The 254,348-nt window shown below is 42.6% G+C and overlaps 1 protein-coding gene across 1 annotated transcript; it reads left to right on the forward strand.

Annotated features, from left to right (window-relative positions):
* The first annotated feature begins 1,321 nt into the window (after positions 1-1,321).
* CCDC60 (coiled-coil domain containing 60) lies at positions 1,322-202,901 on the forward strand. Its single transcript, XM_021007905.2, has 15 exons — positions 1,322-2,075; positions 92,755-92,826; positions 102,371-102,447; positions 138,727-138,894; positions 146,437-146,544; positions 150,811-150,918; positions 162,906-162,996; positions 171,288-171,528; positions 177,357-177,438; positions 179,592-179,651; positions 182,947-183,000; positions 188,990-189,109; positions 195,992-196,123; positions 197,502-197,691; positions 202,245-202,901. Exons 1-15 carry the CDS (start codon positions 1,998-2,000, stop codon positions 202,347-202,349), a joined length of 1,686 nt encoding a protein of 561 aa, XP_020863564.1. The 5' UTR covers positions 1,322-1,997; the 3' UTR covers positions 202,350-202,901.
* Positions 202,902-254,348: the final 51,447 nt, after the last annotated feature.

Genomic DNA, 254,348 nt, shown 5'->3' on the forward strand with positions numbered 1-254,348 from the left:
ACTACATGCCAGGAATATAAAGGAAAAAAAAACACCACTGCTCTCAAGGAGCTTCCAGTCCAATGGGGGAAACAACATGCAAACAATTGTAGACAAAGTATAGGTATGATAAACTGTAGATAATCTCGGAGGGAAAAACACTAGCATTAAAGGGGATGGGGAAAGGTTTCCTGTAGAAGGTGAGAGTTAGCTGAGACTTGGAGGAAGACAGAGGAGGAGGAAGAGAATTCCAGGCATGGGGGACAGCCAGAGAAAATACTTGGAAGCATGAGATGGAGTATCTTGTAGGGGGAACAGCAAGGAGGCTCAAAAATCTATGTGGTAAACAGGATTATGTGGATGAAGATCCTGGCCTCAGAAAAGGAAAGTGACTTGCCCAAGGTCGCTCAGTGATTTAGCATCAAAGTCAGGTCTCCTGCTTCCCAGCCCAAGATTGTGTGTTGAATATAATTTACTTGTCCACATGATAGTATGAATTTGATTTGAGGAGGGTAAAGTGAGTACAGATTAGATTTGTTCTGCTTGGCGCCAAAGGACAGAACCGGTAGTAAAGGATAGAAGCTAGGGAGTGGCAATTTGGAGCTGCATGGAAGGCAAACCTTCTTAACATCAGAGCTGTTCAAAAGTGGAGATCCTCCCATGCCTGGACATCTACAGTGTGCCATAGCTGGTGGTGTTTCTGATCTCGAATTCAGGAAGTCCTGGTTACAAATCTGTCCTCAGACAATGACCGGGTGTGTGATCCCGGACAAAGTCCCTTCCCTTCACTGAATCTGTTTCCCCACCCGGACAATCGGGATAATAATAGCATCTATCGCCGTCGCGTTTTGCAAACCTTGAAGTGATATGTGTGTATATGTATGTATGTGTATACACTCACACTCATATATATATACAACTAAGCTATTTTTACTCAAGTAGAGGTTGAAGGATTGCTTGTATTGGGTGTTTTAGGAGGGATTTTTAACCTTGATCTGATACCTCCTCTCATTCCCCGGGTGACCTTGCCTCAGTTTCCTCCTCTGTAAAATGAGGAGGTAGGTCTCGATGGTTTCTGAGGTTCCTTCCACCTCTAGGTTTAGGATGCTGTAAATCAGTCTTTCTCCTTGGACAGGGAGAAATGCCCGCCTTGGCTGCCTGGGAAAGAACAGACAGACCTCTGCAGCCAAGCTCAACGTCTGCTCCTCTGCTCTCCCCTCCCCCGTCCTCTAATGGACTCCTCCACCCACCCTGCTGCGTAGCCCGCATCGCCCCCGCCCCACTGGCCAATGAGGAAGCCCCAGACGGCGTCCCCGTTGCTTGGAGCAACCCGAGGTGCATTCCGGCAGAAGCCGCGGCCTCTGCAATCAGGCTGCGTGGTTCCCTGAGGGAAGGACGAAGGTTTGGGAGAAGAGAAGTCCCGAACGTCCAACTTCGGGGAAGGGCTTCATCCTTCTGGGTAGCGATCCAAGGGCCTGACTTGTCTATCCAAGTTGGGACTCAGAAAACTCAGTGCCAACTTGTATCAGAATCAGTGATTTTAATTAGCTACCAACCCCCATTCTCTTTTCGTGTTCTAAACTCTTATCTCTAATCTTTCCCCCTCTTTCTCTTTTATTTTTCTTTTTAAATGAGAGAAAAACATCCCTTGAGAAAGCAGAGCAGGAATCATTTATTATTTACCTATGAGACATTAAGACATTTCTAATAACTGTCTTTCAACTTCATTTTTTATTTTGTAAGGACTTAATATATATATACATGTATCATATGTATATATCTACATACAATACATATTTATACACATTTCTCATACTCCCACCCCAGTCACATTGGTTACCAACTGCTTTGGGGTTCAGGAGACTAAACTGAAAGAGAGAGCAAAGAAACTGGGCAATCCCTCAGCCTGCCCCCCAGGACTTTTCCCCAGCCATTGGCTGTCCCCTGTCCCCAGAGGACCTAGGGCTTTGGCTTGATTCTGAAGTGCCAGGAAGAGGGAAGCCTGAAGTAGTATTAAGATGCCAGTCAACAAGAGCTTGGATGTCCCTTCCATCGAGACTCTTAAGCCCTATCAGGGCTCTGGGCAGCTATCTCAGGTAGGTGTCTTCTCTCTTGGCCATATTTTTTTGGGGGAGGGGACACAAAGTGTAATACAAATTAATATTTGAATAGACTAGCCAAGGAGGGTAAGACTGGGAAGGGAGGAAAGAGGAAAGTCATGTTGTAATTAAATTGTAGAGACACATCCCTATAGATATAAATGGTTGGTTTCATCTGAAGAATGAAGGCACCAGCCAGAACAGTGCGCCAGGCCATCATATTAGCCAATGATTCTGAGATGATGGAATGAATCAGCAGTGACACGGTCAAACATCAGAAAAATTAAGATAAATTGTAGGTGTGCCATGGCAGAAATTATTCCCAGAGATCCACCACATAGAGGCAGCCAGAGTACTCAGTTTGGGTATATCTCTGGGTAGGAAAGACAATGACCATCTTTCCCCTTTCCTTAGTGCCTGGGTAAAGAGTGCAGGATTTGGAGGAGGACCTGGATTCATATCCTGGCTCTGCCATTTGTTATCTCTGTGACCTGGGACAAGTCCCCTCAATTCTTTGGGCCTCAGTTTCCTCCTCTGTTAAATGAGGAGGTTAAACTTAGATGAGTTCTAAATCTCTTTCAGCTCTAGATTTTTAATTTCTTTAGATTTGCTGGGATAGGCAGTGGGAAAGAGACATGAAAGGGTCTTGGGCTAGAAATGAACATTATGTTGTAGGGTATGGGCAAGGGAACTCATTCCTCGGGAACAGTTCCCTTTCTTTTGCTTGTATGTGTCTTCCCATTGCTCTGCATGGTGTCTAGCCTATATTAAGGGCTTCATAAATGAATGTTGGCCAACTGCTGCTGATTGACCTGGGGCCCTGATTTAGAACCCACCCTGAAGTTCACATAAACCTTTGACTTAGGGCTGCTCTCTCATGGCTGTAGAGACTGATTCACTCGCCCCCTCACTCCCATGTAGTGTTTTATTTAACTGTATTTTAAATAAGAGGCAGAAAATTCATCAGAGTTTCATCTTATGACAGCAAACCCCACTAAAGTCTGATTCCAATATGGAGGAGACCTTGGTTCCCAAGTGGAGATGATGCTCGTGACAGTTCCAATCAGCAGAGATTTGGCAGTCAAGCTCCTTCATAATGAGAGGATAATAGGATCGTAGATTTTACAGATAAAGAAACTGAGGCCCAAGGAGATTAAATTACTTTCCTGAGGTCACTCAGGCAATAAATGTCAAAGCCAGGATTAGAACTCACAGTCTCTTATTCCAGATCTATCACTGTTTCCACTGTAAGGTTCATCAACAGTTTGGCCACACACTGTGATGACATTTTTGACCACAACAGATCTCAGACACAAAGTAAAAGAGGTATGGCTATACAGCAAGTCTTGTGAAAAAGATCTGGGCATTTTAGTGGACTGCAAGCTCCAATGGGAGTCAACAGTATGATACAGCTTTAGGCCTCATTAAAAGGAGTTAATTAAGTGAATTTAAAGTGAATTAAAAAGCTAGTGAGGTGATAGCTTCTCTTTGTCCTCTGCCCTGATCAGGCCACATCTAGAATGCCATGTCCAGTTACGGGTGCCACATTTTGGCAGGATATTATTACGTTGAAGAAGGCCCAGAGGAGGGCAACACAAGTGGTGAATTTGATAGTTGTCTTCAAGTATCCAAAGAACTGTATGAGCCTGGATTCGACTTGTTCTGTTTGGCTGTAAATGAGAATATAAGTATGAAGAGTGGGCACAAGTTACAAAAGGGTAGGTCGATCTAAGGAAAATTGAATAATTACAGTTGTCCAAAAATAGATTAGAATGGAGGTTAAGGAATTACTGCAGGGCTTCAAGCCAAAGCTACATGACCTCACAAAAGGTATGTCATAAAGGGGCTTCTTGCTCAGCTACTGATTGGATGACTCAGGTGCTGAGGTCCTTTCCAGCTCTGTGATCCGATGATATCAAAGACTATCTCCTAAGGCATGATGGGAGACAGAGGGTGCTACAACACCATCCATTCCAAGGGAATCTGAGATCTTTGAAGGGTAGAAGCATGGATAACATTGATGATATTTGGACAGGGGAAGAAAAACACATTACCTGAGTATACAGGGATTATAGGCTCAAATCTAGAGCTACAAAGGACCTCAGAGGCTGAGGGACTTCTTTTATATTTTTCATAGAAGGGCTTTCTGATGATTAACATATATCATTGGTCAAGACCTTTGAAAAGGTTCATGGTAGATCTGATTGAACAGAAATGTTTGGATTTGAATTGGATAGCATGGCATCATTATCCTGTTAAGATGATAGGGGTGTGTGTGGGTGTGTGTGTGGATGTGTGTGTGAAAGAGAGTGAGAGAGAGAAATGTGCATATATGCACACCTCCATGTCTGTGTTTCATTCTTCCACCTCTTGCTGACTCATTTAGGAATCAAGGCAATTCTTCCCAATTTGCCAGAGCCCCTTGTCTTGTCTTATTATAATGCTAGAGGAAAGCAGACTTAAAGGTAGCTGGATACTCCCAGCCTTACAAATTGGAAGTAAGTGCACCAGGAAGATTTTTAAAACTCACTGGCCCTTTATTTTGTAGTCATAAGTGTCCCTTTATTTCTTCTGAGCATTAATGTGGGCTTTTGCTCACCTCATTGCCCAGTCCAGCAAACAAGAGCATGTTGGGATATTTTGTGTATTAACCCCCACTCATTCTTCCCTAAGCATTTCACAGATGTTCTAGGCACTTTTTTCACCTTTGGGATGGAAAGCAAAGCTTCCCAGCCCAATAAATAGGACAAAGGAGAAATCCCTTTTTATTGGGAAGGCCTCAATGACTATCATGTCTACCCAACTGGAACCCAGTGGCAGAAGGCTTAGCTCCATCAATCAATGAGTATTTATTAACTACCTACTATGCGCCAGGCAATATGCTAGATTGGAAATAGTAGATTCTTATTTGTTGGATTGGATTAATGACATAATAAAGACCAGGGAATGGAAAGAGACAATCTTTAAAGGATAACCCACTTGGAGTGTGTTTGGGCATGTCAGATTTAATGCTATCTAGAGCCAGAACTAGGAATATGTAAGGTAGAAAGCATCTTAGAGTACAGCACATGGTAATGAAAGAAATGTTTTCATATGACTTTGTTATAAATGCATATAACTTCTAAAATTTTATTGCTATCTTTAATTTTTTATGTCATGCATTTTCTAATGTATCTCAATCTCCCACTCCCAGAAAGCAAACCCCTATAACAATGAAATATATATATATATATATATATATATTTACATAAATGTAAGTATGTATATATGTATATGTGTGTATCTATACACAGACATTTATATGTATATGTGTGTATATGTACACACATACATACCAATATAAAAGCAGGAAAAAAAATTCAATGAAACTGACACACCGATCAAATCTGTCCAGGCATAGTGGTTTCCCAGCGGCTAAGGAGTCTGAGGCTGGTGGAATTCTCATATTTGGGGCCACCTTGTGCCCTGAGATGGAAGGGAGAGGATAGGAGAGGAGCAAACCAGCCCAGGTTGAAAATAAAGTAGGTCGAAAGCTCCCCTGACAGTTAGTAGGAGGATTGGGCTGTGGGTAAGCTCCTGCATTTCCAGCCTGGGTAATACCCAATTAAAAAACTTTTTTTTGATATATGTATTGAGTTCCACTCTCATTCCCCCACCCTTCTATAAAGATAGGAGGAGGGCAGTGTTTTTTCATATATCTTCTTTGGAACCTCAGTTGACCATTTTAACCCCACAGCATTTGGTTTCTGCTGTTTTGTTATGATTGTTCTTTCCTTTTACATTGTTGTAATTGTTGTATATAATGGTTTCCTGGTACATAATGGTATATATGGTTCTATTTATTTAATGGTATATAATGGTCTATTTATTTCATTCTGCATCAGTTCCTAGAACTCTTTCCATGTTCTGTATTTATCCCATGTGATGTTTCTTACAGGGAAGTTATGTTTCATTACATTTGTGTACCCTAGCTTATTTAGTCATTCCCCAATCTATGGGTATCTATTTTGCTTCCAGGTCTTTGCTAAAACAAAAAGTGTCACCATAAATATTTTTATGCATTTGGGAGTTTTTTATAATTGACCTCCTGGAGGTGTATACCAAGAAGTAGTATTCTTGCAGTAAAAAGTCTGTACATTTTAATCACTTTCTTAGCATAATTTCTAATTACTTTTCACAAATGGTTGGATCAATCCATAGTTCCATCAACAATACATATGTGTGCCAATCTTTCCACAATCCCTCCAACAATGAATATCCCTGTTTCCAATTTAAATTATATAATTTTAATCTCACAAAATGCATATCTTTGAATACTTAGTATGCCTGGGTTTGAAAGATATGAAAGATAGCTCACTTGTCTTCTTGTCCCCACTGCTTGGCCCAAGGTTGACAAACATTCCATATAATCAGCTCTTAATAAATTAGTTGATTGATTGAAGAGAACACGTAGATACTTTGAATGAATTGAAGTTACCTCTTACCTAAATGGAAAATATATTGAGTTGTTGTTCAGTCATTTTTCAGTCATGTCCAATTCTTTGTGACACCATTTGGGGTTGTTTTGGCAGAGATGCTGGACTGGTTTGCCATTTCCTTCTCCAGCTCATTTTACAGAAACAAACAAACTGGCAGGTGTGAATGTTCACCTGAAAAATCATGGAGAATGGAAGAAATACCGTAGGGATAGAGAAGGGCAAACGTTGTTACAATTTTTCAAAAAAGAAAAGGATAAAGTATGAATTGTCAAGCCACTGAGTTTGACTTAGATTCCTGGCAAAAATCTAGAATGGCTGGTTAAAGGCGTATTTAATTGCTTGTTGATTAATTGATTATCAAAGACTTGGAAAAGGAAGAGGTATTCGCAGAGAGCCAGCATGGTTTTAAGAAAGTTTAGATCATGCCAGACTAGCCTCACTTCCTTTTAACAAGGTTGCTTAACAGGTAGATATTGGGGCGGGGAGAGGTTAGAGCAGAAGACTCTAGTCTCACCACAACACAGGTACTGAGGGACCTTCCCAGAAATAGTCTGCTCTTGCCCCAGGTTTCTCTCCCAATGCCCATCTATCAACAGCCACCCTAACATACTCTGGTGCTTCTCTACCCAATCTTTTTGGGCACCTGAATTTTGCCTAAGTCACAAAGAGCCAATGGTTAACTAGAAACAGAAATGTAAATAAAGGAAGAGAGCCAAACCTCTGCCTCTGTGTTAGGAATTTCCTTAAGTGGGAGTTCTAAGAGACTGTGATTGTGCTCCTATGTCTAATATAAACTCCTTAAAATTTCAGAGGATCTGGAAACCATTATATTGCCTCAGGCTTAAAATAAGTTAATTGCTAATGGTGTTACAAATATAGGGGACTATATTTCAAGGAGAAGTTTAGGGGTCATTAAGAGAATTTCTACCATTTTCTCCTATTCCCCTGTGGGTCCAACTCACTGCCTACCAATAAGGAGTATGAAGTACCTACTGTGTGCAAAACATTGTAGGGAATAATAATTTAAGTTCCTTTGTATACTACCATTCTCTCCATAGGTATAGGGCTCAGGGAGTCCGTAACTGAAGTCTGTGGATGGATGACAATTGGTTTTCTCTGATTTTATAGAAAGCTATGAATGGTGGATAATGACGATGTAAATAAGCTTGATTACCAGGAGGGTAACTTTGTCATGTCAAATCTTAAATGATTAGCTCACTCTATAAATGGGAAGAATTGATGCAGGATCAGCTAAAGGACTGACCACAGGTCATACAATGACTCACAGGTCAGTGTAAGGGACTGAGTCCAGATTGGCTCCTGATTACTCCTGCTTCTAATCACCAAGAACCTGCCCACTTGATTGGACCACTGATTAGGGTGAAAACTGCTCTAACTACCATTTGAGATTCACATCAAGGACCCGTCAGGGCAGTACTTTATTTTCATATTCTTCATCATGGCAATGTCAACGAGGATTCATACGGGGGAAAGAGCCTTCATGAATCCCACCTCCCACCTGAGCATCAACTTCTACATCTTCTTGTTCACATTCAAAGTCTTCTTTTGTTAAATTAAAATTTTGATGTCTTTTATTTTTTACATCACTGTATTCCCCATTGTATCCCTTCCTCACCTCTTCCCAGAGAGCCCTACATTATAATAAAAAGGGGGAAAAAAACAGAAAGGAAAAAAAGTTCTGCAAAATTAACCCATATATTGCAACTGTAAAATAGGCAATCATAATAGCGCTGTTGTGATATATAGAGGGAGGGGCCTCACAGGCCATCTTGTCCAGTCTCCACATTTTTCAGTTGAGGAAACTGAAGCTTGGAGAGGGAAAGTGATCACACAGTAAGTGTCAAAAGCAAGACTTGAACCCATAGGCAATTTGTAGCCCTTTCCAATCTGGCTCCAACCTATAATTACATCCACTGGCATTCTATCCCCATGCCTTTTGCATGGACTGTCCCCCATTCCTGGAATGCTTTTCCTCCTCATCTTTGACTCTTGGAATCCTTAGATCTCCTGAAGGCTCATTCCAAGTTTTCCCCTTACTAGTTGCCTTTCATGATTCCCCAGTTGTCTCCTCCCCCCCCATTAATATATATGAATTAGGCATATATTTTGTATTTACTTGTTTGCACAAATGATACTTCCTACCAGGAGAAAGTAAGCTCCTTGAGGACAGGAACTGGGTGTTTGTATCAGCAGCAACTAGCAGAGCCTAGATGGAAGTCAACTTACTAAACTCTGGTTGAATTGAAATGAATGCAAGTCTTGCCAAGCCCAGATGCAATACCGTATTCACCATGCCAGAAATTCCTTTAAAATTATGTTGTCATGAACCAATTCAATTCAGTTCAATGAAAATTATTAAATGACTACCATGTCAGGCTCTTTGCTAGGCACTGGAGATATAGAAATTAAGAAATTATGCTGTCCCTGCCTCCATGGAACTTACGTTCTTCTCACCCCTGGTTTTCCCTCATCTTCAGTAAAATCCTACCTTCTACAGGAAGCCTTTCCTGATACCTTACTGTGAGTGCCTTCTTCTCTTAATTTTTTTCCATTTTATTCTGTATGTATGTTGTTTATGCATGGTTGCTTTCACATTATCTCCTCCATTAGATTGTAAACTCCTTGAAGTCAAGGACTGTCCATTGCCTTTCTTTGTATCCTCAGTACTTAGCACAGTGCCTGGAACATAGTAGTTGCTTAATAAATGTTCATGTACTGACTACTGGAAGAAAATGAAACATATGTAGATAAGTGCTGTTGTTCGATCTTCATTTTCAAAGAGTACCAGTAACATCATGGGGTGATATCTTGACTTGCACATAAATTGGATTTAAATGAAGCAGAGTTGCATAAAGTCATTAGCCTCACTCTCTCTTTCAAAGTCATCAAAGTCCAATGGCATGACAATCTAGATAAGTAGAGTATGTATGAAATATATACAGAAGAAACTGAAAATAGTTTCTGGGGTAGGAAGAACTAACCTTTGGGGAGGGGGATTCAGAATGGCATCATGGAGAAGCTGGCATTTGAGCTAAGTAAGCCTTTGGAAGCAAGCAGGGATTTCATAAAGGGAGGTGAAGAGGGCAAGCCTTCCAGCATCAGGGACAGCCTAGACAATGGCATAGAGGCAGAAGTTGGGGTGTCATGTATGGAAACAGCCAAGAGGTGCATTTGGCCAGAATGTGAAGTGCATGAGGGGGAGAAATGTGTGATCAGCTGGAAATATTAGTAGTCAGGCCACAGGGACAGGTATTGGCTAGAATAAAAAAAGAGAAAAATGGAAACAATAATCAATTTCAAGTCATATTTATAGTGTTTGAGGGTTCACAAACTGACTTAGGAATAACTTTAATGGCATGATGTAAACATAGGAAGTGGTCATAGAACTTCTGTCCTGGAAGAAATCGAAAAAGCCATCTAGTCAATCCCCATGAGGAAATTGGGGCCTAGAAAGGAGAGACACTTGCCTGAGCTCACACAGCTAGGGAGTATTCAAAAAAAGCTTCCTGTCTGTTGGGCTCATTCCATAACACCTGAACCCCCTCTTTGTGTTTGCTGGGGAAAGCTAACCAAAGAACTGAGGTCATAGAATCAAAGACATGAGTTGGAAGAGATCTCAGGCACCATCTTGACTAATCTATTCTTTTTAGAGATGATGCAACTGAGGCCCTGAGAAATAGGTCATACTTGATAAATGTCATACAGTTAATGAGGAGCAAAGCCAGTAACAGAATCCAAATCCTTTGACTCCAAATCCAGAAAACTCTTCCAATAAAACCCGGTATTTTGAGAAATAGAATGTCATTGTTTTGTTTTGTTTTTTCTTGGTGGGTTGACTTGTTGGTTTGGGATTGTTGGGGGTTCTGGAAGCCTGTATTGGGTTAAGAAGGAGTATAATGGAAGCTTTTGGACATCTGGTGGTACAGTGGATAGAGTGCCAGGGCCTGAAGTCAGGAAGACTCATCTTAGTAAGTTTAAATCTGGCCTCACATAATTACTAGCCATGAGACACGACTGAAACAATTGAATGGTGACAACAACATAGTAGAAGCTTGGATTATCCAGCTTGGCTGCTGTCTTCCCTACATTCAGATCTTGTAATCTCTCCACTTTATTCATATAGAACTCCATTGTCAAATTCTCTTAAATTCTGCTGATAAACTTTGCTTCCTAAACAGCGAGAAAGGGCTCCACAAAATAGGAGAATCAGTTTGATTAGTGTCCGATGGGATCTGCTAATAAGTAATGTTAATGAGCATGGCTTCGGAGAGCTAATTGAACTCAGGAAGTGCTTTTCAAGGACTTATTAGGGGTGGGGGTGGGGGTGGGGGTGGGAAATACAGAGCATGATTTTAACCAACAGAGATGTTTAGCTGTTACCCTTTTGGCTGCCTCTCTCTAAAATTTCAAAGTGAGCAATATTACATTAAAATGATGCTCCTGGCAAGTGTTGGTATTTAACTGTCGTAACCCTTAAGAATCAGGAAGATTTTGGTTCCTGAGTTTCCATAATAATATAGCAGCCAGCTGCCTTACCACTTTGCCATACCCTCTACCTCCCCCACCTCATCTCTGAAATCATAATCAAATCAAAATTGTCATTGATACTGGAAAGAGTGTGGATGACTCCATTTGCCATCACTGGGCCTTCCTTTCCTTTTTATTAAATTTTACTTTTTGTCAACTAACAATAATTTTCTCTCTCTTCCAATCTTCCTCCACGCTGGAAAAAAAAAAAAGAAAAAGACAACCCTTGTAACAAATATGCAGAGCCAAGCAATACAAATTACCACACTGACCATGACCACAAATATATATACACATATATACACACACACATATATACACATACATACACACACACACACACACACATATCATTCTGCCTGTTGGGTCCAAATCAAAATACCCCATCCCTGGCCACCACTCTCCTGTGTATGTGCTGTCTCCCCCTATCAGAATATAAGTTCGAGGGGGTCAGGGACTGACTATGTTTTTGTATCTGTATCTCTGGGGCTTGGCACATAGTAATTGCTTAATAAATCATTTTAAAATTCATTTATCGCTCATTCAATCAACAAAAATCATTATGCTAACCAATGACTATGTGGTATTAGTTTATTAACATTATCACCTGGGGAATTATAGGATTTTAGTATCTGGGAGCTGTGGGGGACATCAGAGGCCATTGAGTCCAACTCATACCTGATCAAGAGTCACCTCTATAGCATACATGACAAGTGGGCATCCAGGCCCTGTTTGAAGGCCTACAGTGATGAGTAACTCACCACCTCCAAGGGCAACCCATTGCTATTTGGGGACAGCTCTAACTGTGGGGATGTTTTTTTCTTTGCATCAAACCTAGATTGGCCTCATCGTTGACCATTTCTGCCCTAAGGGGCCAAGCAGAACAAGGTTAATCCCTCTCTTTCTCAATCTAGACCTTTAAATATTGAAAGATAGCTACTGTGTATCCCTTGAATCTTTTTTCTTGAGCTGCACATCCACAATTCTTTCTATTCTCCATGTGGCATGAAATCAGGACTTTTCACCATCTGGTTGCCTTCCTCTGGACCCTCTCCAGCTTGTCAATGTTCTTCCTAAAATGTGGAGTCCCAAACTGAACCCTCCATATGCAGTCTGATCAGTGCTGAGTAGACCAAGACAGTCACCTCCCTAGTCCTGGGCAATATGCCTTTCTGAATGCAGACCATTATTATCACATTAGCTTTCTTCCTTGCTCTATGACCCTTGAAGTCCACTACAGCCCCCAGATCATTTTCAGACTAATTATGGTCTAGCTTTAGTTTCCTCATTTGATTTTTTTTTTAGGCAATTGGGGTTAAGTGATTTGCCCAGGGTCACACAGCTAGTAAGCGTCAAGTGTTTAGTCTGAGGTCGGATTTGAACTCAGGTCCTCCTGACTTCAGGGCTGTTGTTCTATCCACCACACCACCTACCTGCCCCTATTTGATTTTTAAATCGAAAAAAATTAATATGTTCTGTTGATACCTTTTGTCCTTACATCACAATTATTTGGATACCTCCTTTATGAATCCTCCTTTATGACAAAGAAAAATAACTAAACAAAGATATCTAACACAATGACTGTATCTAATAGTATAGGCACTATTTTCTCCTGGTAGGCTCCCATCTCTCTGCCATGAACAAGAAGGTACATTTCATTCCCATTCTCTGGGACTTTCAGAGAGTTTTCAGTTTCTCAGAGTTTGACTTCCTTTCAGCAAGTATTTCCATTTGCCTTATAGTCCTTGCAATGCATTGTTCTTTGCGTTTTGCTGATTTCACTCTGCATCTGTCCATATGAATCTTTGCATGTTTCAGAATCCTTCAGTCTTCCTGGTTTTTCACTGCCAACTTGTGATACAGCTAGCCTGAGACTGGACTGAAAACAGCTCAAATACTAAGTACTTACCAAGCACCTACTATACGCACTATGCTGCCACAGACATTGCTAATGCAAAGACAAAAAGAAGAACAGCCTCCCAGGGCTCTTTCCACCAAAAAAAAAATCACAAAATCCTGTTAGATTTGGAAAGGACCTCAGAGTCCAGTCCAACCCAAAATCCATCATGAATCCCCTTTACAACATACCCGGCAAGTGGCCCTTCTTTGTTTAAAGACTTACACTGAAGGGACCGCCTGCCTCCAGCTCTAATTCTTAGAAAGTTCTATACCATATGAGCCTAAATTGGCCACTCAGGACCACTGCTTCTTATTATTAATAATCCCTTTAAGAATTAGCACTTTACATATGTTTTCTGTATAATTCTCTCTACAACCCTGGGAGGTAGATGCTATTATTATTCCCCTTTTTACTGATGAGGAAACTGAGGCAGATAGTGATAAAGTGACAGAGGGAAGGTCACATAACTAGTAAGTGTCAGAGTCCAGATTTGAACTCATATCTTCCTGACCCAGGCCCAACACTCTGGTCAGTGCCTTGCCTTGCTCCCTTTAAGTGACCGGCCCAGGCTTACACAGCTAATAAGTGTTTAAGTTGGGAATTAAACTCAGGTCTTTCTGAAGCCAGGTCCAGACCTCTATCCACTGTACCTTATAGTTGCCTCTAAGAGGGGAAATATTTCTGGTACTAGGCAATGCAAATCTACCATCCCCCCCCCTTCAAGTTAATAGCCCTTCAAATACTTATTTGAATACAGTTACCATGCCCCACCTGTCTAGTCCTCTCCAGGTGACATATTCTGAGTTCCTTCTTCAGATCCTCACCTGCGAGAGTAGTAACTGCTTCATTTTTTTGGTCATTGTATCTCCAGCATTTAGCACAGTGCCTAGCACAGAACACAAGCTAAATAAAGCCTTCTTGCTTGCTAGCTGGTTGTGACATGACTAGTGATGTAAGCAGAGGGCTTTTATACACACACCCTTCAAAGATACTGTTCTCCCTTTTTCTGGCTCCTCCCTGCCCCCACTTGCTAGTGACTTCCTCTTCTCACTACCTCTAGATTACTTTGTGTAGCTGTTTTGAATATAACTATATATAAAAATCCTATACATAATTACATACAAATCATTTTTAACTGTACACACATCTTTAACTATACATTGGGGTATGTGGGGCATTCCTGGAAGACTAGCACCTCTGGCGTGATGGCTTGCTGAGCCTTTTTCAGGGCCGTTCATCTACCTCAGTGTCCACCTTCACCCAACTCTCACCCATGGCTCAAGAGGCTGTAGCATGTGCAATGGCCACACTCCAGTAAAACCGTCTTGGCAGACTGGCTAAACCAGGCTGAGGTGAGCCAGCCTCAAACCTGTCAATAAATTAGGGGGATGTCTACCCCAAGCATGTGAAGACTCTTCCCCACCCCTGGCAAAAAGGGCAGATGAGAACAATTTGTTCCAACAGCCATGAAGGTGGCTGAAACAGACACCATGGGGCACTTAGTGCTTGGTGAGACATCAAAGATGCCATGGTCATTCACTGCATCCCAGGCCATTTGACTTTTGTCCTGCCACTGGACTTCAGTGACTCTGGAAGGGAGAGCGAGGCTGATGACTTTGTGCAGCTCTGCCTCCCTGAAACCCAATTCAGGCACAAGGTAGAACATCATCCATCATCCACTATTTTACCCCAATATCATAATGTCATTGGGCTTCTTTGAAAATGAAGGACAAACAACTATATCTGTATCTATATACATATGCATATTTACACATATATATATACATAACATCAAAGAAGATATATGAGGGAGGAGAGGAGAGAGATGGGGAGAGGAGGGGGAGAGAGGGAGAAGTAAAGAAGGAGAGAGGGAGAAGTAAAGAGGGAGAGAGGGAGAGGGAAAGAGGCAGAGAGGGAAATGAAAAGAGAGAGATAGAGAGAAAGACAGAGACAGAGAGGGCAGAGAAGAAGAAGAGACAGAGAGAGAGGGAGGGAGAAAGGGAGGGGGGCAGGGAGCGAAGGAGAGAGAGAGAGCACACGCTATTGTATAGTGGCTAGAGATTGGCCTAAAGAGCTAGGAAGATCTGGGTTCAGATCCTGCCTCTAACACATACTAGCTATGTGATCTTGAAAAAATTGCTGAACATCTCAGTGCCCCAGGTACTCTGGGACTATAGGTTGCAAAGAAGATGCCAACCTGCCCTGGTAGAAGCAGTTTCCTCCCCTGGGAGTTCCCTATAGCAATAAATCATAGGTCCAGTTTCATCTCCTATCCCTCTATATGTGCATGGTGGCCTTGCCTATTAGAAAGGACGCCCCTTGAGTGCAGGGACTAATTAATTTTCATCTCTGTGTCCCCACAGGTAACAGTGCCTGGCATTTCATGGGTTAATAAACATTTTTTCTTGACTTATTGACGAATTCAGCTGAATCCAAGGGGTAAATGTTAGAGAGTTTGGAGAATGGCTCCTGAAAAATACCCTCTATGGTCTGATGTTTTAGCATTTTCTTTGGCTCACTCTCCCTCCTTAGGATTGTGAATGTCTTCACCACATGGCATCTTTCTTCATTCCTCCGCCCTCTCCAAACCTCACTTCTCTTTAGCTGAGCTCACCTCCTCCAGCCTGCATCTAGCACAGCTTATCCAAGGTTCTGACCCTGGATCAAATCTGTGAATTTATTAGAAACATATCTCTCATTAGAAAATCTTTAGCAAAGCTCATCTACATACATGGGCATTATTTAGCAATAGGACTCCAAGGACCAGGCAACTCTTTCTCTGAGGCTGTGTTTTAAGTCCACATATTTCTTTCCCAGAAAAGCTTATTGATTTGCATATTTCAGCAGGCATTCCAGAAATGCAAATGCCCTCATCTGTGGACACAGTCTCATTTGAATGTGGGCTGTCCGCAACTAAAAATGGTGAATTTCTCTTACTCCTTGAGATTTTTTAATACATATCAGAAAGAGGGAGAGATAGAGACAGAGATAGAAAGACAGAGAGAGGGAGGGAGGGAGGGAGGGAGGGTGAGGGAGGGAAGGAAAGAGAGAGAGAGAGAGAGAGAGAGAGAGAGAGAGAGAGAGAGAGAGAGAGAGAGGAGAGAGAGAGAGAGGAGGGTGAGAGAAAGAGAGAGAGAGAGAGAGAGAGAGAAGAGAGAGAGAGAGAGAGAGAGAGAGAGAAAGAAAGAAAGAAAGAAAGAAAGAAAGAAAGAAAGAAAGAAAGAAAGAAAGAAAAAGAAAGAGAAAAATAAAGAAGGAAGGGAAGAAAGGAAGGAAGGAAGAAAATGGAAAAAGGAATGAAGAAGGAAGAAAACAAAAGAAATCCCTTTGTACACATACCCTTCCAAGACCAAACACTCTACTGTTCCATCCTCTAGAATCAGAGCACAGGAAGGAGGGAGCTTAAAAGATCTGATCCCACCAACTCATTCTACAAATAAGAAATCATAAGCCCAGAAAAGGGAAACAGTTTGTCCAAGGTGATGCCCAGAGTTAGCACCACCTTTTTCTGATGGAATCTTAGTGTGGAAAGGAAACTGAGGTCATAGTACCATTGTCACATAGGTCTAGAGGCCACCTAATCAAACACCCTCATTTCACAGGCAAGGAATCTGAGACCCAAAGTAGTGAATCTGCCAACTCAGGGTCATGCAGCTAGTAAGAGCTGGCTAGGATCTGAATTCAAATCCTGAGAGTCCAAGGTCAGCATACAGCCTCCTTGTCAACTTTATCTGAACTGTCATAATCTGAATAATATGCTTCTGTGAGTTATCATGCTAGATGCTTTTAGGAGTAAAACCTCCCAGACAACTTGCTCCCCATATGAGGAGAACCATTTTTTTTTTTTGATAATGCCTTAGGGATCATAGATCTAAACCTAGGAAAGATTTAATTCCTTCCTCAGATACTTACTAGTTATGTGCTCCTGGGTGAGTCATTTAACTCCTTTCTTTAACCTCAGTTTTCTCAACTATAAAATGGGGATAATAATAGTACTGACCTCCTAGGGTTAAAAACAAAGTTGTTTCAGTTGTGTCCACATTTAGGGTTTTCTTGGCAAAGACACTGGAGTGGCTTGCTGTTTCCTTCCCTAGCTCATTTTATAGATGAGGAAACTGAGGTAAACAGGGTTCAGTGACTTGCCCAGGGTCATACAGCTAGTAAGTGCCTGAGGCCAGCTTTGAACTCAGGAAGATGCATCTTCCTCACTACAGGCCTGGAACTCTATGCACTATGGCACCACCTAGTTGGCGAATGGGCAGCTAGGTGGTGCCATAGTACCTGGCACATAGTAGGCACTTTAATAAATACTTGCCAGCTAATTAAACTTGCCCAAAGTCATGCAGCTAGCTAATGCGGTGGACGGAGCTGGCCCTGGAGTCAGGAGGACCCAAGTTTGAATCTTGCCACAGACACTTACACTCTGACCCTGGATGAATTACTTAACTTCTGTCTACCTCAGTTTTCTCAACTATAAAACAGAAATAATAAACTCTACCTCGTAGGGTTGTAGTGAAAATCAAACAAGGCATTTGTAAAGCACTTCACACAGTGTGTGGCACATAGCAGGTACTTAATAAATGCTTGGTTTCTTTCCCCTTCTATGCTTCTGATTCTCATATCTACATACCCAGCCGTAACCTCTCTTCCAACTCCAGACTGGCATCTCCAGCTACCTATTGGCTGTCTCAAACTGGATGTGCTGTAGCATGTCCGAAATGGATTTAATCTTTCCCCTCAAATCCTCCCTTATGCAAACTTCCCTTTTAATATCAAGGATGTCACCACGCTCCAGCTCATTCAGGTTCACAACCTAGGAGTCAGCCTCAATTGCTCCCTCTCTTTCTCTTTCCCCACACTTAAGTCCCATTAGTTTCCAAGTCCTATCAATTTTGCCTTTATAACACCTCTCGAGTACGCTCCTTTCTCTCCTCTGATACTGCCCTGTCCCAAGGCAGACCCTCACCACCTAATGCCTTCCCTATTGCAGTAGCCTGAGGCTGGTCTTCCTGGGTTATCTCACCCCACTATAGTCCTCCCCCAACTCAGCTGTCAGAGTAATCTTCATAAAATGCAGGTGGGGCCATGTTACACCCCCCCCCCCGCCCAGTGACTAGTGACATTCCAGAATCAAATACAGAATCCTTTGGCACACAGAGCCCTTTGCACCCTGGCCACTTCCTGCTTTCCTAGTCTTCTTTTTCCCTTTATTCACCTCCAAATGTTCTGTAATCCAGTGACACTGGCTCCCTTGCTGTTCCTCCGAGACAATCGCAACTGAGGCCCAGTAGGACAATGGCAGGTGTTACCATAACTGACGGATCACACCATCTCTTGGACTGCTGATCTTTGGGGCCCCAACTTAACTGTGTGCATGGCCCTGGTATTTTTTGAAAAGCAGTTGGGGTGCTGGCCTTGGATTCACAAAGGACCTGAATTCAAATCCTGCCACACTCATCACTAACTTGTGACCTTGGGCCAGTCACTAACCCTCTTTCAATAGCTGAGAGGGATAATTAAATTAAATGTTGAATTTGAGATGTCAATAGGATATCCAGGTAGAAGTACCTATTACTAGGAAATTGATGATATGGGGTTGGAGCTCAGGAGAGCTATTGTGGATACACTGGCATAAAAATGATTATTGGACCTATGGGAGTGGATGAGAAAACCAAGACAAGACTAGTGGAGGGAGACAAGCTAAGGGCCCAGGACAGAGCCTTGGGACACTGGCCAGAGAGCTGCACTTGGGGGCAGGATATGGATGATGACCAAGAAAAGGAGACACCAGGAGAAAGTACTGTCATGAAGAGAGTAACCAGGAGGGGAGCAGGAGTAGCCAACAGTGTTAAAAGCTACAGAGGTGTCAAGGATGGAATAAATGAGTGAATGAACAGAAAAGTACTCATTAGGGTCTTACTATTGGCCAAGCAGATATATAGATATAAGCAAGCAAAACAGTTGTGGCCCTCAAGGGGCTTGCATTCAAATAGAGAAAATGAAAAAAAAAAGGATAAATAATGAAAGATGATAGATGAATGGAGAAAGAGATGAATAGATAGGTTGGGTTTATTACATTATTACAAATACACAAGTAAGCAAAATAGCCCCTGCCCTCAAGGAACTTACATTCTAATAGAAGAAAATGACATAAAAAGAAAAATTAGAAGTGGCAGGAGGCACAGTTCTGGTGGAGTAGCATGGCTGGAGATGTCGGGTAGTGCTGCTGAGATCAGGAACCAAGGAAGATAGGGCCAAGCTAGTCTACCAAAGCCCAAAGTGGTTCAAGAGTAAGGTTCAGTTTTCCAGTGTAAGGACTGAAGCCAAAATTGGAAGTGGGGGCTATGTTGGGTGGGTAAAAAAAAAAAAGATGAGAACTAAGAAAAGGTCAGAGAATTTAGCTGTTAGAAGATCACTGGTACCTTGGAGAGAGCAGTTTTCTCTAGAGTCCTGGGGGCTCTGAAGGGGCAGATCTCAAGAGATTGAGGAATGAGTGAGTGGTGAGCCAGAGATTAAGGGACCTTGCACAAGTCAGTCACTTAACCTTTATTTGCCTTGGCTTCCTCATCTGTAAAATGAGGTTGGCTTGGATCAATGCTAAGGTCCCCTCCAGCTCTAAATACTATGACCTAGAAACTTGAAGATGCAAAAGGCCAGTTGTTCTCTCTGACTTCACTAATTTGTTCTGTGACCTTGGGCAGCCACCACTGAGTTGGCTCCTCTATCAAATGAAGGCATAAGGCCAAATTTTCTCTAAGGTCCCACACAGTTCTAAAAAAAATACCCCAACCTATGATTTAATCATTCTCTATGTCACTGACATAACCTAACCCTGTAATCAAATCAGGGGTCTAGCTCTGGCCCACCCTTGCCAATAGATGAAACCAATCTCAGGTTATTTGGAAGTATTAGTGTATGCTGGACTCAGCCAGTGTCCCAGATCTCTGCCCCTCTAACCTTCCTAATTCTATGAAATTCAAGTAATCTCAAGGTACTTCGAAGAGAGGTAACTTGGTATAGAGGAGACAATGAAGGACTTGGATTACAAAGACCTGGGTTCAAATCTCACCTCTGTCACTCATTAGCTTTGTGCCCCAGAAAAGTCACTCTCTGAGTCTCTTATTTCTCTCACATCTGTAAAATGGGTATGATATCACCTGTAGTTTATAACTCACAAGGTTGTGAGGTTCAAAGAAGGCAATGTATGTAAAGCACTATATACTTGTCATTATTATTATTGTTCTTACTACTATTATTATTTAAAGCTTGTTTGGGAGATGCAAAATCAAGATCATTTTCAACCTTAACCATAGATCAAATAAATTCTTATTGAAATAGAAATGCTTTACAATCAAGATTGAGGCCAGGAGAAAAAAAAAGCAATTCTTATCAGTTTGATTTGAAAACAAGAATTTGAAACAGAATACCACCATCTCATGATGGAAAGGATCCCATTACCAGTGCTTACAATTAGCTGTCAGAAAACATTCTAGGAATTATATATATATACATATATATGGGTCGATTCAACCCAACAAAGGTTTGATTGGTTTCCATCAGATTTTATTTGAATACTTCTTACACGTAAGCTACATGTGGACTTCTGGATACATGGGGACTTACCAAGCTAATGAGTGCAGCAGCTTTGGAGGAATCCATATAAAGGAAGCTGGAACCCACCCAGTCCCTCTCTCTTCCCACCCCTACCCTCTCACTGGAACTGTTTGTTGTTATTCACTCTTGTCCAACCTTTTATGACCCCATTGACACACCAGGCCCTTCTATCCTCCACTATCTCTCCCAAGTTCATCTTCATTGTTTCTATGATACTCTCTACCTACCCATTTCATCCTCTACCACCCCTTTTCCTTTTGCCTTATAGTTCTAATGAATTGACTTGCACTGTTCTTCCAAAGAGTTCAGCCTAGATCAACAGCCTTTCAGATACATCTCCCAAGCCAAGATTTCATATAAACAGCTCTGTTTACATCCCTCCCTCTCTGAACATCCTTCAATGGCTGCCTGTTGCCTAGACAATAAGGTCCAAAATCCCCTGCCCAGTACCTGAAGTCCTTTCACTATCACAAAACCGACAAGTGGTTATCCAGTCTCTTGCTTGCAGACCACCAGTGAAGGAGCCCTAAGGGTCCCTGTTTCACTCTGGCAAAACTGTGACTGTAAGGAAGATTTCCCATAGGTCTTCTACCTTAAAGCCTAGAGGCTTCTTGAAGGTCACATATGCAAAATAAAGGCAGGGATTGCAGAACAAGGGACTGAGATGGAAGACAATGCAATACCTTCACATGAATTTACCTAAGTGGATTCTCTTCCCGCCTCCTGCCGCTCTGGTCAATCAGTCAGTAGCTATTTGTTCAGGGCCTGTTATGTACTCTGAGTGAGTTCAAATTCAGCTTCGGACACATACTAGTTATGGCAAGTCACTTCATCCTGTTTGCCTCAATTTCCTCATTTGTAAAATGGGCTGGAGAAGGAAATGGCAAACCACAAGTTTTACAGAACAAATCCTTTTATTAAGGAGATTTGTTCTATAAAGTTTGGATTCAGTCAAAAGGCTGCACCCAAGGACCTAGAAGGCTACATGTGGCCTCCAAGCCCCAGGTTTTCCACCCCTGCCTCTACCCCATGGAAGCCACCCTCCTATTGCTGAGTTCCCCTTACAACTTCCGTTTTGAGAAAGGGCCCAAGCCAGACACCCTTCATTCATCTCACACGTCTGTTCCTGACTCTCTGGACTTGACCACCACAGCCCTTCAAGGCTGCCCCATTTTTAGCTCTCTTTTATGGGTCACCTTCTTCCATTAGAATGTAAGCTGCTTGAGGGCAGGAACTATGTTTCTTTTTGCATATATTTGTATCCCCACTGCTTAGTACAGTGTAACCTCTTCATAAATGTTTATTTGATTTGACAAAGACCTCGGATTCAGCCCCCAGACACAGGAATTCCAAAGACTTGATAGAATGCCTGTAGACTCTACCAAGATGGCAGCTTGTTCTGTGTTCCAAAAGACCTTGAATTCTATAGGTGGATACTTTGCTTTTTGAGAAGAAAACCCTATACAGCTAAGGTTCTGGGAACAGGCAGGCCTTTCTTAAGGGAGAAAAGCAGCTGGGAGTTTTCCCCCGTTTGGTATTGAGTATGAAAAGAGGCTATATCCCTCACTAAGAGAGATAAAACTCAAGCCTTTGGGATCTAAGCTAAATTCAAGTTGTCCTCAAATGGGCAAGAGTTAGTACCTCAGCTGAAGACCGAGTTAAGCCAGAAGTAAATGGAAATTCCTCGTGTCCAGAAGAGCACTACCTAGAGCCATGAACCCGGTGATTATCTCAACAACAACAATAATAACAATAAAATAGCTAGCATTTATATAGTATTTGCCATGTGCCAGGCATTGTCCAAAGGGCTTTGTAACTATTATTTCAGTTGATCTTCACAACAACCTTGGGAGGTAGTTGACATTATTGTGCCCATTTTACATACAAACAGAGGTGAACGGATTCATAACTTAGAGTCCCACAACCAGGATGTATCTGAGGCTGGATTTGAACTCAGGTCTTCCTGACTCCAGACCCAGCCTAGTTGTAGCAGAGCACTGCCTGGCAAAGGACCATTCCATGCCCACACACTTGGAAGAGTTTACATGATCAACAGAGACCACAAGACAGTGTTGGAGGCACAATTATCTCTCTACTTGGGTCTATCCTGAGTGTAATAAAAGAGTGCTGGTGTCTGCAGCTAGGAAGGATTAGTACTGCCCTCTGCCCTGGTCAGACAACATCTCAAACATTGCACTCAGTTCAGATTAAGGAAGGCATTGATGAACCGGAGACTGTCCAGAGGAGGACGATTAGAATGGTGAAGGGTCTTGATAGCATTCCATCTGAGGATCTAGAGATGGAAATGAGTGTTTACCCCGAAGTATAGGGTGAGACTTGAAGCAGAATGTCAAGGACGAAGATCATCATCATCATCATCCATCATATTAGGAGGCCGTTGCATAGTTTGAATGAAAGGTGATGAGAGCGTGAACTAGGGTGGTGGTTATGTAAGTAGAGAGGGACAGAAGCAGAAGATATTGTGAGTGAGACATGGATAGGTAACAGTCAGGTAATAAAGATCTGGGGGTCTTAGTGGACTGAAAGTTCAGCATAAGTCAACAGCGTGAGATGATATCCACAGAAGATTAGCGATGTTGGACCACAATGAGAGAATAACTCCTATAGATGATATGTTGGCAACAGAGAATACATTCCTACATATAGGAGTAAGATGATGAGAATCCTTCTGTCTCCTGCCCTGGTCAGGCCACATGTGGGAGTTTTGTGTAAAGTTCTATGTGCAAGGAAGAATCCAACCACAATGGTGAATGATCTTGGGTCCATGACAGAAGAGGATCATTTGGAAGAACTAAGTATATCTGTCCTAGAGAAGGAAAGCCTGAGAGGAGCAGGGGCAGGGGAATGATGGCTGCTTTCAAGTATTTGAATGGATATTATGGAAATGAGGGACTAGATGGGGGGGTTTGTCTTGGCCCCCAAAAGTAGATCCAAAGACAATTGGATGGAAGTTGACAAGGAGAAAATCAAGACTCACTGACAAAAACAACTTGACAAGGAAAATTAATTATCTCCAGAAGAAATGAGTTGCCTAAAAAGAAGAGACTTCTCCTTAGTGGTATACTGGTAAAAATTTAACAACCGGCTTTCTAGGGAAAAAAAATTTAAAGTAAGCATGAAGCACTTTTAACTTTAATCTGCATTAACATTTTCTCCATCACTTTCTTAAGCCTAGACTATCAACAAAGCAGTGAGACTTAGGATCTCCTGATTTCTGAAGTACAAATGCTCCTACAGAAAATGTAACTAGTAAGAGCTGGTTGCATCCCACCTCTGCTTTTCCCCCTCACTGAGGGTCACTGAGCAGAGACTTTATGAGCACTTTCTGGACTGGTTCAGTAGACATTCTTTTAAGAGTCTCAGTTGGATCCCATGGCCTCTGAGTTCCCTCCCAACTCTGAAATTCCTCAACCCTATGATCCTGTGACATCTTGGAAAATTTAGGGAACCGTTGGAGGAAGAATTCAGGCCAGCTCCTCAGCCCCCCTGTTTCCAGACCCTCTAGATTCTGGCCCTGTACTCTCCCTGCCCCCACCACTCCTAATCAAGTTGCTTTTATTCTCAGGCCATGCTCCTTCAGACACTGACTTGAAAGAGAAACAGCCCCCGTTATCTCCTGCCTCTTAAGGAACAGGTCAACCTCTCACACTTGAAATGGCTTGATTTGATTTAGGGCATCAGGGTGTTTGAAATGGGAAATTCACGGGGAAAGATGGCCAGAGGTCAGACATCCAGCAAGCAGTTAGCCCAGATTTGTAAGAAGGCCAAAAAAAATATCACTTCCCAGATAGTCTTTTTACCTCCAACACAAGCAACGAGCTGAGCAGGAAAGGCCTTTTCTGATTTGTGGGTGGCTGGTGGACAGTAGTCAGCATGCTCCCACTGTTTCCTGTCCCCCTTCTTTAATTACTGTGACAAATTCATTTGTAAAACCTCAAGATCGCTCCGGTGACTTTTCTATGAAAGGAAGATGCCCTTTGTGGACAGACGGTGAAACAATCCAATTCCCCAGAATTTGTGGCATCGTTAATGGACCTGTCTGCTCAGCTCCCATAATGAGAGGACGGTCTGTAATCAAGGGCCTTAGGTAAATAAGTCGTTAGAGAAGATTGATCACAGGCAATGCCCAGGTAGTGTTTTGGACTGAAAAGAGAAAAGAAAACTGGGCATGTTTCTCAAGCAATAAGTAACAGTGTTGAAATTCACACAGTTACAGTTAAGGATTGGACAAGACTTTCCACTATGAATCACAAGCTTCTGAGGTTTCACTTTTTTGAAACTAAGAAACCATGTCTCTGAACTTGGCAGACAATTCCAGCACCTCCACCAGAGCCCCTTGGCCAAATTTACCCATTAAACCGTGTGTGGTCCTGGAGAGCTGGGAGATCTCCTTTTTGTAGACCAGGATAATTGAGAAGTAAGAGACACATATTGAATGTCAGGGCTCACAAGGAACTCAACATGGGTTGGGTTGAGGCCAACCCATGCCTGACCCAGAACCATCTCAGCAACATGGCTGGATAGTGACCATCAACATTTGCTTGAAAAGATATCCAGAGAGGGGATGGTGTTGAGGGAAGCCCAGACCTGAACCCAGCCTCTACCTACCTTCTTGACCTTTCTGTGAAATCTGCTGGCACCGAAAGTCACTTACAAAATGATTATTGGATGTTGGTTGTTAGTACACCTGTAAGCTCATCGATTGTCTGTAGGTATAGGTAACTATCTATAATTGCCTAGTATATTTAGCTGGCCCCAGACCCTAGGTGGGGAACCTGCAGCCTCAAGGCCACATGTGGCCCTCTAGGTTCTCAAGTGTGGCCCTTTGTATCCGAAACAGCCGCACTTGAGGACCTAGAGGGCTACTCTCCTATTTTTCCTCCTCTTAAAATTAATTTCGTTGAGGGAAGGAATTGTCCATCTTCTGTATCTCTATCCCCAGTGCTTAGGGCAATGCTTTCCAACACAGTGCTTAGTAATTGCCATTTCATTTTTGCTGTTGTTGAGTCATTTCAGTCACGTCTAACTCTCCATGACCCTATTTAGGGTCTTCTTGGCAAAGATACTGGAGTGGTTTGCCGTTTCCTTCTTCAGCTCATTTCACAGATGAGGAAACAGGTAAACAGGGTTAAGTGACTTGCCCAGGCTCACCCAGCTAATAAATGTCTGAGGCCAGATTTAAACTCAGGAAGATGAGTCTTTCTGATTCCAAGCCCAGTGCTTTATCCACTATGGTGCCCCCAGCTGCCCCGCTAATTCCTTAATTCATTATTTCATTCCAACTCCCAAATTCTTCTATTCAGTAATTATGACTCAGTTTCCTCCTCTGTAAAATGAAGGCATTGGACCAGTTGGAATTGAAGGCCATTTCTGGCTTTTGGTTTCTATATTCTATCATTCTATTGCATTCTCATTAGAAAGTTATAGAATAGTGTATTAAATTTCTCCTCCCAAATTCAACCTCTCATTTATCAAGTAGGCCATAGTGAGGAATCCTTTCATGTCTGAATTAGACTGGATGTCCTCCAAAGTCCCTTCCAACTGTCAAATTCTGTGATTCTGTGACACTAAGTGAAGAATTGATGCAGGACTTGGCAATTCCCGGCACTGCAGATGAGCTGGCCCTCAGTGCTAGTGAGAGCTGCCTAGAGATATTCAAGCAGAAGACAAAAATGGTACCCCGAATCAATTCTGGGATAAAGTGCTAGAAGTCAACACTTGGATAGAGTGTCTGGAGTCAGAAAGACCCCAATTCAGCTCTGGCCTCAGATACTTACTAGCTATGTGACCCTGGGCAAGTCACTTAAGTCTGCTTCAGTTTCCTCAAATGCAAAACATTCTAATAATGGATAATAACAGCAACTACCTCCCGGGGCTGTTTTGAGGATGAAATGGGATACTATTTGTAAAAGCACTTAGCATAGTGCCTGGCATACAGTAGGCAGTATATAAAAGCTCATTCCGTTCCCTTCCCCAGTCCTGGCTTTGGAGTCCCTTCACTACCCTGGCCAAGCATCATCCTTTCCCACTCCTTTCTCAAATACCAAGGATTCTGTGTCTAGCAGTTGGAGCCTGGGGAGAAGGAGATCAGATAAATACCAAAGGGAATTTACAAAATAAAGGGTAAGCGGATATATCAGTTAACCAAAGCATGATAAATAGAATTGCCAATTAACTCCATCTCCTCAAAAGCTAGTGAGCCAAAGTGGCTTCCTGAACAAAGAAACAGCAAGCAGAGAGAGCTTGTTTATTTGGTGTCTGCACAGAACCAGATGCTTTTTATGTAGAAAGATGTGTTATTAACAAGGCGATGTGATTGGAATTTCAGGAAGAAAATTCACTTTGATGGGAGAAAAAAAAGGAAGGAATCCAACAGGAAAAAACATTAGGAAATAAGAATCACCCATCCAGGGGCCATAGCTGGCTTTAAAAATAAAAAGGGAATGGGATAAAGATTAAATCTGTAGTTTGTAGGTGCTGGAAGTAATCTCCTAGGTCATCTAATGTCATGCCCCATTTTACAGATGAGGACAAGGTGGGGGGAGCAAGAGAAGTAAACTGACTTGTCTAAAGTCACACATTAGGGCCAGTGTTCAGACTGAGGTCTTCTGATTTCAAACCCAGCTCTCTTCCAGTCTGGTAATAGACTTCACAGCCCTTCAAGGAGAGGGCCATTTGTGAGGGTAGGGCTCTGGGGAACTGAGTACCAGGAGAAGGGCCTAAGCACCCAGGTCTCACAATAAAGACAAACTAACGCATAAGGCCCAGAGGAAAACCTTGCTATGCAATGTTATAGGGGGGAAAAATGAGAATGTCAGAGGTGGGAGGCTTTAGAACAGGGACTGTCAGAGCTGGAAGGAGCCTTAGGAAATATTCACAATAACAAAAACACCACCACCGACATTTATATAGTGCCCTAAGGTTTGCAGAGTGCTTTGTATATGCTATCTTATTTGAGCCTCACAACTCTGTAAGGTAAGTAGATCCATTTTACATGAAGAACCTAAGACTCGCCCAGTGCCCCACAGTTGGTAAGTGTCTGAGACAGTATTTGAACTCCAGTCTTCCTGACTCCTAATCCATTTCTCTCCCCAAGCAGCTGCCTGTGCTGTCTTTGCCATTCACTATCCACGTGACCTTGGCCAAGTCCCTTCCTTACTCTCAATTAGCTTTTTCCTCTGTGCACAAGGAGGTTGAGTTACATGATCTCTCGTGATCTTTTGTTAATCCTATGATCCATCCTATGACACATGAATTCTCATCCTGGCTCTGCTTTTTCTAACTAGTTGACCTTGGGTTCATTCCTCCTCACCTCCTAGCTGAAGTTTGTTCAGTTATTTCAGTCATGTCTGACTCTTTGTGACACCATTTGGGCTTTTCTTGGCAAACGTACTAGAGTGGCTTACCATTGCCTTCTCCAGCTCATTTTATAGATAAGGAAACTGAGGCAAATGAGGTTAAGTGACACACTCAGGGCCACACAGCTAGTAAGTGTCTGAGGCCAGATTTGAAGTCAGGAAAGTGAGTCTTCCTGACTTCAGACCCAAGCGCTCTCTGCACTATGGCACTACCTTGCTGCCCCTAGCTCAGGTTTCCTCCTCTCATTGAAGAATCCCTCAATTCAACTTAGATCTATTCAATCCAACTAATATTTTTAAGATACCAAGTATTACATGCCAAGCTACTGGGCTGGGGATGAGAAAGACAAAAAATGAAACAGGACCTTACACTTCAGTTTTATTGAGGGTTGGAGGAGGGATAGCTCATTGAAGCAGACAAGTATAGCACGTAGAAAATGGAGGAAGGGAAGATCATTAACCATGTGGTTAGCACCGAAGCTAATCCTTGAAGCAAAACAAGGAAGATTCGGAGACTAGAAGTGACTGGAAGGATGATGATGCTGTCCAAAGAGATTGGAAAGTTTTAAGAAGGGGCAGATTTACATGGGAAACGATCACTTCTGTCATGAACATGTTCATTTTGATGGCCAACGAGAGATATCTCTTGTATATTCTTCGTACATCCCCTTCTTCTCTCCTGTCTCTGAAGAGGAGATGGCCTTTCTCATTGACAAAGATAACTCCTCTACCTGATACCAGTCCCCCTTTCCCTCCATGAGTTTTCCCATTCAAACTCTCTGTCTCTCTCCCTTTGTCTCTGTCTCTCTCTTTAGGTCTTTGTTTCTATCCTTATCTTTGTCTCTTTGTCTCCATTGCTCTCTCACACACATACACACACACACTTGCATGCATGCACATACATACACAGAATTTCTGTCTCTGCCTGTTCACTGACTCTTTTCCTGGTCCGCCTCATCCTTAAAAAACTCTTATTTGACCATGACCTCAAGCTATTGTCCTATATCTCCCCTCCCTTTCATTACCAAATTCCCAGAATCCTTTCTGCTTGTGCCACTTCTTCCTCACTTCTCAGTCCCTTGTAATCTGATGCCATTCATTGGAGTAGTGTGGTTTTAGTAAAGACATTGATAAACTGGAGGGTGTCCAGAGAAGGGCAACCAGAATAATGAAGAGTGTTGAGTCTATGTTATGGGAATCAGTTGAAAGGGCTGGACATTTTTAGCCTGTAGGAGATATTTAAAAGGGGAAATTATGGCTGTTTTCAAGTATTTGAGAGGACTTCATGGAGAACAGGAATTGGAATTTTTCACCTTGGCCACAGAGGGCAGAACCAGGAGTGATGGATGAGAAGTGTGAAGGGGGCAATTTCGAATTGAAACCAGGAGAATGAGAGCTAGCCCAAAGTGGAATCAGCTGCTTGTAGGGGTGATGGGTTCACCCTCCTTGGAGGTCTTTCAAGAGAGGCCAGATGGCCCTTAAAGGGCATGTTACAGTAGGGATTCCTTTCACCTGTGAGTCAGACTGGGTGGCTCAGGTCCCTTCCTACTCTTGTATTCTGTGGCTCTGTGATTCTGTAGTCTTTCTGTGGCAAAAGGAAATGTGAAATCATGGCATGGATGACGAACTGAAGAGGAGACACGGCCTTAATGGGACTAGAGAGCGAGACCCCTCCCAATTCACATTCTCACCCCAGTCAATGATATCCTTCCTCTACCTGTTAATTTTGCTTTCTCCTGACTTTCTTTGGGATGGGGCAGCCGCATTTCTTTCTGCATTCACATACAATGAAACGTTCCCTGTGCACATCCCAAGACTGCACAGTGTCGCCAGAAACATTTCCAGGCCCAACCACATAAAGGGAAGGGTTGATTAGTGGCTACTACAGAGAAACTTGACTTGGTCTAGATCAAGAAATGTTCAGAATATGCCTTCTCTCAGCACTGCTGCCAATGCAGATATCCGTATAGTTGAAGTAAGTCCATGAGAATGCCCAACTAGGGTTTCCATGGAGACCTCCCTCGTTTAATTAACAGAGGCTAGGTTGGTTGGCTGTTGGATATGGTTTTTTTTTTCATTTTCTGCATTACCAGGTCCTAGCTAACCGCTGCCTCATTCTCCTTTTCATTTTGCACAAACAAACTTTAAACTGTGGTAATTATTTTTTGTCTACCAATGTTAACCTGATCACTTTGCAAGTTCCATTTTTTTCTTTTTCTAATTAACTTCCCAGAAGAAAATACCCTTTCTCCTCAGTGACAGATGAAAGCAATAGTGAAAGTTAAACCTCTGATCATCCAAGCACACTGCAGAGCCTCTGCTGATGACTAGATCAAGCAATGAGACAGACAAAGAGGCAGAGACAGAGAGAGGCAGAAGGAGAGAGAAGAGAGGAGGAGAAAGGAAGGGAGAGACAGAGAGAGAGAGAGAGAGAGAGAGAGAGAGAGAGAGAGAGAGAGAGAGAGAGAGAGAGAGAGACAAGGGGGGAAAAGACAGTGAGAGGAGGGAAGGAGGAACAGAGACTCAGAGGAGGGAGGGAGAAACAGATAAAAAGAAAGAGAAGAGAGACAGACAGACAGAGAGACAGATGGGGGAGAGAATGATAGAGCAGGGAAGGAGAGAGACAGTGAGGAGAAAGGAGAGAGAGAGAGAGAAGAGAGAGAGAGAGAGAGAGAGAGAGAGAGAGAGAGAGAGGAAAGAATGACAAAGGAGGGAAGGAGAGAGACAGAGAGAGGAGAAAGGGAGAGACAGAGAGAAACAGAGAAACAAGAGAGATAGGAGGGAGGGGGAGACAGACGGGGGGACAATGAGAGAGGAGAGAAGGAGAGACAGAGACTCAGAGAGGAAGGGAGAGGCAGAGAGATAGAAAGAGAGAGAGAGAGAAGAGACAGAGCAGAGAGAGGTGGGGTGGAGAGAGAGAGAGAGAAACACTGCCAGGTTTTTCCAGGGAGATGAAAATTACACAAGCATAGCCTTATATGGATCTAAAGCTGAGGAATCAAAGGTTTTCCAGCAGTCAGCCCACCGAGGCAGTGAATCCAAGATAGAGATGGGGCCATATTTGGAGAGGAAGGCATTTTCCATGTGTATCAAAAAATTATTTACCACACTGAAGTCACTGAGATTCATCTCTGGGGAGGCTCATCTCCCTCCCTCCCTGTCTCACCCTGGGAAAAGGAATGAAGTTAAAAGGCATCTACTGAGAAGCGGCATTCTCAGAACAAGTTTCCTGGTTCTATGGGCTTAGAAATGTTGGCACTTCCTGCATAGATATTATGAACCTTGTGGTCCTTGATCCAAAGCTAAAATTGACCTCAGAGATCTATCTGTAGGTAGAGCCAGATAGTATAGTGGTTAGAGCACTGAGCCTAGAGTCAGGAAAACATGAGTTCAAATCTGGCCTCAGACACTTAATAGCTATGTAACCTTGGGCAAGTTACTTCACCACTATCTACCCCAGTTTCCTCAACTGTAAAATGGGGATGATAAAAGCACCTAACTCCGAGGGTTGTAAGGATTAAATAGGATAATATTTGTGAAGCACTTGGCAGAGAGCTTTGATAGAAGTATGTTTTCTTCCTTGCACTGGTTAGCTGACCAGGGGATGTATTCCTGGAACAAAGGCCTTGAGGAAGGCTAATGAGATCCTAGATCTGAGCTTAAAGGAACCTCAAAGACCATCTAGCCCAACCTCTTCATATTACTGATAAGGAAAATGAGGCATAAAGGGGTTTAAGGTATTGCCCACGGTCACATATATGGGTAGGTGTCAGAGGCAGGATTTAGACTCAGGCATTCTGACTCTAATGCCTGTGTTCTGTTTCACATAGACCATCAGAGTGGGGAAGGAGCTTGAGACCCAGAATGTCAGAGACAACGGGGACTTTAAAACAGAGAATGTCAGAAATGGGAGAGATATTGCACTATAAAACATCAGCGACAGGAAGGGCCCTAATACAGAGATATGAAGGGACTCTGGGACATGGACTGAGAACAGGATCTTAGAACAGAGAATGTCAGAACTCTGAAGGACCTTCTAACTTGGAATTTCAGAGTTGAAAATGACCTCAGAACAGGGAATGTCAGTGTTGGAAGACTCTTTGGAGATAGTATGGTAGAATGAATGAATAAAACAATGTGTGAAACACCTCCATGTGTTAAATGATGTTCTAGGTACTGGAGGTGCAAGAACAAAAGATGGTGGGTCCTGAGTCCATGAAGCTTACTTTCTAACATGGGGAGACAACATATATAAGAAAGTGTTGGCCAGGGAGGGGCATTTGGGTCTGGGAAATCACATAGAGAGTGAGTGAGTGGTACCCTAGGGGAGTCAAATGACAAGCCTAGAGCCAGAAAGGGCTTCAGAATCAGAGAACATAAAATACAAAAAAAAAAAAATCTGATATTTATCTAACAATTTGAGATTGATAAGTCAGTTCCTTCTTCACAACAACCATGTTACATAGGGATGATAAATATAATTGCTCTCTCTTTACAAATCAGGAAAATAAGCATGAGAGAGGCTAAGTGACCTTCCCGTGGTCACATATCTGTAGTCAGTGTCAGGGACATGATTTGAATCCAAGTCTCTGGGCTCCACATCCAGAACTCTTTTCACTTTTAATGGGAATTGGATTGACAACCTCTCTGATCAATGTAATGAGCTTTCCCAGAGGGAAGCCTTGCTTTGGAACCTTTGATTATTCATAGCTCTCTCCCTATAGAATAGGAAGCTTAAAAAACTTGTTAAAAGGCTAGAAGACAACTCCTGATTAAGTTTCAAAGACCAAAGCTCCCCAAAGATAAATAGACCATTTGTTTCTAGATTGGCCCTGTTTCTGTCCGTATTCCCAAGATAACTTGCTTAACTGAGATTCTTGGGAGACTAGTCTCTTCCTTGTTGGAAGGGTTTCTTCTCCAAGCTGACCTATAAAAGAGAACCAACTGACCTCTTATTCCTTTTTTTTCAGCCAAAGACAAGGTTTATTAGAATATCCATCATATCGGGCAGACTCTTAAGGAGTCTGAACATTAGTAAGCTGTTGGCTAGATTATAAGAATCTGAGCAGTGGTTAGATTGTAAGAATCCCAGCAGTGGCTAGATTTTAGGAATCTAAGCCTTGTTCTTTTTTTAAGACCTTTTTCATCGGGACTCCAGGGGTAATGGAGCCAGAGGAGGAGGAGGAGGAGAATATATCTCCTCCCTCTTTCCCCGAAGTGCATGAAAACTACATGTACTTGCCAACATGGTCCAAGTGGGGGCCATACTATTTATTATTCCTGGGAGAATTCCTAGGCAGGTAACCCCAGAGAATAGCTTTCCAATCTGAAAAGGGAAGATTGTTGGGCAATACCAGGCTTCTGGCGGGGTTTCTGGAGCGGAACCCTAAGTTCAAGAGGTCACAGCTCTGTCCTTCTAGAGAGAGAAGGGAACTTCTTGAGCAGGGTGTCTCTTGGAGAAATAAAAAGGTCACCCATGTGACCCTCAGGTAGGAGGAGCAATAAAGGTGCCAAAGCTATGATATGACACAGGGAGTAAAGGATTAAGACCTTGCTACCCTCTTCACTAGAAGTGATTCAAACATTGTAGGTTCAATGGGAAGGGGATTGCCCCCTAGGGGGAGCCAAAAGCCACAGGGTGTTACCACGATTCTTAGTCTATATAGAAGCCCATGGGAGAGAAAGATTTTGCAAGAATGTCAAGATAGCTCCCTAATGACAATTCTTCTTTCCTTTGTCTTCTGAAGGACCTACTGTGATAGCTTGATCAATTTTCTTTATGCATTTATGGGCTTCTGTAATTGCTTTGCACCTTCTGGATTTTCCAGTCCTAAGATACATAATAGGTACTTAATAAATGCTTATTCCCTTCCCTTAAAGTCTGCCCTCTGCCTGATATGCATCTGCTATCTTATTCTTGATTCTTATTTTTTTTCTTATTTTCTTATTTATTCTTATACTTGATTCTTTTATTTGCACTTGTGACAACCTAGAGAATAAGCATATTTACAGACTTCCCACTGTAAAATCTGGCTGTAGCCAAAGAGAATGTGAATCTTTCAAGGTCATCTGTGATATTGAACCCAGCCTATATAAACCCAATACTGGGGGAGAGGGGGCTGGTACACGAGTTACATACTAACCCACAATTTCTTTCTTAAGGCAAATAATGTCAGAGCTGAAGTAAATATAGAACATCAGAAACATATAGAACATAGAACTTCAGAGCTGAGAAGTACTTTATTTTGTTTTATTATTGGCTGGGGGGTGAGGTTCGGTAACTTGCCCAGGGTCACACAGCTAGTAAGTGTCAAGTGTCTGAGGCCGGATTTGAACTCAGGTCCTCCTGACTCCAAGGCCGGAGCTCTACCCACTGGACCACCTAGCTGCCCCGGTTCTCTACTTCTTTAGAAGCTCCCTGTACTCAATATAAGCATCCCAGAATCCAATTCAACTCTTTCAACTTCTCTTCCTCCATTCATCTCCAAGACAAGGGCTCATTGTGCTCCCCCATACTGTCTGGGATAGATGGCTACTAAGCACTCCTAATGCCTCTCTAGAGCTGTAGTAGCCAAGGTCAAGTACACGCCGCCTATTCATTGTAAAACAATAGAATCCATTCTGAAACTCCCAATGGAATTCTAACATATGGCTTCCATAATGAATTGGGGGAAGTGTATCCAGTGTCAGACTGCATTGTTATTAGGGTCCCAAGTGAACTTGCCAAGGGTTGGGCTGTTGGTAGCATTGTTGCAGGTTATGCTTGTGTGATCATAGCAGGGCTTGTCATGATAATGGATTGCTTTGCTCCCCTAGGTTTGGGAATGGTATATCGTGGGACGTAAAAATAGAGTGCCTTGCAAAGGTGACACCTTGTAGCAAATCTGTAAAATATCACCAATCTACCAGAAGATTGATAAGAAATTTAATAAGTACTTTTTCCAAAGCTGTCCATTAAAAGTTAACATTGAGAACAAGATGGACATGAGAAACTTGCATGAGTTGCACATCTCCCCCATGGTCCTTGCTGTCTAGCCCCTAGAGGGGCTATCTCCAGTCACCTTGGTCTATATCTCACCATTGGACCTAGATGGCTCTGGAGGAGAAAGTGAGGCTGGTGACTTTGCACAGCCCTGCCTCACTTAAGTCCAATTCAGTTGTATGTCATGGCATCATCTTCTGTTGTCATGGTCCTCTTTGAGAAGGAAGGACAAATGACAAACACCCCTAGAATGCAGGTGACCTTCATAGCAATGGCTGAAATAAAGGGCTTTAGTAACTACAGCTTAAGCCAGGAAGTTAAGGAAATGGAACCAAATTTATTGGCTGGTGACAGGTTGGGGAAGTGTAAATAATCACAGAATTTCAGAGCTGGGAGGTACTTCAGTGGCCATCTACTCCAATCCATGCCTGAACCAGGAATTCACTCCTAAACATTCTCAACAAGTGAGCTTCCATTCTTTGGCTGAAGACTTCTTCCTCAGAGGCAGATCACTCTGCTCCTGATAGACATCATTTTTAGGAAGATTTTCCATAGATAAGGCCTTCCTTCAGTGATTTAAGATTTGAGGGAGCAGGAGAGAGAGAGAGAGAGAGAGAGAGAGAGAGAGAGAGAGAGAGAGAGAGAGAGAGAGAGATGAAAAAATAGGTAGGTAAATAGATGGATCGCTAGACAGAGACAGACAGACAACAGATAGATGGATGGATGACTGGATGGATGGATGGATGGATGGATGGATGGATGGATGGATGGATAGATGGATGGATGATGGACAGATGTATATAACAGACAGGTAGGCAGGCAGATAGATAGACAGATGGATGGACAGACAGACGGACGGTCAGACGGATGGATGGATGGATGGATGGATGGATGGATGGATGGATGGATGGATGGATAATGAGTGTGTGTGTAATTCTTCCTAAATGCCCTCCCAGCTATGACAGTATTTATAACTTTAGGGCTATCCTAGTCCTACATGACTAGGTCCTATCTTCCTGCTACTCTGACATTTGTTTCAAAGTTTTGTATCAGTGCAAACCTGTAAAGTCCAGAATATGGGTGTTATCTTTTTTAAAAAATAAGACAATTGAAACTCAGAGAGGTTGAGTGATTTGTTGATGGTCACACAACATGACCTACATGTGACACAACACATTATCACAATCAGGATTTAAGTTCAGGTCTTCTCGACCCAAAGCCCAACATTCTAACCATGGTACCACATTACTTTTTAGGTTTACTGGTTAAGGTACTGTTTAAATAATGATTGAATAAGGGAAGGGAGAGGTCCTGGTAAGCTGGAGAAAAGAAGACATTCCAGTGATGGGGGGAGGTAAGAAAAAAGGCTCAGAGGAAGAAGGAGCACCTATAAGCATTGAGTTAGCATCCCACTGTTCTTCCAAAAGCTTACATTCTCCTGGGGGCGTGATGGGGGAATATGATGTACAGGCATATAAATCAATAATGAATGAATGAAATATTTATTAAGCATTTATTATGTGCTAAGCACTGGGGATACAGACAGGTCTTGTTCTCAGGGAGCTCATAATCCAATGGGAGAGACAACACACGTGGAAGGTTTCAGCGGCTAGTCAGATGGAAAATCCCATGGTCCTTAGGGGGCAGCAGCAAAGCAGATGGTAATGTCTCTTTTTTAATGTCTAAATTATTGTCACTGTTCCCAGAGCTCTTGAGCTGAGGATCTTTGGCTGACCCCATCAGGGTCTGAGAAAAGATAATGGCTAAGGGGATGATGGTGGTTTGACTTGCCTGGCACAAACGCTTCTTCCTATCTCTGCCTCTGGGTGCTATGCTGTCTTGGGCAAGTTGTCTTGCCTCCCCGTGGGTGGCGGTTGCTTGACATTTGGTAGAAGTAACTGGCCTTTCTCCATAGGAGCTGATGCCCTGGATGCTGGCTTGGAGGACTGGACTACAAGTAGCAGTTTGGGTCTAGGGGTTTCTGTCATTCTTAGAGTTCCTTGTGTTTATCTGCTTGTGTAGTGGTGATTGGTCAGCAGTTGTTCCTACTGGTGATGAGGAAGGTGGGCCCCCTCTTATAATACCAGGGAATTTAGGTAGGGAAAGAACACTTAGAAACCACAGGGAGCAAGAAAGGCTTTGGGGGTGCAGGTTCTGCCAGGAGTCTGAAAACTGCACATTGGGTTGGTTATTCTCCAAGGAATTTTTTTTTGCCTATAGAAAAAAAAAATGTTCCTTCACCGACTGCCTTGGCCACAATGTCTTCAAGAGCTGCATGCTATGAGACTGCCTCCTGGTTCTAATTTCACCAAGATAACCTTTAAGAGTCATAGGATCATAGATTTGGGACCACACAGGAACTTAGAGGTGATAAAGTCCAACCCTCTCATCTTACAGATGAAAAAAACCGAGAGAAGTTACATCCAGGGTCATGCAGAATCTGCCTTGCCACTTAGCCGTGATAGCAAACCACATCTATTTGTGAGGAGGAGGATGAAGAAGCGAGGGGAGGAAAGGAGGAGGAGGAGGAGGAGGAGGAGGAGGTGGTGGTAAAAGAAGAAGAAGAAGAAGAAGAAGAAGAAGAAGAAGAAGAAGAAGAAGAAGAAGGAGAAGAAGAAGGAGAACTAATGTGAAAATATGTTTAAAAGGAATGTATATATATATATATATATATATATATATATATATATATATATATATATATGTGACCTATATGTATAGCCTATAAGTGTGTAGAAGTTATTGTTGATGAATCAAAATAAATTTTAAAAAGAATGAAGGACAAAGAAGGAGCAGGAGGAGGAGGAAAAAGAGGAATAGGAAGAAAAAGAAATATTTGCTGAAATTTATAGAGCCAAGAACTTCACATACACTATCTCATTTGTTCCTTACAACTTCAGAATGTGAGCTCACTGAGGACAAGAAGCACGTGTGTATCACAGAGCGGCACACCTAGTGGGCACTAATAAATGCTTGTTGGCTGCTGGCCTGATGCTCCCTTTCACTTCATTTTTCTTGCCATTCACCTCGTCCGAATCACTGTGAATATTGTTCTTTGAGCTTTGCTTGTTCTGCTCTGCGTCAGTCATGTGAGTCTCCCCATGTTTCTATGGAGCCTTTTGCTTGTGTTTTTTAATGATATCCCCTCACATTCATGTACCACAATGGACCGATCTGCCAGCCAATGGGCACCCTGCTCCCAGTTTTGTGGTGGTGTTGGGTTTTTGGGGCCCCCTTGAAATCTTTGTAGGTAACAGTAGCTTGGTGTTAGCTAGGGAGAACATCAGACTTGAAGTCTACCCTTGAATCCTGCCTCAGTTACCAACTAGTTGTGGGACTCTTAGCAAGTCATTTCATGTCTTTTAATCTCAATATCTTCCTCTGTAAAATGAGTATCATATATTCCGTGTGCTATCTTATCTCACAAGGCTGTTGTAAGGAAACTATGTTGGAAACCCTTAAAATGCTTTGCAAAATCTCAAAACTTCTGAGTTGGAAGACACAGCCCATCCAGTCCAACTCACACCTAAACAAAAATCCTCTCTGCCACCTAGCTGGGAAGTAGTCTAGCCTTGGCTTAAGGAGAAGGGGACACCACTACCTCCCAAAGCAGTGCATTCTGCTTTGGAATAGCTTGAATTGTTGGCAAGTATACCTTTCTAGCAAATCTAAATTGAGTTTTTGAAGCTTCCACCCATCATTCCCAGAGCCAAGCAGAACAAGGCTAATACTTTGTTCTTTTGACAATCCTCTGAGTTTCTGAAGCCAGCAATCACATCCCTCCCTCCCTCAAAGTCCTGTCCAGTTAAATATTTCCAATTGCTTTGGCCAACAAAGTCTCTTTGTGTGGCATAATTGGGAGAGGCTTCGCCTTTCTCATCACCCTCTTCATCTCCATGCAGATGATTCTAAGATTTATTTGCCCAGCCCTAACCTCCCTCCTCCCATCTCCAATGGCCCACTGGACATCTCAAACCTAATGTCCTATAGACATCTTAAATTCAACATTCCTAAAACAGAAATCATTGTCTTTCCCTTCACCCTAACTTCTCCCTTACTGTATAGGGGACCACTGTCTTTTCAGTCGCCCAGACTTGGAACCTAGGTGTCATCCCTAACTCTCTCAATGCTCACATACAATCAGTTATCATGTCCCGTCATCTTTATTTACACTACCTTCTTTCCTTTGATATTGCCGCCACCCAGGTGAAAACCTTCATTACCTCTTTCCTGTGGTTGGTCCCCATACTCCAATTCTCTCCCTATTCTTCATCTTCCATTTAGCTGTCAAACTGATGTTCTTAAAGTACAAGTCTAACCGTATCACCCACTACCATCACTACTACCAACCACCAATTAATAAACTCCACTGGCTCCCTATTACCTCCAGGATCCAATGTCACATCCTGTTTTGCTTTCAAAGCCTTTCCTACCTTTCAAGTCTTCTTACACCTTATTCTCCTCCATATATTCTGCAATCCAGTGACAACTGGCCTCCTTGCTCTTCCTTGACCAACATACTCCATCTCTGGACTCCAGGCATTTTCATTGGCTGTCCCCCAGGCCCAGAATGCTCTCCCTCCTCTTGGCTTCTCTGACTTCCTTCATGGCTCAGCTAAAGTCCCACTTTCTGTAAGAATCCTTTCCTAGTTCTCCTTAATCTTAGTGTCTTCCTTCTGAAACTAGCCCTAATTTATCCTATATCTATCTTGTTTGTGGGGCAGCTAGGCAGCACAGTGGATCTGTCTGGGTCTGGAGTCAGGAAGACTCATCTTCCCAAGTTCAAATCTGGCCTCAGACATTTATTTGCTGGGTGACCCTGGGCAAGTCACTTCACCCTGTTTGCCTCAGTTTCCTCATCTGTAAAATGAGCCAGAGAAGGAAAAGGCAAACCACTCAAGCTCCAAATGGGATCACAAAGAGTCAGACACAGCTGAACAACAAAAATCTTGTTTGTCCATAGTTGTTTGCATGTTGTCTCCTTATTAGGCTATGCACTCGTTGAGGCAAGGACCGTCTTTTATCTTTTTTGTATCCCCAGTACTTAGCACAATGCCTTCCAGGTAGCAGGTGCTTAATAAATGCTTGATTTGACTTGACTTCCAGAGACTCTCCAGATTATCTGTGTCTTCCCTAAAATGCAAATAATTATTATTACACTCTCAGACACTCAGTATGGATATTTCCTCCAGTGTTGCAGATTTCAGCCTATCCAAGCTTTCCCGTTTATCTTATGTCCTCTTATCTGTGTCCTCTCATATGTTCTCCCCAAGGAGACCACCCAACATGCTCTCCTCATTTTCCCTTGACATTTCAAAGATACCACCAGTGCAGCACTCCAGCTACCTATCTGTCCTTCCTTCCCTGCTCCCTTCCACAATGAATACCAAAACCTAAAATTGCTTTGATAAATTAAATAAGAGGAAAGCATACTTCTGTGGTCTCAAATTGTCACTGCATCAGAGGGAAATAGTATTTTAAATAGGATGGAAAGCACCATTAAGGCAAAAGAAAATGGGCTGGAGCAATATTAAAATTTAATGCATTACTTGTATGCATCCATAATGCAAAAAAAAAAAATCATCATCACAATAAAACACAGAAAAACCCCTTAAGCTGTTTTTTCCAGATGTCTAAAGTCCAAGCCACCGTTTGGATGCTTTGCCCTCTTTGGGGCCTTCCAATATACAGTGGGACAGAAAGAGCTGCCTCATTAACTTGACTGTGGTTGACTAAAAATACCTTCCACCTTACCTCTCCTCCTGCTCAAGGAGCAGCCCCTTAATCTGATGAAAAGGTCAGATTCCTCAGAAGAATAGAGAACCACTGAATTGGGTCCTTCTCTCCTCCCCCACCCTCCCCTCTACAATTTCATATTTGCGCATTCCACACATTTGCCTTAAGCATTTCATGAATAATGAGAAGAAACCAAAGCAGTCTTAACAAAAATAAATAAATAAATAAGAAAGGGGGAGGTGGAGAGGAACCATCTTACAGGCTGCCTGGATGAAATAGAATGATCATGGCTTTGTATTCTTCAGAGACATGAAGTCACTCCCATCTGACCTGATGATTTTCTTTCCCTATTGTTCTTCAGATTTTACTATTCCCCTTTCCTTTCTAGTAATTCAATAAGCCTGAATTAAGCAGGATAATGAGCATGTATTCAATAAGCCTGAATTAAGATACTCACTCATTGTGGACAGAAAATGTCCCCTTGTCTTCTCCTGATGGACGAGCCAGTCAGTAATTGGGTTTGAATGAATAGATTTGAAGAGAAGGGTAAACATTCCCTTGTCTGCACCTTCTGGAGAAGCTGACCAGCATTTGGGCTAGAGTTAAGAGGCACAGAAAGAGGCGAACATAGCCCCTTGCTTCATTCTCATGGGCAAGCCAATCAGTATTTGAGTTTAATTCAGAGGCACAGGAAAGAGCATTAAGAAGTGCAGATATCCCTTTTTTGGTCCATGATGAGATATGGCATAGAGGATAGAGAGCTGGCCTCAGATCCTGAAGGCCTGGGTTCAGGTCCAGCTCTGAGGCATATTGTCTATGTGATCATCTCAGTGCTCTAGACCAGTGGTATCAAACTCAAATAGAAACCCCTGTAGAGGCATATTGACTTAGAAAACCACAGATTAACATTATTCATGTTGTATTGTTGTTGTGTTTTTTTTTTACATTGCCCCATTATATTTTAATCTGGTTCAGGCTGCATGGAGGCTGTGCTTTTGACACCTCTACTCTAGGCAAGCACCTAAATCTATTAAGTTGAAGAGAAGATGACCTGCATTGGTAGGAGGAATTTTCTCATCCAAAAAGTTCCTTAAACCAATGAAATCACTCTCCAATGAGCCATGATGGGCAATCCAATCAATGCTTTGGTTTGAATAGAAAGAGATGAATAAGAGGCAGCATTATTGATTGAAACAAGATTCATTAAAAGGACATTAAAGTCATTCCCCAATTGATAAATGATCAAAGGATATGAATAGGCAGTTTTAAAGGAAAAAATTAAAGCTATTTATAGTCATATGAAAAAATGCTCTGAATCACTATTGATGAGAGAAATGAAAATCAAAACAACTCTGAGGTACCACATCACACCTATCAGATTGGCTAACGTGACAAAACAGGAAAATGATAAATGTTGGAGAAGACATGGAAAAATTGGAACACTAATGCATTGTTGGTGGAGTTGTGAACCAATCCAGCTGTTCTGGAGAGCAATTTGGAACTATACCCAAAGGGCTGTAAAACTGTGTATACCCTTTGACCCAGCAATAGCACTTCTAGGCCTATCTCCCAAAGAGATCATACAAATGGGAAAGGGACCCACACGTGCAAAAATATTTATAGCAACTCGTTTTGTGGTGGCCAAGAATTGTAAATTGAGGAGATGTCCATCAATTAGGGAATAGAAGAACAAATTGTGGTATATGAATGCAATGAAATACTATTGTGCTATAAGAAATGATGAGCAGGCAGACTTCAAAAAAATCTGGAAAGACTTCTACGAACTGATGTTAAGTGAAGTGAGCAGATCCAGGAGACCTTGTGCATAGTAACAGCAACATTGTGTGATAACTAACTTTCATAGACTTGGCTCTTCTCAGCAGTGCAAGGTCCTAAGACAACTCCAAAAGACTCGTGATGGGAAATTCTCTCCACACCTAGAGAAAGAACTATGGAGTCTGAATGCAGATTGAAGCAGACTATTTGATCTCTTTTTTTTCTTTTATTGTTTTGTTTTGTGTCTTCTTTTTCATGGTTCCTCTCATTGGTTCCAATATTTCTTTACAACATAACTAATGTGAAAATATGTTTAATATGAATGAATATGTAGAGCTTATATCAGACTGCATGCCATCTTGGGGAAGGGGGAGTAGAAGGAGGGAGATAAAATTGAAAACTCAAAAGCTTATGGAAGTGAATGTTGAAAACTAAAAATAATTTTTTTTTAAAAAAGGACACTGAAGCAGTAGGTTTCCTTCAACTGGTCAGGTCAACTAGTATTTATTAGGCGTCAACTGGGTGCCAGGTGCAATGCTAAGCACTGAATACTAGTTGATGCGGCCAGAGGTGACTCTGATTCAGTAGCCTAATCAACTGTCCATCACCCTGAAACTAAGGCTTATGCTTTACTGGAGGTACTATGAACCTCACAGATAAATCACCAGCAAGATCAATACCCCGTCTATACAGTCACTTAATATCTGCTAAGGCAGAGGGATTAAAATGGAGAGAGGTTCTCTCCCCAAACAAGGGATGGGTAGAAAATTTCTGTTCTGACACCTTGGACAAATCAATTAGCCTCTCTCGGTCTCAGTTTCTCCATCTATAAAATTATGTTGTACTAAATGGCTTCTGAGTTCCTTCTAACTTTATGGCTCTCTGATTCCCAAACTCTAGAAATGTCTTCCTCACATTGTATGTCTCATACAAGACAGTTCAGTGGAAAGTGATGAAAGGAACCAGAAGAAAGGAGGGTCATGACATTTTATCTCTAGGAGGAATCATAGATTTAGAGCTAAAAAAGCCTTAGTTCAATGCTCTCATTTTAAATATAAGGAAATTGAGACCCAGAGAGGCTAAATAACTTGCCCATGGTCACACAGCAAGTGCCTGAAGAAGGGACTCACTGAACCCAGGTCCTTCTGTCTCCAAGTCCAGTGCCCAATCCACTAGAAGATGCTGCCTCTCAAAGGAGAATATATTAGTCAAAGACCTAAATCTTGGTAAATAGGAGCTTAATAGAAAAACCAGACTTAGAATAGAAAAATATGGCTTTGATTTTGTCTGGTTTGGTCAATTACTGGAATTTGCCAAGTAATATAATGTAACATAGATAATGTGAATTTGTGGTTTTTTCAGTCAATATGTCCCCACAGGGGTTTTTCTTTGAGTTTGATGCCAGTGGTATTGTCTTTCCAACTCTCACTCCTTACTGGTAACATTGCTGAGGAGTTCATTGGTTCTTAAAGCCTCACACAAAGGTGGGAGGTCCTGCCTGGACCATTTCACTTCCAAGTAGAATGAGTCCTGGACTTGGAGTCAGAGGCCCTGGAGTTGAGTTCTACATATACTATTTGATAGCTGTGCAGCAGAAGGCAAGTCATAAGTTCTCTGAGCATCAGCTTGGTCATACTTCTCTTTTACAGGAAAGTTTTGAGGAAAGTGTTTTGTAAAGCTGAAAGTGTTATAGGAAAAGGAGATGTCATTAGAAAGGATTTGTCTTCTGGTGTCATTTTAAGATGTTTTTGATGCTTTTTATTTCATATGAAAATCATACATTTTGTATGCCTTAATCCCTTTCCCAATGGGAAAAAATGGGGGGGAAAATTAAGCAAAAACAACCAGACATAGAAGCTGCACAGTGTATGTACCATTCTACACCCATAGCCTCCACTTCTCCAGCAAAAGAAGGTGGAGGTTCATTGTATCATCTCTTCTTTGAAGCTGAGGTTGGTCAATAACAGCTTAACTGTGTACCACTCCATTTTGTTCTTTGTATATATGTATATAATATTGTTACCAATGTGTAGATTGTCTTCCTGGTTCTACATAATTTATTCTGTATCATTTCATGAAACTCTTCCTATATTTCTCTGAATTCATAGGATCATAGCTCTAGAGCTAGAAGGGATCTCAGAAGTCACATAATCCAAACTTTCCCCCCTCCCCCACCATTTTATTTTTAAAATGAGGAAACTGAAACCCAGGGGAGGTTAAGTGACTTGTCCAAGGTCACACAAGTAGTAAGCTTCAGGGGGTGAGATTTGAATCCAGGAACTCTAGTTCCAGAGGCAGCATTCCTTCTACCATACTGGTCTCATTATTTCCTATGGTGAAATAATATTCCGCTACATTAATATATACACCATGCTCATTCAGTCATTCCCCAATATGACTAGTGCCCACTTTGTTTATTGTTCTTTGCTACCACCAAAAGTGCTGAGAGATAGATAGATAGACAGATGTACACACACATACATAAACATACACATACCGAGAGAGACAGACACAGAGAGACAGAGAGAGAGGAAAGAGACATAGAGAGAGAGAGACAGAGGGGAGAGAGAGAGAGAGAGAGAGAGAGAGGAGAGAGAGAGAGATGAGAGACAAAGAGATGGGAGACAAGGAGAGATGAGAGAGAAACAGAGAGAGAGATGAGAGAGGGACAGAGAGAAGAGGAAAGAGAAAGACAGTGATTCTAGGTAACACATTTCTATCTTGGGGTGCCTGGCATTGGGATCTTTGACCACTTTGGTCATTCTTCTTCCATGCTTCTAACTTCTCTTCCAGAATGACTGGATTAATTCATAGCTGTATGTATTAGGATGCAGGCCATTCCAGAGGCACTCCAACATTGCCATCCCCATCTTGCCATTTTCCTCAGTTTTCTGGGGGTGCAGCAAGCCCTCAAGGTTGCTTTCCTTTGTCTTTCTCTTATTAGTCATGATCTGGAATGTTCATATTGTTCCATTTATCAACATGCATGTAAATGCCTATCATGTGTTAGGCACTGGAGATACAAGGAGAAAAATGAAACAGTCCCTGCCCTCAAGGAGACTGCATTTTATCTGGGGAGACAACCTGAACATATATAGATACTTTCAAAATATGTACAGACTAGATACAAAGTGATTGGGGGAATATCTATAGCTTGGTAGGGGAGGAGTCAGGGAAGGTCAGCAAAGGTTTCACACAGAAGGTAGCATTTGAGACTAGATTCAAAGGAAAGAGAAGGGTTTAGGAGAGATGGAAGATAAGCGGAAGTGCATTCTCAGCTTGAGGATTGGTCCGTGCAGAGGTATGAAGACTTGGGAAATGTCATCCTATGTCTGAAGAACAGAAGGGGAGTAACATATGATACAGCCAGAAAGGTAAGCTGCAGCCTGGTTGTAAAGGGTTGCACGTGTCAAAATGAAGTTGCATTTGATCCTAGAGGAAATCCGAAGCACTGGAATGTATTGAGTAGGAAGGTAATGTGGTCACGGAACCTTCTGGCTCTAGGAAACTTGCTTTGTAGTTTGTGGAGGATGGATTGGAACTTGAGGCAGGAAGACCAATTAGGAAGCGATTGCAATAGTCCATGAGAAAAATGGTGAGGGTCTGGACCCAGGGTGGTGACTGTGTGGATGGAAAGACTAGTAGGGATGAGAGAGATGTTGTGGACAAAGAAACAGCCAGATTTGTTGAATGATTAAATCTGGTGAGGAAGAGAGAATGAGGAGTAGAGGTTTTGTTTTGAGGACTGTTTGTTCACCTCCTTTGACCATTTTTATTGGGGAGGGCTTCTTAGCATTCAATCCACAAGCATTTATTAGGTGCTTGTGATGTGCCAGGCACTATTCTAGGTAAAGGGAATGAAAAGACAAAAGGTGAAACAATCCCTGCCTTCAAGGAACTTACATTCTATTTGGGGGAACAATTAGTATACATGTATGCACAAAAATAGAAATGAAATAGATACAAGGTAATGGGGAAGGGGAAAGAGAGGCACTAGCAGGTGGGGAGATAAAAAAAATTATATTTTGTTCTAGAAGTGATTAGGGAACCACTGAAGTTTTTTGAATGGGGATGATATGGCTAGACCTGCTCTTTAGGAAAATCGCTTTTGCAGTTAAGTGGATGATAAATTAGAAGGGGAGAGGCTTTATGCAGGGAGACCAAATAGGATGCTATTGCAATAGTCTAGGAGAGAGAGATAAAGAGTGTCTGAGTGAGGGTGATAGCTATTAAAGTGGAAAAAAGGGACCAAATCCAAGAAATGAGGTAGGGGTAGAAAAAGAAAGCTCTGGGAACTGATTAGATATATGGCATCAGACAGACTGAAGACTCAAGGATGAAATCAAGGTAGCAAACCTTGGTGAACAGAAGGATGGGCACAAGCAATGATAATAGAGAAATTCTGAAAGAAGTAGCATTGGTGATTGGGTTTTATATATTTGTGTTAATTCCCTAAACTATTGTAGAGTTCTGAACCCAATATTTGTTCTCCCCACAAGCCACATTTGTGAGCCTCAAGATGCAGACTCTAAACCTTTCTTCCATGAAGCAAGGGGAGAAACAGTGATTATAGTATAGGTCATGGGAAAATTTGCCCAGAGTGAATCTCCCTTTAACACTGGGAGCACAAGGTTGAAATGGACTCCTCTGGATGAATTCACCAAGATGAGATATGGGCAGCATCATGGAAAAACTCATCAGCATCTGCCAGCCACACTTGGCCAGACCTTAGCCCAAGGGCTCTGCATAAATTAGGACTGTGATGCAGGGAGCCAGGACCTGGGGAGGAGATTTAGCAAAGACTGTAATTACCTGACTGAGAGTAAGTCTAAGAATTCAGTCCCCAGCCATGCCATTTGGGACAAGAACCCCTGCCAGGCCCAGGAAACATACCAAGGTCATTTTTTTTTTGGTGAAAAACAGACTTTGACAGGTAATTCTCTTCCCATTCCAGCCAGCCTCTCCCCATCCTAGATAGGGATTTCAAAGGAGTGGTTAAATTCCCGCAACATGGAGAATAGTAGGTATGCAGACCAAATCTTTGCAAAGAAACTAAAAATAGTACATCTGGATGAAAGTAGACCAATTTCTTAGTGCTGTGTATGATAGAGCAGAATTGCTTTTTTCCTCCAAGCCACTCACAAGAGTTATCCTGTGCTAACATTTTCCATACTATCACTGAGGAAGCTTTAACTGTGTAGTGGCTTTGGAACTGGCAAGGATTGCCCACATCTATATTCTGAGCCGGCCTCATTTATCATCAACAAAGTACTGTGCTTAGTGAGGACAATGGTGCTGTCCTTGGTGCTATGCTGGATTCTATCACTAGAATGACAAATGACAGTCACAGAAATGCCACAACGGTCCCTAGAATTCATCTAGCCTCACTAAAATCCAGTTCACGTGTAAGTCAAGACATCACTCCGTGACGTCATTGGTCCTCTTCAAAAACAAAGGATAAACAAATCCAGCCAGCTGCCTACCTGAAGCAGCAATGCTTTCTCTGATCTCCTATTAGTTAAGTGTTCATCCAGTGTCTGCTTGAGGACCTTCATTAATAGTGAACTAACCACCTCCCAAAGGCACCCAGTCATTCCCTAGTTGGAAGTTCTAATTGCCGAGAATTATTTTTTATACTGAGAAGAGAGTTGGATCCCTGCAGCTAGAGACAGAGAGATGGGGAGAAAGAGAGAAAGAGGGAGAAAGCAAATTAACCTCTGAGGCCAAACTCCTTCTGTCTGCTTTTTTTTCCTATGTGACAGACCTTAAGACATGCAATCAAGTCTTCCACCCTACAACCACATTCTGTCTTCTCTCCTCCAGATCAAACATCATTAATCTCAGGATGTTTATAATAAAAATAACAATAATAACTAACATTCATATAGTGCTTTAAGGCAGCTTGTGCTCATTTGATCCTCACAACAATCCTGTGAAATAAGTCCTATTACTATCATCATCTTACGGATGAGGAAACTGAGGCTGAGAAGTTAAAAGACTTGTCAGACTTGGCCATGGTCACATGACTAAGGGTCTGAGGCAGGATTTGAAGTTAGATCTTCCAACTCCAAGTCCCATGCTTTATCCACGTCATCATCTGATGATGCCACCTAGGAAGCATTTTGTGACTGTCTGGTAGAATCAGACCCATCCTTGGAGCCTATGTATAAAAATAGCAATAGGTCAAGCATCTAACCCACTGCACCAACTAAGTGCCTCTAAAACAGATGAACGTAATTCTTTTTATTTATTATTTTTGGTGAGGCAATGGGGTAAAGTGACTTGCCCAGGATCACACAGCTAGTAAGTGTCAAGTGTCTGAGGCCACATTTGAACTCAGGTCTTCCTGAATCCAGGGCTGGTGCTCTATTCACTGGGCCATCTAGCTGTCCCCTGAACATAATTCTTAATACTCTTAATTACTCTAAAGCTCTCTTAGAGTTATATCTAGGTGGGGCCTCAAGAATCACTTCATCAAATCATCTCATTTTCCACATAAGGAAATTGAGGCCCAGAAATATTAAGGGCTTTGCCGGAGGTCACAGATCAGTAACCATCAAAGATGGAATTTGAATACAAATCCTGACTCCAGAACCAGTATCTACTTTGTTGACACTCCCTCCAATAGCATGGACCACATCTATCCTTTTTCACCTTCCTTTGCATTAGTCCTCCATGACTGGAATACATTCCTATCTCAGAGGATCCCTCACTTCCTTCCAATCAGTTCAATCGCTACCTTCTACATGAAATCTTTCCATTGCCACCCCAGTTGCCGGTTCTTTCCCTCTTTAGCTGCCTTCTTTTTATTTTGTCTTTCATTTGTATTTTTTCAGTATATGCACGTGGATGCACGTGATGTCTTCTCTAATACAATGGAGAACAGGGACGATTTCATTTTTTCAATCCTTTTTATCTCCAGTGCCTAGCATAACACCTGGTGCATAGCTGGCCCTTAACCAGTGCTTGTGTACTCATTGATTGATCGATCGATTGATTGGCTGATCTTGTGACACCCTTGTCCATGGTATCTCACAGATTTTCCACAGAAGAAATATCGACATGCTAAAGGCTGTTTGCTAGGACAAGAGTTCTTAATATGAGACCTGTGAACTTCTCTTTCTAACATTTTGATAACTCTATTTAAATAAAATTGGCTTCCTTTGCAACTTTGTGCATTTTACTTTATGTATTTCAAAATATTATTTCAATCTGCTTTACTGGATTGTTTATTACATGCCCCAAAAGAAAAAAAAAAGTTCAGTTGATCTGAGATGCCATCTCCTAGTATCATAGGTTCAGCTTTAGGACTTTTTAGAGTTCATGGGTAAAAATAAGGTCTATCCCCATCCCTAACCATCCTACCTCACCCCACTTCTATACACACGAAAGTGAGACTTCCAGGAGGGAGAATGTTATAGTGAAAAGGGGTCCAGAATGGGACACAGATAACCTGATTTCTAGTAGCAGCTCTGCCACAAGCCAACGATATGACCCTGGAGAAGTCATTTGTCCCCTTGGATACTCAATTACTTCCTCTATTAAAAATGAGAGGTTTGGATTAGATGAGCTCCAATATGGTGTATCCCTGTATCATGTCCATCCAAGGAAGCCTGTATGTCTGGATGAGAGCTTTGTGTCTCTGTGTTGGCATACCTTGAGATCAGCAATATGGTGCACAGGTCAAGCTCAATGGGCCATGCAAGAAGGAATGTCAATGGAACTGCCAAGCTTTCAGCCAGCCATTGAAAAATGTTCTGGCTTCCCAGGTTTCTCTAACACCTTGCTGCCAGGTGGTTTTAAGGGGATGAAACCAAGGGAGTGTGAAGGGAAGACTGATGAGAGAAGCGCCTCAGACACCAGACTACAGGAAAAGGGTTGCTTCATTACTTAGGGTTACGCTTCCCTGGGCCTAAGAAAAACAAGCCCAGCTAAGGCCTCATCATTCAATGGAGAGATCCCCATCACTTGCAGCCTAATAGAAGCAGCAGGCGGATGGCTTTCGGTATCTCACACATCCTGCCTCATTTTTCCCCTTTGTCTGCTGAAATGTGAGACAGCACACTAAGAAATTAACACTTGGAGTCTGTGTCAGCTAAAATGACATCGGATCAAGGCTGGGAGACAAATTGCTCATTACAGTCCAGGGAGCTGAATCCTCCATGAAAACAGCTGTGTCAAAGTCAGGAGAGTTCTCAGCCCTTTGCAGACGCATCTTCCACAAGGTCAAGTGCAGCCAAGGAAACTTAGGGGCGGATTTCTGGGGAATCAGTCCCTCTGAACCTCCCATCAGAGACTTTTCTGGGTTCCCCTGTTGTCTGCACATAATGGGCATGTCGCTGGCATGCTTCTGGGAAGTGTTAAAGACCCCAGTAATCCAGAGAAAATGAGAAATTAAACCTTGGAAGAATCCCCACCATCCTCAGCCAGGCCTGTCTACTAAGAGGCCAGGCTTGGTTTCTGGGTCTTTGCATGTAATACTCACCAGCATTACATTGATTCAGCCAGACGGATAGGAATCAGTCACAGGGACATTTTGCCACTTCATCTTTTCTCTAATGGTAGAGAGAAAGAAAATGCCCCTTTCAAAGCCACCATTTCACACAATTACATCTCACCAGAGTAATTCAATTCTCTCTTTTACAAAGATATAATACATATATGAGAGGCAGCATCACATAAGGGCTACAGGATTCAGGATGAGCTGGATTAAGGTTCCACCTGTGACACATGCTGTCTGGGTTACCCTGGGCACATGACTCCTCCTCAGTCTCCTGGGAAATTCTCTCACACTTTTAAGTTACAGAGGAATTGCTGCATCAGTGTAGGAACTTCTACATTTTAAGGTTTATAAAGCACTTTACAAGCATTATCTCATTCGATTCTCACAATCATCCTGGCAAGTAGGTGCCATTATTATCCCTGTTTTATAGATGAGGAAACTGAGGCAGACAGAGGGAAGTGACTTACCCAGGGCCACACAGCTAGTAAGTGTCTGAAGCTGGATTTGAACTCATATTTCTTCCTTACAGTATTCCATCCAATGTGTCACCTAGCTGAGATGATATCCAATTTATCCTCAATCTATCTCGTCTGCACATAGCTATTTGTATACTGTCTACCCCCTTTAAATATAAGCTCCTTAAAGGTAGAGATTATTTTACTTTTCATTGTGTCCTCAGCCCTTAGCACAGTGCCTGGCACACAGTAGGTGCCTTAAAATGCTTGTTGATTTGATTTGTTGACCGACTGAGTTCACACTGATAAAGCTGTAAGTCCCAGCAAAAAAAAAATGGATATGAACAAACGTGTGCATGTACATTTATATGCAATGGTTCCTATTTTGATAACTCTTTCCAGTTCCCCAGTGCTTTCTCACCACAACCCTGTGAGATTGGGAAATACAAACATATTTATCCCCATCTTATAGATGGAGAGACAGAGGCTCAAAGAGACTAAGTGACTTGAACCTAATTTCTTAGTCCCTGTGACTGGTGATGCTCCCTCTCTCCTGAAATGATTTTAGTCTTCATTCATCTGTGTGCATGTCCTTCTTGCCCTTGTGGAATATTAGCCCCTTGAAAGGGGTGACTGTGCCATTGTCTCTATACCCTCAACCTCTAGTATAATTCCTGGCATACAGTAGGTGCTTAAAAGTATTTATTAATTGATTGATTTTGTTTTCTTTCTCCTCCTCATAGTATCTATCTGTTTTTCTATACATATCTATATATATATCTATATCTATATATCTACATGAATATCTATATATATATATATAGATATATATATATATATAGATATAGATATAGATATAGATATATATATCTGTCTATCTTTATATAGATATATCTACATTTCTGTATGGATAAATATATATACACAAATATCTCTCTCTATATATATATCTATATCTATATTTGTGTATACATATCTATAGAGATATCAAGAGAGATGAATGGATAGATGAATGAATGGATGGATGGATAGATGGAAGGATAAATATATAGTGAATGGATATATAAATAGATGGGTAACTAGATAGATGGATAAATAGATGCATTGATGGATGGATAGATGGAAAGAAAATATATAATTGAATAGATAGAAGGATAAGTAGATAGATGCATTGATAGATAGGCGAATACATGGATGGATGGATAGATAGATAGATAGATAGATAGATAGATAGATCTATAGACAGATAGATAGATAGATAGATAGATGATAGATAGATAGATAGATAGATAGATAGGTAGATAGATAGACAAACAGATGGATTGGTGCTTGCATGGATAGATGGGTAGATGGAGGGATGGATGAATAGTTAGGATGGATAGAATACCTTGAGGATGGGAAGCTTGGTTCACTTTTAGCTTTATATCCCCAAGGCCTAGTACAGTTTCTGGTGCATGGCAGGTTTTTAATAAATGGTTGATTGAATAGTTGTTTTGTTTTGTTTTTGGCTAGGCAATGGGGTTAAATGACTTGCCCAAGGTCACACAGTTAGTAAGTGTTATGTGTCTGAGGCCAGATTTGAACTCAGGTCCTCCTGAATTCAGGGCCAGTGCTCTATCCACTACGTCACCTAGCTGCCCCTGATTGATTAGTTTTATTTCTTTCTGGTAGAGTAGAAAGACTTTTAGAACAGTAATTGTTTCATTTTTTCCTTTGATTTTCTCATTCCCTACACATTGTAGGTGCTAAATAAATGCTGCTGGAATTGAATCAATCAGTCAATAAGCATTTCTTAAGCACTTACTATGTGCCAAACATTATGCTAAGCACTAGAGATACAAATACAAGCCAAAAGAAAGACAGTCTTTGCCCTCAAGCAACTTACATTCTAATGGGGGGGGGGGGAAGACAACACATAAAATGAGTCTAAATGTGTCTAAAAGTGAAGGGGGGCAGGACACAAAGTACCCTGGGTGGGGCATAGCGGAGAAATCAGGAGAGCCAGAAGCAAAGTCAGGAAAGGAATGACTGGCTAGCCAGGGCTCTCCTCCAAAATGGAAGCCCTGAGATGAACTCATCAGTGGGAGAAAGGGGATCTCAGTGGTAGAGAGATGTTTCAGGGTGAGGAGGCAGCTGAGTCGTGGTGGTGAAGTCCAGAGAGCCAGAAGCAAAGCTGGGAGAGGAATTGAATAAGCCTTCATTGTTTTATGTTGTAGAGGAGACTAGATGATCTCTGGAGGTCCCTTACAGGGTGACATTCTGTGACGCCATGCTCTGCTCCCGGAAGTCCTGGGCACAGAGGCTCAAACACAGGCTGTCATGATCCAAACCTAAATGCAAAAAATCTTAAATGCAACTCCTGTCCCTGGATGACACTTCACACGTGCGCGCGCGCACACACACACATACACACACATACACACACACACACACACAAACACACACACCCCCCACATATTTTATTTCCTGGAGGATATTTACCCATCATATTATTCATCGTTGTAACCAGAATATCAGAGGAATGGAGTTTGGGGGGAGACACTGAGCAGCAACATTGGCAAAGATGCATGTCTTCCAAGGGCATCTCTCAAACACCACCAGACCTAACAGAGAGCTACAGAAATCCATGCTGTGAAAACTTTGTACTACACAGGGTTAGCGAACAATGATGCTGTCAGCAACAACAATGATTTAATGGCTGCACGACACAAAGCCTTGGGACTAATGGAATACAACCCAGAAGTCCAACCAGAGCCGATGTCAACTAGGCTGCAATTAGGACACACTTGGCCGCCACCAACAGCTCTGTCATAACTCTCCCAGAGCACGCCCAGGAGCCAGTCTCCTTTAAAAGGTCAAACACCAGTGGTCTCAGTGGAGAGAGAAAGAATAGACCTGACTGGGGGACAACAGAGATCTGCTTCTGCCAAAGATTTTCAATATTGAATGGACTTTTCCCCATGTGATGTTGTGGACCACACCACAGATAGAAATGATGTTACATTAAGAAAGATTAAGTATGTAGGTATAACAATAACAACAATAATTATAAGTTTATATATAATTATAATTCTTAAAAGCATGTTCTGTATACCATCTCATTTAATCCTCCCTGCAACCTAATGAGTAGATGCTAACAGAGGAGAAAAGTGAGGCTGAGAGAGATTGACTAGTTTGCCCAGGGTCACACAGCTAGTGGTGAACTATGAAGCAGGATTCAAACCCAGGTCTTCCTACCCCTTGTCAGCCTCATCTGCAATCTTGTGTTCAGTTCAGGGCCTTTTGCTTTAGGAAGAGCATTTCGATAAGCTGGAGAGTGTCCATATCAGGGCAGCCATGACAGGATGGGCCTTGAGTTGAAGTTGTGTAAGGGGTCATACGTTTTGATTGGAGAAGAGAAGACTTGAGGGGAGGGAAGGAATGACGGAAGCAGATAAACAATTATTACATACCTACTATGTGCCAGGTACTGAGCTAAGCACTTTTACAAATATTATCTCATTTAGTTCTCACAACAATCCTGGAGGTAGGTGCTATTATTACCCCCATTTTGAGGTTGAGGAAACTGAGACAAACCAAGGTTAAATGACTTAACCAAGGTCACACTGCTAGTGTATGTACTAAACCAGATTTTAATCCAGGTCTTCCTGATTCCAGGCCCAGTGTTTTATCCACTGCACCACCTGGCTACCTCTAGGGGAAGAAGAAAGGAATTATGACAGCTTTCTACAAGTATTTTAAAGCCTATCTCATGAAAGAAGGACTAAAGAACCAGGAGTAAGAGGTGAAAGAAGAGGGGGAGTTAGAAAAAGTTAAATTTAGTCCAGAAAGTCTCCTAACAATTTGTTGCTGTTGAGTCATTTCAATTGGGTCCAGCTCTCCATGACCCCATTTGGGATTTTCTTGGCAAAGATACTGGAGTGGTTTGCCATTTCCTTCTCCAGCTCATTTTACAGATGAGGAAACTGAGGTGAACAGGATGAAGTGACTTGTCCAGGGTCACATGGCTATTAAGTGTTTGAGATCAGATTTAAACTCAGGTCCTTGTGACTCCAGGACTGGTGCTCCATCCACTGTGCCACCTAGCTGCCCTCCTAACAATTAAGACTAAAAGTGGAATGGAAGGCCTCAGAAGGGCCAGGAGGACCCCTTCAGTGAGGGTCTTCAAGGAAAGGCTGGCTGAACTTTCATCAGGCTTGACATAACATTCAATCGGTCATAAACTTTTATTAAGTATCTATTATGTATCAGGTACTAAGGAGATGCAAAAAGAGGTAAATGATAGTCCCTGCCCTCAGGAAGCTCACAGTCTAATGGAAGAGACAACACCCTCAAGATGTTTCCATTCTAATGGGGAAGATGACCTGTAAATAAATAAACATAGAGAAAATGAGAGAGTAGAGAGATGGCAGTCTTAGAAGAGGAAGACTCCAGCAGAAGAGGAGCTGGGGTTCAAAGTCCTGGCTTTGCCACTCACTGCCTGGTGACCTGCGCTGTTACTGAAGTCTTTCTCTATAAATGAGGAGAATCAGCCTGGATGACCATCATTAAGGTCCCTTCCAGCTCTAAACCTGTGAGCCTCTCCTGTGTTGACCAGCGGCTGCCACTGTCCAGAGTATCACAGGAAGACATAGCTTGAACCTGCAGGGAGCTGTCCAGCTTAACTCAGCCTCCCTGTCTCCCTTTTCAGCCTTGGGCCTCCCAGGTGAAGTGAGCCATTCCAGTCTGCCCCTCCTCCCATTGAAAGGGCTCACTGGGGCTTCCTAAGGATCCCAGCTCTTACACACTCATGTCACCAACTGGTCTGGCTCATTAAGATTTTTAATAAAACTTAGGGATGTTAAGGTGCATCTAAGGCACACCGATAAAAGGATCCCTATGCAGATGTCTCCACAGATATTTTCAACTCCTTAGCAAAGCCAGAAGCTGAACTTTGAAACAGGGCTTTATTTGTACAGCAGAAGGATCTGGGATGAAAAGAGCTGAGTTCAAATCCTAACTTTGCAACTTGCTACCTGCATAACCTTGGGTGTGAGTCACTTAATTTTTCAGAACCTCAGTTTCCCCATCTGTAAAAATGGGGGTAATAATAGCCCCTACTTCCCGGGGCTATGGTGTGCTTCGAATGAAATATAGTGTATGTAAAGCGTGCTACATGCATGCATTAAGAGTGCTGTAATAATGTTAGCTACTTTTAAAATTATCTGTGTGATCTTGGACCAGGCCCTTGACCTCCTCATCTGTAAAATGGGGATAATAATAGTCCCTGCTTCCTAGGGTTGTTGTAATGAGATAACATTTGTAGAAATTGTGCTTTACAAAACTTAAAGCACAATATAAATGTTAGCTAATTTACTACTACTACCCCACCACCACCACTACTACTGCTACTGCTGCTGCTGCTGCTACTACTACTACTGCTACTGCTACTACCACCTACTATTATAATCACCACAACTACTACTACCACCACCACCACCACTACTACCACTACTACTACTACTACTACTACTACTTGTATGACTTTAAACAAGTCCTTTACTCTTTGAGCTTCAGTTTCCTCATCAACAAAATAAAATTGGCTTAAGTGACTGCTAAGATCCTTTCTTGCATTGTCTATGATCTTATATATTAAATATTTTTAAATAGCATATATAGAACTATTTCTAGATGATTTTAGTAGTTTCCAAGGTATGGTAAAAGGAGTCCTGAATTTTTTGTTAAAGTCTGTAAGTCCTGGCTCTGCCTCTTTTTGCTACAAGACTCTAGGTAAATCATTCTCTCTGTGGCCCTCAGTTTCTTCCTTTATAAAATGAGGAGTTTGGCCTCTATGAGATCTGAGGTCCTCTCTACCTCTGATATTCTGTGGCTAAACTTTCCTGTAAATCTTTTAACCTCAGGTGCCCAGTTCAGAGACAAGGGGACAACATGAACTTTTGCCCACCCATAATGCCAATCCCTTTGTCGTCCCCCCCCACAAGTGTATAGAAGTGCTGTTTCAAACATTGGCAACCTTGGAGAAGGGATGGGCCAGGTCTCTGCTCCTTCTGAGGTGCCATGATCCTGGAGCAGAGGAACAAGGCTAGGAAGGGAAGTAAGGAGAGCATGGGAAGTGTTTGCAGTCCTGCCCTTCTCATGGCAGGTGACTGGCAGCAGCTTTTAGGGGGAGCAGGGCATGGTAACATCATCTGACCCAGGTGCCAAAGCCATCAGTTCACTGTTCACTGGTCATAGTGCACATTCCTGTCTTATCAGTCCACTAGTCTGGTGTGCTGGATCAGAGCAAGACCTTTATGTGGCCAAGGCCAGGATGGCAAATTGGGCATCTTCTGGATGTGCGATTCCCCAGTGTTTCATTGGCCACTCAAAGCTTTGACTCCGCTATTAACCTGTGATTCCAGTTATCAACTTAATTCAATATATTCATTAACTGCCCCCTGAATGCACTCCTTCAACCTACCTTTTCAGCTTTATTCTGTGTTACTCCCTTTCACACACTCTATAACACAGCCATGCTGAACTTGCTGTTTTTCCTCACAGAATACTCCATCTCCCATCTCTATATCTTTACCCAGGCTGTCTCCTCCCCCCCCATGCTGGAATTCTCTTGCTCCTCTCCTCCACCTCTTAGAATGCTGAGCTTCCTTCAAAATTCACCTCAGATGCTACCACCTAAATGAAGTCCTTCCTGACACCCCCCACTGCCAGTGCTTCCCCTTGAAAGAAATAATCTTGTATTTAATTTGTATATACCTTAGGTATACACGTGTATGTGTGCCTGTGTATACATGTCTCCCCTGATTGAATGGAAGCTCTTTGCTTTCCAAGGAAACACCTGCTGGATTTTCATAATGAAATGCTCCCCATGGTTGTGAGAGGTGGCTTTTGTGTCTGTCTGGGTGCCCCAGCACAGTGTTCAGCATGCAGTAGGTGCAGAATAAATGCTCATTGCTTGATTAACTAGATCAACGATGACCCAAAAATGAAAAGTGAGAGAGGCCCTGCTCTCAAAGAGTTTAGAGTCTATGAGAGGGGTAGGATGTAGAAACCAGTATCTCCATTACAGGTTAGAATGTGAGAAGTAAGTTAGGGAAGAGGCAGGGAAGGGAATAAACTTGTATTATTCAGCACCTACTATGTGCCCAGCACTGTGCTAAGCACATTTATATATGTGTGTGTGTTCATATGTATGCATATATACATATACACACATATCATATGTACATCATATAATTGTGTATATCATGTGTCATATATACATCCTGTAATTGTACCTATTCACATACACATACAATAGATATCACATGCATGTACACACATCACTTATCGCTTGTGTCTATACACATATATACATCATATATTTCTACATATAACACATGTACATCATATGTATGTATGGACATGTATACACATGTGTATAAAATCTCATCTGACCCTTACAACAACACTGTGAGCTTGGTGCCATTTTTCATATGCATTTTATGATTGAGGAAACTGATGAAATGACTAACCCAAAATAACCCAGCTCCTAAATTTCTGAGGCAGATTTGAATCCAGATCTTCCTGACTCCAAGCCCAGCTCCCCATACACTACACCACTTAGCTATGGTCTAGAGGTCACAGAGGGGCCAAGAAATGGGACAAGGAAGGATCCATTTTGGCTAGGTAGATTAGAGAAGGCATTATGGCACGTGGAGCATTTGCATTGGGTCTTAATAAAATGAGGATGATATAAAAAACAAATAGCATCAATAAAACTAAGAAAACCTTTTTTAAATTTTTTGAAAATTAAAAAACGAAACTCCCTCCTTGCACATCAGGGCCTCATGCCTCATTGCAAGGTACAGGTGCCATTATGGCATCATGGGTCGACAGCTGCACATCGCTCGTTTCATGGGTCGTTAAGTCTCTCGTTGTACAAACCCAATCATGTGCCTTCGTTAAAATGTGATTTGGAATATTACAAAGATGAGGCTCATGCATAGAACACAAAATATGTTTTAAGTTATCATTTGATGGGGAAAACACAAACAAATTTCAACCGTGTCTCAGAAGAGCCCACATCATATGAGGATTGGTTAAACCAGGGATATTTTTCCAAAAATAATTTTTATTAATCTTTTTTATAACACCTTCATTCTATAATATATCACTTCCCCTCAACTGCATAAAGAGCCAACTCTTTTAATAAACAACTTCTAAAAGAAACAGAAAAAAATAGTTTAGAAAAAACACCTAAAACATCAGCAAGCTGTGATAGTGTATGCAATTTTCCACACCCACAGCTCCCCACCTCTACAAATAAGGAGGGAAGTACATTTCTTTGATCTTTTTCTCTGGAAAGCAAGCTTGTTCTTAAGTCAAAGACTTTAGTCTAGAGAAGGAAACTGTGTGGGTATGAAAGGTGTTGTGAAATATATGAAATATTAGAGCTGAGAAAAGCCTTAAAACAGGGAATGCCAAAGTTGAGAGGAGCCTTGGAAGAAGAAGAAATGTCAAGAGCTGGGAGGGGCCTTAGACAGGGGCTGGCAGACCAGAGAGAGCCTTATTCTCCTTGGCCCCAGAGGCCACTACAAGGATGAATGGAAGCAGCTCAGAGAAGCTGATACAGCTTGCCATTCCTTACAATGAGAGCCCACCCGCAGTGGGCAGTGAGACAAAAGCATTTCTGCCCAGTCCTGGAGGCCGTGGAGCAGTCCCCAGAGGAGCCCCATGAGCCTGAGGTAACAGAGGCTCCTGCCCAGGGCCAGCTGGCCTCACCCACCTCTGCACTCCTGCACCCCCAGCTCTCAGATCCTCTCCTAGGAGCTCCCGACTTCATCCTTCATGCTTCACTCTCTCCCTCCCAACACCCCCATTGTTCTGCTTTCACTAGTGCTAAGTGTTATTTATTTCCCTGGCCTCACTCTGCCTCTACATTCTAGGGGGGGGGGGGGGGGGGGGGAATGAACGTTTGGGCAGCAGCAAAGTGCCTACACCGCTGCAGATTTGTGTCTGCATTAAGCAGAGAGCATTTTTAAAATGTGGCTGCGGTAATGACTTCTGAAACATCCATGGTTTAAAAGCAGACAAACAAAATGAGCAAACACATTTAAAGAATAAGACCCGGTAGAATGTCACATGGGGAATGATGAGAGGTAAGGCAGAAGCTCTTCGAAATCAGCACTGTATACTGGGGAAGGCCTGAGGTTAGGTAGCGAAAGGCCTGGGTCTCTTACTGTCTGAGCCACCTTGGGTAAGTCATTTCATATCTGAGCATCCGTTTCCTCTTCTATAAATTGAGGAAGTCTAGACTAGATGGCTGCTAAGTCTTCTGGGACGCAATGAGTTATGAGAAGTGCCAGTTCTGGGAGTTAGAGATCCTGGCTTCAAATGCTACCTTTGACACTTATGTGTGACCTTGAACATATCACTTAATCTTTCTGGGCCTCAGTTTCCCCCTCTGTAAAATGAGGGGGTTGGATTGGATAGTTTCTGGAGTCCCTTCCAACTCTAGCTCTAGTGCGCTATGGTGTATGAAAGCCCCACATCAGATCATAATTCATTCAAAGGTGTGGCTTTTTCAAGGTCAAGTTGATGGTTTTGGAGGTAGAAGCCAATGAAGAGTTGAAATTGTCATTAGGCTGATTTAGACCTCCCCAAATGCTATTGCAAGGGAGAAATGAACCCAGTTCAATTTGACAATTGTTTATTAAGCATCTACTATATGCAAAATATGCCCTAGGGGATGAGAATTGTGTTGTTGTTCATCTGTTCTAGTTATGTCTGAATCCCTATGACCCCATTTGGGTTTTCTTGGCAGAGAAACTGGAGTGGTTCGCCATTTCCTTCTCTAGCTCATTTTACAAAAGAGGAAACTGAGGCAAATAGGGTTAAATGACTTGTCCAGGGTCGCACAAATAGTAAGTGTCTGAGACCAGATATGAACTCACAAAGAGGAGTCTTCCTGACTCCAGGCCAGGTGCTCTATGTGCTCCGGCACCCCCTAGACACCCAGACACTGTAAATACAAATATAAAAACACAAGGTCCAGGTCCTCCAGGAGCCTACATTCCACCAAACACATACTTAAGTGTGTAAACATAAAAGTAAATACAAAACACAGACCAGGGAGTCTCAGGGGAGGCAGGAGAGAGTGCTGAGCCCTCAGGGGAAGCAGAGAAGGTCTCAAGGAAGAGGGAGGATGGGTGCTGTTCTAAGAGAAGCTCAGGGATGTTGGGAAGGGATGAGAAGAAGATGGAATTATTGGCCAAGTGCTGGATTTAGGTGCTTATGGGATCATAGAATGTCAGGGCTGGGAGGGGCCTTAGAGCAGGGGATGTCAGAGCTGGGAGGGTCCTTAGAGCAGGGGATGTCAGAGCTGGGAGGGTCCTTAGAACAGGGGATGTCAGAGCTGGGAGGGGCCTTAGAGCAGGGAATGTCAGAGCTGGGAGGGGCCTTAGAACAGGGAGTGTCAGAGCTGGGAGGAGGCTTAGAAAAGGAGATGTCAAAGCTGATGGGGGAGATGCAAGAGAACAAGAATCCAGAATCTTATATTTAGAAGTGAAAAGGACCTTTAAGGTCACCATATCAAATTCCCTAATCTTAGAGATGAGAAAAATGAGTCTCAAAGGTCTCCCAGGTAGGAATTAGCAATCAGGATTTGAACACAGGCCTTCTGACTCTCAACTGAGTTATTTTACCTAATTGTTATTATAATGATAACCAGAATTTCTATAGAGCATTCAGGTTTACAAAGCTATTATTATCCCCATTTTACAGTTAAGGAAAGGAAGAGAAACTGAGATAGATTTATGACTTTGCCCAGGGTCATACTACTAGTAAATGTGTGGGGGAAGATTTGAACTAGGGTCTTCCTGCCTCCATGTCTAGCACTCTGTCCACGATGCCTCCATTTACTGCACCATGCTCCACATGATGCCAGAGCTGATAGGGGCTTCAGAATATAGTCTATCAAAGACGGAAGGGTCCCTAGGGGTCATCTGGTCTTTTATGAACAGAAACACAGCCCTAAGTTCCTCCTTCAGATTTGGTCCTACAGAGGCTCCCTCACAAGTCTGACACATCACCCCAGCCTCCACTGAGCCATAGTTAAGAGGAGAAAGTCCATCAGAGCCAGCCAGGCACCCTCCTTCCAAGTGAGCTGTCTGGGTCCCAGCTTAATTAATCAAGCCAACATCCTGCCTTGCCCTTCTCTCCGTCTCTGGGGAGATCAAGGGACCTTTTAAGATTTGGCTTATCTAGAAGACAGTCCCTCAGAAAGCCCATCCAACTAGTTTTCCTTTTATGAGGAACACACTGGGCCAGCTGTTATGTCAGGGAGCGATGCCAAGAAGCCTGTCAGCTCCATTTCCCATCATTTGATTTGGGTATCGGTCTTCATTTTTATTTCCCCTTCATTTTTCTTCATTTTTGCATCTTTGTAGTCAACGAGTCAAGTCAACAAGCATTTATTAAGCACCTACTGTGTGCCAGGCACCATCCCAAGCAGTAGAGTTACAAAGAAAGGACAAAACAGGAAATAAAAAACCCAGAAAATGCTTGGAATTGGGAAGCAGAGGTTCTTGTTTGAGGAGAGACAAGGAGGCTAGTGTCACTGGATTATTTAGAAGGTGAAAGCAAATAAAGCATAAGAAGACTAGAAAAGTAAAAGGGTAAGAGGCCAAACAGAGAATTTTATATTCGATCCTGGAAGAGGTAGGGAGCCAGAGCAGTTTATTAAGTAGAGGAGGTGATGTAGTCTGACCTACACTTTAATTGATTAATTAGTAATTTATATTAATTAATAATTATATTAATTAATCAATAATTAACCAATGTAAGTGGAGGATGAACTGGAATGGGAAGAAACTTGAGGCAGAGAGTCCTACCAGGAGGTTTCATTCTTTCATATTTGTAATTTTTCATTTTTTACATTCACAAACATTTATTGAGCACTTAATGAATTTCAGGCACTGTGTTAATTAGCAACACTACAATGATGAAAAAATGATACAAAACCTGCCCTCAAAGAGCTCACAAGGTAACAAAATGGATGTGTCCAAAAAGTCTTGTGCAGCTACAGGGCGCCATAGTGCATGGAGCACCATGTCTGAAGTCAGGAAGACTCATCTTCCTGAGTTCAAATCTGGTCTCAGACACTTATTAACTGTGTGACCCTAGGCAAGTCACGTAACACTGTTTGCCTCAGTTTCCTCATCTGTACAATGAGCTGGAGAAGGAAATGGTAAATCACTCCAGTATCTTTGCCAAGAAAATCCCAAATGGTGTCACAAAGAATCAGACATGACTGAAATGACCAAAAAACAATAACCATCACCGCCAAAAGTCTATAAAAGAAAAACTTGGAAAGTTATGGAGGGTAACCCCAATTAGAGCCATCCGCTAGTAGGTCCCAGGGGAGGAACCAGGTTCCTCTCACTGGAGACCTTCAAACAAAGACTGGATGACCACTTTGGGGGATGTTGTGGGCAGGCTTCTTGTTTAGGCACAGATTGGTTGACCTAGGAAGCTGCTGAGGTTCCCTCTGTCTCTGAGATTCTGTGAGTTAGATAACATCAGTGCTATTATCCCATTTTATAGATGAGCAAATTGAAGCTCAGAAAGATGACTTGCGCAGGGTGCTACCAATGTTAGAGACTGGACTTTTTAAAAAAACAGATGCAAATTATAATGCCATGGTCTAGCAATTCACATTTCTAGAGCACTATCTTAGCAGCTTGGCATTAATCAATCAATCAGCATTTATTAAGCATTTATTCTGTGACAGCCTCTCTGCATAAAGGTGGGTTTGATCCAAGTCTTAAAGGAAGCCAAGGAAGCTCAGAGGCAGAAGTGAGAGACCAGAGCATCATAGGCATGGGCATAGCCATTGCAAAGTCACATTGACTATGGCAAAGTGGAGAGTGTACTAGGCTTGGAATCAAGAAGATCTGGGTTCGAATTCGGAGTGCCATGCTTAAGGATCTTCAAAGAGGCCAATGTCACTGGATTACAGATTTGGAAAGAGGAGTAAGGTGTGAGAGGTCGGAAAGGGAAGAAGGGGCCAGGTTATGAAGAACTTTGAACACCAAATGGAGGATTTTCTATTTGATCCTAGAGGTGATAGGGAGCCATTAGAGCTCCGTGAGCAGGGGAGTGATGCAATCAGATTCTTATTTTTAAAAATTCCCTTGGACAGCTGAATAGAGGGAGAGGTAAGGAGACCAGTTAGAAGGCTGACTGAGGGTCTAAACTAGAGTTGTGAGTTCCACAAGGGAGATGGTGAGATAAAAGTGCATGCTAAGCGTGGAGGTCAGCCTGTACAAAGGCAGGCAGGATAGTAGAATAGTGGGTAGTGATGTTGGCTTGGAGTCAGAAAGACTTAGGTTCGAATCTGGCCTCATAGTCCTACCTCTGGGACCAATGATCACTTTTCCAATTCTTGGATGCTCCTGCCCTGAATCTTCTCTTCTCCAAGATAAACGCCCCCCAGTTCCTTCAATCAGTTCTCATTTGCACGGACCCAAGGTCCATTACCATTCCAGTCTCCTTTTTCTGAACGATCTACAGTTAGTCTCTGTCCTTTCTAAACCATGGTGCCCAGAACTCTAGATGAAATCTGACCCAGGAAGAATAAAGCAGGACTGATGATGCTTGAAATTTCTCCATTTATGATCCTATTAAGTGGCTTCCTCTTTCTGACCTCAGTTTTTTCAGCTGGAAAGTGGGAAGGATATCATTTGAACTTACCACTCCTTAGGAACTGCAAGTAGACCTCCTAGATGTTTAATAAATACTTGTTCATTGATTGACTGATTGATTAAACTTCCCTTCACAAGGAAATCACTTTGTAAATACCATTTTCATATGAGCTATTCTGCATCAGCCTTTCATTTGAGAAAAAATAACGAAATTCAATTATTGCCATCAAGTTATAAGCCATTGAGCTGTTGAAAGTTCTTTAACAGCCACATTTGTGTCTAGGGAGGGAGGCGTCTTGTTTTCCCAGAAGCCAAGGCTTCACTGAGTTCCCATGAAGCCCGCAGCTCAGTGGTGGGGACCGTGCCATTCCATCTACAGGTTTTATTGATTTGGTCAGAAGTAATTAAAGAGATTATTCTTACTCAATTACATTTCCATGGGTTTCCTGAGGCTGGAAACTCAGCTCCAAGATTGCATTTTTTCCTCCAAAAAATTCATTTTGTTTGGACTCTGAAATGAGCCTGGTCATTGTGGCCTCTGTGTGTTTGCAACTTCTCCCCTAAATGGATTCTGTCTGGGCAAGGGGCTTCCTTTCCTCCTATTCCTCTTTCTTCTCCTCTCCCTTCCCCCCCCACCACTGAATTCTATACAAAGAAGGCAGTCAACAATACAATATTAAATAGTCTATGAGATTATCAACATCTTATTTTCTAATTTTTAGTTGTAATAAATTTCAAGGGGATAACCACATTATTTCATTGTATCCACTTGGTTGTATATAATACACCTCAAAATAAAGTGGTTGTTGAGTCAGTTTGGAAATATTTCTCACTGCATGAAGATTTTAACTATAATGGAATTCATTGTAACAGGCTTTGACTGTTTTGAAGGAGCTTGGGGTACTCAAAAAAAGGGGAGGGATGGGGGGGAGGGTAGAGCATTTAATTGCATATCAGGATCTGATCATTTCATTAGCAAGGCCTCCCAAGGCTTGGGAATGCCTCACTTTCTACACAGAAGACAAACATGAAGGGAAAGTCTCTCTCCTCCAAACACAACTGTTTACATTTCTGGTCAGAACCCTACTCTGGTTTAAGTCCCAGTCTGCCGGAAGGAAGGAAGGAAGGAAGGGAGGGAGGAAGGAATAAAGGATGAAGAAAGAGAGGGAGAGAGGGAAGAATGAAAGGATGAGGGAGGAAGGAAGGAAGGAAGGAAGGAAGGAAGGAAGGAAGGAAAGAAGGAGGAAGGAAGGAGGAAGGAAGGAAGGAAGGAAGGAAGAAGGGAGGAAGGAAGGGAGGAAGGAAGGAAGGAAGGAAGGAAGGAAGGAAGGAAGGAAGGAAGGAAGGAAGGAAGGAAGGAAGGAAAGGAGGAAGGAAGGAGAAGGAGGAAGGAAGGAAGGAAGGAAGGAAGGGAGGGAGGAAGGAAGGAAGGAAGGGAGGAAGGAAGGGAGGGAGGAAGGAAGGAAGAGAGGGAGGGAGAGGAGAAGAGAAGAAGGAAGGAATCTCCACTACAACATCTTTGACACATGCTCTTCCAGCCTCTGCTTGAAGCCCACCAATGGGTCTAATGGGATGGTAGCTCCCACTACCTCCAGAGGAGGCCCATTCCCCTTTTGACCAGCTCTTATGGTTAGAAAGTTTTCCCTGAAATCCAGCCTAAATCTGCTGCTGTGAAAGAAACTTTCACGCTGACAATCATTAACCCCCCCCAACCCGTATCAATTTCTTTCTCTATAAAATGGGAGGATGCAGTGTTCCTCAATCGTAAAGGAAATCATTGTACCCCATGAAGGTATCAGAGAGAATATCCGGGCCCAACCATTAAGGAAATCTAGACCGAGGGGAAAATGCTGAGAGCTCCTCCTCACTTGTCTCCAAATCGCCCACAGAGCCACACTCTGACTTTGTTCACCCACCCAAAGTAAAAACAAAATAAAATAAAATAAAATTGAGGGCTTTGCACTATCATTTACTTCATTGCGTTCCTCCAAAAACACACCTTTGTTTCAACAAATGTTTAACAACCCGCTCTCCCCCCAAGAAAAGAAATGTGCACATAACCCACATCTGTTCTGCATTAACATTTTACCCATCCCTCTCTTAAGACTACCAATCAACAAAACGATAAATGAATCTCAAGTTTATGTTTGCTGATTTCCGAGGTTTGAATGCTCCCAGTGAAGATATGGAAACCAGCCCTTTCTAGCCAGTTCAAGCCTGCATCAGCACACCACTGGCTTCGGTTCTTGTTAAGCCGGAGAGTATCCTGAGGGGGCATCGAAAATGGTGAAGAACCTCGAGACCAAGCCTCCGAGGGTGGCCTGAAGGAGCTGCAGGTGTTGGGTCTAGAGAGGAGAAGGCTTAGGCTGTCATGGTGGCTGGTGCCAAGTCCCAGAGAGGCCGCCTTGTGGGAGAGCAGTTCTAATTGACCATGGAAGGGGACATTAGGAACAACAGGCAAAATCTGCTGAAAAACAAATTTAGGATTGATGTCAGGAGAAGTGTCTTTGCCATTAGAGCTGCCCAAAAAGTGGCACGACCATTTGTACCATTTGTCTGAGAGGCTGTGGTGAGAGTGGGGTGGGGGAGGGGGCGGATTCTTGTTCAGCGAAGATTGGGATTAGATGGACTTCTGAGGTCCTTGCTGGACCTAAGATTTGCTGATTCTGTGACCTGGGTGTTCAAGGAAATCTCTGTGGGCAGTGTCAGAGGGCCTAGAACAGATGATATCAGAGCAGGGAGGGGCCTTAGAACAGGGAATGTCAAAGCTAGGAGGGGCCTTAGAACAGGGGATGTCAGGGCTGGGAAGAGCCTTAGAACAGATGATGGCAGAGTTCTGAGGGATATTAGAGACCAACTCCTCGTTGAGGGATAAGCATTCATATAATGCCTACTGTGTGCCAGCTATTATGCCAAGTTTATTTTTTTTTAACAAATATTATATCATTTAGTCCTCAAAACAACCTGGAACTTAGGTGCTATGATTACCCCTGTTTTATAGTTGAAGAAACTGAGACAAATGGAAGTTAGGTGACTTGACCAGGATCACACAGTTGGTGAATGTCTGAGGCAGGGTTTAAACTCAAGTCTTCCTAAGTCCATGCCTGAAACTCCATCCATTATACCACCAGCTGCCTCACACACAGGATAATTGAGCCCTTTAGAGGAAACAATGACTTCCCCAATGCCACACAGCTAATAATAGGTGAAGACACCAACTGGAAAACCCTTAGAAACACCAGCTCTTCATCCATCGTACTTTGATTCGGGCAAGGATGGAGGATGGTGTGCATGTGGATGACCCACTCATCAGCAAAAAAGCTCTGTGTGCTATTATATGTCTGGGGTCCCTTGTCTGGGAATACTCTACGTAAGTATGGCTGGGCCCCAGCAGATGTGCAGGGCTGAGCTTCAGCAGGGAGGAAGGCGCTCAGAACATAAATCAAGACAAAAATATTATTCTTGGGCATACAGCGTGAAACATGGGGAGGGGAGTATATCCTAAAAGGCCTTGGCAGGTTGCCTAAGCATAGTGTAAATGAAATCAGCAAATAGAAAAGCAAAGCAAAGTCTATGAAGTGTAAATAGAGATATCACACGCAGGTGGAGGTTGGAAGCCATCCCAGCACCGAGGGCGGCAGAGGCCAGACCCTGCTGGCGATCTTGGTGGACCGGGTCTCTGTGCTCTGAAGGGGCTGGGAGCAGCAAGCACAGAAACTCTGAGGGACTCCGAGGGCCCTGCTATGTTGGCTGCCACAGAATGAAGGAGGCCCACAGACCCCTAGGGGGAGAAGGAGGCCCCATGGCTACAGAGCTTGCAAATTTGCAAGGCATTTTCCTGACAACCATTGTGTATGTAATAGCGAGAGCTGTGGGGTTGGAGTCGGGAAGACCTGAGTTCAAATCCTGCCTCGGATATGTAATCATACTGCCAGCAGTGTTCTGTCCAGTGTGAGATAAATTGTCTTTACGTAGAACAGAGGGTTCTTAGTCTTTTTAGAAGTCATAGGCCTCTCTGGCAGTTTGGCGAAACCTATGGACCCCTGCTCAGAATAATGTTTTAAGACATATAAAATACAATCTACAGGAAACCAATTATATTGAAATAGTAAAAATCCATGCACCTTAAGTTAAGAACCACTAACATAGATGATATCATTTGACCCTCATAACAACTGGGAGGTAAAAGCTATTATGATCCTCATTTCACACTTGAGGAAACTGAGGCAAACAGAGGCCCAGAGCCACACAAGTAGTAAGCATCTTATGGAGGGTTTGAACTCAAGTTTTCCTGAATCTAATTCCAACATTTTATCTACTGCATGACTTAATTGACTGCTCTGACATTCAGCTAAGTGAGATTGTGGATACGTTGTTGGTCTTGAGTTCAAATCCAGTGACTCTTAACCTTACTCAGCCTCAGTTTCCTTATCTGAAAAATGAGGGTAAAAATAGCCCTACCTCACTGAGCTGTTGTAAGGGCCAAATGAGATAATGTATGTAAAGTTCTTTGCACACTGAAGCCCTCTGTAAACTTAAGGTGTTATTACATCTTCTCTGAGAGAGGAACTGTATTGTACAGAGGGTCGCCCAGCCACTAAGTGTCAGAATCAGAGCTGAAACTTGAGCTCAGATCTCCTGACTCCAAAGCCAATGCTCTTACCCTGGCACAAGTCCTCACAAAAAATTCTGTGACATTTCTAAAGCTTTTTGAGGTTTGCCCATCACTTTCTTAACCTTTCCAGCCACAGGTATGCCTGTTAGCTATGAAAAGAGGTCATTTTTGGAGTGTCCCGCCCAATTCACAGAATCACAGGATCTCAGAGTTGTGTCACAAAGGCATCAGTATCCCACCTGTTGCTTGAGAAAGAATGCTCTCCACAACATCCCCAACCAGGGATCACGGAGCCTTTGCTTGGAGGAGGGAGGGTGTTCCAGGCATGGGGCACAGCCAAGGCAAAGGTACAGAGCAAGGAAAAGAGTCTCCTGTGTGAGCAACAGCAGTGACTGAATGAAGGAGAGAGAGAGAGAGAGAGAGAGAGAGAGAGAGAGATGGAGGGATGGATGGAAAGAAAGAAAGAAAGAAAGAAAGAAAGAAAGAAAGAAAGAAAGAAAGAAAGAAAGAAAGAAAGAAAGAAAGAAAGAAAGAAAGAAAGAGAAGGAGAAGAAGAAGGAAGGAAAGAAGGAAGGAAGGAAGGAAGGAAGGAAGGAAGGAAGGAAGGAAGGAAGGAAGGAAGGAAGGAAGGAAGATGGATGGATGGATGGATGGATGGATGAAAACCAGTTCACCTGCACCATAGAAGTAGCTAATAGCACAGCCAGGATTTGAACCCACATCTCCTAACTCCTAAGAACAGTGCTCACTCTGTTACATCCCAATTTCAAAATATCTCCACCCTCTTAGAGGTCCACCTATTACTAAATATTACTTCAATATCCTATACATTTTATGTATACACTTTGCACATATGCTTTATACATAAGTTATGTCGCAAACTATATGTATATAATATATATATTTATACATATGAATTGCATATTATAAATATATTTTTGTATATGAATTGTGTTTTAAATAAGTAATTTGTATATCAATGATATAATAGAAATCTCATTTTATATTAAATTTAAAATTATATATTATTGTAATTGTATATTTAAATTTGTATATTATATGTGTAAATTATATTTGTATATACGCAATGTATATATGCAATTATACTTGTATATACAAAATGTATACATTATGTATGCTATGTATAATATGTAACATTAATGTGTAATAACATGTATAATATATAATAAACAATAACATGTATAATATATAGTGATTTATAATATAATATATACATTATATGTATAAATTGTGTGTATGTATATATGTGTGCAGACACACACACACACGCATATGAAGTTTAAAAGATGAGAATACGTGGTCAGTGAGCTGAAGCACTCATTTCACCTAGAAAAACCTGAGAAATGACCTAGCAGTAGCGCTGTCTCCCAAGCATACCCTCACTCACTGCTGAGGCAGTGGTGGGCCCAAGAAGTGCCCTGAGCCACGTGGTGGCTTCTCAGGGTCTCACTAATCTTCCCTGAAAAGCTGGAGGCCATTCTCTGAGAGCTCTCTCTTCTCTGCTTCTCCTCATCTCCCACCTCACAACTCACAGCATTTAGTAGAGTGCCCAGCATTTTATAAATGCTTAATAAATGTTTGTTGACTGACTGACTGACTGACTTTGGAAGCTGCTCTTCATTGCCTCTCCACTAAATAGCTGCTGGCTGCAATAGACCTTGCTTCCCTTTCCTCTCTCCTTTGTGAGGCTAACCTGGGGCCAAAATGCCTTTACCGCAAATCAAGACATTTTTTGCTCTTTTCTTAGAATGTCCTAGATACAAAAGAGTTGCTCAGTTAGCTGAAGGGAAGTTTCCCTTCCCCAACCCTCACCCCACAGGGCTCCCACAACACAACATTCTCCGCACCAAACTCCTAGCTGGTTAGGACTGTGAATTCCTTTTCTCTCCAGTTGCATCACTAGCAGCTGGTGCTTTGACCAAGCATCTTGTCTTGAAACTTCAGGAAGCCCAAAGAGAGATTTAGTAACGTTGAAACAGGAGAGGTGAAGCTGGTGACCATTTGCTTACCGCCAGAGCAAAGGTCCTTGTCCCCTTTACATTTATGTGCCCTCAAACTATTTCCAGAGCCACATTACTAAAAAGTGTTTGCATGTGGACCCGATCCTGCCTCCAATCCCTTATTGCCAGCAAACGGCTACAGACCGCCTTCGCAAATTTCATTTCCCTATTTCTATAACTGGCCTCAGTGCCTTATCCCATCTGTGCATAATGCACCGGGCTCCCAGATGAAAGAGATTCACCCAGGAATTCATTTCTCTGCTTTGTCACATTCCCTGGATTTTCTTGTGCCTACCAAATTTTCTTGTGCCTCTGCAGCCCTAACTCAGAGACAGGTCCAGCTAAGATAAGGGGGAAATGCTCAGCTTTGGACTGCACCTTAGTCACAATTAAATGTTTCTGAAGGTAACTGCCAAGTGGCTCTGTGGAGCATGTGACGTCTGCCTGTCTACCCAGTGGCGTGAGAATTCTATGACATGCTAAGTTAGGAGGCATGTGTCAAAATACAGTAACTTCATCTGCTCCAGAGCCGCCAACCTCAAGTATTTAACGACCCTCTTCCAGAAGGGGCAGGTCAGGCCAAGCTGTGTCTCCAGCCAAATGGTAAAATTCTGTGAATCCCACAATTAATCCTTTAAGAGGAAGCCAAATGGATGTTCTCAGCACAAATCGATGTGTTCTCCCTTCTGGGACTGTTCTTATACACCTTTGTCCCCATCCCTCAAACTCCCAGTCTAGAAGACATCTTTGATTCCTTACTATCTGTCATCCTCCACATCCGATCTGTTGCCAAGACCTGGGTCTGCCTGCCATCTTCCACTTAGCCATGAAAAGGATTTTCCGAAAGCATAAGCCAAGTCAGGTCAACTCCCTTCTAAATAAACTCCAATGGCTCTCTCTAACCTCCAGGATCAAACATGTGAGGCTCTGTTCAACACTAAAAGCCCTTCATGACCTAACCCCTTCCTACCTTTCCAGTCTTCCTACCTTATTCCCCGCCTTGTTCCATCCAGTGGCACTGGCCTCTTGGCTGTTCCACAGACAACACACTCCATCTCTTGGCTCTGGGCATTTTCTTGGGCTGTCCCCCATGCCTGGAACAGTCTCCTTCCTTCGCTCTTAACTACTGACCCCCCCAACCCCACTTCCTTTAAATCCCAACTAAAATCCCACCTCCTACAGGAAGCCTTCCCCAACCCATCTTAATTCCAGCACCTTCCCTTCGTTAATTATTTCCTATTCATCCTGTATATATTTGTTTGTGTGTTGTCTTGCCCATTGGATTGCAAGCTCCTTGAGAGTAGGAACTGTCTTTTGCCTCTTTTTGTATCTACAGTGCCTGGCACATAGTAGGTACTTAATAAATGTTGATTGTTTGAAGTATACAATCACAGCACCATAGCCGAGCTCTGTGCTCAGCTCCCTACTTGTCTTCCTTTCCACCCTCCCTCTTTCTAGGTAACTTCATCAGTCCCCATGGGGTTAATTGTCACCTCCATGCTCATGATTCCCAAATCCATATTTCTAGCCCCAGTCAACCCCATATCAGCAACTGCCTGTTGGACATTTCAAACTGTATGTGCCAGGGACATCTCAAACTCACCATTCCCAAAATAGAACTCATTCACTTTTCCCTCAAAATTCTCCTTTTTCTCTAGCTTCCATGGACATCACACCCCTTCTAGCTCTCTGTAACCAAACCCAACTGGCTTTCTCTTTATTCTTCCCTCCCAACACTAAATATTTTGTCTCATGCCTTTACACTGGCTGGCCCCCATGCCTAAAGGCCCTCTCTCCTAAGCCAGCTTTACAGGATCCCTCTCTTCAAGACATAGCTCAAGCCTGGCCTTCTAGACGAGGCCTTTTCCCATCCTTTCAATTGCTGGTGCCTTCTCTACCTTCTTTTAAGCTAATTTGCTTTTATTTGCATTTAGTTGTATGTAAATACAAATATATAGGCTATATAGGATATGTGCATGTGTATACATATATACATATATAGATAACAAGGAGATATGTATGTATATACACATCATGTATATACACACATATATATTTTACATATATCTAGACATGTATATATATATATACACCTCTGTTTATATGTGCACGTGTGTATATAAATATATGTGTATATATGTATGTATGTGGTACGTGTGTATGTATACATATATTGTGTATATGGGACTATTTCTATGTGTGTGTGTGTGTGTGTGTGTGTGTGTGTGTGTGTGTGTATACATACATATGTATATATGGGACTATTTCTCAGGTTTTTGTTTCCCCACAGTGCCTGGCACATAATAGGCATCTTGGTATAAAAGTGCTCGGCCTAGAGTCATATATGCTGAGTTCATATATGGCCTCAGACTCTTACCAGCTGTGTGACCATGAGCAAGTTACTCTGCTTTCCTCAGTTTTCTTGCCTTTAAAATGAAAATGATAGGCACAGTGGATAGAACACCAGCATGAAAGTCAGGAGGACCTGAGTTCAAATCTGGCCTCAGACCAGACACTTGACACTTACTGGCTGTGTAACCCTGGGCAAGTCACTTAACCCCAATTGCCTAAAAAAAAAAATGAGGATGATAATAACACCTACCTTCTGGGACTGTTAACATGAAGATCAAGGGACATATTTGCAAAGTACCTCGTAAGTCTAAAAAAAAAATCCTGGCTATTATGGTTATATAGTAGGTGCTCAATAAATGCTTGTCATTTGGTTGATTGATTGTGGAAGGATCCTTAGATTAGATTAAAAAAAGGTCCATGAACTTTCTTAAAAATAGTTTTTGATAAATGTATTTCAATATAATTGGATTCCTTTATATTTCTCTATAAGTTAGTTCATGCATTTAAAAACATGACTCTGGGAAAGGCTTTTTCATACTATCAAAGGGGCCACAGCACACACATGGAAAAATGGTTAAGAACCCCTGCTTTAGAGGTCATCTTGTCCAATCCAATATAGCAGTGCATGGAACAAGAATTCACCCAGATGCTGTCAGCCAACTTATCAAAGATGGTACCTGCCATCAAAAGGCATGGCATTTGAGCTGTTGATCAGAAAAGGGACAGCTCCTTCCAGTAACCCCAATGGGAGCTCACTGTCGGTTCTTTGAGGCTATCTGTCTACCATCAAATTCTGAAAGCTGATCAAGCCTTGGCTTCTAGGTATCTGTTCCATCACTGGCCCTCACACTGACCCGATTGGTTTGTGATTGCTGCCTGGCAAACCAGGGAAGCTCTAAGCTACATGGATTTCTCTGTTGGTTTGTCTGGATAGAGTTTGGGGCAGGGGGCTGTCCCAAAGCACAGTAGACACCAAAGGGTAGTATTGACCCTGTGTCACATGCTGTATCCTTCTGAGTCTCTCCCTCATCTCTCGGAACCCTGGCAGTCAGAGGTTAAATGATCCTCACAGAATCTTTTGAGCACCCACTGTGTACCCAGGACTAGGGGAGGATAAAAAGGAATTATAATGACTACTTGGTCACCTTCAAGGAACTTCATTAGCAAAATGTGAGACTTTCAAAGCTTAATTTGTCAGTTGCTACTTTTGTAAAATGGGCTTGTAATACTTAGCTATATATCTTCATAGGAAAGATTATTGAAATTTCAAATGTTGCTTTATTTCAGCATTTCATGTACCATTTGAGACTCTGCCATTTAAAGTGTCATGGCAGAGAATGGCAGAAGAAGAAAAAAAATGTTTAAAGGACCAGGGAGATGTTGACTATTTATTATACATTCCTGAAATGCAGGGATGGAGGGAAGTTAGGAGCAATTCGAAGAGCTTCAATTATCCAAAGACTCTCTACTTGCCAAAAAAAAATTGCCTTATTGATCTCAACACTGGAAATAGGGTAAATAAGCTAACAAACCAACAGGTGTTTATTAGGCATTTACTATGTGCCAGGCACTGTGCTAAGCACTTTACAAACATTTGATCCTCACAACAACTGGGAGGTAGATGCTATTATCCCCATTTCACAATTGAGGAGACTGAGGCAGAGGTTAAATGACTTGCCCAAGGCCACAGAGTTGGTAAATATCTTAGGCTGGATTTGAACTCAACTCTTCATGACTCCAAGCCCACCAGTCTATACACTGTATGCCTAGGTGCTTAGAGGCAGCCAGCCAAACCCTCTCATTCGACAAATGAGGAAACTGAGGCCAGGGAGGTGAAAATGACTTGTCCAAGGTCACAGAGGCAAAAGTGGCAGCCCAGGAGATTTAGAGCCAGGCCCTCTGACACCAGAGCCAGGACCCCAACTACTTCACCATGAAGAAGGAGGCCCTAAACCGAGCTTTGAAGAAAACTAAGTGATCTAAGAGAAGGAGATGAGGAAGGAGCTCAGATGTCATGTCCTCTCCTGATTGCTTCTGATTGAATATGTGTATAGGTATGTATGTATACATACATACCTATACACACGTGTGTGTATATATGTGTGCATGTGTGTATGAATGTGTGTGTGTATTCCTTCCAGTAAAATGTGGTAAGCTGATATCCCAAGCTCTTTCTGTGACCCATAAATTCGTGCTGAATTCTCCTTGACATGGTGAGAGTAAAAGCAAAGTGCAGACTCTTGGAATTTTTGTCTTCTTCAGGCGAAATGCTATATATTCTGCCAGAAATACTGACTTTCTATGGTTTCCCTTCCTTCTCCTACCTTCTAACCAGGGACCTTTGCCCAAAGAGTTTATTTTCCAGTGGGGTAGGGAATCTGCGTATAAAGAGGAATAGACAAGCTCTATGCCGAGTACATGGAAGATAACATTAGAGGAGAAGGTTCTGGGGGGAGGGGAGCAGGGAAGGAGCCCAGTCTTGAATGAAGCCATGTGTCCTAAGAGTTCGAGGTGAGGAGGGGGAATATACTAGGCTTGGATTGCCAAGGGCTAGGAGGAAGCCCATGAGCTGGATCCTATAGTATGATGAAGGTGAGGAAAGAAAAAGAAGACTGGAAAGGTGGGAAGGATCCAGGTTGTTAGTGCTTTAGGTGCCAAAAAGAGGCATTTCTATTTGATGCTGGAAGTAATAGAGAGCCACTGGAGTTAAATGAGTAGGGAGAGGGTGAGATGGTAAGACCTGTGCTTTAAGAAAATCACTGTTATCCAAGTGACAGATGGATTGGAGTGAGGAGAGACCCAAAGCAGGGAGACCAATAAGAGATGATATGGATCTGAACTAGGATGGGGGGTCATCTGAGTGGGAATCAGGGGACAGATTCAAAATAGAGTAGAGAGAAAATCAACATGATTTAGCAACTTATCAGATACATCAGCTGAAGGTAAAGGAAGAGTGCAAGATGTTTTCCAGTGTTGTGAACCTGGGAGACTGTAAAGATGGCAGCACCTTCAACAGAATTAAGAGAGTTCCGAAGAGAAGTGGTTTGGGAGAGAAAAACAATTAGACACGACTAAGAACACGTGTTTCAGATGGGGAACAGAGGAACAAAGGTGGAATTGGGGGACAGGAGTTCACCAGGAGGAAGGGCACCTCAGAGGGAGAACAAAGCATGCCTCAGGCACTATTTTTTCCGCCCTCAAGCAAAACTCCTGTTTTCATACCTTGGTTATGACTCTGTTTGTTCTATACTAGACTGTACTGTTCTAGACTATCCTGTTCAAAACACTATTCTATACTATACTGTTCTAGACATCATGCTATGCTTTTCTAGACACTGTATATTATGCTATTCTAGAGACAAATGCTGTGCTACTCTAGACACTATTCTACACTATGTTGTTCTAGACACTATTCTATGCCATACTGTTCTAGATGCTGTACTGTATTATACTATACCATTTTAGACACTATACTATACTGTTCTAGGTGCTGTTATACTAGAGGTAATGTATATTATACTATTCTGTTCTAGACATTATACTATTTTATATTATACACTATCCTATATTCTAGAGAGGAATACTAGCAGCTAATTGGCTCAGTGGATAGAGCACTGTCTGGAGTCAGGAACACCTGAGTTCAAATCCGGCCTCAGATACTTGCCAGCTGTGTGATACTGGGCAAATCACTTAAACCTCTGTTTGCCTTAATCCACTGGAGAAAGAAATGGCAAACCATTCCAGTATCTTTGCCAAGAAAATCTGTGTGTATGGGCAGCACGGGTGTGCTATGGCCCATGGGGTCATGGAGAGTTGGCCATGACTAAACAAAAACAACAGAGACTAATACTATACTGCTCTAGATACTATACTGTACTGTTTTAGACACTATGCTATACTACGTTATACTGTTCTAGACATTATTCTATATTGTTTTAGATGTCATATTATACTGTTATAGAGACTAATACTATTCTAGATACTATACTGTTCTAGACACAATTCCATACCATACTATACTAAATTATACTATACTGTTCTAGAAATGATTCTATGCCATCCTATTCTGTTCTACACACCATGTTATACTGTTCTAGATACTACCATAACAATGCTATACTATGCTTTTCTATATTATCTATACAGTACTATATACCATATACTATACTATAATTTTACTATAATTTATACTGCTCTAGACACTATACTATACATATTTACATTTAAACGCAGGCTACTTTAACAAAATTAATTACGAGCTACCCATCAAGATCCATCTCGTATGATTTACCAATAAAGGTTCCAAAGAAGAAAAGCGTGGCCCTGAGGGACTGCAGCCTTGGCCCTCCACTCCCATAGCTCCACCCTTGAAGTTCTCTCTCAAAGGTGAGATCAGGATTCTGACCAGGATCCTCACCAGGCGTTCTGATTTTGAACTAGGACTCAGCCACCAGCAGCCAAAGGTTGTAGCCTGGGCCCCTCGGCCCAAGTATTTTCAGAAATCTGGCCAGGATTCATTTATTGGATGTATTGGATTTGTGTGTGTTGCCTTGGTTTTGTTGTTGTTGTTGTTGTTGTTGTTGTTTTGTAAGCTGAGCCTACGGTTCATTTGCTCTGGCTCAATCACACAGCTGATGGACACTTTGGTATTCAGGCAACCATCCCACCTTGATTCCAGTCAAATCCATCAGTCCCCCAGAAGGCCCTGGGCCTGAAGCAGGAGAGGGCATCTAGCTCCACCTGCTGTAATTTCTGCATATCGCATCCCTCTCAGAGGCTATTCATTATCATGAGCTGGGTGGGGGGGGCTTAATTCTTCTCATGAGAATATTTGACAACATTTCCCTGCCAAGGCCCAGAAGCAGGCTAGTAAATCAAATCCTCACCTACTGGGTCAGGAAGCCAAGAGCCTAGTCACTTCCCTTCTCTGGGGCTCAGTTTCCTTGACTATAAAATGACAAGGTTCCCTTCCATGAATGAACTCAGTCTTAAATTTTGAGCCTCACTTCTTGTCAATGTATCATGTATTATCTGGGGCTTGGAAAAGCCAGGTGATCCCTAGATGTGTAGTTAGGACACGGCGCTAGAATTTCCAGAAATAGATGATGGTCAGTTCTCATTAGATTGCAAGCTCCTTGAGGGCAGGAACTGTCTTTTGACTCCTTTTGTTTCCCCAGCACTTAGCACAATGCCTGGCACATAGTAAGTGCTTAATAAATGTTTATTGAATAAATGAATGAAAAGAAAGTAAACGATTCTATTTTTTGAGTCAACCAACAGTTCAACAGCAAGCACATACTAAGTGCCAGCTGTGTGTGGGCAACTCTATTGATTACTGGCAATATGTAGAAAGAAAAAAGTCAGGCCAAGATGCTGACATTCTGCTGTGGAAACAAACACATACCCAGTTAAGTGGACACAAAATCATCAGAATTCTTTCAGTTCTTCTAACGTCCTATGTTTGATAGAGCTTTAGCTCCCTGAGGGCAGGGAGGATTTCTTTTTTGTCCTTGTATCCCCAGTGCCTAGTGTGGTGCCGGGCATATAGTAGGTACTTAATAAATGTTGGTTGGTTGGTTAATATTATCCTAGTGGCTTTCTTCTGTCGACAATAGTAATAACAACATTAATTATATTGTTCAGACATTTCAGTCTTATCTGATTATCAGTGACCCCATTTAGAGTTTTCTTGGCAACGATACTGGAGTGGTTTGCCATTTCTTTCTCCAGCCCATCTGACATATGAGGAAACTGAGGTCAACAAAATTAAGTTGCTTGCTTAGGGTCACACAGTACATACTTAATGAATGCTTGTGGACTGACTGACTGACTGATTCTCATTACCTGTGTGACCATGAACAAGTCACTTGCCCTGCATAAGCTTCATTTGACTTATCTGTAAAATGAGGAGTTTGGCCCAGAAGACCATTCTTGGACCCTCTGGCTTCTGAAGACCCTTCCCACATTCGATCTGTGCTCTGATATGTGGCCTTCTGGTCCATCCAAGCCCCTCCTCGCCCTAACCAATGAAGCCACTGATCTCCACATATCATATTGGACAATCTTGTGCTTACCAGGCAGTTTGACCATTATTCCCCTTAATTAGTTTTTTGATAATTAATGGTTTGCAGCAAACAGTTCCAGCTGCTGGCCATTGTGTTTCCTTTGTGCTTTCTCCATCAACCAACCAAGTGAGCTTGTCAATCCCAGCCTTTGACCTTGTCGGAAACCCAGAACCTCAGACGCCATCTTGTCCAACCTAGACCCAAACAAGAGCCCCTCTCCACAACATCCTTGACAATTGGCCGTCCAGTCTCTGCTTGAAGACCCCTCATGATGGACAGCTCACTGCCCCTGTAAGTAGCACCATTCCAACGATTAGGCAGCTCTAATTGGCAGGAAGTGTTTTCTGACATCAGGCTTCAATCTCTTTCTCTTTAACTTCTCCCCATTGTTTCTGGTTTGCCCTTTGGGGCCAACAGCAAAGCTAATCCTTTGTTCGTGTGGCACAGCCCTTGAAATCCTTGAAAAAAATATTGAGGGCCTTCCCCATCCTCCTCTCTAGTTTGAAGTAAAGATCCATAGCAGGAAGAGCATTAGGTATCCTGGGACATGGACAAATGTCTCTGTCCCAGCAACCTAAATTATAATAACGATAATTCATTTATATAGAGTTTTGGAAACATTTTATTAGAAAGGGGAAGGAGAAGGGAAGTGAATACACATTTATATAGTACCTACTATGTGCCAGGCAATATGTGCTTTACAGATATTATCTCATTCAAAACTCATAACAATCCTGGGTTTTGTTGTAGTTTGGTCATTTTTCATTTGTGTCTGACTCTATCCCATTTGGGATTTTCTTGGTGGAGATCCTGGAGCTGTTTTCCATTCCCTTCTCCAGATCATTTTACAGATGAAGAAACTGAGTCAAACAGGGTAAAGTGACTTGTCCAGGGTCACCTAGTTAGTAAATGTCTGAGGCCAGATTTGGACTCAGGAAGATGAGACTTCCTGACTCCAAGCCCCACCCCCTACCCACTGTGACATTTCAACCATTTCACTAGATGAATGGCCATCATATACCCCTTGGAGCAGTGATCTTTATAGACACTGTATTCCTTGGGCAACTGGCATCTGGGAGGACACTGGCACCAGAAATGGGGCAAGGGTGGGGCATCGCTGCTTCCTTGCCAGACTCCCAAGGCCTTCAGAACCATAGGCGGTAGGTCTTCTGATGCAGCAGTCATTACCACCCCGCTCCCACCACCCTTCACACTACCTGCAAGGTTCTTCTGGCTTCAGACCTCTGCACAGGAACATCTCTGCAGAAGCTCAGCTAAAACCTAGAGCTGAGAATTTTGTGTTGGGGACTTGTGAGAAACCCTGGAGCGGCTGCCTGAAAATAAACGACTAACGTCTGCAGACTTATTCTGCACCATGCTGTTTATCTGACATCAATCTTACTTCACGCTGGAGCCCTCTAAGTATCATGGAGCTGTTTTGAAGCAAAAATCTATTTAGTCTTGTGAGCGGAGTTGTAATCAGCAGGTTTTTCCAAAGACACAGATTTTCACCAACAAGTTTTATTTGTTTCCTTGCTGAGGACAGTGGTAATGAGATAGTGAGCTTTCCTCCTCCAAATTACAAGCTCGAAGGCAGTCCAAACCAGCTGAACTGGAAGGTGTTTCTACCTAGTGAGATGTTGTGAGCTACGCCTTCCCTCTGGTTCATCTGTCCAGAAAAAGGGTCTGTCTGTCTGGTTGTGGGCTGGCCATACCCCAGTCATGGTCATCAGGCAGAGTCCCTCTGGAGAGCCTGGCAGATGCTCTCTGATGCCTGCTTAGATGTCAGTCCATATTCCATCCAGAAAAACCCATGCCTGAGCTGGAAGAGGCACCTTTGCCAGGAGAGAGACCGCCTTTGAAGCCCCTCATCTGCTCCTCACCTGTGCTATGATGCCACGGCCAGCATCCTGAGGACATGAAAATGGAGACACATGGCACCATTTCTCACTGGCATCAGTAAGGAGCTTAGCCTCCCTCCTATGCATTATATCAGGTGAAGTGCAAAGAATGTTTTCCTTCTCTAGGCTGAAATTTGAGGCGGCTCTTTACAGTAAGCCATGACTGGTACGGAAGCCCTGAGGAGCAGCAAGCTTGTTCTTTTATGAGGAAAGATAAGGTGCATCTAGCTCATGACCTCTCACCATTAAGAGAAAGCCACAGAGCACCAAGCATCAGGGATACCTGACTCACCCAAAGACCCCATCTTGCACAAGAGATTAACTTACCCACATCCACCCCACCTGCATGTGCACCTGGATGCATTTTCCCAGGCCCTGACTAATTTTTATTCTCTTCCCAACCCCTTTTCCAAACATCCAAACATTCCATATTGAGTGTACAACCCGTCCTCCCAGTGTCCAGGTTGACACCCTTAGTGTCATCCCTGACTCCTAACTCTCCATCACCCCCCATATCCTACCAGCTGCCAGATTTTGAGGTTTCTACCTGCACATCTTGCCCATGTTTTCCTGTCTTTGAAACCAATATTTTTCTTGAGTGCCCCCAAGCCTCCCTAGTTCACAGTCTCATCATGCTTGGCTCCTAACTCTCTATCACCCCCTGTGTGTTCTGTTAGTTATCTAAACCTGCTTTTCTACTTCTATGTCTCTTGAATTTATCCTCTTCTCTCCACTCAGAAGGCCACCATTCTAGTACAAGTTTTTATTACTTCTTGACCAGAAGGCTACAGTAACCTTGACTTTTATTTCACCCTTGACCTTGATTCCTCAGAAGTTATGGTGTGCCATGATTCACAGCCATATGCCAACCCTAGAAGAATATTGGCATTGTAAGGATTTTAGTATCAGGGAGAGACTGGTGGTCACATCTGACAAAGTGATTTTCCTAAGTTCACACCTGACCAGGTCACTTTCTTCTCCTCCCTCTCCTACTCAAAAAGCTCCAGTGTCGGCCCATTAACCCTAGGGATCAAATACAGGCTCCTCTGTTTGCTATTTAAAGACCCTCACAACTTAGCCCCAGCCTTACTCCACATTACTCCCTTGCACGCGCTCATCGTCCAAAGTGCTGCTCTTCACTGTACCTTTGGACTGACTATCTGTAATTCCTGGAATGCACTGTCTTATCATCCCCACACCTCAGACTCTGCAGCTTCCTTCAAAATCAACTCAAGTGCCAAACTTGCCAACAGTAGGAATTATTTCCTCCCTTTTTTTTGCATCACTAGCACCTGGTACAGTGTCTGGCACATTGTAGGTGCTTAATAAATGCATGATGGTTAGTTGATTCTGTATAGGACCTCTCCTGATCTCTTCCTCCACCACTCCCCATTTTCTAGTGCCTCCCCACCAAAGTTGCCTTGTATTTATATATTTATTTGGTATTCTGTTTATATACATATGTACATGGACAGAGACCATGTTTTTGCCTTTCTTCTTAAGTTTGTACCAGTACCTGGTACATACACAGTAGTCATTTAATAAATGTTTGTTGATTGAGGGATTTCTGTAACACTCAGAAGTGAACATAATATGCCTTGCCCTCTATTTCACCCTTGACCTTGATTCCTCAGAGATTATGGTGCTCCATGAGTCACAGCCATATGCCAACACTGGAAGAATATTGGCATTGAAAGGAATTTAGTGTCAGGGAGAGGTTTCTGGTCATCAAAACACTTCACTGTTTTTCAAATATGATCCAGCCCATTCTCTTCCTATTATCCTCTGCTGGGCCCAGTTTTTGGTCCATTTGCTACGTGTTTCTGAGATACATGTATTGACAAACTCATTGAGTTCTCTGTACATCAACTGTATGTGATAAACTGAGCAATAAGCATTCTTCATCCATTTGGCTTTTCTTGTGTAGATTGTTAAGCCGATATCTTTCATTAAGCCAATTCATTCATCATGGATCTTTTTGAGGAAGCAATGTTAGTACTCTTTGGCTCATTGCAATCAGCACAATGTCCTCTGCACCTGAAGAACCATCTTATGCCTCACTCTTTGTCTGTTTTACAACTAGGATTTTGACATTTCTAAGAAACTGTTCCATTCCTAAACACTTATTTCATTTATCTAACAATGCTAGCCTGTTACTATTCATGTAGCAAAGCAAGTCTCTCACCTTTGAAGTCAGAGGTGTCAGATCTATTATAACTACCCAGTCTAGCCCTTGCCCAGTATTGAGAAATAATGTGGAAAGAATACTGCATTGGGACTTCAAAAATCTGGGTGAAAACCCAGCCTCCATCAGTTTTGTGATGTCAGCAACTATCCAAAGTTCATCTGTAAAATGAAGATAATAGTGCATGATGGGAAAGGGACCAGTAACCATTTCATATGATAATCCCCTTGAAATATTGGTCTGAGCAGGTCACTTCCCTGCTCACAAAGGTTTAGTGACTCCCTATTACCTCCCAGACAAAAAACACACTCTTTAATTCAACCTTGCAAGCCCTTGACAGCCCAGGTACAGCCTCCCCTTCCAGATATATTTCATATCCCCCCTTTCCTGTATTCTATCTTTCTGACAGACTGACCTACTTAACTCTTCTGTGAGCTGGGCATTCTAGTTCCCCATCACCATATTTTTGCACAAGCCATCCCTCATGCTTAGCCTCCAAGCTTCTTTAGGCTCATCTTCAAGTTGTTCAAGGAAAAAAAATAAATCTTCAAGGCTCATCTCAAGTACCATCATTTACAGTAATCCTTTCCTAATTCGCTTAGTTGTTGATGCTTTCTCTCTCCTCAAACTATCTTAGATTTACTTATTTGGCTCATAGTAAGTACCTAATATTTTTCATTCATTCCTTCCTTCATTAATCCATCAAAAGAAGAAGGGAGGGATGGCGGAGGATGAGACGGACAGATAATGTCACAGAAGCAGTGAACATGAACTCGGACAGATTTTGGGAGATAGTGGAGGATAGAAGAAGCCTGAGGCATACTGTGGTTCATGGGGTCATGAAGAGTTACACACAACTGAGTGAATGAACAACAAATATATGCTATATACCCCAGCAGAATCCTTGAGTACAGGAGCTGTTTTTTTGTTTTTCGTTTGGTCTTTGTATATCCAGTAAAATAGCACAGTATCTTGTCCATATCAGGGGCCTAAGAAATGCTTTTGAAAGAAAAAAAAGAATGAATGAATGAATCATTTGGAATAACTCAAGCCATTTATCCTGGAGAAGAAAAGTCACAGGAAAGTACACACATGACAGCAATCACACATTGTTTGAAAGGCTGTCATGTGAACAAGATTTGTTTCGTTGATCACAGAGGACATAACTAGGGTGGAATGGTTGGAGCTTACAGAAAGGAAGATTTCAATGTTACACGGACCCCCAGCCCCCAAGCCCTACACAGAGGGGCAGTAAAACTTTGCAAATACAGCTGGTGCTCTATCTGAGTGTGCCACCAGGTGGTGGTCTAAACTTGAGCTGGGAGCTTCAAGAACCACATGTGTCCCCCATCCTCTATAGCTCCCTCCTAGTCCCTTACCAGGTTTCCTTCTAAAGTCTAGGGGAAAGGACAGTTTGACAATAACTCAAAACTCCTTTTGTTGGGATTATCCCCGTTCCTAATGTTTCTCTCCTCAGAGTAATTTGGAGTGACTTAATCAGCTAAATTGCATTTGCTAAAGGGAAATTGAGCAAACAGGAGTGTACATTTATAAACTATGCCCAGCTTCCCACAACCCCCATCCCCATACTCTCTTCTCTGACTTTCCCTGTTGCTCTTACAATAAGGGAGAGAGTGTTGTATCCATAGACTTTGACATAAGAGCCCTTTTAAGAATCCCTGGGTAGCTGTCATGAAAAGGGAAAGGAAACGAACTGGTCATATCCAGCTTTCACCTCGCCCCTCTATCTTGTTGCATCTGAAGCAACTACCACTTGAAGTCTGAGCCTCCCACTAGACAAAGCCCCCATGTGTGTCCTTCAGGGGGTTGGCTTCCTTCCCCTTCTCTTCTCTTAATATTATAGCTTCTCCCCTGGGAGTCATGGTCAGGAAGAGTGAGTTTCTGAAGGGCTCCTACTTCCAGTTTGGCCCCCAGAAGGGAAAGAGGAAGATGCTAAGTGCTGGAAGGGACCTTAGAGGTCATTGAGTCCAACCCTATTTAAAAAAAAAAAAGTACCACCAACAGAGACAATGCAGCCTGCAACAATTTCAATAGCTCCTTTATGAAGATTGAGCCTGGAGCTCTTAGCCCCATATTTCCATATCCTCTCCAGAGTCCAGTGACTAAGAAAATGCATTCTCCAGAGCACCACCACAGGCTAGAGCAAAAATTGCCCCAGAGAGTGATTGATTCCAGTTCAATGTAAGGAAAGTGTTTCTAAGAATTAAAGCTGTCCCCAACTGATGGGTGCCACCTTCCATCAACCCATCAATCAATAAGCATTAATTAAGAGTTTACCAGTGCCAGGCATCAGGGGTGCAAAACCAGAAATGAAACAGTCTTTGTCCTCAAAGTGCTTTCATTGTGTTGGGGGAGAGAATGTGCATATAAATATGAGCTATGTCCAAAGAAAATACAAGGTAACTTGGAGCAAGGGGCCTCAGCAGAGCTTAGGCTCCTTGAAAGCTTCCACTGCTTTTGCTTCTGTCTTTGTATTCCCAGCACTTAGAATGGTGTCTCACATACAGTGGTGCTTAATAAATACTTGTTGACTGACAACAACAGGTAATTTCCTAGAAGACAAGGACTGCTTTCCTTTTTGTCTTTGTATCTGTGGTGTCCTGCACGGTATTTGTCATGTGTTGGACAGCTAGGTGGATGGCACTCTGGGAATACTTTAAAGCACTATAGAACTGCTAGTTATTTTATTGTTATTATTATTGTAAATGTGTAGGATTTGTAATCAGAAGACCTGGGCTGGGATCACAGCTCTGCCACTGTCTACCTGTATGACCTTGGGTGCATCACTTAACATCTCTGGGCCTCAGTTGCCTCACCTATAAAATGACTAAGTTGCATGAAATGACATTCTACTTCTAGTTCTAAATATATGAACCTGGAAATGAACACCTTAAATTGGTAGTATAGCCTAAGACCTGGACCTACCTTCTAAGGACTCTGGGGCACACAAACCAAGTCCAATCCTAGTAGCCTGATGCCAAAGCAGATCACTGTCTCTATAGTTCATTATCTCCACTCCACAGTAAAACTCTGGGGAAATATGAATAAACCTTAGGTACAGCTCATGTCTGGGGTTTCCTAAAAGTGGAAGTCTTGATGCTGAGACTGAGTGATCTCTTGTTTGGGAGATAATGTAGATGGATTTTCATAACTTGAATGTATACAGGACTAGACACCATAAGAGGTCCCACTTAACCTATGGTAAACCCGGTAAACAACAATTCTACCTTGAAAGACTCATGAAAATGAACAAGATGATATACCCGAAGTGCTTTGGAATCGCAGAGCCTCAGAAAAACAACAATTTTTGCTATTGTTATCCCTGTGTTTCTTCCCACCCTGGCTCATACCCATAATTTATCTGTACACTCTTTTCACATACTGCCCCTTCCTTCCCTCCCTCCTTTCCTCCCACCCAGCAATGCTGAATAGTTAAGCTCCTTTCTATTTCCACACAATGCATCTGAAATTGTCTAATCATTTTTGTTGGTCTTCTATGAACTCCTTCCAAGTGTTCTGCATTCTCAGATTGAGAAACATAGCACTCAATGAAGGGTCCCAGCTGTTCCCCTGATGTTTGTATCAGTCTGAATACATCCAGTGGGAATTAATTTTCATATTAATTTTATTCTAGAAAGTGCCCCCAATTTTTTAAAGTATCAAAGGATGAGATGGAGGGTTTTTGTATGAAACACTAGGAAAAAGTCTATGGAAAGCTACAATGCCACTGGCTGCCACTGACAAATTCTCATCTGTTGGCCAGGCCATTGTTTTTCCATTTAGAAAATGGAATTTAATAAAGATGTAGTTGCTTGGCCTTAGAAACATCACAAATAGGGAATTGTGCTGTAGAAGCAATGCAAAGGACATCAGTGAAGAAATGTATGACTGTGGGAGGAAAATGGACCAGTATCATAATGAGAGAGAGGGAGAGAGGGGGAGAGAGGGGGAGAGGAAGAAGGGGGAGGTAGAGGGACAGAAAAAAGAGAGAAGGAGGAGGGAGAGGGAGAGAAGGACAATGTGAAGTTAGAGAGGAGGGAGGGATGGAGGGGGAAAAGGATGAAGGAAGGAAGGAAGGAAGGAAGGAAGGAAGGAAGGAAGGAAGGAAGAAAGGAAGGGAAGGAGGGAGGGAGGGAGGGAGGGAGGGAAGGAGGAATAGCAGACAGCTCCTATATTCTGTTGGTATCCATGAAAGGTCCAAAGAGCTAAAGGAAGGACCCTGGCTCATTGGGGGTGACGTCCACCCCACATGTCCCTGCACCTTCCCGTGGTGAACATATTGGAAGAAATGCACAAGGGTCATATGGGAGAGGCAGGAATGGTAAGAATTTGATATACATCAATGGAGGATGTAAATGGGACCTATAGCCTGGGACCTGGACCTACCTTCTAAGGACTCTTGGGTTACACACACCAAGTCCAATTCTGGTAGCCTGATGCCAAAGCAGATCACTGTCTCTATAGCTCATTATCTACACTCCAGAGTAAAACTCCAGAGAAATATGAATAAATATTAGGTACAGCTCATGTCTGGGGTTCCCCAAAAGTGGGCAACCTGTTCCCCAACTTCCACATGGGTTCAGAATTGGTATCATGTTTGAGATATCAGCCTTTTTCTCACCCACCACAGAAAATGGATAACATTCAAAGGACTCACAGGCATTTTTGAACAAATACAAAAACATAAAACACTTGAATTTCCCATTAGACATGAATGAATGAATGAATGAATAAAAATGCATTTACTGTTTGCCAGAAACTAGACTAAACTTCAAATATAAAAAGCAAGAAAGTTCCTGCCCATAATACATTCACATTCTAATAGCATCCATATAAAGTTGTGGGGATCAGAGGGGCGTTTTTAGGAATGTGCTGGAGTCAGCTTTAACCATCCTTTGGGAGAGTCAGTTGTTAAATTTTCAGTGGCAGTACTTATATTTCATCAAGTCAGCCTACAAATCAGGATTTGGTTTATCATTTTGTTAATTATTTAGACTTAAGAAAGAAATAATGATGTAGATTAACTTTAAAAGTATTTTACACACTTAATTTTTCCCCAAAGAAAAGGGTTAGTAAACATTTGCCAGCCTAGCTAGGTGGCACAATGGAATACAGGGCCAGGCCTGGAGTCAAGAAGATCTGAGTTCAAATTTCGACTCAGACACTTACCAGCTATGTGATCCTCTGCAGGTCACTTAACTACTGCCTGACTCAGTTTCCACATCTGTAAAATGGGGAGAATAATAATATTTACCTCCCAGGGTGGTTTTGAGATTAACATTTGCAAATAATATCTACAGTGGAGATAATATTGGTAAAATGTTTTATAAACCTTAAAGCACTATATAAATACTAGCTGCTTTTCCATGCTTTCTTGTGAGGTACGGCACCCCAAGGTGGGACTAATAGCTCTGAAACAGGATGAGGAAGGACCAGGGAAGGAGGGATATGACCAGAGATGTCTTCAGGGAGTCTCAGGAACAATGATCCTCAGGCTATGATGAGAATCAATCAGCGCCCAACAAACATTTGTTTCCATTTTTATTATCGATTAGCTAGCATTTTTTCAAAAGCCTCTGCTAGATATTAGGCACTGTACTAATTCAAATAAAAGAGAAGAACAGTCTTTTTCTCTCAAGGAACTCATTCTAATGGGAGAGATAATATCTTTTGTATTTATCACACCTCCATTTCTGAATATATTCCTTCCCCTCTCCTGATCTTGCCACAAAGAAAAAAAAAAGGCAGAAAATCAACAGTAGTAACCAACACGTCAACTGATTCTAATGGTAAACGTAGTGCTCCACACCCATAGTCCCCCAAGAAGAAAAGAAGGTACATTTTTCTCATCTCTTCTTCAAGGCCAGGCTTGGTCATTATAGGAGCACCATGACCAATTTCAGGGTGGGGGGGCGGTTCTTTTCATTGATCTTATTACAGGTACGTATATTAACAAGTATTTAGTGAGTGCCTATTGGCTAGGGCCAGTGCAGGAAAGGGTAGTCTTTGACCGATGGTGCTTTACGTCTAAGGTCCCTGTAGTATGAAGGCAGCTTCTTGGGGGAAGAGGAAGGCCATCATGGCAGCTTCCGCTTCCAACGAGCTCAGAACTTTTATATGGAGGGAAGAGGGGCTCAGGTGAGTCTGATTTTCCCAGCCCTGAAGATAAAGTCATGGAGAGAGGCCCCAAGGAGCTGGGAAGCTGGAAGCTTAGAAGCTAGAAGACTCAGGAAGTGAGGTGGGGGCTGGCTGAAGAGGGATTTCAGAGAAGAGACAAAAAAAGGAGGGCAAAGAGGCTAGAGAATACAGAGATGGGGATTACTGGGTAAAAAAAAAAAAAAGACTGGGCAAGAAAATTTAAAAAAAAAACCCAGAAACTCTGGGCTGCAACAAGAACTTCGGTGGAATATATTGGATATTTTTTAAACTTACACATGCAAATGCTAAATACGCAACAATCTCAATAAAATCCTCAAATGTGAATTTATTTGTTGGTAACCCATCATTATCAGTTTTTAACCCATTGCCTAACTGGGTAAAAAGAGATCTTGTATCCTCCTCCTCTCCCAACCGTTGGCTTTTTGCCTGTCCTTTCAATAACAACAATAGGGTCTATGAAGTACTGTCCTCAAAACCTACCCTCACAATACTGTGTTGATCTGAAAGCTGGTTAAAGAGACAACAAGCTAGGTGATAAGCAAATCCATATTGTTTATTCCTTTAAGTTAGACACATGCACATGGGGCCAGAGCTTTACCTTTGACTGAATCAAGCAGTTTTAGGAGGACATTTAAACCCTGACTCAGGATGTCTGCATTACTCAGATTCATGGTCTCCGTATATGTTTAACCACAGCGTGGGAATAGAGTTTTCTTTGAATAGGTTGTAAATACAGTAAGATAGAAGAATGTCAAAGTGTAAATTATAGATCTAGGATATCTGTGTTTCCTTTATCATTAACATGACACAACATAGTATATGCCCATAAAATACCAAGATAAGAAAAGTCCCATTATTCAAGGTAGTGTCCAGGTTTAAGGTGCCTTAGTGGTCATAAACAGAAGAATGCTCTTGGTCAGCTCCAGCTATTGACACAGGAAGGGGCATTCTCAGTTTACACAGAGAGAAAAGATTAATTCAGGTTTTTGGCCCTTTGGGGGCTCAAGTGATCTTAAATGATCATCAGCTGTGAGCTAGGCTGTGCGTGCATTGTGCCCATTTTACAGATAATGTAACTGAGGCTCAAGGAGATCAAGTGATTTGCACAAGGTAATTGGAATTGAAATTAAATCAATGGATAATCTTGAAAGCTTGTGTTCCCCTGACACGTTCCTCAGGGCCAACAGACTTTTTTTTTACTATCCTACATCTACAAGTAAGTACAAAAAGCATTAAGTACCTACTGTGTGCTAGGAACTGTCCTACGCCCTGGACATACAAAGAAAGGCAAAAGGCAGTCAGTACCTGACTTCAAGGAGCTTACAGTCTAATTGGGGAAATAATGTACAATTAGGTACATACAAAATATAGATGTTCTAAAGGGGCAGGGAAGGGGGATATTAGAGAAAATACTAGCAGAAGATATCTCAGGGAGAAGATACCAGTGAGGGAGAGAAGGGGGGGGGGCTCCTGCAGAAAGCTGGATTTGAGGTCTTCTGATTGAAGTGAGAGAGAATAACTCCAGTGGCTCCCTAGAGTAGTAGCTAGGTGGCACAGTGGATAGAGTGCTGGGCCTGGAGTGAAGAAGACCTAAGTTCAAATCCAGCTTTAGACACTTCCTAGCTGTGTGACCCTGAGCAAGCCACTTTACCCTGTTTTCCTCAATTTCCTCATCTATCAAATGAGCTGGAAAAGGAAATGGCAAACCACTCAAAACCCCAAAAAGGGGTCACAGAGGCGAACATGACTGAACAACACCAATTAGCTCTACCACAAAATACAAAATCCTAAGCCTGACATTGAAAGCTCTGGTTCCTATTTACCTTTCCAGTCTTATTTTGTATTACTAGCTATTCCCTGTAAATAGCATTCCATCTTCTACCTCTGTACATTTACGTAAGCCTTCCCCTTAATCTGGAACATTCATAACCACCTTCTAGAATCCTTAACTTCATTCAAAGTACAGCTCAGGTGCTACCACCTACCCAGGCCTTTTTTGACCCCACAAGCCCTCAGTCCTCTAAGCCTCATAAAATTACTTTGTATTTCTTTATTTATGTGCGTATGGTATCTTCTGGGTGGAATGGATGCTCCTGGATGGCAGAAATGCTCTTGTTTTCATCTTTGACTCCCCAGCTCTGATGTAGGAGGTGCTTAGTAAGTTGTGTTGAACTTACTGGGTTGAGTTGTGTTGAACTGAATTGATCTGATCCATTTCAAAACCCCTTTTCTGGCTAGAAAACTAGACATTGGTCTGTTAGCCATGGCCCAGACAGTTGCTTATGTGTCTAATTTTTTTTCCAGGACACCAAGAATGAAAGCGCCCCTGTAAGTCCAAAGGATATGGAAAAAGCAAAGGCTAACAAAATTACAAAGGTAAGTCAAAGAAGCATTTCCTTTGGGTCTTTCATTAAAATCCACAGACATGTTCATGAGGCTATGTCAGGGCTTGGGGATTCATTGAAAGCCACCTTCCCTGGAGTGCCCACAGCAGATCCATTCTTCATGATGCAATGGGTCAGAGTTTCTAAGGGCTTCCTTTTGGGCTCCATCTGAGAAGAATCTCCCACCCCAGTACTCAGAACTAGTATTTGGCCCTGCAATACCCTTGGAGACTATCAAGTCCATCTTTATTTTAAATATAAAGAACTGAAGCCCAGAGATGTTGAATGATTTTTTAAGGTCACAGAAGCTTTACATGACAGATCTGAGATTGTATTGAATTTAGTTAATTGAATTGAACTGAACTGAATTTAAAAAAAAAAGTAAGCATGATACCTAGAGGACTAACATATTTCATCAATAGAACCCACTAATGTAGTCATAGAATCCCAGAATCTCGGCGCTGAAAGAGACCTCAGAGGTTATCTAGCTCAACCCGTACCTAAGGCAGAATCCCCTCTGCGACATACCCAACCTAGCCTAGCTAGTCACCTAGCCTTTGACTGACCTCCTTCAGGAACAGAGAGCTCACTGCTTTCAAGGTAGTCCCCTGTACTGTTGGACAGCTCCCAGCACTAAGAAGTTCTTCCCAACATCAAGCTGAAATTTTCTTCTTTACAGCTTCCAAGCATTGCGCCTGGTTCTGTCCTTTGAAACTAAGCAGAACAAAACTAATCTCTCTTTCAGGTAACAATCCTTCAGGTATTTGAAGAAAGCTAGGTATCCCAATGGATAGAGCACTGGACCGGGAGTGAGGAAGACATGAGTTCAAATTTGGCCTCAGACACTTACTAGTTGTGTGACCCTACGCAACTCACTTAATCTCTGTCTGCCTCCGTTTCCTCATGTATAAAATGATGGAGGGGCAGCTAGGTGGCACAATGGATAGAGCGCTGACCCTGAAATCAGGAGGTCCTGAGTTCAAATCTGGCCTCAGACACATAACACTAGCTATGTGACTCTGGGCAAGTCGCTTAACCCCAATTGCCTCACCAAAAATAAATAAAATGATGAAGTTGGACTCTATGACCTCTGATGTTCCTTTAAGCTCTAAATGTATGATCCTATGTACCTGAAAGGGTTGCTTTAAACAACAAAAATTAAAGTTATTATTAAAAGCAAAGAGAAGCATCATGGTATCATGGATAGAGAGCTGACCTTGGGAGTCAGGGAGACCTGGGTTTGAGTTCCACCTCTGACACAGATTGGCTTTCTGACCTTGGGTACTTCACTCTGAGTGCCTTGGCATCTCTCTACCACTCACTGGCAGAGCAGATGCCCATCTGCTTTGGTAGAGAAAGTCCCTCCATCAAGAATTCCCTTTACTTGTGGAACCACAGCCAAAAATGAAAATCAATGCACTTTATAAACACAAATTCTGACATACAGGTATAGCCTCGGAAAGCAAGCCTCACTGATTTCCCAATTTCACCTCAAGCCTGTTCTATTTATTTTTTTTAATTATTTCTCTTGTTTGTAGGTAAGACAACAAGCAACAATTATTTATTAAGTATCTGCCCCATGCTAAGCACTGGGGAAACAAATATAAGCAAAAATAAAGACGGTCCCTGACCTCAAGGAGTTTGATCCTAGTAGGAGAAAACACACAAAAGGGAGCTAAAAGCAGGAGGAGCTTCTGGTTCTAGAAAGTCAGGAACCAAGTAAGAGGAGAAAGCATCTGGAGCTTTGTGTTTTCTCAGACTCAATCTATAAGAATAAAATGAGGCAGGACGTCCTGTTTTAAAGTTAATTTTATGGTCACTTAAATGGTTTTGTAAAGCAGCACTGCCTTGAGTTTGACGTCTATGTCTATGTAAATTAGAAAGAACTAACAACAGTCACATCTTTACCATAAGATATGTGCTAACTCCAGAGGGGCATTGTAGCATAAGGGACAGCATCCTGGACTTGGAATCAGAGAGCCATGGATTCACGTCCTTCTTCTGACCTTTACTGATTTTGTGACCCCAAGCTAAGCCATTGAGCCTCGGTGGACCTCAGAGACCACACTAAGTTACATCTCTGAGAACTTCCATGCAGAACACATGTTTAGCCCATTTGGGAGAAATATTCTGCCATTTTTTAAAGCACACCAGTATCAAATGCTGTTCTTAAAGTGCTCAGATGAGAAGTAACTCATCTGTGCTAATCAGTAGTGTTAGATTATCATTCTCATTATGATTATTTGAGCTCTTAGAACAATGCCTGTCACATAATGGCAGTAATAATAATAAAGCAGCTACTACGTAGGGCAGCTAGGTGGCACCATAGTGCGCAGAGTGCTGGGCCTGGAGTCTGGAAGTCTCATCTTCCAGGAAGTCTCGTCTTCCTGAGTTTAAATCCAGCCTCAGACATCTACTAGCTGAGTGACACTGGGCAAGTCACTTAACCCCATTTGCCTCAGTTTTGTCACCTGTAAAATGAGCTGGGGAAGGAAATAGCAAAGCACTCCAGAATCTTTGTAAAGAAAACCCCAAGTGGAGTCACAAAGAGCCAAAAAAACCCACTAAAGAGTAACAAGCTAGCATTTATATAGCCTGTACTATGGTCCAGGTACTGTGCTAATTGCTTAACAAATATTATTTCATTTAATCTTCTTAACAACCCTGTGAAATAGGTACTGTTATTAGCCCCATTTTACAATTGAGGAAACTGAGGCAAACTGACTTGCCCAGTCATATCGCTAGAAAGTATCTGAGGCTGGATTTGAACTCAGACCTTTCTGATTCCAAGCCCAGCACTCTAACCATTGAACCACCTAGCTGTACTTAATAAAGGTGTTTCTCTCTCTCTCTCTCTCTCTCTCTCTCTCTCTCTCTCTCTCTCTCTCTCTCTCTCTCTCTCTCTCTCCCCCTTCCCTTCCCTTACCTCTCCTCCCCCATCCATCCATCCAACCATCCATCCATCCACCTAGCTAGCTAGCTATCCATACAGGAGTTAGTAAGAAAAGCTCTATCTGTTAAGTTCTACCTCTAGCATTTACTGGCCGTATGATCCTCTGGGCAAGTAATTTCACCCCTCCATTTCCTTATCCATGAGAATGGATAGAATAATGTGTGCACAACCTACTTCACAGGGTTGTTATGATGAAGAAGGTTTTGTTCTGCCACAAAGTGCCATGGAAAAGAGAGTTATAATTGTAGGCAAGAGGCAATGAGCATGTCATTCCACAGGTATAAGAACTTCCTCCAAAGGTGCATATCATAACCATACATATTTTAGTAAGTAAACCTTCTTAAAACTCAGAAAGGTCATGTAGGTCAAGGTCATATAGCTAGCAAATTTTAAAAATAAGATTTGAGTCTAGGTCTTCCTGATTTGGGGTCCAACATTCCAGTCTGCTGTGCCTAGGAGAATTTTAAGATTCCTATCCTGTGAACTGTAGACATACTCCAAAGGAACTTACCCAGTTATCTCATCATGCATGCTCCACATGAAACCATGGAAGTACTGATTCCCAGCTTCCTGCATATTTGGTCTAAGTTCAAAGACGATCAGTACCAATCCATTTGTAACACAGAACTGCCGCTCACACTCGGCTATCCTTAAGCCGATTGCCAGAATATACCAAAGCTTGACAGTTTGTCATAATTCTATGAGTTTCTAGAGAAGAACTAAGGATTTGGAGCTGGAAGGGACCTCAGACATCATCTAACCCAACTTTTGAAGATGAGGAAACTGAGGACAGGGTTGAATGTCCTCATAGAAATCACAGAATCTCCAAGTCAGAAGGGCCATCCCTGAACAAGCATCCTCTCTACAACTTAACTGACAAGGGGCCATCCAGCCTCTGTTAAAGATTTCTAGGGAGAGGGGGCACTGCCTCTCCTGCCTCTGGAGAGCTTTCCACCTTAGGAAAGCTCTCGTTTGCTAAGATATTCCTTACATCAAGCTTAAATCTTCCTCTTTGCACCTTCTACTATGATAGTAATTGATACATTTATGTATGATAGATTTAGAACTAGAAGGAACAAGCATCTATTAAGCATCTATCATGTGCCAGGCACTGTGCTAAGCACTTTATAAATATCTCATGTGATCCTTATACCACATCTAAGAAGTAGGTATGATTATTATCTCCATTTTACAGTTGGAGAAACTGAGGCAGACAGAGGTGAAGTGACTTACCCCAGGGTCACACAGCTAGTATGTATGTGAGGTCAGATTCAAACTCAGGTCTTCCTGACTCCAGGCCCAGCACTCTGTCCGCTATACCCCCGTAGCTGTATTGAAAATTTCCAGTGAGGCAATCCTTCTAAGGTCTCCTGCCCTAGAAGGCCCTCCAATGAGGGAGCCAGGCTAAGTCTCAAGGCAGCCCATTGCAGTGCTGGACAGCTCCCCTTACTCGAAAGCTTGTCCTGACAGCCAGTCCCTAGTTCCCAGTTTGCAGGTACAGCTTCTTGCTCTGCCCTCTGGGACCAGCAGAGCACAGCTAATTCCTCTTCCTTGAGCCAGGCTTTCCAATACTTGAAGACAGCCAGCAGAATACCATGATCCTGATTCTCTTCTCTTTTCTGGGCTAAACAAGGCAAGTTCTTTCATCTGGTCCCAGATACCTGCACTTCCTTCCTCACGCAATTGCTGGGCGGCCCCACTGAGAGTTCTCTGGCAGTCTTAAAGTGGTTGTAACTGGTAACTATTATCTGAGTAACCCAGCTTGGAAAGGGGTAGGAAGCAGCCAACCTTCAGCTCTTGGGGCCTCGTTTCCATTTTCCACTCAAAAGACCCAGAGCAGCACGTATGACCCCCTCACTTTAAAAACAAGAATGAATTTTCTAAACTATTTCAATTTTATTGAGTTCTTTTGTTTTGCTTCACCTTCATCTCCACCTATGTCCCAACCCTTCCCTCACCCATTCACCTCCACCCATTAAAAATAACCTTTAATAAAAGATAAAAAAAGAAAGAGGGGAGGCACAGGAAGGCGACTTGGTATAACTAAGGAACACATTGGATACTAGATTAAAAGCTAAAAAAGGACCTTAGAGGTCATTGATTCCAACCCCTTCATTTTACAGATGAGGAAAATAAGGCACAGAGAGGTCGTCATTTAGCTGGTAAGTGTCTGAGGCTGGATTTGAACTTGTCTTCCTGACAACAGGTCTAGCACACTCTCCACCATGCTACCGGGAGAGCTGCCATCCGATAAGGCTGACAGTATAGGCAGCGTTCCACACCCACAGCACCCTCCTTACAAATCAATGTGGCCACAGGACATCCAAGCCTGGAATTCCCCAGACCTGCAGCTCAGCTCTCAGTAGCATCTCACCAGCCCTCCCCCTTTGAATAGTGGCTTTCTCTACTCTAACCTCTACTAATGAGCATCCATAACACTTCATTCTTGGCATTTCTCTTTATTAAAATAAAAATCCAGTTAAGTCTCATTACAGAGGAATTAGTTTAGAAGAAAGAAAATCTACAGAATAGTTCCTGAAAATATAGGACTGAAATTCCTTTTATTATCAAAAGATAACAGCCAATTAAGTCTCATTGATCTCTGCCAGTCCAACAAATGAGCTTCACCACCAGGAAATCTGCCCTGATACAGGTGAGAAGAGGCATTGACAGTGAAGTCCCTAAGCAGAGAGGGAGTGGGTACCCCACCCACTGTTCTCCCTACCCTACTGGAAATGCTTCAGGGTGACCTGAGAGATAGCAGCAGAATAACAACGGATATTTACATGACACGTTTTCTGAGGGGGAGGGGGAGGTAGGAGGGGCCCGGCCTGTGAATCCATTATTGTGGGGAATTCTCAGTGGAGAAACTCCTGTTCCCAATGCAAACTGTTCTCCTACAACTTACATCCTTTTTTTTATGTTCTAATCATTCCGTAATTCTTTATTGCTTAGGATTTCCTTTTTTGTTGTGTTTTTCCCCACTTAATAGTATTTTATTTTTTCCAATTACTTGTAAAGATAGTTTTCACATTCATTTTTATAAGATTTTGAGTTCCAAATTTTTCTCCTTCTCTTCCCTCCCCGCTCCCCAAGACAGCAAACAATAGGATATAGGCTATACACATACAATCATGTTAACCATCTTTCCACATTAGTCATGTTGTCAAAGAAGAATTAGAGCAAAAAGGAAAAAGCACAGGAAAGAAAAAAACAAAAAAAAAGTGAAAATAGTATGCTTCCATCTGTATTCAGACTCTATAGTTCCTTCTCTAAATGTGAATAGCATTTTCCATGATGAGTTGTTTGGAATTGTCTTGGATCATTGTATTGCTGGGAAGAGCTAAGTCTATCATAGTTGACCATCATACAATGTTGTACTGTGCACAATGTTCTCCTGGCAATTTACATTGTGAAAGAGATGCCTAGAGCTCTGAGAAGTTAAGTGATTTGTCCAAGGTCACACAGCAGTTGGCACCAGTCAGGCTTTGAACCCAAGTCTTCCTGACTCCAAAGCCTGGGCATTCTCTCTCTCTCTCTCTCTCTCTCTCTCTCTCTCTCTCTCTCTCTCTCTCTCTCTCTCTCTCTCTCTCTCTCTCTCTCTCTCCTCTCTCTCTCTCCATCACACTATGCCATGCCATCTCTATAGTCCCTCATGGTTCACAAAGTGCTTCACCTACATTGTTTGGCTTAGGTTTCACAACAATCCTGTGAAGTAGGTAGAACAGGTATTATTATCCCATTTTTACAAATGAGGAAACTGAGACACAGAGAGGTTAAGTGACTTGTTCATGACAACACAGCCAGGAAGTGTCAGAAGCACACATTGAGTGAAGATTCATAGGGCCATAGGCTCACAATCCTAGAGCCTGAAAGGACTTTAGAAGTCATCAGAGAGAGCTAACCTGGAAACCAAGAAGACCTGGGTTCAAATCCCACTGCTGATATAAAATGGCTGCAGAGAGAGTTTCCTTACCTAGAAGTTCCCTGTATCAATGAACTACAGGTCATAACCAGGTCATAACCCTATCCCAATTTATTGTGTATATCATTCAACCAACATCTTCATGCAATTAAAATGGCACTCTCCAGACTTACCAATAAGCACTTAATTGCCAAGTCTAATGACCTCTTCTCAATGCTTATTTTTAATAACCTTTCAGCAGTTTTTGATCATGTCTATCACCCTCTTATCAAATCTCTCTTCTCTAAGTTTTCATGACATTGCCCTCCCCTAGTTCTCAACCTACTTGTCTAACCACGTCTCAATCTCCTTTTCTGAATCTTCCAATAGGTCAGGCCAGCTAACTTGGGTTGTCTCCCAAAGCTCTGTCCTGGAGTCTTTCCTCTTCTCCCTCAATGCTCTCCCACTTGGTGATCTCACCAGCTCTCATCTCCATAGAGATGCCAATTCGAGCCTTAGTCTCCCTCCTGAACCCTACTCTCATATCACCAATTGCCTTTGGAATCTCAAACTCAGTATTTCCAAAACAGAATTCTTTCCTTCCCTCTCAAATCTTCCCCTCTTCAGAACTTTGCTATTACTGTTGAGGATACCATCATCCTCCTCCCAGTCACCTAGGAAACCTCAGTGTGTCTTCCTTGACTCCCCCCCTGCATTCACACCACACATCTCATCTGTTGTCAAATCTTATCATTATAACCTTCAAATTCCATATAAATCCTAGTATAGGATGCCCTAATCACTTTTCACCTGGACTAGGTCAATAGCCTCCTAATTGGCCTTCCAGCCTCAAGTTTCTTTTTATTTTAAGCCATCCTTGACTCAATTGCCAAGTTGATTTACTCAAAACTCAGTTCTGACTATGTCCCTCCCTCCCTGGCTCAATAAATCACAGCAGTTCCCTATTACCTCCAGGATAGAAAGTCCTCTGTTTAGCATGTAAAGGCCTTGACAATCTACCCCCTTCCTACGTTTCTGGTCCTTATACTTTACTCACCTCCACATATTTTGCAATCCAGTGACACTGGCATGCTTGCTGTTCCTCAGACACAGCACCCCATCTCCTGACTACATTTTCATTAGCTAGCTCCCATGCTTGGAATTGTCTCCCTTCTCATTTCTGCTTCTACTTCCCTGGTTTCCTTCAGCGCTCAATCCAGATCTTACCTTCTACAACACACACACACACACACACACACACACACACACACACACCCCTCCCCCAGGACCTCTCATCTGTAATTGTTTCCATATATACTGTATATATCTTGTATGGCTCTGCCATTAGATTGTGGCACTTTGAAGGGAGGGACTCTTTTTGCCTTTCTCTGAATCCCCAGCACTTAATAAAGTGCCTAGCCCATAGGAGGTACTTAATAGATGTTTATGAACGGATTGTGATCTCTTGAAGGCAGGGATTATCTTTTGCCTTTTCTCGCATCCCAGCACAGCACTTGGTGAATAGGAGGAGCTTAATAAGTTTTGACTGACTGCTTGTTGACTAACTATGTATTTTATACACTTGTTTTGAATGTGCCTCTCAATCGTGTACATCACATCTTCCCTGATACGACACAAGTTCCTTCAAGTCTGGTTTGTTTGTGTTTGTCTTTGAATCCTTGGTGCCTAACACACAGAGTTCTTAACAAATGCTTAGCCAACCCTCTCATCTCTTAAGATAATGTAACTGAGGCCAAGAAGCCAAGTCAGTTGGCCAAGGCCATGTAACAGAGTAACATGTAACAGTAACAGAGCTCCTCTAATCCCAAGTCCAGTGCTCTGTCCACTTCACCTAGATTGCCCACACTTATCCACTAGGCCCATCTCCCTCCCACTTGGCAGCAGGCAGCTTGCCAGCTTAGCAAAGGGACAAGCAGCAGAGCTTAGCAGAGAGACCATCAACTAGTCCTTATGGCCTTAGGCAAGTAATTTATCTCCTCTGGGCCTCATTTTACCTACCTGCCAAATGAGGAGGACTGGACTAGATGGCCTCTGAGGGACTTTATTAGCAGTCTCCTTGTTCCTGGGTTCAAATCCTTCCCTCTGATACTTCCTCTGTGGCCTTGGTCAAGTAATTTCTCATATCTAGACCTCACTTTACTCAGCTGTAAAAAAAAGGGCATTGGGGGACAGCTAGGTGGTGCACTGGCCCTGAAGTCAGGAGGACCTGAGTTCAAAGCTGGCCTCAGACCAAACACTTGACACTTACTAGCTGTGTGACCCTGGGCAAGTCACTTAATCTCAACTGCCTAAAAATTTTAAAATGTTTAAAAAAATTTTTTTTAAAGGGCATTGGACTTGATGGCTTCTAAGGTCCCTTCTGGCTCTTGCCTCTGATCCTATACATGATTTTCAGGTGAATGGAGCTATGTAACTGACAGGATAAGACTTTGAGATCTCCATGAAAATTTCAATTAGCCCAATAGGAACCCTTGGTGTAGATACTAATTAACATTTGGATAGAAATGGGGGAGAAGTGGAGAAAGAATCTGTGAAGGATATAACAAAGGACTGGAGTCTTTTACACTGTTTTAAATATAGAATCTAAACCTGAGACAGTGACAATCTGGATCCAGCTGATAAACTTACATGGATAATATTCTGATGGTTTCCTATTAGGGTTCGGCACCTAGGCAGAGCTTTAGGTATATGGAGAAGGAAATCACAAACCTCAAGAGAGACCTCCTACACAGCCGGTAAGAGAACTCAGGGTGGTGGTATGGATGTGCCTTGAGGGCAGGGACAGTGCCTGGCATGTGGTGAGCACTGGATGGATATTTTTAAATAGGTTGATTCATCAAAACAACATTTATTTTTAATTTTCTAAAAATTAGTGTTTTATTAATGCCTTTCATTTTTACATCGGTAATGTCCAGATTTACCCTTTCCAACAAGAACCCAATTAGCTTTCCCTTGTAATAGACACAGTTAAGCAATAAACCACAGCAGTTCCCTATTACCTCCAGGATCTCAAGTCCTCTGTTTAGCATGTAAAGGCCTTGACAATCTACCCCCTTCCTACCTTTCTGGTCCTCTTATGCTTTACTCACCTCTGCATATTTTGCAATCCAGTGACACTGGCATGCTTGCTGACCATACCTGAGAGTATAGCAACATGCTGTTCCCCTAAGCCCCTACTTCTCCACTGAAAGGAAGGAGGTATGTCAGCTTTTCCCTGAAGCCAAGATCCTACATACACTTTCAGAAGACATGGACTGAAGATGTAAGCAATAAGAGGTAACAGAAGGTGAATAAAAAAGCATGGGACAGTCTAATAAGGAAACTGAGAATGAATAAAAAGGTGTCAGGGAAATATAGAGAGAGCTAAAGGTATTGGTTTTGCAACATCAAGGGAAATAGAAAGGAAGGGAATGATGGAGATGATGATGATGATGGTGATGATGATGGTGATGGTGATGATGATGATGGTGATGATGGTGATGATGATGGTGATGATGATGGTAATGATGGTGATGATGATGGTGATGATGATGGTGATAATGATGGTGATGATGATGGTGATGGTGATGATAATGGTGATGATGGTGATGATGATGATGATGGTGATGGTGATGATAATGATGATGGTGATGATGATGATGATGGTGATGATGGTGATGGTGATGATGATGATGATGGTGATGGTGATGATGGTGATGATGATGGTGATGATGGTGATGATGGTGATGGTGATGGTGATGATGATGGTGATGATGATGATGATGGTGATGATGATGATGATGGTGATGGTGATGATGATGGTGATGATGGTGATGATGATGATGATGATGATGATGGTGATGATGATGATGGTGATGATGATGATGATGATGATGGTGATGATGGTGATGATGGTGATGATGGTGATGGTAGTGATGGTGATGATAATGATGTTGGTGATGATGGTGATGATGATGGATTGTAGATAAGGTGGAGCTGTCCACCTTATTCTAGGAGCTTGCCCATGATATTTGGCTTCTATTTTTCTGCCAAATAGAATTATTTTGGGATTAGGAAGAACAGAACAAAAACAACTGACAGAGTTGATATCCATCACAAGCAAGGAGGTAGGAAGAGAACACCTAACTGCCCTAATAAGTGACCTTGGGCTAGTCACTTAACCATCCTGGGCCTCAGGTTCCTTATCTGTAAAATGAGGCGGTTATGCTTACTGGCTTTTAAGGTCTCTTCTAGCACTATCTCTATAATCCTATAAACTGTTGATTGCTGTGTCCAGCTCATCGTGACCCCATTTGGGTTTTCTTGGCAAAGATGCCAGAGTGGTTTGCCATTTCCTTCTCCAGCTCATTTTACAGATTAGGAAGGTGAAGCAAACAGGGTAAGTGACTTGCCCAGGGTCACACTGCTAGTAAGTATCTGAGGCTGGATTTGAATTCAAAAAGATGCATCTTCCTGGCTTCAGGTCTGACGCTCTATGCGTTATGGTGTCACCTAGTGGCCAATCCTATGAACTACATAAATTATTATTATTGAAACTTTGCAAAATGCTTTACAAATATCTGGTTATATGCTCACAGCATCCCTGGGAAATAAGCACTATTATTATCCTCCTTCTACTGATGAGGAAACTAAGTCTGAAAGAGATTAAATGACTTGTCCAGTGTCACACAACTAGCAAATTACTTGAGACAAGATTTGAACTCAGTTATTACTACATCCAAGTCCATTGTTTTACCCAGAGTTCCACCTAGCTGCCATCTCAAAGTCCCGGAAAATTTAGGAGACATGATTGTCCCATCACTGTCAGGGATATCTGAAAGATTGTGAAGAACAAAGGAAGCCTCACTCGATTGGGGAAGGGCAAATATTGTCCTGATTTTCTGGAAAGATGAGAATAACATCTATGAACAATAATAGTTCAACAAAATGAGGGGAATTAAACTGGATGACCTCTGAGATCTCCTCTCTCTAACAGTTCCCTGTGCTTGCCTGGGTTCAAGTCCTGTCTCTGATATCTACTACCTGTGTGACCTTAACAGGTCCTTTGAGCTCCTTGGGCCTCAGTCTCCTCATCTGTAAAATCAGCGTGGCTTAACCAGGTGGCTTCTGAGATCTCTTCCAGCTCCACATCTGTGGTCTTTTAGAAGATCTGTATTTGAATGGTTTGTTTGAATTATTTAATAATAATAACAATAATGTGTTGTTGAAGTTTGGTCGTTTCAATCATGTCCGATTCTTTATGACCCCACTTGGGGTTTTCTTGACAAAGATGCTGGAGCGGTTTGCCATTTCCTTCTCTAAAAATCGACTACAGAAGCACAAGATAGGGCTTGGGTTGGTAGGAAGCAGAATAGGAAGGAAGGGAGGAAGGGAGGGAGGGAGGGAAGAAGGAAGGAAGGAAGGAAGGAAGGAAGGAAGGAAGGAAGGAAGGAAGGAAGGAAGGAAGGAAGGAAGGAAGGAAGAAAGAAAGAAAGAAAGAAAGAAAGAAAGAAAGAAAGAAAGAAAGAAAGAAAGAAAGAAAGAAAGAAAGAAAGAAGGAAGGAAGGAAGAGGAGGGAGGGAGAGAGGAAAGAAATAAAGAAAAGGAGGAAGAAGTCAAAAGAAAGAAAGGGAAGGAGGAAAGAAATAAAAAAGAAGGAAATAAAGAAAAGGAAATTAGAAAAAGGAAAATATCTCAGGGTTTTAATGACCAGTAAGTTACTGAAGAAGATAATACTTGCAAAGCTCAATATCTGGCTATGCAACTCAATAGAGAGAATGCTGGACCTGGAGTCAAGAAGACATGTGTTCAAATTCAACCTCTGACACTTACTAACTATATGACCCTGGGCAAGTCACTTAAACCTGTCTGCCTCGGTTTCCTCATCTGTAAAATTCAATTTATCCAAGAACTCATTATTTCTAGCCATTTATATTCATTCATTGAAAATGAACAAAACCAGGTTTATTTTCCATTCAAAAATTATTTGTATTGTAGGGGGGAATGTTGTTAAAGTATTCTTCTTGGTTATTCTTGTGGCCTCAAAGCACCATGTGGCCCTCTAGGTCCTTGGGTGTGGCCTTTTGACTGAGTCCAATTCTTACAGAACAAATCCTTTTATTAAGGGGATTTGGTCTGTGAAGTTTGCATTCAGTTAAAGGGCTGCACTTCAGGACCTAGAGGGCCACGTGGGGCCTTGAGGTTGCCAGTTCCCCCCCCCCACCCCACGTCAAGGAATGTACATTTTTACACTATTTTTTAACTATTGCCCTTGAAGGGGGGTGGGACATGTAGCAACTGCTCAATCTTTGATAACCTTGGAGTGAGAGGTTGCAGTCGAGCGATTAGAACAGATGTGAGATCACAAGGGGTTGAGAAGAGTGTGAGTGGAGAGACTGGAGGCGACGATAGCAGTTTGGGTTTTTTTTTTTCTAGAGGTTTGTCTATACTTGGAAGGGAGATTTAGGGCGGTAGTTTGGCAGGAAGGCAGAAACAGGTGCAGCATTTTTAGGAATGAGCCCTGCTCCTGGGGCAGGTTAAAGTTGGTGGATCCCTTGGGTTCAGGTGTGTGGAGAGGCAGGAACAGTATCCAAGCCGAGGGCCAATGTGGCAAGCCCCTGGGGAAGCAGAGAGCTGCCCAAATAGAGAGCAAACCAGGTCCGACAAATAGAGCAAGAAATTGTAAAGCGTCTGAGGGGCTGCTGCGTTTCCAACTGAACAAGATATGAGGTTTGGAAAATACCAGCAGATAGGGAAAGGTTGACAATCACAAAGGGATGCTTCTCTAGAGAGGTGGGGGACTAGGTGTGGAACATTTTATATGGTGAATTGGTCAGTTTGATGAACTGAGGTTTGTTGGGTTTTTTCCCTCTTTCTTTTTTATTATCTGTGGTAAGGGATAGCTTTCTGGATGGGAGAAGAGGGAGTTGGGAAATTAAGGTCATGTAAAAACAAATTGAATAAGAATTTGAGATGAAAAGGAAATTGGAGGCATAGAGGCAATGAATGAAGGGCCAAGGTGAAAGGAGGGAAAGGGGATCAAGAGCACATGGGGTTGGGCTGGTATGATTAGCCCTGAGGGTAAAACAAAAACATGCTTCCTCATAATGACTAGAGGATGACAGAACCCCTGGCTGCTCATCTCATGGGCACAGCCCCAGCTGAGCTCTGCCACCCCCATACTAACAAATCCAAATTTAACATCCCCTGTAATTGATACTTGGCTTGCTAAAGATTCCAGCTTGCACATCCATTTACAAGTAAGCAAAAGGTCAATGCCAGCCTTTTGGCACAGGAAGCATGCTTGAAGAGGATCTTAAGTCAGTCATAGAATTGAACATCTTTCACTAAGTGTATAGAGGGGTTAGTTAGAGCGCTGAGCCTAGAGTCAGGAAGACTCCTCTTTGTGAGTCCAAATCTGGCCTCAGACACTTTCTAGCTGTGTACCCTGGGCAAGTCACTTCACCCTGTTTGCCTCAGTTTCCTCATCTGTAAAAGGAGATGGAGAAGGAAATGGCAAACCACTCCAATATTTTTGCCAAGAAAACCCCAAATGGGATCACCGAGAGAGTTGGATATAACTGAACAACACCAATGATCCTTCATTAAGCATGATTTAGATGCTTAATCTCAGACATCTTCCGGATGATAGCAATGGTTTGATACACCTGGTGCTAGTACTGTCTGGCCTCCTAGCTGTATGAGAAGGATTAAAATCCAGTAGGAAGCCTGCTGGATCTGCAGGCAGATGAAATGGGTTCTTCTTCTTACTATTTGCATGACGTTGCCTCTCAGGGACCTCAGTTTCCAGACATCTTACAGATGAGAGAGATGATTTAAAGAGAAAGTTGTGAAAGAGAAAACAAATGTTACCAGCAGTCAGATGCACTGTGGGAGCACTCCTGAATGCCCCTGATGTCTAAGAGATCAGTGACTTGACTTTCAAAGGATGTGACCCATTTCTGAGCAGAAAGAGATGTTTAATGATAATAGTAATAACATGTAAGCCATAGGAAGGACATTGAAATGTGTCTCTTGGCTTCAAATAAGCCATGTTATTAACTGGGTGTGATGTCCTTTTTTAAAAAAATCTGCCATGCCCTCCCTACCTAAACACCACAACTATTTCTTAGGTTGATTGAATGCTTCAACTGTCCTTCCAACTCAGTACCGTCCCTCCCTGTTTTCATGGCCAATTTCACACAGCACTAAAAAGGATCAGTCCTATTGGCTTCTTTTCACCTGTTTTCCCAGATGTTCTATTATGCTGAGCAATCTAGATTAACACTTACAGTATCCACCCCACCTTTGTTGACATGGACATTGGAGGGGTGTGACTTGGGGTCAAGAGAGAGAGTGGGAATGTGAGGAGGTGAGATAACCATATGAGGCTGACTCTTTGGCCCATGACACATTTCCTCCAAAGTTTCTGCCACTTTTTCATTTGAATATGTGTGGAGGTTTTTTTTTAAATAAACATTCTTGCAAGGAAACAGCAAGACATTGGACCTAAAGAGATGATTTAGCCATGGCAGGGTTTAGTTACAGGTGGCTGCAAATAAACAGAGACAAATTACCTCTGTCAGACCCCAGCAGGGTGCAGATTAAGAGGATGTTTACAAGTTGCGTAGACCTCACTTCTAAGCAACATTTGGTCGACAGCTAGAATGGAACAGAGACAGCTACAAAGAAAGAAGACAGATCCAGGAGAGGACTAACGTAGCTCATTCTAAATTAAGGCATCATTCGAGCCAACATTTAATGACCCCTTTGCGCTAGCTCACGTGCTGTGGGGTTATAAAGAAATGTTGTTTAGTCATATCCAACTCCTCATGACGCCATTTTGAGTTTTCTTGGCAGAGATACTGGAGTGGTTTGCCATTTCCTTCTCCAGCTCATTTTACAGACAAGCAAACTGAGGCAAACAGGGTGAAGTGACTTGCCCAGGGTCACACAACTAGAAGTGTCTGAGGCCAAATTTGAACTCAGAAAGGTGAGTCTTCCTAACTCTAGGCCAGGTGCTCTAACTACCTAGTGGCTCCTCATACAGCTAGGAGATTGTAAGCTCCCAGAGGGAAGGCATTGCCTTGTTTCATTTTTTTTCTCTTTGTATCCTTAGCATAATGAACAATATCTAACATAGTATTTGACAACATCATAATAAAGATTTTCCTAAAGTGTAAGTCTGACTATGCCATTCCCCTACCCAATAAACAATGAATAAATAATAATCAATAAAAATTCAATAAATTAATAAATAAGTGTGGCTCCCTATTTCCTCTAAGATTAAAGATAAATGCCTCTTTGGTTTCTAAGGCTCTCCAGAACCTTCCCCCAACACTTCTCCTTCTCTAACATCCAGCCAGCCTTCTTTCTTCTCTTGTCTTCACACGTAGCACTCCACCTCCTATCTCTGCCATGGCTGTCCTCCATGCCTAGAATTCACTCCCCTTTTCAACTCCGTCTCTTAGAATCTCATTTCCTTCAGAGTTCTGGCCAAGTGACAATCTCTTACCAGGTCCTCCCAGCTACTAGAATTCCCCATCCCCCAACATGTTTTGCATGTCCTCACGTGTGGATGTTTGATCTCCCTGACGAGACACTAACAGCTTCTTGAAGGCAGAAATCATTTCAGTTTTGTCTTTGGGTACCCAGCACGATGGCTTGTACGTAGCAATTGCTCATTGATTGATTGGTTAATAAAAGCTTGTTGAATGAATGAATGAGACAAGACACAAAATATTAAATAACAATACAAGGGATGCCATGATCTGTCTTAGCCAGAGCTAGAAAAATAGCCTTAGATCATATAGTCTCTCTCTCTCTCACACACACACACACACACACACACACACACATACAGTCACACACATACATGCATACACAAACACAGTACATTCACACACATGCACACGTGTGCAAACATGCATACTCATATACATGTGTGCACAGTGCATGAGCACACACATACATTCACACATGTGCATACACAAGCACTCACAGTACATTCACACACATACACTCACACACACTCACACGCACACATGTGCGCATGCACACACACACCCACCATCCCACAATTCACACAGACAGACACCAGACCCCAGATAAGAGCAAGAATTTGCTCATGATCTCACAAGGGGCCAGTAACAGAGCCAAGAATAAAACCCATGTCTCCCAATTCCCCTCCTTGGAAATTTTCCCTTTTGCCACGCTGACCTTGGTGAGGGTGCTTCCATTCCATTCCAGGTTGGCTTTAAATCTTTGCTCAGTGATACCGTGACTCAATGTCAGTCTCTTCCCTCTCAGCCTCGCCCCCATGATCACGGCCCCGCCCTACAGCCTGGAACCTATCCTCTTCCATACTCAACACTCATTCTCATCCCCAAGTCCAAAAGTCCACTTCTGGATCTGTTTAGAATCATTCACTGCTATTGCATGGAAGGGCTTTCAGTAACAGACAGGCCAAGAATCGACGCAGTTAGTAAGATATAAGCCTTTATAGAAAACCTTGGGATCCCCTAGCCAGAGTGGATATTAACGACTCCCCAGCATATGCCATCCAAGGTGAGCGTTTGGCTTTTTGTCCTTAGTTGGAATTCATGGAGCGAGGCTCCAGACCCAAAGACCAAGTCATCGCTGTAGGTCAGTAGCATCATCACGAAAGTTAATTTTATTTTTATTATCTCTGAGGCTGAGAGGATTTTTCTCTGTTGCTCAGGTTTCCCGTGGGTCTCTAATACCTCTGGTTAGCTACAATTCTAGAGCCAGGTTTTCTTCTCTGACTTCCATGTATCACTGTCTGTTTCATGTAATGTTCTCTCAGAGCTAGGAGGGAGCTTACAGCCTACAATGTCAGAGCTGGGAGGGGCTTTAGAACAGGGAATGTCAGAACTGAGGCGGGTGTGGTAGCTCAGGGAAAAGTGGGTATACTGGTATTTACGGTATGATGAAAATATGTGTATTCGGCAGACCTTGGTTTGCAATTTGGCTTTGCTACTTCCTGGCTATATGACCCAGGGGAAGTCATTTCCCCTCATCTGTGTCTCAGTTGCCTCCTCTATAAAAGGAAAGTGTTGGTGCGCTGTCTTGGGGAGGGTGGGGAGGAGGAAGGGGGAGAAAATTTTTCAACTCAAAAGCGTATGGAAGTGATTGTTGGTAAGTCAAAATAAATTAATAAAATTTAAAAAAAAATAAAAGGAAAGTGTTGGACTGAATGATCTCTAAGGCTTTAAATTCTTTGTCATTTTTCTACAGTAGGGGAGGTATCATGACATAGTGAGAAGATTGCTTGATTTGAGGCTAAAGGATGTGGGTTTGAGCGCCGGCTCTGATTCCGTACCACCTGTGTGCCCTTGGACAAGCACTCCATTTCCCTGGGCCCTGTAAAATGAGCTGCTTGGTGTTGAGTGATTTCTATGGTTCCTTCCAACTGTAAATCTGTGAACCCAAAACGTCAGAGATTTTTCAGTACTTGCAAATAAACCCTAAGATCCTGGAGGAGCAGACTGGCTCCTTTACTGGGGCAGTCCATTTCCCTAAAAAGGCTGGTTTGTTGAAGAATTGATATGGCATCAGTAGTTAGACTAATACCTCTAGCGAGCTGGTTATATAGAAAGGTAGGTAGAGTTGGGGACCTGGGTTCAAACCCTGCCTTTGGCACCTGGGTCTTCTTGTGCAAATCAATTCACTTTTCTGTGCCTCCATTTCCTCATCTGTAAAATGACTGAAGTTGGACTAGAATGCCCTCTAAGGTTCCTCCCAGCTCTGGATTTATGGTCCTATGAACGAATGAACAAATATTTGTTGAGCTCTTACTGTGTGCAAAGCATTGAGATACAAAAAGAAAAAGAGAGTCGGTCCCTCCTATCAAAGAATTTAATTGGGAAAGACAACACATAGGGGAGATTTTAGCTGCATGGAACTCCTGGGGGGTCAGCCATAGCCTGATGGCAGGCTCAAGGGGATGGAGGTTGTATTAGCAGGTCAGATGACAGTGATTTAAGGGTGTGGTAGGCACAGCTAGATGGTGCCATAGTGCAGAAGGTCTTGGGCCTTCCTGAGTTCAAATCTGGCCTCAGATACTTACTAGTTGTATGACCCTGGGCAAGTCACTTCACCCTGTTTGCCTCATTTTCCTCATCTGTAAAGTGAGCTGGAGAAGAAGATGGCAAACTTCTCTACTTTCTCTGCCAAGAAAACAGCAAATGGGGTCATGAAGAGTCAGACATTACCAGAACATCAAGAAAAGTACTCATTCGGGAGCAGCTAGGTGGTGCAGTGGATACAGCACCGGCCCTGAAGTCAGGAGGACCTGAGTTCAAATCCAGCCTCAGATCAAACACTTGGCACTTACTAGCTGTGTGACCCTGGGCAAGTCACTTGACCCCAATTGCCTTTAAAAAAAAAAGGTACTCGTTCATTAATTGTTGATTGATTGATGACTTCTGAGATCCCCTCTAGCTCTGTCTATAAACCACAAAATAATCTATAATCTCATCAAGAAGGGCATTCTCTACAAAGATGGAAATCACAGCCCTGCCCCTAGTCCTACCTCATTCTGGGCAGTACTTGCCCCTTGCAAGGTCCCACCCTCCCCACTAGAAGTCATCCTCTAACTCTCTGACCATCACTGGGGCCATCACCCTGCCATGACTGGTCCATCTTTCTCTGCCATCATCTGTCTGATGACATCATTCTTTGTAATGGAACTTTGTATTTTTTTAAATTTTTTTGAAATGTGATACAACCAGCTTACACTTACCACATACCCTTCCACTGCCATTCAGGCAATCCCCATATTCAGCTCTTCAGAGATGGTAGTGTTCCCTGACCCAACACATCAGGATGTCTGCTTCCCAAGTGAAAGCCATACAGAGGCAGCATTATGCTGAATGCCAATTAATTCTAAATTTGTTCTATCAGGATTGTTGAACAATGCATTATAGTAGTGATGTAACCACATGTTTTACATGAAGACTTTAATTCTCCACTTAAAGAACATTTTACCCATTTGAAGACATAGAATTTCTAATTCCCACCGTACACACACACACACACACACACACACACACACACACATAATGCAGAAAATCTCTTCTTCCCCAAAGGGGTTTAAGAGGTTTGGCTTGAACTAGAATCTTCAAATTCAAAACTGAACTCTTCTCCTCCTAGGATCAAAATTTTCTGGACTAGGAAATTTCCAAAATCCCTCCAGTATTTAAAGCTTTCAGGGGCATAGATAACTTTAGAACAGTTAAAATTAAGGCAAACTGAGGCACAATGTTCCAAGCATCATCAATTTATTAGGAATGTGCAGATTTACCAATAAATAGGATCTCAGCTTCCTCTGCAAAGCTAAGATTCCAAGTGATGGGAATAGCTCTCTCTTTTATAGTTTTGGGAAGCACAAAACAAAGAACAGGACTTTGTAGGTGAGAAACAAGTTATGATTGGTTAAAAGAGCTTGATATCATTAATGGCAAAATCAATACAATTGGTTACAGACCTAAGGAAGGGGGGATATGATTGGTTGGAAACTGGGAATACGGGCTAGTAACAACTTCTTCCTTCCCTCTTATGACTAAGAAATATTCATTGTTTGTGTCCATCTGCAAGGTTAGAGATAGTGGACCAGACTTCTTTGGATAAAAACCAGACATCCTTGAAACGTAGCTTGTTGGTTGAAAGACGTTAGCCCAGACTCCCTGGTGTCTACCCACATCCTTCAGGGATAGCAGAGTTCCTTAAGTCAAGAACAGAACAGTGATTAGCAGAAGAACTGGATTTCTAAATTAACTCATTACAAGCCAGCTAAATTTCTGAACAGTTCAAAGACAAAGAACCATGTCTTAGGCAGTCATAGGACAAAAGCTGGATCAATTAAACAAAGACACAGAATCAATCTGATCATTTCACTTGTAGGGTTAGCCAGTCAGTGGATAAATATTTATTATGTACCTATCATGTTCCAGGTACTGTGCCAAGCTACAAAAAGAGCCAAAGACAGTCTCTGCCCTCAGCAAACCCACAATCTAACAACAAACAAGCTATATACAGAATAAATAGCAAATAGTTAATAGAAGGATGGTAATAGAATTAAGAGGGTTTAGAGAAGTTCAGAATCAAAGAGACTTTTCTTTTCCTGACCCAAGCAGAGGTTCCAACCTCATGTAAACAAATTTCATTAGCACATTATTTCTGTTGGTTAGCTGATTTTGTGAATTTTTCTTATCTATAAAGATATGATTGCCTAGAGCATAGTCATTGAGGTGGGAGAGGGGACTGGGTTCTACCCCTTACACCAAGATGGTGAATGGCTAAGAAGTCACGCTTTTTGAGAAGGAGGTGATGGAAATGAGGATGTTCAGTCTGGAGAACAGAAGGCATAATGACTATCTTCAAATATTTGAAGTGTTTGGAAAAGAGATTAGCTTTTTTCTGCTTGAGCCCATAGAGAAGAAAAGGAAGCAATGAGCGGAACCTTCAGATACTTCATCTAAGTGTATAGGAAAAAAGTACGAGACCATAACCTCAGAGTTGAAAGGAATCTTGTTGGCCATCTGGTCCAAACTATATCTGAACAAGAGTCACTCACAGAATCACACGGTTAGAGTTGAGAAGTACCTGAGAGGCCATAGAAACCAACTCTACTCATTCGAGAGATTAAGGAAACAGTTCTCTAGAAGTAAAGTGAGGATCTCAAGGTGACATAAGAAATAAGTAGATGATCTTGGATTCCAACCCAAGCCCTTTGATTTCATATCCCCTGGGAGGGTAAGAAGGAGGGGGCTTTTGAAAAAACATCCTTTAACATCTTCATCAAGTGGCAAAAGACAGTCCCTGCCCTCAAGGAGCTTACAGTTTAATGGGGGAGACAAAATGCAAACAAGATATAGACAGACTAAGTTGGAGATAATTAACAAAGGTAAAAGACTAGGTTGTCATCAATATTTAAGCAAGACACCACAGCTTTCTGGTACATAAACCAATTATCAGTAAAACCAGACTTGCCCTGTACTCTAGAACCCATGGCTTCAGCACCATTCATCTGGACTGATAGTGGCACCTTTCCTAGACTTGATTTTTAAAACTTTTCAGAATTCATTTAGTCAACAAACTTCTTTATGATGCTTTTGGATCATAAATCAGAGCTGTAGATCTGGGAGGGAACTTAGAGGCCATTGACTCCAACCCTCTTCTTTTACTGATGAGGAAATTGAGGCTGAGATGGGTTAAATGACTTGCCCAGGGTTATCCAGCTAGCAAATGTCGAGGTAGGATTTGAACACAGGTCTTCCTGACTTCATGTCCAGTATTCTATCCGCTACTCATGGTGGTCTCTTTTGTTGGAGATAGCTAATTTAGATAAGATACTCCATGCTCTCAGGAAGCATCATCGTAAAAATTAGAACACACCTACCAATAATATTGTGATGAAAGGTTTCACCTTATCCAATCAATACTTAAGAGATCCATGATTTCATCTGCATAACTACTCTTCCAGGAACACGTTTCATATCTCCTACTAGACATGACTTGCTTTGGCCAAAAATATTCATGACCTAGAGAACAACATACAGGTACAACAAGTCAGCCCCTCCATATAACTCAGCTATTCCCCAGTTATCATTAGGTCATTATTTTCTTTTCGTCAGGTTCTTTCTTGCTTCTTTTCCTTTTCCTTCTCCCTTCTGTTATGAACCAGAGACTGTTGGTGTCAGTGGTTAAAATGTTTGACATTCAGTCTGTAGCAATATTTTTCCTCTCCCTCTCTAATTCAATTCAATTCAATAAACATTTATTAATCACCTACTATGTGCCAGGCACTGTACTAAGTACTGGGGATACAAATTAAAAAAAGATAATCCTTGCCCTCAAGAGGCTTACAATCTAACTGGGGAAGACAGCACACAAAAGGAGGTAAAAGATGTGTGTAGAGGGTTATGCACCAAGGGATAGCGGTGCTCACAGAAAGTAGAGACTTACTGGAAACATTCAGATCTAGCCCTTCAATCAGAGAAGAAATATAACTGAAGAAGCTGAGAAGGTATTAAGTGTCAAAAACCGGGTCAATCCACCTGGTAATGAGATTTCAGGTTCCAATTTCAGATTTTAGAAATAAGCATCTGAATACTAGATTGGGAAGGTGTTCAGCTGGTAAATCAGAGAAACATAATCACTCCTCCCTGAACACACACAATGTTGACTTTAGCCCTCATGTCTACTCGTAGCATCATAGATTTAGAGCTGGAAGCAACATTAGCAATGGTCTAGCCTTCTGCATATAACTGGCCCTATCTGAATTAAAGTCAATATTGCTAAGGCAGAGATTTGGCATTTTCTGGGGGACTGGACTTCCCAAAGGGCCTCAGGGTGTGTCTAGGCAGGAGAGGAGACAGCAGGCCAAAAAGAGGACAAGTAACACGGAAAAGACAGGATAACATAGAGGGGCTTGTCACAATTTTCCCTGCCTGGAGCCACCAGGAATGTGTCAGATATCTCTGTCTCCCAGGAACAGTAAAGAAAGGACAGCTTTTAAGTTGCAAACACACAAGGGAAGAGAAGACATTTCTCTGTCCTTCCCTGGCTCACATTTTCCTTTGCACAAATTCTTCTGTTTGGAAAAATAAAAATAAAAAAGTCACCCCAGAGCACTTACAAATCCCAGGCTGCCAGGAAGTGGGGCCCATATGTCTCCCCACATCACATCTATCCAATAGAACGGCGCAGCAAAACACATCAAACAGCTGCCAAGCCGGGCCTTCACCTGATTTCGGGCTCTATTTTTGTGTCTGAAATGAGAAGCTTGGCCTTTTTTTCCTGGCCCCCTCCCAGCCCCACCCCACTTCCTTAAAACCTCCTGAAGAGAGAGCGGCTCTGAAAAGGCTCTCGTGGTGCTAATGTATTTGTCGTGTCTGGACTGACAGATGCATGAAGAACAAGTTACTCCCTTTCCATTTAGTCATTAAAAGGGAAAAGGGAAGAGCTGATGGGCTGTGTGGCATTTTTCTGTTGTAAAAATATACCCAACTAGTTAATCTTGGGACTGAAATGTTCCAGAGGAAGCTGCTAGAATGTCTTAAACTAGTGTGTAACAGAGACAGAGATGATGGCTAGGCAGGGAGGTAGATAGGAGAGACAGACAGGCAGAGACAGGTAGACGGGTAGGGAGAGAAACAGAGGAGGAAGGGAGAAAGAGAAAGAGAAGGGAAAGAGAATGAGCAATGGATGAAAGATAGAAAGATAGATAGAAGGATAGATGGATGCATAGATGGAGAAAGGGAGGGAGAGATGAGAGAATAATAGATGGATGGATAAATAGATGATAGATGGAGAGAGAGGGAGAGAAAGATGAGATAGAATGGTGGATGAATGGATAGATGGATGGATGGATGGATAGGTAGACAGACAGATAGATAGATAGATAGATAGATAGATAGATAGATAGATAGATAGATAGATAGATAGATAGTAGATAGATGGAGAGGCAGAGACAGAGACCGGGTCCCGTAGGAGCCCTTGTGGAATTCATCTCTGCTGCTTGTTCCTGTAAGGACCTTAAAGGAAACTGAGTGTCACTCACTCCATTCAATTCAACAAAAATTTATCAAGCACCTACTATGTACTAGGCACTGTGCTAGATTATATGAATACAATGACAAAAAAAAAGAGCCAATCTTGCCTTCAGGGAGCTTCTATTCTACTGGCTGCTCCCCAAGGTTATGGATAGTTCTGATATCAGGTGTGTGTGTGTGTGTGTGTGTGTGTGTGTGTGTGTGTGTGTGCGCGTGTGTGTGAGAGAGAGAGAGAGAGATCAGGTGTGTGTGGGGGGGGGAGGTCCATCAATCAACTATCTCAACTCAGCCCCCACCACCTGCCATGCCTTCCTTCCCTTCACAACCATCAATCAAAATCCTATACACCAAAGCATCTTTGTCTTAGCAGTTTAACCAGATCAAAGAAAATAAAATGTAAAAGTATTGATTGAATGTCCCATAAGGTTGGTATTCCATTCTGATCCCAGACCTAATCCTTCTGAAGGCAGAAATTCTTTCTTGGCTGGACTTTCTCCCTCCCCACCCCACCCCACTTCTGTCTCTGACTCTCTATTTCTCTGTGTGGGTGTCTGTGTTTCAGTCTCTGTCTCTGTCTCTGTATCTCTGTCTCTCTGTCTCTCTGACTCTCTGTTTCTCTATATGTGTCTGTGTCTCAGTCTGTCTCTGTCTCTTTTTGTCTCTCTGACTCTCAATCTCTGTGTCTCTGTCTCTCCCTGCCCCCTCCCCAGTTCTCTTCAAATCACAGCTCAATCATTCCCCCCTTTCTTGACTCCCCACCCACCTGCTAGTGCTGCCTCCCAAATTACTTCGCATCTTCTTATGCTCATATACATTGTTTCCTCTGATAAAATGGAAGCCTCTTGAGGGCACAGGCTGTTTTAGGTCTTGTCTTTTTGTCCCAAACCTGGCACATAGTAGGACCTTAATAAATGTTTGTTGATCCATTGGCTCAGTCTGAGGTGTCGCCCTAACTAGGCTCGACATTTACAGAACCAATGCTTTCCCATTGGCTTGCAATTCACCTTGCCTCGGGGTCCAGTGATGGTGTGAAGCTAAAGAGGGAGGGGGTCAGGAAAAGGAGAAAAGGCCAGGAGAGCCATATCCGGGTCACTAATGAGGAAGGTAGGACGTTGATCTGCCAGTATTCGTTTTTCAATGAAGTTAAGACTTCATAATAACTGTTGCCCAGGAACCAAGATCACTGTGGCTTTTTGCTGCCTGACAGAAATCGCTCTAATTAGCCCACAGATAGGACCACCTCTGCTGTGTGTGTGTGTGTCTGCCTGTGTGTGTCTGTGTGTGTGTGTGTGTCTGCATGTCTGTGTGTGTGTCTGTGTGTGTGTGTGTGTGTGAGGGTGTACACACTGCACCGCAGATGTATGTGCGTGTTTTTTCCCCAGATGAAAAATGTACCTCTTATCTGAATGATGATTCACGTTAATTAGGCGGTAGCCTTGGGCAAAAGTACCAGCGAACGTCAGGTGGCCTGAGTCATTATTTGTCATCGTCTGCAGAAGCAAAGCGGCCCTTTTGAGTTTCCATCCTTATTTCTGCCGCTCAGCTTGAGGCATTTTTCAATGGCAAAGTATATGTGTGGGTGGGCACCTGTTTGAATGGCTGAATCTAGGTGTGCCTAGTGGCCATTGGCTAATCTGTTCATTACATTGTGTGTATAAGGCTTTCAAGTTTGCAAAGATGTGGTGTCTCACTTATGATAACTTTGTAAGGTAGGTGCTATTATTATCCCCAGTTTACAGATGAGGAAATTGAGGCAGACAGAGGTGAAGTGACTTGCCCAAGGTCACATGGCTGGGCAGATTAGAACTCAGGTCTTCCTGACTTCACATGCAGTGGTCAATCCACCAAGCCATCCATGGATGTATCATTGTTTGCCAAGTATGACTCTATAGCCCCTCTCGGCTCCATTCCATCTCTCTACTCACATGGCTAGTCTCCCATGGTCAGGTGGTCATTGCTTCTGACCTGAACTATTGGAATGCACAGAAATACAGTGACATAAATAACACAGATCAACTGATGTTTTGGAAATAATTGACTGACGGAAGTCTTCCAAGGCTGTCTGGAGGGCCACTTTCAAGCCCTCTAACTTAATGATGAATGATGTTTCCCTCCCTCAGCTCTCTACCATTTCATCTTCTACATGACTGCCACAGAAATATTTCTAAAAACAAAAGGCTGGCCATGTCACTCCATCACTCAAGAAGCTTCTTTGGCTCCCCATTAACCTAAAGGATGAAATGTGAGAGCCTCTGTTTGTCCTTTAAAAATCCATCAATATTTGCCACTACCTCTTTGACTTTGACTTTGGGCAAATCGCCAGACCACCTTGGGTGCCAATTTCCTCAGCTATAAAAAGGACGAGGTTGGACAAGATGGCCTCTGAGGTTCTTTGCAACTCTAGATTTATGATCCACTCTTTCCAGATTGATTTCTCATGACTCCCTAGTGTGTATGTTTACATTTCTGGCCCAAACACCCTCTTGCAGTGCCTCCATACAAGGCTTTCTATCTCCTCCCCCCTTTTCATGGGATGATGCTTCTCCTCTTCTCTTCCACCCCTTGGGATCCCTAACTCCCTTCAAGGTAAAGTTCTCGGGCCACCTTCCACATGACAATTTTCCTTGTCCACCCAGAAATCACTTGTATATATATATATGTATGTATATATATATATATATATATGTATATATATGTATATATATATGTATACATATGTATATATGTATATATATGTATATATACATATGTATACACATATATATATATATGTATACTTTTCTATGCATGTAATAACCTCTCTAACCTCCTCCTAGAATGCAAACTTCTTGAAAAGGTTTGGCTTTGAATCCCCAGCACCGAGCATGGGACCTGCATACAGTAGGCACTTGATAAATGCATACTGAAAGAATGGAAATGAATGGGTACCTTGTGATAAAGAGAGGAAGGGGCTTTGTTCCCAAAGCCTTCCCATCAACTGGAACATGAGGAGCTGCATGATGAATGACGAAGCCTGAGTTCTCTTTGGAGATTTAAGCAATGCTAACAGCCATCTCCGCCATGTCGGCAGGGAGCACGTGCTAGCTTAATGGGAGAGAAATGACTTCCCAGCGCAATGTATGGAGCCTGTTTCATTTGATTGTTTCCCCCACAATGCTGACATTTTCTAGTTCCCCAATGAGGGTTGGGGGGAAGGAGGAGGAGGGAGAGAAAGGGACTCAATCATTTCAAAGTTATCATTTGATCTCTGTGCTATCCATATCATTCCATTTCTAAGCATCGCAAAGAGCTGGGAATGAGATTTGCCACCTGATTGACAGAACACCTGAGACTTAGGGGCAATTTTTATGGAGGTTTTGGATGTGTGGATGTTACAAAGAGACAGAATTAGGCTTGATGTTTAAGGAGGCAACAAGCCTTCCTGATAATTAGAGCCACCCCACAGTCAAGTGGGCCTCCTGGGGAGGCCATGGGGGCTTAGTCACTGCAGGTCGGCAGGCAGAGGCTGGATGGCCACTTCAGGAGGGATATTACAAAGGGAATTCCAATTCAGAAAGGTGGCTTCCAAGTTTTCTTCCCACAGGGAGAATCTGTAATTCTGTGTCTATACTCTAGCAATGATACATCCAGTGCCCAGAAGATGGTCTGGCTGGCAGTTCTGTCTTGGCAATAGAATAATCGAAGTACCATGGTATAATGCACAGAGCACTAGGCTCTGACTTAAGAAGTCCTGAGTTCAAATCCAAAATCAGCTGCTTAGCTGTGTGATTCTTTTTTTAGCCTTATTAATTTATTTATTTTTAGTTTTCAACATTCACTTCCACAAGATTTTGAGTTCCAAATTTTCTCCCCATCTCATCCCTCCCCCCACCTCAAGATGGCATGCATTCTGAATACCCCTTCCCTTAATCTGCCCTCCCTTCTATCTTCCCCCCTTCTCTTATCCCCTTCCCCTTCTTCTTTTCCCATAGAGCAGGATAGATTTCTATACCCCATTGCCTGTATATCTTATTTCCCAGTTGCATGTGAAAACAATTTTTAACATTTGCATAACATTTGTTTTTAAAACTTTGGGTTCCAAATTTTCTCCCTTCTTCTCTCTCTACCCACCCTCATTGAGATGGCAAGCAACTCGATTAGCTGTATGATTTTTTTTTAGGCAATTAGGGTTAAGTGACTTGCCCAGGGTCACACAGCTAGTAAGTGTCAAGTGTTTGGTCTGAGGCTGGATTTGAACTCAGGTCTTCCTGACTTCAGGGCCGGTGCTCTATCCACTGCACCACCTAGCTGCCCCTAACTGTATGATTCTTGACAGATCACTTGGGCCTCAGTTTCCTCCTCTGTAAAATGGAGATTAATACCTCACAGAGTTGTTGCAAGGAATAAATGAAGTAACGTAGAGAAAGCACTTTGCAGATCTTAAAAATATCATCTAAATGCTGGCTTTTATGTCATTATCCACGGTAAAGTTTGTGGACCCTCTGAATTAAGAACTATACAAAGCCTCTGAGTTGGTGTGTGTCATTAAGAGATGCTGACTGGTAATAGCCACTGATCCTAGAGGCAAGCCTTACTGGGGTAATCAATCAATATGCATTTATTAAGCACCCACTATATGCCAGGCATGGTGCAGCTAGGTGGCACAATGGACGGAGCATTGGGCTTAGAATCAGGAAGACTCATTTTTCTGGGATTGAATCCAGCCTCAAATACTTACTATCTGTGTGACCCATGGCAAGTCACTTCACCCTGTTTGCCTCAGTTTCTTCATCTGTCAAATGAGCTGGAGAAAGAAATGGCAAACCACCCCAGTGTCTCTGCCAAGAAAACCTCAAATGGGGTTATGAAGAGTCAACTACAGGACTGAAAAACAATTGAAAACAAACATTCCAGGCAGCATGCTGACTGCTAGGGATACGTAACCAAAAATGAATGAGTCCCTTCCCTTAAGGTGCTGCTATTTTACCAGACAGGAAGCAAATTTCTTTCCCCAACTCTTTGCAACACAGAGAAATGAAATGATCAGGATCCAGTTGTCTAAGAACTGATTGACCCAGACTTCCAGCCCAGATGGACACCTAAGCAGGTGGCTAATTCTGAAAAACCTAATCCAGAAAAACCCTGAAGTTCCCAAAAGACCGAATGATGATCAAGATACCAAATGAGAAACTAGAATAAGTGACTTCTTCCACCCCAAAACTGCACTAAAAAAAAGAAAAAAAACAAGCTGAAGCCCAAGGACAAATAGCAGAGCACAACCCCCAAGTCAAGCAAGTAACAACTCCACCAGAGATCTCCAAGGAGTGCAAAGCTCTGTCAGAGGCAGCAATAGCTAAGGGTCTCCCCTGAGAAAGCCCCGGCTCCAGAGAGCTGCATCTGTCTGCAACTCATCCCTGTTGACATGCCTTCCCCAAGTGGTCAGTTCCCAGCACTCAGACCAGGACAGCCCAGACCCAGAAACACTAAGGTCCCTAACACTATCCCGAGATACCAGAGAGGGCCCCAGAGATCCGATGCTATGAATATCCAAGATCTGGGAGAGGGGGAAAGGGGGCCAAATCTTAAGAGGGAAGGTCAGTGCACAAACCCAAGCAGGGGATTCAATGTGAAACTAAGCAGGACTGGCTTCCTGCAATATGGAGAAGAGCTGGCCCTCCTGGCACAAAGCCCCAATTCAGGAATTAAACCTGGAGAGATGAGTAAATCAAATCATTTACGAATCTAACTAGAGCAACAGCAAGCAGAGACTGAAAGGAGAAGAGAGGGAGGGAGTGAGAGAGTGGACTGTATATGTAAGTGAATGAATGATTGATTGATTTCATGGAGCTCATGGTGTGAATTTTAAGAACTAAAGCCCCATCATTGTTTCTTCTGAAAAAAGAAAACTTTGATGTTAATCTTCATTATTATTTTTTAATGTCAAAAAAGATTCCTGGATACTTCAAAGATTTAAGTCATTGTAGGTGTGGGCATCTCCTGTAATAACGCAGGTCATGACCCTTGACCACTTAGTAGATAGATTTTGTTTGCGAATTGCCATGGCCAAAAAAAAAGAAAAAGCCATCCCCTGGGGCCAAATGGTGACAATACTCTGGAGCTAGCTAGGCACGACCCTTGGGTGACAGGTAGACAATCCATTGCTGGTATCTGTTCAAAGCCTTTCTGACTTGGGACCTACCAGGGTCTGCTGATACAAAGACAAAATTTGTAGTCAGAGGAGCTGTCATTTACTTCCTGTGTGACCTGGGACAAGTCATATTACTTCTCTGGGTCTCCGTTTTGTCATGTGCAAACTGAGGCGGTTTGATTTGATAGCCTTCTAGCTCTAAGTGTGCTTAAATTCATTCTGTATTAAATTCTAGCTCTACTTTCACATCTACTTCTTTGTTTTGTGCTCACAACAGACCTGAGAGGCATTTTTAATACCATAGACAGATGAAGAAACAAAGGAACATGAGGATTCATGGGATTCAGAGTTAGAATGGACCTTAGCAGTCATGATTTCCAGTTCCCTCATTTTACAGAGAGAGAAAACGACACTCAGTCTCCAGGCTCTGTCCCGTTTCACTGACTCTCTCCCATGCCTAGCGCTTTCTCTCTCTCTCTCTCTCTCTCTCTCTCTCTCTCTCTCTCTCTCTCTCTCTCTCTCTCCTCTCTCTCTCTCTCTCTCTCTCTCTCTCTCTCTCTCTCTCTCTCTCTCTCTCTCTCTCTCTCTCTCTCTTCACCTCTGCCTCCTGGCTTTCCTGTCTTCTTTCAAGTCTGAGCTAAAGCCTCACCTTCTACAAAAAGTCTTTCCCAGCTCTCCTGAATCTTAGTGCCTTCCCTCTGCTGATTGGTTCCAATCTCTCCTATCTATAACTTGTTTGAAAACATTTGTTTGCACGTTGTCTCTTCCCTTAGCCTCAGAGCTCCTTGAGAGCTAAGACTATCTTTTGCCTTTCTTTGTATCCCCAGCAATTAGGAAAATGTCTGGCACATATAGACCAGTAAATTCCAGTTAGCTGACTGACTAGAACCTGTATCTCTTGATTCTAAGCCCAATATTTCACCAAACCACATCACCTAATGTGTCACCCCAAAATTGTTCTCAGAACGAAGCCAGTACTATTTAAAAAGAAAAAAGAAAAAAGAAAAAAAAAGAGCCAAGCCAGACAACAAAACAATTCCTTTGGGTGTAGAGGGGATAATTGCTCCAATGCTATGTACTATAATCAGCCTCTTCTTTTGCAGTGCTGAGAATCTTGGAACATAGACTTTTGAACTGGAAGGGACTGTAGAACATGGAATATTTGAGCTAGAAGGGCCATTAGAACATAGAACTACAAAGGTGGGAGAGATCTTAGAACACAGAATATTACCATAGGAAGAGACCGTAGTGCACAGAATGTTAGAATTGTAAATGTCCATAGATTATAGAACATAGAATACAGAATACCATAGCAGGAAAGGACCTTTAAACATGGAATGTCAGAGCTTAGCTTGATTTAGGGGTTCGTAGGGGCATGCTGGGGAACAGAAGAGATTATTGGGATCTCTTTTCTGCCCACCCAACCATTTAATCACTAAATGCTTTCTAAATGGGTGATTTGGGGAGTAGGAGGGTAGGGGATAGGAGCAGGGAGCCAGTAGCCACACCAGAGAAATGGTGGATAACCCAGGCTTAAAACATATATGTACTAGTGGAATTTATTGAAGATTATTTGTCGTTACTGCTGGTTGTCCAGGGGCTTGCTTATATGAGAGAACTTTCTTCAAGTTACTCTCCATGCTAGTGCCTTTTCTCCAAAGATTACCTCTAATTTATCCAATATATATCTTGTACATACGTAGCTATTTGCATGTTATCTCTCCCATTACAGGTTTGGTTTGTTAAGGGGTATTATTTTTTCTTCTTATCCCCAATACTTAGCACATTGCCTGACCCATGGTAAGCATTTAACAAATTCTTATTGATTTAACTTGACTTGTCTGGCCTCTGGGATTCACAAGACCTATGCCAGATGTTGACCAGCCCCTATGAAGCACAACATGTGTGCCCGACTCGTAGGATGGTAGCAACAAAAATGGTTTCCCATCTTTCACTTAGTACGCAGAATAAGGCCCATCTCTGATATACTCTAATGATGTGTCATCACTTTGCCTGCTTCTTAACTCAGCCTTGGACTTTCTAACATTTTAATTAGTGAGGTGACAAGATGTTATCTCATGCTTCAATTTTAAATCTTTACTTTGGGATCTTTCAGCTTTAAAACTGGTTAGGAAAAAAGACCCAGGGATGGTGATGTTGGGAAAGGGGCTGTTTCAACCCATGACCATCCTTTCTAATTTTTTATTCACCACGAAGACAGCGACCTGCTCTCATAGCTTTTGACTAGGGTGGGCAAGATTTTTTTTTTATCTGTACATTCCCAGAGGCAAGGGTAGCCAATAACAACCATATAATGAGTGGTTTGCCATTTCCTTCTCCAGTTCATTTTATAGATAAGGAAATGGAGGCAAACAAGGTAAAGTAACTTGCCCAGGATCCTACAATTAGTAAGTGTCTGAGGCGAGATTTGAACTCACAAAGATAATTATTCCTGACCCCAGGCCTGTCACTCTATGCACTATGGTGCCCCCTAGAGGCCCCATGTATGAATACCGTGTGTTTTCTATAGGTGTGCCTTTCTATTTGCAATCTGTATGTGTTGTCCCAGGTTTGTGGAGGTGATCTTTTGTAGTTACTTTTTTCACTCTGCTTTTCAGTAAATGTTTTTGCTTTTAACTCATTTGTGTCTTTGCAAGATAAACACATCAGTGGGGCCTCATGAGCTACATATGTTTAAGAATCTAACCCCACAGAGGTCCCTGAACCTGGGGCAGTCATCCACCAGGGAACCCAACCTGTGAGTGTGAATTGGTGAGTTAGCTCAAGAGGGATATTACATTCACGTGGATTGAAACCAAGACCCAAAGAGTGGAAAGAGACTTACTCAGTATTACACAGTGGGTTAACAATAAAGCAGCTAGGTGGTGCCATAGTGCATAGAGTCCTGGGCCTGGGGTCAGGAAGACTCATCTTCCTGAGTTCAAATACAGCCTCAGACACTTAGTAGGAGGGTGACCCTGGGCAAGTCACTTCACCCTGTTTGCCTCAGTTTCCTCATCTGTAAAATGAGCTGGAGAAGGAAATGACAAACCACTCCAGCATCTCTGCCACGAAGACCCCAAATGGGGTCACAAAGAGTCAACCATGACTGAAAAACAACTGAACAACAACAAAAAAGCCGTGACTCAAACAAACCCAGGTCTTCTGACTCCCTCACCAGGGCTATTTCTCCTCCACACACCCTAAGGGTTTGTCAGACTGTATTACGAATTCTTCTGAAATTTTAAAAAATTAGGATCTAGAATAAAGATTAAATAAATAGAACAAGGAAAGGGAAAGCCACTTAAAATAATTAGAACACTTCTGATGACAATTTCTTCTTCAGTAGAGCAGAGGTTAATTTGTTAGCCCTTTAAGTTAACAAATTTCATTACTTCCAAGATAACTCAGCATTTATCATACTCCAGCTATGTGAGCAGGATTTAGAGGCTCTCGTGAATTGCTCTATCACACAATTTGCTGGATCCTAAAATGATTGTAGTATAATGAGTTGGTTCTGTGCACTGCCCTCCAGGGGGGTGCAAGCACAGGCATTCCCAGGTGACAGGGAAAGAAACTTCCCTCCCTCCAGCCACTACTCTGGCATTCACTCCTTGATAGCAGCTTTTCTCTCCTTGTTAGATGAGAGACAGTGTGCCAGTACCAAGAGGATCAGGAAATGCCAAATCATGGATAAGATAAGTTTCAAATAGAATGATTTTTTCTGAGCTGCAGATGCTTTGCAGAGTATCCACCGGCTGCAGTTTTTAAGGCAGTGTAGTATAATGGGGAGAAAATTATTTTCCTAAGGCACATGTCTCTCTCTTGTTCAAGAACTCTCTAATGGCTCCCTATCACACTTGGAATCAAGTATTGAAAGCCCACAACAACAGGGCTCCATTCCACCTTTGCATGTATATTTCATATTGCCACTTTTCACCCACTCTTGGTTCAAGCCAAACGTGAATACCAGCTGCTCCCAAAATCCACCTTCCATCTCCCAACCCTGAACATTTACCCAAGTTATCATCTTACCTGGAATAGCTTCCTTTTTCATCTTCACCTCTTAGGACCCTTCATTGCTTTCAAACTTCATCCCAGGTGCTAACTTTTCCTTGAGCCTTTTCCTAACAATCCCATAGCTAAGCATGTCTCTCCTCAGATGTTTTCCTGAATCACTTTGGGTGCTTCTTCACATTAGGTCACCTTAGGCCTAGATTTGGGAAATCTGGCCTGACGCTTACTAGTTATGTGACCCTAGGTGAGTCTTTCAACCCCTGTTTGTCTCAGTTTCCTTCTCTATAAAATGGGAATCAGAATAGCACCTAACCTTCCAGAGTTGTTTTGAAGATCAAACAAGATGATATTTGTAAAATGCTTAATACAGTGCCTGGCATGCAGTAAGCACTTAATAAATGCTTGTTCTCTGCCCCTCCCCATAGCCCTCATCATTTCCTAACTTGTAGTTAACTGATCTGTTATTATTTCATATCATATATCATGTCATATCATATTATAACATCATCATATTTCATATATATACACACAGAGAATAAATTGTAAGATCTATGAGGACAGGAACCATGCCATTTAAAAAAAAAGTATTATGTCCCTGGAGCCTTGAACCATAGAGTTCAATAAAATAAATATTTAAATAAATAATTTTTTTTATCTGTACATTCCCAGAGGCAAAGGTAGCCAATAACAACCAAATATAATGAGTGGTTTGCCATTTCCTTCTCCAGCTCATTTTACAGATGAGGAAACAGAGGCAAACAGGGTAAAGTGTCCCAAGGTCATACAGTTAGTAAGTGTAATAAATATTTGACAAATGACAGGAAGTCTGGAGATCTGGGTTCTAGTTCTAGCTAGAGGATTTGAAAAGCAAATCATCTCACTGGGCCTTGGTTTCTCTAGCTACAAGAAGAGAAGAGAGATTGGTTATTTGATCTTCAGACTTCTTCAGGCTCTTTTAAGGCCCCTTCCAACCCTGACATTCTAAGTCCTAAGAAGCCTTCCAGTTCTAATTTCCAATTGATGCTTTGTGTTTTAAGGCCCTCCCAGCCCTGACATTCTAGGTCTTACACTGACATTCTTTGTTCCATGATCCTTTAAAGATCTCTTTTTTGGGGACTTCCAAGGCAAGGATAAAGGGTGGCATTCTCCTAAGTGTTCCTCTCTATTTCCCCCAACTCCCAACCCCACCCCCATCTTGACAGAAACTAACTAAACTGTCTGTCACTGCTGTCTTGTTCGCTTAAATACCAATTTGCCATGTACATGTACAGTGTTTGCCCAGATCCCAGACATGTCAAGTGAACTTTGCAAAACCATCAGAGCCAAACAGAACCCAGGTCCCACTGGTGATTTGTTCTCCATTGAAAGTCAGGCAGGCGCCATCACTGGGACAGCTCCAAGACACCTTTCTGACATCTGATTTATGATCAAAAGGAGCAAATTAATTTCTTCCTTCCATTGGAGGCCCAAGTCATTGGGCAGAGAAAAGCCATGGAAACATCATTCTCATGAGGCAAAAAAAGCTTGACTCAGCAATCCCCACTCTCCACCAGGAGTTGACCCAAGGATAGCCAATGATTTAGAGGAGAGACTTAATAAGTATGTGGTTACATGAAGCAATCAGAATCTGTTTGCAATCAATTTGCTATACCCACAATATGCAACTGACATGATCTTTTGTGTACGGACTCTGGTGACCTTCCCTCCAGTAATCTGGTCCCACAAAGGAAAGCGAAGTTGCTCCACCATGAATTATGGGACTGCTCTGGGAAACTGTTTTAATTTGCATGCTGACAAAGGTATTAACTTAACCCCCCAAAATAAGATGCGTCCTTTTGTCTGACTGGCAATTCAAAATCTGTGTTGTGACTATAGTTGACTGAAGCTCAATTACTGTAATAAATATATTCCAAATTTCATCTTGATTGCATTTGCATTTTAATGAATGATGCCTACCTCCTTACCCATTTGGCGGTGGGGAGAGAGGGTTATTAAGTTATCGTATAAACAGGATAGTCTGACAGGGAAGTCGTCAATACAAAATAACATTGAGCTGGTGCCTTGCCAGCCAAAGGCTGGGTGACTAGGCACTTCTGTGGGGGGACTGAAAATTCCAGGACTGGAGGACAGCTCTAGAGATGCCCTGCCCTTAATTGATCATGTGACCTTGAACAAATCATTTAACTTCTCTGAGTCTCAGATCTCTCTTCTGAAAAGTAAAGGGGTTGGACCCCTTCATTTGAGTTCCAAGGTACCTTTCAGTTCAGACATTCTGTGCCTAGATAGCAGGTCATGGGAAAAGGATCTCAGGGTTTTAGTGGACAGTGTTGTGTTGTGGTCTATTGTGTTGTTCATTTTTCAAAGAGGACCAATGACATCACGGGATGATATCCTGACTTGTAAGTGAATTGGATTTAAGTGAGGCAGAGTTGCTCAAAGTCATCATTCTCCCTTCCTGAATCATCAAAGTCCAGTGGCAGGACAAAAGTCAGGATGACTAACGATGGTCCTGAGATACAATATATGACATCTACATGTCCGTTGTCCGACCAAGCTCTATGTACTCCATGGCACCTGCTTCATCCAACTTCACAGCCATTGGAACAAATTGTTCTCATCTGCCCATTCCACCACAGGAAGTCTTCACATGCTTGAGGTAGATACCCCCTAAACTGACTATGAAGGGAAAGGGAAGTAAACTACCTATTGTGTGCCAAGCACTGTGCTAAGCACTTTACAAATATTACCTTATTTGTTCCTCACAACAACCTGTGAGCCAGATGCTATTATTATCCTCATTTTATAGTTGAGGAAACTGAGGCAAACAGAGGTGAATTGACTTGCCCAGGATCACAAAACAAGTATGTATCAGAGGTGGGACTCAAACCCAGGTCTTCTGGACTCCAAAGCCAGCTTCTCCTAGCACCCCTGAACACCATCTTGGATTGCATTAGGAGAAATGTCTAGAGGAGGAGTTCTTCATGGTTTTTTGTGTGTCATGCACCTCTTTGGTAGTGTCAGGCAAAGCCCATGAATGCCTTCTCAGAAGAATGCTTTTAAGCCCATAAGATGAAATAATAGGATTACCAAAAAATCCAATTATACTGAAGTAATTAAAGGTAAATTGATAGATATAGATAGATGATAGAGATGATAGATGATAGAGAATTCAATAGATTGATTGATATAGATTATAGATAATAGAGATGATAGATGTGGATCCATGATAGAGAAATAGAAAGAAATTATAGATGATTGATTGAGATAGACAGACAGATAAATAAGACAGATGGATGGATGGATAGACAGACAGACAGACAGACAGACAGACAGACAGATAGATAGATAGATAGATAGATAGATAGATAGATAGATAGATAGATAGATAGATACATAGATACATAGATAGATAGATAAGGCAGACAGATGCACAGACACAGATAGACAGACCAGATAGATAGATGGATGGATAGATAGACAGATAGATGGATGGATGGATGGACAGATGGATGGATGGACAGACCAGACAGGCAGACAGATGGATGAATGCATGGATGGATGGGGTGGATGGATAGATAAACAAACAGATGGACAGATGGATGGATGGACAGACAGATGGATGGATAGACAGATAGACAGGCTGACAGACAGACAGACAGACAGACAGACAGATAGATAGATAGATAGATAGATAGATAGATAGATAGATAGATAGATAATCTGCCAAGCATGATCAGACAAAACCTAGAGTTTAGGGTATAATTTGGAACAGCACATTTTAGGAAGTACATTAACAAATTGAAGCACATCTTACTCAGCATGACAAGGCTGCAGAGACGTCTGGGCCACATCGTACAAGGATGGGTTGAGGGAACTTGGAACACTTAACCTAGGGAAGACTTGGTTTTGGTGAGATTTATGTATTCAGATATCTGAAGGACTGCCATGGAGAAGAGGGATCAGATTGGTTTCTATTTGGCCTCAGAGGTCAGAGCCAGGAGCAGGGAGTGCAGGGAAGCAGATCTAGGCTTGTTGTGAGGGGAAACATTCTGACAATGAAAATTGTGCCCAAGTAGGATGGTCTGCCTTGGGAGGTAGTGAATTCCCTGTCACTGGAGGTCCTTGAGCAAAGGCCGGATGACCGTTTGTCAGACTGAGATTCTTGCTCAGATGTGGGTTGGGCTGGCTGGCCTATGAGCCCCTTCCAGCTCTGAGATTCTGTGGCTATCCATCCACCATCTTTTCTCCCCTCCTCCCCTGAAATCAAATCCTGTGCAGCTATAACAAAATGGATCATGAACCAGACAGATGAAGCAGGCTACATGAGATTCCACATCCCAACAATTTAGGAGCAAACTGATTTATTGGCCATTATTCGAAAAGAGTAATATTTGTTAAGTGAAAATTTTCCATGTAAGCAATTCCCTCTTGCAAGAGTGGGGCTGCCCTGAAATCACATTGCAAGAAGTGTTTGTTCATGGTAATGTCATTCTGCTATCCCAGCCGAGGCGCTGTTTGGCTTATAGCCTCATATTTCTCCCAGGCAGAGACAGGAACTGTGAGTGAAAAGCTGAGAGTGGCAGAGTGGATGTAACTGAAAAAAAAAATACAAGGTGACATCTGGGATGGGGGCTCTTAATTTGAGACATTGAGCCCTTTGCCCCGCATCAGAGGCTTGCTGGACCCTTAGGAGGGCACATGGAATGAGGGAAAGGCCCAACGATCCAGAAGTCCAGAGTCCTGGACATGAGGTGGGGCTGGTTCAGTTAGGGGAGCCTAGGATAAATCCCTCAACTTCTGGGAGAGTCATTTTAGATCAAAGGTGTCAGATACACAGCTCACAAGCCACATTCAGCCACCAGAGCTCCAACTGCACTAGATTAAAATGCAACTGGGAAATACTTAACAAAACAAATAAAGATACAATAAAACATAGATGATGTTAATATGTGGTTTTCTAAGTCAAAATACAGCCTGCAAAGATCCTTAGATGCCGTTTATTGGCCCCCATTTCTATCTGAGTTTGATAGCCCTGATTTAGATCTAAATGAAAAGTCTCTTAAAGAGTTCCCACTTCATCCCAGTAGAATGTAAATTCCTTGAGGGCAGAGATTATTTTGTCTTTGTGTCTCCTGATCCAGGGTGACCTAGAGATGGAGAGCTGACCTCAAAACCAGAAAGAACCCTAGCAAGTCACCCATTATCTCAGTGCCCTAGGCAATTGTCTAAAGACTTAATTTTCAGATAAGGTGCTGATCTGCATAGGTGGAGGGAGTTCCCTCACCCAGGAGTTCTTTATGCTAATGAAATGGTCCAGTCCTTATCCCAAGAAACTCCAGCCTAGCACAGTGACTTAGATATATCTCCAGCATCTAGCCTCACACACTTACTAGCTGTGTGACCAGAGGCAATGCGGGGTTCTCTTAGAGAAAGACAATGAGAACATCCATTTTAATCATATTTCAGTTTAAGACAAGGCAGCTAGGTGGCACCATAGTGCACAGAGCAGTAGGCCTAGGGTCAGCAGGACTCATCTCCCTAGGTTCAAATCTGGCCTCAGACACTTATTAGCTGTGTTACCCTGGGTAAACCGCTTATCGCTGTTTGCCTCAGTTTCTTCATCTGCAAAATTAGCTGAAGAAGAAAATAGCAAACCCCCCAGTATCTTTTCCAAGAAAACCCCAACTGGGGTTACAAAGAGTTGAACATGACCAAAAATGACTGAACAGTAACAAATTTAAGATATGCTTGAGTTTAAGACATCTCTGGGACAATCCAGTTTGAAATGTCTAGTAGGCAATTAGTGGTACAGGACTCAAGTTCAGGAGACTGAGGGTTTCTAGACTGGGGGTCTAGATCTGGGGGTCATCTGTGTAGATGATCATAGGTTTAAGCTTATTCATCTCTCATGACACTCTCTCTTATAAATGAACTTTGAGCATGGCGGCGGTGACCTAAGGTGATTTGTGTCTGAGGCTGAACTTGAACCCAAACTTCTACTAACGCTGAGCCCAGAACCATATTGCCACTGTTAGAACATTGGGCCTTTAAAATCTGTCCTGGCACTAAGAAACAGAGTGGTGGATCAGTGGATTAGGTTAAATATGCAAGACACAGTAGTCAATGACTATAGTAATCTATTATTTGATAAACCCAAAGACTCCAGCTTCTGAGATAAGAACCCACTCTTTGAAAAAATTTGCTGGGAAAACTGGAAAAGAGTATGGCAGAAACTAGGCATAGACCAAAATCTCACACCATATACCAAAATAAAGTCAAAATGTGTTCATGACTTAGATATAACAGCTGATATCATAAGTAAACTGGGAGAACAAGGAATAGTTTACCTATCAGATCTATGGAGAACAGAAGAATTCATGACCAAGCAGAAGATAGAGAACATTATGAAAAGCAAAATGGATAATTTTGATTACATTAAATTGAAAAGTTTTTGCACAAACAAAGCCAATGCAACTAAGATTAGAAGGAAGGTAGAAAATTGGGAAAGAATTTTTACAACCAGTCTCTCTGATAAAGGCCTCATTTCTAAAATATATAGAGAATTAAGACAAATTTATAAGAACACAAGCCATTCCCCAATTGATAAATGGTCAAAGGATATGAACAGACAGTTCTCAGATGAAGAAATTAAAGCCATCTATAGTCATATGAAAAAATGCTCTAAATCGTTATTGATTAGAGAAATGCAAATCAAAACAACTCTGAGGTACCACATCACACCTATCAGATTGGCCAACATGACAAAACAGGAAAATGATAAATGTTGGAGAAGATGTGGGAAAATTGGAATACTAATACATTGTTGGTGGAGTTGTGAAATGATCCAACCATTTTGGAGAACAATTTGGAACTATGCCCAAAGGGCTACAAAAATGTGCATACCCTTTGATCCAGCAATAGCACTTCTAGGGCTATATCCCAAAGAGATCAACAAATGGGAAAAGGACCACATGTACAAAATATTCATAGCAGCTCTTTTTGTGGTGGCAAAGAATTGGAAATTGAGAGGATGCCCATCAATTGGGGAATGGCTGAGCAAGTTGTGGTATATGAATGTAATGGAATACTATTGTGCTGTAAGAAATGATGAACAGGCTGACTTCAGAAAAACCTGGAAAGACTTATATGGTCTGATGCTGAGTGAAGTGAGCAGAACCCAGAGGACTTTGTACACAATAACAGCCACATTATACGATGACTAATATTATTAAACTGAACCCTTCTCAGCATTACAAGGATCTAAGACATCTCCAGAGGCCTCAGGATGGAAAATGCTGTCCACATCCAAAGAAAGAACTGTGGAAGTCGAATAGCTATCACTCATCTTTACCTTCTGTTGAGTTTTGTTTCATCTTTCTGATGGTTCCTCCTATTGGTTTTAATTTGTACTTACAACTTCACTAATGTGAAAATATGTTTAATAGGAATGTAAATGTAAAGCCTATATCAGATTGTGTGCCATCTTGGGGAGGGTGGGGGGGAGGAAGAGGGAGAAAAACTTTCAACTCAAAAGCATATGGAAGTGATTGTTGATGAATCAAAATAAATTAACAAAATTTTAAAAAAATAAAAGAAAACTGAAAATGAAAAAAATAAAATAAAATAAAATAAAGTAAAGTAAAGTAAAATAAAATAAAATAAAATAAAATAAAATAAAATAAAATAAAATAAAATAAAATAAAATAAAATAAAATAAAATCTGCCCTGGCAGCACCAGAAAAACTTTCCAGTACTCCCTGGAAGAATAACCAAGCAGCCAGTCTTGTATGTTCAAAAAGCTCCCAAATACTGTAGCTGTAAGGGAGATCAAGCACTCATCTCCTTCTGAGCAGCCCAGCATCAGAGCGTCTGAAGGAGAGGGCCACAGTGCCACCGGGGTCCACCATCATGGCCACCAAACTCTCAGATTCCCCCTTTCCCAGATCACTGGTCTGACAGCAAGTCACAGGAGACTGGGTCATTTCAGCTAGACGCTTGGAAAGTGGCAGTTGAAACATTCTGTTTGCCATCCCCGAGATGACCAAAGGACCATTTATTGGCATCCCTGCCCGTGACAGCAGATCACAGCTGCCCCAGGCATCCTCCCATCCCATCCCATCATTGCTGGCTCAGGAAGCCCTCCCAATGTGCTGGAAGCCCTCCTCAGTTTCTCCCAATATCATGAAGCTACCTGGCTGTCCACCAGTTACTCCTGGCCCTCACTACGGGTCCATTGTTGACTCTTCTTGTCTTACATTTTCGGGGAAGGGAAGTGGGGCTTCTTTTGCTGCTCTTCTTTGCCTCTTGAGGGATCACATGTTACAGCCTGTTCATTCCCAACATGCCCCTCTCCATTGCCCTCCAGTGACACTCATCATTAATTCTTCCATCCACCTCTTTTTAAAATGTGGGGAAGGGAGGAAAGGGGAGAAGGATGCTATTTCCCTGGAGTTGAACAATTCAAGAAACCAAACCAGCAACTTCATCTAGGTGGGCTCCAGAGGACTTAATCCCCAACCCACCAGGGGACAAGAAGATGCCATCCTAGTCTGGAGGACAGACACTTCTATCTGATTGGAATCTACTCCCCTTCCTGACTGCTTTGAGGTCACAAGGCTGCATGGCAGCAGCTGCACCTGCCCCTCCCTCGCTACTTCTCTCTGTGTGTCATTTCTGTCATTATCGGTGGACGGGTGAAAATTCCCTCCTCTTCCCCCCAGGACTGGAATACCCTTCCCTTCATCTCCCCAGCCCTGACAGCCTTCACTGACAGCCTTCCTCTGGCTGAAAGTATACTGAAGTGACAGCAAATAGAATTTAGCAGCTAACAGGTAGCTCCAGGCAATTACCTGCCAGGCTGTGCCAGTCAACCCAAGGCAGGAGGTGACCCCATGACCTGTGTGAGAGCTGAAGATGTGGCAGAAACCATTATTAAGCAAGTAAGCAAGGGGGAGAGCTCTGTGGGGGGGAGACAATGAGAAAGGATTCAAACGCCTTGCTAGCCCCGTGCTGGCTGAGCTGGAAAAACTAGGCTGAGGAGAGGACTGGGGGCAGAGAGAGCATGAATGTCAGAGTATGAGTATGAGTGTGTGTGAGAGAGAGAGTATGAGTGTGTGAGCATGAGTGTGTGTGTGTGTATGTGTGAGAGTGTGTGTGAGTGTGTGAGAGTGTGTGTGAGTGTGTGAGAGTGTGTGTGTGTGAGAGAGTGTGAGAGAGTGTGTATGTGAGTGTGTGAGCATGAGTGTGTATGTATGTTTGAGTGTATTGTGAGAGTGTGTGTGAGCATGAGTGTATATGGGCGTGAGTGTGTGTGTGAGCATATGTGAGAGTGTGTGTACGAGTGGTTGTGTGTATCAATGTGGGTGTATGAGTGTGTGTTTGTGTGAGAGTGTGTATGTGAGTGTGTGAGCATGAGTGTGTGAATGTGAGTGTTTGTGAGTACATTGTGTGAGTGTGTGAATGTGTGAGGGTTTTTGTATGTGAATGTGTGTATTTGTGTGTATGTGTGAATGTGTATGAGTGGTTGTGCACATATATGAGTGTGTGTGTTTGTGTGAGAGTGTGTGGAATGTATGTTTGTGTGTGTATGAGCATGTGTGAGAGTGCGTATGTATGTGAGTGTGTGTGTCTGTGTGAGTCTTTGTGAATGTGTGTTTGTGTGTATGTGTGAGCGTGTGAGTATGTTTGTATATGTGTGAATGTGTGAGTTTGTCTGTGTGTGTGTGTGTGTTTATGTGTGTGTTCACAGAGGGCTACAGAATAAATTGATGCAGAGTCCCAGTCCCTGGATTGGAATTCCACTTGCTATAACTCACTCCCTGTGTGACCAGGGCACAAGTCCCTTCATCCCAGTCATTTCCTCTTCTGTAAAGTGAATGGGTTGGACTAGATGGAAAAACTGAGACTCAGAGACATGCCCAGGGTCATGTAGCTAGAAGGCCTCTGCAGCAGCAGAATTGGAACCCAGAGCCCCTGGGCTCCAAATCCAGCATCATAAATGTTGTTGTTGTTGTTCAGACATGTCCTACTCTTGGTGACCCCATTTGGAGTTTTCTTGGCAAAGAAACTGGAGTGGTCTACCATTTCCTTTTCCAGCTCATTTTACAGATGAGGAAACTGAGGCAAACAGGGTTAAGTAACTTGCCCAGGGTCATAGTAAGGGGGAGGGAAAGAAACAAGCATTTATATAGCACCAGCTATGTGCCAGGCATTGTGGTAAACACTTTACAAATATCTCATTGATAGTAAGCATCTGAGGCTGGGTTTGAACTCAGCACAATGAGTCTTCCTGACTGCAGGCTGGCATGCCATCCATTTCATCACCTAGCTGCCCCCCTATTTTTTTTGTGAGGCAATTGAGAGGTTAAGTGACTTGCCCAGGGTCACACAGCTTGTAAGTGCTATTTGCCTGAGGCCAACTTTGAACTCAGATCCTCCTGACTCCAGGGCCTGTGCTCTGCCTACTGCGCCACCTAGCTGCCCCCAAATTCTAGTTTCCCTGCTTACTGTGTGACCTGTCTGAGCCTTAGTCTCCTCACAGAGGGTCAGCATAGCAAAATAGGTGAAATGGAGTCAGGAGGACCTGGGTCCCATCTTTGATGCTCACTGTGTGACCTTAGGTGAATCCTGTAACCTTTCTAAGCCTCTAGACACCCTCTGAGGGCCCTTCTAGCTCTAGATGCCTGCCATCCTACAATCTGTAGAAGGAAGAGACTGGACCAGAGGGTCTCTACAGCCCCTTCCAGCTCTGAATGCTAGCTGACAAGGCAGGGTGTGATGAACAGAGCCCGGGAAGGACAACAAGGATAAAGCGCACCCCATTTTACCCAATCCTCCAACCACACCCCTCATAGAGAGCCACGGAAACCCTGAGCCTGGCATTCTCACAATAGCAAAGCACTGTTCTTGACGAATGAATGAAAAAGCAAAAACATTCATTAGGCACTTATCTCTGTTCCAAGCACCCACCGTTTCAAGTCCTGGGGTAAAAGAATCACGACAGTCCCTACTCATAAGGAGCTCACACTCTAATTGTGGGAAGGTAACACACACAGGAAGGTGAACAGAAAGACGCAGAAGTCCTAATGGTGCTAAGTCCAAAGACAAAGCCCAGGGGTTCTCTAACACGTTAGTAAGTTAGTAAGGAGAGTTTTGATTGTGATCCCCATTTTACAGATAGGGAAACCAAGGTCCATGGCTATACAACCAGCATCTAAGCCAGGCTTCCCGAAATCAAGTCTGGGGATGGCTCTTCTCCATAGCTTCCACCACTGCCATCTTCCATTTTCAGATTCTTTCTCCTTCTCCCCATGCAGCTACTTGATACGGTCAGTGAAGGTGGGCCAAGGATATTTCGATATTTTGAAGGCGGAGAACGCAATGAGAAAGAAGGCCTTGATGGATAAAAAGAGAGAAGAAGAAGAGAGAAACAAATTCCAGCCCCCAAAATTGTCTGCAGCTGAACCCAGTGACACTAGCCTGGGGTAGGTAAACCTTGAGGCATTAGGATTAAGGGTCTCAGAAGGGGCTCTTTCAATTGTTTTTGTTGGCGGGGCATTCAGTCATGTCTGACTCTTCATGACCCCATGGACTATGTCCGTAGGGTTCTCTGTGGCAAAGATACTGAAGTGGTTTGCCATTTCTTTCCCCAATGTGTCTCCATTTTACAGACGAGGAACTGAGGCCAATAGGGGTTAAGTGACTCACCCAGGGTGACACAGCTAGTAAGTATCTGAGGCTGAATTTGGATTCAGGTCTTCCTGATGCCAGGCCCAATGCTCTATCCACCGATCCATCTAGCTGCCCCTGCTATTTCAATACCTCTTAGGAAAATAATCAATCACACCGCTGAGAATTAAAATCATTAGGCAGATACTACTTGGCTAGGGTCAAAGGACAAGGATGAGACAAAGAGATTCCCCACCAGAAATTGCATCTGGACTCCTTAGGTAGATAGAAAGAACTGGGTTTAGCCCCTGATTGGCAAAACTAATTAGTCAAATAGGAAATAATGAGAAGGTACTTCCTTCCCCTGGCCTATAGCGTCACCCTGAGGTGTGAGCTCTTTCATAGGTAGGTCTGGTTCAACTTCCTCCCCCTGCAGTAACCTGCTGGGGTCCTGGGATCTTCAATGGGGCTGTTGCCCCAGGGTCTCTTCCTGATCTGGGACTTCTATCCCTATGTCTGAGGTTCCCTCCCTCTACCCCGGGTGAATTTGTCTTTAAAACGCAATTTGAAGAAGCTTTTGGTGCTGTTTGCCATAGGTGCATTTTGCAATGCTTGCTCCAGATGTCAAAACAGCTGGTTAGTCTGCTCTGATCCCAACAGCAAGCCAGAGCAGGGATTTGTTTCATTATTTGTATTCTGTCTTACAATCTCCCCATGGCGTTGTTGACCCATCACTAAAGGTGTTAAAGTTCATCAGATCCTGTATTTAGAGATAGAAGGGACCTTAGAGGCCATGAAGTCTCATTTTACATATGAGGAAACTGAAGCACAGAGAAGTTAAGTGAGTGTAGGAGGTGATGTAGTGAAGAATACAGGAGTGCAGCTCAAACCAAGGTCCATTGACTGCCAAAGCCACCCCCAATATGCCCCATTACCTCTGGCTTACAAGTCCAGAGGATTAGAGATTTAAAATTGGATGGGACCTTGCAGGTCACCTAATCCAATCCCCTCGTTTTAGAAATAAGGATACGAGGACCCAGTATCTCACCCAAGATCACAAGTGGGAGAAGAGCTGAAACCTGTGATTTTGTCATCTGGTCTGGGGTGAGAAGTCAACAGATCAGTGGTATCCTAACCAGTTCTACTCCCTACTCAATAATGTGAAATGGGCAGATTTAATACCTATAGTTTCCACTTCACTATTCTAATGGGATGCTTTAATGAGACTGTGTCTGGAAAGAGTGCCAGCTCCAGAGTCTTGGTACCTTCTGGGTCTGGCTCAGCCAGAGATCAAGGGTGAGATACAGGACAGAGTTTGAAGCTTTCCCGAAGTCAGTCAAAGAGAGCAACATAACACCAGGCAGAATTGCCAGGAAACAGATCCAGTCTTCCAGTCAGATACAGGTTGACAAAGCACATTGTGCTCCAAGTGAGGCTGTAGAGACAGAGGCGGCATCAGGAACTGAGCTCAGAGTGATCATTAAGAGAGAGACAGGTAAGCATCATCAGTGTAGAGCCAACCGGGACCTCTGCCGCTCTGCCCAAATGCCCCTTCAGCATTGATGATGGAAGGGCCCCGGGATACTCCCCTGCCAGGGAAGGGCTCACCCTCACCCCCAGAGTCCTAAAAATGAAACCAGCATCCTTTGGGGGAGCCCCAGAGTGGATGCAGCTCACAGAGCCTTAGCTATTTAATGATAGCAATTTCCTGACAGCCCCTTTTCTGAAGGAAGGGAGAAAGTGAATTAAATGCCTCTCCCTCCTCGCAGAAGCTAAGATAAATAGGTAAGGATGCAGGTGCTGGGTTACAGATCCTCTCCCGGCTCCCTAATAGACTTGAGAGTAACAAAGTGTGTGTTTGTATGGGGTATTTAATCCCAGATTGGAGAACGCATATCTACTTTCAAACCCATGGTTCAGATTGCAGGCCTGTGGCTTCCTTTAAAGTTTCATAAATTCCAGTGTTGGTGAATTCCACTTAGAGAGATATTGATCAGGCACTGGTATTGTAGTCCCAAGGAGTGAGAAGAAACCGGGTCCAATTCTCCTCCCATCCCCACCTTTAACCCTAGCTGCCTTGCTCTGAGCATGTCATTTGGCCGTTTTCTGACCCTCACTTTCCTTATTTGTAAAATAAGGCTAATAATGCCTCTGGTTATACTTCCCCAGCTTATAGTGAGTCTCAAATGAGATCAGAGATCAAGAGAAATCTCAGAGGTTATCAGCACCAGCCTTCTCATTTCATAGAGGAAGAAAGCAAGGCCAATTTGCCTAGGGTCACCCAGGTAGTAAGAATCAGGTCATCTGGCCCCAAAGCCAGCACTCCCTCCCTTCACCTTTCCACACTATATCCTCTATATGATATAGGTAAAGTGCTTTTCAGATTTTATTGTCATTGTTCAGTCATTTTTCAGTCATATCCAACTCTCCATGACCCCATTTGAGGTTTTCTTGGCAGAGATACTGGAGCAGTTTGCCATTTCTTTCTCCAGATTCAAACTTTATACTGCTGTACAAATATACAAATGCCTGAAGTTATCAGCATTTTTGTCATAATAATGTGGCCGGAGGGTGGTATTGTAGACAGAGCACTAGACTTGGGGTCAGGAAGAACTGAGTTCAAATCCAGCCACAGACATTTACTAGCAGTGTGACCCTGGTCAAGTTACTACAGTTTACCTCAGTTTCTTCATCTGTAAAATGGGAATGATAATAATAATAGTACCTATTTCCCAGGTTTGTTGTGAGGATCAAATAAGATAATCATTCATAAAGTACTTTACAAACATTAAAGTGTTATGTAAATACCATGTATTATAATTATAGTATTATGATTATTATTATTATTAGATGGAGGGCTTGACTCAGCATCAGATTGATCCTAGTTTCAGATACCACCCTCTGACACCTACTGTAACACCAGGAAAATCACTTCACCTTTTCTGGGCCTCAGTTTACATATCCATAAAATGGGTAAATAATAGCTAAAGTAACTTTTACAGGGCTGCTCTGAGGCTCCAGTGAAATCACATAAGTAAAGCCCTTTGCAAAACTTAGAGTGCTATGGAAATATCTCACTAGAGCTGTTCAGTGCTGGCCATTCCTAGACTCAGAAGATGCCAGGGTGGAAAGGGCCTTTAGATGTCATCTAGTCTGACTCTTTCATTTGATGATGAGAAAACTAAAACCCAGAAGAGCAAGTGTCCAACCCAAGGATGCACAGCCAGGTAATAGCAGAGCTGGGGCCACCAAAGCCAGAGCTTGTGGACGTTCACTGTCTCTCCAACCATATCCTAGTGGATGAATCATCTATTAATGCTCCATAGGAGATCAGCAGTCTGCCAAGGACAGCAAAACATCAAGAGCTCCTCTCAGGAAAATAATCACAGCATCAATAAGCCTTCCTGGGTTTTATGCTGGGCATTGAGAATGTGATAATCATTGATGATGATAATAATAATAATAATACTTGATTCTGTAGCTCTTTAAAGGTCCACAAAACTGTCTTTCTCACTTCTGATGCATAAGGCTGTATGACACTGGGCAATTTGTTTCACCTCTCGATACCTCAGGCAGCTCTCTAAGACTGCAAGATGCTAAGCTGGTATCAAACCACATTGCTAGAGGGAGTTTTCTAGTTCTCATCACCAATGAAATCATGGGAAAGGAAAGAAGGAAGGAGAGAGAAAGAGAAAGGAAAGAATAAAATTAGGAAAGAGAAAGAAAGGAAGGAAGGGAGGAAGGAAGGAAGGAAGGAAGGAAGGAAGGAAGGAAGGAAGGGAGGGAGGGAGGGAGGAAGGGAGGAAGGGAGGGAGGAGGAAGGAAGGAAGGAAGGAAGGAAGGAAGGAAGGAAGGAAGGAAGGAAGGGAGGGAGGGAGGGAGGGAGGAAGAAAGGAAGGGAGGAAGGAAGGAAGGTGGAAGGGAGGAAGGAAGGGGAAGAAAAGAGAGAGAAAAAAACTAGAGTGAGGAAAAGGAGGAATCAACAGGGAGAACCTTTTTCTAAGTTGAAAAAAAAAAACTTCCTAGAAGCATAAAACACTATGAGTCAGCTAAGAAAGTTATTAGGAATGACAAAAGATGGGAATAGTCAACACTGAAGGGGTTGTGGGAAAAGAGGCACATTGGTGCCTTGTTGGTGGAGCTGGGGATCAGTATAGCCTCTCTGGAAAGCAATTCAGAATTATGCAAATATAGTGACCAAAATGCCCAGAACCTTGCACCCAGAGATCTCACTACTAAGCATATACCCCAAGGAGATCACTGAAAGAAGAAAGTCCCCATCTGCCACAAACTATTTATAGCAGCGCTTTATATGGTAGCAAAGGATGGGAAACAAAGTGGGTGCCTATTAATTAGGGAATGGCTGATCAAACTGTGTTCTATTAACATAATGGAATGTTCACTGGTCTAAAAGATGATTAAAGTCATGACTACAGAGAAGCATGGGAAAACTGGATGAACTGAGGCAGAGAGAAGTAAAGAGCTGAATTTTTTAAAATGTACATTATAACAATAACACAAATGGGGAAAAGAGCCATAAAATAATCTAAAGTGAATATTGTCGAATCACACAGAACACACCTGGCCCCAAACAAGAGATGGGAGAAGACACACCCACCCCACATCTTTGCATAAGGAAGAGGTCCACAGATGTGGAGCAGGGAACATATTTTTGGATTTTTCCAATGTATTGATTAGTTTTCTCTGATTTTTTTTTATTCTTCCTCTTTTTTATTGAAAAAAAAAATTCTTTGTTATATGGAAAGGCCAGGAAGGAAAGAGAGAAGGATTCTTGGAGAAATTTAGATAATATGAAAACAAAAGACATCAGTAAAAATTTTACTCTTAAAAAGGAAAGTTATTAAGCCAGGCACAAAGGCAGAGGAGGAAGAATTTAAAAGAGAATTGGGTTTAAATCCTGTCTCTGACATTAACTATGGGGAGGTTGGAGGGCAGAGAAGAAGGGAGAGAAGAAAGAAGGTATGGAAAGAATGATAGGGGAAAGGAGAAAAAAGAAGAGGAAAGAAAATAGGAAGAAGCCTTATTTCTCAAATATATAAAGAACAGAATCAAATTTATAAAAATATGAGTCATTCCCCAATTGATAAATGGTCAAAGAATATAAAGTCAGTTTTCAGAAGAAGAAATCAAAGCTGTAGTCATATGAAAAATGTTCTACCTCACTATTGCTTAGAGAAATGCAAATTAAAAACAACCACCTCACACCTATTGGATTGGCTAATAAGGAATTTTAAAAATGGAAAATGACAAATGTTGGAAGACATGTGTAAAAATTGGGAAACTAATGCACTGTCGGTGGAGTTGTGAACTGATCCAACCATTCTAAAGAACAATTTGAAACTATGCCCAAAGGACTATAAAACTGTGCATGCCCTTTGCCCCAGCAATTCCACTACTGGGTCTCTATCCCAAAGACATAAAAAGGGGGGAAATGACCTGTTTGTACAAAAATATTTATAACAGCTTTTTGTAGGGACAAAGAATTGGACATTGAAGGAATGCCTACCCATTGGGGAATGGCTGAACAAGTTATGGTATATGATTGTGAAGGAATACTATTGTGCTACAAGAAATGACAAACAGAATGCTTTCATAGAAACCTAGGAAGACTTATATGAACTGATGCAAAGTTAAGTGAGCAGAGCCAGACCATCATACACAGTAACAGCAATATTGTTCTATGATTAACTATGAATAGCTTAGCTATTCTTAGCAATACAATTATCCAAGACAATTTAAAAGGACTTATGTTGAAAAATGCTATCCACCTCCTGAGAGATTATTCATGGCGTCTGAGTGCAGATTGAAGCATATTTTTTTCACTTTATTTTTCTTTTTTTTTGCAACATGGAAACGTTTTGCATGATTTCACATGTACACTTGATATCACATTTCTTGCCTTCACAATGAGTGAGGGAGGGGAAGAGAGAGAACTCAAAAATGTAAATGAATGTGAAAAAAAACAATAAATTAAAAATTAAAAAATAAAGATAAGTAGACAGTAAAAAGGAGGGATGAAGAAACAGAAAAGAGGAAGAAAGGAGCGAGGTAAAGAAATGACAAAAGATGAGGCAGTTAGGTGGGGCAGTGGATAGAGCTCCAGCCTTGGAGTCAGGAGGACTTGAGTTCAAATGTGACCTCAGACAATTGACACTTACTAGCTGTGTGACCCTGGGCAAGTCAATTAACCTCGATTGCCTCACAAAAAAAAAAAAAGGAAAAGGAAAAAAAAAACGACCAAAGAGAAGAAGAGGAAAGGAAAGAGGAGAGTTAAGGAAAGAGGAGATGCCAAGGAGGACAAGAGGTGAGATGAGAAGAAAGGAAAGAGGAGACACTAGGGTCTTCCAACGCACTTGCATCGTTTCTTGTTAGCTTGCCGTGTTCTAAAGGGACTCTGTACAATTGAAAAAATACTTGGAGTTAGAAAATCTTGCCCCATCACAACTGGTGTGAGGATCCTGGGCAGGCCACTAACTGCCTCTGGGCCTCAGTTTCCTCATGTGTAAAATGAAGAGCTGGTGGCCTCTGGGGTCCCTTCCGGCCCTAGGACCCACAATCCCGTGACCCAGGAAGGCCATAGCCTGGGGCTTCACTTATTCCTTGGAAAAATCCTCAAGTAACTAATGAAAGGGGCTTCTGAGGTCCACTGGAAGGAAGTCAAAGAAAACTACCCCTGGACTCTTTAGTCAAATAGTTCCTAAGCTTTGTAATTCCAGATTAAGCAGGGTGGCAAAGAACTGCACCTCACCCCATGATCACTGAATCTAATCAGTTCAAATGAGGTAATGTTTGTAAGGCATTTACCACAGTGCCTGGAACATAGTAAACACTGTATTAATGCTAATTATCATTGACTGAACTATAAGATAGTCACTCAGAGAGACAATTTTATGTATTTGAAGTCTCAGGACCTGGATTCAAATCCTAACACACTTTTTCCTACCTGAATATTCTTGGGTCAGTCATTTCTGTTCTCTAGGTCTCCATTTCTTCATCTGTAAAATGAGGGAGGCAGTGTTGAATGAGACGGATTCCAAGGTCCCTTCCATTTATAAATCTATGACTAGGGTTTGAATCCTGATTTTGCTGTCTCTGTGACCCAGGAAAAGTCACTTCAACCTTCCAGGTTCAGTTCAATTCAATCCAATAAACATTTATTAAGCACCTACTATGTGCTAGGCACTGTGCTAAGGACTGGGGATACAAAAAGAGGCAAAACACAGTCCCTGCCCTCAAGCGGCTTACAATCTGACGGAGGAACACTGGACAAGGTGATACAAGGAATGAGCCTGGTGGAATTTCATTCAGTTCAATGCTTCTGCCTTTTCCCCCCACAGCTTGTACGATCGAGTGAGAAAAATAGAGGGGATGCCAGATGTCCTTCTACGGCCTTTCAACCCGGTGCACAACTGTCTGAGTTCGCCATCGCTATCGCAGGCACAAGTGTGAGTCCCCCAGACTCCTTTCTGTCCTGTTGGGTTTGCAGCCTTCTAAGTAGGAACCAAAGAAAAATGAGTCAGCGTGGCAATGCGTGTGGGCCGCCCTCCCAAGCTGCTTAGCTATGTGCAATGGTAACAGAAAGCAGAGCCTGAATGTTAAAGCAAAATGGGAAGGGGCCAGCATTGAGGCTATCTGTTATTTGTTAATCCAGGCATCAAAATGGGGAATATTTTTCCAGCATCAGGTAAAAAAAAATGTCTCCCAACTCTTAGTGTGAGAGGCAACGTGGAATCATGGATAGACAGCTAGCCTTAAAATCAGAAGACCTGAATTCACATCTGCCTCTTGATATATGTTGGCTGCGTGACCCTAGGCAAGTCACTTTAACTCTTTTAAAACAGGGATTCCTAGCCATTTTTGTGTTCTGGACCCCTTAGGTAGTTGGGTGACACCTAGGGTAACCCCTTTCTCAGAATCTTGTTCACAAATAATTGAAGTTTCAGTTAAAAGTTAGTTTTGGGGGGGAGGGAATATGCCATTTTTTTTTCATGTTCATGGATTCCCTGAAATCTATGCAGGGCCTCCTTGGGTCATAACCTGGAGATGCCAGGTTGAAAATCCCTGCTTTAAAACTATAAGTTACAAAATTGAATTGCCAGAGTGACTTTCCTCATCTGGACTCCCCTATATCAGAGGAAACATAGGTCTAGTCTCTATCCCAAACACATAATAACTGTGTGACCCTGGGCAAGTCACTTCCCTGTGCCTCAGTTTCCTCATCTGTAAAATGAGAGGGTTTAACTCAGTGGCCTCTAAGTTCCCTTCAAGGTGTTCAATCTAAGGTCTGGGTAAGTTATTGGGGGCATACGTTGGTTCTGCCGCAGGAAGAACTTCCTGACCCAAAGAGTTGTCCAAAATTGGAATGGACTGATTTGAGAAATGGTGGCCACCTCCTCCCCAGAGGTCTTTAGGAAGAAGTTGGCTCCCTGTAGGGTTGGAAGAGACCTCAAGGGCCACGGAGCCCAACCCTCTCATTTTACAGGTGAGCAAACTGAAGTCAGAGAGGGGAAGTTCTTAAGGATCGTAGGTCTAGTATTTGAAGAGACATCAGATGCCATTAAGGCAAAGCCCTTCATTTTAAAGTTGAGGAAACTGAGGCCCAGAGAGATGAAATGACTTAAGGTCATAGATCAGAGGTTCAGAGGTGAAAGGAAGTCTAGAAGCCTCCTCACCCATTTGCCCATTTTACAGAAGAGAAAGTTGGAACCAGGGAGGTTAAGTCACACAAGTTAATAAGGATCACAGGTGGGATTTGAACTCAGGACCTCTGTCCCCAGAATCAGTCTTCTTTCCACCTGATGAACTCTTCCAAGAGTTACTTTGTCCGTAAAGGTGGGTGAAAGGTTGAAAATTGTGTACTTTGTGTTTTGGACAGTGTCCCTAGTTGTGAACGCTCCCAAGCTCACTAAAACCTCCAACTCCCAATATTACCTTACAATCATTCCCTGTGCATGCATGAGGCAGGTAGGTGGCACAGTGGATGGAGTGTCTGGGCCTAGAGTCAGGAAGATCTGATTACTAAAAGTCAGGTAGACCTCAGACACTTATTAGCTGTGGACAAATCATTTAACCCTGTTTGCCTCAGTTTCTTCATCTGTAAAGTGAGCTGGAGAAGGAAATGGCAAACCACTCCAGCATCTTGGCCAAGAAGACTCCAAATGGGGTCATGAAGAGTCAGGAATGACTGAAACAACTGAACATCAAATACACGAGTGTCTTCCTACTCCAATTGAGTTACGTGAATCCCCCTTAGAGGACACTCTGGACTGACATTGGTACCAGGGCTTGCTGATTACCTTTCCCACCTACTTTCCTGGAAATGGGGAGGGCAGATTCCTCCTTATGGGTGTGGAAAGCCCATGAACCTGGGAATATTGATCTCTCTGCTTTCAGAGAATGATCATTTCCAAGTCATCATAATGGGCAGAGCTTTCCCGGAGTTATCCCGGGGGATAGGGAAGGACCAGGGTTAGTTGGGAAGATGCTAAAGTTGTTTCCAGTAAGGAGCATCCAGACCATTAACCCTATCCTGTGTTGATCCGTGGAGATGCAGCCCTGGCAGCCTCTGGCTTATGGATGTCTCATTTACACAAGATCACAGCCCTAGAGGTGGAAGGGGACTTCAGAGGGAATTTAATCCAACCCTCTCACTTTGTCTGATGAGGAAACTAAAAGTGACTTGCTTTTCTCTGGCCCTCAAAGCAACGTTATGAGATAGGTGTCATTATTGCCCCCATTTTAAAAATGAGGAAACTGAGGCTCAGTGACGTTAGTGTGACTTGCTCAGGGATCACACAGAACATAAGTGTCTGAGACAGAATAGGAAGTGACTTATCCAAGGTCACCTAAAACTCAAGCGTCAGAGGCAGGACTTGGGGCTATCTAGTCTGACCTATAACCTGAACAAGAATCTCCACTGTTACATCCCTGACAGTCTTTGTCTGAAGACACAGCCAGTGAGGGGAGATCTCAGCATCTTCTGAGACATAATAAATAGGGTGCTAGCTCTGGGTTCAAATCCTGTCTTCAATGTTTACTTTCTTTGTGACCTGGGGCAAGTCACTTCAAATTCTGCCTCAGACATTTAAGAGCTGTGTGATCCTAAGCAATGCCTGCTTGCCTCAGTTTCCTTCATCTGTAAAATGGGTGCCATACTAGCACTTCCCTCATGAGGTTGCTATGAAGATCAGCTAAGATTAAATCACCAAGTGGATTATTTATGTAGGTAGCACTTAGTACATGCTTTTCATTCTCTCAGCAGAAGTATTACTAGTACTATCATTGTTATTATTATTATTAATCCTCTCCGTCTTTGAACAACTCTGGCTGTTGAGAAATGTCTCCTTATATCAAACCTAAATTGGCACCCACCCCCCGTGCAGCTCTCTCCTTGAAGAAGAAGCCTGTTCAGAGAGAGGAGGCGTCTTCCCCAAGGGCCTTGAACCTGGGCTCTTCAAAGCCATATGTTTCCCCTGCCAGCCCCTGGCCTTACAAGCCCTTCCGGAGGGTCCAACCCCTTCATTTTACAGATGATGTGAGTGAAACCTGGAGTAGTTACACAGGGTGAGATAGGATTTGAACTCAGGTCTTCCTGATTCCAAGTCCAGAACATAATCCTTCACTACCTACCTCTCAAGAATTGACCTTGTACATGTTTCTAATTTACTCATCTGTGTATGTTGCTGAGGCAGCATAGGACAGTGGACAGGGCATTGAATTTGGGCTCAGAGGTCCCAGGTTCAAATCCTGCTTCAGACACTTAGCTGGGTGATCCCAGGGTAAGTGCCTTCCCCTCTCTGGACCTCAGTTACTGTAATTGTAAAATGAAGGGGTTGGCCCAGGGAGCCTCAGGGGTCCCTTCCGGCTCTCCATATATGGTCCCGTGGTGACAAGGGTAGGTGTTATTGGAAGGGTCACTGGGCTTGGTGACCTTATGACATCACTTCCTGTGCCTCAGTTTCCTCAAGTGAGACAGTTGCTCCCTTCCAGACCTAGATGAAGGATTCTTTATCTACTGATAGAAGCTCCCTGAGGGCAGGGGATGTTTTCCTTTTTGTCTGTGTCCTCTCTGCCCAGCACAGTGGCTGGCACATAGCAGGGGCTTCATAAATGCTTTGGATCGGATTGAACCTAATCTGAGAAGGGAGAAGATTCTACAAATGAGGGGCATCAGGGAGGGCTTCCCATAGGAGGCGGCACATGAAGCAGCAGCTGGGGAGAGGGGTTCCTGCCCCTTGGTGTATCCCAAAGAGGCATCATCCACTCTCATGGTGACTACATTCAGCATTTCAGGGGCACCGCGGGCTGCATGGGCGAGAGTTCGTCAGCGCGAGTGGTCTAGGGCATGATGGTGCAGTGGGAACAGGGGTTGGATTTGGAAGCTGAGGCCCTGGGGAAAAGCCCAACCCTGCTCATTTATGCCCTGAGTGACCTTGGATGAGTCATTGAACATTCTCAGAGCCTCGGTTCCTCATCTGTAAAACGAGAGGTTTGAGCTTCCTGATCATAAAGGTCCCTTCCAATTCTAATCCTGATTATGAGACGAGCGTCCTTGGCCGAAGTACTTCTTACTGGGCCTCAGTTTCTTCTGCTGTAAAATGAGGGGCCTGGACTAGAAAATCTCTGAAGTGCCTTCCTTCTTTCTCCAAAGCCCCTAACCCTCCTTATATCCTCGATTCTCCATGACCAGAGTTTTCTCTTTGTCTTGGTAGAGAGCCCCTTTTCCGGCAACTCTGTGCCCTCCACTGGCTCCTGGAAGCACTGACCATTGACCACAACCACCACAGCATGAAACCAGTGATAACCTGCTGGAATGAAAAGTAAGCCACACACTTTCTTTTTTTTTTGTCTTTTTCTTTTCTTTTTTTATTTTTTGGTTAGGCAATGGGGTTAAGTGATTTGACCAGGGTCACACAGCTAGTGAGAGTTATGTGTCTGAGGCTGGATTTGAACTCAGGTCCTCCTGAATCCAGGGCCAGTGCTCTACCCACTGCACCACCTAGCTGCCCCCAGCCACACATTTTCCAAAGAGGGTTATTTTTCCCCTCTTCTATATGCCTTGTTTTTCCTTATCCCCATTCTCATCCTCTGTCTTCTATAGTTCTTCCCCTCTTCCTCATTCTCATTCTTCTTTTCTTCCTCTTCCTTTTTTTCCTTATTCCTTTCCTTCTCTCTTCTTCCTCCTCTCTTTCTTCTTTTCCTCTTCCTCTCTTCTTCATCTTCTCTGCTTCCTCCTCCTCCTCCTCAAACCATTCTCTTTCTCCTCTTCTCATTCTCCTTCTCCTCCTCCTTCTTCTTCTACTTCTTCTACTTATTATTATTATTATTATTATTATTATTATTATTATACTTCTTTTTCTTCTACTTCTTCTTCTTCCTCTTCTGCTCCTTCTTCTGCTTCTGCTTCTTCTTCCTCTTCTCCTCCTCCTCTTCCTCTTATTCCTCATTTTCCTTTTCCTCTTCTTTTTTGTTTTTCTATGTTATGGTGTTATGCTGTCGTGATTGCTTGATTTTTTTTTTGCAAGAGGTGAGTGGGAAGAGATGATTCTTAGTAAATTCTGTGGGACTAACAATTCGGCTAGGTGGCATAGTAGAGAGAATGGCAAACAGAGGTAAAGAGACTTGCCTAGGGTCCCAAAGCTAGTAACTGTCTAAGGCTGGATTTGAACTCATCTTCCTGACTCCAGTTCCAAAACTCTCTCCACTGAGCCACCTAGATGCCATGATTTATAATATTAAAATGATGATAATTCTTCAAAATGTTCAGAATTGACGATGTTGGAATGTTGGTGTGCACACACACACACCCACACACACACCCATGGTACAAGCTACAACTCAGTTCATGGTCCTCTAGGAGTTGCTGTGACCAGAAAGCTCGTTCCCCTCTGCACCAAGCCAGGCTGGCCCTTGGAAGGCAGACATGTCATCCAGTCCATCTCAGAGCCTTTGCAGCCCAGCAGGACTTTCCAGAGCCTGTGCTCCTTTGGTCCAGCCTTCAAGAACCTTCCTTCTTACTGTGGAGCAATAGAGGGACGCTTCGGCAGACGGCTTAGGAAGCTGCCCTTGGAGTCAGAAGAGGTCTGAGTTCAAGTCCCACCTCTATCACACGATGACTGAGTGACCCTGGGCAAATCACTTAACCTTTTAGGCAGTCTGGCATCTTCAAAGACTTAAAAGTTGCAGTGGTAGAAGGTATTTGCTACCCAAGTGTTCTCCATGCTAATGAAATCACAGGTTGAGTCCAAAAATAATAAGTGAGTGATACTGATCTATCTATTCAACCAACAAGACATTCTCAGTTCCTTGACTCGGGCATTTTCTCTGGCTGTTCCCCATGCTTGAAATGTTCCCTTCCCACCTCCACCTCGTGGTTTCCTTCAAGTGTCTTGCAGGAAGCCTTCCCCAGCCTCTCCCCTTAATTCCAGTTCCTTTCCTCTATTACTATTTCCCATTTATCCTGTATAGAGCTCACTTTGTATATACTTGTTTGCTTGTGTGTCCCCCTTTAAATTGTAAGCTCCTTGAGGACAGGGACTGCCTTTTGCCTCTTCTTCTATCCCCACCACTTAACACAGTGCCTGGCACAAAATCTTGCTCAATAAATATTGATTGAATGAATGAACAAATGAAAAAACATTGTTCCCCCCCCCTTTTTGTTGCATGGAAAGGAAGAGGGAAGAGATGATTTTTAGTGAATTCTATAGGACTGATAATTCCATATTTTTCTAATTATTTTCTTAGTGATCTTTGAATTGAATTAAAACAAATTGAATTGTTTCTCAAACTTGATTTCAATTCATATGCTTTCAGTAACTTCTAGGTTTTTTAACAAATATAGTAATAACAACAATAATAATACATTCAATTGTAAGCTCCTTGAGGTCACGGACTGTCTTTGTTTTTACTGAACATTTGTATTCCCCACATTTAGCATGGTACATGCCACATGGTGGTCAATTAATGCATGTTTATTGTCTACTGGTTTTTACTAGTATAGATCACTTTAAAGGGTCATCCATCCTCTGGGTACAGTGGGAAGAGTAACCCATAACTCTGCAACACAGATTCCTGAGGCCTAGGATGGAATCCCTCATCAGATGGAGGTGGAGATGGGGAGGGCAGGGGCTCAGAGAGAGAAGAAAAACATCCTTTCCTTCCCTGTACTAGTCAGTTTGAGAAATGTGCATGGCGCTTGACGGAAACTCATTAACAGCTATAGGGCACACACCCCAGAATACTTGATGGCCTGCCACAATGTGTGAGCAGAGACTTCCATCAAGGGCTTGGTCCCATCCAGATCTTTACAGATTAGAAGCCCCAAAACAAAAGGTATTCAGGCAGACTCTCCCTTGATTCCCACCAGGAGTTGGGGATCCCCACTTTTGTTCTTTAAATTGGAGGTGCAATCAATAAAGGTTGCACTTGGAACCAGGAAGACCAGAGATGGAACCCTAGCTCAGGCACTGACAAGCTGAGTGACCCTGGGCAAGTCTCACTTTCCTCATCTGTAAAATGAGGACAATAATTAGCACCAAATTCCCATGGTTGGTGTGAGGATCAAATGAGAAAACCCACAGAAAACACTTTGCAAACCTTAGAGCCCAATCTGATACAAAGTGTCCCAAAAGTCTTAGTGAAGTCTTAAGCCATTAAAACTTGTGATCCAGTGATCCTCTGGCCTCTCTGAGCCTCAGTTTCCTCAACTGCAAAATGAGAAGGTTGGCCTAGAGTTTTGGGAAACCTTGTGTAAATGCTAGGTCTTATTCGTAATGATAATAAAATTTTTGTAGGTAATAGTGATGTTTGATGCATATATCAAGGCTCAAAAATGCCCTCTTAAGAAGTGGGGGGCTAGGGGTATGGATTATGCAGACTCAGAATCTGATGTTTGGTTAGTTTTTGCCAAACTGCTTTTTATTTCCTCTTTTTAAATGTTTTTTTTATAAGAAATGGCTTAAGGAGTAGAGGTAGAATGTATTTGGAAATAAAAGTGGTGTGGAAAAAAACATGGATTGAGTGCTTACTATGCACCAGGACTTTGCTCAGTGCTGGACATATAAAGAAAGGCAAAATATAGTCTCTACCTTCAAGGGTGAGCTACTTCCATGGCTCTAGGATTGCCTCCTTTCCAATGATGTGCTTTGATGGCCATCCAAACCTGGCCAGCCTGTCTGAATCTCAGCGATGCCTTCTCACACATTCACCACAGAAGCTTAACCCGGGGTGCTTGAGGTACTTGGACTTCTCTTGACTTCATAAGGGTACCAACAGAATAACCAAATTTTCAGGCTGGAAAGGCCCTTCACAGCCATCTAGTCCAATCCATAGCCAAAAGACATCCATGCTATTCCACACCAGACAAGTAGTGATCCAGCCTCTGCTTGAAGACCTCCACTAAGTGGTCCCCACCATCTCTCAAGGAAGCCCATTCCACTAGGGGCAGAGCTAATGCTTGCTCAACCTCTCATCATCTTCCACCCCACTCTACTTCCTGGAGTCTCTCCATGGTCCTTTGGACTATCTGTGTCACCAGCCTTTGAAGACTTTAATTTTCCATGACTCTCAGAGTTGCTGTGGCCAAGACACTCATAGGATCATAGATCTAGAATTAGAGTTTGAAGAGATCTTTAAGGTCCCCTCATTTAACAGCTGAAGAAACTGAAACTCAAGAAAATTAAGTGACTTGCTCAGGTTCACATAATTAGAAAGCCCCAGAGATGGGATTTGAACTCAGGTCCTCAGTGCTCTTTCCGCTGAACCATAATGCCTCTCCCTGATGGTCAGTCTTCCAATGATGGACCTTCTCACATCTAGCAAGACTGGTCTCAAGTCAACAAGATCATAAGTTTAGAAGAGAAGGGAATGGGAAAGAGAACAAGCATTTATTGAGCCCAACTTATGTGCCTGGTAGGCAGCTAGGTGGCGCCATAGTGCATAGAGTGCTAGGCCCAAAGTCAGGAAGACTCATCTTCATGAGTTCAAATCTGGCCTCAGATACTTACTAGCTGGAAGACCCTGGGCTAGTCACTTAACCTTGTTTGTTTCAATTTCTTCATCTGTAAAATGAGCTGGAGAAGAAAATGACAAACCACTCCATTATATTTGCCAAGAAAATTCCAAACGAAGTCATGAAGAGTCAGAAGGGACTGAAAATGACTGAACAGCAAATATGTACCAGGCACTGAGCTAAATGCTTTGCAGATATTATCTCATTTGCCTATAGAGATCATGTCTCATTAACTACAGGAAACTGAGACCCTAAGCTAACTGACCCATCAAAGATATTAGATACTAGACATAGATATTAGGTGTAATACTAGAATTTGAACACAGTTCCTCTGACTCCCCGTATCTAGCCCTTATTCCACTGCAGGCTTTTGCTCAAGGCCTTTCCAACTTGGTAGGACCTTGGAGAAAAAACAAACAAACAAACAAACGTGCTCTGTAGGCATAGCCAAGATCACAACCATGCCACCAGAAGGGAGAAGAGGAGGAATTTAAAAGACAATGAACATTTTTCAAGGACACTTAGCAATATAATTGCCCCTCACCATGGCAACTGAGCATAATCCAGGAAGCGGAGAGTTTAGTATTTCCCCAGCAAATCCATTTGGTGTTTGCAAACCAGTCTAGATTAATGAAGCAAAAGGCAGCCCCTGTGATCACTCCGGGCCAGAAAGAAACGTTGGGAAGAAGGTCACTGGTATTAGAAGAAATAGAGCAATCTTTAAAAATATCCCTCCCTTCCTTTTGATCCAGAAACCCCCCTGCTAGGCAGAAAGAGAGGTTTCAGAGACAAAATATTCATAGCAGCACTTTTGTGGGAGCAAAGAAAGTTGATGCCCATCGATCAGGACCCAGCTAAACAAATGGTGGTACATGAATGGGAAGGGGGATTAGCAAGAAAGGATGAATAGGAAGGGTCCAGGGAAGCCTGTATGCACAGGGGCAGAGCGAAGCAGGCTGAGAAGCCTCATTGCAGTGACTATGACAATGTAAATTGGAAAGAACAACAATAATAACTAGCATTTATAGAGATGGTGAAGGTTTGTGCTATACAAATACAATCTCATTTGGTCTTCGCCACAATCTTGCAAGTTAACTGTCATCATCATGATCACCATCATCATCATCATCATCACCATCATCATTGTTGTCATCATCACCATCATCACCATCATCATCATCACCATCATCACCATCATCATCATCATCATCATCATCACCATCATCACCATCATCATCGTTGTCATCATCACCATCATCACCATCACCATCATCATCGTTGTCATCATCACCATCATCATCACCATCATCATCGTTGTCATCATCACCATCATCACCATCATCATCATCATCATCATCACCATCATCATCATTGTCATCATCACCATCATCATCACCATCATCATCACCATCATCATCACCATCATCATCATCATCACCATCATCATCACCATCATCATCATCATCATCACCATCATCATCGTTGTCATCATCACCATCATCATCATCACCATCATCATCACCATCATCATCATCATCACCATCATCATCGTTGTCATCATCACCATCATCATCATCACCATCATCATCGTTGTCATCATCACCATCATCACCATCATCATCATCATCACCATCATCATCATCACCATCATCACCATCATCACCATCATCATCATCACCATCATCATCATCACCATCATCATCGTTGTCATCATCACCATCATCATCATCATCACCACCACCACCACCATCACCATCATCATCATCATCATCACCATCACCATCATCTTCATCACCATCTTTGCTGGACAGCTAAGTAGCACAGTGGGTAGAGCACCTTGGCCTGGATGGAGTCAGAAAGACCTGAGTTCAGACACTAGCTGTGTACAAGTCATTTAACCCTGTTTGCCCCAATTTCCTCATCTGTAAAATGAGCTGGAAAAGGAAATAGCAAACCACTCCTATCTGCCAAGAAAACCCCAAATGGGGTCACAAAGAGTCAGACCTGACTACACAACAAGGATGAAAGTGTTTAAAGATACCTTGGTCATAGGCCCCAGATGAACAGTAACGAAATATATTCTCCCCCCACCAATAGAGAGAGGTGGGTGGATTATAGGTGGGTAATGCCACATACACTGTCAGTCACAGTAAGTGCATATTAATTCATTTTCTTAATTGTTTTTCTTTATGGCAAAGGACAGTTCTGTGAGGCAGGTAGGTGGCTCTTGGGAAGTGACAGTGATCTTTTAAAATGTGTCAATAAAATATTTTTAAACCACAATAACTAAAAGCTTGGCACAGTGAAAAGGGGTCAGGTAATGATTGTCAGATGATCTAGGTTCAATTCTTGCCCCTACTCTTTTACTAGCTGTGTGACTTGACTTCAGCAAATCACGTAACTCTCTGGGCCTCAGTTTCCTCATCTGTAAAGTGAGCAGGTTGACCTGGATGATGCCAAATACCCTTTCTAGGACCCTATGATCCCATTCTGTGAGTGTTCCCGGTGGCAAACATGACGCAGGTCAAATTCATTGGGCAAGGACCTGTGCTCCACCGGCTGCCATGTAGACATGATTTTTCACGGTCAAACAGGCACCTGTGTGATGAAATCATTGATGAGAAATAAGCATGGGACTAAAAACCGCAGCATTCATCCCTGGGGGAGGTAGCGATGAGTTCCCAGGTGACATCTGATCCCAGTGACTCCATTTCTGTCAGGCAAAATGGTGGGTATAAATCTAATCATTTTCCCTCCTGGGCTTGGCTGGCAGACAGCTCATGCATCACTGTGCTCCTGACACTGGGAATTCCAAGCTCTCTGACCAGGTAGATTCACAAGAGTGGGGGCTTTACCAGGGAAGTTCAGGGGGTGGATTGGTGTCTCAGCTAACAACTGAATAGGAACTGGTGGTCTTGAGAGTCTGGGACAATTAATAAAATCGTTAATTAGGGTCTTGGTAGTTCCATTCTGCAGAATGAAATAGGACCGCATCACATGATTTTAGATCATCGTGAGGAGACAAAATTTTGGTGGGGTGGGTCCTTCTATTGAGGCAGATAGCAGCCCCTCTTATCACTTCCACTTGACTCCACAGTGGAACTTCTCTGAACTTGGCTAGGCTTTGACATCTTGGGTTCTAAGGTCCCTTACCCTTATGGCATTCCTTGTTCTCAGGCCCTCCCAGCTCTGACATTCCCTGTTCCATGGCCCCTCCCAGTTCTGACATTCCCTGTTCCAAGGCCCCTCCCAGGGCAGCAAAACAGCAGAGAGGAGAAAGGAAGCATTCCTGCTGGTCAGCCATGGAGCTGGGGTACAAATCCAGGTTCTCTGGTGCTGCAGACACTGCTTCCCCCTTTCCCTCGATGCCTCTTCTAGCAGACCCAAGTTGGAATCCCGGTTCTGCTGCTGACCCACCAGCCCAGCAGTGTGACCTCGGACAAATCACATACCCTCTCAAGGCCCCAGTTTCCTCTCCTCTAAAACTAGGAGACTGCATCAGATAACAACTAACCTTTGGTGTTTTAAGGTTAGGGAAAGACCTTACAGACATTTGAGTCTCTCAAGGTCATATGGCCTAACTGAACCTCAGTTTCTCCCCCTGTAAAATGGGATTTTCACCACCATTCACCACTGATCTTGTAGGGCTATTGTGAAGGAAGTGTCTAGATTATAGGAGTGGAGAACCTGCAGCCCTGAGGCCTAGAACATGGTAGGTGCTTCATAAATGCTTTTTATAAGACTTTTTCTATGAAAGGGAATTTGTTTTTTTAATCCCTCATTTCGAGAAATGGGGTGACGGAGGGCCAGGTTCTGTCTCTCCGGCCTCCTCTTCCCCATCATGGCTTTGCCAGGGCTTGGCTTGGGCCTGGTGGCCAGCAGAAAATGATTCATTCCTGGAGCCATAGATTCTCAGGCCACCGCCAGAGCAAACTTTCTTGATAAATCTGGAGTATTTAAGGTTGAAAAGCTTGTGTGGGACTGGGTTTCATTTTTAAAGGGGAGAAGGGGCTTTTGAACTTCAAGAAGTCTTGGGGCAGACTCAGCAGGGGCTGCATTTGCAAAAGAGAGTTTGGGAAGCCCTGTAGTCCTGGGAGTATCAGACAGAGTCAGGCAGGGGGAATATCTAACGATCTCCTTGTTAATCATAGAGTCAGACATCAGAAAAGCTGCCGCCTTAAACACTGTTTGCATAACCCAAATACTGGTGGTGGGACTTCCCATGGCATTTTAAATATTTCCTTAGTTTGTTTACTCAGGGGAACACTGAGACATAACAAAAATTAAATGAAGTACACCATTAATTATGCAAAAAGCTTTTTATTGTGTAATCAGAAAATAAAATATTGCAAAGACCATTTTCTTCCCTCAGAAATTAACTGACTCTCTGGAATTAGCAGGTTATTTACCTGTCCTGAGCCCACCTCCTCTTCAATAAAATGAAGGAGTTGGATGGATCATCTGTAAAACTCCTCCCAGCCCTGCCATTCCCTGTTCTAAGCCTCTCTCAGCCCTGACATCCCCTGTTCTAAGGCCCCTCCCAGCTCTCACATTCTCTGTTCTAAGGCCCTTCCAGCTCAGACATTCTAGGTCCTAGAGCCCTCCCAGCTCAAGTTCCCTTTCTACCACTTTACTACTTTCATAATAAGTCATTTCACAGTAGAGTGAGCAGAGGATCTGAAGTCAGAGGCTGAGGTTGTTATTCAGTTGTCTGTCGTGTCTCTTGGTGACCCCTATTTAGGGTTTTCTTGGCAGAGAGACTGGGGTGGTTTGCCATTTCCTTCTCCAGCTCATTGTACAAATGAGGAAACTGAGGCAAGTAGGGTTAAGTGACTTCACCAAGGTCACACAACTAGGAAGTATCTGAGGTCAGATCTGAATTCAGGAAGATGAGTCTTGCTGACTCCAGGCCAGCTGCTCTATCCCCCCAAGTCACCTAACTGCCCCAGGAAGTTTAACTAGATGTCCTCTAAGGTCCCAAGCCCCACCTGGGAGCAGATCTGACCCTGCAGATAAAGAACAGACTGGCTGGACTTTGTACTTGATATCAAAGGGTTTGGGGTTAGTCCCCCACCCTGGCTCTCTGACAGCTCCTTCCAGTTTCTGTAGGACACAGGGCTATCTTCATGACCTCCAACTCCCCTCTCTGAGAGGTTCTCCTGCTTTTCAACATCCTTGCCCCAGGGTCCTCATGCTGACCAGGAATTCCAAACAGCCCCCCACAAAAGCACCCACACCCCAAACTTCTTGTGCCTTCCCCATCTACCAAACCTCCATACCAGTGGACCTCCCTGTGGTCTCCTTCATAACTTATCTAATCAAGGAATCCAGGCCAAGGGGCTAATGTTTGGTAGCAGGCTGCCTACCTCTTCCCCAGCAGGTGAATTAGATTTCTTGTTAAGGTTTCACCGATGCCTTTCACTTCTAAGCCCACCATCATTCACCCTTGACCCTGACCCTAACCACTGACCCCACCCTTGTATTAGAAAAGAAAAAAAAAAACAATCTCTTTGAGCAGAATCAACCAACATAGTGACCACATAGACCCCATTCCACATCCAGAGTTCCCCACCCCCACTGAGCAAAAATGAGGTGTTTGTAAAGTGCTTAGCACTTAGCAGGCACATAGTAGATGCTTTATTCCCCCCTCCCAAGAGAAGGGAAGTGGATTTCATCGTCAGCACTATGGGATCAGGCCTGTTTCTTACTGTGAGTAAAGTCCAACTGCTCTTTAGTATTATTTTATTTACACTGTAGTAGTAGTAGTAAGAAAAAAAAATAATAATAGTATTGTATGACATATGGTAGTATGTTATAATAAGCCAGACTTGTGCTTTAAAATTGAAAAGGAGCTCTTATACAAATTATCTCATTTGAATCCTCACTAGAGGAGGAAAGGAGAGAACAAGCAATTATTAAGCCCCTATTGCACACCAAGCATTTTGCTAGGTGATTTACAAGAATTATCTCATTCACTTCTCTTCACAACCCTGTAAAACAAGTGCTATTACCCATTTCACCCAAAGAGAAAACTGAGCTCTAGGAAGTCAAATCAATAAGCATTTATTGAGCACCTACTATATGCCAGGCACCATGCTAAGCACTGGGGATACAAAGAAAGGCTCTCAGTCTGCACCCAGTAATAGAGGAGACAATATGAAAACCACTAGTGAAGGTTATGTGACTCTCCCAGGGTCATACAGCTAGTAAGTGCCTGAAGCAGAATTTGAACTCAGCTCTCCTTGAATCCTCATTCAGCACTTCAGCCACTGCGCCTTCTAACTGCCTCTTGGATTCATTATGTCTATTATTTTATTGGTTCCACTTTCTTTACCTTGCCCCAATCCATATAAGTCTTCCCAGGCATCACTGAAGTCCTCCCATTTTACACATCTTATAGCACAACAGATTTTTGCTACCATGGAAAAAAAAAGTTCTCCTATTAAAATGCAGATATTCACGGGGTCTTTATTTCTATCTTTGGCCTTCTTAACATAGAAGCCCAACAGTGGGCTTGGAGGTTTGAAGAGTTATGTGGTTATTCTTGTGTAATTCCAAATTGTTTTCTTTAACACTTGAACCGATTTTCCATTCTACTAACAATGTATTAGTGTGCAAGAAGGGCTTTTTAGCAAGGACATTCAGTGCCACCCCAAGCTATGCCTTAAGTAGTGAGATTCCAGTTGCCAAAGCAGATCAGAAGGAGAGAGATTTTTATAGGATTGCACCCCTCAAATTCTACCCATGAAGCAGCCATTTTCTTCACTGAAATTGGTGAAGTTTTTGACCTTGAACTTCTAGGATAGTGTTCTTTAAAGATTGCTGGGACAGAGGATCCCAAAGGAAGTGTTTGTTCTCCACCTTGGGAACATTCAGGCAGACAAAGATCAAGCCCTGTTTCAGGTCCCTGGACTCATGGTTCTAAGACTCACCAGCTGCTGTTGCTAGTGCTCCTAATGGATGGATGGACGCAAGACCTAACTCTTCCTTCTAGCTCCCCTCTCCCAAAAATCTGCAAAATGATGCAGCCCTTGAATACAGCCCAAGTTCAAAACCCATCACACACAGCTGAACACTGGGATCATATCTGCTTGAGTACCTCTTGTTTCCATGGCAACGAAAACTCTATGGGATCCAAAGATGTTGTCCAGAAGGGACCACAGGGATGATGTAGTCATCTGTGTTACTGATGAGGCCCAGAGAGGTCATGAGATCCTAAATGTAGAGCTAGAAGTCCAACCCCATCATTTCACAAATGCAGAAACTGAGACCAGGAGAGGTTAAGTGACTTGCACAGGGTCACACAGTACTGGAGGTCATATTTGAACCCAAGTCTTCCTGATTCCCAAGACCAGCTTCTTATCAATCACTTGGTCAGTCACCCAGGTAGTACATACATAGCAAGGTTGGGATTCCAACCCCAGCCTTTTGACTCAGAATCCGGTGGTGTTTCTTCTGCACACCATTACTCTCCCACACATGATGCCAACTGTGGTCAGTCCAAGTCATGGGTCAAGTTTCTTCCTCTACCTTAACCAAAAGCTGAGTCCACAGAAGGGTACCACAAGCCACGCCCTCTCATAACACTTGTTGTCACTGAAAAGATGACCTCGGTCCAGCTGGCATTACTCTGCTCTCCCAAACTCAAACCAAGCCCCTTCCTCATGAGCCAGGATCCATGCTGGCCCAGAGATCAGCCATCCTTTATTCCCCTTTTATTGCAGTTTAGAAAAGAACTTGGTGTAATAAAAGCAGGGCTCTAGAAACGAAAACTCATTAAGTTGTTTTTCACTTTAGGGACCCTGGCGGCAGCAAAAGTACATTAAAAAAAATCAATAAGGAGAAGGTGATATTACACAAATGGGAACACTTCATCACGCCGCCAAAGGTAAATCCACCCTAATTTCTACATTGAGGCTTGAACCCCTCCCTGCCCCACCCTCAGGGCCAGCCCCCTCTGCTGCACCCCTTCCCCAACTGCCAATTGGAACCGTCCCACTGGCTCCTCCATTCCTCCTGATGTCTGAATCTTGATGAGTGTAAAATGGATTTAAATGTAAATAAATGTAAAATAAAAATGAGAGCAAAATGAATTTAGAGTCAGAAGACCCAGGTTTGAACCCTGATTCAGTCACTCTCTACCCATGTGTCTTAAAGGGTCTAGTCTCCTTGGTCCTCTGCAAAATGAGAGTGTTGGACTTTGGGGAGTTCTTAACCTGGAACCCCTGAACTTGTTTTCAAAAAATATTTTGATAAATGCATTTTAATAGAACTGGCTTCCTTTGTAAGTCGATGCATTTATTCATTCAAAGCATTATTCTGAGAAGGCCTGACCAGACTATACCAAAGAGGCTAATGACACAAAATCAGGTTGAGAACTCATGGACTCAGTGACAGCTAAAGCCCCTCCCGGCCTGGACAGTGTCTCCCTCTCAGGGTATTATAAAGGACTGCCTTCATAAACCTCTAAGTGCTATGTCAATATAAGCTATTATTGTTATTTTCTCCTAAAGTCCCATTTGATCATAACATTATTTGATTCCAAGATCCCTCTCAGTTCTAAAATTTTATTTTTGAAGACCCCTCCTAGCCCTTACATTCTGTGTTAGCTCTAGCATCCTATGCTTTAAAGTCCCTCCCAGTTCTGACATTCCCTGTTCTGAGGCCCCTCACAGCTCTAACATTCCCTGTTCTAAGGTCCTTCCCACCTACATTCCATGTTCTAAGCTCCCTCCCAGCTCTGACATTCCATGTTCTAAGGTCTCTCCCAGCTCTGACATTCCCTGTTCTGAGGCCCCTCACAGCTCTAACATTCCCTGTTCTAAGGTCCTTCCCACCTATGACATTCCATGTTCTAAGCTCCCTCCCAGCTCTGAAATTCCTTGTTCTGAGGACCTTTCCAGCTCTGACATTCCATGTTTTAAGCTCCCTTCCAGCCCTGACATTCTATGTCAGAGGAGATCTCTCCTCAATCTGACGTTCCACATTCTAAGGCTTCTCCCAGATCTGACTCACACTTACTGTCATTAATGCCATCATTGTTTTTAAAGGTGGCCTCCCTATATTGACCAGACCAGAAGTGCAGGGGCCATTCATGGGCTACTGCCAGTGCTTATCAGAGTGGGAACATTGACCTTCTCTGTTTCCAACCTGGGCTGGTCCCCCTCTCCTTGGGCAATGCCAAATTTAATTCAGCCATCCCACTGATACAGCCCACTGCAGCTCAGAACACCTGAGCCCCAGAGATTTGCCAGCCTCAGCCTCACTGGCAGCTGGGTCATCAGGCCGGAGCCACTACAACTTGCTGGTATCCCATATTCTAAGGCCTCTCCCCCATCCAACATTCAATGAGTCCAGGCTCCCTGGCACTCTCACAATTCTCATCACCCCCAAAGTCTCTTAACACAGTTGTAAAAACCTAGATGGAGCCATCAGGTCTCCAGCCACCTCTGGAGTGGAATACAGCAGCTGCTTAATGCCACCCAAGAGTTAAATACAAAGAAGGAGGAGGAGGAATTTATCCCAGAAAGATGTCGGCGGGGACTAGAGTCAGCTCAAATCCAGTGACTACAGCAGTTCTTGAGAGCCACCTCTCAATTCCCCTCAAACTGAGAAAGTTGAAGGAAGGGCTGGCCCAGCCTTCCGCTCCACTCTGTTTTCCCCCGCCGCCGTGAAGGAAGCAGGAACGTTTGTGATTCTGTTGAGGATGGCTAAAGAAGCGTTCATTAGCCGCCCTCGCTTGAAATAGCCACTTTGGGGATGCAATCAGAAATCCTGGCTCAAGGGAGGACCAGCCTCCTCAAAAGCCTGTTGGCCATTAAGAATTCTAGCTCTGGAAGAGCTAGTTGACCCTTAGTTTAAGAGGTTAAGTGACATCCCTGAGGGTCACATAGCTAGTTAATAGAGGAAGGCAAAAGCCAAACCGAGGTCTCAAGATCCTCAGACCCAGGCATTTTTCACAGGCTGATTTGATGACCTAGCTTTTCAAGGCCAAATTGACACAATCTTTATTTTTTTCCCCACCAGAATCAGAAATTAATTTCCTGCAGCGTAAGGAAGGCAGAGGCAGTATGGGCATTTTTCACCCAATGCTCTCTCTCCCCAGGAGTTGGCAACTTTGCCAATAGTCCTTTCATCTGGGCAGGGGGTTGGCCAGTGGGGACAACCCAAAGCAGAAGCAAATGATACAGAGGCACCCGGCTCCCACCCGAACCAGGTGGGGCTTGTACCCCAACATTCAGAGTCCTCTCTTTTCTCATCAAACTCCTGTCTTTTAAAAGTCTTAGGGCCATAGAAGGAGGTACAGAATCAAAGGGGTCCAGTGGAAACAGTTCTAGATTCACAAACTCAAAGGATAGAGGTTGAAACTCCATCTCGATGACCACTCACTAGCTGTGTGACCTTGGTCAAATCACCTGCGCTCTCTTGGCCTGGGTTTCTTCATCTGGAAAATGAATAAGTTGGACTAGATTCTCATCAGTGAGCATTTATTAAAGTGCCTACTATGTTCTAAGCTCCATGCCAAGTGCTGGGAATAGAAAAACAAAAATTACGTAGTTCCATCCCTCAAGCAACTTATATTCTCTTGGATAGGGAGGATAAAGGGTGTTCCTAGGTAAGTACAATGCACTTTCAGGTAAGAGGGAGTGATAATAAAGTCCCACAGAACCTCCCATAGCAGGTGGCATTCAAGCATTCATTTGAAGGAAGCTAAGGACCATAAGATCATAGATTTACATAGAAGGAACCTGGGAGACTTACCGATACAATCTCTCATTTTACAGATCTGGAACTTAGGGCCTAGGGAGGGTAAATTACTTATTCAAGGTCGAACAGGTATTGAGTCCCTCCCAAGGGAAGCTAGGAGTATAGTGCACAGAGCACAGGGCCTGGAGTCAGAAAGATCTGAGTTGAAAACCAGCCTCAAACACTTAATAGATGTGTGACCCTGGACTAGTCACTTAACCTCAAATTTCTCATCTGTAAAATGGGGATAATAATACTGTCTGGCTCTGTTGTTGCAAGGACCAAACAAGATAATAATTGTAAAGTGCTTAGCACAGTGCCTGGCACATAGTAGGTGCTATATAAACGTTAATTATTGAGGGTATTGTGGGAAGATTGTGGAATAAGGCAAGAAATTACCCAGCTTTCCCAAATCCTCCACCACAAAAACACTTAAAATGATGTGTCAAATTTTAGAGTTTAGGATTTTAGAGTTTTATTTTAGAGTAACAGAAAAAAATTAAAAGTCAGGGTAAAGGAGTTGTCCAGCCTAAGACAACTTGGGAGGATGTTTGGAAAGATCTGATCTCCAGGTGGTGGTCTGGCCTCTGTGTCCACAAGCAGAAAGCTCTGGGGGGCAGCTGTGTCAGGGCAGTTGAGGCTTCAAGAACCTTCGCCCCATGCCAGTGTTGGGGTCCAGTGGCTAATCAGGGGAAGATGGTGGGGCCCTTCACTGGCACTGGAGGTGGGGCCCAAGTTCTTGACCAGACTCAGTCCTGGGCTGTGTCTGCCTGTGAGAAGGAGCGAGCGCATGCCAGTGAGTCCAGTCACGGAGGGGCAGGGGGCTCTTTGATCACTCACAGGAGAGCCAAGTCCCTGGTCTCGGTTCCAGGGCAGAGGGGCAAGCTGACTTATGGCCTCTGACCAGTGGTACATTTAGTGGGGAAGGACACAGGGAGGGAGGATATTTGCTGTGCTGTGGCAGCAGAATTGCAGGCCCTGGCTGCCCATTCTGAGAAGGAGGGGAATACCTAGAATAACTCATAGACCAAGGCGTAAGCCAAAAGAGCAGTGACCACATCTGGTCTTGGATCATAGAACACTGGAAGAAGCAAAAAGGTCAAGGACCTCCAGATAGAGCCCTGAAAACAGCAGCATAAAAAATTTGAAGCCTGAGACGTTATCCCCCATACCCTGGGAGCAGAGCCTGGCCCTAACATGAAGTTTAAGAGACAAGAAATGAACTGTTTAAGAAAATGAGTAAATACAAGAGGAAAATAAACTGACCATAGATAATTACTATGGTGATGTAGACGATCAGGGTTCAAACTTAGAAGATAATGAAGTCAAAACAGCTATTTGTAAAGCTTCAAAGAAAAATGTAAAATGGTCACAAGTCCAAAAAGAGTCCTTGGAAGAGCTTAAAAAAAGACTTTAAAATCAAATAAGAGAGGTAGAGGGAAAATTGGGGAAAGAAACAAGTAATGCAAGAAAATTAAAAAATTACAAAAATGTAGTCAACCGATTAGAAAAAGAGATCTAAAAGCTTTAAGGAGAAAACAATGCCTTAAAAAACAGAATTGGGCAAGAGGAAGCTAATGACTTCACAAGGTATCAAGAAATAATTAAACAAAATTTAAAAAATGAAAAAATAGAAGAGAAAACAAAATATCTCACTGGGGAAAAAACCCCTGTAAAATAGATCAAGGACAGAGAAGAATTGTTGGACTACCTGAAAGTCCTGACCTGAAAGTCATGTCCTGAAAGTCATGACTTGAAAATCATGATCAAAGAAAAAGTCTAGACATTATACTCCAGGAAAATATTAAGGAAAATTGCTCTGAAGTTTTAAAATTAGAGGGTAAAATAGAAATGGAAAAAATCTACTGTCACCACCTAAAAGAAATCTCAAGATGAAAACTCACAGGGACATTATAGCTAAGTTTCAAAGCTCCCAGGACAAGGAGAAAATATTACAAGCAACTAGAAAGAAATAATTCAAATATTGTAAAGCTACAGTCAGGATAACACAAAATTTTACAGCTTCTACATTAAAAGACCAAAGGGCATAGAAATTATATTCCAAAGAGCAAAGGACCTAGGTTTGCAATCAAAAATAACCTACCCAGCAAAGCTGAGCATTATCCTGCAAGGGGGGAAAAATTGTATTTAATGAATTTAATGAAGACTTTCAGGCATTCTTGAAGAAAAGACCAGAACTGAACAGAAAATTTGGTTTACAAATACAGAAGTCAGGAGTAAGATAAGAAAGTAAACATGAAAAACTAATCATAAGGGATTTAATAAGCTGTTTCCTACTAATATGGGATAATGATATTTGTAACTCTTAAGAGCATATATAGAAAGAGGGCTTGGGGTTGACTTGATTATGGTGAAATGATCCTAAAAAATAAAATGGGGTAGGGAGAGATAAAAATGGAGCAATTATCTTATACAGACAAGATGTAAATGGAAGAATTTTTAGAGTGGAAGAGAAGAATGGCTGGAGGGCAGGCAACATGGGAAACTTATTCTCATCAGAACTGGGTTAAAGAGGAAATAACATGTATATCCAGGTGGGCAAAAAAGTCTTCTTAACTTACAGAGAAATAGAGGGGCAAAGGGATAGGATAAGGAAGAGACTCTTAGAAGGGTGTATGGTAGTAGTCAGTCCAGTAAACTACTTCTGAGGAGGGATGGGGAGGGGGAGACAGAGAGAAAGATGGAGAAAGAGACATACAGACAGAGAGAGACAGAGACAGAGAGACAGAGTGAGACAGAAACATTTGGGGGAAAATAAGATGGAGGGAAATATACAACTAGTAATTATAACCTTAAATGTGAATGGAATGAACTTACCCACAAAACAAAAATGGATGGCAGAATGAATCAAAAACCCAAACCCAACAATATCTTGTTTACAGGAAACACATTTTAAAATGAGAGACACACATACAGTAAAAATAAAGGGCTGGAGCAGAATTTATTTTGCTTCAGCTCAAGTAAAAAAAAATGTAGGGGTAACAATCATGACCTTGGACAAAGTTAAGACTAAAATAGACTTAATTAAAAGAGTTAAGGAGGGAAACTACATTATGTTAAAAGGTACCATAGATAATGAAGTAATATCAATACTAAACCATATATGCACCAAATGTAAGAGTATTCAAATGGATGAAGAAAAAGGTAAATGCATTACAGGTGGAAATAGATAGCAAAACTATAATAGTGGGGGGCTTCAACTTTCCTCTCTCAGAACTAGATAAATCTAACTAAAAAATTAATAAGGAAGAAGTTAAGGAGATGAATAGAATCTTAGATAAGCTAGATATGAAATACATATGGAGAGAACTGAATGGTAATAGGAATATACCTTTTTCTCAGCAGTACATTGTGCCTTTATTAAAATTGATCATATATTAGGGCATAAAAATCTTATAGTCGAATGTAAAAAAGCAGAAATTTTAAATGCATCCTTTTCAGAGCATAATGCAATAAAAATAAATTTTTAAAAAGACCATGAAAACATACATTAAAAATTAGTTGGAGACTAAATAACCTAATCTTAAAGAGTGAGTGGGTCAAAGAACAAATCATAGAAACAATAAATAATTTTGTTAAAGAGAATGATAATAATGAGACAACGTACCAAAAGCTGGGATACAGCAAAAGTGGTAATCAAAGAAAAATTTGTATTATGAAATACTTACATCAATAAAATAGAAAAACAAGAGATCAATGAAGTAAGTATGCAATTAAAAAAACTAGAAAAAAAACAAATTAAAAATCTCCAATTAAACACCGAATTGGAAATCTTAAAAATTAAAGATGAGATTAATAAAACTGAATGTAATAAAACCATTGAATTAATAAATAAAACTAGTAGTTGTTTTTTATAAGAAAAAGGAAATATATAATAAAAAATATAATTGGTTAGTATGATTTTTAAAAAGAGAGAAAACTAAAGCATTAGTATCAAAAATGAAAAGGATGAATACACTACCAGTAAAAATAAAATTAAAATTATTAAGTTATTTTGCCCAATTGTATGCCAATAAATGTAACAATTTGAGAGAAATGGAAGAATGCTTACAAAAATATAAATTGCCCAGATTAACAGAATAGGAAATAGTTAAATAAATCTATTTTAGAAAAAAGAAATTGAACAGGCTATAAATGGGCTTCCTAAGAAAAAAGCATCAGGACCCAATGGATTTGCAAGTGAATTCTACCAAACATTTTTAAAAAACGTAAAAGGCTGGAGGCCTGGTCCTGGGGCTGGCCCACAGATAGACTAGAAGGTAGGTAAATTTTGTCTCTGACTTCCATTTTCTCATTTCACCCCGGGCTTAGCGTCAGAAGCCCTGGATTTGAGCCTATTCCTCGATTCCTGAGCACACTATTCGGCCTCAGCAGATCTCAAATTTCTCATCTGGAAAATGGAAATCATAGTATGAGCACTAGATAGCTCATAGGGCAATTATAAGCTCTTTGTAAACCTTAACCATGATGCACCTGGGAGTCATTATAAATCAGAAAGAAGGTTGTATCCTCTAATAGAATATCATCTCCTTGAAGGCAGGGATGATGTTTTTGTATCCCTGGTGCTTAGTACCGTTTATGCACATAGTAGGTGCATAAAATATTTGTGGAATTCAATTGGAAGTCTTAAATGTAATATACTAGTGGCATTTATTAAGCACCTACTATATGCCAAGCCCTGTGCTCAGCATCAACAAATAGACTCAGGATAGGCAGACCCATAAAATCAAAGATCGAGAGCTGAAGGAGACCTCAGAAGCTGTGTTTGGTTGAATCTTTTCATTTTACAGCTGAGGAAACTGAGGCCCTGAGAAGCTACAAAGTTCACCCAAGATCATACAGGTAGTAAGTGGGAGAGCTGAGATTTGAACCCAAGGCTTTTGACTCAATTCCAGTGCTTTTTCCTCAAGTCCTCTCTGATTCTGTACCTCTGAATCTAATTCCAGTACACTTTTCACTATACAGAGTCTAGTATTGATCAAAAGTGGAATGGGTTGCCTCAAAAGGTAATCAGCTCCCCATCACTTGCTGGGGTTCAATTCAACAAACAAAAAGTGTTGATAAGTACCTCCTATGTATAAATACCTACTATGTGCAGGGCCTGAGCTGGGCACTGAGAAATCTAAGACCAGAATGAAACAATCCTTGACCTTAAGGAACTCCCCATTGGGGTACCAAAGCTCAGCTAGATGGCCTCAAAGGTCCCTTCCTACATGAAACCCCACCAATAACCATTGATTTTATACACGTGTACATGTTGTCACTTTTTATAGACTATAAGCCCCTTAAGGGCAGGCACGATTTCATTTAGGCGCTTAATAAATGCTTATTGATCAGTTGATTGATTCCAACCCTTATTTCTTTCCCCCATCTGACTCTGTCATGGGAATTTCTTTTCCTTCTTCCTTCTAGTCCAGGAAATATAAAATCCCAGCTCCTCGGATCACATCCAGCCGGAAGCCTAGCCGGAGGCCATCAACCATCAGCCTTTCCCGCACCAGCGGAGGGTCCTCTCTGCAGAGCAGCATGCTGTCAGTGAACCCCATTGGCTCCGACGAGCCCCAGAGCACAGGGACCGTGGGCACCAGCAGTAAAGAGCTCGAGGACAATGAGTCTTCATCCACTAGGCAGGATGAGGAGAACATTCCTGTCAGTGAGTGCCACATCTCATCCCCCGACGCTTTCTTATTTCTCTCTCTGCCTCCCTGTGAACCAATCTCAAGGGGGCAAATAATGTGTTTATCATCTGGGAGACACCAAGAATGGCAGTGTAGGGGACATTGGACTTGATTGAGTCACAAGAGCTGAGTTCAAGTCTTGACTATGATTAACCCATTGTCACACAATGGGGATATAAGGATATAGACACATTTCCCCCACCCTCACAGGGATGCCCCTTCAAGACAGTTACAGATGGTAACAGTGGGTAGAGTTCTGGACCTGGAATCAGGAAGACTTGAATTCAAATCCAACTGGGCAAGACACTTCAGTGCTTTCTGCCTCAGTTTCCCCCACTTTAAAATTTGGATCACGATAGCACCAACATCCCAAGGTTGTCATCCAGATCAATTGAAGTAATATTTGTGAAGCTCTGAGCACACAGTAGGTGCTTACTACGTGCTTGTTTTGTTGTCCATAGGCACAAATACTTAAAAGAGGGCGCCCTTTTATAGCACAGGATTTAGCGGGAAGAAATCCAGGCTCAGATCCAGCCTCCGACACTAATGACCTGTTTGACCTCAGCAAGGCATTTTCTCCTCCAGAAAAGAAGAGGGTTGCCCCACATGGATGCTGAGACCAGCTCTGTCCATAAGTTTGTTTCCTCAACCATAGCAGCATGTAGAATGACCACCTGCTGTTAAAAATGAGACTTCCCTGGGGGAATACATTTGCTCTTCTGTAACTCGGCATTAGCATCTCGGTTGGAGCCCTGACCCTATCACACACTGCATCTGTAAAATGGGTACATTAACACCCATACTGCCTGCCTCACAGGGCTGTTAAGAAGAATTTGCTTTACACAACTGTGGAATGCCACGGAAATGAGAGCTCCTGTTATTTCTGCCAGGGGCCTGGCCTTGAGGGAAAGGTGAGGCCTTCTGAGACAGTGCCCATTAAGCACAGTACCATATTTCTTTTTTTTTTTAACCAAACCTGTGATTTCATTGGTTTGGTGTAGGGAACTCCGTGTAAGAGACTCCCTCAATCAATTCAGTTTAGTGTCTTAGAGGAGTACCCAGAGCACTGAGAGGTTGTGACTTGCCCAGGGTCACACAGCTAATATATATCAAAGGCAAGATTTGAACTCAGGTCTTCCTACTTCCCAGACCAGCTCTCTATCTGTTATACTACACTTGCCTGTCTCACCTTGCTCATCAAAGGCGATTAATAATATTGGTCAAGATGAAGTAAGCTTTATTTCTCTGTCCCACTCATTCTATAACTGATCATTTAACCATGGATCCATTGGGTACCAAATTCTCAAAAAAAAAAATTATCCCACAAGGGGATGAAGGAACTGGGGATTTCAACCCAAAGATGAAAATATTCTGGAAGGAATGTGGTTCACAGCTGACTCAGTGATCTGAAGGTCTGTCCCATTAAAGAGGGATAAGCCTAGCTCTGACTGATCCCAGAGGGAAGAGCCAGGAACATGGGTGGGACTTAATGAGAGATAGATTACAGTCCACATAAGGAAACTTGGTGTAGTGGCTAGAGGGCTGGACCTGAATTCAAATACTGGAAGTCTGACCTCACTTCTATCTCATCTGTAAAATGGGCATGATAATATCTGCACTAGCTACCTCATAGGGCTGTTGTGGGTAATCATAATGATAGCTAGCATTTATATATGGCTTTAAGGCAGGCCTGCAGCCCACCAAAGGATTTAAACTCACAAAGATGAGTCTTCCTGACTCCAGGCCTGGTGCTCTATCCAACTTGCTGTATAGCTAGCTTCATCAGTGACATGTTAAAAAAAAAAAACAGGAAAACAAAACCAAATAAAAATGGTAGCTTTTTTATACAAGTTAGATGGTTAAGAAATACATAAATAGCAGCAGCACCTTCAGCCTTGGGTTGCTGCTTGCTCTCAACTCTGAAAGGGGCTCTGGGTTTGATGGGGTAGAATTTGTGGTTTGGACCAGCCCTTCTCTGCCCACATCAGTCCTACTGCATCAGAAGATATGCACTTGAAAAAGACCTAAAGGTTGTTCATGAAGTGGTCATCAGAAAGATTGCAACCTTTGTTTGTTTGGTTTTTTGTTGGTTTTTTTTTTTTGGTTGGGCCATGGGGATTAAGTGACTTGCCCAGGGTCACACAGCTAGTAAATGTTATGTGTCTGAGGTCACATTTGAACTCAGGTCCTCCTGAATCCAAGGCTGGTGCTCTATCCACTGCGCCACCTAGCTGCCCCAGGATTGCAACCTTTGAGTTATCATGAAGCATTGCCTTTTCTTGCATTCTCACTGTTTCTCACAGACAAAATCTCAAATTGCCCCTAATATAGCAAAGCCTTAGAACAAATTCATGTTTTCAAAACAAGCCTTATAACAAGGCTGTCTGTAAATCTGAAAATAATCTGCATGGAGATGGTAGACAAATCCATGGGAGTTGTCGTTCAGTGTTTTTTTCAATCCTACCCGACTCTTTGTGATCCCATTTGGGGTTTTTATTGGCAGAGATACTGGAGTGGTTTGCCATTTCCTTCTCCAGCTCATTTTGCAGATGAGGAAACTGAGATAAACAGGGTGAAGTGACTTGCCATGGGTCACCCAGCTACTGGGAGTCTGAAGCCAGATTTGAATTTATGAAGATGAGCCTTCCTGACTGAAGGCCCTGCATGCTGTGGCGCCAGTTAGCTGCCCTTAGAGGAAGAAAACCAGAACAGTGGGAGACACTGTTAGTGGGCACTGTAAGGATAAAGACCTATCAGTGAAAAAAGAGACGGAGTTGTTAGACAGTTGGGAAAGCCAGAAGAGGCTGGTGTCCTGAAAACCTAGAGTAAAGTGAAGTCAAAGAGAAGACGATAATCAACAAGAGAGGAGTTAAGAAGGATGGGAACTGAGAAAAGGTTGTTAGATCGGGCCAGTACCAGATCACTGGCGACTTTGGAGACAGCAATTTGGATGGAATGATGAGGTCAGAAGCTGGCGTGTAAGGTGTTTAAAAAATGGAGTGAGAGGAAAGGAATTAGAGGTACCTCAAGAAGTTTAGACCCAAAAGGTAGCAGAGATACAGAAGGAAAGCTATCAGCGACAAATGCATAACTAATGAAGGTTATTGGAGGATGGGGGAGCCTTGAAGGCAAACAGTAGACAGGAAGCAATTGAAGATTAGTGAAAGAGTAAGGATGAGAGGCATGTTGGTGGAGCAGTGGATAGAGCACTGCCCTGGAGTCAGGAGGACCTGAGTTCAAATCCAGCCTCAGACACTCAACCAGTTGTGTGACCCTGGGCAAGTCACTTAACCCGATTGTCTAGCCAAAAAAGAAAAAGAGAGAGTAGGGATGATAGAGCAGACAATTTGTTGGAGAAAAGGGGCCAGAGTGGTCTTACTTGTCAGTGTCCAGTGGTTTGGCTAAAACTAAGACAGCTGTATTTGGAGTGGTTTCTGTAAAGTAGCCATTCTTAAGCCCTTTTTGGTCTCAAGACCAGAGTCTTGCATGCTTAGATATTATTGAGGATGTGGGGCTAGGTGGCACAGTGGATAGAGCACTGGCCCTGGAGTCAGGAGGACCTGAGTTCAAATCTGGCCTCAGATACATAACACCTACTAGCTGTGTGACCCTGGACAAGTCATTTAACCCCATTGCCTAGCAAAAAGGAAAAAAAAAAGAAATTATTGAGGATGCCAAAGAGCCTTTGTTTATGTGGGTCCATATCCTTCAATACTAGAAATTAAAACTGAGAAATTTTTAAATAGCAGTTTATTTAATATAACAATAACAAATCCATTATATATTAACATAAATATTTTCGTAAAAAGTATTTTCCAAGAAAAAAATAGTGAGGAAAGTGATATTATTTTACACATGTCTTAATAGAAAACAACTGGATTCTCATACCTGCTTCTGCATTCGATCTATGGTAATATGGTCTTTTGGTTAAAGTACATGAAGAAAAATCTAGCCTCGCCCAGATCAGTAGCTGGAAAAGGGAGGAGTATTTTAGTAGGTGAATAACATCACAGAATTATTATGAGAAGTAGTTTTGACCTCATGGATTCCCTGAAAGGGTCCTGGGGACCTCCAGGGTTCCACAGACCATGCTATGAGAACCGTCACATGTTAATGACATCAGCCTTCGCTCCACTGGTGGGCACATGTCCCCCTGCAAACCTCCCCAGGAAACAGAAGGGAATGAGCACCTGTTTCTTGGGTCTCAGCAGCCAGTACCAACACTGTGAACTTTTCCCCAGCGTGTTTACATTTCACAGGAGTTCTCCAGGTCCCTTTCATCATCGATGAATGTCCCACTTTGCAAACCAGCTTTGAATTCTCTCCCCCTTCTTTTGTTTCGGTTTGGTTTTGGGTTTTTGGTTTTTTGTGTTGTTTTTTTTTCAGGCTAGACTCAGGAAACGGGGCGGGCACTATTCCTATTTTGTGCACATCAAAGCTCAGCTACATGATAGATGAAGCCCTGTACTTGCGGGCACAGTCCCTGCCCAAAGGCATTCTTTTCAAGTACAAATTGGTGGCAGGCAAGGGGAAATGTGGAACCTTATAAATGATCCTCTCAGAGAATGTTTCCTGGCTTTCCAGGGAATCGAGCTGGTTCTCACCAATTGGCATTCCAACCACTCCTGCACGGAGTGCTAGACACAGGGGTGATGGGCACCTCTAAAGTTGTGGGGGATGGGGAATAGTGAGTCAGGGAAGAGGAGGTAGAAACCAGAAATCTTCACTTCCTCTGCAGCTGAGACTTTCAAAGGGGAGGGAAGGTGAAGAAAGCAGTCAGAGGCTGCTGGGTGTCAGAGTGGAAAGAGCGTTGGGCCTGGAGTCAGGAAGACCTGAATTCATATCTGACCTCAGACACTACCAGTGTGACCCTGAGCAAGTCATTTGACATCTGTTTCCTCAGCTAACATTTATATAGCACTAAGCCCTTACAGAACATCTAGGTAGTGGAGTGGATAGAGCACTGGACCTGGAGTCAGGAAGACTCATCTTCCTAAATTCAGGACTGGCCTCAGATGCTTCTTAGCTGTGTGACCCTGGGCAAGTCACTTAACCCTGTTTGCCTCAGTTTCCTCATCTGTAAAATGAGCTAGAGAAGGAAATGGCAAACCACTCCAGTATCTTTGCCAAGAAAACCCCAATTGGGGTCATGAAGAGTCAGACATGACTGAAAACAACTGAACAAAAACAACATATAGTGATGTCTTATCTGTGTATATGTGTCCCACCAGGATAATGTCAGCCCCTTGTGCCTAGCAAAATGCCTAAAACAATTTGTTGTTGCTGTTTAAACACCACATCAGTGATTCCATTTGTCTAGGGAACTTCCAGACTGAGAATAAAGTCTCTCTACCATGCGGCTTGGGACCTCCTATGAAATTAGTTTTAGAGGACTGTTTCTGGTCCTGAGAGGTTAAGTTAAATGAACTTAACTTAGGTTAACCCACAAGTTAACCTGCCCAGGGTCACAAAGCTAGTATGTGTCAGCAGCAAGATTTGAACTCAGATCATTCTGAATTCAGGCCAGCTCCCTATACACTGCACCACATTGCCTCTTCCCTGGCATATAGTTAGCATTTAATCATTTTTTCTTGACTGGCATTAAATGAAACCCCAGCCTTTTCTCCTGAAAATCACTTCAAGATGGCAATTGCTTAATGATGTAAAGAAGGCAACAGATTTCACTTAATAACCTTGGGAGAGAGGGAAAGGGAGGGTCTGAATGGGGCTCGATAGCCAGGTCCCACATTCCTGCCACTTCTTTCTTTCCATCACATGGGATGACCTCTCCCTCTTTCCTCAGGTCTTCAAAAGCTCATGGAGATGGTGCGTGAAGATGCCAGGAGAACAGTCTGTGCAGAAGAGGATTCCAAAAAGTTTACAAGGTAGTGTACCGTGCTAGGTTGAGGAAAGGATGGGGAGCAAGTCCCCCTTTCCCTATAGATCCATACAGAGGTGAGAGGCTACCAGGATTGGCCAAAGCCCCAAAGACACTGAGACTGAACATTCAGGCCACCACCCACCACAGTACCCTGGTTCTTTGGCAAACACCCACTCCTACCAGCCCAGGAGAACAGAGATTGCAGGTTAAGGGACAATCCATGTCCCGGTCCCCTGGAAGGGCACAGAGCACAGACCCAAAGGATATGATCCAATTGTTCTCCAAACTGCCTCCTATGGACCAGGACACCAGGGAAACAACCGAAGAATGACTGACTCAGAAAGGGAAATCCCTGGCAGACAAACAAAATGCAGCCATATTGGAAGCCTTATCAGGGTCTATGCCTCTTTCTGAGATGCCCCTTCTCACAGTGGGGTCCCCAGAATGGGCAGATTGAGGCATTCTAGGGGTCCATACACGCTCAAACTTATGGACCACAAGCCCCCAACAATGAATTTCTTTTTACTAGTGAGGCAGAGGACACAAGTAATGCAGAATAAAGGGTTGTAATAAATTAGCATAGCAAGAAAAGTAGCAATAGAACATTTTCCCCCTAGACCTAGGCAGGGGCTCCCAAAAATAAACATATCACCAGACACCCAGGGAGGGGCACACGTTTCGGGAACAAGTTGTCTGGGCAGTGGAATTGCTTCAGGCTCTGATGCTTCATTGTTGTCCAGTCATTTTTCAACTGTGTCCAGCTCTTCTTGACCCTATCTGGAGTTTACTTGGCAGAGATACTGGAGTGATTTGCATTTCTTATTTGACAGAGAGAAAACTGAGGCAAACAGCATTAAGTCACATAGCTAGTTAGTGCCTGAAGGTGGATTTGAACTCAGTCTTCCTGACTCCAGGCCCAGCACTCTATCCACTGAGCCACCTAGCTGCCTTAACCTCCAAACGTTTAGGGTTTTCATGTGCATAGGGAGGAAAGGAGTAGGAAATAAGCATGTAAGCTCCTACTGTGTACCAGGCACTGTGCTACAAATATTTCATTTGAGCAGAGAAGAAGTAGAACTACTAGTCCCATTTTTCCTGTGTGAGCTTGGATTCCAGGTCCTATAGTATTCCACCCTTTAAATATAATCTCTGTCTTTGTCAAGAAATGACATGGGATCCCACCACTTGAAGGAAGGAATCTCAGGAAATCAACTAGTCTATCCTTTGTCTCGAGTCAGAACAGAATTCAAACACTTTGGATTTGGTAAATGGTTTTTTGGTTTTTGTTTTTAATTCAATCAGGTGATTTCATGGTATAAGGAACTCCCACTAAGGAAAATCTCTCCACCAATGTAGGTCAGCCATATTCTGCAATGTTTATTCCATGAGAGTTGCCTGGTGAGCTGAGAGGTTTATGTGACTTGCCCAGGGTCGCACAGGCACTTTGTGTGCAAGGCAAGACTGAAATCCAGACAGCATGACACAGTAACTAGGAAGATCGTACCTCATTGAAGGTCTTCACACAAAGTCTGGATGACTCCTTTTGGGGTCCTCCAGCAGGAGCCTGGCCCTTTCAGATATGTGGTTATGAGGGGTTACTTGTCAGATAGAGGAGAGTCAACTACATGGCTGCTAAGACTGCTTTCAATTCTGAGATTCTGGGATGCCACAATTTCCAAAAAAGGAAATTCTGTAATTCCCTCATGGACCCTTGAGATTCATTGGCTGAGCAATGGTGTCAAACTCAAAGAGAAAGAGATCCATGAAAACCACAAATTAACATTGTCTCCATTGTACTGTATTTTTATTTATTTTACTAACACTTTCATCTGGTTCTGCCAACTTTACTGGGTTCTAGTAGAGCGGTGTTGGATTCACAATCAGGAATACCTGGCTTCAATCCCACCTCAGACTCTTTACTGACTGTGTGATCCAGGCCAAGTCACTTAATCTCTGTTTGCCCCTGTTTCCTCACCTGTAAAATGGGGACAATAATAACACCTACCTCATAGGGCTATCATGAGGATCCTTTTGCAAACTGCAAAATCCATAAAAAGAAGGCTGTAGATTTGGTGGCCTTTAAGATCCCTTCCAAGTCTCAACTGTGATCTTATGATCCTATGACCATGTTAAGAAGAAATGTTTCTTGTCTTACAGCACTGTGCCCATCCTCAAGCCCTTGATGAAGAGTGAGATGGATTCTGCCCAAAAATCCAGGTAGGTAAATGTGATGTGCCCTACCCGACACTGGTTAGTCAGTCAGCCAACAGATGTTTATTAAGAGCTCCTTAAGTACCAGGCACTTGTGCTTAATGCTATAAATACAAAGACAATCCCTGCCCTCAAGGAGCTTACAATCTAATGGAGGAAAAAACAAACAAATACGTACAAGCAAGTTGTATACAAGACAAATGGAAACTAAATGAGAACTGAAGAATTGGGGATGACACTCAGACTGTAAGCCTGAGTGACTGGGACAAGGGTAGTGACCTCCTAGGGGAGGGGCCTCCAACCCCCACCCCAGTTGGTCCAGAGTCTGGGGGCCAATCCTCTCCCTGTTCCCTCTTCACCTTCCTGATGACTGGCAGGGAATGTGGTCAGTGAGAGTCAGAGCCTAATGCTACAAGACAGGCGAGTTCAGGTCCTTTTGATCACCGCTGGAATGTAAATCATTTTATTGGAAAGGCCACAGTTGGCCAGGGAAGTCTTTGTAAGAAGAGAGAGACAGAGACAGAGAGACAGAGAGAAAGAGAGAGTGAGATAGATAGAGACAGAGAGAGAGACAGAAAGAGAGAGAGATTAACACTAAAAGGACCAGGTGCATCAATTGGTGCAAAATTTTTATGATAATTATTATAATTTATCTCTATTTTCTTTGTCTTATAGATTAAAAAATCACGCTCTGGGTCATCTGACACAGCTTGCTATTCCATGTGTTCTTAAATTCAGGTTCTTCTTTAAAAGTGAACAGGATCTCACTGCCCTCTAGGGGTATTTTAGAGATGGTCTAATTTTAACCATTTTTTTAAAATCTTATTAAAATACAAGCATATTTTAGTTATCTTCTATATTTTGCATGAACAGTAGACAGGAGTCTACTCACCTCTACCCAAGTGACTTAAGTCTAGTTGGAAGAAGACATGCTCTCTATTTCCCCCCTCTCCCATGCCCACCACACCCACTCCCACATTGCTGTCCCCAGATCTGGCCTTTTTCCTGACCTTCAGACCCACATTTCACACTAGACCACTCCCTAGATCTCTTGCTAGCACCTCAAACTCAGCATGTCCCAAACTGAACTATTCAGCATGGCTAAAGATCTATTTGCCTTAAGGGCTTCCTTCTTCCTACCAATGACATCATTTTCCCACCCCCAGGGTAAACCTTCGGTGTGGTTTTCAACTCCTCTCTCTCTCCCTTACCCACTCCCTTCTGGTCAATTTCCAAGTGCTATCGAGTCTACCTCCACAACGGCTCTTTGCACTGACTCTGTCAACCCCATGTATCCTTGGACAATTCACTAAAAATCTCTGGACCTCAATTTCCTATTATGTAAAATGAGGAGCTTGAACTAGATGATTTCTAAGGTCCCTTCCAACTCTTGATCTATGACTCTCTATTCTTCTTTACTTTCATTGCCCTGCCTTAGTTCTGTCCCTCATTACCTCTCACCTGGACTATTACAATTGCCTCCTAAGTAGATGCCCTACTGGGAGTGAGGAGGTTCTAAGGGACTCTTAAGGGCAATTGTAGTCAACAGCTCAACATGTCTGCCAAAAATATCAAATGTGATTTCAGTCTGCATCGACAGACATAGTGCCCAGAACTAGGGAGAGAATGTCATAGTTCTGCCATTATCAGATCTCACCTGGACCATTGTCAGGTCATTCACTTGGACTTGAGACCTTGTAATCCAGCCCCTTCATTTGACAGGGCCAGAGAGTCCAAGTCGCTTGCCTGGGGTCATGTGGCTAGTCCATGCAGGAGTCAGGATTTGAATCCAGATAGATCTTCCTGGCTCCCAAGTGTAGCATGGTAGCCACTATACCCCAAGTTAAATTGTAGGTACTACCTTTTAGGACCTTGGTAAACTGAAGAAAGTCCAAGGGTGGTCAAGAGGCTTCAAGATCATGCCTTATAAGGGTGTATTTTAAAAGCTGTGGTTGTCTAGCCTAGAAAAGAGAGCCCTCAGCAGAGGAACAAGCTAGCTTCTTTCCAGTATCTGAAGGGATAGCAGGTGAAAGATGGCAGAACAAGGAGCCATGAATGGAAGTCACAGAGAGGCCAATTTGCCAAGTCTGACAGTGCTTCAAGAGTGGACTAGACTATCTCAGGGAGGCAGTGAGTTCTCCCTCGATGAAGGTCTTCAAGGAGAGATTGAATGCCCACTTTGGGAGTACTTTTCTTTGCAGTAGAGGGTGGATTTTCTACTCTGCTATGGCACAGACCAGATGGTTCCTGGGGACCTTTGTGGCTCTCAATATCTGTGTATCTGTCTTTTGTACATAGAATCTCAGAGATGGAAAGGACCTTAGAGATTGTCTAGGCCAACAGCACCCCCATTTTACAGATAGGGAAACTGTGGACCACAGAGGGGTGACTTTACCACAGCTCCCATTCTATGTTAGCGGCAGAGCTGGGAAGTCACTCAATCCTGTGTCGATGGAACTGGCCCTCTCTAACCAGGCCTTTGGTGTGAGTTAAAAAGGTCTCAAAGGCCCCAAATTCTTCTCCAACATGCCAGCCAGGATACCTTCTCCACTCTTATTACCACTCTCCTCTACCTGAGAATAATGACCAGTAGAGTTTTTAATAGGTAAAACAAAAGAGAAAAAATGGGTGGGGGCAATTCTTCACATTTAGCAGAGAGTAAGCTGACACCTGAGGTCTAAAGCAATGAGCTTAGACAATGATGAACTTGGAATATAGAGGTTCTGTAGCTTGGGGTGAGGAAGGAGGATGGAGCACTAGGCATGAGGTCAAGTGGCAGTGGTCCCCAAGGAGACTTTAGTCATGAGACCCCAATTATTTAACATATTTACAAATTTATTAAACCCAAAGACATATAGATCCTCCATTATTACTCTGTGCCCAACCCAGTGCTTTAGCCCTGAAGACTCAAGAGAAATCTAAAATGGGACCCCTATCCTCAAGGAACTTCTTATCCATCTGGGGAGTCAAAACATAGTCACACCAGACAAAATATGAGATAAGGTGCTAAGGGAACCTGAGCTGGCACTCCGGCAGAGTGGCCACGGTAGTGGCTAAGATGTAGGCAGAAGGGAAAAAAAAAAAAGGAAAGGCACTCCAGAAGGGAGGGACAGCACCAGCAAAGGCTCAGAGGTGGGAATGAGCCTGGAATGGTCCTGAAAAGGACAGGGCCCAACTTGTATATTGTGACTACTGGTTCCCCTCACACAAATCAACATGGCTCTGAATCAGAAGAGGCACAGAGCCAAGCAAGAAGCAAAGTCCGCAAGGTTTCAAAGATTATCCTTCCTTTGTCTTACAGCATAACCGATAAGTCAAGCAGCAGCAGCACAGAGAGTATCCAGCGGCCTAAGAGGTAAGCAGAGTGTGTGAGTGTGTGTGAGTGTGTGTGAGTGTGTGTGTGTGTGTGTGAGTGTGTGTGTGAGTGTGTGTGAGTGTGAGAGTGTGTGTGTGTGAGAGAGAGAGAGAGAGTGTGTGTGAGTGTGTGTGTGAGTGTGAGAGTGTGTGTGTGTGTGTGAGTGTGTGTGGGTGGGTGTGAGTGTGGGTGGGTGAGTGTGAGAGTGTGTGTGTGAGAGTGTGTGTGTGAGTGTGAGTGTGTGTGACTGTGTGTGTGTGTGTGAGTGTGTAAGAAGCCACGAGCCAATTGCTTGCTGAAATGTTAGTCTTAGTCATTGAGACTCTATTGCATTTCATTAGGAAAGGGGAAAGGGGGGGAGAAAAGAGATCTGAGGGCCAGAGGGGACCGCAAGCTCAAAGTAAGTCTTGGGGGTAAAAAAACCAGTGAAATCACAGGCTGCATTAAGAAACATGCCCATGATGGGGCGGTTAACAGTCTGGTTGTAGCCTGCCCTGAATGAACCGCATTTCAAGTATTATATTAGATCTGGATTCCACATTTTATCAAGGATATTGATAATCTAGAGAGCTTCAGGTCAAGTCAACCAGCATTTATTAAGTGCCTGCTGTGTGCTAGGCACTGTAGTAAGCACTAGAGATACAAAGACAGGGAAAATAGTCCCTGCCTTCAAGGAGTTTACAGTCTAATGGAGGAGATAGCCTGCAAACAGCTATGGACAAACCAGATTGCTTCAGGATAAATGGAGGGTGGTCTCAGAGAGGAGGCACTGGCATTAAGGGGGACCAGGACATGGTTCTGGCAGAAGGTGAGATCAAGTATAGAATCTTCTGGCATTCAGGGGCCTTCATCACCCAGCCCCCCTCCCACCTTTCCAGTCTTCTTACACCCTACTCCCCAGCACATACATTTGATGCTAGAGATAACAGGGAGCCCTCAGAGTTATTGAGTAGAGGAGTGACGTGATCAGACCCACACTTTAGGAAGATTCATCTGGTAGCTGAGTGGGCTTTGGATTGGAGTAGGGAGATTTGAAGCAGGCAGGACCACCACCCCCCCAGCAACTATTGCAACAATCCACTTATGCAGTGATAAGGGCCTGTCCCTGGGTGGTGGCAGCGGCAGAGGAGAGAAGGAACAGTATAGAAAAGATGGGTGATGGGGACGGTGCCAGGTCTCAACTTGGAGACATATGAATGAGTGAAGGAAGGAACAGACGCATGAATGAATGAAAAAAGCCTTTACCATTCCCTTACTACATGAGAGGCACTGCGCTGAGCTCTGGAGACGCAAGTAGAAAAAGAAGACAGTCCCAACTCTCCAGGAGTTTGTGTTCTGCTTGAAAGAAACACCACATAAAACACATCTGGCCTCAGGATGCATGGAAAGTCCTGAAGTCCCAATGGGGCATCAGTGGGTCAGACGGCAAGGCCCAAAGTCCTTAGGCTGGATCTTTAGGTCAGATGACGGTGTCAGGGGCACCGATGTCTAAGGGGCTGAGACAGGTAGGAGAAATGATGCCCAGGGCATCTGCCAAAGGTTAGGGAGCCATATTGTAGGGGGGATCCGTGTGGGTACTTTCTCCAAACTCAAACGACTTACCACAATTTTAAGAGGAGGAGGAGGAGTGGTGGTAGTAGTAGTAGTAGTAGTGGTGGTGGTAGTGGTGGTGGTAGTAGTAGTGGTGGTGGTGGTAGTAGTAGTAGTAGTAGTAGTAGTAGTAGTAGTAGTAGTAGTAGTGGTGGTGGTAGTAGTGGTAGTAGTAGTTGTTGTCATTGTCATTGTTGTTAATGCTAGAGGCTTACAAGCCTCACTCCCACACGGCTCTGGGAGCCAGCTCTGCTTGGGCCCTGACAGCCTTGAACTTACTCAATCACACATATACCATCCCAGTCATCTGTCCGTAGAGCCATGTGGGTGACGGGGATTTAAGATGCCTGCCTTAGTACTAGATTTCAGATATACTGCACAGGCAAATAGGAAGAGGAAAGAAAAAGTGTGGTTTACTTCACCGTACTTCATCTCTTCAATCCACATGTCTAAAGTATACCTGTTTCCCCCTTTTCCACTCCCCCTCATACTCCTGCCCTCTAAAGTAGGGGTGATAGGACAGTGCTACTTCTGTGCCCTGGGGCTGGGCTAAGGATTCTTCTAGGATGGGGCAGGAGAGACAAGACTTATTTGAGAGAACAGGCTTGAGCTAAGTGTCAGGCCACTGATGGGATATCAGGCTGTGTGGCAACAGACCACCTAGAATTTCCCATAATCTCGCTCTGGACTCACCCAGCCAGGAGGAAAAGAGATGCCCTTAGCCCAGTCCAGCATCATGGATTACTGATACCCTCCCACTCATCACTACCCACAGGAAGACCGAGAGAGTAGAATTTCTATGATTTCTCCCACAGTCTGGGAATTCTTCTTGAAACCTACTCCCTAGCTTCCTTCTGAATCTTGAACAGTCTGCAGGACACCTGAGCCATACAGAACACACAACAACATAGAGGTGTTTCACCTCCTAATATAGCCCTCATTCCTCCTAACACAGATTCAGTCTTAAGCTTTTATTACTCAGTCTTTGACTCTGAATTAAGAAGAACAGAATGGCTTATTAAAAACTTTCCAGGACGTTCAGTACTATTCAGTACTTCCAAGCCACACCTCAGGCACTACAGGGCTGTCAGTATCCTCGGGTGATGCCAGCATCCTTTTCTGAATTGCTCTATACTATGCAACTCTGCTGATCACCAAGGCAATCTCTTCGGTCATCTTTTAGACATCAGCTATTTATTTATCCTCTTTGGGGCAGCTAGATGGTGCTAGACCTGGAGTCAGGAAGACCTGAGTTCAAATCCAGCCTTGAATACTTATTAGCTATGTGACCCTGGGCAAGTCCCTCTCTCTTTTTTTTTTTAGTATCTTATTTTTCCCCAGTTACATGTAAAAACAATTTTTAACATTCATTTGTAAAACTTTGAGTTCCAAATTCTCTCCCTTCCCACCCCCCTCATTGAGAAGGCAAGCAATTCAATGTAGGTTATACATGTATAGTCATGCAAAACATTTCCATAATAGTCATGCTGTGAAAGAAAACATAAACCAAAAAAAAAAACCTTAAAGAAAAATAAAGTTAAAAAAGTATACTTCTATCTGTATTCAGACACCATCAGTTCTTTCTCTGGAGATGGATAGCATTTTTCATCATAAGTCCTTCAGAGTTGTATCATTGTATTGCTGAGAATAGCTAAGTCATTCACAGCTGATCATCGCACAATGTTGCTGTTACTTTGTACACGGTACATTTCACTTTGCATCAGCTCATGTAAGTCCAGGTTTTTCTGAGAGCATCCTGCTCATCATTTCTTATAGCACCATAGTATTCCATCATAATAATATACCACAATTTGTTCAACCATTCTCCATTTGATGGGCATCCCCTCAATTTCCAATTCTTTGCCTCTAGAAAAGAGCTGCTATAAATATTTTTGTACATATAGGTCCTTTTCCTTTTTGTTTTTTCTCTCTCTTGGGATGCAAGACCTAATAATGGTATTGTTAGGTTAAAAGGTACGCATGGTTTTATAGCCCTTTGGGCATAGCTCCAAATTGTTCTACAGAATGGTCGAATCCATCCACAACTCCACCAACAATGCATTAAGGTCTCATTTTTCTCACATCCTGGGCAAGCCATTTAACTCTGCTTGCCTCAGTTTCCTTATCTGTAAAATGAGCTGCAGAAGGAAATGGCAAACCATGCCAGTATCTCTACCAAGAAAACCCCAAATGGGGTCATGGAGAGTCAAACACAATTGAAACAACTGAATGCACAATATTTAGCCTTCTTAGCTATTTAGCCTTCATACCACCTGCAGATGTTCAGAGGCTAGAAAGCCTCACCCTTACAAGGATAAATTGATTCTATATTCATTCTGCTCTAAGCACGGCTCTAAGACAAGACAAGACAACCAGACAAGGGCAGCAGAAAGCTGAATGAAAGCTCATTGTTTTTATCCCCTTTCCCCTGAAACCAGCTTAAGGTCCTCTGGTCCCAAACAACCATCTCACTTGGGGTTAGAAAATTCTTTTCAGTGATTATAAAAGTCCTGATTTTGAGACCACATCCCCAAACTGTATCTCAATGGTTCCACCTTAAGAAGCTCTGTGGGGCCTGGGGTTAAAAGGCTCCCTCACTCCCCAAATCTGCTTTGGTTTTCATGCAAATAAAGCCAGGGACAAGAATAAAAGGCTATATGAAGCTGGCAGAGCCACATTCCTGCTATTATTACACACATCTGCCAGCAACAAAAGCATAGTCTTTTGTGGCATGTTCTGACTAGGTCAGCCCTGAATAGTGTCCCTGCATCTACATGAGGCAAGCCTCTGTCTGTAAAGCTAAATTATGTTCATCACTAACAAAGGCATTGTACTGGAGGAACAGTTATAAGACACAGGAGGACACTGCAGCTGTCCTCAAGTATCTGAAGGACTGTTGGGCGATAGAAGAGTTGGACAGCAGTGGGTACAGGTGGCAAACATTTCACCTTGGTGTAGGAAAAAACTCTTAAATGCTCAGAGCTCAAGTAGGAACAGCTAGGTGGTTCAATGGATAGAGTGCCTGGAGTCAGGAAGCCTCATCTTCCTGAGTTCAAATCTAGCCTCACGCACTTCCTTAGCTGGGTGACCCTGGGCAAGTCACTACACCCTGTTTGCCTCAGTTTCCTCATTTGTAAAATGAGCCGGAGAAGGAAATGGCAAACCACTCCAGTATCTCCATCAACAAAACCCCAAATAGGGTCATGATGAGTCTGACACAACCGAAATGATTCAACAACAGGAGTCCCAAAGCAGAATGTCCTGAGGAGTTAGTGGCTTTACAAGGCTCTTCATGCTGATGCTAGACGACCCCTTGTTGATCATCAACCCCTTGGAGGGAGAAGGGCTTCCTGTTCAAGTCCTAATTAGATTATGTGGAGTCTGAGAATCCTTCTGACTCTGAGATTCTGTGATCATTGATTATCAACTCTGCCCTTAACATCTGCCAGGATCCTGTGCCCCACCATCTCACCCCATCATCATTTAACTTACCCTAGACACTGATCTCAAGTGGTTTCAGAAGGACAGACTATAGCATTACCATCCCAGTAGTTTAATCGAAGTAACTCAAGTCAAAAAGTATTAAGTAAGTGAAGGTATAAAGAAGGGCACAAAAAATCTTTGTTGCTTTCCAAATCCTATAAAAACAATATGAGGTATCTCTGGTGAAGAGATGCGGGAGTCTCTGAGCATAGGAAGAAGTCCAGAGATGCCCAGAGGATGGGGAGTTTGGGGGAGGTTGCTATAATTAGAAAGAATTATAGGGCAAGGAGGTTGGGGTGAGCTTGTCAGGGGTGGAGGTGCTCAGGAGGAGGAAGTGCACCCCCAGGAAATCCAAAGGAATGGGATAGGGGGTGAGAAGTGTAGCCACCAGAGGGAGGGAGCTCGTAGCACCCTGAGGCACAGTCCTGTTGCCCACATCCTAGTTTTGGCTGTACTTGAGGGGACGGATAGAAAGGGGAGAATCAAAGCAATACTCTTGTTTGGCGCTGGTCAGGCATGTCTCCAGACATAGATCAGACCAATGAGCACAGCCTGACTCTTGGGGGTCTCTTGGCATATGAGTTCCTGGGACTACCTGAGCCTTGAGAAGCAATGTGGCAGAGAGGACAGAGGACTGGACAAGGAGTTCAGAAGTCCTGAGTTCAAGTCCCAACTATGACACATGCCTTCTGTGTGACCCTGGGCAAGTCACTTAACCTCTAGGTCCCCCATGATGCTTCCAAATTGCCAATCCAAATCAGCAGAGGGGATTTCCACACTGGGAAGTCCCCACGCACTGATGAGAAATCAAAGGCCCAGACCAAAAAATGAGCCAGACAAAAAAACCTTCAGCCCTCACCTCACCCAAACCTAGCCCAGCCTCATGGTTTCGTCTTTCATGTTTCTCTCTCTGCAGCTATCCCTCTGATGTGTCAGACGCCAAGATGAACGTGTGTGCCAACATGAGAGCCAAGTTTTTCAGCGTCGCGCAGGAAGCTGGTTTCTGCCTACAGGACAGACTAGAAATTCTCGCCAAGTAAGACTCTCCATAGATGGGCCAAAAGGCACCATGACTTAGAGTTTTAAAGGCTCAATGGGAAGACAGGAGTTATATCCTACCTGTGACTCTCACTAGCTGGGGGACTGTCCAGTCCCTCTCGTCTCTCAGGTTGGGGGCAACCCACCTAACCTGTCTGGGCTTCAGTTTGCTCATCTGTAAAATGAAAGGTGTGAGACCAGGTGACTTCCAAGGTCACTTACAGCTGCTAACCATCCTATGAATGAATGAAAAGGTATTAGTTAAACTCTTACTATGTGTCAAGCACTGTACAAGGGCTGAGATGACAAAATGCAAAGAGTAAGCTAGACTTAAAACACACACTTAAAAGTATGTCTTGCTTTTTCAGAGAGAGGCTGGTAAACATTTAGCAGCACATCACTGTCTATAATCCTATGAGCTGCTCTCTAGGCCTTGACCCAAATCTTAATTTTGCCAATAGCATGGACTCAAAGACTCTGAAATGAGGGCAAGTTCAGCCGTAGCATGGGAAAGTAATGAGGCAGTCATTGAGAAATTTGGCATCCTAAAGAAGGAAAGATGAGAGGGGAGGGAATTAGCATTTATAAAAAGCCCACTGTGTGCCAGGCACTGTGCTAAGCACTTTTTGCAAACATCATCTCATTTGATCCCACAACAACCCTGTTATTATTATCCCCATTTTACAGTTGTAGAAATTGAGGCAAAGAGAAGCAAAATGACTTTTCCCACAGTTCCACAGCTAGTATCTAAGGCTGGATTTGAATTCAGGCCTTACTGACTTCAGGTCTTGCTCACTATTCACTGGGCCACCAGCTGTCTCTAAGATGATTTCCCTGATACCTTACCTCCATGGGGTGAAATAGAACTTGAAAGAATCCACCAATCACCTCCTGAAATAGATCCCAAAATGAAAACTTCTAAGAATATTATAGCCAAATTGTAGAGCTCCCAGGTCAAAGAGAAAATACTTCAGGCAGCCAAAAAAATCATTAAAATACTGTTTAGCCACAGTCAGAATCACACAAGATTTAGCATCTCCCACATTAAAGAAGCAGAGAGCTTGGAATATGATATTCCAGAAGGTAAAGGGGCTAGGATTACAATCAAGAATGACCCACCCAACCAAACCAAGTATTATCCTTCAGGGAGAAAAATTTATATTTAGTGAAACAGAGGACTTTCAAGCATTCCTGATGAAAAGACCAGAGTTGAATAGAAAATTTGGCATTCAAACACAAGACTTAAGAGAAGTATAAAAAGGGTAAACATGAAAGAGTAATCAACTGTTTACATTTTTATATGGAAAGATGATACACGTAACTCCTAAGAATTTTACCGTTATTAGGGCAGTTAGAAGGAGTCTATATAGTCAGAAGGCATAGGTATGAGTCAATTAATGTTGGGATGATCTCCAAAAAACTGTAGGGGTGAGAGAGAGGAATGCACTGGGGGGAGGAGGAAAGGGAGGGGTAGAATGTGAAAGTTTTTCTTACATAAAAAAAGGTGCACAAAGAAGAGCTTTTATAGTGAAGGCAGAAATGGGGGCATGGCAGGCTATGCTTGAACCTCAGTCTCACTGGAATTAATCCAAAGAGCGAAAAATATATATACACACTCAGTTGTATGTAGAAATGTAACTTACCCAATAAAGAAATAGGAGGGAAAGGGGATAAGAGAAAGTGGAGAAGTGAATCACAAAAGGAAGGACATATTGAGGAAGACAGTGGTTAGAAGCAAAATAGACTTTTGAGTAGGGACAGGATAAAGAGAGAGAGAAGGAGGAGGAGGAGGAGGGATGGAGAGAAATATACAGTAATCATAACTCTGAGTGTGAATGGGATGAGCTCACTCATAAAATGCTTCCCATAAAATGGAAGCAGATAACAGAATGGATCAGAAACCAGAATCCAACAATATCTTCTTTATAAAAGAGACACTTAAAACAGAAAGATACGGAGTTAAAATAAAGGGCTGGAGCAGAATCTAATATGCTTCAGCTGAATTAAAGGCAGGGGTAGTGATCATGATCTCAGACAATGCAAAAACAAAAATAGGCTTAAGGGATAATTAGGGAAACCACATTTTTCTAAAAGATGCCATAGACAATGAAATAATATTAAAATTTTTCACAGCATGTTTCTCTGATAAAGGCATAATTTCTCAAATCTACACTATGTATAGAACTGAGTTGTATTTGTAAAAATAAGAGCCATTCCTCAATTGATATTGGTCAGAAAATATAAACAGGCAGTCTTCAGAAGAAATCAAAGCTATCTATAGTCATATGAAAAAATGCTCTAAAAATGTTCTACATGTATTATCCTCCCATATGGAAATGTAAAAAGTTTAAGTTTATGATTACTCTCATGTTTACCCTTTTTATGATTCTCTTGAGTCTTGTGTGTGAATGACAAATTTTCTATTCAGCTCTGGTCTTTTCATCAGGAATGCTTGAAAGCCCTCTATTTCATTAAATGTCCATTTTTCCCCCTGAAGAATTATACTCAGTTTTCTTGGGTGGGTTATTGGTTGGAGAAAGGCAAAGTAAAAACAACTCTTGAAGTACCACCTCATACCTATCAGAAGTAACAAATGTTGGAGAGGAATAAAAAATAAATACACTACTGAACTGTTGGTGGAGTTGTGAACTGATCCAACCATTCTGGAGAGCAATTTGGAACTATGCCCAAAGGGCATTAAAACTGTGCATACCCTTTGACCCAACAATCCCAATACTAGGTCTGAATCCCAAAGAGATCAAAGAAAAAGGAAAATGACTTACATGTACAATAATGTTTATAGCAGCTATTTTTGTGGCGCAAAGAATTAGAAATTAAGGAGATGCTAATCAATTGAGGAATGGCTGAATTGTTGCTTTGTCAGTTATTCATGTCCTACTCTTTGTGACCCCATTTGGCATTCTCTTGGCAAAGATCTTTGAGTGGTTTGCCACTTCCTTCTCCAGCTCATTTTACAGATGAGGAAACTGAGGTAAATGGGGTTAAGTGACTTGCCCAAGGTCACTAAAAAGTATCTGAGGCTGGATTTGAACTCAGGTCCCTCTGACTCCAGGGCCACGCTCTATCCACTCTGCTACCTATCTGCCTCAACAAGTTGTGACATATGATTTGTTATAGAGTACTATTGTGCTATGGGGCATGACAAGGGGGATGGTTTCAGAAAAACATGGCAAGACCTGTATGAACTGATGCAAAGCGAAACGAGAAGAACCAGGAGATCACGGGGCACAGTAACAGCAATGTTGAAGTGATGATCAACTGTGAAAGACTTGGCTACTCCAATGCAATGAGCCAAGACAATTCCAAGAGACTCATGATGAAAAAAAAAGCTATCCACCTTCTGAGAGAGTGAACTGATGAACTCTGAGGACAAGCTGAAGTATGATTTTCTCACTTTATTTTTCTTGAAATATGGCTAATATGGAAATACGTTTTAAATGATTTCACATGTATAACTGATAGAATATTGCCGGTCTTCTCAGTGGGTGTGGAGGGGTGGAAGAGAGAATTTGAGACTCAAAATTTAAAAAGAAAACAATTATATAAATAAATAATAAAAAAACTGTTAAATTCTTAAAAAGAAGAAAAAACAGAAGCAGCATAGTCCAGTCAGCATGGACTGAGTTCAGAATACCTGGGTTCAAAGCCCACCTCTGGCACGTCTGGGCTGTTTGACAAACTGTGGCCAAATCACTTCTCCCCTTCAATGTTCCTACTCAAGGGTGCCACCACACACCTCTGATACTGGATGGCATGTGGAGCTTGGGAAGGGGAGGGGTGGTGATTGATAGAACCAGGTCTGAAAAGAGGGATCAAAGTCTAGCAAGGCAGCAGACTATAAGGGTGGGGGAGAAGGTTCAGGGGAAAGAATGAGTCAGAGGGGCAGAGCTTGTCCTCCTGAGCCACATGCAGGGTTCTGAGAGATGGTGGTGGGAGGGGAAGGGCTTATGCCCTGGAGACAAGCAGCTTTCTTTTTTCAAAGCCAATCAAAGAGAAAACAGCCTGAGAAACACTGTGCCAAAAATCTATTCTGTCACCAGTAAATGTCTAAATATATTCTGGTAGTTAAAACATGCAAATTCTATTGGCCACCCTGCCTGCCAAAAATGATATTGGTATGAACATTAAACACACCTGTCTTGGGACTTGTCCAGGGATGGGCTAGGAGTCCCTAAAACAGGGATCTTCACCTGATGATTCCATCAGTAATGTTGATGGACCGACCTCTTCAAGGAGAAGCTAAGGGAGAAATCAATATTCTGGCTTCATCCTCAGCCACTAACAGTCACCCCTTGCTGCTTCATAGTCTCTTGAAAATGCCAGCTGCCCATCTGGACCACATCTGGCAAGTGGGGAAAACTCTCAGGTGCATTTGGAGCCGACGTATTCTTACTATCACCATCACCACTAACAATAACCCCGTTACCCCCATGGGCATAAACCCACTGGACCAGTCCCACAAAGAAATAAAAGATACTACTAAAAATTCATTTATTTCATAAGCACTTGCTAAGCATCTAACTGTGTACCCACCTTGGAGGAAGCAAGGGAGTCAATATTAGAGTGAATTCCAGTTGCTTGAGAGCAAGGATTATTTCACTTTTTGTAACTACATCCCCAGTGCCTGGCACAGAGCTGGTGATTGATTTACCTGTCTTATAAGGAAGGCAAGTACTCAAACATTCCTCCCTCTTCTTCAACCAGCCAGATACCAGGACTCCACATTCCTACCCTGGCCAATAGACAGTACTAAGGATTCATCATCTGCCCAGGTGCTGGGCATCTATTCTTCTCCAATCTTTTTCCAGCTCTTGCACAGACACTGATAATCAGATCAACATTAGCAACATTACCAGGAAGGGTCTGATATCTACTTTCCTATAGCTCCACTCAGAATCCCTCTGGTTCTGAGTTATAGATAGTATAGGCTGGAGCTCCCATCCTTGGCCACCACTCCCTGTCCTTCTATGTCAGTCTAATCCCACTCTACACCTCTGGGGCCCTGAGATGCACTCTCCTCCTCTGCCTCTGGAGCCCTGGGATGCACCCCCTCCTCTATCTCTGGAGCCCTGGGATGCACCCCCTTCCTACCTCTACCTCTTGGAACCTATAGTTTCCTTCAAGACTCATCTCAAGTCAACTTGCACCTGATACCTTTCCTGGTCCTCCTCACTTCATACCCTCCCAAATCTTCCTTGTTTTCATTGTGTATAGTTTTACCTACATATATACAAGTATTTACATATACATTTTACATATATATATATATATATATATATACATATTTTGCTTCCCCCAATGGAATATTAAATCAAGACAACAAGCATTTATTAAGTGACTACTGTAAGCCAGGCACTTTGCTAAATGCTAGGGATGCAAAGAAAGGCAAGAAAAAAAGCCGTTCCTGCTATCAAGGAGTTCGGTCTGTTCTTTTGTCATCATAGCCCAGCACCTAGCAGAGTGCCTAGCACTTAGTAGGCACTTAATAACTATTTTTTGTTTTTTTGTTTTTGTTTTGCTTTTTGATAGGCAGTCAGGGTTTAGTGACTTGCCCAGGGTCGCACAGCTAGTAAGTGTGTTGTGTGTCTAAGCCTAGATTTGACCTCAGGTCCTCCTAACTTCAAGGCCAGAGCTCTATCCACTGTGCCACCTAGGTGCCTGGATAAATGTTGATTGATTAGGCTTTTCATGTCATTCTTTCCCCTCTCCTATTGTATATTTTCAACATACACATTCTTTCTCTCCAAAAGAGAATGTAAGCTTCTAGCAGGCAGGGACTGTTTCTATTTTGTCTTTGTATTCTCAGCTCCTGGCCCAGAGTAGATCCTCAATAGAATTGAACTGCAGGACACTAAACTGGTCCCATTGGAGGGACAGTCACAGCCTCCAATAGAGCCATGATCCCTCTCATGTGTGGATGTTCCTTCTAGCTAGTCAACCCATCCAGGGCTCCCTGTCCTGGGCAACTCTTGTCCATGTCCTCTTGTAAGGTGGGAATAGAGAAAGGGACTGAACCTGTGATTTCATTAGTATAGATGAGGAAACTGCCTCTACTAATGTAGGTTAGCACTTTCTTTGCAACCTGGAATCTTGAAGAAATGACTGGGAGCACTGAGAGATTCAGTGACTTGCCTGGGGTTCGTATGGTGTAGAGGAAGAATTTGAACCCATGTCTTCTGGGTTCCAAGGCTGGCCCTCTATCCACCATGCCACACATTGGGATTGTTGTTGTTGTTCAGTTGTGTCCAATTCTGTGTGACCCCATGGGGTTTTCTTGACAAAGATGCTGGAATGGTTTGCCATTTCCTTCTCTAGCGCATCCGCATTTTACAGATGAGGAACTGAGGCAAACAGGAGTTAAATGATTTGCCCAGGGTCACAGAGCTAGGAAGTGTCTTAGGCTGGGTTTGAACTCAGATCTTCCTGACTCCAGTCCCAATGCCCTATCTGCTGTGCTGCCTAGCTGCCTTCCACATTTGGAACATAATGATAAAAAATACAAGATCCCTGGCCTCCAAGAACATCCATGTTTTCTGAGGTCTCACATCTACATAGTGATTTTAAGGTTTACAAAAGTACTGTGCATACCTTATCTCATTTGATGAACAGCCAACCCTGTGAGGTAGGTGCTATTATCATCTCCATTTCACAGATGAGGAAACTGAGGCTCTAGGGAAGTTAATAAGTAGAATACAAAAGACTGAACACTGCATAAATCAGTGACCCTGTCATTCCAGAGGAGGTATTGCTTCATGCTTGAAAGAAGTGACATTTGAGCTAGTCCTTGAAGGATGGGAAGGCTGTCAACTGCCCAAGATGGAATTCTGATTCTCTTCCCCTCTCATGACCTGTTTTACAGGAGGCAGGAAGAAAGAGGCTTCCAGAAGTTTTTTGCTTTCAGCATTGTCTCCAATTTTTATGAAGACATAGAAAAAATGAGACATCCAATCACTATAACAAGAGGAGATGCAGAGGAGTTGGCTAACCACTGGTAAAGAATGGAAACTAGCTCAGTTGACTGCCCCATCAGGGAGGGTCTTTCCCAGTATAGCTATAATCCCAGGTGTTCTTCAGCTATAGAGATGTGTCACCCCAAAAGTGTCCTTGGGTAAAGAGAAGACCTCTAGAAGAAGCCCAAACCTAAGCTCTTTGAAACCTCTGTCCCTGGTGCTAAAACCACAAAAAATTGCATAGAAAATCAGAACTAGAAAAAGCCTTAAGCATATCTAATTCTAAGACCCTCGTTTTTACAGTGGAAGAAACTGAGACACAGAGAGATTTTGCCCAGATCAACCAAGTTTTAGGGAGCAGGGCTGGGATTCAAACCCAGATTTTCTGTGTCCCAGGCCAGTCTTCCCTCCATTATACAACCCAGAGTCTCATCCTTGCTCATAGAATCATAAATCTAATGCTAAAAGGAACCTCAGGGACCATGAATGAATGAATGAAAAAGTTCCTACCATGTGCCAGGCACTATGCTAAACTCTGGGGATAAAATATAAGAAAGCAAAGTTGTCCCTGACCTCAAAGAGATTACATTCTAGTAGGGGGAGTCCATACATACAAAGAATAGAGGAAGGATATGCAGGTGGGATCATCACTATTGACAAAGATTCATGAGAGCCAAGAAACACCATAATCCAGAAAGTAGAGAATTGTGGGATATGGGGAATAAACCAACAAACCGTAGGAGTAAGCAGTTGTTGTCTCTCATTCTCGAAGAGACCCAAAATGACATCACTATGCTAGAGTCAAGCTAGAATGTGTCCAACTGGGGCTCATCAGACCAGTGAACTCAAAATGTTCTGCCATAGGTCACGCCCAAATAGTCCATGTGAACATTTGGAGTGGATTCTCTAAATTTGAGCATCTCATGTGGGAGTAAATAGAAAACTCCCAAAGAGACACTAATGACTCCAAAGAAAGATTGAGGAATGATTTTAGTCCTCCACAAGTGGTTGCTTACTAAGTGATACCCTGGTGAGTTGGGCTCAATCAACAAACATTTATTAAGCACCTACAATGTGTGAGGTACTGTGCTAGGGATGAAGGTACAAAGACAATCAGTAAGCATTTATTAGAGAGATTCCTGGGGCAACTTGTAACCTTAAGACATGGAACCAGTATGTCTGTAAGGCACCTTAAAACAGAGAATGTAAGAGTTGGGAGGACCCTTAGAACAGGAAATGTCAGAGTTGGGGGGGACCCTTACAACGAAGATTATAAGAACTGAGAATGGGTCTTAGAGAATCTCCAGCCCACCCACTTGTTGTACAAATGAAGATAACTGAGGCTCAGGCCCTGAGGGATCCCCAAAGAAAATATCTTTAGTAGCTCCTCTAACTGGATCTCTTCTGTTGGAAATGAAGGTATTTTGACTTATTATCTAAACTCCCGGAAGACTTAAAGAAATATCGTCCTGCCAAGAAAATCCTACAGAAATTACAAAAGCATGGAGAGAATTTGGACCTCAGAATCCGTCCACATGTCCTCCTCAGAGTGCTGCAGGACCTCCGTACATGGGAGCTGTGCTCCCCTGACATTGCTGTGGCCATTGAGGTAAGCATCAATAAGGGCTGCTCCCTGGCCCAGGTGTCCACCTCCAACAATCACCCCTCTACCTCTTCAACGCCTGTATGCGGCTCCATGGCTGACTGGGGTCCTCTCTGACCTCTAATTCCATTGTCCTTAGTGAAATGCCACTGTCGCAATCCCCCATTGGCTCAGAATCTTGTTAGGTAAAAGGAGCCAATCTATGAAATTAATTCATACTAAAGTATTACTAAGGTGACTTCTCATGTATAACATCTATATTTTAACAAATGTCACCAAGGACTGATCCCATGTTCTGTCCCACGGTCACCCACATAGTCATCAGATTCCATTCAGGGGCTCAGGTCCTCTGGCAAAAATGTCTGCCAAAAGTGAGTCAACCTGGACCTCAGAGTGCAGGAAGGACAGGAGAATATTGCACAGGGCTGGAGATACTCCTAGGATGGTTTCCATCCAGAAGCTTAACCAGAAATGTGAAACCACTGAAAGAAATTTCAGAAAAGAACCTCATTTGCTGTGTGAGCACCGATCTTGAGGGTCACTGTGGTTCAGGGATTATTCAAGTCACATTTGCATTCATGGAGAAAGCTAACAGGGACCATCTCCCTTCCTCTGACTCTAGTTTGTTTTCTACTATAATCGTTGTTGTTAAGTCATTTCAGTCACGTCCAGCTCTTTGTGACCCCATTTTGGGTTTTCTTAGCAAAGACGACTAGAGAGGTTTTCTATTTCCTTCTACGGCTCATTTTACAGATGAGGAAACTGAGGCAAACAAGGTAAAGTGATTTCCCCAGGATCACACAGCTGGTAAGTGTCTGAGGCTAGATTTGAACTCAGATCTTCCTGAATCCAGGCCCAGTGCTCTATCCATTGTGCCACCCAGCTGCCCCTAATCATGCCATTAGGTTACTGAGGTAGGATCTCAGAACAATTCCTGTATCAAAAGTGTGGTGGGCAGAGCTGTATATGAATGACTAATCATCATAGACTCAGCCCCCCCTGAAGAACTGACTCTTCACTGCTTAGAGGAGGTACTAAGCTTGGCCACACTCCCTAAGATGCTGGGAGGAAGGAAATTCACATGTAACACACAGCTCCCCTGGATCTCTTCCCACTGCTCAGCACATCAGTTGATTAAAAAATTCAGCAAGGAAGCAACAAGGTCCAGTGGGAAGAGAGGGCTGGGTCAGGAATCTAGAGGCACTCAGTTCAAATCACCTCCACTGGCAACTGTGACCTGGAGGAATAAATCCATTCACCCCTCTGGGCCTCATCACGTCCACCCAAATGAGTTGGATGGGACTAGAGCACTCCTGTTTTAGACCTGTGGTCCCCATTTTGAGGCATATTGCTTGTGTGACTTTGAGGAAATGCCTTTGCCTTTCTGTGCCTCAGTTTCTTTATCCATAAAATGAGGAGGGGTTGGACTAGATGGTCTTTGGGGGCTCCTTCCACCATTAGATCTAGGACCCTTTGAACACATAATTATTGAATGTCCAGGGCACTGTCCTGCGTACTTGAGTATGCAAGGCCAAAAATAAAAGTCCCTTACTTCAAGGAATGCACAAAAGAGAGGTGCCCATACCAGGGAAATGTCCGAGGAAAGCCAGAGAACAGCTCTGCCCTTCCCCAAGTCAAATCAAATGAGATGATATTTGTAAAGCACTTAGCTTTACCTGACACACAGTAGGTGCTTAATAAATGCTTGTTCCCTTCCCCCTTCCTCCCCCAAGTGCCAGAACCATACCTGAGAATCAATGTGACATCATAGAAAGTGAGAGAGGTTTGGGATCAGATGATCTGGGTTCAAATCCTGGCTCTCAACTGCACTGCTTGTCTAACTGTAAGCTAGTCAAACTCCTAGGGCCTCAGTTTCCTCCTCAATAAAATGAATAGTATAGACTAGTCCCTTCCAGCTCTAAAAAAGCAGGTCTGTGGGCTCAACCCTGAGAAATCCAAGCCCCTGTAGGAAGTCCATAGAATCCCCACAAATAATACTAGCTAGAATTTATATAGTATTGAAGTACATATGTTATATCATTTGATCCTCAAAATAGTGCTGTGAGGTAAGAGTTAGTATTACCCCCATTTTACAGATGGGGAAACTGACAAGCGACTTGCCCAGGGTTTCACAGATGGTAAGTGCCCAAGGCAGAATCGGAACTCTAGTCTTCCAGACCCAGAGTCCAGCGCTGTCACCACAATGCCACAGAGTTCTCAGTAGCTGCTCTTCCACTCTTGATTATACAGGGCTCAAAAGTCCACTCAGCTCAAGTATAGGTATACAGAGCACTTGAGACCATTCTAGTTGGGCTTTTAATTCAATGGGATATACCAGTATTTGCCACATGGGTCTAAGATCAGGCTCGAACGTGGCTGTTATTTTCTCAACTCCCAGTTATCCCCAGGACTGCTGTCCCCCAGCACATAATACAGCCACAAAGTGTAGCCTCATGGCTAGATGCTTTTCCTACCCAGTAGGATTCTGGTAAATGTTTAACAATTGACTGGGGGATTGGGGTGGGGAATGCATACAGGATACACTTTTAAATTTAATCCACATTAACATTTTTTCCATTCCTTTCTTAAGTCTAGACAATAAAATGAGAAATCAAGCTCTGATTTATAGCATTGCTCATTTCTGAGATGTAAATACTCACATTGAAAATTTAACAACTGGCTCTCTGAGTAAGGCTTGAGCTTCCTCCAGCACAGCCCTAGTCCTGTCTTAATACATAGAGTAAGGGGGCATGGGGATTTACTGTGATGTAAATGCTCCGATGGAGACACACAAAGGGCTTGCCTGCTGGCAGCCTCCAGTCAGGCTTCCCCGGCTTGTCTGAGAGGCCCCCTCAGGCAGCTGGTGCTGGGAGGGCAGGAGGAGAGACTACATGCTAAGAGACTTTTGCACATGCCTGAAGGAATGTTGAATTCATCAAAAACTAAAAATATCAGGAGAAATGTGGAAAGAAAGGGAAAGAAAGGGAAAAAGAAGCAATTCTCTCCAAAATGACCCTACATTATTAATAATAGCCCAGGTTTATAGAGAGCTTTAAAATTTGCAAAGTGTTTTTTTATCCATTTTCATATTTGCACCCCACCATTGAGGCATTGTGGGAAAGAACTCCAAATCTAGTCTCGGTTTCCAATCCCAGCTTTGTCCCTTTCTAGTAGCTGCATGACCTTAGGTAAGTCATTTAACCTCGATGGATCTCCATTTCCCCATCTGTAAGATGAGGGGAGTTGGATTCACTCAGCCTTTAAGGTCCATTACAGCTCTTGTTCTAAGACCCCCATGGTCCATGATTCAAATTCTGCTTCTGCTGCTTACTCCCTGTGTGACAGGGACAAGTTCTTTCCCTCTTTGGGGCCTCAGTTTCCTTAGCTGTCAGAAGGAAGGAGTGGGACCACTTGGCCCTTAAAGTCTTTTGCAACTCCAGATGTGACCCTATGAATCACTCTGTGCCATTGGCATGGCAAAGACTATTGTCTCCATTTTACAGATGAGGAAACTGAGATTCCAAGAAGTTAAATTACTTGTCCCAAGGTCACAGTGTTGAATAGAGGCTCGAAATGGAGAGCTGAGAGGGACCTCAAGTACAAACTTTAATGAGACAGAGGAGGAAACCAGGGCACAGAGAGAATAAGTGAATTTCTCAAGATCACACAAGTAGGAAGAAGCAAAGCCAAGATTCAAGCCAGATCCACTGTGCTATGTTGATGCTGGTGTAGGCAGGCAGAGGCCTGAGAATCAGCAGAGCCCTTCAGCTGGATCCTTCCACTAGAGAATGGATGGTCATGGGATGAAGACATAACCTACTCCACCCCAGTCCTGAACTGGACTTGTGAGATCCTAGGTCTAGAGCTAGAAGAGGCTTCTGAGGTGAGACCAGCTAGGACAACCTCCCCATTTTACAGATGAGGAAACTGAAGTCCAATGAAGTGAACTTCCCCAAGTTTCTACAAGTCGTAAGGGCTGCTGTCTGCTTGTTGAGTGACTAGATGGGACAGTGGATAGAGTGCCAGGCCTGGAGTCAGGAAGACCTGAATTCAAATCTAGCCTCAGACACTTACTAGCTATGTGACCCTGGGCATGTCATTTCACCCTGTTTGCTTCAGTTTCTTCATCTGTCAAATAAGTTGGAGAAGGAAATGGCAAACCACTCCAGTATCTTTACCAAGAAAACCCTAAATGGGGTCACGAAAAGTTGGACTCAGCTGAACAACAACAAAAGGGTCAGGGTGGGATTTGAACTCAGGTCCCTTGACCTCCAGAGCTAGCATTCTTTCCACTGCACTTTCTGCCTCCCCACAAGTAAGATAGGCCATCTCTGGAAGTCATGGGCTCTTCCTCACCAGAAGTCTTCAATCAAGAGTCAAAGGACTCCTTGTGGACAATGTTGTAGAAGGGATTTTTATTCAGGTGGCCATCTGTTGGACACTGTGATCCTTAAGGTCACTTCCAACTCTGATATTCCATGAGCCTGGGGTTCCCATGGGGCCCCCAGAGGGAGGGTCCCACTTCTCTGCTTACTGCATCTCTGCCTTTCTTCCCACAGTTTGTACGAGAACATATTGTCCAAATGCCCCAAGCGGACTATATCAAGTGGCTTCGGACTCGGGTCAACCTTCCCATGAGAAGCCACAGCGCCCCACCCCCTTAGAGAGGTCGAAGCCAGAGGCTGCCAAGGGACGGCCCAGCCTGGCAATGGGAACACTGTGAAGGAAGACGGGGAATGTAGATGGAAGTGTTGGAACCCTTGGGAGGCTGGCAGTGCCCAGAGAAGTGCCTCCTTCAGCTCCAGCCCCACTGCCCAAAGAGCCAAGAGGAAGAAAGCCAACTCAGCCTCCTCCCCAGCTCCCAAGCTTCTCACATCCTGCTCCGACACCCCCTAAATGAGAAAAGCCTGACCAGCCACACCTTGGTTTCCATCCCTGCTTTTCATCAAGGCTCAACTTCCCTCCAAAAAAGATGGAGACTGCTCTTCGCCACCATAAGAGAAAACTCAAGCCAGCTCAGGGACCCTTTGCACGCCAGAAGTCAGACGCCAGAGGGGGTCTCCCACTGGGGCTCTGCTCTCCAACAACCCAGCCTTCCGGAATCCACCAGGCTCCTCCAATCCACTTACCTTCCCCCCTCTCAGGTCCATCACTCTAGTGTTCTATCAGGTTCGGTCCAGTGTTCCATCCTTTCCCAATGTCTCTTTACTACTTTCCACCAAATGCAATTTATTGTTGGTAATAAAATGGAAATGAATGTCAGACATATGGGAGCACTCTTGGTCCAAGCTGGGACAGCATGGTTTTTTGCACCTGGGGAAAATAGCATGAATCACACCCTCAAGCCCCCACTTGGGGAGGCTGTTATGGGTCCTGGAGAGGGGAGAAAGAGTGGAGGAAGAAAAGAAACATGGCAGCTTCCTATTTTAATTTATTATTCTTGCTAAGTACTAAATGATGTTATATCTAAACTGCTAAAGGAATAGAAGGGCTGTCAACAATCTCTAAATTTCAGCACCCTGAGACAAAGCTTCAGTCAGTCAATTAATCAGTAAACATTTGTTAAGCACCTGCTATGTGCCAGACACTGTGCTAAGTCCTGGGGATACAAAAAGAGGCAAAAGACACTTCCTGCCCTCAAGGAGCTTACAATCTAATGGAGAGATAACACACAAACAAATATGTACAAAGCAAGCTATATGCAGGATAAAGAGGAAATAATTAAGAGGGAAGGCACTGGGATTAAGATGGGTTGGGGAAGGTCACCAGCCCTCCTTATAGCTCTGCTTTATGACAAAGGAAGCCTGGGCTTTCCTTTTACCTTCCAAAATAGGGGTAAGATTTGCATTTTGATTCAAGGTCCACCCAACCCACAAACCCTTCTGAAGCACCTACTGTGTGTTCTGTGATACCTAGATATGACCTAGAACCTACTTTTGAAGAACTTAGTCTAAGCGGAATGAGAAAAGGGGCATGCTAGTAAATGCTTAACCACCAATTCTCCCAAATAATAATAACAATAATAATAACAATCAGCATTAGCAGAATTGTCTCCATCACTTAAGTCTAGACAATCAAGAAAACCAAGCCTTGACTTGTGCATTTATATCAATTCCTAAGGAAAATTGCTCACACTGAAAATTTAAAGTTGGCTCATATGAACCAGTAAGAGCTGGCTCCAGCATGCCGCTGGATAAAAAGTGTAATAGTAATTATGAAAAGAATGAGCGAGAAGGATTCAAGGAACAGGCCCAGTCAAAGTGCTCTGAGAAACTGGAGAAGGGGAAAGGGAACCATCAGGGAAGTCTCCATAAAGGAGGGGAACCTGAACTGAGCCCTGAAATCCATGAGGGATCTCAAGTGAGGAGCTCAAGTGAGGTGGGAAGAGCTCTGACTAGGGTCAGAGGACCTGGGTTCAAGTCTCACTTCTGATAATACCTATGGGACCTGAGGTAGGTCAGGTCTGCACCTATTCCCACATCTGCAAAATGAGACGAACCAGACAGCCTCTGTGCTCCCTTCCTGCTCTAAATATGGACTACATGGCTAATAGCAGCAGTCTACCCCAGGCATTGGGGACAGCATAAAGGACCACAGATCCAAAGGTGGGAGGGTCCTCAGAGGTCATCTAGTCCATTTTACAGGTGGGGATTGTCTGCTCCTTAAGGACAGGAATTGGTTTTTTTTTTCCTTTCTTTTTATCCCTAGCACTTAGCAGAGTACCCAGCTCACAGTAAGCTCTTAATAAATGCTTGCTGACCTAACTTGGCTGTGACTTGACTGTGTGGCCTCGGACAGTTGTTTCACCTCTAGGATTCAGTTCATCTGTAAAATGAGGAATCTGGAGGCTTGTTCTTTAGTCATTTTTCAGTCATGTCTCCTTTTGGGGTTTTCTTGGCAAAAATACTGGAATGGCTTGCCATTTCCTTCTTCAGCTCATTTTACAGATGAGGAAATGGAGGCAAAGAGGATGAAATGACTTGCCGAGGGTCACACAGCTAGTAAGTGTCTGAGGCTGGATTTGAACTCAGGAAAATTAGTCTTCCTGACTCCAGGCCTGGCGCTGTGTTCACTATGGCACCACCTAGCTGCCCCAATTGCCCCAATTTGGAGACCATAGGGCCTTTAATTCTAAGGTTCATCTAACTCTATGATTTTTGCCCTCTCCCTGTCATTAAGAGACCTAGTCCAACCCTATAATTGTAGAGTGGGGAAAACTGAAGCCCAAAAGATGAAATCACTTGCCCAAGGTCACACAGGGAGTAAGCATAAGACTTGGGATATGGACCCAGCTCCTGTCATTCCATAGCAAGTGCTGTCCCCTTCCCTACATGGCCTCCAGATAAGCCGTGCAGACCACTGGAGGGACTCTGTCTCCTAGGTAACCCCCAGTGCTCCTGCCCTTGGATGTCTTCTCTTCCTCATCACAACTTCCTCATCACACAAGAGGAAGATGGAGACAGAGACAGAGAGAGGAAGACAGAGAGAAGAATGAGAAAAGAGAGACGGGGAGGGAGGAAGAGGAAGAGAGGAAGGAGTGAAAGAAAGAGGGGAAGAGAAAGGAAGGGAGAAGGAGAGAGGAAAGGGTGAAAGAATGAAGAGAGAGACAGAGAGGAGAGAGAGAACAAAGAAGAGAGGGAGGGAGAGGGAGAGGAAGAGAAAGGGAGAGATGGAGCACATATTTATTAAGTGCTTGTTGTCATGTTCAGGCACAGCAGTAAGTTCTGGGGATACAAATACAAGCACCCCAAAAAAGAGAGGCCCTCCCCTCAATAAGCTGACATTCTAATGAGGGAGACACACAAGAAGGAGGTAGAGAAGTACCAGAGAGTGGAGCCAGGGCGACCTGAACACAGCCTGAACCTCTCATGAAATGGCGGCTCAGGCTAGGGACTCGCCAATGAGGAGAGGGGGCCTCAAAGTGAAGGCATTTCCAGGTTGCTAAGATATGAACCGAGGATAACAGATGAAGGGATTAGCCCTCCCAAACAACCTAATTGCCCATTATACTGAAGAAGCATGGCTATTCAGGCACCAGGGCAGTGGGGAGAGGCTCAGATCTCAGTTCTTCCATACTGCCCGGACCAGTCACCAGCCCAGCTGCTCCCTCCCCTAAGTCCTTTTCTTCTTACCTAGATCTCCCTCATCCATGGCCACCATGTTGAATTTTCAGTCCTGGGCTGACCTCTTGTGGTCCAAGTCAGCATTACATTTACTACACACTAACAGTCATGTATTTAGGACCATGGATCATGGACCTCAGAGCCCATCTAATCCGTACTCCTCTTTTTGTGGATGGGGAAATCAAGGACCAGGAAGGTTAAGTGACCAAAGATCTTTGGAATATTGCCCTGGAAGAGATTTTAAAGCTTTGTTTTACAAATGGGGAAACTGAGGCCCAGAGAGGCAAAGCGTTTTGTGCAAGGTCATTCAGATAGGAAGCCAAGATTTGAGCATAGGTCTTCTGACTAGAAATTCAGCACTCTTTCAGCAGTAGCAAGGTCCTTCAAGCCACCTCTGTTCCTTCCTCTTCTCAGCTACATAAGATGCAGGCCATAAGGCCAATGAACAGTTGCCCTCTGACACTGTCTTACCTTGGGGACAATCACCCAGCAGGGTTGAGCAAGAAGACCAAGTTGAATAAAAGAAGGAGAAAAAGAGGACATGGTTCTGGAGATGTAGACTAAGTGGCTACCATCTTTAGTGGGAAAAGAAACCTCAGAAAGCTAAGCAAAACTGGTCATGGCAGCTTTGCTACCTATATCTATATCCTTCCACAAAGAACATGGTTATGCTCCCTTCTCAATCCCTTGCAGTCTGACTTCTGTCCCCACCATTTAACTGAAATGATTCCCTTTGTGCTTACAAATAATGTCTTTACCGCTAACTCCAATGGCCTTTTCTCAGACCTTATCCTTTCATGACTTCTCCTAAGCCTTCGACCCTATGGACTGCCTCCTCCTTCTCTTAGATGCTCTCTCCTCCATTAGCTTCCACAACACTACTCTCTTTTGGTTGTCTTACTACCTGTTTGACCATTCCTTCTCAGCCTCTTTTGCTGGGTCACCATCTTTCTTCTTATCCATAACTGTGGGTGTCCTTTGTCCTCAGTTCTCTTCTCTTCTTTGACTTCACCCTCTTTCTTGGTGACATTAGTCCCTGTCGGTTCAATTAACACCCCTATGCAGATGACTGCTAAATCTATTTATTCAGCCCTAATCTCTCTCCTGACCCCATTCTGTATTGCAAACAGTCTGCTGGACAGCTCTATTTGGATATCCCTTAGGCATCTCAAATTTAATATGTTCAAAATGGGAATCACCATATCTCTCCGCTCACATCCATCTCTCCTCCCATATTCCCTATTTCTGTGAATAACACCATCGTCCAAGTCATACGACCACTCTCCTTTTGTCTGAAATGAAACACAGATGGATTCTCCCTCACATGAATGACTGCAGGTGATATCTGAAAGCTTTAGGTGAGATTCACAAAATCAAAAAATTTCAGAGACCTCAGTGACCGACCAAATTAAACCTGAAGAGAAATCCCCACTGCAGCATACTTGACAAGTTATCATCTAGTGTCTGCTTGAAGACTTCCAATAAATGGAAACTCTCTACTTCTGGAGACTGTCCATTCCAGTTTAGGTTAGTTCTAGAAATATTTTTTCCAGATGTAGCACTTCTTCTGGGCTGTTTTCCAAACCTGTACTTACTCTCACAGGTTGAGTTTCTAGGGAGGTTATGACTCCCACAGGTTCTAGAGTATACTGTGGGTCTGAGTCCTATTACTATAGTTCGTGAGCCCCCACCAGGGTTCTTCCAACTAATAATTAGTCAGTGAACAGCATTCAATTGGGTATGTCTTTTCTCCTGTACCTTTCACTTTTCTTCTCTCTTCAGCTATTTGTAAAGCCTCATCAGACAGCTATTTTGCTTTCTTGCTCTTCTTTTTCTTTGGAATGTTCTTTGTTGCTTCCTCCTACATAATATTGCAAACCTCTGTCCATAGTTCTTCAAGCACTCTATCTACCAGATCTAATCCCTTAAATTTATTCATCACCTCCAGTTCATATTCAGAGACAAGAAAGTTTTCTTAAATGAGCAATGCAAAGAAATAGACGAAAACAATAGAATGGGAAGAAAAAGAGATCTCTTCAAGAAAATTAAAGATATCAAGGGAAGGTTTCATACAAAAAATGGGCATGATAAAAGGCAAAAATGGTAAGGATTTAACAGAAGCAGAAGAGATAGCAAGAATACACAAAATAACTATACAAGAAAGATATACATCAGGGGCAGCTAGGTGGCGCAGCGGATAGAGCACCGGCCCTGGAGTCAGGAGGACCTGAGTTCAAATCTGGCCTCAGATACATAACACTTACTAGCTATGTGACCCTGGGCAAGTCACTTAACTCCATTGTCTAGGCAAAAAAAAAAAAAGATATACATCACCAGTAACCGCAATGCTGTGGCTACTGATCTAGAGCCAGATATCTCGGAGAATGAAGTCCAGTGAGCCTTAGGAAGCATTGCTAACAGTAAGGCTAGTGGAGGTGATGGAATTTCAGCTGAGATACTTAAAACCCTAAAAGATGAGGCTGTTAAAGTTGTGCCCTCAATATGCCAGCAAATTTGTAAAACACAACAGCGACCACTGAATTGGAAACATTCCAGTCCTAAAGAAGGGCAATGCCAAGAAATGTTCAAATTACCAAACAATTGCACTCATTTCACACACCAGCAAGGTTATGCTTAAGATTCTGCAAGCGAGGCTTCAGCAATATGCAAACCAAGAATTGCCCAAACAGCAGGCTGATTTTCAAAGAGGCAGAGGAACTAGAGACCAAATTGCCAACATTCGCTGGATTATGGAGAAAGCAAGGGAGTTACAGGAAAAAAAAAATCTACTTCTACTTCATTGACTACACTAGAATCTTTAACTGTGTGGGTTAAATAAAATGCAGCAAGTCCTAAAAGATATAGGAGTATCAGAGCATCTTACTTGCCTCCTAAGCAACCTGTATGCAGGCCAAGGAGCAACAGTTAGAACCAAATATGGAACAACTGATTGGTTTAAGATTGGAAAAGGAGTATGACAAGGCTTATTTATATAATTTATATGCAGAGTATATCATGTGAAATGCCACAATGGATGCATCAAAAGCTGGAATTAAGGTTGCCAGCAGAAATATCAACAATCTCAGATATGTAGACAATACTACTCTGGTGGCAGAAAGTGAAGAGGAATAAAGAAGTCTTCTTGATGAGGGTGAAAGAGGAGAGTATAAAGGCTGACTTGAAGCATAACATTTAAAAACTAAGATCTTGGTAACTGGTCCCACCACTTCCTGGCAAATGGAGAAGAAATGGAAGCAGTGTCAGATTTTTTATTCTTAGGCTCAAAGATTACTGCAGTCATGAAATTAAAAGACGCTTGCTCCTTAGAAGGAAATCTATGACAAATATGGACAGTGTACTGAAGGGCAGAGACATCACTTTGCCAGCAAAAGTCCATGCTATGGTTTTTCCAGTAGCAATGTATGACTATGAGAGTTGGACTATAAGGAAAGTTAAGTGCTGTAGAATCAATGCATTCGAATTGTGGTTCTGGAGAAGACTTTTGAGAGTCCCTTGGACATCAAGGAGACCAAATCAGTCAATACTTAAAGAAATTAATTCAGGCTATTCACTGGAAGGTCAAATATCAAAACTGGAGTGGATGGCAGAGGAGGAAATGGATAGATAGTGTCATGGAAGTAATGGCAATGCCTGTATGCAATGGAAGCAATGACAATGAGTTTGTATATGCTTCAAGAGATAGTGGAGGATAGAAGGACTTGGCATACTGTGGTTCATGGGGTCACAAAGAGTGGGACATGACTGAACAACAACAACAGTAAACAGCCCTTGGCAAAGACATTTACTAGATGTCACGGTAAGGACAGTAACCACAAAACATTCCTCCCAAAAAACCTAGGATTTACTCTCCCACAAATGCACATGGGAATAGTGGGCACAAACTTATATTCCCATGGTAGTAAGGCAAATGTAAAGAGCACATGTGATGTAGGCAAATCACAATTCCACCTATTTGGTGCCTCACAATTCTGCTCTTCTAGTGGAGTTCTCTTTGCAGCCCAATTCTCAAATTCCAGGACCAGCTCTCTCAAGTCCATCCTCTGCTCTCTTCTTTGCTCCCAGAGACCACACTTTGTAAAGCTGCTTCCAACCTCAAGTGACAGCATCTCTGTATCCTTGTCTAGCTGTACTTTCTACCTCTACTCCCTCGTATATGCCTCAAATTCACTCTCCAACTGATGTTACTAGGTAAGTAACTCCTCTGACAGAAGCCATATGCAGTGGAAGGGGGAGTGGAGGAAGAGACTTTACCTCCTTCCTGGTAAGGCTCTTTTCCACCAGCAGCTCCTAGTCTGCATTTCCCCCAACTTTCTTTAAAGGGCGGGGGAGGCAAAAGGGGTTAAGTGACTTGCCCAGGGTCACACAGCTAGTAAGTGTTATGTGTCTGAGGCTGGATTTGAACTCAGGTCCTCCTGACTCCAGGGCTGGTGCTCTATCCACTGCACCACCTAGCTGCCCCCTAATTTTCAATATCATATGTGAAGTAAGTGCTGCTATTCTCCTCTCCTTTCACTTACCAGAGCTATTGCTAGCTATTATCATAGTCAGTAAATGGTGGAGATTGAACTGTGGAACACGGAGGTAGCAGCTGTTGCTAATAACCACACACGTTGGCCCTCTGAACTAGCCTGTAAATGTTGACCTAACCCAGGCTGCCATCTCTAACTAACCCTCATAGTGGAGATCCAGCATTTACTGAACACTTACTCTGTGCAAAGCACTAAGCTAGGTGCCTGAAATACAAAGACAAAAAAGACACAGTTCCTACTCTCAAGCAGCTTACATTCCACTGATAAATACAACATGTACACAGTCAAGCACATGCATGATCACTGGAGAAGGAGGAGGAGGAGGAGGAGATCATTGGAAGAGGAAGACCAAAAGCAAGAGGAGGAGGAAGAGGAGGAAATGGAGGAGGAGAAGGGTACTAACAATGAGGAGAATCAGGAAAGCCTTCCTGTAGAAGGCAATACGTTAGCTGTGTTTTGAAAGAAGTCAGCAATTATAAGAGATAGAGGTAAGAGTGTAGTCCAGGCACAGAGAACAGCATTGCAAAAACGTGGAAGTGAAAGTCAGACTGCAATTTTCAAAAAACATCACTTGGGCAGTTCAGCTGACATGTAGAGGCAATACTAGGTGGTACATTGAATACAGCATTGGACCTAGAGTCAGGAAGACCTGAGTTCAAATCCAGCTTCAGACACTTAATAGCTATGTGACCCTAGACAAGTCACTTCATCTCTCTCAGCCTCAGTTTCCTCATCTGTAAAATGAGGATAATAATGATACCTTCCTCCAATGGTTGTTGTACTGTCTACTGAGGCAGAAGAGGAAGGGGCCACAAGAAGATAGAAAGTTTAGAACAGCAGCTGTGGAAAATGCAATGAGAATCAATCTTAGAAAAATAAAAGGCTTGTTGTGCAGAGGCAAGGGGCCAGGTGCAACTGAATAACAAACTTATAACGATGACTTCCTCTAGTGCCATTAAGTAACAAATAAATCAGCACTTCAGAAAAAGTGGATGGCCAAGGTTCCCCACAGCTGGTGTTTGGAAATGCGTGAGGAGTAATAGGACGAGGGAGATTTCGAAGTTGGGGCTATGTATAGTTAAACTGGTTAATGATAGGGTCAGCTTTGGGAAAGGAGTAAAGAGAGGTCATAATAGCAAGAGCAATGGATTAGGAGAGTAGTGAGAAACAAAGTGCCTGGAAGTCACTGTGAGATTGAAGGATAGCTTTCAGAGGAGCAGGGCGCAATGGAGACAGCAGCCCGTGTTATCCCTATATGCACTGATGTATCCCTGGCCTCTGGGCTTCTTTGTACTAGAGAGATAACTAACCGGACTGCCAGGAGAAAGAGGCAGAAAATAAAAGTGACCCCCCTGTGGACACAATGTAGCTCCTGGAGTTTCAGTTCTCTGAGTGCCTTCCTCTGTGAGCCTGGGTCTGTGTTCTCACGTGGCCCTGGAGAGTCGCTCATGTGTCAGGCTGAGGTCTTAAGATACAGCAGACACCAAAGGGCTTAGTGATAAGGATGCCATGCCATACCATCAACAATGCCTAAATCTCCAACCTCCCCTTTGATATTCTTTTGTGGGTGCCTGGGCCAAGGGACTTAGTATTCATAAGTCATGACACCCTGGGGCTTGCTACCCCACTCCAAGAAGTCATTTTTTTCCTACTAAGGTTGGCAGACTTCTGAGATAATTTCCTATATCTGCCTAATTCATGGCTCATGAAACCCAGGCATTAGCATGTGATCTGTATACACACACACACACACACACACACATTAAAACAAAAAGGATGTCATAATGGTGCATCTTTCAAAATTATCTACAGAGCTTATAGTTAGCTCAGAGATACATATGTGACTGACATCTCACCTCTGGGCCATGTAGATATAGAAAGATGGGCCTTGCATTAGAATCAGTATTTCCAACTCTCCAAAACCCAGATCAACAAGAAAGGATTCAACATATTTCTCAATGCACTTAATTCAAGTTACAGTGTTTTAGGGTTTGGCAAAAAGTAAGCCAGATACAATTACGCTTACAGTGCAGTGCTCCCGAATGTCTTAGCAGCTAATAACTGAGCCAAATGTGCCTTCAAAAAGTGAGGGCTTCCATTCAGTGTGCTGGTGTGAAATACATCCATGTCTTTAGGGTTCTTGGAACATCAATCCTACCACTGGAGAAAACACTTCAATCAGAATTGACTCACGATATCAAGGAGCCCCTACCAGGCAGATACCTGTAGACATCTGTCTGCAAGGAGAAAAAGCATCAAGCTATCACCTTCATGGGCTATACTGGGGTTGCATGAAGGTACCCAACAAATCCTTCCTCTCCTAGTCGGGGTAAAGGAAAGGAAACACCCATTTCCACTCTTGCCAATGAATATTTCTCAATTCAATTAAGTAATTTAATGTAGTGAACAAAGAATCAGCCTTCAAATTGAAAAGATTTGGTTTCAATTCCTAGCTCTGACACATAGTAGCAGTGTCCCAGGAAACTCTTTAAGACAGTGAGTTGTGGAACACTTTCTGATAACGTTTGAGTGAGTTGCCTGTCCAAAAGTTCCCTATGTCATTGGGTCTGGAAAAATAACAACAAAATATTTAGTAAATGCCTTCTATATGCCAAGCACCATGCTGAGCAGCAAAGATACAGAAACAAAAAGGAAATAATTTCTGCCCTTAAGAATATATATTCCATTAGGGCTAGGGATACATTATGTACGCAGATAAACAAAAAGGTTTTACAAAGTGATTTCAAGAGAGAACTAGAGTACTACATACTAAAAGGGTCAATGGTACCTGAGGAACACTTTCAAGGAAGCTCAGGAATCTAAGAAATGGAGGTAGGGGCAGCTAGGTGGCACAGTGGATAGAGCACCAACCCTGGAATCAGGAGGACATGAGTTTAAATCTGACCTCAGACACTTACTGGGTATATGACCCTGAGCAAGTCACTTAACTACAATTGCCTCCACAAAAATAATGAAAGAAAGAAAGAAAGAAAGAAAGAAAGAAAGAAAGAAAGAAAGAAAGAAAGAAAGAAAGAAAGAAAGAAAGAAAGAAAGAAAGAAAGAAAGAAAAAGAAAGAAAGAAAGAAACTTCAAATGTCACCCTAATTTGAGTGAAGTGGATAGTTGGGATTGAATGAGACCAGTCACTAACCCCCTCAAAAGCCAATGGTTTTCATGCAGAATGGGAACTGAGATCTCAGTTCTTAATTCTGGCCCCACCACTGCGTCACCTTGGACAGGCTAATTTCCCAATCTTGCCCTGTCTTCTCCTGCCTCCTTGTAACCACCCAGCCCAAGGCTCATGCTTGGACCTACTAATTGAAATCCTTTATTCCTTTGTATCCCCAGCTGCCATTCTCTGCCTCATTTCTTACCAACCCTAATGATTGAATGGGTGTTGCCTCAGTCAAACTGAGACTTGTTAAAGATCTTAGCTTAAAGAGGCCAAGGTTCCCCACTGTACCCAGGGACACTTCCAGTTGTCCTGATCTATATCTGGCCACTGGACCCAGATGGCTCCAGAGGAGGAAGTGAAACTGGTGACTTTGCACAACTCTGCCTCACTTATCCAATTCACTTGCATATTATGGCATCACCTACTGATGTCATAGTCTTCTTTGAGAATGAAAGACAAACAACAATTCCCAGCTGTTACCTCCTCTTTGAAGCCTTCTCTGATTTCCCTGGCTGAAAGAGAGCTGTCCCTTCCCCAGATTTCTGGAAACACCTTTTCTGGTTCTCTCCTTTGCCCTTATTGCATTCTAGCTTATACCTTGATTATCGGTGGACAGATCATATCCCCAGACAGGTGGCTTAGCATAGTGGATAGAGAGCTAGTCTCAGAGTCAGGAAGAGTCAGGTTCAAGTCCTGTTTCTGACACATAATGGATGTGTGCCTCTGGGCAAGTCACTGAACCTCTCTGTGCCACCACAACTCTAATACTCTAAGTGCCTGGCCAGGAGATAATCTGCTTTGGTAGAAGGAGTTTCCTCACCTGAAAGTTTCCTACACAAATAAAATCACAAGTCCAGACTAAACAGTGGAAATAATGTTGGATTTAGAGTCGGAGAATCTGGGTTCAAGTGCCAGCAGTTGAAGGAACTGTGAACTTGGACAAGTTCTCAGCCTCAATTTCCTCAATTGTAAAATGCAAAGGTTGGATTAGATGACCATGAAGGTCCTTTCCAACCCTAAAAATGTAGTTCCCACCTTAGCCAAGTTTCTTGAGGAGAGAGACTAAGTTTTTTTTTGTCCTGCAGCACCTAGCACTTAGTAGGCATTTAAATGTTTGTTGAATTGAATTTTCCTTTCAAGGTCTCAGAGGATTTGGAGGTCATCTAGTCCACCCACCCACCCCCATTTTACAGAGCAAGAATCTAAGGCCCACAAAAGTCAAGTGACTTATCCAAGGTCACACAGTAGTAGTAAAAAGTAAGAGAGATAGAATTCAAACCCCAGTTCAGTGGTCCTTCCTCTCTACCAGGCATGTCATCTATGAAACGAAAAGTTTGGACCAGATGAATCCTGAGTCTCCTTCTTGTTCTATCAATCCATAAGCACTTATTAAGCACCTACAATGTGACAGAAGACTGCATTTAGATCCTGGGGACATAAAGACATAAATGAAAGAAGTCACTGCCATCAAGGCATTTATGTTCCACAGAGAAAGACAACCTGTGTACATACAAATGGATGCAAAAGGAGTCCCAGGTACTTCGGGTACATACAAATGGATACAAAAGGAGTCCCAGGTACTTCAGGTACATACAAAAGGATACAAAAGGAGTCCCAGGTACTTCGAGTACATACAAATAGATACAAAAGGAGTCCCAGGTACTTCGGGTACATACAAATGGATACAAAAGGAGTCCCAGGTACTTCGGGTACATATAAATGGATACAAAAGGAATCCAAGGCACCAGTATCTGGAAGAAATCAAGAAATGATTCATTTAGTAAATAAGATTTGAACTGAGATCGCAAGAGGCAGAGGTGAGGGAGGAGCCCATTCCAGACACAGGGAATAGCTTGTTCAAAGGCATGAAGGTGGGAGATAGAAAGTCAAGTTTGGGGAATAGGAAGACCAGTTTGTCTGAAATGTGCATGAAGGGAGAGAATTGGGACATCCATCTGAAAGGATAGATCAGAGTTAGACAGTAAGCAGCAAGCAGAGGAGCCTCTATTTTATCCTGGAAACAATAGGGAACCATTGCAATTTATTGAGGGGGATAGGAGCACTTGAACAATTAGGTGGTACAGTACACAGAGCACTGTTCCTGCAGTCAGGAATACTTATCTTCCTGAATTCAAATCCAGCCTCAGACACTTCCAAGCTGTGTGACCCTGGGCAAATCACTTAAGCCTGTTTACCTCAGTTTCCTCATCTGTGAAATGAGCTGGAGAAGGAAATGTCAAACCATGCCAGTATCTTCATCCAAATGGGGTCGTGAAGAGTCGGACAACTGAAATCGACTGAATGAAAATGCTCAGCCATCCCATAAGTAAATCATGAAGAGTCAGACATGACTGAAAATGACTAAACAACAATAGGAGCATTTAGCACAGTGCCTGGAACACAGTAGGTGCTTAATAAATGTTTATTGAATTGAGGCAATGTGGTCAGAGTACTTTAGGAATATCACTATGGAAGAACTGATTGGGGAGAGGAGAAATTTGAGGCAAGAAGGCTACTACAATAATCCAGGTAAAAGATGACAAGAGTCTGAACTGAGGGAGGAGAGAGAAGGAAGTGTTCTGGGACTTTTTGATCCTACTTGTTTACAGAATGAGATCCCAACCCATAGGCAGCACCATAGCCAGCTCTTCCAGGAAGAACACTCTAGTTCTGTCTGTAACACTTCCGTAAACTTGCCCATATACACACCGGGAATCTCAGCCTCCCCACCTTCATGGGAATCTTTGGTCCAAACACATTCTGCATCTTCCACTCCATTCTAATTTTCTAACATCATCCCTTGAATACAAAGATGCTATTATTGAATCAGCACCAGGACTAGGTCATCTGCTCTGAATAACTTTTCCAATAGTAGGTGATAATCATCTGTTTTATGAACCTTGATTCTGGAATCAGAGGGACCCTTGTTCTAATACCAACTCTGCTATTTATTAATCTATGTGACCTTGAGCAAGTCACTCACTTTCTCTGTGACTCAACTTCCTCATCTCTAAAATAAGCGAGAAATGAATTAGATGGTCTCAAAGGTCCTATATCTAAATGTTACAATTCTATAGGGTTTTAATAGATCTAAAGCTTGGTGTGATTCATCGAAGAGAGCTAACTCTACCTTAGGATGCATTGAAGGATACATACAGATCCAGAGAGGGGACTGACAGTCCTGCTGTTTTCTGTCCTGATCAGACCACACCTGGGGCATTCTATGCTATTCTTGGCAATATCATTTAAGAAGGGCATTGAAAGACTGGAGAATATTCAGAAGAGGTGGTCTAAGCCATGCCAGGATCACTCGAAGGAAATGAGGCTTCCAACCTACTGAAGAGAAGCATCAGGGGGGACTAGAAAGATGTCTCAGAGCAGTTAGAAAACTGCCACTGAGGTTGCTGCCGACTCTTAGATTTTGGGAGTCTGTGATCTACCCATCCCCTTATCCAGCTCCTCTTTGCAAGCAAGGACTTATGTTTATGAGATGTCCAGGCTGGAGATGGTTTTTTGAGTTAAAGCTCATTGCTTCATTTTTCTCTTTGTGTATTAAGCACAGTGCTTGGCACAGGGTCAGCACCCAAGAAATGCTTGTTGACTACTCATCTACTTGCTTAATGGAAGGGGGAAGATGACAGACTTGAGCAGTTGCATTTTCTCTGGTTGTTTCAATAAAATATAAGCTTATCGAGGGCAGGGACTGCTTTGTCATTTGTCTTTTTTGTGTGTGTATGTTTGTGTCTTCAACCTAGAACAGTGCCCGACACATTGTAGGTACTTAACAAATGCTTGTTACATTAGTAAATGAATTACTCTTCATAGAGATGGTAACCTTAACCTAATTTGCACCAAGGTCTATCAAGTGAGGTGACCAACAAATATTTATTATGTACCTACTATGTCCCAAGCACCATACAGTTGTTGTTGTCTGTCCTTCATTTTCAAAGAAGACCAATGACATCACAGGGTGATGTCTTGATTTGTGTGGGAATTGGATGTAAGTGAGGCAGAATTGCTTAAAGTCATCACCTTCATTCTCTCTTCCAGAGTCATCAAAGTCCAGTGGCAGCACAAAAGTCAAGATGACCTTGGTATCTTCCATATCTGACCAAGCTCTCAGTGCTCCACAATGCCATTGTAACAAATTGTTCTCACCCACCCATTCTCATCCCCCTAACTCACCTACTGGTTTGGGGCCTCAGGTTACCCTCGACCTGGTTTAGCCCATCTGCTGAGATGGTTTACTGGGCTGTAGCTTCCATGCATGCTACAGCTTCTTGGAGCCACAGGTGAGAGCTGAGTGCCAGATGGACACCAAAAGTGGATGAGAAGCCTTGAGAAGGGTTTGGCACCTCTCACCCCTGAGGTGCTAGTCTTCCTCAAACATCCCATACACCCCATGCTAGACACTAATGAGACAAACAAAATGAAGCAGCCCATCGCCTAGAGGAGCTTGCATTCCATTGGCTCAACCACAAAAAAAATACAACTGCTCAGTCCAGCCATCTTCCCCTTTCATTCAATCGATCAATCAACAAACATTCATTAAGCACATACCATTTGCCAGGCCCTGTGTTGGGTGCGGTGAATACAAAGACAAAAATTAAACCTCCCCTGCCCTCAAGAGGCTTAACATTCTCCCCACCACCATGACCACCACCTTCCCCCTCCATCTTCTTAGACTTCCTAGTCCAAATCAGGCAAAAAAGCAATGAGAAAATTGAGGGCATGCTGACACCACATGCATCATATTTTGATATGCCTGGACTCATTGCTTGGGGAAGAACTGTAACTCTCCACTAAGAACAAATCTGTTGATAGCAAAGAGGCAACTTCAGCAGGCATCTGGCTTTTAAACATTCTCTTTTTATTTAAGGAGACCCATTTGCCAGAGTGAGAGCTCACTTGGGAGACTCAACAAGGTTTGGCAAGCCCTGTCCAAAAGCCCTGGCTCACCAAATTCCAGCCTCCTGTGGGGGTGTGTAAGGATGAACGGAAGTTCACTGACTGGTTATCTCCCAGAAGCCCATTAAGGCGTGGCATGAAAGACTCCCCATCCAAGTTTTCTTTTGGCTGTTCCCTTGTTCCTCTTGCCACAGCATCTACTAGCTACGGAATTGGGGGATTAAAACAACTGACATTTACATAGTACTCATATATCCTTTCAAGTCAGGCTGATGTATTAATAATAACTGCCATTTCTATAGCTCTTAAAGGTTGAGAAAGTACTTTATATACATCATCTTGTCAGATCCTCAAAACAAGCCTCAGAGGTATTATTAGTCCCATTTTGTAGAAAAGGAAACTGAGCCCCATGAAGGTTAAACAACTTGCCTGTGGTCACATAACTAATTAAGCTCAGAATCTAAATTTGAAACATATTGCATGTCTAAAGAGCCAGAGCTAGAAGGGACCTTAGAAATTAGTAGGACTAATCCCTTCGTTTTACAGAAGAAACTGAGGTCCAAAGAGAAGACCATATCCAAATTCACATGGAGAGTAGTAGGTCCTATATTTGAACCCAGGTCCTCCGGCTGCAAAGAGCTTTAAATTCCAGAGGAGTTTGACAATGGACCTGATGTGTACAGTGGGGGGAAATGTAAATTGGGCTAAGAAGATAGCAGAGCTGGTGGAGAGATGTTCCAAGGTAAGAAAGTCCCAGTGCCAGGGTAAGAAGGCAGCCTAGTCATGGTTGGTCCTGAAAGTCTGAAGCACATCTGGGAGGAGAATGAAGTCCCTTCTCCCCACTGGAAGGGCAATGAAGCTCCATTGTTAAGTTACTTTGGGGGTCTCCATTTGGGGGATGGGTCCAGGTGGACCACGTTTCATTTTTCTCCCAATTCTGCTCTGACTCTGAAGATTTTATCGCCCTGCCTATGGGGTATTATCCCCCTACTCCCCTAATTTCCAACTCCTTTTTATATTTGTTATCTCCCCCTATTAGAATGTAAGCTCCTTCTTACATGAACTGATGCTGAGTGAAACCAGGAAAACATCGTACACAGTAACAGCAACGTTGTGCAATGAACAACTTTGATAGACTTAGCTGTTCTCAGCAATACTAGGATCTAAGACAACTCCAAAAAACTCATGGAGGAAAATGCTGTCCACATCCAGAAAAAGAACTATGGAGTTTGAATGCAGATAGAAGCATACTACTTGCTCTCTCTTTTTTTTGTTTGTTTCCTCTTTCTCATGGTTCCTCCCATTGGTTCTAATTCTTCTTTACATGACTAATGTGAAAATATGCTTAATATGAATGTATACGTACAGCCTAAATCAGACTGCATGTCATCTTGGGGAGGGAAGAGGACAAGGAGGGGGAGAAAATTTGGAACTCAAAATCTTATGGAAGTGAATATTGAGAACTAAAATTAAATTATTTTTTTAAAAAGAATGTAAGTTCTTTGAGGGCAGGGCCTTTTTTCTTTATGTTTATATTTAGTTGGTGATGTTTTGAGGCAAACAGGACCAGATGTTTTGCCCAGGACCACGCAGCTAGTGAGTATCTGAGGCTGGATTTGAACTCCGTCCTCCTTACTTCAGGACCGATGCTCTATCTGCTGTGCTGTCTAGCTGCCCTTTCTGCTTGTATTTGTATCTCTAGTGCTTACCATGGTGCCTGGCACATAATAAGCATTAATAAATGCTTGTCGTCCACCTGTTGCCAGAAGCTGCTGCTGGTCTTTGCCATACCTTTTCATGCAACCAGTGCCCAGCTGACCTCCCACAAAAACCTTAGGGGCCAAAAGTCTCATGAAAGAATTTCCACTCCAGTATATTGCAAATCCCTTGAAAGGGGGAGGAATAGGAAAACTGTCTTTCCATATTTAAAGGGTTGTCAAGTAGAAGAAAGATTCAACTTGTTCTTTTTGGGCCCAGAGGGGGTAGGCAATTGTAGCGACATAAATTGAGATTTGATGTCAGGAAAATCTTCTTAATTTGAGCTGTCCCGAAGGTGGAATGTGCTGCCTTGAGAGGTGGTGAGGTCCCCTTCCTTGGAAGAATCCAAGCAAAGGCTAGGTGACCAGTTGGACTAGATGGTGACAGAGGTCCCTTTGACTCAAAATCTGTGATTCTACAATTGGGGATTTTTGTTGTTCATCATTCAGTTGTGTTTGACTCTTCATGACCCCATGGACCATAGCATGCCAGGCCCTTCTGTCTTCCACTGTCCCTCAAAGTCTGCCCAAGTTCATGTTCATTGTTTCCATGGCTCATCCTCTGCCATCCCCTTTTTCTTTTGCCTTCAATCTTTCCCAACATCAGGGTCTTCTTCCATGAATCCTGTCATCTCATAATGTGGCCAAAGTATTTAAGCTTCAGCTTCAGCATTTGACCTTCCAGTGAATAGTCTGAATTAATCTCTGTAAGTATTGGCTGATTTAATCTCCTTGCTGTCCCAGATTCTCAAAAGTCTTCTCACTATTCGAAAGTGTTGATTCTGCAGTGCTCAGCTTTCCTTGTAATCCAGCTCCTAGAGCCACACTATGCCACTGGAAAAACCATAGCTTTGACTATGTGGATCTTTGTTGCGGGTGCCTCTGATCTGTAGTATGCCATCCACATTTGCCACAGCTTTCCTTCCAAGGAGCAAGTGTCTTTTGATTTCATGGCTACAGTCTCCATCCTCAGTGATCTTGGAGTCCAAGACTATAAAATCTGACACTGCTTCCCTTTCTTCTCCCTCTATTTGCCGGGAAGTAATGGGACCAGTTGCCAAGACCTTAGGTGTTTTGTTTTGTGTTGTGTTGTGTTGTTTTGTGGTTGTTGGTTTTTGTTTTTAATGAGGGCTTGTCTAGCTCGATCATGGATGGATTCTTCATTGTCTGTGTATCCCCAGCACAGGCCTAGAAAGCTGCTTACCATTGACTGAATGGCCTGGAGGAGCCATATAAGACTCATTCAGGGTGGAAAGAATGCTGGTTTTGAGGACTTGAGATCTGGCTTTGAGATTCTTGGCTGTACCTCTCACTAGCTGTGCCCTTGGGCAAATCCTACCCCCACCACCACCACCACCTCAGTTTCCTCATAGGCAAAATGAAGGAGTGAGATCAGATATCCTCTAATATCCCTCCAGCTCTACATCTGTGTTCCCTGGACCCCAGACCTAAAACAAATGCTAACACGTGACTAGTTATTACCTTCCTCTTTCCGTGGTAGGGAAGTCAAAGTAATAAGGAAGTGAGAAGATGAATCTGTCAGGCTAAGATCTATCCGAAGATGCACAAGCCATGAGTTGAGAGATGAGGTGAGAGCTGTGGCTGGATAGAACTACATTTCGTGTCAGATTCATTCAATTCCAATATATAGAGTGCCTACTATAGGCATCGCCTTAATCCTGGAGGCTAAAAGAGACATAGGAGGAAAGACCCCAGTCCCTAACCTCAGGACCTTGAAATATTTATCAAAATAAGTTCTGTACAGGAAGGCAGCTAGTGGTGCAGTGGAGAGAGTGTTGGGCATGGAGTCAGGAGGAGCTGGATTCAAATCCTGCTTCAGATTTCAGACTGGCTCTGACTGTTGTTGTTCAGTCATTTTCAGTTGTATCTGACTCTTCGTGACTCCATTGGGGGTTTTCTTGGTAAAGACACAGGAGTGGTTTGCCATTTCTTTCTCCAACTCATTTTACAGATAAGGAAACTGAGGCAAATAGGGTGAAGTGACTTGTCCAGGGTCACACAGCTAGTAAGTATCTGAGGCCAGATTTGAATTCACAAAGATGAGTCTTTCTGACTCCATCGCTAGGCCTCCTAGCTGTGTAACTCTGGGCAAATTATTTTACCTCCATCTAACTACCTCCCAAGGTTATTGTAAGGATATTGGAGACTCCATTGCATCTGGCCTTACATTGTTCTTTTGCTTTCAATGGCACTGGAGTTCAGAAAAGCCTCACGGCCTAATAGGAAAAAGAAAAGAAAAGAAATCTGTATTGTTTTATCTATTTAACAATAATACCACTAATAATAATAGTTAACATTTATATAGTGTTTGGAAGTTTGCAAAGCACTCCACAAATATTAATCACATCTTATCCTCACAACAACCCTGAAAAGTAAGTGTTATTATTATCCCCATTTTATAGATAAAGAAAATGAGGCAGAGATTAAATGACTTGCCTAGGGTCATACAGCTGGTAAATGTCTAAGGCAGGATTTGAACTCAGGTCTTCCTTGCCTTGTCACCTAATCACAAAAGGATCCAAATTAACAAGCATTTATTAAGCAACAATTCTGCATAAGACACCAAGCTCGGCATTATCTTCAGTGCCTAGCTTAGTGTCTTGCAAAGAAACAAGAAAGCCAGAGAATAAGGAATGGTTCCTACCCACCAGGAGATTACATTCTACTTGGGGATGAGGGGAGGATACAAAATGTAAACAGATGAGTTAGTAACCCATGATCTGAGGAAGAAAGATGGAGCACTAATGAGTAAGGGAAAGTGAGCCATTGGGGGACAGCCTTTGCAAAGTTATAGAGTCAGATGGGATGCCTAGGTCAGAGAACACCACTCTCTGCTTCCAGGTAGAGATACCAATTGGAAGTCACCCAGTGAAAGACTACCATTAAATTATAATCAGTGTGTGTGGACAAAGGGGGGGAGGACATGGAGCGAGGTGGAGAGAGAAGCAGCAAAGGCTTAGAGAGACCCCTAGGACAATGCTAAAGTTGGACCAGTGCAGGGTGGTAGATTGTAGTTGGCTTTGAATGGCCAACCAAGCACTTGGCCATACACCATCTCCCACGTTCAAGGAGAGTGGAGCCAGGGACACAATTCTGCCCACTGGCCAAGCTGTAGGTCTCTGCTTCACAATGGCATGCTTTCACAGGTTCTGGATAATGGACGATGCTCTAAGTTTTCCCAGTCACCAATGGAGTGAGGCAGGGCTGTGTGCTTGCTCCCATGCTTTTTAGCATAATATTTTCAGGGATGTTGCTGGTTGCCCTCATCAAGGATGAAAATGATGTCAAGGTCAGTTACCACACTGACAGTAAATTATTTAACTTGAAAAGGCTATAAGCTAAGACTAAAGTAGAGGGAGAGTTGGTGCACAACTTTTTGTTTGAACATAATTGTGCACTTGATGCAGCCTCTGAGGCTGAGATGCAACAGAGTATGGATTGATTCTCTGCCGCTTGTGCTCATTTTGGCCCAACAATTAACACCAAGAAAAAACAAGTTCTCTCCAAACCAGGACCACACCATCAGTTACAGCAAATGGAGAAATTTTGAACGCTGTGGATAAGTTCACTTACCTTGGCAGTATACTTTCCAGGGATGTCCACGTAGATGATGAGGTTGATGCATGCATTGCCAGAACTAGATCCATTTTGAGGAGGCTCCAAAAGACAGCGTGGGAAAATTATCAAGAAAACTGCCCTGATATATTAGAACCAGAGGGCAAAATAGAAATGGAAAGAACCCACCCATCACCTCCTGAAAGAGATCTCCAAAGGAAAACTCTTAGGAATATTGTAGCCAAATTCCAGAGTTCCTAGGTCAAGGAGAAAATATTACAAGCAGCCAGAAAGAAACAATTCAAGTATTGTGGAAACACAATCAGGATAACACAAGATTTAGCAGCTTCTATATTAAGGGACCAGAGGGCAATGTAATATTCTGGAGGGCAAAGGAGATAGGATTACAACCAAGAATCACCTACCCAGCAAAACTGAGTATAATCCTTCAGGGGGGGAAATGGTCATTCAGTGAAATAGAGGACTTTCAAGTATTCTTGATGAAAAGACCAGCGCTGAATAGAAAATCTGACTTTCAAATACAAGACTCAAGTGAAACATGAAGAGGTAAACAGGAAAGAGAAATCATAAGAGACTTATTAAGGTTGAACTGTTTACATTCCCACATGGAAAGATGATATTTATACCTCATGAGACCTTTGTCAGTATTAAGGTAGTTGGAGGGAAAAAATTATATGTGTATATAGATAGATAAATAGATAGATAGATAGATAGATAGATAGATAGATAGATAGATAGATAGATAGATAGATATGGAGGGGGGGAGAGAGAGAGAGAGAGAGAGAGAGAGAGAGAGAGAGAGAGAGAGAGAGATGGCACAGGGGAGTTGAAGATGAAGGGGTCATATTTGGAGAATAAAATTAAGGGGTGAGAGAGGATTATACTGGAAGAAGGAGAAAGGGAGAGGTACAACAGGGTAAATTATCTCACAAAAAAAACAGAAAAGGCTCTTACAGTGGAGGGGAAACAGGGGAAGGTGAGAGGGAATGAGGGAATCTTATTCTCATAGGATTTGACTTAAGGAGGGAATAACATACACACTCAATTGAGCATGGAAATCTGCCTTACCCTATAGGAAAATAGGGAGAGAAGGGGACAAGAGAGCAGGGGAATGATAGAGAGGAGGGCAGATTGGGAAATGGGGTAATCAGAAGCAAATACTTCTGAGGAGGGACAAGGTCAAAAGAAATAACAGAATAAATGGAGGAGGGATAGGATTAAGGGAAATAGAGTTAGTTTTTCACAACATGACTACTATGGAAGTGTTATGCATAACTGCACATGTATAACTTATATTGAGTTGCTTGCCTTTTCAATGAGGGTGGGTGGGGAGGGAGGGAGGAAGAAAATTTGGAACCCAAAGTTTTAAAAACACATGTTTAAAAAAAAAATGTTTTCACATGCAACTGGGAAATAAGAAATACAGGAAATGGGGTACAGTAATCTATCCTGCCCTACAGGAAAGTAGAAGGGGAAGGGGATAAGAGAAGGGGGGGAGAGATAGAAGGGAGGGCAGACTAGGGGAAGGGATATTCAGAATGCATACCATCTTGGGGTGGGGGGAGGGGTGAGATGGGGTGAAAATTTGGAATTCAAAATCTTGTGGAAGTAAATGTTGAAAACTAAAAATAAACAAATTTTTTAAAAACAGGAAAAAAAAAAGAAAGTGTGGGAGAAAAGAAGTATTAAGTTGCCTACCAAACTGAAGGCATTTGCTGACCTCATTGTTGCATGCCTGTGAAACCTGGACAATCTACCAGTGCCATGCCAAGAAACTGAATCACTTCCATCTGAATTGTCTTAGGAAGACTCTGAAGATCACCTGGCAAGATAAGGTACCAGACATTGAGGTCCTTTCTTAAGCTGAACTGCCAAGCATTCAGGCTCTACTGCAGAGAGCACAACTCCAAGGGGCTGGCTATGTTGTTTGAATGCCAGATGTATGTTTGCCTAGAAGACTATTTTACAGTGAACTCATGCAAGGCAGGCACTCACAGAAGAAGCAATACAAGGACACTCTCAGGATCTCTCTGAAGAACTTTGGAATCAATCTGGAGACATGGGAGACACTGGCACAGGACCATCCAGTATGGCATGCCTGCATCAAAGAAGGCACTATGCTCCACCAGAAAAGCAGAATTGCAGTGGCTCAAAAGAAATTGAGATGCCCAAATTTAGAGACATCTCCATTCCAAATGTTCATATGGATTACTTGTGCCCAATCTGTGGTAAAGCATTCCAAGCTTGTATGGGTCTGATCAACCACAGTCGGACACACTGTACCTTGATCCCAACATAGTGACATCACTTTGGTCCTCTTCGAACACAAAGGACAACAACCAGGTCACTACCATGAGTCTCTTCTTCCCTTGAGGCCTCAGATTGACTTCCATAAAGTAGGAGGGTCAAAATGAGTCCTACTTAGTTCTTCTAGAACTCTTCTGGGGAAACTGTCTCTTAGGAGCTCTATGCCCTAACAGAACCCTCCCACTCTCACTAGGTTGGCTTCTTCACTAGGTTGAGCACAGGGAGACTCCTTTGAGCAAACACTTTTTGTGTGAATTTTCAGACTTGGAGGGGGTTTTTGAAGACTTAATTTTGTTAAAATCAAAATTCCATATAAAAGTATATGTCTGGGGGTCAGCTAGGTGAGCAGTGGATACAGCACTGGCCCTGGATTCAGGAGGACCTGAGTTCAAATCTGGCCTCAGACACATAACACTTACTAGGTGTGTGACCTTGGGCAAGTCACTTAACCCCGTTGCCTAGATTTTTTTTAAAAAGTATATGTCTGTATTTCAGGAGAAATTTTGAAGGAAACTTTTGTTTGTAGAATGTGAACTTTTGATCTCTTAAAGACTTTTTAAGGTTGTTGATTAATAGTTTTAACTCCAGATCTGTCTCTGACTTTCTCTTACTCCTCAAATCTTAATACTATAGAAAATAAGAGAGCACAAAAGAATTGCCTGTGTATCAGGTTCAAGGGAAATGTAGAAATGAGTGTCAAGCCCTAATTCATCCAAAAAACTCATGCATTGGGAGCTGACAGCATAGAAAATGATATGAAAGAAGCCTGCATTCAAGTAGGTGGAGAGAAACACAGATCACAACAGCAAATTCGAGTTATCCTACAAAAAGCCCTCTCCAAAGTGCTGAATTTGTAATCAAGAACACCTGAGTTCAAATCCTTCCTCAGACAATGGTTGTAAGAAGGAGATGGGAAAGGCTTTCAGGAGGAAGTCTCACTGAATCATACATTTGGATCTGAATCTAGAAGGGACCTTAATCCAACCCCCTTATCTGATATATGAGGAAACTGAACCCCATAAAGTTGAAGAGACTTGCTCAGAGCCACACAAGGCTAATGTCTGAGAAAGGAGGTCAGGAATTAAAGGATGAGTTTTTAAATGAGGAATGTGCTGGCAGTGAACCCATACATTGGGGAAGAAATTACTGGCAGCCCTGTGAAAAAAGAACTGGAGAGGAGGGTGAGCCAAAAACAATTGGGAGGCTATTGGGAGTAGAATTTGGGTGATAGGGGCCCCAGGGCTTAGCAACAGGCTATGGGAGATAAGACAGAAAGGAAAGAGTCATGTGACTCAGGCCTCAACTTGGTGATGGGAGAAATAGTTGATGGAGCCATGGATAGAAATATGAAGTGGGAAGAGGCAGGGAGGGCTCAGTTGTATATATGTAGAATCTGAAAAGGTCTATAGAGCTTACTATTGGGCAAGAAGATGCTCCAGTGGGAAAAAAATGGCTCTAGAACTTGGGTTCCCAAGGCCACACATTCCTTTAGAGGAGGTGTTGATTAATATAACTCACAAAGATCTGGGGCCTGTTCTTAGCCCTCTGACAAGATGGCTATTATGGTCCCTTCCTGTAAAGGTCCTCAATAGACAATGTTGATACTGGGTGTGGGGTAGCTTTTCATTTACTTCAGTACTGAAGATACAGAGGGATTCACAGGCATTGCTGAACAAACTGAAGAAATAAATAATTCAAACAGCCCACCAACATTCATTATACTTTCCCTGCAAGATGAAGATGTTCTGTGAGACCATTAGAGATTTTCTCCCTGCCTCAGATCTGCCTTTAATTGTTCAGGGCTCTATTGAATGCTCTCCTGTTAAAGTCCTCTCTCCAGTTAAATACAAATCAAATTGTGTGGAAAATCTGCATGAGTTTCCAATTCTGGATAATTCTCTGGGGACATGAAGAGACTCAAGCATCATGCTTGTGTTGTGTCGACTGGAGAGTGCCAACAAAATTCACATGGCAGAGTCCTCAGATGCATCCTCGGTGCCATGTCCCGAGTCCCAGCAGAGTGCATTGTCATACAGGTCTTAGGTACTTATGAAATTATATCTTTGATGGAGTCCCAGAGATACCATAGCTGGTTGGCCTGGAGATTACTCACCCCAAAATACATAGTTTATAAAAACAACATTTGATAAAATTCCCATAGGTCACCACCTGCTTGCTTTGTAAACCTTAAAGGAGCTACAAAAATGCTAGTGATAATGATGATGATTGTAAGGGTGTTCCCCAACAAAACACTTTATTATGGTTGTCTTTTTTAAAACTGTGTAGTAATGAGTTATGTTTCACATTAATTTCTGTTGGTTTTTAACTTTGCCCAAACTCTTCCTGATTCATTTAGGGGGTGAGGGTGGGTTGAAGTATTAGTAGAACTTGTATTGCTTATTTTATCACTAAAATAACCCCAGGATTACTCATTATAACAACCCCGTGTGGCTCATGAAGGTGGATGTTGCCTGGCATGTAGGTTATCAGGAGCTAAACAAAATTTTCACACTGATGGCTGCAGCTGCTTCTGACTTAATCAGAATGATAGACCCAGATACCAGGTGAGTGTTCCTGAGAGATACTTTCTCTATTCCCATGGACCAGACTAGTCAGAAGCAGTTTGCTTTTACTTGAGAAGAAGTTCAATATGCCAATCATTCTTTTTTCCTTGGGGTTGCTTGAATTCTCCTTTATTTTGCCACAGTTTAGTGGACAGAAACCTGAAAGAGAGCCTGCTTCCTGAGAGTATAGATGTCCACCGTTATATTTGTAATAGGAATGTGGCGTATGCACGGGGTGAGTCCAATGGTGTCCCCACCATATGGAGACACTGGGAAACATGATTCCTGCTTCTGTGAGAGTAGTGAGATGCACAGTGTAAGTGCCTTGGAGAGAAACTGGATCATTTGAGGACATTCTGTAAGTGGTTCAGCTATTGGATTGGCTGCCGAGGCATTCAAAAGCGCCTGTCATCTTTAGCCACTTATTCTTTGCCTCCTTGGTAGAACATGGTGGGAGTGGACCCTTTGACCTTTTGAGTTATAAAAGTCTGGAGAGTGTCTCAGCATCCTAGCATTCTACAGTGCAGGTTTAAAACCAGGGAAGCATCAATGCCCCAAGAAGGAAGGAGTGACTTTTGGGGACTTGAACCCAGAAGTAGCTAAGACAAAACCTTCTTATCCAGCATTGATACTACTTTTGGAGATGAACTTGGTGGCACTGGTGCTATGTAAGAACTGGGGTAAACTGAGTTTATTCTTCTCTGAGACTAGGGTAGTCTAGGGGACAGTATGCCCCCCAAGCTATTGGGAGAAGTGTTTGTGCTTTGTACTTGCTATATCTTCAAAGTAAATGTCTCTTTGTAAAAAGCTACCCAATATTGGATGATTAAATGGAGTTGAGATTTTAGTCACTGGCCCTTAACAATGGCAGAAACACAGCCAGTAGACTCAAACTGATGATGGTAGAGAAGAGATATCCCAATACCTCAGGCTATCATAGAACCTCGAGGAGAGACATGTAGCAGCCTGGCTCTGGGATAGAGAGCTAGAATACATTTGATGCATATTGACAGTACAATGCTGTCTGCCGTGATGGTGGAGACCCAAGATATACAGCTTTTCATATGAGAAACCGCAGATCAGAGGTCAATACCAGTCAAGCTCAGACTCTAACCTACACAGTTAAATTTGGGGGAGCCCACCAGATGGAAAGAATCTAGATGTAGCTTATAATTAGCTACTGCTACATTTTCATCCTCAAAAAAAAATTCTGAGGCTTATTAGATACTTCAAATTCTGGAGAGCCCCAATCCCCACCTGAACATTTTGATGGAAACTATTCACCAGGTCACTCACAAATCTACGTCTTTCAAGTGGAGCCCAGAACAGGCTACAGACAGGTGGGCTGTCCGGAAGTCTCCTCCCATAGGGCTATGTTTTGGGGTGTGTTGGTTTTTTTTTGGGGGGGGGTCTCTATCCATAAGGACTGGGCTGAATATAGCTTTTGGCAGGCACCAAAGGATGGCCATAAGCCATAAACAACCTGAGTCAACCACTACTCTACCCCTTTTGAAAAACAGGTGCTTGATGGGCCCGACTTGCCACTAAATGTGTGATACAGGATTATACTGTTAGCCTTTGTTCAAAGTTGTTCATTACTAGTTGGGTGATGTAAGAAGGTTCCTCTGACAATACAGCTAGGGTACTGACCTTCCAGTGTTAAGTGGAAATGTGTATTCAAGATGGGGCCTCCTTAAACCCCTTGGGTGTTAGTGTCTTTCATGAACGGGTTATGATTTTGCCAGGGTCTGAGACCTCCAGTCACAGCCCCAGTCCTTTCCTTCCTCCATTAGCTCAAACTCTGTGCTCGTCGGATTTATCATACACCTTCTACAGACCTGAATAATCAAGTAGACGATCTCATGAGAATGGCAAAGAGTGGAGGATGGGATCCATCATCAGTTGTGTGGCTGTAGGTGTGGGATGCTATGATGCCCTTATCTCACCATTGCCCTCTGTTCAGTGACACCCTTTACTCCAATTGGAACATCTACCTTGGAAAGATCAATATGGAATCCACATGGTTTTTGGTCTGATTCTGTCTGACAAATTGATTATATTGTCCCTCTTCTCCCATCCCAATTTAAGAGATTTCCTTTTTGGAAAAACTTTGACAAAGTTTTTGTTGGTCTTAGAGTCAATAACACTGACTTCACTCAAATTCTGCCCCAGATACTTACTAGCTGTATAATCCTGGGTCACTTAACTTCTCAGCCTCAGTTGCCCCATCTGTAAAATGGAGATAGTAATAACATCTATCCCACAGGGTTATTGTGAGGATTAAATGAGATAATTAATATATGTAAATCCCTTTGAAAACAAAGAGCAGTGTAAATGCTAGCCATTGTTTCTAATAATTATTATAATTAACTGTTGAGGATTGCAGGTCAGTTAAGTACATCATCACCAAAGACCTGACTGAATAAACCCTTCTTCCTTATGAGCACTCCTACAGCATTACCTCTTATCAGGGCACTCATTTAGGGCAAAGCATGTGTAATACTGCATCTACTGCCATGAGGCTCACTGGGTTTTCTGTCTCTTGCCCCTGCCTCAGACAGCTGGCATTGCTGGATGCTGGAATGGTCTTTCAAACAACAGCTGTATCATCAAACCTTTGTTTATTGTGGTTGCGTGGCCCACTTCCCAATAGCTATGTCTTCTCAGGTCCTAGCAATAATAATAGCTATAATCACGGCTAGCATTCATGCAGCACTTACTACAGACCAAGCACTGTGCTAAGCACTTCACAAATATTATCGTATTTAAGCCCTCAACAATCCTGGGAGGTAGATACTGTTATCCCCATTTCACAGATGAGGAAAATGAGGCAGCGACTTGCCCAAGGTCACACAGGTAGTAATATTTGAACTCAGGTCTTTCTGACTCCGGACTGGGCACTCTATCCACTTTGTCACCTAGGAAAGGTTGGGCACAAGAGTCTTGTGCCTTCTTTGCTTGTTTACGTCAGATGACCTAAACCTTTAAGTGGTCCTAGTAATGGCATCAGAGGTATCCTCATCTGTGCTATGAACTCAATGGTCCTGATCACCATGGTTATTTTTACAACATGAAACCTACTCTCCTCTGCCACTCACATTACCCCCACTGTGAAAGAAAGGAAGAAAAAAAGGAAGGAAGGAAGGAAGGAAGGAAGGAAGGAAGGAAGGAAGGAAGGAAGGAAGCAAGCAAGGAGGGAAGGAGGGAGGGAGAGAAGAAGGAAGGAAGGAAGGAAGAAAGGAAGGAAGAAAGGAAGGAAGGAGCGAACGAATGAATGAACAAAGAAACAAAGGAAGGAACGAAGGAAGGAAGGAAAAGAAAGAAAGACTACTTGTATTATATTATATTATATTATATTATATTATATTATATTATATTATATTATATTATATTATATTATATTATATTATATTATTTGCACTAAGTGCCTCTTCTGGCACTGTTTATAGGGTCAGAATTGTTTAAAAACTATTTTAGTAGTAGGAGGTCCCCTGGAAAATTCAGGGGATGTTGCCATCAAGTGTTGGGAGGCGGTAGGAGTGCCACCTGTCTTCTGCAGGTTGGGCTGGTTTTCCTTTGGGTGTGTCAGGAAGGACATTCTGAGGATTTGGCTGGGCTGGCAATTAGAACTCGAATTCTTGGCTTGCCTTCCTTGCCCCCTGAGTCATACAAAGGCCAGCTCCAGGGATCTGGTGGGAGTTGGTGCCAGGGAGGTTTTGCCAGATCTCATACTACCCCCAAGGGATGCCTTCCAGACTGTGTTGCTGGTGGCTTTAGGGAATGCAAAAACAGGAAACCCAGGTTTGGTTTTAATCATTGGACTTTTTAACCTTATTGATTGTATCCTTTTATTGTTTATTCTTATCCCTATAAAAACTAATCGTTTCATTTTTTAACCTTAGGAATGCTTTTATTAGTAAAGTCAGCGTATTGTATTCATCAGTTGACAAGTATGTCAATGCATTCTGAGCCTGAATCATTGACCTGAATTGGGACAGAGACTGGATAATCATAACTTTAGCACCAAAGTGACCTCAAAGATCATCAAGTCCATTTTTCAGCTAAGGAAAGTAAGACTCAGAGAGGTTAAATGACTAAAGGTTAAGTGACTGACCAAGGGTGACAAAGCTGAGACGTACCTTCTCTCTGATGTCATCACCCTGGTTCAACTTCTCATCTACTGTCACCTGGAATATTCCAATACCCTCCCAGCTAGTCTCCCCTCCTCCAATCTTTCCCCAGCTAAAGTATGTGCCACATAGCATTCACATCAATAGTCTTAAAGCACAGATGTTACCATGACAAATTCTTGCTCTGAAACATTCAATGGCTCCCTTTTGCCTCTCGTCTAAAATGCATACTACACAGTCTGGCATCCAAAGTCTTTCATGATATAGAGAAGGGTGAAAAGACTTGTATGAACTGATGTGAAATGAAGTAAACAGAGCCAAGAAAACAATTACCCAACTAGAAGCAGAAATGACAAAATAGAACAACCAAAACTGGATGTTGTGAAATTACAACATTCAAATTTGGCCTCAAGAAGACATGGAGAAAATAAGTCCCCCGATTCTTTTCAGAGGATGAGGTCCATGGTTTGGGGACTCTTCATATGAGTGTGTGTGCTTGTGTGTGTGTTTGTGTGTGTGTGTGTGTGTGTCTGTTGATTGATTTTACTGGTTTTGTTTTTTCTTTTGAAAAAAATTGTGGTAAGGGATAGCTCTTGTAGAAAGGGAGGAAGTACAAGTATAACTCTAGTGATATAAGAAATAGTGGGTGAAATAGGGGAAGGGGACCTTCAAGAGAATCACGCTGAGAGGACTTTATGAGCTAAACAGAAGGTCACTTATTTGAAAGTAAAGTTTTTCCTGAATTTCTTTAAAGGGATTTCCAGTAAAATGGAATCTACGGGTCATTTTCCCGATAAAACAAGGCCAAGGGAGGTTGTGACCTGCCCAAGGTCACCCAGCTAGTTTAGTGTCAGAGATGGAATTTGAACTCATATCTTCCTGACTCCAAATCAAGCATAGTCTCTGTCACTTCGAGCAATGTTGATGACACCAATAATTAGCCTCATCCTTGGGCTGAATCACCCAGGAGATGGTCACTGGGGCCAGGTTCCCAGGGCTGGAGCCAGAGAATCCACCAGAGATTCCGGACAGTCTGCTTTTCATACTTGTAAATGACAAACACCAGCCCTTGGCTAGGTTCCTCTTTTTTATGGGAATCACAATTTATATTCTCATTCAAATTTGGATGGTAAACTGGAATTAAAAACCATTTTTGAGCTTTTGCTCTACAATATTTTTTCATTAAAAAAAATCTATTTTCTCTCCCTCTCACTTCCCCCCCTTAAAAAAAATAAAAACAAAACCCCTATGATGAATATGTATGGTCAGGCAAAACAAATTCCCATATTCTCCAAAAACACACATCTCAACCTGCATGCTGAACCCACCTCTCTGTCAGGAAGTAAGCAGTGCTTGGTTATCTCCTCATTATCAGTGCTCTGGCATCACAATAGCTTGATCAGAACTCTTCAGTCTTTTAAAGCTATTTGTCTTTACAGTTTTGTTTTCATGTGCATTATCCTTCAGGGTCTGCTCAATTGACTCTACATCAGTTCACACAAGTCTTCCCAGGTTTCTCTGAAACCATCCCCTTAATCATTTCTTTTTTTTTTACTTTCTAATATAAATTTATTTATTTTTAGTTTTCAATATTCACTTCCACAAGTTTTTGAGTTCCAAATTTCTCACCCCTCCCCCCACCCCAAGATGGTATGCATTCTGAATACCCCTTCCCCTGGTCTGCCTTCTCTTCTATCTCTCCCCCCTCCCTTCTCTTATCCCCTTCCCCTTCTATTTTCCTGTAGAGCAGGATAGACTTCTGTACCCCCATTTCCTGTATTTCTTATTTCCCAGTTGCATGTGAAAACATTTTTTTAAACATGTGTTTTTAAAACATTGAGTTCCAAATTTTCTCCCTTCCTCCCTCCCCACCTACCCTCATTGAAAAGGCAAGCAACTCAATACAGGTTGTACATATGCAGTTATGCAAAACTAACTCTATTTCCCTTAATCCTATCCTGCCCTCCCATCTATTCTATTCTTTCTTTTGACCCTGTCCCTCCTCAGAAGTGTTTACTTCTGATTACCCACTTTCCCAATCTGCCCTCCTCTCTATCACCCCCTGCTCTCTTGTCCCCTTCTCCCCCTATTTTCCTGTAGGGTAAGACAGATTTCCGTATCCAATTGAATGTGTATGTTATTCCCTCCTTAAGCCAAATCCTATGAGAATAAGATTCCCTCATTCCCTCTCACCTTCCCCTGTTTCCCCTCCACTGTGAGAGACTTTTCTTTTCTTTTTTTTTTTTGTGAGATAATTTACCCCATTCTACCTCTCCCTTTCTTCTCCAAGTATCATCCTCTCTCATCCCTTAATTTTATTCTCCAGATATGACCCCTTAATCTTCAACTCACCCTGTGCCTCCCCTATCTATCTATATATACATACATACAATTTTTTTCCTTCAACTACCCTAATACTGACAAAGTTCTCATGAGTTACAATATCTTTCCATGCAGGAATGTAAACAGTTCAATCTTAATAAGTCTCTTATGATTTCTCTTTCCTGTTTACCTCTTCATGTTCCACTGGAGTCCTGTATTTGAAAGTCAAATTTTCTGTTTAGCTCTGGTCTTTTCATCAGGAATGCTTGAAAGTCCTCTATTTCACTGAATGACCATTTTTTCCCCTGAAGGATTATACTCAGTTTTGCTGGGTAGGTGATTCTTGGTTGTAATCCTATCTCCTTTGCCCTCTGGAATATTATATTCCATGCCCTGCGGTCCTTTAATGTAGAAGCTGCTAAATCTTGTGTTATCCTGATTGTGTTTCCACAGTACTTGAATTGTTTCCTTCTGGCAGCTTGTAATATTTTCTCCTTGACCTGGGAACTCTGGAATTTGGCTACAATATTCCTAGGAGTTTTCCTTTGGGGATCTCTTTCAGGAGGAGATCTGTGGATTCTTTCAATTTCTATTTTGCCCTCTGGTTCTAAATATCAGGGCAGTTTTCCTTGATAATTTCTTGAAAGATGATGTCTAGGCTCTTTTTTGATCATGGCTTTCAGATAGTCCAATAATTTTTAAATTCTCTCTCCTGGATCTATTTTCCAGGTCAGTTGTTTTTCCAATGAGATATTTCACATTGTTTTCTAATTTTTCATTCTTTTGGATTTGTTTTACAGTGTTGATTTCTCATAAAGTCACTAGCTTCCAATTGCTCTATTCTAATTTTTAAGGAAGTATTTTCTTCAGTAATCTTTTGGACTTCCTTTTCCATTTGGCCAATTTTCTTTTTAGGGCATTTTTCTCCTCATTGGCTTTTTGGACCTCTTTTGCCATTTGGGTTAGGCTGTTTTTTAAGGTGTTATTTTCTTCAGTATTTTTTTGGGTCTCCTTTAGCAAGCTGTTGACTTGTTTTTCATGATTTTCTTGCATCACTCTCATTTCTCTTCCCAGTTTTTCCTCTACTTCCCTTACTTGCTTCTCAAAATCCCTTTTGAGCTCTTCCAAGGCCTGGGACTGATTCATATTTTTCTTGGAGGCTTTGGATGTAGGAGCTTTGATTTTGTTGTCTTCTTCTGGTTGTATATTTTGATCTTCTTTTTCATCAAAGTAAGATAATATAGTCTGACTCTTTTTGCGCTGCTTGCTCATGATCCCAGCCAATTACTTGAGTTTTAAACTCTTTGTTAAGGTAAGAGTCTGCTTCCAATGTGGAGAGTGTACTGTCCCAAGCTTCAGGGGTTTGTGTAGCTGTTTTCAGAGATACTTGTAGGGACCTGTAAATTTTCAGTTCTTCCCAGGTGGTATGATAAGGGGCGAGGTGTTTACTCCTTTCCTGGCCTGTGACCACAAGTATTCCTTTCTGTCCCATAACTGTGAGGAGGGGTTCCTCTTCACAGCCACTCCAAGCTCCACCACGCCAGCGTTCCTCCTGCCCAGCACCACTGCCCAGAACTGTGACCCAGATCCACACACGGGCAAAGCAAGAGATTCCTGCCTCAGCACTGGCAAACAGTTCCCTGCAGTCCCTCTCTGATCAGCCACTGGATTCCCTCTCAGTCTGTGGCCCGGAAGCCCGGGAAGCAGCTGCCCCCCCCCTCCCCGCCACGCTCTTGGGGAATGGAGTTGAAACCCCACCTTCCTCTCTGAGCACCACAGAAACAGACTTTTCCCACTGACCTTCTAAGTTGTCTTTGGCATTAGTGGGTTGAGGAGTCTGGAAACCTCCACAGCTGCCCGCGATTCAGTCCTCTGAGTCCTGCTCCAGGTTTGATGCAGTCTGCCCGCCCACGCCGCGCTGCGCTGCGCTCCCAGCCCCGCGCGATACACCTTTCTGATCAATCATCCAGGTTGTCTTGGGATGGAAATTTGTTTCTCTCTGTCTTTTTGTGGGTTCTGCTGCTCCAGAATTTGTTTAGAGCCGTTTTTTATGAGTATTTGGAGGGGTTTGGGGGAGAGCTCAAGCAAGTCACTGTTTTCACTCTGCCGTCTTGGCTCCGCCCCTTCCCCTTAATCATTTCTTACAGCAAAATAGAATTCCATTACATTTATGCTTCTACTCATAGTTGGAGAATGTTCAGCCATTCCTCACCTGAAAGGTACCCCCTTAATTTCCAGTTCTTTGCCACTACAAAAACACATGCTTTTAATATTTTTGTCCATGTGAAATCTCTTTCTCTTTCTTTGATCTCCAGCTTTCTGCTGGCATCACTGTATGATCTGATTCTCAATAGCATCACCTGTGTAGGAGATAATTGCCTATGTTAAGGTCATAGCTACTAATGGAGGATGAGTCAGTATATGGGGACCACAGAGCCCGGAAGGAAAGGTGACAGGGGTGAGTAGGCATAAAGCTCATTCCTAGCAGAATGTTATTGATATTGGAAGGCACATTGTGGCCCAAATGAGTCACTGTTGTCAGTCACAAGTTCTAATCACCTATGTGGGATGCAACATTAAGACCATGCCCTTCTCCAGGACATTCCAAGGAAAGATGGAGATGTTTATGTTGTTAAGATGCTTTGTGAACAGCCGCTTTAGCGAGCTAAGCTTAGAACACACATCTTCATCAACTTGGAACAGTCTCTAGAGAAAGAGAATTCGGAATTCATCATTGGAGGGGGCAAGAGCTCCAGGAGAAGAAAATCCTTTGGAATCTCTTGAAGCAATTCAGGACACTCGTGTATCTTTCCTCTAAACAAATTTTCCTGATATGAAGCCTGAATTTGAACTTTCAATATTTCTTATTCTGCCCCCTGAGGCCAAGTAAAATAAGCCTAATTCTTTAATAGCACTTTAAGTACATGAAGACAGTTCTTAAGACCTACTCACAGTCCTCTCTTCTCCAGGCTACATATCCCCAGATCCCTTGGGCAGTGCCTTTAGGGAATGATCATCAGGCTCTTTGGCAACTTGTCTTTTCTCTTCTAGCCACTCTCCCCTTTATCAATGTCCTTCCTAAAGTTTGGCAGCCAGAGCTGGACAGATGTGATATTAGAAGACTGTTCCCTTACTTCCGTGTCAGGATGCAAAAGAGTGGCTGTGGTGCTCTGGCAAGATGGTCTCTAGCTCTCTGTTCTACCCACAAAACAGGGATAACAAGTGTGGACGTGAGCTCTCTAATGCTTGTACTAACTGATTAAATATGCTAGAGCTTCCCTTTTTCAAAGGGGAACCAGACAATGGAGTAGCACAACACCTAATCAATTGGGAGGACTTCTGATGACCAAGGTTGCTTGACATACCAATGATCCTTTGCAAAGTAAACTTCAGCTGAACTCAGAGATGCCTGCAACTACTGAAACCAGTCTTGACCAGCTGGGACAGAAAAGTAAACATCTTGCTTTCTGACTTATCTAAAGAGCAACAATCCTACTGCTTTCTGATTTATTGTGTTTACAGCTATCTTCTCCCTAGAGCCCCACTTCCCACCTGACTTCCCAATTTATTATGTTTCTCGATTAACCCCCCCCCTTAGCATGTATAAATACCTCACCCTTTTCCCATTCCCCTTTGAGCAGATGAGAACATTGTCTCACTGTTCCAGCTTGCAAAATTTTCTTCCTAGACAATAAATGCAATTGTAATCTTGTAAACTGTGATCAGACTGGCTTATTCCAGGTTCCTTTTTTGGACCTGGAGTTTCTTCATTTTAGCGATTCATAGGGGGTTTTATTTTATCACAGGACTGAATGCACTACTAAACTTACTCCTTGAGTATAACTGTGGTGCAGAGAGCATCTGGTTCCATCAAGTCTCTCTTGAAATCCAACCCAACCAGCTGCCAGGATAAGAATGGTTTGAGGGGGAGAACTTCCCTACGGTCTGTGTACTCAGAGAGCTTCCTACTATTGCCCTCTAAACCTTTCAAAGAAACACAAGATCTCAGGGCTGAAAAGAGCCTTAAAGGGGAGCATTTAGTCCAATCCCCTATCCCATCCAGGTACCCTCACTGAAACATCCCTGGCAGATGGGTCAAAAATCACCCAGACTCTGCATGAACCACCTCCAGCAACAGGAAGCTCATCAGCTCCCAAAGTAGACATTCCATTATTGGACAGCTCCAATTGTTAGAAAGCTCTTCCTTAGGGTGAGCCAAAATCTATCCCTCCTGGCCTTTGATTGCCTAACAAAGGGAAGGAAGATCTTTCGGGGCCAAGTAATACCAGGAGCTTAAAAACCAACGTGTCTGCTCCCTGGAGCTGAGATAGCTTTTCTCTCTTTGGAGAAAGATTTGACAAAGACTTCCAAAGCATAGACCAAAGAGTAGAGGAAGGTTAAGTAAATAGCCACACTTCATTATATCAACTTTGGGAAAGGAATCAATCCAACAAGCATATATTAAGCACCAACCCCATGCAAGGCATCATTCCAGGCGGTGAAGATACAAAGACAAAAAGGAAATGGTTCCTGCCCACAAGTAGTTTACATTCTACTGGGGGGGGTGGGGCACAACAGGGAAATAGATAAGTAAATAAATACATGATAATTTGAGAAAGAAGGAGAGAACATTAAAAAGTAAGAAGATGGGGGCAGCTAGGTAGCACAGTGGCTAGAGCTCTGGCCTTGGAGTCAGGAGGACCTGAGTTCAAATCTGGCCTCAGACACTTGACACTTACTAGCTGTGACACCCTAGGCAAGTCACTTAACCCTGATTGCCTCATTAAAAATTTTTTTTTAATTTAAAAATTTTTTTAAATTAAAAAAGTAAGAAAGTTAGAAAAGTCTTGCCTTTGGAGATCACCATAAACTGACCCCTAAATGAAACTAAGGATTCTTTGAGGTGGAACTGAGCTATGGGGGATAGCCTGAGCAAAGGCATGGATGGGGGAGGGAGATGGAATGCCAAATTCAGAGGACTCTTCTACACTTCAAGGTAGAGGCATCACTTAAAAGGCTCCAAATGAAAAACTCCAACTAAACACAACTAGCAGAAGGAACCCCAAACTGAATCCTGTGGGATGTTATTTCCATCACCCCCAGTAGGATGTAAGCTCTTTGAGAGCAGGCGTGGTTCAATTTTTGTTGTTGCATCCCCAGTGACTGTCAAAGTGCTTTAAATGCAGTAGGTGATTGATTGGGGATTGTAGGAGGAAGAGAGAGGAAGGGAAGGAATGGTGGAAGGGAGGGAGAGAGAAGGGAAAGGACAGAGGAGAGAAAGGACAAGTGGTGAAGAAGAAGGTAGGAAGAGGAAAGAAGATAAGAAAAAGGGAGAGAAGGGATGACTCTCATTTAGGGGTTCCTTACTGAGGTGCCTGCTTTGAAAAGTACAGCTACTCATATACAGACATCTTTAGTGTTATTTGTATATGGAACTGCTCGTATCTGTTGGTACTTGTCAGGTTCAGAATAACTTTTTAATTTATAAAGAAAACATTAGCACTAACATAGCAAAGGGACTTAGATGTAGTGTTTGCACCACCAAAAAGACCTAGGAATGTTTCCACCAAGCCCCACCCTATTTTTTTTGTACTGAACCTGGGTATCATGGGTGGAGGGAGTTCCCAGTGAGGACCTCCCTCTAGCAACTCAGATCAGCACACACACACACACCCTTCAAATTACAGATTTAGAGGTATCTGAAGCCCTAGAGGTTAAGGGATTTGTCCAGGGTCACCCAGCCAATATGTGTCACAGATGGGTCTTGAGACCAGCCAGGTCTTCCTGACTCTGATGCCAGCTTTCTGTCACTACACCACACTGCCTTATCCCTGATGTAAGAAAATGCCTCTTTTCTGGCAGCCAGCCAGCTTCTTCATGTATAATTAAAGGAAGAGAAGGGAGCATTAGAGCCTTCTTGCTTGAACTGGGAACTGACTCCCAGCCGGCACATTAGCCACCCAGACCATCACTTTCCCAGGAAGCTTTCACGAACTATTTATTAGAAGTGGTTACTTCTGCTGATCTAAGATTCTGAGATCATTCAAGTAACTATGAGCATCCAGATTATCTCAGAGCGGGAAGGGCACTCAGGGGCTGTGCAGTGCAACCTAGACTTGGCCAAGAGTACCCTCTATGACATCCCCAACAAAGAATCATTCAGCCTCTGCTTGAAGACCCTAACAAGGGGGAAATCACTCACTACCTTCAAGGTAGCCTATCCCATTATTGGATAGCTCCAGTTGGAAGTTTTTATAACTAGCCTAACTCTGCCTCTCTACAACTATCATTCATTGTTCCTAGATGTGTCTCTGAGGCAAAGCCACATACAATTATCCCTTCCATATCACCTGGATTAGGGGCTCAGTCCACTCCCCCCATCCCATCCCCATGATCTGGAAAATTTACATAAAACTTTTTGGCTCCCCTTTTGTTCCAGAGAAGAAGTCTAAATTTTTTCTTTTTCTTTTATGGGGTGTTTACAGTACCTTATTGTAAAATTTGGGTTAAGTATTTGGTCATAGGCTTTGTGTGGTCTGTTGGCTTTCAAGCGTTGTCTGTGGCTTCAGTAAAACTCCCCCCAAAAAATTTCCATTTCATTTCTTATGCCGACCTGAGACACACCAAAGCCTCTATGGGGAACATTGGGATGTAGAAGGGATAGCTGGAAGTATAGTTCTTCTTTTTACAAGGCAATTCTTCAGATATTTAAAGATAGCTATCATATACCCCTCCCCCTTTCCCCTCAACATCTCCCCCCCCCAGTCTCTCCTCTTCATATCACAGGAATTCAAGGTTCTCCATCATTGCCCTCCTCAAGACCCTCCAGACAATCAGCATCTTTATGTAGCATGTAGTGCCCAGATAGGGCTAGGCAGAGGATATCAGTGGTATAGGGAACTGCCAGGTGAGAAAACTCCCTCTTCCAGTTCAAGTCGACATTTTCTTTGCAACTTATAGTCTTAGAGAGTTACATAGAGCAGTGAAAGGTTAAGTGCTCAGGGTCACAAAGCCAGTATGTGTCAAACACAGGACTTGAACCCAGGTACTCCTGGCTTCTCTATCCATTATACACACAAATTCTCTGTCTCTCTTATGATGTTCAGAACTGAATACATATTAATTGTATGTAATATATACCTATTGTACATAGATGTACACTTCATATAATCAAAAATGTGCATACACATGTGATTGTCAGTTTACTTGGTCTTCCATTTCCTCATCTGTAAATTGAGGGGGATGGACTCAATGACCTCAGATTTTATTATCCCATCATCTGGGCACAGAGGCTCATGGCAGATCATTCTGTTGGGCTCTCTGAGTCTTCTCTCCATATTTTCCAGAATTAACTCTTTTTTTGCATAGATGATTCCTCTGTCACATTTCTAAGAGGAGGATCACATTTCTAAGAGCCACCTCTACTGCGTCTTTCTGCTTCTTGCTGTGTGGGGGGTCTTCTCCTGGAAGAATAGACACTACAAGATGCCATGGCTGGTGGTAGGGGAGAGAGAGGAGAAAGAAGAGAGAAATCCTACCCCTATCATCTGCCACCCTCTATTAGAGACCTAAGAGGAAAAGCAAAGACTGATCCAAGAATTTGACATGAGCTGGTTCCCTCCTTTTTAAATTCTTCAGTTCACCCACCTCAAAGAGTGGGCTGAGAAAAGTCACCAATACACACTCAAGAGGCAAGTCCATTCATTGTCTCTGGCATCAAACTACTTAGACTCCTTTCCTGAGCATATACAAATTTAGTCTGTGATAGCCCAACACCCTTACAAACTACAAAGGGTCCACTCTAAAACTGACACCCTTACAAATTAGGGAAAAGCCATTCAAAATTTGAAAACGACAAAGTCTGAAGAGGATTATGCCCCAAAGCTCCATATGTGTGTGTATGTGTGTTTCTAGGATTTACATGTCTCTGTGTGTGTGTGTGTGTGTGTGTGTGTGTGTGTGTGTGTGTAGAGAGAGAGAGAGAGAGAGTATGCTATATATATATAGTAAGTACATGACCCATGACTGAATGACCAGTACATAACTGTACATGACCAGTGAGTCATGAACAGAACAACATGGACTGACTTATATTTTTAAAAATTCTTGCTGTTCAAAAGACAGTGTCCTTGGGCTCATGGGGCTGGGATGTTTGGGGGAGAAATGAGCCTTTACATAGCACTTACTATGTGCCAGGCATTATACTTACTGCTTTGCAAATATTATTTCATTTGACCCTCACAAAAGCTCTACACGGTAGGTACTGTTATCCCCATCTTACAGTTGAGAAAAGAAAGTTTAAATGACTTGCTGGCAAGTATTTGAAGCTGGATTGGAACTCAGGTCTTCCTGACTCCCAGCCGAAAGTTTTGTGCACTATGGCTCCACCTAGTTATCAGAGATACAAAGAGATTAAAGACAAGAGCCTTGTGCTCAGGAAGCATACAGTCTGGTAGGAGGATTAAATGTTACAAACACTCCCAATCTGTACTACTTATTAGAATATGGTAAGTGTATCAGAGACGTAGCCACAAAGTGCTAAATGAAGTAGTTTGTGATTTTTCAGGAGCTGGTTTCCATTTCCTTGCTGTGGGGTTTCTAATTTACTAAATGCCATAAGGAAAATTATATTACAGGCTGAGCCTGCCCAGCTGGGATAGTTAGATCAAATGGTCGGGGGTTGGGAGGAGAGAGGGAAGAGGAGAGGAGCAAGGGGGGAGGAATTCCAAATCTCTCTTGTTCAATTCCCCAAACCACACTCCTCAAACACTTGGCTGGTTCTGCTCTAAATGAAGCTTCACCTGCCAATCAACTGGGAATGCATCGGGCTCTTTCCGGACAAAAGAACCATTATTTTTAAGGCAATTGAGTTAGAGTATCATCTAGGAACCAGGAGTCCGGAGTTCTAGTATCTGCCCTTAGATCAGCTAGTTGTAAGACCTTTGTCGTGTCCTTATCTGTCTGGGTAGACCAGGATTCTTGGATCATATTTCTAAGCACGAGCCTTCTGGCTCTAACATTCTATTCTGCTCTGGTCTCTTCTTGGCATTTGAATTTGTAGTCTTTCCTGCTCCTCCTCACCCCCACCCCAGCTGTTAATACTTACCTCCCCTACCTAAATTACTTGGTCTTTACTTTGTATGCATTTTTAATTTACTTACCTCTGTTCAAGTTGCTCCCCAAGTAGAACATACTTTCCTTGAGGGCAGCAACAATTTCCATATTTGTCTTTGTACTCCCAGTGTGTGGCACTATGTACCTAATGCACAATAGGTGCTTAATAAATGCACAATGAAGGAGCAGCTAGGTGGTACAGTGGATAAAGCAACAGCCCTGGAGTAAGGAGGACCTGAGTTCAAATCCGGCTTCAGACACTTGACACTTACTAGCTGTGTGACCCTGGGCAAGTCACTTAACCCCATTGCCTAGCCAAAAAATAAACAAATAAATGCACGCTGAATTAAACTGGAGAGATTTCATGCTTCAACACAAACACAATCATAGATCTAGAACTAAAAGGAGTTTTAAGGGCCATCTAATGCACGCCTCCTCTCTTTACAGATGAGAAAACTGATGCCAGGAGTGATTAACTAGCTTTCCCAAGGTGGCATAACTAGTAAGTAACGGAACTGGGGTTCGAACCTGGATTCTGAGCACATCAGTTAATCTCTCTGTGCCTCAGCTCCCTTGTCTATAAATAAAGGGATTGGATTCGATACCCTCCAAGGTCCTTTCCAGCTCTAAATCTATATGATGCATCAATTATCCAGCGTTTATTGAGCACCCACTGTTTATCAGACACTGTGCTAGGCACTGGAGATACAGACAAAAATCAAACAATCCTTTCCTTAAAGGACCTTACAGTCCATTAGGGTAGAAAACATGGACACATAAGTTTATACAGGATATGCACAAGGGAAGTAGAAAGACTACTAGCAGCTGGGGAATCAAAAAATATCTTATGTAAGAAGTAAAAGGAGTTTTAATTATTATGGTGCTATGCCTATTCCTGCAGCTAGATGGCACAATGGATAGAGCACCAAGCTTGGTATCAGGAAGAGTCATCTTCATAAGTTCAAATTCAGCCTCAGGCACTAACTGCATGACACTGGACAAGACACTTAACCCTGTTTGCCTCAGTTTCTTCATCTGTAAAATGTGCTGGAGAAAGATGTCAAACCACTACAGTATCTTTGTCAAGAAAACCCCCAAAATGGGGCCACATGACTAAAAAAACAACAAATCCCTACTCCGCAAAAGAGATAAGGAAGGAAACTACATCCTGCTAAAAGGCACCATAGACAAGGAAGTAATATCATTACTAAACATATATGCACCAAATGGCATAGCATCCAAATACTTAGAGGAGAAGTTCAGGGAGTTACAGGAAGAAATAGACAGCAAAACTATGCTAGTGGGGGACCTGAACCTCCCCCTCTCGGCACTAGATAAGTTTAACCACAAAATAAACAAGAAAGATGTTAAGGAGGTGAATAGAACATTAGAAAAGTTAGGTATGATAGACCTCTGGAGAAAACTGAACGGGGTTAGAAAGGAATATACTTTTTTCTCAGTGGTACATGGCACTTACACAAAAATTGACCATGTACTAGGGCATAAAAACCTCACAATCCAATGCAGAAGCAGAAAGGAAATATTAAATGCATCCTTTTCAGATCATGATGCAATAAAAATTATATGTAATAAAGGGCCATGGAAAGATAGACTAAAAAATAATTGGAAACTAAATAATCTAATCCTAAAAAATGATTAAGTCAAACAACAAATCATAAAAACAATCAATAATTTCATTCAAGAGAATGACAATAATGAGACAACATATCAAAACTTATGGGATGCAGCGAAAGCAGTTCTTAGGGGAAGTTTTATATCTCTAAATGCTTACATAAATAAAATAGAAAAAGAGGAGATTAATGAATTGGGCATACAACTAAAAAAACTAGAAAAAGAACAACTTAAAAATCCTCAACTAAACACTAAATTAGAAATATTGAAAACCAAAGGAAAAATTAATAAAATTGAAATTAAGAAAACTATTGAAATAATAAAAAAGAGCTGGTTTTATGAAAAAAACAATAAAATAGATAAACCTTTGGTTAATTTAATTAAAAAAAAGAAAGAAGAAAACCAAATTACTAGTATCAAGAATGAAAAGGGTGAAGCTACCACCAAGGAAGAGGAAATTAAAACAATAATTAGGAATTATTTTGCCCAACTATATGCCAACAAATTTGACAATCTTAGTGAAATGGATACATATTTACAAAAATATAAATTGCCCAGATTAACCAAAGAGGAAGTAAAATACTTAAATAACCCCATCTCAGAAAAAGAAATTGAACAAGCCATTGATGAACTCCCTAGGAAAAAATCTCCAGGGCCAGATGGATTTACATGTGAATTCTATCAAACATTTAAAGAACAATTAATTCCAATACTATATAGACTATTTGGGAAAATAGGTGAAGAAGGAGTCTTACCAAATTCTTTTTATGATACAAATATGGTGTTGATACCTAAACCAGGAAGAGTCAAAATAGAGAAAGAAAATTATAGACCAATTTCTCTAATGAATATAGATGCAAAAATTTTAAACAAAATACTAGCAAATAGATTGCAGCAACTTATCACAAGAATAATACACTATGACCAGGTAGGATTTATACCAGGAATGCAGGGTTGGTTCAATATTAGGAAAACTATCAGCAATTGAGCATATCAACACCAAAACCAACAGAAACCACATGATCATCTCAATAGATGCAGAAAAAGCTTTTGATAAAATACAACACCCATTCCTATTAAAAACACTAGAAAGCATAGGTATAAATGGAGTCTTCCTTAAAATAATAAATAGCATCTATCTAAAACCTTCAGCAAGCATTATATGTAATGGGGACAGGCTAGAAGCATTTCCAATAAGATGGGGTGAAACAAGGATGTCCATTATCACCACTGTTATTCAATATTGTACTGGAAACTTAGCTTTAGCAATAAGAGAGAAAAAGAAATTGAAGGCATTAGAATAGGCAAAGAAGAAACAAAGCTATCACTCTTTGCAGATGACATGATGATATACTTAGAGAATCCTAGAGAATCAAGTAAAAAACTACTTGAAATAATAAACAACTTTAGCAAAGTTGCAGGCTATAAAATAAACCCACATAAATCATCAGCATTTCTATATATTACCAACAAAGCCCAACAGCAAGAGATAGAAAGAGAAATCCCATTTAAACTTACTGTAGACATTATAAAATATTTAGGAGTCTACCTCCCGAAACAAACCCAGGAACTCTATGAACACAATTACAAAACACTTTTCACACAAATAAAATCAGATCTAAATAATTGGAAAAACATCAGTTGCTCATGGGTAGGCAAGCTAATATAAAAAAATGACAATCCTACCTAAGCTAATTTACTTATTCAGTGCCATACCAATCAAACTACCAAAAATTATTTTATAGAGTTAGAAAAAATAATAACAAGATTCATTTGGAAAAACAAAAGGTCCAGAATATCAAAGGAACTAATGAAAAGAAATGCAGGGGAAGGTGGCCTAGCAATTCCAGATCTTAAATTGTATTATAAAGCAGCAATCATCAAAACTGCTTGGTACTGGCTAAGAAATAGGGAGGTGGATCAGTGGAATAGGTTAAATATGCAAGACACAGTAGTCAATGACTATAGTAATCTATTATTTGATAAACCCAAAGACCCCAGCTTCTGGGATAAGAACCCACTCTTTGAAAAAAACTGCTGGGAAAACTGGAAAAGAGTGGCAGAAACTAGGCATAGACCCAAATCTCACACCATATACCAAAATAAAGTCAAAATGGGTTCATGACTTAGATATAAAGGCTGATACCATAAGTAAACTGGGAGAACAAGGAATAGTTTACCTATCAGATCTATGGAGAACAGAAGAATTCATGACCAAACAGGAGATAGAGAACATTATGAAAAGCAAAATGGATAATTTTGATTACATTAAATTGAAAAGTTTTTGCACAAACAAAGCCAATGCAACTAAGATTAGAAGGAAGGTAGAAAATTGGGAAAGAATTTTTACAACCAGTCTCTCTGATAAAGGCCTCATTTCTAAAATATATAGAGAATTAAGACAAATTTATAAGAACACAAGCCATTCCCCAATTGATAAATGGTCAAAGGATATGAACAGACAGTTCTCAGATGAAGAAATTAAAGCCATCTATAGTCATATGAAAAAATGCTCTAAATCATTATTGATTAGAGAAATGCAAATCAAAACAACTCTGAGGTACCACATCACACCTATCAGATTGGCCAACATGACAAAACAGGAAAATGATAAATGTTGGAGAAGATGTGGGAAAATTGGAACACTAATACATTGGTGGAGTTGTGAAATGATCCAACCATTTTGGAGAACAATTTGGAACTATGCCCAAAGGGCTACAAAAATGTGCATACCCTTTGATCCAGCAATAGCACTTCTAGGGCTATATCCCAAAGAGATCAAACAAATGGGAAAAGGACCCACATGTACAAAAATATTCATAGCAGCTCTTTTTGTGGTGGCAAAGAATTGGAAATTGAGAGGATGCCCATCAATTGGGGAATGGCTGAGCAAGTTGTGGTATATGAATGTAATGGAATACTATTGTGCTATAAGAAATGATGAACAGGCTGACTTCAGAAAAACCTGGAAAGACTTATATGGTCTGATGCTGAGTGAAGTGAGCAGAACCAAGAGGACTTTGTATACAATAACAGCCACGTTATGCAATGACTATTGTTAAACTGAACCCTTCTCAGCATTACAAGGATCTAAGACATCTCCAGAGGCCTCAGGATGGAAAATGCGGTCCACATCCAAAGAAAGAACTATGGAAGTTGAATCGCTATCACTCATCTTTACCTTCTGTTGAGTTTTGTTTCATCTTTCTGATGGTTCCTCCTATTGGTTTTAATTTTTACTTACAACTTCACTAATGTGAAAATATGTTTAATAGGAATGTAAATGTAAAGCCTATATCAGATTGTGCTCTTGGGAGGGTGGGGGGAGGAAGAGGGAGAAAAACTTTCAACTCAAAAGCATATGGAAGTGATTGTTGATAAATCAAAATAAATTAATAAAATTTTAAAAAATAAAAAAATACCTATTCTGATCCCTATAATTATTATTAGTGTTTCCATGGAATAGAATTAATTATTATTACTGCTTCTATACTTCAAGGATATATAACTTGACCAGGGTGAGCAATGTAGTGGGTCACTGTAATTCAGTAGGTAGTTCTTCAGATTTGCACAAAAATGCTTTCACTTGCTATCCTATAATCCTTTAATTCTCCAGACCTCAGTTTCCCCATCTGTGTAATGAAGTTATTGGACAATTTGGCACCTGAGATCCCTTCCAGCTCTAAAACTCTCTCCTCCACTTCCTACCTTCCCTCACTTCCTTCAGGCCTTTCTACAGGAGTCTTCTGTGAGTTTCCCTAGCTGTTAATGCCTTCCCCTCTGAGATTTCCTTCAATCTTACTTTGTGTGTCTGTGTCTGTGTGTGTGTGTGTGTGTGTGTGTGTGTGTGTGTGTGTACACACACACACATATATATGTATATATATACGTGTGTGTGTGTGTGTATATATATATGTATATATACATATATATATATGTATATATATATATATATATGTATATATACATATATATATATATATATATATAAAATGTACAAAGGACTGAATATCACACTCCCCCTCTCTTTAGAGCGGACACTCCTTGAGGACAGAGGCTCGTTTTGCTTTTCTTTGTATCCCCAGCACTTAGCACAGTGCCTAAAATCCGGAAAGTACTTAAAAAATGCTTAGTGATTGACCAACTGACTGAATCTATGATCACGTGATTTCACCACAGTGAGGAAAGAACGTTAATGGAGGTATTAATAAGAAGAAGAAGAAATCACATGTGCCCAGCACTTTCAGGTTTGGAAATGTCTTCCAAACAGCCTTATAAGGTAGATAACACAAATATTATAATCCTCGTTTTATAGAATAGGAAACTGAGGCTCAGAGAAAGGATATGATTGTTGCCTAGATAAAGTAAAAATAATTAGGAAAAGTCAGTGAGATCAACGTTTCAGGACCTAAGGTAATCTGTCCATCAGGAGGGTGAGAGGTTTCTCTGGTCACTGCCCCCTATAATCGTTTTTTGTCCCAACTGCAAAAGCCCTAGTTGCAGCTCTGATTTCCTCCTTTGTAAAGATGAGAGAATTGGACAAGAGTAATGGCATTCGTGTAATGGCATTCCATGAACCCTATCCCAACCAAACCAAGTCCCCTAGTCTTAGCTTCAGGCTTCTGGATTCCTGGTATATAGAAGTTGCCTAGAAAATGTTAATGGATGAGACCCCAATTGCCTCCAAAAAAAGAAAAGACAGAAAATGTTTATGGATTTATTAACGTTAAATATCTTTTGTTTAATATATCTTTTAGGCACCTGAAAAAAGTAAACACATCAGTGGAGGCTTGTGAGCTCTGATTTTGAGTGGGACCTTACCTGCCCAGTCCCTTGATCACAGAGTAGCTTTCTTAGTATCCCACTTGTGGCAGGGAGGCGGGGTCCAAGTCATGATGCTACTGAAAAAGTGACAGATTTAGAGGTAGAAGACAGCTGATTTTTGAACTCTGGTTCAAATCTTATCTCATCTACTTACTCTCTGTGTGAAACTGGACCAGTTACTCCATCTCTCATGGGTTTCATCATGTGGAAAACAGGAGGGTTGAACTAGGTGGCCTCTAGGGTCCCTTCCAAATCCCAAACCTACAATTCCACCCCCTCCATGCAATTATTTCTTCTTCTGGGGGTCTGGCTGAGGGAGGAGGCACAGTGGGGAAAAGTAGAGAAGAATAATGCAGAGGAATATTTTTTTTCATCTGAGTGAATTTTTAAAATAAAATTTAATTACGATCTTTCATTTTCACATTATCTTCATTATTGAATTTCTCCTTTCCCCCCTAACAGAGAGCTGTCCCTGATGATAAAGAATTTAAAAGAAGTGGGGGGAAATGACAGTTAATTAAAACTGACCCACACATCAAAAAAGATCTGACATTATATAATGTTCCATATCAAGAATATTAGAGGCAAGGAGGGGTACTTTTTTATTATCCCCCTGGCCTGAAGACATTTAAAGAAATTTCTAAAGAAACATCAGCACCAACTCTGTCTCTCCCGCTTCACTCCCGGCTTCTTTTCTTGTGAACAGATCAAAGTTGCTGGACACTGGAAAGGTAAAGCGTTTTCTAATAATATTAGCCAAAAAGCTATTCTTCTCCTGTAGCAATCCCCTGAGACCACAGTAGTTTCTTTATGACTGCAAAAGGCTGGTGCCAGAAACTAATGGTGAAATTGGCAGCAAATGAACTGGGCTCCTTCCTACCATTTCCTAAAGGTCTGGTATCCTTTCACTAACATTTGTCAACATCAGCAAAATCTCTCCCTCAAACTCCACCTACTTCTTCTTTCCCCCTCCCCACCAAGATGTTCTTACTTATATTTCAGAATCCCAGGATATAACTACTGAGGTAAGATTTTAAACCACAGATTTCCATTAAAGGCAAATTTTGCTCAACTATGGATTCCATAAAGGTGGAAATGAAGGAAGAGCAGAGGCATTAAAGCATGGGAAGGTGGGAAGAGTCAGAGGGCCTAGATTCAAATCCTATATTTGATGCCTACTTGTCTCCCTGGATCTCAGTTTCCTTATCTGTAAAATGAAGAGATTAGATTAAATCGCTCCTGAGGCCACTTTTAGCCCTAAATTGTATAATTTTGGGTCCTCTACCCAGAATTCTACAGATTCATGTACAAGTGGCCTGACTGCCCTCTAATCTCCAGTGTCTTTTTCATTAATAATAAAAACTATTAATGATCATACTTTGTGCTCCTCCAGGAGAATGTAAGCTCCTTGAGGGCAGGGTCTAATGGCTTGGAGTCATGCTTCCAGACCTTGAAAGGGCCTCGGGAGTCAGTTCTCCCAAGCCTTCTTTTTACACAGGAGGAAATAAGGGCAATAGAGAATTCAGATTTGAACTCAGATCCTTTGACTCCAACTTCATTACTCTGACTCATAATGAGTCAGGAGGAGCTGGAGTCAAATCTTGCCTCTTACTTGAGCTTTGTCATTCAAATGCTGAGACCCTCAGCAACTTCTAAGGACAGATCTATTAGGGCTTAAGTAGTGGGCTTAGGATTTTGTCTGGCATTTCCTACTCGTTCCAGAAAACACACATCCTTTGCATATTTGCTTATGGACTCAATATCACCCCCATGGAGGGTTGGAGTCCATTCAATTTAGGCAAAATTGCATTTGGAAATGATTTCACTTTGGGCCACCTCACTGCCTTACTTACATAACATTCTTCGACTGTATCTTCAACCAAGATTCCACTCATCTGGAACACATTTCACATCCGTTGACATTTCTGAGGCCCTTCACAAAATTTGACTGCATACTCCTTGGGCCTCAGTTTCTTTACCTGTAAAATGAGGAGGTTGGATTAGATCATTTGGGAGGCCCCTTCCAGCTTCCACAATCTGATTGGATCCTCCTGAGCATCTGGAAATGAGTAAAGCAGGCAGAGAAAGTACTGCTATCAGTCCCATTTTACAGATGAGAAAACTTGAGGCACAGAAAAATAAAGTGACTAATGAGCAATTTTTTTTCAGTGAAGTAGGAGGCGAGATCTTCCACAGAGGGCAAGGCAGGCAGACCAGGCTAGTGCTTGAACCCAGGTCTTCTGACACTCTTTTACAACATCATACTGCCTTCCCATTTGATTTCTGGGAGAAATGCTCCCCAAACACCTAAGATTTTGAGTCTCCATTATCCTCTCAGAGACTTAGTTATAGTGGAAAGAGCATCTGGGTCCAAGTCCTTTCGTAGCTACTTGCTACCTTTGTAACCTTGGACAAATCACTTCTCTGGAACTCAGCTTCCTCAGGTATGAAATGAGGGAGGTTGAATTAGGTGATCTCTAAGGGTCCTTCCAGCTCTGATTCTCTAACCTTGAGAAGTCATTTCAGAGAGCTAAGTTGACTCCACAGCACAGCTTCTAAATTGTGATTTAAAGATTTACAAAGCACTTTACAAATACTATCTCATTTGATCCCCACAACAGCCTTAGGAGGTAGCTGCTAATATTGGCCCCATTTATAGACAAGGATATAGATACAGATAAGGAAACTAAGGCAGACCAGTTGAGTCACAGGGTCACGAAGCTAAGGGTAAATCTAAACTTCAGTCTTTCTGACTTTGGGTCCCGAACTCTAACTACTGCACCATCTGTTATTGTTCAGTCATTTCCTTCATGTCAAGACCCCATTTGGGGTTTTCCTGGCAAAGATACTGGAGTGGTTGGCCATTTCCTTCTCCAGCTCGTTTTACAGATGAGGAAACTGAGGCAAACAGGGTTAAATGACTTCCCTAGGGTCACACAGCTAGTAAGTGTTTAAAGCTGGATTTGAATTCAAGTTCTACTGACTCCAGAACCAGTACTCTATCCACTGTGCCACTTAGCCACCTCCAAGATCATGAGCTCTTCTGGGTTGAAAAGACCTTAGGAGCCACATGGTACAAAAGTCATAGGGGCAGCTCTATTTTCTCTATTGCTGCTGGAACAGTGGGAAGATACTTTCTCCCAAGTCTAGGATTGCCTCCTATTTATTCTGCATATATCATGTATGCACATAATTGTTTGCATAGTCTTCCCAATTAGAATGTAAGCTCCTTGAGGGCACGGACTGTGTTTTTGTCTCTCTTGGTATCCCTAGTGCTTAGCATAGTGCCTGATATATAGCAATTGCTTAATAAATGCAGAGCTAACTGGTGATGCCCTGGAGTCAGGAAGACCTGAGTTCAAATCCATCCTTAAACAACTTACTGTGTGGCCCTAGTTAAGTCACTTAATCTCTGCCTGCCTCAGTTTTTTCACCTGTAAAATGGAGATAATAATACCACCTACTTCACAGGGTTGTGGTGAGGATCAAATATTTGTAAATATTGTGAGATGATATTTGTAAAAAGTGCTTAGAACAGTGCCTAGCACATAATAGGCAGTACATAAATGTTTATTCTCTCCCCTGCCTTTTCCCTTGTTGACTGCCTGCCTGCCTTGTCTAGAAGAAGGAAGGCTTTTAAAGTTTTAAAGCCTTTGTAAC

The sequence above is a fragment of the Phascolarctos cinereus genome, unplaced genomic scaffold (genome assembly GCF_003287225.1).
Source record: "Phascolarctos cinereus isolate Bilbo 61053 unplaced genomic scaffold, phaCin_HiC Scaffold_4;HRSCAF=312, whole genome shotgun sequence".
Taxonomy (NCBI): domain Eukaryota; kingdom Metazoa; phylum Chordata; class Mammalia; order Diprotodontia; family Phascolarctidae; genus Phascolarctos; species Phascolarctos cinereus.

Excerpts from the sequence above, each read along its gene's own strand:
- CCDC60 (XM_021007905.2), top strand. The coding sequence starts at position 1,998 with ATGCCAGTCAACAAGAGCTTGGATGTCCCTTCCATCGAGACTCTTAAG. Across the intron at positions 102,448-138,726 it reads AGAGACCTCCTACACAGCCG|CTACTTGATACGGTCAGTGA; the intron begins GTAAGAGAACTC and ends CTCCCCATGCAG. Across the intron at positions 177,439-179,591 it reads GATTCCAAAAAGTTTACAAG|CACTGTGCCCATCCTCAAGC; the intron begins GTAGTGTACCGT and ends CTTGTCTTACAG.